At 36.8% G+C, this 265,364-nt stretch overlaps 40 protein-coding genes, 4 long non-coding RNA genes, 1 other non-coding gene and 2 pseudogenes across 65 annotated transcripts; 25 read left to right on the top strand and 22 right to left on the bottom strand.

Moving 5' to 3' along the window:
• Nucleotides 1-9,726: 9,726 nt before the first annotated feature.
• Nucleotides 9,727-12,456, bottom strand: LOC130726396 (uncharacterized). 10 transcript variants are annotated; one of them, XR_009014813.1, is made up of 7 exons: nt 12,172-12,452; nt 11,671-11,999; nt 11,330-11,387; nt 11,102-11,220; nt 10,953-11,006; nt 10,404-10,486; nt 9,727-10,230 (listed from the first exon to the last, which is right to left on the bottom strand). It is a non-coding gene; the product is annotated as an uncharacterized LOC130726396 (long non-coding RNA). The 10 variants fall into 10 exon arrangements; XR_009014819.1 differs by having other exon boundaries at nt 11,671-11,910; XR_009014815.1 differs by having other exon boundaries at nt 12,214-12,452.
• A 3,456-nt stretch (nt 12,457-15,912) lies between these two features.
• Nucleotides 15,913-17,079, top strand: LOC130723581 (protein EXORDIUM-like 2). The gene has a single exon (XM_057574688.1). It carries the CDS (start codon nt 15,970-15,972, stop codon nt 16,873-16,875), a length of 906 nt encoding a protein of 301 aa, XP_057430671.1. The 5' UTR covers nt 15,913-15,969; the 3' UTR covers nt 16,876-17,079.
• Nucleotides 17,080-18,313: 1,234 nt separating this feature from the next.
• LOC130725888 (uncharacterized) lies at nt 18,314-21,016 on the bottom strand. Of its 4 annotated transcripts, none has more exons than XR_009014645.1 (6): nt 20,414-21,016; nt 19,727-19,835; nt 19,559-19,600; nt 19,159-19,238; nt 18,754-18,849; nt 18,314-18,636 (listed from the first exon to the last, which is right to left on the bottom strand). It is a non-coding gene; the product is annotated as an uncharacterized LOC130725888 (long non-coding RNA). The 4 variants fall into 4 exon arrangements; XR_009014643.1 differs by having other exon boundaries at nt 19,159-19,600; nt 20,414-20,441; nt 20,602-21,015; XR_009014644.1 differs by having other exon boundaries at nt 19,159-19,179; nt 20,414-21,013.
• Nucleotides 21,017-29,754: 8,738 nt separating this feature from the next.
• LOC130725807 (F-box/kelch-repeat protein At3g23880-like) lies at nt 29,755-30,960 on the top strand. The gene has a single exon (XM_057576996.1). It carries the CDS (start codon nt 29,755-29,757, stop codon nt 30,958-30,960), a length of 1,206 nt encoding a protein of 401 aa, XP_057432979.1.
• Nucleotides 30,961-31,227: 267 nt separating this feature from the next.
• On the bottom strand, nt 31,228-32,426 carry LOC130727026 (uncharacterized). The gene is made up of 2 exons (XR_009015080.1): nt 32,211-32,426; nt 31,228-31,535 (listed from the first exon to the last, which is right to left on the bottom strand). It is a non-coding gene; the product is annotated as an uncharacterized LOC130727026 (long non-coding RNA).
• A 197-nt stretch (nt 32,427-32,623) lies between these two features.
• LOC130727025 (uncharacterized) lies at nt 32,624-34,458 on the top strand. Its single transcript, XM_057578355.1, has 2 exons — nt 32,624-32,776; nt 33,024-34,458. Exon 2 carries the CDS (start codon nt 33,604-33,606, stop codon nt 34,438-34,440), a length of 837 nt encoding a protein of 278 aa, XP_057434338.1. The 5' UTR covers nt 32,624-32,776; nt 33,024-33,603; the 3' UTR covers nt 34,441-34,458.
• A 1,330-nt stretch (nt 34,459-35,788) lies between these two features.
• Nucleotides 35,789-41,906, bottom strand: LOC130724391 (ATP-dependent (S)-NAD(P)H-hydrate dehydratase-like; annotated as a pseudogene).
• A 9,517-nt stretch (nt 41,907-51,423) lies between these two features.
• Nucleotides 51,424-55,527, bottom strand: LOC130722890 (phospho-2-dehydro-3-deoxyheptonate aldolase 2, chloroplastic-like). The gene is made up of 5 exons (XM_057573762.1): nt 55,043-55,527; nt 54,269-54,546; nt 53,245-53,521; nt 52,699-52,944; nt 51,424-51,991 (listed from the first exon to the last, which is right to left on the bottom strand). Exons 1-5 carry the CDS (start codon nt 55,469-55,471, stop codon nt 51,737-51,739), a joined length of 1,485 nt encoding a protein of 494 aa, XP_057429745.1. The 5' UTR covers nt 55,472-55,527; the 3' UTR covers nt 51,424-51,736.
• A 1,916-nt stretch (nt 55,528-57,443) lies between these two features.
• Nucleotides 57,444-62,035, top strand: LOC130722689 (uncharacterized). The gene is made up of 2 exons (XM_057573505.1): nt 57,444-61,443; nt 61,591-62,035. The coding sequence occupies exon 1, from the start codon at nt 57,550-57,552 to the stop codon at nt 61,339-61,341; it is 3,792 nt and encodes a 1,263-aa protein (XP_057429488.1). The 5' UTR covers nt 57,444-57,549; the 3' UTR covers nt 61,342-61,443; nt 61,591-62,035.
• A 145-nt stretch (nt 62,036-62,180) lies between these two features.
• Nucleotides 62,181-67,668, top strand: LOC130722690 (tRNA (cytosine(38)-C(5))-methyltransferase 2). 3 transcript variants are annotated; one of them, XM_057573506.1, is made up of 11 exons: nt 62,181-63,147; nt 63,889-64,001; nt 64,092-64,202; nt 64,756-64,849; nt 64,939-65,057; nt 65,156-65,278; nt 65,416-65,761; nt 65,889-65,983; nt 66,716-66,778; nt 66,932-66,996; nt 67,231-67,668. In XM_057573506.1, the coding sequence occupies exons 2-11, from the start codon at nt 63,951-63,953 to the stop codon at nt 67,304-67,306; spliced, it is 1,143 nt and encodes a 380-aa protein (XP_057429489.1). In that variant the 5' UTR covers nt 62,181-63,147; nt 63,889-63,950; the 3' UTR covers nt 67,307-67,668. The 3 variants fall into 3 exon arrangements, with proteins under 3 accessions (XP_057429489.1, XP_057429490.1, XP_057429491.1); XM_057573507.1 differs by lacking the exon at nt 62,181-63,147 and having other exon boundaries at nt 63,836-64,001; XM_057573508.1 differs by lacking the exons at nt 62,181-63,147; nt 63,889-64,001 and having other exon boundaries at nt 64,947-65,057.
• A 707-nt stretch (nt 67,669-68,375) lies between these two features.
• Nucleotides 68,376-75,860, top strand: LOC130726384 (probable DNA helicase MCM9). The gene is made up of 19 exons (XM_057577644.1): nt 68,376-68,725; nt 68,831-68,921; nt 69,023-69,161; nt 69,256-69,322; nt 69,667-69,841; nt 70,432-70,531; nt 70,839-70,936; nt 71,201-71,266; nt 71,629-71,721; nt 72,236-72,352; nt 72,851-72,923; nt 73,499-73,565; nt 73,700-73,781; nt 73,970-74,091; nt 74,169-74,236; nt 74,741-74,850; nt 74,934-74,981; nt 75,079-75,231; nt 75,615-75,860. The coding sequence occupies exons 1-19, from the start codon at nt 68,489-68,491 to the stop codon at nt 75,692-75,694; spliced, it is 1,986 nt and encodes a 661-aa protein (XP_057433627.1). The 5' UTR covers nt 68,376-68,488; the 3' UTR covers nt 75,695-75,860.
• A 1,326-nt stretch (nt 75,861-77,186) lies between these two features.
• LOC130723287 (dicarboxylate transporter 2.1, chloroplastic-like) lies at nt 77,187-81,403 on the bottom strand. The gene is made up of 4 exons (XM_057574276.1): nt 80,365-81,403; nt 79,267-79,580; nt 78,230-78,678; nt 77,187-77,509 (listed from the first exon to the last, which is right to left on the bottom strand). The coding sequence occupies exons 1-4, from the start codon at nt 81,175-81,177 to the stop codon at nt 77,394-77,396; spliced, it is 1,692 nt and encodes a 563-aa protein (XP_057430259.1). The 5' UTR covers nt 81,178-81,403; the 3' UTR covers nt 77,187-77,393.
• Nucleotides 81,404-92,771: 11,368 nt separating this feature from the next.
• On the top strand, nt 92,772-97,764 carry LOC130722374 (bifunctional riboflavin biosynthesis protein RIBA 1, chloroplastic). The gene is made up of 7 exons (XM_057573081.1): nt 92,772-93,017; nt 93,351-93,684; nt 93,767-93,988; nt 94,339-94,661; nt 95,192-95,321; nt 96,507-96,803; nt 97,078-97,764. The coding sequence occupies exons 1-7, from the start codon at nt 92,974-92,976 to the stop codon at nt 97,312-97,314; spliced, it is 1,587 nt and encodes a 528-aa protein (XP_057429064.1). The 5' UTR covers nt 92,772-92,973; the 3' UTR covers nt 97,315-97,764.
• A 1,606-nt stretch (nt 97,765-99,370) lies between these two features.
• LOC130725806 (classical arabinogalactan protein 4-like) lies at nt 99,371-101,791 on the top strand. Its single transcript, XM_057576995.1, has 2 exons — nt 99,371-99,642; nt 101,503-101,791. The coding sequence occupies exons 1-2, from the start codon at nt 99,371-99,373 to the stop codon at nt 101,789-101,791; spliced, it is 561 nt and encodes a 186-aa protein (XP_057432978.1).
• A 3,081-nt stretch (nt 101,792-104,872) lies between these two features.
• On the top strand, nt 104,873-107,928 carry LOC130725805 (pentatricopeptide repeat-containing protein At2g15630, mitochondrial-like). The gene is made up of 3 exons (XM_057576994.1): nt 104,873-105,764; nt 106,321-106,923; nt 107,480-107,928. Exons 1-3 carry the CDS (start codon nt 104,873-104,875, stop codon nt 107,926-107,928), a joined length of 1,944 nt encoding a protein of 647 aa, XP_057432977.1.
• Nucleotides 107,929-110,589: 2,661 nt separating this feature from the next.
• Nucleotides 110,590-112,178, top strand: LOC130723890 (RING-H2 finger protein ATL54-like). Its single transcript, XM_057575035.1, has one exon. The coding sequence runs from the start codon at nt 110,699-110,701 to the stop codon at nt 111,914-111,916; it is 1,218 nt and encodes a 405-aa protein (XP_057431018.1). The 5' UTR covers nt 110,590-110,698; the 3' UTR covers nt 111,917-112,178.
• A 2,997-nt stretch (nt 112,179-115,175) lies between these two features.
• Nucleotides 115,176-117,229, bottom strand: LOC130723031 (H/ACA ribonucleoprotein complex subunit 4). Its single transcript, XM_057573950.1, has one exon. The coding sequence runs from the start codon at nt 117,129-117,131 to the stop codon at nt 115,377-115,379; it is 1,755 nt and encodes a 584-aa protein (XP_057429933.1). The 5' UTR covers nt 117,132-117,229; the 3' UTR covers nt 115,176-115,376.
• A 2,975-nt stretch (nt 117,230-120,204) lies between these two features.
• On the top strand, nt 120,205-124,073 carry LOC130724238 (protein HEAT INTOLERANT 4-like). 2 transcript variants are annotated; one of them, XM_057575429.1, is made up of 14 exons: nt 120,205-120,441; nt 120,535-120,573; nt 120,663-120,716; nt 120,790-120,853; nt 120,943-121,004; nt 121,261-121,385; nt 121,495-121,554; nt 122,127-122,182; nt 122,364-122,443; nt 122,605-122,643; nt 122,978-123,040; nt 123,134-123,181; nt 123,257-123,383; nt 123,723-124,073. In XM_057575429.1, exons 1-13 carry the CDS (start codon nt 120,424-120,426, stop codon nt 123,266-123,268), a joined length of 720 nt encoding a protein of 239 aa, XP_057431412.1. In that variant the 5' UTR covers nt 120,205-120,423; the 3' UTR covers nt 123,269-123,383; nt 123,723-124,073. The 2 variants fall into 2 exon arrangements, with proteins under 2 accessions (XP_057431412.1, XP_057431411.1); XM_057575428.1 differs by lacking the exon at nt 123,723-124,073 and having other exon boundaries at nt 123,134-123,375.
• Nucleotides 124,074-125,629: 1,556 nt separating this feature from the next.
• LOC130724546 (pentatricopeptide repeat-containing protein At5g09450, mitochondrial) lies at nt 125,630-127,843 on the top strand. Its single transcript, XM_057575806.1, has 3 exons — nt 125,630-125,787; nt 125,878-126,151; nt 126,722-127,843. The coding sequence occupies exons 1-3, from the start codon at nt 125,753-125,755 to the stop codon at nt 127,610-127,612; spliced, it is 1,200 nt and encodes a 399-aa protein (XP_057431789.1). The 5' UTR covers nt 125,630-125,752; the 3' UTR covers nt 127,613-127,843.
• Nucleotides 127,844-129,483: 1,640 nt separating this feature from the next.
• Nucleotides 129,484-133,207, top strand: LOC130722029 (root phototropism protein 3-like). Its single transcript, XM_057572616.1, has 4 exons — nt 129,484-129,977; nt 130,129-130,198; nt 130,339-131,625; nt 132,425-133,207. The coding sequence occupies exons 1-4, from the start codon at nt 129,865-129,867 to the stop codon at nt 132,968-132,970; spliced, it is 2,016 nt and encodes a 671-aa protein (XP_057428599.1). The 5' UTR covers nt 129,484-129,864; the 3' UTR covers nt 132,971-133,207.
• A 1,349-nt stretch (nt 133,208-134,556) lies between these two features.
• Nucleotides 134,557-137,801, bottom strand: LOC130722030 (transcription factor bHLH143-like). Its single transcript, XM_057572617.1, has 3 exons — nt 137,654-137,801; nt 136,726-137,107; nt 134,557-136,548 (listed from the first exon to the last, which is right to left on the bottom strand). The coding sequence occupies exon 3, from the start codon at nt 136,360-136,362 to the stop codon at nt 135,313-135,315; it is 1,050 nt and encodes a 349-aa protein (XP_057428600.1). The 5' UTR covers nt 136,363-136,548; nt 136,726-137,107; nt 137,654-137,801; the 3' UTR covers nt 134,557-135,312.
• A 3,231-nt stretch (nt 137,802-141,032) lies between these two features.
• Nucleotides 141,033-142,373, bottom strand: LOC130726333 (peptidyl-prolyl cis-trans isomerase FKBP12). Its single transcript, XM_057577583.1, has 4 exons — nt 142,166-142,373; nt 141,963-142,058; nt 141,818-141,870; nt 141,033-141,321 (listed from the first exon to the last, which is right to left on the bottom strand). Exons 1-4 carry the CDS (start codon nt 142,251-142,253, stop codon nt 141,220-141,222), a joined length of 339 nt encoding a protein of 112 aa, XP_057433566.1. The 5' UTR covers nt 142,254-142,373; the 3' UTR covers nt 141,033-141,219.
• Nucleotides 142,374-143,963: 1,590 nt separating this feature from the next.
• On the top strand, nt 143,964-145,398 carry LOC130725992 (uncharacterized). Its single transcript, XM_057577192.1, has one exon. It carries the CDS (start codon nt 144,506-144,508, stop codon nt 145,277-145,279), a length of 774 nt encoding a protein of 257 aa, XP_057433175.1. The 5' UTR covers nt 143,964-144,505; the 3' UTR covers nt 145,280-145,398.
• An 865-nt stretch (nt 145,399-146,263) lies between these two features.
• Nucleotides 146,264-146,335, top strand: TRNAH-GUG (transfer RNA histidin (anticodon GUG)). Its single transcript has one exon. It is a non-coding gene; the product is annotated as a tRNA-His (tRNA).
• A 112-nt stretch (nt 146,336-146,447) lies between these two features.
• Nucleotides 146,448-147,270, bottom strand: LOC130723303 (uncharacterized). The gene has a single exon (XM_057574298.1). The coding sequence runs from the start codon at nt 147,166-147,168 to the stop codon at nt 146,725-146,727; it is 444 nt and encodes a 147-aa protein (XP_057430281.1). The 5' UTR covers nt 147,169-147,270; the 3' UTR covers nt 146,448-146,724.
• Nucleotides 147,271-148,212: 942 nt separating this feature from the next.
• LOC130726449 (protein PELPK1-like) lies at nt 148,213-148,884 on the bottom strand. The gene has a single exon (XM_057577707.1). It carries the CDS (start codon nt 148,815-148,817, stop codon nt 148,461-148,463), a length of 357 nt encoding a protein of 118 aa, XP_057433690.1. The 5' UTR covers nt 148,818-148,884; the 3' UTR covers nt 148,213-148,460.
• Nucleotides 148,885-153,120: 4,236 nt separating this feature from the next.
• LOC130724651 (beta carbonic anhydrase 5, chloroplastic) lies at nt 153,121-156,360 on the bottom strand. The gene is made up of 9 exons (XM_057575929.1): nt 156,011-156,360; nt 155,873-155,940; nt 154,990-155,151; nt 154,848-154,896; nt 154,558-154,671; nt 154,377-154,430; nt 153,907-153,989; nt 153,705-153,807; nt 153,121-153,451 (listed from the first exon to the last, which is right to left on the bottom strand). The coding sequence occupies exons 1-9, from the start codon at nt 156,101-156,103 to the stop codon at nt 153,251-153,253; spliced, it is 927 nt and encodes a 308-aa protein (XP_057431912.1). The 5' UTR covers nt 156,104-156,360; the 3' UTR covers nt 153,121-153,250.
• A 5,617-nt stretch (nt 156,361-161,977) lies between these two features.
• On the bottom strand, nt 161,978-163,780 carry LOC130724434 (uncharacterized). Its single transcript, XM_057575655.1, has one exon. The coding sequence runs from the start codon at nt 163,708-163,710 to the stop codon at nt 162,223-162,225; it is 1,488 nt and encodes a 495-aa protein (XP_057431638.1). The 5' UTR covers nt 163,711-163,780; the 3' UTR covers nt 161,978-162,222.
• Nucleotides 163,781-166,904: 3,124 nt separating this feature from the next.
• LOC130724102 (probable ubiquitin-like-specific protease 2A) lies at nt 166,905-175,862 on the top strand. Of its 2 annotated transcripts, XM_057575276.1 has the most exons (17): nt 166,905-167,246; nt 167,339-167,413; nt 167,496-167,719; nt 167,821-167,910; nt 168,817-169,014; nt 169,082-169,157; nt 170,368-170,476; nt 170,886-170,963; nt 171,692-171,823; nt 172,385-172,585; nt 172,672-172,727; nt 172,809-172,902; nt 173,001-173,091; nt 173,173-173,292; nt 173,659-173,919; nt 174,010-174,051; nt 174,893-175,862. In XM_057575276.1, exons 1-17 carry the CDS (start codon nt 167,081-167,083, stop codon nt 175,451-175,453), a joined length of 2,574 nt encoding a protein of 857 aa, XP_057431259.1. In that variant the 5' UTR covers nt 166,905-167,080; the 3' UTR covers nt 175,454-175,862. The 2 variants fall into 2 exon arrangements, with proteins under 2 accessions (XP_057431259.1, XP_057431258.1); XM_057575275.1 differs by having other exon boundaries at nt 166,907-167,246; nt 173,659-174,051.
• A 1,350-nt stretch (nt 175,863-177,212) lies between these two features.
• Nucleotides 177,213-178,754, top strand: LOC130723235 (uncharacterized). The gene is made up of 4 exons (XM_057574208.1): nt 177,213-177,491; nt 177,571-177,742; nt 177,821-177,937; nt 178,321-178,754. Exons 1-4 carry the CDS (start codon nt 177,373-177,375, stop codon nt 178,489-178,491), a joined length of 579 nt encoding a protein of 192 aa, XP_057430191.1. The 5' UTR covers nt 177,213-177,372; the 3' UTR covers nt 178,492-178,754.
• Nucleotides 178,755-178,871: 117 nt separating this feature from the next.
• On the bottom strand, nt 178,872-183,482 carry LOC130723234 (uncharacterized protein At4g38062-like). Of its 4 annotated transcripts, none has more exons than XM_057574206.1 (3): nt 183,319-183,482; nt 179,699-183,058; nt 178,872-179,162 (listed from the first exon to the last, which is right to left on the bottom strand). In XM_057574206.1, exon 2 carries the CDS (start codon nt 183,022-183,024, stop codon nt 179,743-179,745), a length of 3,282 nt encoding a protein of 1,093 aa, XP_057430189.1. In that variant the 5' UTR covers nt 183,025-183,058; nt 183,319-183,482; the 3' UTR covers nt 178,872-179,162; nt 179,699-179,742. The 4 variants fall into 4 exon arrangements, with proteins under 4 accessions (XP_057430189.1, XP_057430187.1, XP_057430186.1 ...); XM_057574204.1 differs by having other exon boundaries at nt 178,872-179,112; XM_057574203.1 differs by lacking the exon at nt 178,872-179,162 and having other exon boundaries at nt 179,202-183,058; nt 183,294-183,482.
• Nucleotides 183,483-185,207: 1,725 nt separating this feature from the next.
• Nucleotides 185,208-187,168, bottom strand: LOC130723734 (uncharacterized). The gene is made up of 6 exons (XM_057574858.1): nt 186,835-187,168; nt 186,637-186,732; nt 185,980-186,020; nt 185,715-185,835; nt 185,541-185,621; nt 185,208-185,443 (listed from the first exon to the last, which is right to left on the bottom strand). Exons 1-6 carry the CDS (start codon nt 187,069-187,071, stop codon nt 185,393-185,395), a joined length of 627 nt encoding a protein of 208 aa, XP_057430841.1. The 5' UTR covers nt 187,072-187,168; the 3' UTR covers nt 185,208-185,392.
• Nucleotides 187,169-188,330: 1,162 nt separating this feature from the next.
• Nucleotides 188,331-194,978, top strand: LOC130722676 (KH domain-containing protein HEN4-like). Its single transcript, XM_057573488.1, has 7 exons — nt 188,331-189,085; nt 190,763-191,221; nt 191,324-191,599; nt 192,439-193,170; nt 193,312-193,394; nt 193,963-194,074; nt 194,599-194,978. The coding sequence occupies exons 1-7, from the start codon at nt 188,489-188,491 to the stop codon at nt 194,731-194,733; spliced, it is 2,394 nt and encodes a 797-aa protein (XP_057429471.1). The 5' UTR covers nt 188,331-188,488; the 3' UTR covers nt 194,734-194,978.
• Nucleotides 194,979-196,444: 1,466 nt separating this feature from the next.
• Nucleotides 196,445-197,204, top strand: LOC130724131 (protein PELPK2-like). Its single transcript, XM_057575304.1, has one exon. It carries the CDS (start codon nt 196,533-196,535, stop codon nt 196,959-196,961), a length of 429 nt encoding a protein of 142 aa, XP_057431287.1. The 5' UTR covers nt 196,445-196,532; the 3' UTR covers nt 196,962-197,204.
• Nucleotides 197,205-197,468: 264 nt separating this feature from the next.
• LOC130724130 (F-box/kelch-repeat protein At3g06240-like) lies at nt 197,469-198,664 on the bottom strand. The gene has a single exon (XM_057575303.1). The coding sequence runs from the start codon at nt 198,515-198,517 to the stop codon at nt 197,798-197,800; it is 720 nt and encodes a 239-aa protein (XP_057431286.1). The 5' UTR covers nt 198,518-198,664; the 3' UTR covers nt 197,469-197,797.
• Nucleotides 198,665-199,426: 762 nt separating this feature from the next.
• Nucleotides 199,427-200,131, top strand: LOC130724132 (uncharacterized). Its single transcript, XM_057575305.1, has one exon. It carries the CDS (start codon nt 199,505-199,507, stop codon nt 199,856-199,858), a length of 354 nt encoding a protein of 117 aa, XP_057431288.1. The 5' UTR covers nt 199,427-199,504; the 3' UTR covers nt 199,859-200,131.
• Nucleotides 200,132-200,222: 91 nt separating this feature from the next.
• Nucleotides 200,223-204,591, bottom strand: LOC130724129 (probable glycosyltransferase At5g03795). The gene is made up of 6 exons (XM_057575302.1): nt 203,948-204,591; nt 203,574-203,864; nt 202,763-203,052; nt 202,430-202,662; nt 201,429-201,586; nt 200,223-200,960 (listed from the first exon to the last, which is right to left on the bottom strand). Exons 1-6 carry the CDS (start codon nt 204,182-204,184, stop codon nt 200,847-200,849), a joined length of 1,323 nt encoding a protein of 440 aa, XP_057431285.1. The 5' UTR covers nt 204,185-204,591; the 3' UTR covers nt 200,223-200,846.
• A 1,161-nt stretch (nt 204,592-205,752) lies between these two features.
• Nucleotides 205,753-214,666, top strand: LOC130722484 (dynamin-related protein 3A-like). Its single transcript, XM_057573227.1, has 20 exons — nt 205,753-206,335; nt 207,864-208,146; nt 208,232-208,260; nt 208,369-208,470; nt 208,650-208,718; nt 208,791-208,850; nt 209,456-209,569; nt 209,753-209,801; nt 209,958-210,067; nt 210,523-210,615; nt 210,714-210,806; nt 210,885-211,022; nt 211,698-211,811; nt 211,915-212,010; nt 212,123-212,165; nt 212,337-212,485; nt 212,571-212,717; nt 213,320-213,372; nt 213,473-213,572; nt 213,923-214,666. Exons 1-20 carry the CDS (start codon nt 205,964-205,966, stop codon nt 214,193-214,195), a joined length of 2,487 nt encoding a protein of 828 aa, XP_057429210.1. The 5' UTR covers nt 205,753-205,963; the 3' UTR covers nt 214,196-214,666.
• Nucleotides 214,667-215,298: 632 nt separating this feature from the next.
• On the bottom strand, nt 215,299-218,360 carry LOC130721944 (protein NSP-INTERACTING KINASE 2-like). 2 transcript variants are annotated; one of them, XR_009013726.1, is made up of 4 exons: nt 218,131-218,360; nt 216,692-217,769; nt 215,838-216,580; nt 215,299-215,545 (listed from the first exon to the last, which is right to left on the bottom strand). XR_009013726.1 is itself a non-coding variant. In XM_057572530.1 (3 exons), the coding sequence occupies exons 1-3, from the start codon at nt 218,347-218,349 to the stop codon at nt 215,940-215,942; spliced, it is 1,938 nt and encodes a 645-aa protein (XP_057428513.1). In that variant the 5' UTR covers nt 218,350-218,360; the 3' UTR covers nt 215,608-215,939. The 2 variants fall into 2 exon arrangements, 1 of the variants encoding a protein (XP_057428513.1); XM_057572530.1 differs by lacking the exon at nt 215,299-215,545 and having other exon boundaries at nt 215,608-216,580.
• Nucleotides 218,361-218,459: 99 nt separating this feature from the next.
• On the bottom strand, nt 218,460-220,694 carry LOC130725804 (disease resistance protein At4g27190-like). Its single transcript, XM_057576993.1, has one exon. It carries the CDS (start codon nt 220,692-220,694, stop codon nt 218,460-218,462), a length of 2,235 nt encoding a protein of 744 aa, XP_057432976.1.
• A 4,561-nt stretch (nt 220,695-225,255) lies between these two features.
• On the bottom strand, nt 225,256-228,347 carry LOC130726296 (gamma-glutamyl peptidase 5-like). Its single transcript, XM_057577538.1, has 3 exons — nt 227,919-228,347; nt 225,886-226,200; nt 225,256-225,680 (listed from the first exon to the last, which is right to left on the bottom strand). Exons 1-3 carry the CDS (start codon nt 228,300-228,302, stop codon nt 225,579-225,581), a joined length of 801 nt encoding a protein of 266 aa, XP_057433521.1. The 5' UTR covers nt 228,303-228,347; the 3' UTR covers nt 225,256-225,578.
• Nucleotides 228,348-232,113: 3,766 nt separating this feature from the next.
• LOC130723806 (anthocyanidin 3-O-glucosyltransferase 7-like) lies at nt 232,114-233,767 on the top strand. Its single transcript, XM_057574942.1, has one exon. The coding sequence runs from the start codon at nt 232,217-232,219 to the stop codon at nt 233,579-233,581; it is 1,365 nt and encodes a 454-aa protein (XP_057430925.1). The 5' UTR covers nt 232,114-232,216; the 3' UTR covers nt 233,582-233,767.
• A 4,708-nt stretch (nt 233,768-238,475) lies between these two features.
• Nucleotides 238,476-245,090, bottom strand: LOC130722896 (methylmalonate-semialdehyde dehydrogenase [acylating], mitochondrial-like). The gene is made up of 19 exons (XM_057573779.1): nt 244,942-245,090; nt 244,763-244,822; nt 244,563-244,634; nt 244,317-244,478; nt 244,116-244,194; nt 243,859-244,013; nt 243,512-243,575; nt 242,433-242,512; nt 242,137-242,202; nt 241,846-241,896; nt 241,592-241,743; nt 241,111-241,201; nt 240,868-240,948; nt 240,001-240,078; nt 239,854-239,889; nt 239,636-239,679; nt 239,472-239,550; nt 238,857-238,947; nt 238,476-238,756 (listed from the first exon to the last, which is right to left on the bottom strand). Exons 2-19 carry the CDS (start codon nt 244,781-244,783, stop codon nt 238,644-238,646), a joined length of 1,515 nt encoding a protein of 504 aa, XP_057429762.1. The 5' UTR covers nt 244,784-244,822; nt 244,942-245,090; the 3' UTR covers nt 238,476-238,643.
• Nucleotides 245,091-246,747: 1,657 nt separating this feature from the next.
• LOC130726714 (pentatricopeptide repeat-containing protein At4g31070, mitochondrial) lies at nt 246,748-249,020 on the top strand. Its single transcript, XM_057578011.1, has one exon. The coding sequence runs from the start codon at nt 246,959-246,961 to the stop codon at nt 248,774-248,776; it is 1,818 nt and encodes a 605-aa protein (XP_057433994.1). The 5' UTR covers nt 246,748-246,958; the 3' UTR covers nt 248,777-249,020.
• Nucleotides 249,021-251,247: 2,227 nt separating this feature from the next.
• LOC130726824 (probable myosin-binding protein 6) lies at nt 251,248-252,519 on the bottom strand. Its single transcript, XM_057578129.1, has one exon. It carries the CDS (start codon nt 252,188-252,190, stop codon nt 251,375-251,377), a length of 816 nt encoding a protein of 271 aa, XP_057434112.1. The 5' UTR covers nt 252,191-252,519; the 3' UTR covers nt 251,248-251,374.
• A 2,905-nt stretch (nt 252,520-255,424) lies between these two features.
• LOC130726829 (U3 small nucleolar RNA-associated protein 18 homolog) lies at nt 255,425-259,763 on the top strand (annotated as a pseudogene).
• A 659-nt stretch (nt 259,764-260,422) lies between these two features.
• LOC130724613 (uncharacterized) lies at nt 260,423-261,210 on the top strand. The gene is made up of 2 exons (XR_009014581.1): nt 260,423-260,610; nt 260,710-261,210. It is a non-coding gene; the product is annotated as an uncharacterized LOC130724613 (long non-coding RNA).
• The last annotated feature ends 4,154 nt before the right edge of the window (nt 261,211-265,364 follow it).

Here is a 265,364-nt window from a genome sequence, read left to right as displayed (position 1 = left end):
CTAGATATTTTCCCTTGAAAACTCAATTTCCACCCAAATTTGCATAGGTTAGCCTTGGGAAATCCATCATCGGGCCCAAATTTTGACATGGGAGCTCACGGGGGCACCTTGGCATAGGGAAACCATTTGGGCAACAAAGCATGCCATGGAAAACCAAGTTTCCCTTCCAACTTGAGATTTTCCCTTTAAAACACATTTTCCACCAAAATTCGCATAGGTTAGCCTTGGGAAATCCATCATCAGGGCAAGAATTCCCAAATTTTGACATGAGAGCTCACGGGGCACCTTGGAATATGGAAATCATTTGGGCAACGAGTAATGTCATGGCAAACCAAGAGTCCCTTCCAACTTGATATTTTCCCTTGAAAACTCATTTTCCACCCAAATTCGCATAGATTAGTCTTGGAAAATCCATAATCGTGGCAAGAATTCTCAAATTTTGACATGTGAGCTCACGGGGAAACCTAGGCATAAGGAAATCATTTGGGCAACTAGGCATGCCATGACAAACTAAGTTTCCCTTCCAACTTGAGATTTTACCCTGAAAACTCATTTTCCACCAAAATTTGCATAGGTTAGCCTGGGGAAATCCATCATCGGGGCAAGAATTCCCAAATTTGGAAATGGGAGTTCACGGGGGCAACTTGGCATAGGGAAACCATTTGGGCAACAAGGCATGTCAAGGCAAACCAAGTTTCCCTTCCAACTTGAGATTTTCCCTTTAACACTCATTTTTCACCCAAATTCGCATAGGTTAGCTTTGGAATTCCATCATCGCGGCAAGAATTCCCAAATTTCAACATGAGAACACACGGAGGAACCTTGGCATAGGGAAACAATTTTGGCAACGAGGCATGTCATGGCAAACCAAGTTTCCCTTCCAACTAGATATTTTACCTTGAAACCACATTTTTCACCCATATTTGCATATGTTAGCCTTGGGAAATCCATCATCGGGGCAAGAATTCCCAAATTTTTACATAGGAGCTCACGGGTGCACCTTGGAATAGGGAAACCATTTGGGCAACGAGGCAGGCCATGGCAAACCATGTTTCCGTTCCAACTTGAGATTTTCCCTTAAAAGCTCATTTTCCACCCAAATTTGTATAGGTTAGCCTTGGATAATTCATTATCGAGGCAAGAATTCCCAAATTTTGACATTGGAGCTCACAGGTGCACCTTGGGATAGGAAAACCATTTGGGCAACGAGGAATGCCATGGCAAACCAAGAGTTCCTTCCAACTTGATATTTTACCTTGAAAACTCATTTTCCACCCAAATTCGCATAGGTTAGCCTTGGGAAATCCATTATCAGGGCAAGAATTCTCAAATTTTGACATGGGAGCTCACAGGGGAACCTTGGCATTAGGAAATCATTCGGGCAACGAGGCATGCCATGACAAACCAAGTTTCCCTTCCAACTTGAGATTTTTCCTTGAAAACTCATTTTCCGCCCAAATTTGCATAGGTTAGCCTTGGGAAATCCATCATCGGGGCAAGAATTCCAAAATTTTGACATGGGAGTTCACGGGGGCAACTCGGCATAGGGAAACCGTTTGGGCAACGAGGCATGCCATGGAAAACCAAGTCTCTCTTCCAACTTGAGATTTTCCCTTTAAAACTCATTTTCTACACAAATTCGCATAGGTTAGCTTGGGAATTTCATCATCGCGGGAAGAATTCTCAAATTTCGACATGGGAGCACATGGGGCACCTTGGCATAAGGAAACAATTTTGGCAACGAGGCATGTCATAGCAAACCAAGTTTCCCTTCCAACTATATATTTTACCTTGAAACCACATTTTTCACCCAAATTTGCATATGTTAGCCTTGGGAAATTCATCATCGGGGCAAGAATTCCCAAATTTTTACATGGGAGCTCACGGGTGCACTTTGGAACTGGGAAACCATTTGGACAATGAGGTATGTCATGGCAAACCGAGAGTCCCTTCCAACTTGATATTTTCCCTTGAAAAGTCATATTCTACCTAAATTCGCATAGGTTAGCCTTGGGAAATCCATTATCGGGGCAAGAATTCTCAAATTTTGACATGGGAGCTCACGAGTGCACCTTGGCTTAGGGAAACCGTTTGGACAACGAGGCAAGTCGTGGTAAACCAAGATTCCCTTCAAAATTGATATTTTCCTTTGCAAACTCATTTTCCACCCAAATTCGCATAGGTTAGCCTTAAGAAATCCAACATTGGGACAAGAATTCTCAAATTTTGACATTAGAGCTCACGGGGGAAACTCGGCATAGGGAAACTATTTGGTTAGCAAGGCATATCATTGCAAATCAAGTTTCTCTTCCAACCTGAGATTTTCCCTTTAAAACTCATTTTCCACCCAAATTCGCATAGGTTAGCCTTGGGAATTCCATCATCGCGGCAAGAATTCCCAAATTTCGACATGGGAGCACACGGTGGCACCTTGGCATATGGAAACAATTTTGGCAACGAGGCATGCAATGACAAACCAAGTTTCCCTTCCAACTAGATATTTTCCATTGAAACCTCATTTTCCACCAAAATTTGCATATGTTAAGCCTTAGGAAATCCATCATGGGGGCAAGAATTCCCAAATATTTACATGGGAGCTCAGGGGTGCACCTTGGAATAAGGAAACCATTTGGGCAACGAGGCATGCCATGGAAAACTGAGAGTCTCTTCCAACTTGATATTTTTCCTTGAAAAGTCATTTTCCACCTAAATTCGCATAGGTTAGCCTTGGGAAATCCATCATCAGGGCAAGAATTCTTAAATTTTGACATGGGAGCTCACGGGTGCACGTTGGCATAGGGAAACCATTTGAGCAATGAGGCAAGTCGTGGCAAACTAAGAGTCTCTTCCAACTTGATATTTTCCTTTGCAAACTCATTTTCCACCCAAATTCGCATAGGTTAGCCTTGAGAAATTCATCATCAGGGCAAGAATTATCAAATTTTGACATGGGTGCTCACGGGGGCAACTCGGCATAGGGAAACCATTTGGGCAAAAGGGCATGCCATGGCAAACCTAGTTTCACTTCCAACTTGAGATTTTCCCTTTAAAACTTATTTTCCACCCAAATTCACATTGGTTAGCCTTGGGAAATCCATTATCGCGGCAAGAACTCTCAAATTTTGACATGGGAGCTCATGGGTGCACCTTGGTATAGGGACACCATTTGGGCAACGAGGCAAGTCGTGGCAAACCAAGAGTCCCTTCCAACTTAATATTTTCCTTTGCAAACTCATTTTCCACCCAAATTCGCATAGGTTAGCCTTGATAAATCCATCATCGGGGGAAGAATTATCAAATTTTGACTTGGGAGCTCACGAGATCAACACGGCATAGGGAAACCATTTGGGCAACGAGGCATGCCATGGCAAACCAAGTTTCCCTTCCAACTTGAGATTTTCCCTTCCAACTTGAGATTTTCCCTTTAAAACTTATTTTCCACCTTGGGAAATCCATTATCGCGGCAAGAATTCCCAAATTTTGACATGGCGGCACATGGCGGCACCTTGGCATAGGGAAACCATTGGGCAACGAGGCATGTCATGGCAAACCAAGTTTCCCTTCCAACTAGATATTTTCCTTGAAAACTCATTTTCCACCCAAATATGTATAGGTTAGCCTTAGGAAATCCTTCATCGGGGCAAGAATTCTCAAATTTTGACATGGGAGCTCACGGGGGATCCTTGGCATAGGGAAACCATTTGGGCAACGAGGCAAGCCGTTGCAAACCAATTTTCCTTTCCAACTTGATATTTTACTTTGAAAACTTATTTTCCACCGAAATTCTCATAGGTTAGCCTTGGAAAATCCATCATCGGGGTAATAATTTCCAAATTTTGACATGGGAGCTCACAGAGGCAACTCGGCATAGGAAAACCATTTGGGCAACGAGACATGCTATGACAAACTAAGTTTCCCTTCCAAAGGCAAGTGATTTGTCATTTCTTGAGGTTTATGGTCATTATTCTGCTGTTAGGGCCAGTACAACGAGTAACTATAACACTGTTTGAGGGGATTTTTCTAGTCTATATCCAAAACAATTAGTTTTTCTTTGTTTCAAAATAAGTAAAATAATTGAAGTTACGAAAAGTAAAGAAAAATATTAATTACATATAGTTATAGACTAGCAAATAAATAATTGATGATAATTCTAGTGGATAATTTAAACTATATTTCAGTCAAACATAATTAATATAAGATAAATACTTTAACAAATTTTTAAAATATATATATATATATATATTAATGTCTAAGAAGTTAGAGCAACATATTTCATAAGGAATTTAGTCAGAGTCTTCCTTGTGGAATATTTATGTGCACTTTCTTAAATCTTACGAACTTAGCATACTTTTACAAGACTAGTGTGTATTTGGTTTTTAGTTCACACGCGTTTCAAGACAAAAATTAATTTCACCTCAAGTCCAAACACAAATCATTTTAGGTATATTCATAGTTCATACTTATTGTAATAACGTAAAACAAGTCTTCAATTAAAATTATGTAAAACACCACTCTGATATATTGTTTAATTTCCATGAAGATTATTTAGCCACCTACGTACTACTACCACCATCCAAAGTCCAAACAATTTTGGAACGGCGCGGCTTTGGGTAGGTGTTGACGCCCAAAACTCTCATTTGGTTGTCCCCTCTTTTTCATGAAAAATGAAGAGATTCCATGGTCCCTAAAGTTGCATTTATTAAATGTTAATCTATAACCTCCGCAAAGGAAGAAACATGTCTTCACCAAAATGCACCAAAGGCAGCTAGCTAGCTGTAGCAACTAGAATGTAGGTGCCCCCATATTCTACACTGCATTATTGTGAACTGTATGTACTTTTGTTTTTGTCACAATGGGTTTCATTCCTCATTGGTGAGGCGTGGGGCTAGGTTTCATAAATGCTCTCACCTCCTACCAAATGATTGGCATGTAGAATAATTTCATAGATAATTGATATATTCCTGACAAACAAACAATTTATTTTTAGTTCTTTAAATATTTCTAAGATTTAAAGTATTAAATGTGATATACATTTAGTTGATATAGTATTTTAAATAAAAGGATGAGACAAACTATTCAATATTCAGTATTCACAATAATTAAGATTAATAACGTGCGTATATAGACCATTATCCTCAATATCCATGAATGCACGAGATATTGATGAAGGGGAGGAGGTTGAGAGACACACATCTCGTAGGGGCACGCCAGACCATAGCCAACCTGCAGGTGATGAAAGCACAGATACGGATTTGATATTATTGGGGAAGATAATAATTACGGATGATATATACTTTCAAAACAAACAAATCGATGACATAAAATAATCGAATGGGAAATAAATTTCATCTCATATGCTTGTTATGATATTCAATTCAAGATGTGTTTAGATGGTGAGAGTTACTTAATGGTGTGCTTGTTGGTAGAAAAAAAAATATATGTAAAAAGAGAAGTTGAGAGGAAATAAGATGAGGAGAGAGAAAGTACTGAGAAATAAGTAGATTTTTATAGTTGTTTGCATTGTTGTTAATCTCTAGAGATATCTCTTAATCTCTTACGAGATTACGATATCACGTACTAAAAACGAGACTAGCGGTGGGTAATAGTTGTTTTTTCAAATCTCGGCTGATATCTCGAGATATCTCTTAATCTCGTGTAATATCTCGAGATTACCACGAGATTACGAGATTGGTTTGTTTTGTTAAAAATGTCAAAAATTATTTTGTCTAAGGCCATTTCAGTCATTTAACCCACAAATTTTAGGGTTTTCACTCATCTCTGTCGTTCTTGTCACTCAACTCTTTCATTCTTTCCACTTCTTATCTCATCTTTGCGTGCGCATCCTTCACTCATCCTCTCGTGCGACCAACAACGCAACTTCCTCCTCCTCCGACGCGACTTCCTCCTCCTTTTGATGAAATCCAATATGATGATGAATGGATAACTAAAGAGGTGGATATAGAGGAGAATGATATTGATGGATGGTCATGATGATATTGTGGATATCATTGTATTAGTTCAAGACAACATTGAGAAATTGGTTATTGATTCTAATGTTGGAGAGTCCAAGTCTATCTCATCTGAGGAAAAACTTGATGGTGATGATGGAGATGATGGAGATGATGATTCTAGTTGTTCTAAGTTCGACGGTGTTGTAGGATTTTAAATTTAGGCTTAATTCCACTTTGGGCCCCTGATGTATCAGAAATGAGCGATCGGGGCCCCCCGTGTTTAAACGTAGCGGTCGGACACCCCAACGTTTCAAAAACGTGCGATCCAGCCCCTTCTGTTAAGCTCCGTTAGTTGACCAAACGGAGGCCCTTTCATTAATTGACGTGGAATTTTTTTTAGTTTAACATTAAATTTTTGACCCAGGATTTTCCCACTCAATTCACAAACCCAATTCCCCCACCCTGGAAATCTCTGGCACCTTCCTGACTAGTGGATGGCTCAGTGCAAGGTATTCCTGCAGAACCGCAACCAATTTCATTTTGAACGTCATTTTCTCTGCATGCTTTGACATGTTTCCCTCCAATATTATCAAAATCAGCATCAGTACCATCAAGATTAACTCCGGAACTATCATTAACACAGCCAAAAACCTTGTCACTTCCTCCAAACACAAAACTAGCTTTACTATTTACAAATGAATTCATTGAATCTCTCGTGATATCAACACCCTCAGAATGGTTCATGTTCAATTTCTTCATCTCATCTGTTAACTTATCTGCAGGAATGTCATCACTATAAAGAGCAGAAATAGCAGAAATGCTTTCAAATGCACTCTTACACTTATCATCATCACACTGATCAGCATCTTTACCACAATTAGGATTTGTTTCCAATGTTTTACCCTAATTTCACCCTAATTTAGCAAGAGAAAGAGAAGAGGAGAAGAGGGCGAGTCGCCGGAAATCGCCTCCGGCGGCGGCGCACGGCGGTTCACGGCGGAGGTCGTCGGAATCGGAAATTTCTTTGTGGGTTTTGTTGCGGACGAGGAGATGAGCACAGCGGTGGTGTTGGTTTGTCGAGATCGTGAGCGGTTCACCGTAGATCGGACTTTGAAGGCGGCGATCCTAGGTTTTCATGGTGGTGATGGCTTCCACGTGGTGGCCATGGTGGCTGCCCTTTAGGTTCGCGCGAGGATGATGAGGAGGTGATGGTGTGACCGGCGGTGGCTCTCATGGAAGAAGAAGAAGGAGGAGGCGCAGTGATGGTGGTGTGGCCAGCGGCGGTGGCTCTCAAGGAAGAAGAAGAAGAAGAAGGAGGCGCAGTGATGGTGGTGTGGCCAGCGGCGAGCTCGCGTGAGGAAGCTCGTGGTGGTGGTGGCTTGGCCGAAGAGCGGCGGCGGCGACCATGAAGAAGAAGATGATGTTGTGTGGTTTTAGGGTTTTCAGAGAAAAATGAAGAAGAAAGTGAAGAGATGTCGAGATTGAGAGAGAATTTGGGGGGGGGGGGGGGGGGGATTTTTGGGTAAAAAAAATATTAAAATGAAAAAGAAAATCCACGTCATTAGTTCCGTTAGTCAAACTAACGACACTTAACAGAAGGGTTTGAAACGCACGTTTTTGAAACGTTGGGGTGCCTGACCGCTACGTTTAAACACGGGGGGCCTCGATCGCTCATTTTTGAAAGATCAGGGGCCCAAAGTGGAATTAAGCCTTAAATTTAGATACCTAGTGACTTATTTGTTCTTGTTTTAAGTTTATCCTAACTTGTATTGATGTTTTGTTAACTTTTTATGACTTATGTACCTTAGGTTTGGATATTTGGTAATTTTATGCATGATTTTAACTGTCATTGTTGGATAATTTTTAGTACTATTAGTGTGACTTAATCATTGTTATAGTTTTAAAAGTATTATTTTTGCATGAGGTAATCTCTTATGAGATTACGTTATGAGATTACCTCCCCTTCACGAGATTAGGTAATCTCTAGAGATTGACAACCATGGTTGTTTGATATGATAGAATTGAAAATATCACTAGTATGTATTCTCTCCACTTGTTTCATTAAATATACAGAGTGAAAAGAGAAGGAATAGTTGATGTAAAGGGACATTATTTTTTCTCCAAAATCCCAATGATGGGTGATTAATTAATGAGAATATTGTTGTAGGCAGACGGCCAATCAACTCTAGGATCATTGTGGTCATCAGTCTCAACCTCCTCGATCATTTCCAATATGATTAACAATATGATTTCCATGCTTTAGGTCATTAAGAAACTTTAACCATTACTATTAAGTGTCTTCTTTGAGCCTTTGAAGAACTTCCTCCACTATCAAATCCTCGAGTAATTGAATGGATGCATTGATCAAACTCCTTAAATGAGAAATTCTAACCAACTCTCTTTTCAAGTTAATACTTCATCAAATTTTTTCTATTAGAACTAAACCAGAACTTCATGTTTCCTAAAAAATGTAGAAAGTTATTATAAAGTAATTATTTTTAAGTTGAATTTGTATAGCAAATTAAATTTGCAAAAGTTGACCCTCACCAATTAAGAGCAATTAAGAGTCTGAATTTGAGTTTATTTGGCTCTCCTTTGTACATGAGTGGCGTATCAGCGCGGGTACCATCGTAACTAACTTGCATTAACTGAGATTGGCATTGGTCTGCGTCGAATTAATCCTAATCATAATCCTACTTGCTTCATTGTGCATTAACTGATCCTTTCCTTGTTTGTTCCTCTCTACTTCTTACACGTGACCCTTCTATGTATCTCACTCATCATTTTGCCTAATTGCCTTGTCCCTTCTTTTTATCCACTTCTCATAATTCTGTTCTTCTTTCTTTCTTGACTAGTTATATATATTAAAAAAAGGCCACATCAACGAAGCTTCACGTTCACATTCCCTTCTTGTTTCCCTTTCGTTCTTTTTGGGCTAAAACCCAAAATAAAAACGTGGCAATTCCGGGACAAAAGGGTCAAACAAACTTTTTACTATTAATTAGTAGCTGCTTGCTTTTTATTTATCAACTTTTCAATGATGTGATTTTGATGCATGTATATTTCCTCTATCCAAAAGTACACCGTACACGTGTGTGTTGTGTGCGAGCTAGCGTCCTTGGTTTCTTTATACTCTTTGATAATGCCACTACTACAAAAACACTAATTTGGGGCGGAAAAATCTGTTGCACACTAGTTAAAATTTCCGTCCCAAAATAATTTTGGGACGGAATTGTGACGCGAAAAATTGCGTCGTTATATTGCTCGTCGCAAAAATATTGCGACAGAATTTATTACTCTGTCGCAAATTTGGGACGGAAATGGAGACAAAATATAATAAATTATATTTTTAAAATATGAATTTCGTGACGAAATTTGTGACAGAAAATAATAAATTAGTTGCGACAGAATCTTTCACTCCGTCGCATTTTGGGACGGAATTTAATAAGTTTTCGTTTTTTTAAATAATAATTTTGTGACGGAGTTAGTGACGGATATAATAATATTTTGTGACGGAGTTAGTGACGGATATAATAATATTTTGTGACGGAGTTAGTGACGGATATAATAATATTTTGTGACGGAACTGAGAACAACATAGTCTGTCCCAAATTTGTGACGAAATATTTCCGTCACTGAGTTGAAGATTTGCTTTGGGACTGAAAACACCCCAATTTTTAGCCATTTTTATTTTCTTCACATTCTGATTTTAAGTAAATTAGTAAGAAATCCCAAATTAAACTGCAATAATAACTAACAAAATATGAAAATAACATTAATCAAGAATCAACTCTTCATTGATCAAAGAGATAAATGAATTTCAATTAACAACAAGCTTCATGTAATTCATAAAGATCACACCTATAAAAAAAATACCAAAATTACTTAGAGTTTACTTATTTTCAAGCCACATACTAAGCATGCTGGTTCCTTACACCTTCAAAGCTCTTTCTTACTCTTTCTACCATCCCCTTCCATCTTTTGAATAGCTTCAATTCCAGCATGTCCGGATTCAAAACTGCGGAGCTTCTCAATTTAAGAATCCTCCTCAACCCGTTTTTGAGCCACCAATGCCTCCATAAGTTTCTCATTTGCTTCCTTAGTTACTCTTTGTGCTTCTTTTAGCTTCTCAATTGTTCTTTTGCTTTTTATAGATCTTTTAGAGCAAGATTTATCTGGGTTTGCAATTCTGAATTCTTCATAGCTAGTGGGGTTGCCGCTGGTGCTTTGTTGGGAGTTGCTAGAACTTCTTTGTTGGGAGTTTCAGATTAATTAGACCCTATCAGATTCATAGTGTCAATAACGTATAATACAAGGCAACTAAATTAAATGGAAAAAAGACAAGACTATAAAATAATAAAATGTCATATTTGTTGTATGTAACCAGATAGATAGATGGATCTAAGTCTAAGAGATTATGTTCACATTATGCATGATGGCATAGGAACTAACCGTCATCAATTGGTTTCAATACTTCCTTCAAAGTCCTTCCCTCTACCTGTCCTTTGTCATCATCTGAGTTCCTTCCCAAGCTACTACACAAGTTTTGTGAGCTTTATTAACATATCCTTGCAAAAACTTATACATGATGCTTGCTACATAGAAGAGAAGCACATAATATTCATTATAGACAATAATGAAAGGGGAGGATTTAACCAAAATGTACCAGGCTAGAAATTTTCAGAAAACAAAAATTTAATATTAGTTTTTAGAAACATATTAATTCTAAATGTACAAGGACCAAAGACACTTAAAGAAGATAGACACCTGCTTGTAAACAGTACGCAAATAATGAAGAGCAATAGAGACAAATTAGCTGGTATGAAACTTCTCCAATATGTTTACTAGTTTTCATGTCTAGTGATTAAAAGTATATTTAATTTAACATGCCATAAGAAATCTACCTGCGAGTAGCACTCAATAACTAGTCTAAAGAGAATACACGAGTGAGCATCTAAAACAACAAAGGATAATATACCATTTCTTAGTATAGTTTAGTACCTCCAAGTGCACCAGCAGATACCTTGTTGTTCTTCCACGAGAGAACATAAACAGCTGCAGTTACAAGAAATTAAAAAAATGAATCATAAACTAGTAAAGTAAGATTTAAGTGAACAATGTAAAGTAACATAAGATAATCAAAATATTACCAAGGCCTTTAAGCATCTCTTGCAAACATAGGATTCAGGTCTCTCCTTAGTTCACAAACATCTTTATGTGTGCTTAAATCTCCCTCTTTTGCTTCTCAATCTAGAAGGTCATAACCAAACTGAAGAATGGATGTGTGAAAGACAATTTAGTTGTTGTATTCATGGAAAAGCAGTAGTAAATAAACAGAAAGAATTCAGATGTATTTAAGGTTTCAAAATACCCTTTACCTAAGGCAACAGTGACAATGGATGGTCTTCCATTCGTAATGGTCACATTGCAACCAATCTGTCATAGAAATGAGCAATCATAAAATAATTTTAATTGTTCTAACCATTGGATCTAAATACATGTTTAAGATCTTTGCCGCAGACATCAATTCATGCTTACTATGAATTGAAGATACATACACAAGCCACATTGAGGATCAAGTCTTCCTAAACAACCATATATTATACTCTAACATCAGACAATAGACATATTATAAAAGTGAAGGAAAAAAGCTAAGGCACATGTAATGTTTCCAATTTGGTGTTTGGTATGAAATTAGAATTTCACAAGTAATATATACCTGTCACCTGAAGTATGCTCGGGCTGGCAAGAGTTAAACCAGCTATCAAATCATCTTTAGACTTCAAGGCGTCATAATTCTGAACCAGCAAAGGATCGGGAATAAACTTTTCAAGGATGAAACAACGTGTGCATAACAATCTTTGTACTCAGATGAAAAAATGACTTTGTGTCCTGCAATGAACTAAGTAGCTTGTTCAACATAGGTAGGATCCACAACACTCAGCATCCATTAGTATATCTGTTATCCTCAGGGCAGAAGCGGAAAGACAAATAAATTCCATAAGGTAAGTACACGTCGGCCTTTACCACATTCAAATAACTCACATCCTTACATAAACAAAACACATAACCATCAATAAAAATAGAGAGGAGCCTTTCTCCAAATAACATACTGGAAATTGGGGTATAGCATATTATCAGAGGCACAAGGCGGTGGCTCAAACGAAACAATGAAACTGCATAATCGCCCCTAGATTTGAGGGTTCCAAATTGAACTAACCTAAATCACGATTACGATTTACACAGAGTGATGAAGAAGAACCTTTTGATTGCTTTGACGAAATCGGAAGTCGTGTAAGCCGAGGAAAACGTCGGCGTTTTCCATTCTCGCGAAGCTAAAATCCAGAGGGCATCGTCGATCAGGCACTACCACTGACGGCATTCAAACGTGAGAGAGAGAGAGAATGAAACGTGAGGCAAAGAATGTAGGGCAAGAAATTAGGAATGAGGGAAACAAAATTCAGGATTTAGGAATGAACGAGGGAAAAAAAATTGAAAGTGAGGGAAAAAATTGAAACATAAATTGAAACAAAATTAGTATCCAAATAAGTATATTTTATTTTACTATATTCTCTTTTTTATAATTCCAATATATTTTTATTAATAGTAACAAGTTTTTTTTTAACGTATTGGTTTTATATTTTAAATAAAAGTAATAATATATACTTTAAGAATATCTTATATAATTATGATAATATATATCCGAACTATATATTTTTTTATGAGTATAATCACGATAGAAGAAGTGAGTATGAGATAAGTGTGTGTTATCTATATAATTTAAAAAAGTTAAAACTAAAAATTTGAGGTCGGCATGAAGTCAAACCTCATTATGTTGTGATGGGCCCTAGAGATTACCATGAAACCTAATAAGGTTATACAAACTTCTAAGATCAACATGAAGCATAATTAGGTCAGATAGACATTTGAAGTAAAAAAAAAGCCTGATTGAGCCCATTGAATAATGAAGATCAACTAGAGGTATTATCGTACTGGGTAACCTCTAAGGTCAAAATGAAGTCTAATTGGACTCGATGGACATATAAGATCAATAATCGACTTCTATTGGACTTAATGAGCCTTGTGCGTAATACGAAGCCTAAATGGAATTGATGGACCATAAGTTTGTCATTGATTTGTATTGGGTCTGGTGTGCCTTATATACAACACAAAGCCTCATTGAGTTTATTAAACCTGTAAGATCAACATGAAACCTAACTACAACATCTGCATATAATCATTTAAAGTTCAATTTGCCTGAGAATTTGTTAAGGCCATTCCATGTGGCCTAAAAATAAACGAACTAGGCTGGGTTGATCCACAAAACATATGCCCCTGACTTTTCATTGCTCGGAGTTTGCAACACATATGTCTGCGACTTACTTGGATTGTATGGGACTGACCAAGTAATAAAAATGAAAATAAAGTACAAATAAAATTAAATATTTATCAATTATTCAAAATTGTAAGATATTTACAAAAATCTATTAATATCATCAAATCAAATAATAATGATTAAAACTTATTCTCTTTGGACTTTTAATTAAATTTTTTAAAATGTAAAAAATATTGGTCAGCAAGTCCGCAACCTGCAAGTTAAGCGGAGTAACCTGTATAAGCCATATCAAAATGGACAAGGTATTATTAAGTTGAAGCGTTGTTTTTCCCCCAAAACTAATTAATCAAATTGTGACGGAATATAAATGTCGTCGCCACATTGCGACGATTTTTATAACTTAGTCACAAAATTAGGACTGAATACAAACTCCGTCCCAAAAATAGCTTATATTTTTAAATAAAATTTGTGACGGAAAATTATTGCTAATTTCGTCACAAATTGGGACGGAATAATTTAATTTTTGCGTCCCCAATGTTGGCGCCTTCATTTCCCCCCGAAACTAAATATTCAAATTGGGACGGAATATAAATGTCGTCCCCACATTGCGACAATTTATATATATTTGTCACGAAATTGTGACAAAATACAAACTCCGTCCCAAAAAAGGTTAAATTTTTAAATAACATTTGTGACGGAAAATTATTGTTACCTCAGTCGCGAATTGGGACAGAATAATTAAATTATTGCGTCCCCAATTTTGGTGCCTTGATTTCCCCCCAAAACTAAATATTTATATTGGGACGGAATATAAATGTCGTCCGCACATTGCGACAGTTTATATATAGTCGTCACGAAATTGTGACAAAATTCAAACTTCTTCCCAAAAAATAGATTAAATTTGTAAATAACAGTTGTGACGGAAAATTATTACTACCTCTGTCACAAATTGGGACGGAATAATTAAATTATTGCGTCCCCAAAATTGGCGCCTTGGTTCCCTCCAAAATAAATATTTCCATTGGGACGAAATTTTATTATTCGTCGCAAATTTGCGACAATTTATATAATTTTGTCCCTAAATTGTGACGAAATTTGTATTCTGTCCCAAAATGTTAAATTAATGTTTTAAAAAACCTTGGCGACAAAAAAGTGTCGCTAAATCCGTCGCAAACGAATTATTTTGTGACGGAATTTTTTTCCGTCGCAAAATTCCGTCCTAATTTGAGTGTTTTCTAGTAGTGGCTTGCTATCCGGGCATGTAATCATGGAGTCTCGGTTTGAATTCTAAAAACCATAAAAAAAAAACACATATGGAAGTGGCTCTGTCCAAGTATTGTGGTTAAAGTGCGCAATTTTTAGAGTCGGCACCGTCCCAATATGTTCCTTGAGAATTTCAAAACACTAGTGGGCACAAACGAAGAAACAAAATAAAGAAAAGGCAAGCAATTAAGCAAACCTAGTGGATGAGAAAAAATTTGAATTCTGAATTTTGTATAGGTACATATGCAGTGTGTTTGTTGATAAGTTTACATTACAACTACATATGACGACACGTAAACATTAATTTTAAGGTGAATCTATATATATATATTAAACTCAATGAAAATGTAAATGGTGAAAGTTGTTTCACAAATTCACAATATATATATCCAAACACAATTAACTTGACATTTTTTTAGTGTATGAGTAAATTAAATATGATATGATGAATACGGTGACGTATTAGAGTAATGGAGCCTGATACCTTCCTGACCCCTCACCTCCCCCACCTAAACCCCCACAGTCACAGAACCCAGGCACGCACTAGGTAACCTGCTCTACCACTAGCAGTAGTACTATTTTTAATTTACCCTCTACTACTTTAAGATATGCCATGACCCTATGACTAGTACCATTATATTATTATACATACTGATACTAGACTAGTTAAATTTAAAATAAACAAAGAAAAATTAAGAAAAGAACGTCACTGTCCATGCCATGACCCATCGTAGCCATTGCGTGTGGAATTCCACACTGGACCCACATAATTCGGTCCCAAAACCTGTGTTGCTTCTGCAGATACCTGATCTCAACCCAAATTACATGGCTAATATTAGTATAGTATAGTATAGTATATAATAGGAGTATAGGATACGGTATTGTGTGGTAGCTAGCTACATGAACAGCTAGCATTATAGCAACCCTGTGTGCGTGTGAATTAAGAATAATGTTATGTACACATCTCTTTAAGAGGTGGAAAGAGGTGGAAGGAAGAGAGAGATAGGAAGAAAATAAAAAGTAAGAGAGAGAAAGTATGAGATATGATAGATGATAAGAGGAGAGAGATAGAAATAAAAAGAGATGGAAATAGAGTGTTTAAAAAATGAGGTGTGTATATATCATTACTGGTGAATTAAAGTGAGAACTGAGAAAGGTCAATTCATCATAAATCAAATCCTCTTCTTCGTGCATGCGGGTTTCAATAGACACCAGTTTTGACGCCACGTCATCCACTTCATCACATTACAGCCTGGCAACAGTCGTGGCAAATTACAAACCTCCACGTGGAACCCTTCTGATGTTAATTAACACCTGTTTCCTCTTCCCACACTATAAATACATATACTTCCCTCCCCTCACAAACACAATACTAATTTCATATTTCATATCATTCTTCAAACTTTGACCCTCAAAACAATGGTGCTGTCTAATTACCATCATGCCACTGCATTTGTGGTTCTGTTACTGTGTGGCGCGGCGAGTGCAGCGCTGGTAGAGCAGCAACCACTGGTTCTAAAATACCACAACGGTGAACTCCTCAAAGGGAGGATCACCGTTAATCTCTTCTGGTACGGGAGCTTCACTCCAATCCAACGCTCCATAATCGTTGATTTCATCAACTCACTCACCACCACCCCAGGGGCCCCACTTCCCTCCGTAGCCTCATGGTGGAAAACCACCGAGAATTACAAGCTAGGATCAGGATCCTCTGCACTCGTCGTAGGGAAGCAAACCATACACCCTAGCTATACCCTCGGGAAGAGTCTCCAACAAACTCACCTTGTATCACTCGCTTCCACCTTCAACGACCTCGCCGCCATCAACGTCATCCTCACCGCCAAGGACGTCGCCGTCGATGGCTTCTGCCGGAGCCGCTGCGGGACTCACGGGTCAGCCCGACCCGTGAAAGGAAACACCCGTACCGCTTACGTCTGGGTTGGAAACTCTGAGACTCAGTGCCCGGGGCAATGCGCGTGGCCGTTTCATCAGCCTATTTACGGCCCGCAGACGCCGCCGCTGGTGGCGCCCAACGGCGATGTCGGTGTGGACGGGATGATCATCAACTTGGCAACCTTGCTTGCTGGTACCGTCACGAATCCGTTCAATAATGGATACTTTCAGGGTCCGGCGACGGCGCCGTTGGAGGCGGTTTCAGCTTGTACTGGTGTTTTCGGGAGCGGGTCGTATCCGGGTTACCCGGGTCAGGTTTTGGTGGAGAAGAGTACAGGGGCGAGTTACAATGCGCATGGGGTGAACGGGAGGAAGTACCTGTTGCCGGCGATGTGGGACCCGAAGACTTCAGCGTGTAGGACGCTGGTGTGAATGTGAAGACGATGGATGAAGGTTGCTGAAGCTGCTTTTGTCGTTTTGTTTGACGTGTAAATTATGTTTCTGTTAAATTAAAGTTAAAGAATGCTTATTATATGGAAAGAAAATTATGTAATAAGAGAAGAAACAATGGTGTATTTATTTGTATAATGTATGTATGTTCATTTTTCTAAATTTAAAAATGAAGAGTTGAGTTCATATCATGCATAATAGTTTTTTTTTAATAATTCTAGCATAAACTATCTGGCTCGAGTTTGATACTTATAAATTATGGTATGAAGAAAGATTTATTGAGACAAATATTTTACTCAATTAATATTTTGGTAAGGGGGAAAAGAGGATAAGATCATAAGAATAGTGATTGGATTTGATGGGAGAGTGGGAGGCAAGTGGTGAAGTAGCCGGAAGTGAAGTGAATTCTCATTCTCATGAAGCATGCACAATCAAAATAGTCAAAATGGTCATCGTTCGTAGTTTTGGTCTTTCCTCTTGTACTATAGTCATATTGGGTTGCCTTAATCCTAACCTTTTCTGTTTTTTTGGGCCATTAGCCCATTATCATACTCAAAACCACAAATATTGGAAAAAAAAGGCAAAACAATTATTTACGTGTGTATCTAACTAGTGTGTGCCTCTCTCTTTATCTAATACTATATAGTTTAAGACTCATCAGAATCCTACGTGTCAATCATATAGAGCTTCATCTTTAATGGGCACGTGTCAATCAATCAAAATTCAATAAATAATCAATATGAAACTTTGATTAATCATACACTAAACCTATTCTTTTTGAAAAATCATAACTATTTGAAATTCAAAATATTAAAGAAAAAAAAATACATAACAACCATCGAGAATGATTTTTTTAACTTCGGTGGTCAAAAGTTTTGAATTTTGAATAAAAAATCTGATACTATAATATTATATTTTGAATTTAAATGTCTTACTTTCCCGTAAAAAAAAGATTTGAATTTAAATTCCTTTGATATTGTTTAGAGCCTAACGTGATATGCATGCACTACAAAAAAATGTATATTTAGTGGCATTGATATTGTTAAGTTGTGGCATTTATTAAATGCCCCAAGTGTTATTAGTGGCATTCACCTTTAAGTGCCTCTATTACAGGTGCCACAACTGTTTTGTGGCATTTTTGCTTAAATGCCGATTTTGTATGCCACAAATCCCTTCAGGCATTTTTTAAATGCCACAAATGCATCTACCATTGTATTAGGCTTAAATTTTACTGGCACCTTGTAAATGCCACGAATGCATCAATCATTACAGGTTTTGAAACATCACCAAATTAGCTTTACCAAGTGAATATTTCATTTTTTTCTTATTCGTAAATATATTTAAATTAAATCTTAAAATCTCTAATATGTTGGTGATTAGTTAATCCATAATCACCAAAGTAAGCAGAGAGAGAATAAGATAAAAGGAACATAATGAATATTAATAAGCATGAGCAAGATTATGTTATACATAATTGCAAGACCACTCTTCAAAGGTGGTTCTGTCACTCATCAGAAAAAAAAAAATTACAATTTACTGTTTTTCCATGTCTCAAATATGAAACATCTTTACTAAATTCTGAGTATGCATCAAGATTTCACATGCTAGCACACTAGCAAATGGGCATGAAGCCATGAACATGATAGGAAATGTATATATTTGTTCCAGCTTCCAAAGTTGTAAACTGCAAACACTAGCTGGAGTAAGACTCATTGCAACATGAGACTTAGATGAATATACATCCTACACAGATTGAAACACCAAAGTACATAAATCAATTACACGAAGATATATGTAAACTACCAACACAAGCCTACAGAACTTGCTCAAAGCAACAAGAGTATGAAATGAAGCACAAACCTCTTTGTGACAGTACTTCCCCAGTTGGAACAAACCAGCCTAAATCAGGAACCTTGCTGACAATATCTTTCAGAAAATCAAAGACATTAGAACTCTCTACACAATGAAAAAGAATCAAAAAAATATTTAATAACTTATCGGTTGTGAGAAATTAAGAACAATAAAAAGCCACTAGAATACAAATTCATTAGTTAATTTAACTATCGGATATGAGAAATAAAATATTTAATAACATTAGTTTGTTGGTTAAGCATCAAATGAAGATGACATTAACTTATTCATATTCGTTTCTTCTGTCCACCATGGATAACCTTTGTCATTTCATCACTAAGTAGAATAAAGCAAAACAAACATATTAAGAATCTGTAACATTAGTTCAGTGAATAAACATATTAAGAATCTCACCTTAAATGCCAACTCTATTATCTGCATCATGAATGAAGCTTCATCAGAAAAAAATCAATACCATCTGGAATTGCAGGACTCTTTCCAAATGGATGCAAATTTATGAGAAACATGTACATGAAGACCAAATGAGGGAAACAGGGTGATAAAAGTATAAGACTAGAAAAATTATAAACTGAAAGTGAATTTGAAACTGCACCATGAGGTAGTGGTACTCATGTTCGAAACTGCACATGAAAGTGAATTACAAACATAGAAGTCAAAAATAGTTTTTAATTCAAAACTTGAGCATGAGCATCCAGAATACTTCCTTTAAGTTTTGCAGTATCCCATTTATGTTGAACACACCTTTATCATAATAGAAAATTTGTAGAATAATGCGGAAGTGGAATAAACTTACCTAAGCAAGTGGAGCTCGAATAAAACACCACTTTAGCCAAGCCTGAGCAATATTTGAATTTAATTTTTATGATTGGTCTAACTTTATCTATAATTAACTAGAAAGAGCATTAAAAACAAGAAACTATAAGGCATATGTGCAAAAACCAAAATGAAAACTAAGGCTCACCAAGCTCATAGGCCTTAGCAGCTATGTGTGCTGGAAGTTTTTTGAAATTAGTGAATGGTGGGTATTAGTGCCCTGTCAAAGTCCTCCTGGGTCACCTGTGAAACCAAAGCTGTTGTTCCAAGAAAGTTGAAAGATCAAATAAATCGATAATGAAATCGAAGAGAAAGGGAAATAGAAGATAACATCAAAGGTTATTAGAAACTCTGCATATAACATTAAGTCCCTAAGATACAATGCTTAACAAATCATCATTACAATGGTCTAATGCATGTGTTGGTATCATCCATATTGACTAGTTTACTGATTGCATAATGGCGCTATCTGCATTGATAAATCAATATGATGTCTACATAAGTTTCAACAATGTCAAAAATAGTAATTGGATTATGACTTAAGTAAATGAATTATGGTCAAGAAAACATCATATATAATGATACAGAGACTAAGAACTGAATTTGTCTAGTCCTCAACCGCGTCAAATCAATTAAAATTATGAACTGACCAAAATAATGATGGCTGCTAAAACACAAAATTGGCGAAACTAGAAGTTATATGATCTACACTAGGAATTAATAAGGGGAATGATGTAGTGAATTCAAACACAATGCAATACAATTCAAATTGCATGCAGAATACCAATGCAAGTAAGATTGTGCAAAACACCAATACAGAGGTAATGAGAATTACCTGAGCATACGATTTAGCCCTACAATTCCTATCTCCGACACCGCAATTTCCAATTCAGTGTACATGCGAGTAAGAAACAAAGAAACAAGATCAAATCAGAAGAAGAAGGGCAAGAAACGCAACCTCTCGAGCTTGATTGGGTGATTTGAACTCCAAATCGAACGAAACCAAATCCACTGACTACCTACCTTGTTGCGCCACCTGGTTGTAGCCGGAGTGGAATCCTGGAGGTGTCGGCCATGGAGCATCGCGGATCTAGGGTTTCTTCTCCGGTGAGTATCATGAACGAGAATTTGCTGGATCTGGAAGCAGAGGAAGGAGCATTGCAACTTGCAAGCACAATGGCGAGGCGTGGAGTGTGGCTGCGTTGGAGATGGAACAGTGGTCGCTCTGTTGCGATGTGGTGATAGAGGGACGACGGCGAAGGTTGCTTCACAATGGCCGAGCTTGACGGACGATCGGGGAGGACGACGATGGTTGTTGCGTTCGTGAATCGGAAGAAAGCGTGAAAGTGTTTGGAGAGCGTTTGGGAGAAACAGTGTGAATGGCGTGAGAGAGTTTGGAAGAAAAGCTGAAACAGATTTTTCTTTTTTCTTTTTGGTTTAAAATTCTGAAACTGTGCGAGTGAAAGTTAAAAAAAAAAGTTATATATTATAAAATTGAAAAGGTTATTTGTGGCATTTAAGTTAAGTGCCACTTCTGAAAATTGCTAACAAATAGCTCCTAATTAGCTAGGAATGTGTTTTTAAATTAGTGGCATTTAAGATAGGCTTAATCCTAAAATTGGTCCTTGTCTTTGTCTCGCTGTCTGAACTAGGTCCCTCACCGGAAAAATTTGTGCAAAAGATTCTCTTTTTTATAAATCGTTTAGAGCAAGTCCTCGCCGGAGCCCGGGGCTCCGGCGAGTGATGAAGTGTCACGCTGACTGTGTCAATAGTGCCTACGTGGAATTTAAAAAAAATTAAAATAACATATATGACATTTTAATTTAATTAACAAAAATAATTTGACCCAATTTCCCCAATGCTCCACGATCTAATTATTTTTCCCCAATTCCCCAACGCTCCACGATCTGAATTTTGACACAAAACATCATTTTCCCCAATTTCTCCATCTGCTTCCTCTCCTCCTCCTCCTCCATCTTCTTCTTCTTCATCTTCTCCTTTCATAAACCCTTTCAACATCACCATCACAAAGAACCCTAATTCTATTTCCTTTCATCCCAAAAGAAGAAAAAACCCACGCCCAGATTTTCCAGATTTCACAAAGAGAACGATTCAAGAGTTACTGTAAACACCATTTGGGATTAATTGAAGTTACTGAAGGTGGTGGGTGTGGTTCTAGGGCTCTCGAACGAGATTCTTGGCCACCACCACCACTTATGGGTCTCAATCTTCTGGGTTTCTTCTTCCATGGCCACCGCCGCCACCACCACTCACGGCTTGGCCACCACCACCCCTCCCGAAAGCACGATGGGTCTTCTCTCGAACTAGGACAGAGCAGATCGATGGAGATCTGAGTTGGGGATCTCCTCCGAGCCCATCACCATCGCACGCACTGCTTCTACCAATGTTATTTGGCTGGTTATGCTCATTTGAGATTGTTAGGTTTTAGAGATGAAAATGATGAAACATATGCTCTGAAATTGGGTTCTGTTCTAGTTCTTTCTTTGGTTGATTTTCTGAATTTTGAAGAATATGTATGGGAATCTGGAATGTTATTTGGCGTTTGATTTTTAAGATTGAGTTGTTAGTAAAAATTTTAAGATTGAGGTTCTAGATCTTGGTTTTTTAATTTGGGTATTGAAAAAATGAGATGAAGATGATGGGATGGAGAAGATGAAGATGTTGGGGAATTGAGTTTGGTGCCCCACCCCTTAGGCTTTGCACCCCACTTTATTAAATACGGAATTTAAAGTTCCGTATCAATACGGAAAATAAAATTCCGTATCTGTTTTAGTATATAATGAGTGGTTGAAAATGTGACACGCATGCTTAAATACAGTACGGAATTTTAAGTTCCGTATTCAATAGGGAGAATACGGAATTTTAAATTCCGTATTTGATAAAGTGGGGTGCCAAGCCCCATAGGTGGGGTGCCAAACCCAACTCCCAAGATGTTGGTGAGATGATAAAGATAATGAAGAAGGAGATGATATTTTGATTTTCTGGAAATAGAAAAAAAATTATGATGTGTAATTGAATTTAATTTAGTTTGGGTTTTTGATTTAATTTATTTTTCTTAATTAAATTTAATTTTCTGATGTGTAATTTTCTTTTTTCTTTTTTAAATCCATGTCACCTCATTTAGCCCGGTCAGCGTTCCACTTCATCACTCGCGGAGCTCCGCGCTCCGGCGAGGACTTACTCCAAACGATTTACAAAAAAGAGGATCTTTTGCACAAATTTTTCCGGTGAGGAACTTAGATCAGACGGCAAGACAAAGACAGAGACTAATTTGAGGATTAAGCCTTTAAGATAAGTGCCACTTCAGAAGAAGATTGCTGCCAAATAGCTACTAATTAGCTCAGAATGCGTTTTTAAATTAGTGGCATTCTAATTAAATGCCAGAGTAATATACGTTTGTGGCATTTTTTGGTAAATGCCACAAATGTAGTGCCACTAAAGACAAGTTTTTTTTAGTGATGTCTTTCAAAAGAAAATATATATATATATATATATATATATATATATATATTAAACTTGATATATGTACCAAAAAAAAACTTGATATGATGATTAATAAAAGACAAAACTTGATATGCATACATAAGGATGGTTACATAAGATCAGTTTCAAAAAAAAAACTTACGTAAGATAATTAATTGATAAAAGAGAGATTAAAAAAAATTGTATTGTAGAATTTATTTTTGAATGTTAAATTTACTAACTGAAACAATCCAATCTGGTAGGCTGTAAATAATATAATTAAAAGGAATTTGAATTCAATTTTTTTTCATATTAAAATTAATTAAGTTTTAACCATAGACAATATTATTGTTCAAAAAAAACTATAGACAATATTAATTTCAAAAAAAAAACTATAGAGAATATTCTATTAGAATCTTAAAATATGAGGTTAAGTTGTTAGAAGAAGTGGAATGTAGATTTGGAGTAAAAATAGAGCTAAGTTTATTTTAACAAACCGGCAAAATGAGGGCTTCAATGGACGAATCTGGTCACACATTGTCCCTTCCCCCATTAGTTTAGTTATAATATTAAACTAATAATAATATAATATTAGATCATTAAAAAGGTGTGCTACGGTTTTAATTACTATTTACTAAGTAAAATAAAAAGAAATTTTCAAACCATTTTTAAACCGGCAAACCATTTAAAGGTTTTTATAAACAAAAATCTGATTTTTTTTTTGACAAATAACAAAAATCTGATTTTGATATATGGAATGTGTGGAGAGAAATTCTTTTGATCTATCAAATTTGAATTTAAAACTTTCTTATTTTTTTAAAAAATTCAAATGTGCTATCTTTCAATTTTCAAGGGTTAAATTCGTTATTAAAAACTGATCACCATCGCATTTGAGATACCACGTACTGCTAACTCTTTCTCCCTTCTTCTCATGTCAGACCATACTCTCTTCTCTTTTTTCTTCCATGTATTTCAACAATGCTTTGCTTTGTGCCTTTATAAATTACAAATTGTTATAACTCAAGGGCATATCATTTCCTCATATCCTGGTAGTCCTTTTTCTTCAACTTTGAAAATAAATCTGCTTCAACAAGCTCCAATGATTCTTTCATGGTGTTCTTGAAGTAAATTTACATTACGTTGAACTTTTCGTTCATGTGATAGAGCATATTTCTTCATTATCCTTTGCAACCTGTTTTTTTTTTGTTTAATTTTTTTAGCTATAATCTCCTTCCCTGTTTCATTATTGTTTTGTAATGTTCATGTACTGCTGTGTTTGTTGATAAAAAAAAATCTTGATGGATAGACATCACTTTTATTTCATTCTTCCATTATTTTGTGATTTCAACTGCACTTTTTTTGTAGTTACTGGACGAAGACAATAACTTATTTGAATGTTGATTTTCCTTTTATCATAAATTCCTAATGAAGATAGTGGGCAATCTTTCTTTCTTCCTACTTTCAGTCTTTGTTGTATTAAATGTGGATTTTCATTTTCAAAGCAGTGAAGAAAGCATTCATGATTATTCCTTTGTAATACAAATTATATTCTTATTTTCACAATACATATTGTCGACTTGTGATGGTTTTTTTGTTTTACAAATTTGTATATCTGTTGTCTTATGTCTTTTCTATGAATTTATCGGCAATTTTAACCTTTTCATTTGTTAGGAGTAGTGAGAGTCATGACAAAGGATCTCAGCTGCTTTCAAAATGAAAGCATTATTTCACATGGATCCATGAGTATGATTTTGTTCAAGCATCCATTTCTCACTTCTATATTTTGTAATTATTTTAACTTTTTAAATTGTTAGTTTTAGTTTCTTATTTAAATTTGAATAAGTCTTATTAAAATATGATACTTATGATGTTTGTTAGGATGTTAGTCGGATTATGTTTAAATAGAACTACATTTCTGTTAGTTTTCAAATTTTGCAGGTTGTGTGCAGATTTATAGATCAATTTGTTAGGGTATGCTTGGATGGTAGAGAAAGTGAGAGGAAATAAATGAAGAATGAAATATAGAGAAAGGAAAGAAAGAAAAAAGGAAAGTGTAATAATCTTTTAGGTTATTTGGTTAACAAAATAACTTCATTTTTCTTTTTTTTTTTGGTACATAATAACTTCATTTTTCAATTGTTATTATCAAATATTACACTAAAATTAAAATAGTTATACAATATTTAAATTGTTCATTTTAATATAATATATTGTATATTTCAACAAATAGTTTTTTTTGTTATTCAAAAATTAGTTATTATTCTTACAAGTAAAATAAGCCAAATGAAATCAACATGAAAGCAAATGAAGCAACATTCATTTTCGATTGTAACAAGAAAAAAATGAAGCAACATTATATCTATCAATACAAAATGGTTGATGTACTGTCAATATAAAGCTTTTTTACACTGACATCCAATTAATTTCTGCCACGTCAAAAATTTGTATTTATTTAATTAAAATAAAAAAGGAATGTAACTGTTGAGTCCTGTGTCATAATTTGTTTATACGTACATCGATTAAACTCATATTTCATCGGTATTAATTTTAGTTGATTCACGTCTGAATGTAAATTTTATAAGTGGGTGTCATACTCTTTTTAGCTTAAAATGCAACATATCCCTCTACTTTTTCTCGATGGAGAGAGAAAAAAAATTCAAGTGGGATCTATGAAGTTTTTTCTTTCATTCCCTTTAAATTATAAAAGCAGACAATGGAAGGATTTTATTTTGCGTGTTTTCTTTCATTTCTTTTCTTCGCGTCTCAAACCAAATACAATCGATAAGCTACGGTAAAAATATAATCTTCCACCAGAATTATGTTCATCTTTCATCTTCATGCTTAAAAGATCAACAATGAATGTTGAATCAAGTTTTAACTTTTAACTACTCTATACGATTTACGATTTGCACATTGCCTATAGAAATTTTTTCTTAAATCACTTGATTTCAAATAGAAAACATAATTGAAAGTTGAATATTAAATAAAGTAGAAAAGGTAAATAATTATTACATATTTATATCACCTTGAGTTTAGATAGAAAATACAATTTAAAGTTTTTAATATATAAAATATGAAAGATATCTGTCAAAAAAAATATGAAAGATAAATGTATATCACATCAGTACAAAAATTTCACATGATCATCTAAATATTTAAGTTTAATTTCAAATGATTATATAAATATCTAAATTTCTTTTAACTGTTAAGTTTATTTACTAATTAATATGTATATACTAAAAACAGATAAATAGCTATCAAATGAGTATGAAAATTTTAAACGAAACCTATTAGAGTTTAATTGAGATGTACGGTCGGTGTAACTAATCATAATATGCCACGTAGAGAAATAGTTAATTTTATTTTAAATTTTAATAAAAATAAAAATATGTTGTATGGCATCATATTAATATATAAATTATTTTATAAATATTTATTTTATTTTATTTGTTCAAATATAGTTTGCATTAATTATGCTTAAACTATACAGTAATTGCTCTCTTATAGGAAGGAATATATTACAGAACAATACTTTCATCTTTAAATAATATAAACATAAATTATTTTCTATTAATATAATTATATATTTATATATTTTTAAATAAATGGGTAAAATTTTCCCCAAGAGGAGCATTTTATATGAATATATATATATATATATTAATTTATATTTAAAATTAACTTTTTTTTAACTCATATTTAAAGTTAACTTTATTATGTTAATTTATGAACTTATTTCTAATGAACGTAAAAAAAATAATATAAAATATGAAAAATTTACGCTATAAATACAAATGAATGTTCTTCATGCAACACATGAGTCACAATACTAGAAAAGTTATTTGGAATAAAGACTCTTTGATGAAAAATTCATTTTTGTTCATCGTGTGAATATTTTTAATTTAATAGAGAAGAAGTAACATATATGTGATAATAATAAATACTGAGCATTTTTTTATTGCAACTTAAATAATTACACTAAAAATAAAACTTAGAAAAATGATTCCCCTAATGATTTTTCTTAAATAAAATAAAATAAAATAAATACGGGAAAAAATTCTTCATTAAGAACAAAGTGAGTTATTTTTCTATGGACTAACCGAGTTTATTTTTAGCTTAATTACACTTTTTATCCCTATAATTTCATAAATGCACCGTATACTTTCAATTGTTCGATTTAAGTCATATACTTGACCATATGCATAAATTTTCTCTATTTTCACATATGTTCTTTGTTGACGGCTTTGAATTCGTGGTTTTGAAAACTAAATACCCGTGCCCTGCACGGGTACAAAATACTAGTATTAGGCATTCTCAAGAATTTTCTTTCATTTTTTTGGATATAGACTTAGACACTTGGTTCGTAATTCAGAATTTAGTCCTATTGTATAAAATTGAATTATTTATTAGAAAATACTAAAAAAAAAATTGTTATGAAAACAAATCCTTATCATATGTAATTGACAACGGAAATGGGCTTTTATTTCTGGTTTCTTTACTTTAAAAAAAATTGTGAGACATCTCACAATTCTTTAAACAACATCAATTGTAAAAAAATTCTCTTTTTAAAAAAATTCTAATTCTTTCTTAAATTACTAAACATATAATTTATTAAGAAAATAAATATTTAATAAACATTATATACGAATTTACAACATCATCGGGGAAAAAATCATATCCGTTGTAAATATATTAGGGGAGATAAACATTGATTTAAAATTTGAAATTATTAAAACAAATCTTTTAGTTTTAAAAGATATTGACGTCAAAGAAAAAAAAATGAAAGATATAGAGTGATAAGATCAGCATATTCAAAAATAAGATCAGATCTGTTAAAAAAAATTAGATGAAAAGTATGATAAGATTTTTTAAGATTTAATATTTTTTTCACCTCATTCTCTATCTATTTCCCTCTTCTTTATGTATCGAATTATCTATTATTACATCTTTACTTTCTCTCTCATTTCTTCCTATCTCTCACTTCTTCCGCCTCTCCACAGCTCAAAAGTAAGGTATGAAGATATATTTATTCCTTCATTGTAGCCAGAGTGTAACTTCACACATATCAGGGCTCAGTCTCACCTTGTTTGTTGATAGTCAGGGGCGGATCCACTGCCCAGCCTGCCTGGGCACTTGCCCGGGCTCCATGGCCAGAAATGTTTTTTTACTTTGGGCTGAGGGGTCCTTTTCGGGCAAAAAACTAAGGGTAACCTGGGCAAAAACTCTACCGTGAGCTACTCTGCTACTGTTCAGCCTCCGTATAACACACTGCAATCGTGTTGGAGGGGGAGAAGAGATAGTGTGTCGCACAAAATGGAGAAGGAGATGGAGGGTAGAAGAGTTTGGAAGAAAAAATCAATCTGTTGAATCTTGAATCTGTTTCTCTCATTTTTGAGTAATGCGGCTGCTGCAAGAGATGATGTGTACTGTGTATCCTTCTCTATCTTTTTTTAGGTTTTAGGTATAGGTTATGTTTGGCATGTTTAGCTGATAAGCTAGCTGAAAGCTGAAAAGCTACATGATTAAAACAAAAGTGTTTGGAAAAACTAGCTGTTAAACAAGCTGAAATTGTAAAATGACATAAAAGGACATACTTGTATAATTATTTTTATATTTAACATTACTTTATTTTCACATTAATATCTATATGATATTAATATTAAAATTAATATCACTTTAAATATTTTTATTAACTCAAGTTATTTATCATCTTAATATAATATTTTTAATACTTGTGGTGCGCAGCGGTGTGGCGGGAACTGCATACGTAAGTGTGATGAAAAATAGGTTTAGTGTTTTTATATATATATATAAGGGTAATGGTAGAATTTTAATAAATTAATAAGGATAAAAAAGAAAATAAATTTAATAAGCTATAAGCTACCTGATAGCTTATAGCTCAAAGCTTTAAGCTACTGAAATAAGCTCCTTCACCAAACACTTTTAAAGAGCTTTTAAGCTAGTCAAATAAGCTTTAAGCTAGTCAAATAAGCTATAAGCTAGCTGAAATGACATGCCAAACATAGCCATATATTGGGCTAGGCCGAAGAGCTTATCTATATGTGTAAACTAACATTACATCAGCCCATAACTTCCACATGTTATATTATTTTTCAAAGTATACTACTGTATATAGATTGGGAAAAAAAATATATAGATATAGTTTAAAAAATATCAAAATTGAGTCCGTAAAATTTAATCAAACTATAGAAATCTAAAATATATATTACAATGGTCAAAAGGAGTAATTTGTTTTAATATATTACTTATATTTATTTAAAATATATCATTTATAATTATAATATTTATACTCATTTGATTGTTATACATCTAAAATTAATTCTAATGAAAGATATTCAAATAAAATTCTCTTACGAGACCCACGTTTTCGTAACCGTATCCAAATATAAATCACTTTACTTGAACTCATGTTTACCAGATCCAACTCTTGTCATATCGAATTTTGCTAACATGCTATTCACGCCGCAACACTGCAATGCCCCCAATCGCAATTTAAAATTCTAGGTCAGACGTCAAATGTGGTTAATTAGACTTAGGTTTAATCTTGCCCAGGCTCCCCGAAAATTCTTGCTCCGCCACTGTTGATAGTTGATACACATCCATAGCTGCACCATGCAACCAGAGGAGAAACGACTCCATACAAACCGGCTATTGATCCCAGAGGAACTCATCATGGATATCCTCTCACGTCTCTCTGTGAAATCCTTGATGCGGTTCAAGTTGGTGTGCAAATCATTCAACTCTCTCATCTCCAGCACCTACTTTGTGAAGCTACACCTTCGCCAATCCTCGGCTCCAAACGCCAACCCACTTGTAATATTCTTCCCTCCATATAACGACGCCGATCACATCTCATCTTTGCATGTCAAATCCTTTCTCAAAACCCCTCCTCCAACCGTTGCTGAAGAAGTGCAGTTCTTACGCTCCAATTGGAAAGACAGATACTTGACAATAGGTTCCTGTGATGGGTTGGTGTGCATGATTGGAACCCAAGACACATCTGATGAACAGCAACTTTTTTGGGTTTGTTTCTGGAATCCCGCCATGAAGTCAACATCTCAAAAGATGTTCCAAGCCATGAAGTCAACATCTCAAATGTTCCAAGCCATGAAGTCAACATCTCAAAAGATGTTCCAAACCATGCCGCCTAACGATGATGAGTTATCCTATCTCTTTGTCTATTGCGGGTTTGGCTATGATTACGTGAGTGACACTTACAAGGTGTTAGTCCTAATGAGAAACCAGTATGCGATGGTTTTTAATATGGGTGGCAATAGTTGGAGATGTGTTGGATGTTTCCCACCTGATCTTACCCCTATAGAGGAGGGTAAGAACATATTTGGAGTTCACTTGAATGGGACTCTTAATTGGATAGTCATTAATAAAATTAATGAGAACAATTATGTGGGAAACAATGAGTGGGTGGATTTTGATTCTGAGTGGGACAATTTTGAGTGGGACAATGGCTCATGCATGATTCTTTCTTTTGATTTGAATAAGGAGGAGTTTGTGAGGTTGGTGTTGCCTGATACGCCCCATAAGTTCCGTTCTCCACATCTGGGGGTTTTGGATGAATGCCTCTGCGTTTCTCACAATGACGGAGAAAATTTTGTAATTTGGCAGATGAAGAAGTTTGGAATTCATGAGTCTTGGACTAAATTGCTCAGCATTAGTAATGATAAAGATCTTGAACCTCGTGACTTCCCGATACCCTTTTTCTTTCCTATCTATAGGTTCGACAAGGGTGATTTCCTCATCTTGCCAGAAGATTTCCTCTACAACCCCAGAACTAAAAGATTGAGTCCTCTTGAAACAACTTACCGCGTATTTAAATCATGTGCCACGATTTGCTGTGAAAGCTTAATTTCACCTTATTAAAATTAAGTGGAGCAGTTGTGGATCTATCTCTTCTATTTTACGAAGGGATAAAACTGGTTTATATTCATTTGTCTTTATGAGAAAATGGTTAATTGATTTTGGTTTTTCAACTTCAATGGCTTCACACAGGTTATATTTTGTTATGTTGATAGAAACTAGAAACCGAATGTGTGTTATTTAAGTTTTCTGTTGCATCTCATTGACTTTTTTTGTTGAATTTTATGCTTGGATCATGTTGGAATTGATTGCTTTTATGGTACATATAACTAGCACAACATTTACTCTGTCCATTTGAAAGAATGAGAAGCCTATTCTATTTGGATAACAGGTTGTTGCCTGTGACAGGATTGAATCCTAATACTTTGCTTTGTGAACTTCCTCATTTTTGTCATCTCTAAGCTTTCAGCCTTAATCTTCACCTTTTCCCTGTATTCCTCAAAGCAATCAAATGTCTTTGGCATGTTCTGGACTTTTAAGATGCAATCAATCTGCCCCAAGATGTTTTCAGAATTAACTGAACTTGTTCCACATAGTTTCTATAATCTGCCTAGATGAATCTTCTTGAAGTTCAGTGACTGCAAAATAGAACATGTTGATAAACTAGGTTCTTAAAAGTACTTCTTTCCACCACATAAAAAATTACATCCTAAAAGTGCTTTCATTCATTTAAGTTCTCTTCAAACTATGAAAGCCATAGTTTACACAAACAAAATAACATAGACAGCAATCAGATGCTCTATTTCAAATAAAACACAAACAAGAAAAACAGTAGTGACCTTATATCATCAAGTGTATGCGCTAAATGCAAAAGTAGGCAGAAGATATTGAATCATTTTCCATGACATCAGAATTCAGAAGCTCACATTGCAGAATCTAAAAAAAGCAGTATGATACATAAATAACATTAACAAATTACGACAAAAAACTCAGTGGAAGTTTTCCAAAATTTGATTTTGTAAAACTTGAAAATAAGATGAAGAAAACTGTTTAATCAGAGCTCTGTTCACTAAACAAGCAATAAAACCTGCAAAAAGTGCAGCCTTCAAAGAAATTCAGTCAAGAAATGTTAATTACAACAAATCCCCTAAAAATTGTGATCAATTGATTTGGCCCAAACATGGCAAAGAGAAGCTATGGCAATTAACTGAAACATCATATGAACAATTTAGTAAACAATACTAAGATTTAGAAGCATAGTGAACAATAAACTAAGACATGCCTGTTCAACTAGGAAACTGTTAGATATATACCTGAATGGTTGGAGATATGGTGTGGTTCAACTGCATCAAGATTTTTCAAAACACCATCAGAAGAATTTGTCTGATCCAACATCCTTGTAGTTGTTGGTGCTGTCCTTGTTCTATGAGAAGAACCTTCTGAATCTTTGCTGCTGCCACTGTTGCTTTGAGGACAAGGAGTACAACATCTACAAGTATCACTGTTTGAGCCATACATATATCATAGAAAGTATATATGTATGGCTTAACATATTTAATGAATGAGTGTGCAGGTGAATTCTCACACATACATACACGGAAAGTGAGGAGAAAGAGTGCACGACACACACAAACCCAACTGGAATATAACAATAATAGAAATTATCCAAAAAAGATAAAATAAAAATAAAATAAAATATGAATGCCAGAATCTAAATTCAGTCGGTGGTATCTGAGTCTCTCTCAGTCACAGCTCAGCTCAACTCAGCTCAGAGTAACCACTTAACCACTTTCCTTCTTCTCATGCTCATGAACTCTATGCAGTCAAGATTAAGTTTTGGTTCTAAAGTTTCATCATTTACCACTTGCTTCCTTCTAAGGTATATCATTTGCTCAATTGGATCTGTTTAAGCTTCTTAGTGGGTTATAACTTAACCCCCTTTTTTGGGTCTTGCTGCTTGTGATCTAGTTACTTTTTCTTGCTCATTTTTATGGTTTAAGTTCTGAAGCCGATGTTATCCATTTGTGCTTAAGCTTGGGTTTTCTTGATGATATTTAAGCTTGTTAAATAAATGAGTGATGGGTTTGTTTATCATGTTAAAATAACTGCGGTTATGATTTTGTTAGGCAGCGGAGGATCTCTCGCACAGCATCTTCTTCCACTGCCCATATTGCTCCTGTTAAGTTCTGGAAATCTCTCTGGCATGTCCAAGCTCTTCCCCGTTGCAAGGAGGTTGCTTGGAGGGCGGTGAGAAGCATTCTTCTAGTGAGGAAATTGCTGCAAGTTCGTGGAGTTGATGTGGACGCTAGCTGTCCTTTTTGCCATGACATTCCTGAAACGATCGACCATGTCCTTCTGGCATGCCCGGTTACATCACGATGGTGAGTGGCTTGCGGGTGCAGCCCGATAGCACGGTAATGAGTTTGTTGCAGCAGGTTTTTGAGCTTCATGCGTTGACAGCTAAACGTGATGAGTTGCACTGGCCTCATACTGTGGATGGTTTGTATACTACAAAGTCCGGTTATGATTTTGTTAGGCAGCGGAAGATCTCTTGCACAGCGTCTTCTTCCACTGCCCATATTGCTCCTGTTAAGTTCTGGAAATCTCTCTGGCATGTCCAAGCTCTTCCCCGTTGCAAGGAGGTTGCTTGGAGGGCGGTGAGAGGCATTCTTCCAGTGAGGAAATTACTGCAAGTTCGTGGAGTTGATGTGGACGCTAGCTGTCCTTTTTTGCCATGACATTCCTGAAACGATCGACCATGTGCTTCTGGCATGCCCGGTTACATCACGATGGTGGTTCGCGATGGTGAGTGGCTTGCAGGTGCAGCCCGATAGCACGGTAATGAGTTTGTTGCAGCAAGTTTTTGAGCTTCATGACAGCAGCTTGGAAGCTTTGTGTGTATCGGTTTTGTGGGTGATTTGGGAAGCAAGGAACAGGTGTGTTTTCCAAGGGGTGGAGCCGCGAGTTGATGATTTGGTGACTCGATTAAAGTTGATGGCGGCACCACCGCGCACAACAGCTTCAGTTCGACAGAGGATTCTTCCGGCAACATGGCACCGACCAGAGCAGGACATCATTAAGATGAACTTTGACGGTTCATGGAAGGAAGATCGAGAGGCTGGGTTTGGTTGTGTGGCTCGCAATGATCAGGGACTAGTTATGGCAGCTGCGACGACATTCCCCATTGATGCGCCTTCGCCTTTGATCGCTGAAGCTTTGGCCTTTCGTTGGACACTTTCACTCGCCTCTGATTTGTTCTTCATGGAGATTGCTTTGGAAACGGATTGTCTTCAACTGTTTGATGCTTGGAATAAGCCACTGCATGGTGCTTCTTATTTTATTTCAATTCTTAGAGATTGTAAGGATTTGGTTTCCCGCTTTAATAGTTTTAGTTTATCTTTTGTTCGCCGATCCGGAAACACTGTAGCTGATCACTTAGCTAAGAACTCCTCAAAGTACCCCAACTATGTTTGGATTGAGGAGGTTCCGCCGGATTGTATTCGTTTGGTTGATTCTGATGTAACTGCCGCTATGACCACTTAAGCTATTTTTAATAATATTTTCCAGTTTCAAAAAAAAAACATATTATTAGCTCATGTGAGTTGTGTTGTTTAATGTCTTTTATTTCAAATTAAAAATTTGAGGGATCATACACCATTCCCAATCGCTTCCCAATCAGTAAGGCACTCCGAGCTCAGGTCAAGACGCCGTAAGGCTCCAACAGCTCTGCAGGTAACACCATCAACTCTCTCTTGGTTGCCTCCGAACCATCTTCCACTTAACAAAATTGGTTTTTAAAATTACTTTTATGGTTTCTAATGGGTACAAAATTACTTTTATGGTTTTCAATAGGTACACGTTGAAGTAGGCCTTATTCCATGATTTATTAAGCCTAATCATTTTGATAGATTCAGATTTAAGGATGTCAATAAGTATGAGTGCGTATGAATAATATACAGGGAGTTGTTATTCGGACCCCCCACATCTATTCGTACCCTGATAAATTCGTAAAATCCAAAAATACCTTTTATAAATTTTTTTCACTCGCACTTTAAAAATGCGTCACTATAGCACTTTAAAAATGCGTGACTATAGCACTTTCAAAGTACGTAAGTAACACACTTTCAAAGTGCAAGCGCAACGCACAATTTTTTTTTCCCGGGTCAAAATGTTCCTCCTCCTCTTGGTACTCCTCATCCTTACTACTATGTGCCACCACCTCCTCCTCCTCATTTTGGTTATGCAACGGCCTCCTTTTGATCATGCTATATACAGGCAGCAACCACTCTATCCTTCTGCTCCTCAAGTATTGCAGTATGCAGCCCCAAAACATCCGATGATGAAAAACTCCCCAGATTCAGATGAGACCGAAAAGTAGTTTTCACTGTCAATGTGTCTAAATGTTCAGCTTTGAGTGAAGTCACCCGTATGTATAAACCGCCCCCCTCCTTCAAATTTCATGTTAAGAACTTGATAGTCTTAAAAGGATTATTAATAAAAGAATAAAAGTATGGAATAGTTCTCAATAATAATTGGATTTAAGGGATAACACCAAGAGAACTTTTTCATTTATCTATTTAAACTTTAAATATATACCAAAATCACCGGTGCCAACTTGAGGGCCGAACCTACTTAACCTTAAGGTGCGACGACATAGCGGGTGGGTTGAGCAATTCAACTCTCCAAACAGCCCCGCCCAACCTACTAATAAGTGGGATCATGTTTTTAAGAAAGATTAATCTATGAGAGATCCCAAATGAATGTCTCATACCTTCAAATCACTTCTCCCAAAACCATGGTGCAAAAATGAGGGCATTGTCTTTGTTTCTATAAATTGGTCATCAAAGTTAACATGTAATGACCAGACAATTCAATTCGTAAGGTTTAAAAGTGGCAAACGAATGTCATTTTTTTTTATAGGAGGAAGTAACATTCACATTACAGGGATGCGTTTCTAAGGAACATTCCGCAACAATTTTACAAATGTAACTGACAATGCAAGCTATTTTCACATTACACTTGTGTGAAGGGATGCGTTTCTAAGGTCTAAAAGTAAAAACCAGTGTAAACGAAAGAAACTATTCTCCAAGCAAAACATACAACTTGACATGTTTCATGTAAGTGTCTGGAGGTCACAAAGAGCATGAACCAGCAGGACAAATATCTTCCAGACTGCAAGAAATAATACAGAAGCTTAAATGCAACTCAACTTGCTCATATCATTAAACAAAGTTTTACAATTTTTCATGAAATCTCTACCTTTTCCCCAAGCATTCAATGATATCTCCAGTGACCGTTGATCGTTTCTTATTGGAGAAGGCAAGGGAAGCTGCTTTCCTCATCATAGCAGACCCAGCAATGCATCCCAAAACTGCTGGATTTGTAAGACTGTAACAAAATATAACTAAAGATATAACTGATATTCAAAGATGAGACAATATGCCTGAGCAAAATAGAAAACATTTGTTGTAGAATCTAGGTAAGGTAATGACATATAACCTGAGATTTGAATTTGGACCAGCAGCTAAAATATGTGGGCGTGCCCACGACAAAAAGACAGCTGTACCAATTAAAATAAGTAAACTTTTATTAAAATCTCGAATTTCAACAACATATGTGTAAGTAACATGCAATTTATATTTTCTTCTGAGATTTGCTGTAGCAGTATTATAGAATCTGTTTCTAATAGCTAAGAATTGTACATGAACACTGCAGTATACATTACTCACAAGCTCCCCAATGTAGTAGACTCAGCGAATTAGTAGAAATATGGAAGCTTAACAACTTAAATTGCTACTTTAACTTGAACTATTGGTCCAACTCAAGAAAAGATCATGATCAAGTGATTGAATGCTTTACTTCTCTCTTTCAATGAATGACAAATTGACAAGCAAATGAGTTGCAAAATAAAAGCAACTAATAAAACAAGGAGTTGAATGAGTTGCGTCTCTTTTTCAATTGTATTAATGAGCGCTCCAGATTTCATAGACATTTTACATTGATTTTTGAAAGTGCTTAGATAACAGTGACAAAATGAAAAAGGAGGGAAGGAGCATAAAATGAAGAGAACTCCATCTAATGTAAAGAGAAGGCATCTAAGAAAACTGTATAAAAGTTAACTTGCCTTCCAGAAAGGATATCACCCTGGCCACCACAGCGCCTAGGAGAACCATAGATGGTCACTGATTTGACTGCACAAATAATAGTCATAATCAAATCATTTACCACAAAACAGTCTATATCATAAAGCACTGAAGGATCACTTTAATACTTATCTCATAAGCAAGGTGCCAATGCAAAAATAATATACTGTCAAGCACTACTTTTTATGTCATGCTTCAGAGAACATTGCTGTCTGTTCCATAACTTAAAGCCTCTATTCCATAGATTAATTAAGAAGGACAACTACATTTGTAAACTTTCAGTTCAATTATCTTGTACACAACATGCAGGTACTACATGAACATACATCTTGATTGGAATTGAAAATATGCATGGAAAAAAGAACAAGATTTTTACATTTATCAAGGATCTACCTGTATCACCATCACTAATGAGATCAGATTTCCCTTTCCTTAGGATAGTAACACCACCAATCCTGCCAAAAAAGTTCACAGCCATCATTAAGCTTTTGCACTTAGAGTCAGATCATCGAAATGCAGACCAATCAAACAACTTATCATGCTCTAGTTCTTTCTATTGCTAAAATGTCTAAATTTTCTTTTACAAAGAAATCTAATTATTATAATCAGTTTTCACAATATTTGACCTGCATATGCCATGAGTTAGCCTGAGCATCAAGTAAATCACACTTCCCACTATACAGCGCATATTAGGATTTAAAATTTAAATCCCCATTCCAGTTTGAATCTTGAGATAAGTTCTCAGAGCTTTAGAGTCACAGTGAAAATAAATTATGGAGATTGTAGACTAGAGAGGGATATCAAAAGTAGTTATTTCTGTCTTTTAAGACCAGATGGTTGAAAAGAATGGAGTTCCCAATTGAGGAACACATCCTTCCATTTATGACTGAAGTTTTGTTTTTTCTCCGGAAGTTCATGGTCCTGGGGTGAACATAAAATGGAGCAGTATCTTGCATGAATATTACATTTATGTGACTCATCTTCCAACTACGCCCTCAGAACTTGTCAATTATCTGGAGTGAGCGCTACACTTATTTGTGTAATTTGAAAAAACAACCTTTGGCCAAGTAAATTTCACAATACAGAAGCCAAGTTTGCTTGCAGAAAAACATGGTGGTTACAGTACCAAACTGACAGCAACAGATACACATTTCAGAAACAGCAAACAACAAATGGAGAAGGAACCGTTGCCAGAAAAATGTTCTAGCACAAAAAAGGGTACTTGAAATGAAGAGCTTACTGTTTGGCAAGCGATAGCACTTGCTGAGTAGCATCTGTATCATTTACTTCAGAACTCAGTACTTTCTGTACAAGACGTTTATATTCATTGACATTTGGGGTAAGAACAGCTAATATATAGCCACTAACAAGGTCAATATTATCTGTAACAAGAAAAAGTCCATCCTGAAAATGCCAAAAAAAAAGTATTAGAATGATCATATATAGGCTAGATGTGCAATCGATATGGACATGTTAATCAGACTACAATGTTTCTAGACCTCAACTTACATACATACCCCATCTACCACAATTGGGATGTTTGACTGTCTTGCATGTCTCATGATTTCACTCACACAATCCTGATAATATTGCGCAAATGTTAGGATAAGAATGGTGGTCAACGGAAACAGGTACATCATAAGATATATCATCTCGTAGAATGATAGAACTCAGATGGGGGAAAATACCTGTAACACAACAAGGTTGAAGAAAACAGTATATTTCATAAACACTATGTAGTATGTACAGCTTGAAAGCGCAAATTTCCAACAGCCATAAAATCTATGTATGCGCTCAATAACTTACACTTTTAGACAGTATGGTTCTTTGACACAGTACCAAAAGAAGGGCAATGAGGTGATCTAGTTCATCCTTACCATTTTCAACTTTATTATCAGAATATCAATACAAAGTAATATCAAGTTCCAAGAGTTATGAGCTAATGCTTTGTTACATCATTATCAATGAGTTGTTACATGAGAAAAACTGCCTTTTGAGTTATCCTCCAATAGTTTATCTTTAAACTACTAGTTCTTTGACAGTTTTTCAGGCAACATTAATTCATTATACTGTATTTGTACTTATCATCATCTGCATGCATATTATCTTACACGCGTACTAGAAAAGATAAGAGTATTTTGAAGTCCAAAAGCAAACACAAGAAGCTAAAGATGAGTCTATGTGTGTAATAAAACTATGATCCATTGAAGCATTTCAATAGAAAGCATACTAGCAGAAAGGGGTCTCTTCTAAGGCCTGGACCAATGACTAGGCAGTCAAATCTTTCTAACCATTTGTCAACTTCAGCAAGAATCTTGCTTGATGTGGTCCTCTTGTCCTCCTCCCTGAAATTAGACTCTCGCTAAACACACCATCCACTTGGTTTTATTGAAATATGCAGACAAAAAGATGTAGATTACAAAGAAGTCATACCTGACACCATATGATTCTTCCAAAACACAGCATCTTTTGTACAGAATATGTGGGACAAATCAGCACCCTGGGTGAAAAAATAGTTCAGTTCTTTCACCCTACAACCAAACTTGAGGAGAAATCATTACAAGGAGGAAAGGGTAATTAGAAAGAGTACGGGTACTAACAATTTTTAAGGCTGAAATTGCAGCAAAATATGGTGCACCTGTATACTCACGGCAACCTCCAATCACAGCTATTTTTCCTGATTTGAAACATAAGTGAAGAAAACATTAGTCACTTCTTATTTTCTACCCAGTCACAAACATAAAATATAAATCAGCAACGTATTCATAGACCATCAAATAGTACAGACACCTTGGGACACCTTTTTTTTTCTCTCTATCTCTTTCTTTCGGTCACATCACATCATATATCACACTTATTTATCTCTCTCTAGTGGTCTACACCCAAAGAGTGTACACCAATCTTTATTCAATATAAATAATACGAGGGTCTTCTTCTGCACAAATTGGACAACAATTTTCTTTCTCAATTTTCTATCTTAGATTAACACAACTTACCACAACCTAGGTAGTTGGTTCCATTTACCAAATGAAATGAATGGAAAGAAAAAGGACAGAAACTTGCTAACACAGTAAAAACAAAGTATGCAAAAATAATAAGCATAGATGCAATACAAGTAAATAGCATAACCTGAAAGAATAGTGTACCTGCTTGGCCTTTATATCGGCTAGAATCAAGGGCAGGAGTAATTGCTCGAATAATGCTCTCAGCATCAGCCTCTATCTTTTGCCTTCTGAAAACAGGCAAAGAAACACAAGTGTTTGTACAACGCAACAAGGAACAAGGATAATTGGGAATTCATGAATGTTTCATCAACAGGTGCAAACAGCAAAACGATCGTTTGGTACTGTTTTGAAACCGTAATCAATTCTACGGAGAAAACAACAATCTTGTTAGGAAGAACCATGAAGCTGAAACAAAAAAGGTGGAAAATGAATTTCATGTGCAGGAAATGAATAACAGTACCTGGTAACAGAGACAGAGACAGTAGTAGAAGTGACAAGCTGGTCCTCAGTGGCACGATCACCGATGGATCTTGGACTTGGACTGATTACCCCCGATGAAGAAGGTGCAGCAGCAGGCGCAGGCATACCGTTATTCTTCTTCTTATTCTTCTTCTTAATCCGGTATTCTTCATTGTGTTTCTGAGATTGGGCTCTGTGATCTTCACATAATTTTCTGTCTGGCAAAGGCTTCTTTGGACATCTCCATTTTCCACGTTTTCTACTGCACTGCTGAGCCAGTTGAACCTCCGAACCACCTTCACCAGAATTAGCATCAATGACACCTTCACCAGCATCAATGACAGAGTTGAGAGCAGGAAGCTAAGAAAGAAAGAATGAAAACAGAATGAAGCGTTACCTGCAGGTTGAGGACTAGCAACAATAGCTGATTGAACTGAATCGATTTGACCTTCAAACGAGAGAGAATTCAGAGACTTCAGAGTTGAAAGTAGGAAGCCATAGAAGAATGAATGGAAGAAGAATGAAGTGTTACCTGGAAGTTGAGAATTAGCAACAATGGTGACCTTAGCCAATTGAACCTCCAAATCGATTTGATTAATTAAACCACCTTCATCTTCAGTACCTTCAGAATTGGAAAAGCATAGAGAATGAAATGTAGAGAAAAGCATGGTAGAGAATGAACGAGAGGATTCAGAGAGTATGGAAGAGAGAATGAAAACAAAAGGTTACCTGGAAGTTGAGGATTAACAACAATGGTGACATCCTCCGAATCGATTTGACCTTCAGCTTCAGTACCTTCAGAATTGGAAGCCATGGTAGGGAATGAACGAGAGGATTCAGAGACTTCAGAGTTGAGAGCAGAGCAAGAATGTGAAGTGTTACCTGAAGGTTGAGGATTAGCAACAATGGTGACATTAGCCGATTGAACACCTTCAGCTTCAGCCATGAGCGAGAGGATTCAGACTTCAGAGTTGAGCGGGAAATGGAGAAGGTGTGGTTTCTAGAAAGCGGTTATAGTGTTCAGATGACAGCTGTCGAGGCAGTTAGAGGGAAGGGTATCAGATGTAAATTCATCATCTTGGGAACCGACTTTGTATTTCCCTTCGAGTTGGGCCCGTCTCCATAATCGTTGAGGGGATCGGGATCCTCTGCGCTCGTCGTAGGAAAGCAAACCATACACCCGAGCTATTCCCTCGGGAAGAGTCTCCAACAAACAGTGGCGGAGCCACCGCTTGCCTGGGCTCCTTACGTGGCTCTTCAGCTGTCGGCAGGGCCATAGGTGCTCTTTTGAGGGCCGCATGAGCATTTTTAGGTAGAGAAAGAGGAGTGGTTTTGAGGATGAAGCACGCCATGGAAGCCACCAAAATAAAAGGGTGAAGAAGGTGTGAGGCTACGGCACGTGTTACTGTGTTAGGCTAGTATATGGGTTAATCCAGATGGATGGGCTACTTGTTTCCTTTTTTATTTTTATTTTTTCTGCACAAGCCCAATTCACTGTTTTCATTTTACGTTACTAACTAGACAAAAACAAAACTTATATAAACCCAAAGGGTTGTCTAAATGACCCATGGTAAAATTATGGTTAAATAACACATGGTCTAGATGGACCAATCACATTTAAGATAAATTGTTTGAATTTTTATATTTTATTTATTAATTTATATAGGGTTAAATATGTTTTTGTCCTTAACTTATACAAATGAATTTAAAATAGTACCTGAAAAAAAAAGACAAAGGTTTTAGTCCTTTAAATTATTTTTCACATCTATTTTGATCCCTTTAAAAAATTTCCATTAAATTTAGTCCTTCTCCGCTCATAATTATTTCAAAACCTAAGAATTCATATCTTTATCCCAAACTTAAAGAACACAGCCATGGTGGGGTAACTATCTTATGCTACGCTTCATTACATTCTCAGCTCATCATGTTGTTGTGTTCTCAAAAACAAAATTGAAATATAGAAGGATGAATTTGGCAAATGGTTTTCATGTTTGCTTCCGAATCCGTATGAAATCAAATTTACTTGTGTAGGATATAAAATTCTATTTGCTCTGTGTTTCTTATTCTTTCCCTTTTATGGGATGAAAATACAATTTTTAGGTTTTTTTTTTGCAAAATCAAAAATTTATTGATATAGGAAGGGTCGTAGCCCTGTACAAACACACTAGTACCGGATAGATAAGCCTCTGGGAATAAGAAACGCAACCCTCGTAAAAAGCAGAGGAAGGACAAAAACAACCCAATTGACAAGAGGATCACCCTCTAATTCAGCCCCATACATCGTGACAAAGTTTGATGGAAGAAGAACTAAATCCCCAACACACCAGTACTTGATTGATTTTTAGGTTTTGACATGATTATCAAGGAAGAAGAATTAAATTTGATGGAAGAAATTTTGGAGGGCCTCAAATAGATGTGAAAAATCCATTACAAGGACCATTTTAAATTAAATAAAAATTTTCAAGGACTAAAACTTGTGTGTTTTTTTTCATGTACCATTTTATATTTATGTGTATAAATTAGGGACAAAAACATATTTAACCATAAATAAATTAATAAATAAAATATAAAAAATTCCACCAATTTATCTTAAATATGATTGGTCCACCTAGACCATGGGTTATTTAACCCAAATTTTACCATGGGTCATTTAGACAACCCAAAATACAAATAATACAGTACTTTAACATAAATGACTTTATTTATGGAAAATTAATAAAATAAATATTATTAAAATTGAAGTATATCTACAGAACTATTTTTAATATAAATATAGTTTTAGTTTACTTAGATCGAACAGCTCGCGAACCAACTTTGTATACCCGGGTAATTCATATGTTGCGTACACATACCGAAGCATATGACGAACCTGGTAATTATGGATTGTATTTATATGTTTGGGTTGGCGTTTAATTGAAAATGAGACATTTGTCATTACAACAGGTTATTCACGCCGCAACACCAATGCATGCAATTGCAAATGAAAACCCTGGATCACACGTCAGTTGTAGGCAGTTAGACTTAGGCTTAACTTTGCCCAAGCTCCCTTCGCCACTGCCAACAAACTCACCTTGTCTCACTCGTTTCCACCTTCAACGACCTCGACACCATCAACGTCATCCTCACCGCCAAGGACGTTGTCGTCGAGGGTATCTGCCGGAGCCGATGCAGGATGTTTCGGCTTGCACAAGGGTTTTCGGGAGTCGTAGCCGGATTACCCGGGTTCTAGTGGAGAAGAGTACCGGAGCGAGCTATAGTGCACATGGGGTGAACAGAGGAAGTACTTGTTGTCGACGATGTGGGACCTGAAGATTTCGGCATGCATGACGCGGGTGTGATTTGTGAATGTGATGGAACTGACTGAAGAGTGAAGACGATGGAGGCTGCTGTTTCAGGCAAGCTGCTTTGGTCGTTTAGTTTGAGGTGTGAATTATGTTTTTGTTAAACTAAAGAATGCTTATTATATACATGGAAAGAAAATGATGTAATAAAGAAGAGACAATTAATTTTGATGCACCGACGGTGTAAAGTTTTTTTACACCGTCAACCAATCAGATTTCAAGGATGTGAGAAAATCTCTCTTTTTATTTAATTTCATTAATTGACGTGGCATATCCTTGAAATCTGATTGGTTGACGGTGTAAAAAAAATTTACACCGTCGGTGCATCAAACTTTTTCTCGTATTTATTTGTATAATGTATGTATGTTCATTTTTCTAAATTTAAAAATGATGAGTTGAGTTCATATCATAATAGTTTTTTTATACTTCTAGCATAAACTATCTCGCTTGAGTTCTATACTTACAAATTATTATACGAAGAATGATTTGTTGGGAATTCTAATATAACTATTGGGCTCTAGTTTGATACTTTTTTTTTTTGAACTTTCATACTTGGATTAAAAGGAGGTAGAGGCCTCAAAGCTAGTACAAAATGTGGCTTCATGGTGAAGCAAAGTGGATGTACCAGGAGGATCAAGTTCTACCCAGACCTGATCCTGGTAATCGAAAGCTAAATGAGCAATATGGTCAGCTACACCATTTGCTGTCCTACGGCAGTTTAGAAGTAAGCAAGTCCTAAAAGAGGAAGACAGATATTTACAATCCTGCACAAGAGATGCCAGGTAATTGTTGAAGGGAGATAACCTGTTCCAAGCCAAAAAGAGACTGAGACAGTCAGTTTCGAATTCCACTTCCTGCAAGCCAAAGTTGAGTGCTGAGAGAATGCTCTAGCGAAAGGCCATGGTTTCTGCGATGTCTGGTTCGTAAGCAGAAGGAATGAAGTGAGTGTTGGCAGCCAGGGAGATTCCTTGGTGGTTTCTGAAAATGACTCCAACCCCTGTTCCAACGTTGTCCCTTATCGAGGCATCAAAATTGGCTTTGATTCTACCCCTATGCGGAGGTTTCCAGCGCGCCGGAATTGTGCCTGGAACCTTTTCAGCTTGCTGTCTAGGGTTCTCAGTCGGTGCTAACATAAATGAGGCATGGTCAATGACTTGTTCGAGAGAGAGAATCTTTTCATTGAACAGCCAGGTATTTCTCCTCTTCCAAATGGCCCAAACTAGAGCAAACATCCATTGTAGTCCCTCCTCGGGGAGATTTTCCAGGTTGTTTGCAAGCCATCCTTTGAAGCAAAAGTCCTCAAGCTCTTCTATTCGCAATCCCAGGGGAGAGATGAACCAAATCCGATTGACTTCCGGGCAAGTGACAAGGGCATGGCCAACTGATTCTGAAGCTTCACCACACATAGGACATATATGATCAACAACAATGCCCCTCCTGAGGAGGCTCTGCTTCACGGGGATGGCATTATGAGCTGCTCGCCAAATTAGCTCCTTGCAGCGGGGCTGCACATCAACCTCCCATATGTCGGACCAAAAGGTGCTATTGTGAGAAGTAGATGGAGAGGCTGTAGAGGTTTCCTCTTGAACAAGATGGTGGCCCGACTTGACTGAGTAGAGTCCATTTTTGGAGAGGCTCCATATCAAAGTGTCACTGCAGTCTTGGATAGGAAGAGGGATTTCCAGGATTTGGTCAGCCTCAAAACGAGTGAAGTTTTCATGGATCAGGGGGACATTCCATGTGCCAGAACCAGGGATGATAAGGTCAGAGACATGCTGGAGATTATTAGACTGGTTCTCTCTTCTAGAGAGAGGGTTTTGCAGCCAGTTGTCATCCCAGATTTTCACCTTTCTACCGTTTCCTATCTTCCATTTGGCTCCCTTGTCAATGACAGCTTTTGCGCCTAGGAGGCTCCTCCATGTGTAGCTGGGTCTAAACCCCAATCGGGCTTCATTCACCTCACTTGAAGGGTAGTATTTTGCTTTGAGAGTTCTGGCCAAAAGTAAGTTTGGGTACGTTCTGAGTCTCCACCATTGCTTTGCAAGCAAAGCTTTGTTGAAGTGTTTGATGCTTCTGAAACCCAGGCCGCCTTTGGTTTTCCTATTTGAAATTTTCTCTCAGCTTAACCAGTGCATTTTCCGCTTTTCAGTGTCACCACCCCAATAGAACCTACTAATAAGGCTCTCAATATGATGGCAGAGGGAACCAGGTAGGGCAAAACAGCCCATGATGTAAGTGGGAATGGATTGTGCTACCGCTTTGACCAGAACTTCTCGACCTGCTCTCGAGAGAGTTCTCTCCTTTCAGCCCTTCAACTTCTTCCATACTTTATCCCTCACAAAAGAATAGACCTGGGACTTTGAGCGGCCCACAATGGTGGGGAGACCCAAATATCTGTGATGACTCTCTACTGCCTTCATTCCCAATAGCTGCTTGAGCTCTTCAGCGCGGGTACTAGGCACACCTCGGCTCCAAGAGAGTTCATATTTGTCCAAGTTAATCTTTTGGCCAGAAATAGCCTCATAGGTTTGTAGGATCTGGATGATGGCATTAACTTCTTGGGTGGAGGCTTTTGCAAAAATTACACTGTCGTCTGCGAACAGGAGGTGAGAAAGGGAGGGTGCTCTCGGGGCGATCCGGATCTCTGTTATGGACTTGGACACAACGACTTGTTGGATCATGGCTGAAAAAACCTCCGCACATAAGATGAAGAGGTAAGGAGAGAGAGAGAGGGTCTCCTTGTCTGAGGCCCCTTTGAGGGGGAAAGCATTTGTCCGGACTCCCATTGATCATGACCGAGAATGTTACCGAAGAAACACAGCTCATAACCACTTGGATCCAAGCTTGGGGGAAGCCAAAGTGGGACAAAGTTCTCTCAAGGAAGTGCCACTCCACTCTATCATAGGCTTTGGATATATCGAGTTTGAGGGCCATATTGCCCGCTTTGCTTCTGTTACACTTCATGTGATGGAAACACTCAAATGCCACAAGGGCATTATCAGTGATGAGGCGGTAAGGGACAAAAGCACTCTGATTCACTGAGACAATGTCCGGAAGGATGAGCTTTAGCCTGTTTGCAATCACTTTTGTGACAAGTTTGAAGGGAACATTGCAAAGGTTGATGGGGCGGTAATGGCTTGTATGGGTGGGCTTCTTTATTTTTGGGATGAGGACAATGAGAGTGTGATTGATCTCCTTTGGGCTCTTCTGGCCGTTTAGGATCTGGATGACCAAGTCAGTAACTTCACCACCCACAATATTCCAGAATCTCTTGTAGAAAAGGGCTGGCGTGCCATCGACACCAGGTGCTTTTGTCGGGTGCATGCCTTTGAGAGCTTCAATCACTTCTTCTGGGATGTAAGGGCTGTTCAGAATCTGCTTATGACCATCGCTCACTCTCCCACTCACAAGGGAAGAAGGGTCAGTAGTAAGGGGGGCGGGGGAGTAGACTGAAAAATGGTTTGAAAGTAGCTTGTTATTACCTCAGCTATGTCCTCTTCCTCCACAAATCTGTTCCCATGGTCATCCTCGATGGTATCAATTGTGTTCCTGGACTTGCGCTGGGAGGCCTTCTTGTGGAAGAAGGCAGTGTTTCGATCTCCGTGTGATAACCAAGAGGCCCTGGACCTTTGGCTCCAAAAGATTTCCTCTTGTTGGAGCAGGTCATGGAGATCCCTTTCAACCTTTCTAGATTCTCGTAAGGTGTCTTTAGTTTAGGCTTGTTCTTGGATGGCTTTCAGCTTGTCTTTGAGCTCATTGACCCTCTTGGAAGGGTTTCCAAAGCGGCTTTCGCCCCACACTTGGAGATTAGCACCGGTGGCCAGGACACGACGATCGGCTAAGCCTCTAGTGTGCCGCCAAGCCGCGACAACCACTTCTTTACAGTCTTCATCACGAAGCTAGATTTCTTCGAAGCGGTACATTCTTGTTTTCCTCCTCTTCTTTCTCCTTCTCAGGGAGCAGGAGATAGTGATCGGGCTGTGATCAGATTCGAACCTGGGACCATGAAGGACTGTGATTGACTTCCAAAGGAGTTACCATTCTCGATTTGCAAGCGCACGGTCCAGTCTTTCTTCAATGTGGTTTGGGGCGGCCCTGTTGTTGGACCAGGTATAAATTGGATGTGAGTGACCCAGGTCTAGGAGGTTGCAAGCATCAATTGCATTGAGAAAATCTTCAGATTGATGGGGGGGTCCAAGGGAGGCCCCCAATCTTATCTTCTTGGCAGGTTATCTCATTGAAATCCCCGAAGCACATCCAAGGGGAGTTCCCACTTGATTTCAGGTTTCTGAGCAGTTGCCTTGACTTCCACTTGTGTTGTTTCTCATGAAAGCCATAGAATCCCGTGAGGGTGGCTGTTTTGTTGGCATGGTCAATCGGAACAGTGAATTGTATGTGGTTTAAGGAGTAGGAGGAAATGGAGAGGTCGAGGTTTGATTTCCAGTAGAGGGCTAAGCCTCCTGCTTTCCTGTTACCATCTCCAACACAATCGACTGCGAAGACACAGTCATAGCCTTCGAGGCGACGGAGACGCTGAATATCAATTGCTTTCTTCTTGGTTTCCATAAGGAAAACCACGGTGGGAGCTTCTGATTTGATGAGCTGCCGCACAGCTCGAATTGCCCCCGGGGTCCTAAGCCCGCGGCAATTCCAGCTCAAGGTTTTCATGGTGACCGGCGAGGCTGCTCAACAGCCTCCGTCGATGTCAAACGTGGTCTTTGAGGAAGTGGAGTAGCATCCATATCCATGGGGGTAGTGTCTATGGCTTCATAGTCCTTGCGTTTTGTATCCCCTGATTGTCGTGGGGTGGCCTCAGAAGATGAGGAGGGGCTTCGTGCTCTCCTCTTCCACTGCCTCAGGTTGCCAGAAGATGTATGTTCTTTGTTGCTCTCGGGGGTCTCGTCATCAAGGTTTGAGGTTGGGTTGGTTGTGGGTGGGGTTTCTTTGCTAGGGTTTTATGTTGGGGTATTGAGTGGGTGGGTTATTAGGTTTGATTGGGGTATTTAATGGCTCTATTTCAGTGCGGTTCGTATTAATTGCTGATTGGGGTGGATTAATGGCCTTGATTTCTCCTTGGTGCAAAGAGAAATTACCTAGGGATTTCAGTATGTCTGCTGCCATAATGGTGGTGTTATTGGGATCCATGGTTGTGGTGGTCCCAAAAGGTAAAGGTGTGTCCCCTTCAAGGGTACAAATATTTCTTTTGCCTCCAGCAAAGGTTCTGGTCTCCTCTGCCTCCTGTGACGGAACACTGGTGACCTCAGTTTCTCCATCGCCCCTTTCACTATAGTTTGTTCCTTCTGTCTTGGAAGCATCCCCTTTGTCAAAAAGGAGAGTTCTTTTGCTTGAGGAAGATCTCGCCTCTTGTTTCATGACTGACATGCTAGCTGGTTTCAGTGGGGAGGCTCTTACCCACGGACCATAGGGTAGATTCGAGGTGTCATCTTCGTCCCAAGAGTCTTCCTTGTCATCGCATAAACAAAGGATGTGGTCCAACGCACCACAGCCAAAGCAGAAGTATGCAAGTCTTTCGTATTTGAAGAGGACCTTGAGAGGTGGTTTCCCATTTCTCGGGATCATGGTTCCCCTCTTAAGAGGTTTAGAGACATCGATCCAGGTTCTCAGGCGTAGGAAGCCTCCTAGCCTGTGCTCATCCTTGTCGTCCCATGACACAAACCTCCCTAGGAAGTCCCCTAATCTCTTCGCCATCTGTTCAGTTCTGAAATTCAGAGTGAGGTCATAGACCCTAACCCAGAAGAGAGTGTGGCCCAGATCTACTTCTTTAGGATTTTCATCAGGAGCCATCTCTTTGAGGATAATGAGGTTGTGGTTGAAGTTCCACGGGCCCATCTGCAAGATGCTCTGTCTATCCTGCTCAGCAAAGAATCTAAAGGTGAAGAGATTCTTTGCAATGTCTCTGACTTCGAAGCCATGTTTCGTTTTCCAGGTATTTGTTGTCATCGACTTGAACGCACGGTTGTTAATCGATTGGTAGGTGAGAACCCTGCCCATCAGCCACCAGTCGTTGGTGGGTGTTGGATCTGGTTCCTCTGAGATGGGTGGAAGGGCCTCGATCTCATCTGGACGGAAGGAGATGTTTTGCCATGGGTCCATCTTGTGGTCAGGCTAAGGGAGATACCCAAAGAGGGAGGGGCGGAGGCACAAGGCCTAGGGGGCAGTCTCACCGTTCAGCGCCGACAGGGAAACCCTAGCAGAGCATGAAGGGAGTGGTTGATAGTTAAGACAGTTAAATCCGTAGTATTAATAGAGGGGAGTTATGGATTTTCATGTAGAAGACTTAGTTTGATACTTAGAAATCATGGTATGAGAAAAGATTTGTTGAGACAAATTTTACTCAATTAAATAATTTTTGTGACTTATTATGTGGTAAGGGGAAAAGAGGATAAGATCATAAGAATCGTGTTTGGATTTGATGGGAGAGTGGGAGGCAAGTGGCAAAGTAGCCGGAAGTGAAGTGAATTCTCATTCTCATGAGGCTGGCGCCTCGCACGCATAATAAAAATAATGTGTATAAATTCAAAATGGTCATCGTTTTCGGAGTTTTGGTCTTTCCTCTTTACCATACTTTACCATAGTCAAATTGGGTTGCCTTAGATTAGGTTAGCCTAGCCTTTTCTGCTTTTTTGGCCATCACCATACTGAAATCCACAAGACCAATCCACAAATAAGGGCAAAACAATTTACTCGTGTGTGTATCTAACTAGAGTGTGCCTCTATATATTAGGTATTCTCAAGAATTTTCTTTCATTTTTTAGAACACATTTTGTTGGAATTAGTTTGTTTGGTTGGAGGGAATGAAAGGATGAATGAAATACAACACGGAATTTGAGATGTGAATTTAGACTACACCTTAATCTAAATTGTGCATAATGCATATGCAAATATAGTCTAGGCTTCTAGCAACTAGGTATAATTTTGAAGTGTAAAATTCAATGATGACGAAAATCAGTTCACATTGTGTGGACCCCTGGTCAATTTTGAACAGGCTGTATAAGCTTCATTCAAGAATTAATTTAATTCAAATTTAGTGCCACTTTGCCGGTCTTAATTTTTTTATATCCTATCATCAATTATGCAGTCTACTTTAAATTGAAAAAATGAAAAAATCACAATTTATATAACAAAATTAACTTTGATGCATTAATTTTTGTTTTTACACTTAAGCCAATACTTCATTAAGAAAAGAGGATACAACAACACAAAGAAGGGGCAGCAAATCATGAAGCTAGCCTTCAACTTTGATATTGTGCCTATGGTGCTTGTGCCTATAAGTAGATGTCTTCCATGCAAGACCATGAACCAAAGAACAACTATCAAAAAGCATAGATAAACTATAACAATCCTGAAGTAAGGGTGAAAAATAAGATAAAGTTATGCATCTTTAACCTCCCGACATTGTAGAAATGCATACAATTTCAAAGAGGACACTCCTGAACCCCAAATCGTAAGCTAGACGTGATGCCCAATGATATCAATTATATGGAGGAAATTTTTTCATTACTCATTACAAAAACAGACGCATAAAATATCTACCATCTTAATACAAGAACTTGCAAATACAAACGGATCCACACAATGTCTTAGTTCATATTTGGAAATTCTTCTCCAATTGATTCTAAATTTAGAATCAATTATGTAAATAAGCTTATTTGAGTAGTTTCTGAATTCCAGAATTGATTATGATGAAGGAGAATCTGATCCAAACATGCTATTATAAGACTTATATAGCACAATTTGATTGTGCCAACTATTTTAAGTTCCGATGACACTCAGTGGTATTTGATCATTACCTCGTTGCAAATTTAAATTATATCATACACTAACATTTCTGATCCAAAAGCTAAGCTAAGACCTTTCTCTAAATTCTGAGTCAGGCTAGAGATTGCAAGGAATTCATCCTTCTCTTGCGTAACCTCTCTGCAATGGCAAATGCAAGCTCAAGAGATTGAGAAGCATTAAGTCTTGGATCACAGTGAGTGTGGTAGCGCGAGCTCAAGTCATCAAAAGTTACAGCCCTTGAGCCTCCAACACATTCAGTCACGTTCTGCCCAGTCATTTCCAAATGAACCCCACCTGGGTAGCTTCCTTCTTGGTCGTGGACATCAAAGAATGCTCTCAACTCAGCCTATCATCAAAAGAACATCACAGAACACAGGAATTTTACATCAGCAGCCATAAAACTTTAATCATACAACAAAAACCAACCTCAAAACTCGAGAGTCAGATTTTGAATGACAATAAGAAAGCATAAACATCATGAATATGGATAAACAGCCAAAGTAATTTTAATAGGTTCAGTTCCTCTACATTTTCAATGACACTGTATTGCCAAACAACTCTCACTATTATGTGCCGCAGGACAAACCGAATAGTAGGATAGGACCGAGTTGATAGAGAAAGTTTGTCTATCGTTTCATTCATCATTAAGCTAACAAAATTGCAGAATGTGCAATTTTTCAATGTTTAGTAAACATTTCATGGTAAACTCGGTGAAATTCAGGGTTAGGAAAATCATATTGGAAATTCATATTTGAAAGCATCTGCCAACTACCAAGTAAAAAGTAAATACCAAAAATAGAAGTGTGGTTCCTATCACAGAGAGTATGAGAAAACACAAATATCACCAAAAGACCCACCCACAAAAAAGAGTCCAGTGTTTCCTCAAGAGTTGTGTGCTCTAGGAACGTGTAATGCCTTGACATTGCATATATAAACTCACATATTGTATGCTCTAGAAAAGTTAAAATATAACTTATATGCTTCAGTAGGATATAAAAACAATGACCTAGTGCAGACCATAATTTTTGTGCCACTTGTATATAAGAGAATTACCCTTATTGAATCAAAAGAACGGGTTTTAAGTCCAGATGGAGCTTTGATGGTGTTCCCATGCATGGGATCACTGACCCAAGTGACAATTTGACCAGCTCCGCGTACTGCCCTGATAAGATGTGGAAGCTTCACTCGCATATTCTCAGCTCCCATTCTAACTATCACTGTAATTCTTCCAGGCTTGTTTTTAGGGTTCAGAATATCTATCAGCTTAACCAGTTCATCAGGAACCATCTTATCACTCACCTGAAAACCAAGTAGCGATTTAGTAGCAGCAAATTCTCTGTCAGAAACTCATTATGTATTGCCAAAACGAGTAATCCCCTTAGATATGAATGTAGGTTACATGTTTGAACAACATAATATTAGATCATTATAACTAATTGAGTCAAGCATATGCAGATGCAATTTTTAACAATCAAAGCTAAAGTATTTTTATGCAAAATAATAATATAAACTCATATGAAAGGTAATTTGATAATCAAAGCAAAATAACAACATTGCCAAATGGATCAAGGCCATAGACAGGGAACACTATAGATGCACCTTGATGCCAAGTGGATTGGCAACTCCTCTCAAGAATTCAACATGAGCACCATCAAGTTGACGGGTACGTTCCCCAACCCATACCATGTGAGCTGAGCAATCATAATGAAGGCCAGAAGTAGAATCCTCCCTAGTAAGTGCTTGTTCATAGGGGAGAAGCAAACACTCATGAGAGGTCCAAAAGTCTGTCGTAGTCATGATCGAATGCTCAGGTGTGAGCCCGGCAGCACCCATGAAGCCAAGAGCCTCATCCACCCGATGAGCCAATTCACGGTACCTGACAGCCCAAACCAAAAAAGAGTTGATGTAACAAAAGTTGAGAAATTCCAAAGAGAGCAATTTCAAGAATAACCATATGATTTGCAGAAAGTGCAAAAGAAATTGCTAGTGGCTACAGCATATCAGCTGGTAGTCAAATTAAGTGGCAAAGGATCAACACAAGAAAATTGGAGCAATTGCATTGTTAACATTGTTTGAAGGTAAATAAATAAATACACAATATCATAAACATAGTTACTGGGTTCTCTCAACAACCCTGTGTACCGCATACCAAATTGACAAATTCACCATCCCTTGTATCCCACATTCACATTAGAGGATCATATAATAATAAGTAATGAACTGTGTACTAGTATGAACAATGTACCTGTACTTGTACCACATTCTTGGTAACTAAATAAAACCATATCCACATATTTTTTTCACTGTCCCATTACCTTTGAAGAGCATAAGACGTGAGCCAGGGAGAATATCTCCTATTCCAGCATCACTAAATTCAGTTCACTCACTTTAATTAAGATCCCTTGAGAACAAGAAAGAGACAATCTCAAACTATTTTCAAATTCCATTCCCCACCTTTGTATTCCACTATCATGTTAGCAACATGGAAAGAGTCAGTTCAATTTCCAATTCAAATAAATCCATCCAAAATTCGAAACCATCACAACTATATAAGAATCAGCAATATTAAACATTAAAAGGGTCAAAATCCAGAAATAAGTTGAGAAAAGATTAGAAATGATACCTATCCCCCTGTTCGCTGCGCTCCATGAAATCAAGATTCCATTCGTTGACCCTCTGCATGGCAGCATAACCTCCGGTGGCAAACGCCCGCAAGAGGTTGAGAGTAGCCACAGACTGGGTGTAGGCTCTTATCATCCTCTTTGGATCAGGAATTCTAGATGCCGCATCAAATGTGTCACCATTCACATTGTCACCCCTGTAACTTGGCAGCTTCACTCCATTTTTCTCCTCAAATGCATCTGATCTCGGCTTCGCAAACTGACCCGCCATTCTCCCCACCTGAATTTACCATACATCCAACCCCACAATAGAAAAGCAAGTCATTCCCTAGCAGTATGAATTTTTTAAACAAGGACAGGGTAACACTAGACTAAGACTATGTTTGAATATCAGTTGGCATTGCTAACAACAGTTAATACGAATTTCAAGATGAAAAGTGAGCAAAGCAAAACAACTCTTATAGGTTGCAAATAAAATACACACTCAACACATATCCAAAATCCAAATATACACTAAAACACCCAATTGAGATGGAGATAAAAAATGACAACTATTCATTCATCTAATTCTAATCAACACTAGTAATAGTCTAAGCTCTCAAATCTTAATAGAAGAACATGATTAAGCCTATTAAAGCTCATTCCTTCACTCATTCAAATTGAACCAAAGTAAATTCACCATATCATTATCCGATTCAACAGTAGATAAGCATGTCATTGATTCATCCAATGAAACAGAACAGCAGTAAATAACAAATGGATAAAGAAGAGTCTACCTTGATAATAGGCATTTGTCCACCAAACATCAGAACAACCCCCATTTGAAGAATGAGACGGAAAGTATCACGAATGTTATTGGCACTGAATTCCTTGAAGCTCTCAGCACAATCCCCACCCTGGAGGAGAAAAGCGTTGCCCATGGCAGCCTGAGCGAGCTTCTCCTCGAGACTCCTGGCTTCACCGGCGAAGACAATAGGGGGGAACGTGGAGAGGGTTTCGAGGACTTGATCAAGCTCAGTTTGATCTGGATACTCTGGAAGCTGCACCGCCTTCTTCTGCCGCCAACTCTCGACATTCCAAGCGGTGGAAATTGGAGCACTCGCCGCGGAGCTTGAAACGACGAAGGATCTGCGTCGTTGCGGAGGAGTGGAAAGGGAAGGTTTGAGATTGAAGGCGATTAGGGATGAAGACGTGGCCAGAGCCATTTTCTCTTTACTCACTCAATCCACAACAAACTAGCAGAAAGAATGACAGGGTGAGAAAGTGAGAATATTCTATATATATATATATATATTAAATTTAGTTAAATATTCTTATAAATTATTTATATTGTTGTTTTGGTTCCTAAACAAAGTCCGACACAACAGTGGGTGATCTGAAAATGAAAACTAGAGTTTGGTTTTATTTATGACTCAATGTGACTACTTTCCTTTTTCAAAACTGGTAAGTAAAAAAAAAAACAGACATATGTAAGTTTTAGGAAAATGTTATCTTCATATCAAATCCACCAATAACATTTTAAATGTGAAAATATGAATTTTATGTGTATTTAGTGGAATAACTTCAAGAAAAATTAGCCCACAAGAAATTCAAATTGCATTTCTACCAAAGCCATGTACCTCCCATAATAGCTGAACCTAAACGATAACCTTTATGGACAACTCCAATTAACATAGAATGCCCTAGCTAAAAGGATGGGGTAACCTATGGATTAAATAGACATTCACACCCGTTAAAAAGTTGCTCAACTTATCTCCATTAACTAGTCATTATCTTCTTCGATCATTCCCCTTTGAGGGTGGACAAGTATTGCAGGTACGTCTAATGGTGTCTTCCCGGTTCGCTATGCCTATCTGTGCATAAGGGAATGGACGAAGCACAAATTGGAGGCTGGGTCAGCATCTATTCATGATGGTACTTGGCAAGCTTTGTGGAAGCTACGTGTTATGTCGCGGCATGGCCATTTCATGTGGCGGGTCTTAAGGAATGTGCTCCCTACGAGGAAAAGATTGTGGAATAAAGGTGTTGGCTGTCCATTTTTATGTCCAAGATGTATGGGGGTTGAGGAGTCTTTGGACCATGCTCTTCGCGAGTGTCCTTGGTCCAGGAGAGTTTGGTTTTCATCAGTGTTGGGTATGACTTAGGGTCTTGTTCCTCAAAAGAGTTTTATTGACGGGTTCTTGGGGGCTCCTCACGAATGCTCCAAGGGACGTGGTGGAGGGTGTGTGTGTTGTGTCATACACGATTTGGAGGGTAAGGAATCGACTTTGTTTTGATGGGAATGAAAGTTTTGCACCAGAGGTGGCTCGTATAGCGATTGGGGGGCTTCATGAATACATGCAAAAGCTAGACCAGTTCACTATTACTCTGGATCGTGGTGCAAACTAGTATATCTGTTGTTGGGCCCCTCATGCTGCTGGCCTTTTAAAGGTAAATGTGGATGTTGCGGGGAAGAATAACACTTGGGGCTTGGGATTGGTCATTAGAGATGGTGGAGGCGGGGTGGTTGCGACTTGTACAAAACAGGAATCTCGGGCCTGGTCACCGAAAATGACAGAGATGTATGGAGTGTTGCGAGGGGTTGAGCTTGCTCATGAGATAGGCTGCTCGCGTGTTATTGTGGAGTCTGATTGCTTGGTCGTAAATACCCAGCTTCTCTAGACAAGTGCTTGTGGTGCATACATTGATTTAATTGTAGAGGAGGTGCATAGTTTGGTCTCTTCTCCTGAATCCATTTCCTTTGCTCATGTGTTACGGGGAAGGCAATGCTACAACTCATCATATAGCTAAACATGCCCTCGTGTCTAACGGTGAAGTTTGGTTAGGTTCCTCTCCTCCTTATATTCAATCTTTTATTTCTTTCAGATGTTCTACTGAGAACAAGTTAATCAAATCGTATATTTTCCGTCAAAAAAAATTAATTTGCTCAACTTATCTCAAATATCTCCTCTCTTATTTTTGGACAATAAATAAATATCTCCTCTTATCCTAAAAAAACTAATTTTTTTTAATTTGTTGAGAAAAATAACAACATAACACCAAAGGCAGAGCCCAATATATCTTGTATATTAAATTGAGTGATTGTGGGCCGGACCACAAGGGCCCAAATACAAAGCCGGTTCCCTCTCTGACCCACCCTATATATATGATTTATCGATCAGTCATGATTTTTTCCGTTTTTCTGTTCTTCCTCACCACGTTCTATCCCTTTCTAATTTTCTTTCTCTGTTGAAATCCCTAGAAAACGAACCTAGGGTTTTCGAAAACCCACTCTCAGAGAATCATGGACCCTGAGATTGCGAAGACGCAGGAAGACAGGAAGAAGATGGAGCAGGAACTCGCTTCCCTCACCTCCGTCACCTTCGACACCGATCTCTATGGCGCTAGCGACAGAGACGCATACCACACTTCAATCCCCGCCAACGACGACGACGACAATCTCGACGCCATCGACAACGAGGTCGCTCGCAAACTCGCTTCCTACACCGCCCCCAAAAGCCTCCTCAAGGACATGCCCTCCGCCCCCGAAACCGACGCCGATTTGGGTTTCCGCAAGTCGCAGAGGATTATTGATCGGGAAGATGATTACCGTCAGAGGAGGCTCAACCGCATCATCTCCCCGGAGCGTCATGATCCCTTCGCCGCCGGTGAGAAGACGCCGGACCCCTCTGTTAGGACCTACGCTGAGATCATGCAGGAGGAGACGCTGAAGAGGAAGAAGGAGGAGACGCTGAAATTGATTGCTAACAAGAAGAAGGAGGAGGAAGAGGCTGCCAAAGCTGCACCTGCACCTCCTGCGGATAAGGCGGATAAGGATAAGGCGGCGGCGGCGCAGAAGAGGAGGAATAGGTGGGATATGTCTCAGGAAGATGGGGCGGCGAAGAAGGCGAAAACCTCTGATTGGGAGGACGAGACCACGCCTGGGCGGTGGGATGCCACTCCGACGCCGGGGAGAGTGATAGATGCGACTCCAGGGAGGAGGAATAGGTGGGATGAGACTCCTACACCTGGTAGATTGGTGGATTCTGATGCTACACCTGCTGGTGGTGCTACTCCTGGTGCTACCCCTGCTGGAATGGCTTGGGATGCTACCCCGAAGCTTGCTGGGATGGCTACTCCAACTCCTAAGCGGCAAAGATCAAGGTGGGATGAAACACCTGCTACTATGGGCAGTGCTACTCCTTTGCCTGGTGCCACTCCTGCTGCTGCTTACACTCCTGGTGTTACCCCTGTTGGTGGGATTGAACTTGCTACCCCAACTCCGGGGCAATTGCACGGTGGTGCCATCACTCCGGAGCAGTACAATCTTTTGAGGTGGGAGAGGGATATTGAAGAGAGGAATCGTCCATTGACTGATGAAGAGCTTGATGCTATGTTTCCAATGGAAGGGTATAAGGTGCTGGACCCTCCTGCTTCCTATGTGCCAATCAGGACACCTGCGAGGAAGCTTCTTGCTACTCCAACTCCGTTGGGGACTCCTGGTTTTCATATCCCTGAGGAGAATCCCCTGCAACGGTACGATATTCCGAAGGAATTGCCTGGTGGTTTGCCGTTCATGAAGCCTGAGGACTACCAGTATTTTGGATCACTGTTGAATGAAGATAATGAAGAGGAGTTGTCACCGGATGAGCAGAAAGAGCGGAAGATTATGAAGCTTCTTCTGAAAGTGAAGAATGGGACACCTCCTCAGAGGAAAACTGCGTTGAGACAGCTTACTGATAAGGCTCGTGAGTTTGGTGCTGGCCCATTGTTTAACCGGATTCTGCCGTTGCTCATGCAGCCTACTCTGGAGGATCAAGAGAGACATCTTTTGGTCAAGGTAATTGATAGAGTTCTGTATAAATTGGATGAATTGGTTCGCCCTTATGTGCATAAGATTCTTGTTGTGATTGAACCCTTGTTGATTGATGAAGACTACTATGCCCGTGTGGAGGGGAGGGAAATCATATCTAATCTTAGCAAAGCTGCTGGGCTGGCCACAATGATTGCTGCTATGCGGCCTGACATTGACAATATTGATGAGTATGTTAGGAACACTACTGCTAGAGCTTTCAGTGTTGTTGCTTCTGCTCTTGGTATTCCTGCATTGTTGCCTTTCCTGAAGGCTGTCTGTCAAAGTAAGAAATCATGGCAAGCTCGGCACACGGGGATTAAAATTGTGCAGCAGATTGCCATTTTGATTGGTTGTGCTGTACTGCCCCATCTGAGATCTCTTGTGGAAATTATAGAACATGGTTTGAATGATGAGAATCAGAAGGTGAGAACAATTACTGCGCTGTCTCTTGCTGCTCTTGCTGAGGCTGCTGCTCCTTATGGCATTGAAAGTTTTGACTCTGTGTTGAAGCCACTGTGGAAGGGTATTAGGCAGCACCGTGGGAAGGTGCTGGCTGCGTTTTTGAAGGCAATTGGGTTTATTATTCCATTGATGGAAGCCCTTTATGCTAGTTACTATACTAAGGAGGTCATGCTTATTTTGATTCGTGAATTCCAGTCACCTGATGAAGAAATGAAGAAAATTGTCCTGAAAGTGGTGAAGCAGTGTGTGAGCACCGAGGGTGTGGAAGCTGATTATATTAGAACTGATATTCTTCCTGAATTTTTCAGGAACTTCTGGGTCAGGAGGATGGCTTTGGATAGAAGGAACTACAAGCAACTCGTGGAGACAACAGTAGAGATAGCCAACAAAGTTGGTGTTGCTGATATTGTTGGAAGAATTGTGGAAGATCTTAAAGATGAGAGTGAACCTTATAGGCGTATGGTTATGGAAACTATTGAGAAGGTGGTCACTAACTTGGGATCATCTGATATAGATGCACGGTTGGAAGAGCTTTTGATAGATGGTATTCTCTATGCCTTCCAAGAGCAGACCAGTGATGATGCTAATGTGATGCTCAATGGATTTGGTGCAGTAGTGAACTCGCTTGGCCAGAGAGTGAAACCATATCTTCCACAGATTTGTGGTACCATCAAGTGGCGGTTAAACAACAAGAGTGCAAAGGTGAGACAGCAAGCTGCGGACCTCATCTCAAGGATTGCTGTTGTCATGAAGCAGTGCCATGAGGAACAGCTGATGGGTCATCTTGGTGTTGTCTTGTACGAGTATTTAGGAGAAGAGTATCCTGAAGTTTTAGGGTCAATTCTGGGAGCTCTCAAATCAATTGTCAATGTTATTGGTATGACGAAGATGACTCCGCCTATTAAGGATTTGCTTCCCAGGTTAACTCCAATTTTGAAGAATAGGCATGAGAAAGTCCAGGAGAACTGTATTGACCTTGTGGGTAGGATTGCCGATCGTGGGGCTGAGTTCGTACCTGCAAGAGAATGGATGAGGATCTGTTTTGAACTTCTTGAGATGCTTAAGGCACATAAGAAGGGAATTCGTAGAGCGACGGTCAACACTTTTGGATATATTGCGAAGGCCATTGGACCACAAGATGTCCTGGCAACTCTATTGAACAATCTAAAGGTGCAGGAGAGGCAGAACCGTGTCTGCACAACTGTGGCAATTGCAATAGTTGCGGAAACATGTTCACCCTTCACAGTTTTGCCAGCATTGATGAATGAGTATCGTGTGCCAGAGCTTAATGTGCAAAACGGTGTTCTCAAATCCCTGTCTTTCCTCTTTGAGTACATTGGTGAAATGGGTAAGGACTACATCTATGCGGTGACTCCTCTGCTTGAGGATGCTCTTATGGACAGGGACTTGGTTCATAGGCAGACAGCTGCTTCTGCCGTGAAGCACATGGCACTGGGAGTGGCTGGTTTGGGTTGTGAAGACGCGCTGGTCCATTTGCTGAACTATGTCTGGCCAAACATTTTTGAAACTTCTCCACATGTGATCAATGCTGTGATGGAAGCAATTGAAGGGATGAGGGTAGCTTTGGGTGCTGCTGTTGTTCTTAATTACTGTCTCCAAGGGCTGTTCCACCCTGCTAGAAAAGTGAGGGAGGTGTACTGGAAGATCTATAACTCACTCTATATTGGAGCTCAGGATGCTCTTGTAGCAGCATACCCTGCCTTGGAGGATGAGCACAGCAACGTATACAGTAGACCAGAGTTGATGATGTTCATCTAGATTATCACAGTTTATGCGGTTGAAAACTATTGTTAGACTTTTTACATTTCTTAGAGGTGTCCATATCAGCTATATTGCATGGTCTTTCAAACTTATTTTATGGTACTGCGTCTATCTTGTATTTTTGCTGAACAAGTATCTTCTATATGTCTGTTTTCTCTATTTGTCTCGTTGATTTTGCGATGTGTTAAATATGCTGTAGTCTTTATATTCTAGTTTTGATGGATTGTTCTCGTTTTTTATATGCAGAGCTGTGAAACATGCATCCAGTGTGAAATTTCAAATCCTGTAATGCAGTATCCTTTGGTGGGCAGTGAAATGAGGAAAGAACAACTTGTGTTGTTTGCAATGTGATATTAATATTACTGTTACTGTGTGGTTGCTGATTTTAGCCTCTAGGTTGTTTGATCAATAGGGTTCCCACTTCTCAGTTCTCACATGTATCTATGAAAAAAATGGTGAGAATAGGTTGAAGGTTTGAAATTTGTTAGCTGCCAATGGGCAGAGTTTGGCAGAGTTTTGCTCTTAGAAATACAAACTAGAATTTTGAAAGATAGACTGGAGTACAAACACACATAAAATCTCACCACTTTTATTTTGAGTACTTGAGAAGCACATTGTACTAGCAGTAGAGAATCAACTTATATGTACTGATTGTAATGAAAATAAGATATAGATTACTTCATTTTTAGTAGCCCTTTTCTCTATTGAATCAAGTTCTCATCTTCAAATTTTAAATCTTCTTCCTTTTTAGGTTGCTTAGTGGGGTTTGTGAGAGTAGGTCAAGGTGGGGGATGGTCTCCCGATTCTGGTTTGCAGTTTGAGCTGCAAAGGCTATGACTCTTAGTGATGTCTTTAATTTGTTGGCTGCTTGAATTGTCAATCAACATTGTGGTGGAACGATGTGGTAACTACCTCCAATGTTGTTGTTTTTTATTGATTACTCTTTTAACTCCTCATATGCTCTTTTTATTCTTTGGTTGTTGGTTCAGGAACTAGTATTGATTGAAGGGCCTTGATTGAATTTCTGACTGAAGCATTTGGTCGAAAATACTTGTGCATACTTTTATCCATCATCTAATTCTCTAATGGTTATTCATGACATCTTCCAAAGTGTCTGACTGTTTATTGTTACATTGTATTAGTGTGGACAAGGAAGGGCTCATTCCCTCTTTTTATTATTGCCAGCTTTCTTGAATGGTAGGCCACTGCCCTTATTTACGGAGGATTCTTAGTTGATGGCTGTATCGTGTTCCATCCTCCCCCAGCTGCCACCAACCTCACTTTCTGGATGGATTTGCTAATGGGATTCCACTAATACAATACTATCACCCAACCCTCACCCATCATTATCTGGAGTTTCGTTCACCATTTTCCGTATTATTTTTGTCTTCCCTTTTTCTTTTTCTAACTCTGATTATTGGGTTTCATGCTTTGAGGGAAATTATACTTTCTTCCTTTCTCTTCTTTCGATGTTCCCCTATCAAACTCAGGTAATCCAAGCACGATTGAAGTGATAATTTCTCCATATTTATCTTCTTTGTTGAAATAAAATGGGTTATTAATAAGTTTTTTGTCCTGTATAATGTGTGAGATTTCAAAAAAGTCGAAGGAACACTCCTGGGTTTAGAGATAAAGCAAGCAAGTTGGAACGTGGTTAAATCCGAGTCTGGTGAATAATATTAAGGATGGGCATGCAAATTCGTACTCGAATGTGGTGGGAGAAATGCCATCTAGGGGGTAAGAATGGGTGAAAGAATCGCAATGATGGGTCTGCTTCTCTTTTAGAGATTGCTAATGATGCAGGTGAGCAAATTGTGAATTCGGATTGGAATGAGTACATGGAAGTCCCAATTAGAGATAAAAATGTGGTGACAAGTGAAAAGGACGAGTTTAATCAACCAAAACTGAAAACAGTTTGTAGATAAGCTCAACTAATAATATATTATTGAATGTGTGTAAACAAAATTTACATTGATTGTGTACTCGACTTTAATCTCTAAATTATATTAGATGGTTTATGAGGATAGTGACGTTAAACTCAACTAACAATATCAAGTGTTTACTTCCATTTAATCCTCAAAGTTTTTTGTAATAAATGCTTTTAAATTTAATGAATTTTGTAACAAATGCTTTTAAATTTAATGAATTTTGCATTTTATCTTTTTTTTAATAATTTGAAAAATAAAAAAAATATCAAAAAAGTATAGTCTGAAAACAATTGAACAATATACGGTTGTTTGCGATTTGCGATGAGATAATAACCTGTCACAGATTTGCAAACCATTTGCGACGGAATATATCCCACTCTAATCCTCCGTCGTTGAATTGATTAATTAAACAATTTCGGTCCCAAACTATAGTGACGAATTGTTTTCTGTCGCAAAGTTGCTGACAAGGAACTAGTGACGGGTATTTCTTCCGTCGCAAACATTAAAGTGCAATTTTTTGTGAGCTCATATTTTTATTGATAAACCCGTAAATACAGAGAAAACCAATACAGTAAACCCTATTGTTTGTGTTGGTTTTTTCTTTTTTGGTATTTAGGTACCAGTAGGATTTGAACCCAGGACTTAGGAAATTTTAATCCGAATCAGCAGTTAACTGGAATGGCGACGGTGCCGAAGGTGCTGGAGTTTTACAGTGGAATCGGCGGCATGGTGAGTCGTGCGCTCCCTAAACCTCAATCATCATCATCATCACTATGCATTATTTTCTGTAATTTATTTGCAACTTTGTTTTGTTATCAGAGGTACTCGCTGGTGAAGGCTCAGGTGAACGCTGAAGTAGTTGAAGCATTTGAAATCAATGACACTGCCAATGATGTTTACCAGCACAATTTTGCTCATCGTCCTTATCAGGTTTACTGAACTTGGAGTATAGCTAGTTTTTTTTTTTTTTTTTCTGTTTGCCCATTACTTGATTTTGCTTTTTTACCAATGAATTGTGATCTTAAAAGGTCTGCATGGAATGGATGAACTGCAATAATTAGGTGAATATTTTTTACTTATAGCGTGTATGGAAATCCGTCTACAATTGATTTTAAAGCCAGAATCAACTATGTGGAGAAGCTTATGCGAGTAGCTTCTAGGTTGCATTATTAATTATGAGGAAAAATACGTTGATCCAAACATGTTATAGTTACATGTACAAGCTTTAGTTCCTTAGTTGATTTGGCTCCCCTTTGAACTGTTTGGAACTTTTTGAAGGTTTATATCTGGCTTTCTAGTTTCTAGCTGTTTAAATTAAATAGATTGCTTGAATTTACTAAGTGAAGCTTCGCTTTTTACATTACGTCTTGGTGTCATTCAAGTCATGGATATTTTTGGAGCTTGGATTTGTTATCATTGTCAAGCTACGTGAATTCGTGAAATGCTCATGCTGATAGTGATTTGTTTTTGTTGGCCGACTTAGGGAAATATTCAATGCCTGACTGCTGCTGATCTGGACAAGTATGGTGCTGATGCATGGCTTCTTTCTCCTCCCTGCCAACCTTACACACGGCAAGGTGAATTTTTATTCTCATACTATGGTTACCCTCTTTTTATTTCATTGTATTTTTTTTCAGCATTAAGTTACTCAATAATCTTGTATTAGGTCTCCAGAAGGACACGGGTGATGCTCGGGCATTTTCTTTTCTTCAGATTCTTGAGCTTATGCCATCCTTATCGAGGCCTCCAAGTATGTTATTTGTGGAAAATGTTGTTGGATTTGAGGTTTGTCTTGTTAACTCAACTCATTGTCTAAAATTCCAAAATATTTTAATTGATGGTTTCTTATATTGATTCATTTTTTCTATTCTTCTTGGCAACAGACATCTGATACGCATGCAAAACTCATAGAAATATTGGAAAAAACGAATTTTGTCACACAGGAGTTCATTTTGAGCCCTTTACAGTTTGGAATCCCATATTCTAGGCCTCGTTATTTTTGCCTGGTGGGTTTTCTTTATCCTTTGCATATGGTTTTCATCTGAAATGTCAATAACAGTTTCAAAAGGTTCCGGGATGTATTTTATATCATCTAGAAATCAGCTGGCAATGGTTATTGACTTAACATGTTTGATTTTTTCAGGCTAAAAGAAAACCTTCGTCTTTTGTAAATGAATTATTTAACAGCCAGCTCATTCAATCTCCGAGGCCCTTGTTTGAGCATTTCGGTACACTGGTTAATGAAGATAGTTCATTACAAGAGGATAGGCATAAGTTGTTGCAGTCATGTCAACCTATTGAGAAATTTCTTGAATTCAAGAACCATAGAAGTGATGTAGACGTTGAATCTGCAGCTTTAATGACTGGTTTATCAAATGACACCCCTGGAACATTGAAAGAAGATAGTGATCATGGTGTTGATTCTTCAGACCAGTATTACCAGTATTACGTCCACCCAAGCTTGATAGAGCGGTGGGGAAGTGCTATGGGTATCCTTGCCACAGTAATCAGTTACAGCATAGTCTAATCACCATGTTATCATCTGACCACTATTTACTCCAAAAATAAGCATTAATAATATTTTTTCTTGACTTTCATTTCCTTAAAAGAGCTTAGATGTTGTTTACCCTGATTCAAAGCGCTGCTGTTGTTTTACGAAGAGTTATTACAGATATGTAAAGGGAACGGGATCCCTTTTGGCAACAGTCCAGGTAGGAACTCTAATTAATAGTAGTTTTTTTACCATGTAATATTGTTTGATGTATTCACATAACCATACAATTCATTTTATCTCTTTGAAGCACTTAGAGGCTATTCTGTTCTGTGCTTCATAATCATGAATGTTATCCGGTTTGGCAGCTATTCGTAGCTATGAATTTGAAGGGTTAAATTAATGAATAATGATACAAACTGGGTCACTGGGATAACTACCCCATTGGCTGTAAAAGTTTCTCCATGATAAACATCAGATATGAATTGAGATATAAGACTACTATGATGCTACAGCTGAATATGTACTTTTCCATTCACTTATCTATTTTCAGTTTTTCCTTTTTATCAGGAAAAATATATTCAAATGAAGAGTACCAAGATATTTTCTCAAGATTGGTCAAAATTTGAGAAAATAAGTTGGCAAAACCAGCCTTTTATGCTTTTTCTTTTTCTTTTTGATTTAGACCTTGTTTCAGGGACTTCACAACAACACAGTCTTTCCCCACTTTACATGGATCATGCTATACTCTAAAGCTCTGTCGTGTATTAAATTTATAGACAATTTATCTCTAAATCCATCTTAGTGGTTTATCTTAGTCTTTCTTGGTTTCTCTAAACCATCTATAGCATTCATCTCAAAAATATGTTGAATAACAATTTGGTGGCTGTTCTCATGACATTGAAACTGATCTCACTCTTTCCTCAACTCAACTCTACATTTGAATGTGCAGCCAATAAAGAGGGACAAAACATCACTAAAGGAGCAGTGCCTTAGATATTTTACACCGAGAGAGGTGGGTGAATTTTCTTTATGCTCAACAATGTTATGCATTATTGTCAGTCTATGTATGCTGAATGCTTGCACACGAATGCATATATCTTTAAATCTGTTATCTTGAATTTCAATGTCCTACTAATCTGCGAGTTATTTGCCATTGGATAATTAGGTTGCAAATCTACACTCTTTTCCTGAAGATTTTGAGTTTCCAGAGCACATTAGTCTCAAACAGCGGTATGACATGTTATTGTTTTAAACACTATTTCTGCAATCCTAATTAGAAACATCTTACTTTCATTGTTAGTGGTTGGATTTTTTTGTTGTTATTTCAAATACCTGCTTTGCAATTTTGCATGATTAATTAGTCAGATTACTGAGTTATATTGGCATACTTATATCTCTTGCTTGTGTTTTATACTAATAATCTCTTGCTTGTGTTTTATACTAATAATCTTCTTTCTTATACAGGTATGCATTGCTAGGAAACAGTTTAAGCATAGCTGTTGTCGCTCCCTTACTTCAGTATCTCTTCACTGAACCTTAACCATTTTTCTTCGACAACGTGCATTCCAATCTATCACCTAGTGGGAGAATGATTTGAGTTCTTGTTTCAATCATGATGATCCAACTCTTGTAGAGTTTGAGTATCTTTACCACAGAATTCAAATTTCTAGTGTATAATTCAGTGACTATCCTCTTAAAAATTGTCTAACAGGTGGGCGTGTAGTGTAATTGATGTTTGGAAGAGATTCCAAATGTATTTGTCAAGCATTTTGCTGAATAATGAATGGGATATTGTATTATATTTGAAATTTTTACACATTTCAAGTTCCTGTTGCAGTACAGATTTCATTGTGAATTCTTTGTCATTTAAGAGTTGTTGCATTGTCATATTTGTAACTGTCACTTTTAGATTGCCAAAATAGAACCTAGAGAAAAAGCTCAGGACTTGGTTATATTGAAGAATATATGGTCATTCACTATATTATCCTCAAATTGGAAGGAGAAAAATAAATGATAGAATAAGTTTGGTCATGTTTCATTTCACTCCATTTCATTTTAAACAATCCACAAAAAAGAATCCATTAACATTTCATTCCACCAATTTTTTTTTCATTAAATCAAACATAACGTAGATTTACACCACTAAATTAAATAATGATTAGCTTTGTTGTATCATATTTGATCAAAGAGAGTATAGTTCAACACTCATTTCAACCCAACTCTGATATTGTAATTAATACTTTCAGGTTTGTATATTGAAATGCAAAATTTGGTATTACAATTAATTAATGACATGTTTAGAATCACTTCTAATGAGAAATTACATGCAAACATACATTTAATCATACATTTAATTTTACACAAATCATGAAACTAAACTTACCGTACAATACACCAGATTTTTTTCGGTGTTAACCAAGATGTCCTCATAACTAATAGTCGTGAGACTAATTTCTCGCCTCACTATTAACACATTAAGCGGTAGGAGACTGATCAAGAAATTTTTCCCATCCACAATAGTTGAAAGTCAAACTCACAACCACTCACACTAATACGTATATATACTCTCATGACTACTTATAATTAGACTTAATATTTTAATAATTCATAATTAGATTTAAACAACCATTGTTTATTCATTATCTTCTCACCCAAGTTATCATTCTCATTCTTCAACAACTTCGTTCCCGCCCAAACCAGCTGAGTTGAGAGAGAAGCAGCAATGGAGAAGAACACCGAGGATCCAGGTCACTGGAAGAAGCCAATGGCCAGCTACCTCGTCCGCCACCATCCCGATCAGCTCAACTCCATTGCTTCTTCTCCCGATCCCAACATTCATTACCCTCTTCACATCGATTTCGCTGAGTTGATGGAAGATGATCATCGCATTGCCCATCTCCTCTTTGCCCAACCCAACACCTACCTGCAAATCTTCGATGACGCTGCTCTCTGGGCTCATGTATTGTATTCCTAAATTCTCTCATTTATTATTTTATTTTATTTTAATTTGGATGTGACAGAAAAATTTGAAACTTTACTTGATTTTGTGATGTGGGTCGTGTAGAAAATTGTATTGGGAGATATGGAGGAAGGGGTTGAGAAAAAATTCATTCATGTTCGCGTTAACGTCTGCGGCTCTCCCCTTGAATGCCCTGGTTTGCTTCTGCCCGCTACTTGTTTGTCGAAATTCCCCTTAAAGGAGGACCCTTCACTGACCTCAATTGTTGTTGTGGATGACTTGTGTTATGTGTATTAGAGACTTTTCCGAGCATAGGACGTGTTCGAGTGCAGCACCGTGGAATCCTTCTCACTCTCAAAGGGATAGTGATCAGGTCCGGAGCGATCAAGATGCATGAAGGAGAGAGGAAATACATGTGTCAAAAATGCCAAAGCAGGTGCAGCATATTCCTCTTGTTCTTGTTGGAGAAAATTGTCACATGTACCTCATGATACGTCTGTTGATTATCAATTAACAAAGCATGTGTGCAGCTTCCCAGTTTATCCTGAGGTGGAAGCTCGAAACGCCATATCATTACCCTCATTTTGCCCAATTCAGGTATCACCTGCAGGCTGCATCTGAGTTTTAAGTCCTGTATTTCCCCTACCGTCTCCTTGGACATGTCCCTATTGCATTACCCAGAATTAGATAAAGAGAATCATGATATGTACTATGTAGTGTTGATTTTTGAAGTCATATATTAAAATGTAATAGAAAAGTGCCACGTTTAGAATTTGCTACCACTATGTGAAGCTTAAACTTTCGTTTTTTAATTTTTAGCCTTCAAATATCTAGGTGCTCATTTTTCTGTAACACTGATATTACTATACTAGTATACTTTTAAATTGGCTGAAATCCTCATTCATATGGTTTTGTTAGTTACTTGTTGTTCTTTGTGGCAGAGGTCTAAGCCCTGTGGAGGTGTAAAATTCCAGTATGTAGAGAATACTATAGTATGTCATGATTATCAGGAGATAAAAATCCAAGAAAGTACACAGGTGCTAGGTGTTGGGGCAATTCCTCGTTCAATTCTTGTCATCTTGAAGGATGACCTTGTTGATGTTGTTAAAGCTGGAGGTAATTAGATTTTTCATCTTCTTCTTGCCAAATATATGATAGATACACGGTATTGAAAATTATGTTATGATATACACATGGTATTTTAATATCTGGCCTGAGCTAGATTCTAGTTAATACTTGTTGGCCTACTTTCAGTCTTCCAGTATTGGATCTAAGAAATCTAATTCATATATTAGGAATTTTCCTTTCTTAAGCTTATGAATGGTGTATCCTGGATTTTTTATAAGTTATAATGAATCTGGCATAGCTTCTCTCTCTCCATGTTGGTCTTATTGTTTTTCTTTCAAACTATTACTGGCCGTTAGTTGTTACTATGTGGGGAACTTTTTTTTTTCTTATGTGTTTGCGACTTTCTGATAAGTTATGGCTTGCATTTGATTTTGGGCTTGGCGTGACATATGATCTCACTGACATATTTGATTTCTTGTTTCTTTTCACCCTTGCAAGATTTTTACCTTTTGCTTCCTGGCCCTTGTAAGCAGTGTGTTGACTAGGGCAGTAAGGCTTAAAGGAGCATGATTAATTCATAAACGCAATATTTGTTGTTGGAAGTTCGTTGTGAAGGATTACTTGTTTTTCGCTTGCAGATGATGTGATTGTCACTGGTCTCTTAACAGCAAAGTGGTCTCCAGAGTTGAAGGATGTGCGCTGTGACCTTGATCCTGTTTTGATAGCCAACAGCATAAGGTGAAAAAGTAGTTCTCACTGTGTTTGCCCTTTAAAAATTTGTAAGAAAGTAAAACTTCCTAGTATTTGACATTTGCTGTTTTGGTGCGCTTCATGGAAAAGTTTCACAAGTGATAAATATATTTATTCGTGCGTGAAAGGGAGCAAGTTTTACATATTACATGATAAACATTCTTAAATGAAGAACAGATGCAGTGATTTCTGGATTTGAACTTATTATTCTTTAAATTGTAGTCATTTACTTTTGATGGAAGGAAAGCAAAAAAATATGATAAGTTTGTTCTGTATATTTTCTCATTGTTATCAGGAGAATCAATGAACTGAAGTCAGAAATTGATATTTCCGATGATCTTGTTACGAAATTCAAGCAGTTTTGGGATCACTTCAAAGATGCGCCTTTAAAAGGTGCTTTCCCATAACACATCTTTGGTATCCCTTGTATCATTCAAATTTATAGTTCTGAACCATTAGTAAATGTTTCTCCCAATATTTATTATCTTATGCTTTCCTTAAGAAACCGCATAGCGCAATTCCTAAAATGTTTGGTCCAACTTTGCCCGTACGCTTACACCAACTTTTAATGAATGTAAAAGTTTTATGTGGAAGGTTATGATTTATGAATTATGTGATATGAAATGAAAACTTAAAAGCCATTTCAAACTGATCCAGGGAGGAATGCCATTCTACGAGCAGTTTGCCCACAAGTATTTGGTCTTTTCACAGTCAAGCTGGCTGGTAAACATTTTCACCGAATGGCTATTTACTTATTCACCTTGAAATTCATTACACTTTAACATATGTTTGCTACTTGCATTTTAGAAGCTGTGTTCGCATGCTTACAGCTCTAAAGGATTTGTTTTGACATATTTTCTACTGTTATATTGATGAACATATGGAATCTTTGCCTGGTGTGTGCTGAGAAAAGAAGTCTGATGTGAAGATCTTCGTTTTATTTTGATTAAAATTCATGTCAATAATGTGAACTAGTATTAAGAACTATGGCTCTTATAGTTTTGTAATACAACTGAAATTTCTATTTTCTGAATCATTATCATATCACTTTGCAAGTATTTCATGTCTTCTGTTTCTCCACTCAGTTGCATTAACACTTATTGGAGGTGTGCAACATGTCGATGCTTCTGGAACAAGGGTAAGAGGGGAGTCCCACTTACTCTTGGTTGGTGATCCTGGTAAGCAATCCCCTGCTATTACTATTTCTACTGTCACCCTCACTATGACTATTGCTACTATTACTTGAAGTTTGTAACCTTGATTATCATTTAATACTTGATAATATTACAATCCGTCCTACCAACCCTGAAAGTGACATGAAATATACAGAAAAAAGAGGCAGCCTCTATCTGATGATGATATGACAAAAATATTATGGTGTAGCCTTGTATGCTTACTAATTGCTTTCGTTTTTGGTGCTTCAGTTATGCACAACTACGTGTTTAGTAATTTTATGTTATCAAATTTCTGTATACTAGTAAACTGCTGTTAAAAAATGGATAATGCTTTGCCTTGTGACTTGAGTATGTGTTTCTTATCAATCAACTGCAGTTTTCTTAACTATATATATTGAGTGGTATGTTGCCTTTACTGTCAGTTCTTATCATCAAATGAAAGAAAAAACAAAAGTAGAAAAAGTTTAGTCCTAAATTTCTCTTATTTGTCAGTTGACTCGTTATATGTTTTTTGTAGGAACTGGGAAATCTCAGTTTCTGAAATTTGCTGCAAAATTAAGCAACCGATCTGTTATTACCACTGGGTTGGGAAGCACAAGTGCAGGATTGACTGTTACTGCTGTGAGGGATGGAGGTAGGTTTAATTCAGTCACAGCAACAGATCATCATTCATGCCTTAGTAGAAGTGTTTCTATCTATTTGTATCAAATATTTGCATATTACTCAAAGTCTTCGTTTCTGTTAAATTTTCCTCTTGCTATTAAAAGTTTGTCAAAATGATCTTTAGTGAAATGTTTAGATTTCCCTTATTTGATGAAATTATGTTCAAATTGCATGTGCAGCCCTAAATTCTGTTGAATGCTTTTTTTAACGCGAATATGAAGAAATTGCTACTCTTTTTCATTCAGTTTACGTGAACATGCCTCTCATGTTGTTTTAAGATTACAAAATAAGGACGGAATTGATTGTTAAAGTTGCAAACTTAAAATCTAGCATTTCAAGTGGACTTCAACTTAATCAGACATAATTTTAATTTTTTAAGCAAGTACAAATTTCAACATGCATAGAATCATAGATCTGCATACCTTTAGTCAGTTATACTAAGTGCACGGCCAATTTGTGGAATCTGTAGGCGAGTGGATGTTGGAAGCTGGAGCCCTTGTCTTGGCAGATGGAGGCTTGTGTTGCATAGATGAGTTTGACAGGTAAGCTCGAGTGTGATGCTTTGATTTTGAATTTTTTCTGTAGGTTTGGTCTTTGACCAAATGTTGTGTGTGGCCAAGTATTACCTCGGTTGTGGAGCTGCAAATCAAAACAAATAAAAAAAGATATTCATAGTTGGAGGTTTAGGTTAGAAAATGCAGAAAGTGTTAGTAAGAGCTACAAATCATTTTCTTTTGGCTTTTATTTTATTTTATTTAATGATAGGATGTTTGTTTCTCCGCAAAAATATGCTTTAATTTCAGGAGTGCCCCAATGGGTGTTATCCTCTCGATTATCTGTGAATTGATAATAAAACCTCAGTCTGCAATAAGAGAACATCCTTTGTTTTAAGGAGAATTCTAATTGCACTAAATTTATCCCATTTTGAACTTGACAAGATTTACATTAAATTGATTCTACTTCTCCACTGCCTCACAACGTCCATATGCTTAAGTTGGTCTAGGCAGTTTTCATTAAACGCTCTAAGGAAAGCTGATTTAATGGAAACTCCGGAAGAGTTGTTTATGATTCTTTAACATGCCGGCATTGGGTATGAAACTAGTGTTCTTTTTGGCAGTATGAGGGAACATGACAGAGCAACAATACATGAAGCCATGGAGCAGCAGACAATAAGTGTTGCCAAGGTAGAATATTTGAATATTATGCAAAATCTGAATGAACTTCAGCTTTCTTCAATCTTCGAAACAGAAGTAAACTTACATTGGCTGGTTTATGGTAAAAAAAAGTTTGGCTACTGATTAACTCTCACTTTATCCAGGCTGGTCTTGTAACAACACTCAGCACTAAAACTACAGTATTTGGCGCTACAAATCCTAAGGGACAATATGATCCTGATCAACGTATCCCTTTAGTCAATGTACATTTGTTTAATACTATTCAAACCTGGTGTCAAATTATGGTTTCTGTTACTCTTAATGTTAAGAATAACTGCACCGTCAATATATCAACAGCAGTGGTAGCTGCATAATGTCTGAAATAGTTTACTGTTGCTTCCGTTCAATACTTGTCTGACTTAACACGAAGGAAGCTCTGTCCGTCAATACAACACTCTCTGGTCCTTTGTTAAGCAGGTTTGATATTGTCCTTGTGCTCTTGGATACAAAGAATCCTGAATGGGATGTAGTAGTTTCATCTCATATTCTTTCTGAGGTAATGTGAATCCCTCTTCAATGCATACAACTTCATATGGATTAAGATTATAATACCTGTATGAAAACTATATCCAGGCAGAACCTGATAAAACCAACAATGATGAAGATCTAGCAAATATCTGGCCTCTTTCCATACTCAAGAGGTAAAGTATGAAGCTAAAGGTCATGGCTATTGGCTAACCTGACTCTGTAGAAAAATGAAGTAAAAACTTAAACCGGTGTTACACTTTTGGGTGCGTCGTCTATTTTGTTTTTATCATATTTGAACATTGGCAGAAAATTAGGAATCTAGAATTTAGATTTAATTTCTCTTCTCTAACTTGATTTTGAGCCCCATAGCTTCATGATTATGGTTGCATTTTGAAGCTGCAGCTGCTCATAATTTTAGGATTACTTTAGTCCCCCAATGTTTTGACGTTATTTGAAGAATAACTTGCATATGTGATTCCTTTTTTTCTTTTGGTAGCAAGATGAGCCATTTTTTTCCATGAACAAGTAATGAAAATATAGTGGAATCAGTTATGTGACAATTTCAATTTCCAACGAGTTCCTTTTATCCTATAGAATGCTTTTTAAAACAGATCTATTTTTTTCCAATTTTCTTAAAGACTCTTTGTTACTTACATTAGTGAAAAACAATTCTGCAGGTATATACACTATGTGAAAGCAAAATTCAGACCCGTCCTTACAAGAGAGGCTGAAATAGTTATATCCAGCTATTATCAACTTCAAAGGAAATCTGCAACTGATAATGCAGGTTTGACCTAGAAACGTTTATTTCTAATTTGAGCCTAATGCTCAATATATGTCATTTTATTTAGTATCGAATTCGCAATGTAGCTAGGACAACTGTGCGCATGCTGGAAAGTTTGATACGCCTAGCTCAAGGTATGTATGCGACTGGCACTGGGTGAATCTTCTCTTTTCAACTTCCTGGTCAATTTTCCTACTACTCATTTGTGCTTTTACTCTTTACTTGTCGCAGCTCACGCGAGACTAATGTTCAGAAATGAGGTGACTCGACTAGATGCGATCACGGCTATTTTATGCATAGAATCCTCCATGACAACCTCAGCTATTGTGGATTGCATTGGGAATGCCCTGCATTCCAATTTTACTGAAAATCCTGATCAGGAATGTATCCTTGCTATCTTTCTTTCTTTGCATCATGTAGCTTTACATAAATTTTTGCAACAACAACAATCAAGCCTTATCCTAGTAATTGGGGTGGAATACATGGATCAATTAACGCCATTGGGCACTATTAAAAAACCAAAATTTCAGTAAAGCCATTGATGTTGTGGTGGTTTTATTCTCAAACATAATAAAGGGGTACAGATAAGTAATGGTCTTCATTTAGATCACAACTTCACATGGAAATTTTTTGACGTCAATTTTTCACAGGAAGGCAAGTGAATGGAAATTCATTTTGTGCATAGCTAAATAGTATTATTGTTTAATGTTCTGGACTTCTGCTTTCATTTGCTTCACCTACAACTTCTTGACTACACAATAAAACAGATGCTAAGCAAGAAAGATTGATCCTAAAAAAATTGGGATCAATAGAAGACTTCACTGACATGAATAGCATGGTGGACTGAAAGCAAGGAAAAAGAAACAAAACGGAAGATTCGTGTATCTGTTAGAGTAAAATATAATGTTTTTCCTATTGTGGCTTTGTCTATAATTTTGATTCTTCATGTACTTTTCTGATGGACCCATGTTGAGTTCTTCTGAGATATAAGTAAGCATTGTTTTTCTTGTAAAGTTAAGCACACTTTCATTCAATCATTTATCTATATTAATTATATGAGGTAGTGCTCCACTGATACACCATCATATACATCTTGAATCTTGATTTGCCTTATTTTGGGATCGTTGTGTATGTTATGGAGGTTCATTTATGGTTAAATTGTATTTTGCTGGTTCATAGAAAAAATGATTATAAAATTAGTTTCATCGATTAGTCCCAAATGAATTTCAATGGTTAGCTACATATTTTTATAGTAAAATATGTATCTTTTTCTCTATTTTTTTTATTAATCACTCAAGTAACTAAATATTCAGCCTACTTTACTATTTTTTAATACACTTTTGATTATTGGATAAAATTTGTGAACCCTTCCAAATAGGAAGTCACCCAGCAGTAAGAATTTTTGGACATGATTTCAGATTTCTGTTCTCTCGTACATCCAAACATTAAAGGAAGATTCTTCGTGTTTTTGAGTTACGATAAGAGCAATGACTTATTTTAATCTCCAAATGTATTTAGTCTCCTAATTTTGACTAGAAACATAAAACTCCTGTATTGAAAAGGACATGATTGATTTATATGATCGACAGCTAAATAAATAAACTTTTATTGTAATAAAATATATGAACTATGTCAATTTTTTAAAGAGTATAATTAACGTCACTTTTCTAGTTAATATATTAAATTAGCCTTCTCAGAGCAAATTGAAATGACAGATGTTTTGAAGGAAATTAAATAAGTGTTTTTGTCTGGAATCACAATCATCTAAAGTTGTAAAACAACTGGAGTCGATATAGGTTTTTAAATATTTTATTATCAATTAAATAAAAAATGAATTCATATTGTGATGTGACACCCTTTATCAAAATCCACAAATATTTTTCAATCTCTTCATATTATCTTATTTTATTTAGAAGAAAATAAACAAAAAAATAAAATAGTTCAAAAAGCAATCAATCAATTCTATCTAGTTTTCTACCACTACAAATAATTTTTTTTTTTCTAAAATCTGATACTACGAAACTAAGGAAGTAGTTTAGGCAACTTTTTTTTCTTCTTACAACTATCCTCCTTTGGAAGAAATATTGTTCTGGAAACATTCATACCATGGTAGAACTAACTCTCCCGACGGGGTTTATTCCATCCACGAGACTCAAACCGGAGACCTTACTTAAGAGAAATCAAGAATATACCACTTAAATCAACCACTCGTTGGTTAAAAACTTAAATGGTCACAAACATGTGAAAGAACAAAAGATCATGCAATTAAGTGTGTTAAAAAAACAACCGCACCACAATAAAATATAGAGCAGAAAAATGAAAAATCGAAATAATAAACCTTCACAAAAGATCATGCAATTTTGAAATCATTAAATGAGGTTTCCTTGAAAACCTTGATGACTGTGTTAATCACTGTATATAAACTAGAGCCAAAAATTATGAGCTGAGCTCAAATGTCCTCAAATGAAGGACCAGACCTTTTCTTTTGGCCAGGAAAAAGAAAGGCTACTGAAACAGCTGCTATCTACTTACATGGAAATGGAAAATCAATACAAGCCCAAAAATTTCCACCACAAAGAGCCAACACCTCCCCAGATGACAGCATTAATAAATGCCATGATGAACCCCAATCTGAATATATCAGGAAGGTCTACATAACCAGCTGTTGAAAAAGAAGAGTTAAAAACATATCAGCCACCATGCTTGAACATATCTTTAAATTCATAAGATAAAGAGGAAGGATCAAGATTAGCCTTGCCTTGACAAAAATAGCCTTTTGGTCACAAATTGCAACTAGGATAAGCAGAACAAGAGTAAAACAAATTGACCAAAGACATTTATTTGGGAGGGTTTTCTAAAATTATAGATTATTTCTTTCCACCCATTATACCACTGGACAAACAGTCTTACATTAAGCGTGTTCGAGTCCACGTTTGGGAGCCTTAAAATCAATTCTCATTGGCCAAAATCACTTTTAGGTGGTTATATTGAGAATTGATTTTAGTGCCAAGATCAAATCTGCGAGAAGCTAGAGTGAGTAGCTTCTGCAGTGGACACAATAAATTGTGGGGTTCAATAACAGGATTTCACAACATTACCCTATCCCAACATAAATCACTTCACTTTCAACTCATTTTTACCATAATCAATTGTCGAAAAAATCAATTCTCACAACAACAATCCAAACACACACTAAGAAGAGAGAAATGAAGCACCAGAACCAAATAAAATTGGGATTAGTTTAAGGGAAGGACAAATATCATGCATTGCAAACATAGTGAATTCAACAAAGTTCCTGAACAAGCACAACTTAGATGACTATATAGTTGGAAGGAAAAACAGAAAACACATAAATTAAGTGACATCATAGAGAAGGACAAACCTCCATAGTATACAGCAGCTTGACCACTACTGTAGTGTGTTATTGCGCCAAAAAGATTTGTATTGTAACCTAAAGCAAGTGCTGCCAGAACACCAGGAACACCAGCTGCCCTATGCATGGCAAGAAATGCGGCGTATAAAGCCCCCACATGTCCAGTCTGACTTGCAAAAAGGTAGTGGATGAAGAAATAAGCTGCCTGAAGAACAACTAGTGCAGCTGGCCAGCTCAAAGAGAAAGACTGAAGGGTTGTTGCCACGCAATCGGACATCCAGCTCACAATACCAAGGTTTGTCAACTGGCTTGCCATACCTACTAGAATGGCGAACCAAGCCAAGGTATCCCATGCCGATTTTTCATTCAAGCAGTCACTCCAGTCAAGGACTCCTAATACAATGAGTATTGACAAACCAATCATTGCAGCTACAGCACTTGCTATGCCGATTGTCTCTCTGCAAGACCAGAAACATACTGAGTATTGAATTTAATTTGAAGAAACTACATTGTAAGAACAACAACAAACTACATAAATTACAAGTGAACTCCTTCACTGTCATCTTGTGGATTGAGAAGAAAGTGTGTGTATGGTTTAGGCTATATTTAGATATACGTTGGCACAAGTGTAAACGGATGTTAGCATGCACTTCAAGATAAAAATTGAACAGAACTCATTGTGGATTGAGAAGAAAGTCCGTTCACATTGTACTCAACTGGTGTACAAACACACTTAACAACCTCATGTGTTTCGAGAGTCATTAAACGGAAATAAAAGAGAAACACACTTTTCAAGGTCATTGTTGTGGAAGGAACTCACCTCCTTCGTATTTTTCAAAGTCGAAAAACGTAACCCTAACATATTCTAAAACATTGACAAAAACTAGAAAGTATATTTAATGACACATTCTTCATTCAAAAATCTATTTTCAGCATCTCTATGGGATCATATGCTCCAGCCAGAAAGTCAAAAAACTAATAAATCAATCAAGAAACTATTCATCCATATGCATGGATGTAGATATAATAGAAGGCATATGACATACCCAAAGATCCACAAAGAGACCGCAAGAAGCATTGTCGCAACCATAATCCATTCATTTTGAGTGACAGGCCCCATACTTTCCAGTTTCTTTGCAGCCAGGGCAGGTGCCTCTGGTGTGTCTTTGAGTTCAGGGGGGTAGATTTTGTATAAAATCAATGGTGTAGCAAGAAGGCAAACGAATGCAGGCAAACTAGCTGCCTTAAACCAAGTAACCCAAGGGTTTGAAACTATCACCCCGAGCTCCTCTGCTAATTTCATACACAGCAGATTTTGGGCTGCAGCTGTTAGGAAAAGAGCGCTGGAGTTACCAGCAGACTGTCACAGATCAAAGAATGCACAAGTCACTTCATTTTCAACATCATAGCAAAATTTGCAAATAAGAGAATTTAGTAACATCAGAATTTATGATGATCATTGCTGATAACAAATAATTATAACTAGTATACATATATAATACCAATACCTTCATGTCTCATTAAACTAAACAAAACCAAGAGAATTAAAAGAGAAAACAACAAGGCGGATCTCTAGTATTTCACAAAAGTGAAGTTTGAAAATAACCTATAAATCTTATGAAATCTATCCCCAATGATTAACTGGTCCAACACGAAACTGCATAATGAATTAATGATTTTCCTCACATTAATATCTAGACAATCAGCAGACCAGAAGAACTCAATGCTCTAAAATTTTCTGTCAGAGAACTTCCCAGAATACAACCAATATACTCATTTAGTAGCATAGAACAAAGTTAACATAAGTTACTGCATTCAAATCACACTTTCTTACCTCTACAAGTTACCCCTTATTTATGTGCTTTATGTTCCTTTCAATTTTAATTTTTTATTCATGAGCAAGATAACTGACAAAGCCATGTTTATTATATAATCACATCATACAATTTCTTTCCTCTAACTAGTAATAATTGTAGGATTTAGTATCCATCATAAACCAATTCTGAATTTCAAACATCAACACTCAAACAATACATACACCTCACCTCATTTTCTCTGTATCTCCTTCAACCTATCACATCACATCATATATAATATATCACATATATTGGATCATGGTGAAAAGCAACAAGGGAAAAACAAACCTGAAATTGATTCTGAACGAGAAAAGCCCCCAGCCTCTTCGATGTAGGACTATTGGGTTCACTCCCAGCGGAGAGTGAAAGTGACTTGATAATCGGCAAGAAGACACCACCGGCTCTAGCAGTGGTGCTAGGCATTGCCGGAGCAATCAGCACCTCACTGAATGTCAAACCATAAGACAACCCCAGAGTGCTCTTCCCCATCCACTTCACAAAGTAAGTAGCAATCCTATCCCCCAACCCTGTCTTCACAAACCCACGAGCAAAGAAGAACGAGATCACGATCAACCAAATCACCTCGTTCGTGAAGGCGCTGAACGCCGCCGTGAACGTCAGAGTTTTCGTCACGACGGCGGTTGTCAAGCCCAGAAAAGCCCACGCCCCCACCGGCAACGGACTCAGGACCAAACCCGCGATTGTCGACATGAAAATCGAGAGCAATTGCCATGCCTGAGGAGTGACTTCCACTGGTTTGGGAACCAGAAACCGCAAAATGAGGCCTATGCCGACGGAGATTACAAAGGGAATGGGTTTTGCACCCTGAACAACAACAGGTGGCGGCGGTGGTGGTGGTGGTGATGGAGTAGACGAAGAAGAAGAAGCTTGAATTGATGATGATGAGAAATGGGGTTTTGAGAAATGGGGTTTGAAGGTGGAAGGTTTGTGTGATTTGAGAAATGGGGTTGAGAAATTGGGATTGAATGGAAGAAGGGAGAGATGGGATCTGGTGATTGAAGAGCGAGGACGATGACGGAGTGAGGAAGAGTGAGAGAAGGAGGGTGAAGTGGAGAGCGAGTGGAGTGCAAAGCTCTCCATTGGTGATGGTGATGGTGATGGTGATGGTGCTTCTTCTTCTTCTTCTTCTTCTTCTTCTTCTTGTTCTGGTTAGATAAAGAGAAGAAACCAAGTAACCTTTGGTTTTGTTGTGTGTTGTGATTGATGTCTTCTTCGTTATTTTCAATGATGTTTTTGTGTTGTGTTCATGTGAGGGGAGGGAAAGCATAGGATAGGAGAATTGTTGTTGGCCTCATTTTGTTTTGTTTTTTTATAACCAATCACTTTGTTCTGATATATGATGCTCTTTCTTTCTTTTGGTTTGTGGTCTTGCTTACTTTCTTTTGGGCCTCTTTCTATTCTATATGCCCTAATTGTGTGACTCTCATGTGTCATGTTACTCATGTCATTTTCTGCTAATTCGAGACTAATAGGTTGAACATCTTTCTTTTATGCTTTGTTATTATCACCTGCTTTGGTCAAGGGTGAAAATGGAATTTAACAATTATTGTGTTTGGTTGTGCACTATGAATCGGTACTTGGTACTTGGTGAACAATTCTTTCATGATCGCGATAAGCGATAAACATAGCACTCGGGACTATTTGGACTTCTCAATATTCACTTACACACATATCCGAAAGTTAGAGGATTACAGTTCTAGAATCGAGTAAACGGTCTCTGCTCCGATCTCATTGTTGTCGGTTACATAGATCATACTTCTACCTTCCTTGCCACGTACCCTGAAGTGAGATCCCATCAAACAATGAGGTTTTGCACCTAAGCAATCGAGAGCCATTCGTCCCAAGCAATTACATTCCACATGCAATCATGTATAAGTGCCTCCAATCGATTGTGTGCTACACCTGACCAAATCTCTACAAAGCTAATTGCATCCAATATAAAATGACTATCTTCACGCAGTCGTCCACATCAATTCAGGGAGTGATAAAAATACACTCTGCCACGCCTCGTCCCAAGTTAGTGGCTCTCTAATCAAGAAACAATAGCGGCGCTTGAAGCTCTTTCCACAGTGCGGAAACATGTCTCAATTTGTTCGATTAAGCGACGTGTCAGAAACGATAACTTCCCTCCATAGCCAGTGGCAGAACTTAGTGTGGACATGGGGGAGCCTCCCCCGAACTTTTTGAAAAAAATTTATATAGTTACCACCATAATTTATTTCTTATGTAATAGTATATATATAATAATTTGCCAAGTTATTTGAAAACTTTGCTTTGGCTAAGCGGTAAGTCCAATTTATTTTTCCATTGGGATGCAAAGTAGGGCTGAGCATCGGGCGGGTTCGGTCGGATTCGGGCCCATTTTGGCCCAACCGACCAAAACCGACTTGCTCATATACTGGCCCATTACCGACCGTAGACAACAACGGGTTTGTCGGGTTCGGTTTGGGCGGGTAGCCGGTTTATTCGGGCGGGTTGCAACGGATTGGGCCCAAAGGAAGTTTTTTGCCTTTTTTTTTCAAAAACGCGTTTTTCTACAAAAAAAAAACTTTTTTTAAGGATAAAAAGTATAGTGGGCTGCAACTTTTGACAGCCCGTGATCCAATTTATAGTTTAGGACTATTTTGACTTTATTATTTTTGAAATCTGAATCAGTTACTAAAAAACTAATGGTACATTTATCCAAAAATGCCGAATAAAATTACTTCATTTGACTGCACAACAATTTTGAACTTACAAAAATCACATAAAATAATAATCCCAATCAAATACAAATTAATAATCATTTTACAAGTTGAAACAAGCATAACATCATCATCCCATTAAGTTTCTGGCTTCAAGCTCCTTTCAAACTTGTTTGGCAAGATTTTCGATCTCCTCTTTCTTTTCTACACTGAAAATGAAAAAAAAAAAAACAGAATATTAGTGAGTTAAAATAATGTAAGATCAATTCAAGCTTGAACAACGAATAGACAAATACACAGCACAAAAAGAAACTTCCATCTAAGAACAAATTTACAAATAGATTCAGCTTATAGATCAAGTCAGTTTAGTTCAGATCAGTCAAGAACATACAGAGGTCAACAGATCTATTACTTCCACATATTTAAATATGGAACAACAATGTCAAAAAAATTCAATGAAAGATTACACCTTTACAAAGAATGGAAGAAATTTCAATGAAAGATTCAACCTTTAGTTGTTTACATAAAAAAATCATGGTCTTACACATTATCATGCACAATCAACTAATAAAAATCCAACCTTTACATGTTTGAAGGAAAAAAAATACGAACCTGTATGCTGAATGTGGTCATTGGCTTCATTGTTGAGTTAGCTCTGGAAAATGAACATTAATAGATCAGCAAAGAAAAATGTGCAAATGATATTTACATAACAATAAGCAACAAAGATGATAGACTAAAAGCAATCAAAAACAACACTTGAACACTTCAAACAACAGACACATAAAAATAAAATCTCTTTTTTTTACATAAATCAAAGAAGAATCAGATCTGCTATCATCTCCACTCTGATCAAATCAAAACCAAAACCAAATCAAAGAAAGTTAAAAGCTTTAGAGAAGCAAAGTCAGAAAGAGGTGCTCAGTGCTCACAATGAAAAGAAACAATCTTTAAAACAAGATAGCAAATATAGTAGTAAGAAAACCAAACTTTCTTGTTGTTGCTTAAAAATGAGGGATCTTTTGGGGGAAAAGGGAGAAAGGTATGAGCTTTCACATGCATAGTGAAAGAAAACTTTGCAGACTTCTAAAACTTCAAGAGAGGAACGAGAAAATATGGACCAAAAATGAGTGAAAGGGCGCTACAGCTTGGTGGAAGAGAAGGAACAAGAAGGAAAAATCAAGAAGGAGGAAGGAGAAATTGTAGGTTTTCTCTTTGTGTCTTTGAGTGAGATGCGCCGCACAAGAGAGAGGAACTGAGAAAGTGAGGAGTGTTAGGGTTTTCCTTTTTTTATAGAGTATATAAAGTGTGGATGGAGTGAGACGTGAACTACTCTGCCACTGCACATGCTTTTCTCCAATAATACGGGTCGGGTTGGGTTTCGACGGGTTTTAAAAAATCAACCCGAACCCGACCGTTTATACCCAACTGGAACCTTGACAGGTTGACCCGTTACAATGTATCCGACCCGACCCGCCCGTTCATGCTGTTTTGGGCTCGGTTAAGTCGGGTTTGGGTCGGGTCGAATAAACCTGCTCAGCCCTAATGCAAAGTTCGAATCCCGAATCCCAACTTAGTCAATTCTTTTTTCACTCCCTTTTAAACTCTTTTTTTTTGGTACATATACCGAATATACTCTTTTGGTGACCTCTAATATGCACCACTTTTAGAGTGGTGCAATTTTACACCACTTTTTTTTGGGTACATATACTGAATATACTCTTTTGGTGACCTCTAATATGCACCACTTTTAGAGTGGTGCAATTTTACACCACTTTTTTTAGTCAGCTTATGTTTTTTATATTATTTCTTTTACACTTCCTTTTAGCCAAGCTTTACTTTTTTTTTATAAGATTAACCAGCTTGTTTAAATATTTATTAAGTATTCATATACATCTTTATATTTATCTTTAATCTTGATAGTTGTTTTTTATGCAATTAATTATTAGTAGATCTACCACACAAGGTTAAAATGAAATTTCTATTTTTCTCTTCTTTTCATAGAGTGAGAGTTTCAAATATAATAATTTAGAACATAAAAATATATAAACCATAAAAAAAATATACAATTGAGACAAATTTTTTTCAGAAAACTATTCATCAAAAGTAAAAGAATAAATTATTTTTTCCGACTCGTAAGATTAGTGAAAAAATGTTATTTAAAGGTAAAAAATATACCAAGAATCTAAAAATTGAAAAAATGAGAAATAAATTTTCAAAATCATTAACATAACTCAATAAATTTTAATATTCAGATATATAAATTAGTATAATCTTTATTTTCTTCGGTATGTATATTGCTGATAAAACATTTTAAATTATGTATCAAAATTTTATTTCGGCCCCCTTGCAATTTTTCTCCAAATTCCGCCACTGTCCATAGCTGCACCTTGTACTCATCATGGCACTTCAAACCTCAATGCCCTAAAAACCAACCCTATAAAAGGTGTTATACGCGTAAGCAGATGCCAAGACAAACCATTTGTAGTTCTAGAATTATAGTACTTTAGATTATGTTCACAAAGTTAATATAATACACTTGCAATTATCATACACACATTTGAATAAACAACTTAATTACAACACATTAGTGGCAAAATATGTTTGTAGGTGCTAACATGGGTTGACACAACTGGTTATTGGATTTTGGCTTGATCTCTCACTCTCACCTCCCCATATATAGGAAGTTGGGTTTGGCACCCCACCTATTGGGTTTCCCACCCCATTTTATTCAATACAGGATTTAAAGTTCCGTATTCAATACGGAATTTAATATTCCGTATTTTTTTAATATGCAATGAATGGTTGAAAATGTGTCACATATGCTCAAATACAGTATGGTTTTTTAAGTTCCGTATTATTCATATTAAATACGGAACTTTAAATCCCGTATTAAATAAAGTGGGGTGGGAAACCCAATAGGTGGGGTGTCAAACCTAATTCCCCCATATATAGGGTTTAGATTCCAAGCAGACCACTAACGCCCTACCCAATAGTCTGAACGCATTTTGTCTCTGTTTTATAATTTTTGTAAAAAAAGCATATTTGTAGGTCGTTGTTTATTCAAAAGATAATTTTAACATTTATGGAAACAAATTTAAAAGAGCATATAGATATGTTATAACTTTCTAAGTGGGGGGGCCTCTTTAGCAACAATTCCTGAGAAAGATCAAGAGAACAAAAAAAAGCGAGTTAGGGTAGATGATAACATCAAGGTCCCTACAGCGACACAGTGGTCCCACCCCCTAGGGGAGACGGAGATGGCCCATGGTGATCTAAACTTTACCTCTCATGCTATAGATTTGGGGGATACGCTTGTGCAAGCTGACATGCAGCAGAATGCTTCAATGCTTCAGGCCCAAGTCCAAGGCGCCAGTGGCGAGTCCCTGGCAATGATAGAAACGTAGCTTATTGCTATGTGTGGCTTGGGGATAGCCTCTTCTTCCCTCGATTCAATCCATTTTAATGATTGGATTCGAAGATGTAACAGTTTTTTCTTGGAACGTTCGTGGTGCTCTGAACGAGGCTGGGAAGCTTTATATGAAAGACTTGGTACGTCGGAAAAAACCGGACGTGATTATTCTAGTAGAGACTCGCTGCCAATTCCAGAGGGTTCGTCAATTTTGGCACTCAATTGGTTATGACCCAAAATTTGTATCGGAAGCAGCTGGTTTTAGTGGGGGTATCTGGGTTCTTTTCAATATCGCCTCAGGCATTTCCTGTCGCCTAATTGACCTTCATTCCCAGGCAATCACCTTTGAAGTCTGGAAACATAACCTTTCCTGGATCTGCAGTGCTATATACGCATCTCCAATTATCACTCGCAGGGAACAACTTTGGCTCCACCTGGCCTCGATCTGTCCCATCATTCTCCATCCTTGGATGCTCATTGGGGACTGGAATGAAATCCTTCACCCAACTGAAGTTCGTGGTGGTGAGTTCTTTCCCACCCGTGCTCAACGTTTTGCTAACTGTTTAGCTGATTGCAGTTTGATGGACCTTGGCGCTGTTGGGGCCGGCTTTACCTGGTTCAGGAAGAGTAATAATAGGTTGGTCCTATCTAAGAGACTTGATCGAGTTATATGTGATCCGGAGTGGCAAATGGCTTTTCCCCAAGCTCATGTGGAAGTTTTAAGTCGCATTCATTCTGACCATGCTCCTCTACTCCTTCACTGTGGGGCGCGTCATCAGTTTCAGAGCCAGCGACCGTTCAGATTTATGGCTTCTTGGACCGATCATGAAGATTACAAGACACTAGTCGAGAATGCTTGGCAGAGGAATGGTAGTTTGATCCAAGACAATTTGGCTCGTGTGCAGACTCATTCTACGGCCTTTAATCGTGATATTTTTGGGAACATTTTCCGCCGGAAGAGGCGAGTAGAAGCGCGCCTAAAAGGAGTCCAACAAGAACTTAATTTCAGAGTTACATCAGATATGGTCAGGTTTGAATCGGAACTGCAGCGGGAATACCGACTTATCCTTAAGCAAGAAGAGCTTTTGTGGTTTCAAAAAGCCCGAGACAATAGGGTGAGATATGGAGATCGGAATACTCGGTATTTTCACACACAAACTATGATAAGAAGGAAAAAGAATCGGATCTGCCGGCTAAAACTTGGGGACGGTTCTTGGTGTGAGGATAATGACACCTTAAGTAGGGAAGCCCAATCTTACTTCTCTACTTTATTTGCTGCGTCTCCGCTCGTGGATGGCCCTAGACTCACACATGCTTCCATTCCGCAGCTGTCACAAGCAGCTTATCACTTCTTATTGGAACCTGTGAGTAAGGAAGAGGTTTGGAAAGCTTTAATGTCTATGAAGTCTTTCACAGCACCGGGACCAGATGGCTTTCAACCTTTTTTCTTTACAAAGTATTGGGCCGTGGTAGGTGATGATGTGTGGAAGACAGTGAGGGATGCCTTTGATACGGGGAAGATAGACCCAACTTTGTTGGAAACTTTGATTGTTCTCATTCCGAAGGTGGATGTGCCAACTACTATTAAGGAGTCTCGCCCCATAAGTCTTTGCAACGTGACATATAAGATTGTGACTAAGGTTCTAGTCAATAGAGTCAGACCCTTCCTTGATCGTCTTATTAGCCCAATGCAAAACAGTTTCCTTCCAGGTCGTGGAACTATGGATAATGCTTTCCTGGCACAGGAAATTATTCATCATATGAACACTTCCAGAACAAGGCAGGGTAGCTTGGCTTTCAAAATTGATCTGGAAAAAGCCTATGATAGCGTGGCTTGGGGGTTCCTTCGGGAGACTTTACTCCTTTTTGGTTTCCCTCCTCGCATCACAGATCTCATCATGTGTGGTGTTAGCTCCTCCTCGCTCTCGATCCTTTGGAATGGCTCGCGTCTTGAGAGTTTTAAACCAGGGAGGGGGCTTCGGCAAGGTGACCCTTTATCACTGTATTTATTTGTTCTTTGCATGGAACGTCTATCTATCCATATCCAATCCTTGGTAGACAGGGGTAGCTGGAAACCTCTCAGTGTTAGTGTAGGAGGCCCTTCAATTTCACACCTCCTCTTTGCGGATGATGTCCTCCTTTTTTGTCGAGCGTCGGGCTCTCAAGCAAGGTTGGTGGCAGATGCGCTGAAGCTATTCTGTGACAACTCAGGTTTGAAGATCAATATTCCCAAGTCCAAAGCCATCACGTCAAGGGGTGTGCGACCAGAAGTGCGAGATGAGGTTCGTGATATTACACCGATTCCGTTTGTTCATAACCTTGGTAAGTACTTGGGTTTCCCTCTTTCAGGAGACAGGAGAAATAGGCAAACCTTCCACTACTTGTTGGATAACATCCAACGCAATATGGCGTCTTGGAGGTCCAACATGCTTAACCTGGCAGGGAGAGTTTGCCTCGCAAAGTCAGTGTTAGCATCCATTCCCACATATACAATGCAGGTTTTTTGGTTGCCGAGATGGATCATCAACAAACTGAACCAATTCATTCGCAGCTTCATTTGGGCTCGAGGTGGTGAGCTTCGAGGCTGGCACTTAGTGAATTGGGCCACGGTCACACAGGAAAAGGATAAAGGAGGCCTTGGGATCAAAGATATGGATTGCTTTAATACGGCTCTTCTAGGTAAGGCAACTTGGCAAATGCTCCAGTGTCCTAATAAACTCTGGGTGCAAGTATTCCAGCACAAGTATCTTCAGAGTGCCTCCATGCTGAATGTTAAACCTGGTGCAAAGGATTCGCCCGTATGGAAAGGTATTCTTCAAGCCAGGGATAGGGTTGTGGAAGGCTTTAACTTCAGAATTGGTTATGGGAACTCATCGGTGTGGTACAATGATTGGTCTGGGGAGGGTAAGTTGGCGCAACTTATCCCGTTTGTCAATATTTCTGATATTAATTTACAGCTCCGTGACATCATCCGGGACAACTCGTGGAACTTGGATAGTATGTACACCATTCTCCCGGAGCAGCAGCGTAATCTCTTCACAACGGTTGTTCCTCACCTGAAACCGGACTGTTATGATAGCTGGGTTTGGATCAAAGGGGAAAGAGGGAAGTATACGGTTAGGGAAGTCTATGCTTGGCTGAATAAGAATGCGCATGCCACGATGGATGAGCTTCGTTCTAGCTGGATATGGAAGCTTAAAATCCCAGAAAAAGTGAGAGCCTTTGTCTGGTTGGTCTGGCAAAGGGCCACTCAGGTGAATGCGCACAGGTTCAGATGCCACTTAGCTCAGTCTCCTACCTGTACTAGGTGCCAGCACGAGTTGGAGGATGAGTTACATTGCCTCCGAGATTGCCAGTTCTCGCGAGCCATCTGGTTACGGATGGGTGCCTTCTCGTGGCCCACGTTTACTCATGTAGATCTCAAGGTTTGGATCAAGACGATGGCCCATAGCTCGAATGCAATCAGATTCCTGGCTGGGCTGTGGAATATCTGGAAATGGCGTAATAACGCGATGCTGGATCCCCACCCGTGGTTGGAGGATCAGGTTTGGCGTATGGTTTGTCATGACCACGATGATTTTCTCAGGTGCTGGGCTCACACAGATATGGCTACAGCTTTGGATTTTATGTTGCACTCCTGGAAACCCCTCGAAGACGGCTTCATCAAGTGCAACTCTGATGGCAGCTATAGAGAGGAGCTTCAAGTTATGGGAAGTGGAGGGGTTTTGCGTGACCATCGAGGTAAGTGGTTGGGCGGTTTTTATTCAAAGGTTCCTGATAATCCTTTGGCCAGTCCGTTCATGGATGAGGCATGTGCTGTCCGCGACGTTTTGCGCCTTGCTTGGGATCAAGGGCATCGAAAGATTCGCTGTGAGACTGATTGTGCGAACCTGGTATCCACTTTGGAAGATGGTGACAACCTCCATCTCCATTCTGCATACTCAGTCTTGTTCTCTATCAAGGAGCTCTTGACAAGAAACTGGCTGGTGACTCTGAATGTGGTCTCTAGGGAGTGCAACAGAGCTGCTGATTATTTGGCCAAGCTTGGTGCTGCTGCTACTACGACAGATTTTTGGGTTTTGAACCAACCAGATGTAGAGCTGGAAGTCCTTCTAATTAAGGACTCTGGCGTCGCTTGTTAGTTTTATCGTTCTTTGCGTTAATTTTCCGATGTATCAAAAAAAAATAACTTTCTAACCTAAATTTTTATAAATACTAGCACAAACGTTTATTCTGTAAAATTAGTTAAAATAAACTCTTTAATTTACTAATGTCGTCGTTGTTCATGATATATGTTGGAAACAAAATAAAAGATGTGTTTATTAAAAATGTGTACTCAGCATTGTTGGTTGGTTCACACTCGTCAGTCTTTCTTAACCATTTACTTAATTCTTTGACTGTTATTATTACTGGAAATCAAGCTAAAGAATATTGACATTAGTGGTTGTAAGACCCAACAGCTTTTGATATTTTTTAACATCATCCATCAGGTAATTTTTAACTTCACATCAATGTATCGTTTAAGACTACACTTCCTCTCTTCACAATCAAATTGAATCACCTCTATCTCTGATGTGCATATCAGGCTCAGCAGAGTTGCAGATGTTGAGCCGTGAAAAATCATCCCTAAAGCAAAGTTTTCAGTGGATTACAATGCAAAATATGCAATGGATCCTTAACAACTATTGTTCAGAAGATGGGTGGAATAGAGGGAAATGTCGAGTTGAACAAGAAATATCCAGCTCTTGTATTGTATCTCTTCTCTGTCTCAAAAGCATGTTCGTTTTTTTATATTCAACCAAGAGATACCATCGAAGTTAATTGCAATGATCACCATATTAATTAGATTGATTTCTAACATTATATGGGATCACAATCAGCCAATATTCAAGCAAAAGTGTGTGATTGAAAAAGGTAACGTACGTGAAAGATTAATTGATTGTTAGACTTAATTCCATGTTTCCAATATCAAATTAGACATTGATAACCATTAATCCATTTTATGATTTGAATAAAGTCATAAGTAGAAGAAACAAAATAATAATTGTGAAATTAATTAATCCATTAAGTAAAGAGATTAATTTCTATGCTTCTATGCACGGATAGTGTATAAAAATTACATAGTTATTCAATCACATCCTTCAATTTTTTGTTTTAAATATTATTAAATTCAAAATTAATTATGAGTTAATAAAATTGAGAGTGATAATTGAATGATTGTGTAAAACTTTTTACACCACCAATGCATAAAAATTAATCTTATAAAACAATTAAAAATAAGATTTCATTATACATTAATTTTATCGTTTTTTTATCGGCATTATTCATTTATTTGAATATTTTCCAATAGAATAGAAATGCTATCAAGCACCAAACTACCAATGTTTATTAGACGAAAATAAACGAAAGAAGATCATTCGTTACGATTTCGTTTTTTTATTCACTTAACCCGTGAGTTAAGTTAAAGTACATTGTTTTATTTTTTTGTTAATACCATGATTTCCTCGTGCATTTCTTTGTAAAATTTATTCGCCACACACATAGCATTACTCTTGATAAGCAGGCCCATTAGTGTAGTTTCGCCGCAATTTTTTATTGTGTCCAGATTCATTTTGTCCAAAAAAAAGATATAGATAAGTCCTGAAAGAATTGGTGGTGAATTGTATGAAAATGTTATCTTTTTATCCTTCAGGGAAGCATGTTAGAGCCAGAAATGACACTACAAGATAACGTTGCATTACTCAATCGAGTTTTGTTGCTGGTAGTTACAGCCTTATTTTTAAAAAAAGTAGTATCCTCACTAAACTAGTACATAATCTACCTGTATACTAGTGAAAAAATTAAGAACGAAGTTAGAGAAATAGTGATTTGGTTCTTATAGGAAGTAACAGAGGGTGAGAGCATAATTTAAAGGTTACTTGCTGGCCAAAATGAAAGGTGGTTTATGACCACATGCTGACATGCTGTGGAGGCAAAATTCATTGGCTGCTGTTGAATAGAGGAAAACTCATGGTCAAAGTGATACCTCCACAAATTGAATTGGAATAGAATATCACCGCCATACTCATATTCAATGGATAAAGACTGAATCAATACCAGCCTCAATTCAATTGTGTAGGTCTCGGTGTATATCCTAATTTTCTCTCTTTTTCAATCTATCCACTCACACAACACATGTAGTAGTAGTTGTCCAATTTTGTTTTTCTTTCACCTTTTCCTAATCGTAATTGCTTACACCATGTCCCCATCTTTGAACCAATCCAATCCGTCTCATCCTTACCTTTGACATCAAAATTTATTCTCCTTCCTTAATTTTCCATTCTATATTTGAAAAAAACAAAGCAAATAAACTCATAATGCATACATTTAATATTATCAATGCTGAATTAGGGAAAGGCATGTAGTATTAGTTTCACCTCATTTTCAGTGTCCAAATCAATAGGTCATTAGGAAAAAATCATTGTTATTTAATTAAACTAAATGATATTGACATATTTTAAAATCATTATCTTAGGAAAGTGGAGAACATGGCATATATTAATAATAATAACAATGATATGATATCATATATAAAAGGAAAAATCATCAAATTGGTGACAGACAGGAGAGGAGAGGAGACTTGAAGGAAGGTGAATCGGCAAGCAAGATTCGCCGTAGCTTCCTCCACCTCTTCTTCTTCTGTTGTTGGCTGGGTATAAAACGAACCGAATAGACGACACCGTTTCACTGCAAACCTTCCACCAAACCAAACCCCTCTCTCGTTGTTCAGCTGCTGCAACAATGGCGTCCTTCAATCTCTCTTACTCTTCCCTCTCATGCCCACGGTGAGTTCTCCTCTCCTTTCTTCTTCAAAATTAATCAGAATCGTGTTTGGATTTTCCATTTTTTTCCCTCTGAATTTGGATTCATGTAGCTCGATTGCTGAAATGGACTTAGATTAGGGATTGCATGTACTTGATCTATGCTTTGCTGATTATAATTAATTAATTAATTGCATAAAACTCACCGATTCATTCTGATCTACTAGCTTAGGAAAATAATGGAAAATTGTTTACTGCTTCATATTTGGACACTACTTTTTCCTAATCAATAAGATTAGAAACCAATTATTTCTTTACAGATGTTATATTATTAACTTAGCCTTTGATATAATGCAGGGCATGCAAACCCTTCAACTTATCCAGTGAGGTGCCTTTTGTAAGACTGAATTGTAAATTTCCCTTAAGTGACAATGTTGTTTATAGAACTAAAGCTACATTGGTCTCTGCTGGAGGTGGCCTAGTTTCTCATCCAGATACCAATAATGTTGTCATAGCTAAAAATCTGCCTGGTGATGAATCTGTTGGCTTTGAGGACCAACCTAATGGAACACTCGCGGAAGACACCGGGCTAACAGGCAATTTCTCTGATGATGAACATGATGACTTGGACAGCCCCACACCAGGTTTTGCTTCTATCCCTGAGGCCATTGAAGACATTCGCCAGGGAAAGGTTGTTACTCGCTATCTCTGTCTCTTAAATATTAGCACTGGATAGGTGTATGAAGTTTTTCTAACTGATATAAATGATGCAGATGGTACTGGTTGTAGATGATGAAGATAGAGAAAATGAAGGAGACTTGATCATGGCTGCACAGTTGGCTACACCCCAGGCTATGGCTTTTATTGTAAAGTATGGAACTGGCATAGTTTGTGTTAGCATGAAAGAGGAAGATCTCGATAGATTGGAACTTCCTTTGATGGTAGACAGTAAGGCCAATGCTGAGAAACTTTCTACAGCATTTACTGTGACAGTGGTATGTACTGCTACTCTTACATCTTTACTTGTGGAGTTAGAGCTATATCCTAAGGTCTTCTATTGTCATAAAACTGCACTTGTATAATGCATTTACTTTGTTGTTAGCTAAGGTCTATTGAGCTTTGAGCTCGTTTTAGGGGAACAGCTTTCACATTTATATGAATTGCAATACAAACACATACTGAGTATTTAAGGGACATTCATTATAATTTAGGAAATGGCTGCAAATTAAGAAAGACTTTCCAAATTTTATGATCTGTTATGTTGTTGTAGAAACCTATTTTCATGTGGTTTAGACATTTATGGATGAAATCTCATACATTTCAACAATTTATAATGCATTTGTAGGATGCTAAGCATGGTACCACCACAGGGGTGTCAGCTCAAGATAGGGCAACAACTGTCTTGGCTCTTGCATCTAGAGATTCAACCCCAGGTGATTTCAACCGCCCAGGCCATATTTTCCCACTAAAATACAGGGAAGGTGGTGTCTTGAAGAGAGCTGGACATACAGAAGCTTCAGTTGATCTTGCCATGCTTGCTGGTTTGGATCCAGTGGCAGTACTGTGTGAAGTTGTAGATGATGATGGTTCCATGGCTAGATTGCCAAAGCTTCGCCAGTTTGCTGAGCTTGAAAATTTGAAAATTGTGTCTATTGCTGACTTAATAAGGTATGTGTTTACATTTCATAGAAGATGCAATAAAATTCATTGAATGCATATTGATGCTTTCTTTGATGTTTGAATTTTGCTTCCAAGTGCAGATACCATAGTTTACACCCCTTATGTTGACTTGTATATATTGAACAAGTCTGATATCATAAGACATGATCCAAAATCCTGACTACATAATTTAACTAACTTGGATTGTCCACTTTGTCTTTCGAGGAAACTATCTGTCAAATTCAATTATTGCTCTCATGCTCTGGTTGAAATCTTTGTTTTTGTTAGTAAACTTCTCACACTTCACAAAATAGAATTTTATATATCACTAAGAAAATGGTGCTGCATTAGATTCATTGAGTCAACAAATTTTATACAAGTTAAAATTCGAAGTGGTTATTCTTTGCTCATGTTTCTTTGTTCTTCTTCTTGTATTTGTTATCTGAGTCTGCTTTTTCTAGGTTTTTTTACTACCTGGGACACTTCTTGTTACTTATTTGGTTATATAGCTGGGAGATTAACACTTATTGTTATGACAGGTATAGAAGAAAGAGAGATAAATTAGTTGATCGCTCTTCAGCTGCAAGAATACCGACAATGTGGGGACCATTTACAGCTTACTGTTATAAATCACTTATAGACGGAATGGAGCATATTGCAATGGTTAAGGTGAGCATTATTTGTGCTTATACTTCAAATTGTTCTACATATATATTGCAACACTAGTGAACATTCTTCACAGTTGAAATATGAATTGTATATGTTGAATGTAGAGTAAGCCACATCTCTACACCCTAGTTACCTATGATTTAGCTTAAATTTGATTGCTGCAAATGTGGTTAACAATCACTGGTAAATTCGGAGTAGTTTAAATATCTCCAGATTCCTCCTAAGTTAGACTTATGGTTGTTCATGTATGGATGAATTTTGATTTCAATGTGACACAGGAACAAACAAAATTGATGTCCTTAACAATAATAGTTCATGCCACACTCTTCTTAGCTTACCCAAAAAAAAAATGCCACACTCTTCTTAGAATTCAAATCTGATCTCTATTAGATTAGAATTTGAATGGTCCAAAAAAAGACCACTTTGATGGGAGTTGGATACACTTAGCATTTTCGTCTCCTTGTCACAAATTTGATGAAGCATATGAGATAAGGCATAAGGTATTAGGTGAGGAAGAAGATAAATATCCTACGTAAGTAATTATCAACTAATATATCCCACGGTTGAAAAGGATTGATAACGCTGGGCTTCAAGGCCTTGAAGATGGAAACAGTGAGTAATTTAGTTTTCTTTTTAAAAAAAGTAACTCCATTATCTGACTTAATCAATACACTGGTGTGTTTGTTTTTCAATGTTTTAGGTTTAATTTTTCAGCTTGTTTTGGGATGGAATTCCCTCATAATTTAGTTTTGATCAAGTTCAACAGTGTAGTATGATCCACACAGCCGACCTCACTTAGCGGGATAAGGCTTTTGTTGTTATTTTGGGCTTGAATTGTTTCCACATTGTGTCATTGTAAGTGTCAGTTTTTGAACATTGACATAGATGGTCGTTTGTCCTTGTAAAGTTGAATCTTGCTAAAATATAAGTTCGTTTTAATCATCCATTTTCTTTGAGGCTGTTAACATATTCTGACAGAGGATGACAGTGTTTTTTATACCCTTTTTCTTGGTTTCATCCACTCTTCAGTTCCAATTTGTGTCCCATTTCTTTAACAGGAAGGGGTTTGTTAATAGAAGTAAGTGGGTAAACCACCGGGTTGGCTGAAACTTGGGCCTTGGCATGCTCTTCCAATTGTCTTGAAGTTTCCCAATTTAGTGGTTTTGACTGTTTGTCATTGAACAGGGTGACATTGGAGATGGACAGGATGTTCTTGTGAGGGTACACTCGGAGTGTCTGACAGGAGACATATTTGGATCTGCCAGATGTGACTGTGGAGGTCAGCTTGCACTCGCAATGCAACAGATTGAGGCCGCTGGTAGGGGTGTACTGGTATATCTCCGTGGACATGAAGGGAGAGGTATTGGATTGGGCCACAAGCTTCGTGCCTATAACCTGCAAGATGATGGACGAGATACTGTAGAAGCTAATGAAGAGTTGGGATTGCCTGTTGACTCCAGGGAATACGGCATTGGTGCACAGGTAATGTACTATAAAAACTTAATGGCCCGTATTGTGTCTGGAAGTCCCATAATCACTTATAGGGAGAAGTTATGAAGTGTAGTTGTTGTAGTTACTGAGCTTTGGTTTGTGTTGCTCACCGTCTATCCAGACACACACTAGATAAGTGGATATTTGACACCTTATACTCATAGCGTTTGGACTAGTAATATAGAGTAGTACATGGTGATTTAATATGATTATGGAAGTTTAGTGTCACTAGAATGTTTTTTTGAATTTGAAATGCTACTTGCAGATATTGAGGGACTTGGGTGTTCGGTCTATGAAGCTGATGACAAACAATCCATCAAAGTATGGTGGGCTCAAAGGCTATGGCTTGACAGTTTCCGGCAGGATTCCGTTGTTAACTCTTATCACTTCAGAGAACAAGAGATATTTGGAGACGAAACGTGTGAAAATGGGCCACGTATATGGCAAAGAATTCAACGGCCTATTGACACCTGATGGCAGTGACAATGGCAAATGCCAGTAGAGTTGATGATTCTAATGCTGTTACCGGCTTATGAACCTGCTTTTGTTGTTCTATTAGATACACAGTTTTGTGCAGATGCAGCTAAAGTTAAAGTGCATCTCTACAGTGCAGATGAATCCAAATAGTGACAGAAACCGTGATTTTATTTGTTAATTGGTTGTTTAATTGATTTACCTGATTTTCTTCAGAAAGACACTATTAAATTATAGGCATCTCCAATCATCACTCTTCTGCAACTTGATGTCGTGCATTATAGATAAGGGTAGTGTTTACAAATTTCAGGTTTTATTGTCTTTATTGGTGACTTTTCTTGAGGTTCATCAGAATAGATACTCCTAATTTATCCATTCTTTCTGGTCTGATGATAACTCATGACAGTTGTCTCTATAATAGACATTCCTAATGTTCTGTAACTCTCCAATAAATAAAAATTGCTAGTGTTTCTTGTCACAGCTAATGATCAATATTTTTATCATTTATAGTTTTTATACGATTTCAAGGCTACAAAAGGATATTCTGCTTGGTTAAAAGTGTGAGGGAACGTGCTAAAAGAATGGTAATCACAACTTGTGATAGCATAAAGGGAAACATGAGTAGTGAGGGGACTCTTCACCCATTTTGAATCAATTAGAGCTTTTTGACAAGAGAAGTTTATAATTTTGTCATTTAGTAACTCGCTAATAATGTACCAAAAAAAAGCAATTCACTAATAAGGGGTGTAAATTAATAAATCTTTGTTGGTGATTTTTCATTTTTACGTATAGGTCATGCATAAATACACATCAAAATAACTTTTCTCCCTAAATTTTTTTAGGCGAAGAGTATGGTGAATCTTTTACATGTCAGTTCACCGGTGCACCCAATGTTATTTTGGACAATTCACGTGTCCTCTCCCTCTCCCCTTCTTCGCTTCTTGCTCATCTCATCCCAACCAACCGCACCACCCCTTTTCCTTCTCCTCCAACATGTCCTCCCCGAAGACCCCTTGCCTCTATTGTGAATCCTCCCAATCGAATAGTTCCACCACCATCCAACCACTACAAAGAGTGAAAGAGCCATTAAAACTTGTCCCAAACCGAAGCCATTCACATCACCCCTACAACTCCACAAACATTGTTGCACAAGTTCACTTTCACTTGCAAACCCCACTTCCACCACCAAATCATCTTCAAGCCACGACCTTAACCTCATTTCCTTTGCTCAAATTTGAGAGTGCGTATGGAAAATAAAAAATATAAAACAATCACTCGTGAGAGACACTATTTAAAGAATTAGTGATAGAAAAATCTTATCAGACCTCTCGAACATTGAGACATAAAGAGGAAATGCAACAATTGCTCTTCAAGATTTGTTCGATTTTTAGCACAATGTTGTTTGTCTTAGATCCATCGAGCTTCAAGCACCAATGACCAAGTGAGTGGTGGTAGGTCAGAGGTGGCCAGAGTCACGGTGCAACTTTCCGACAACAATGTGGGTGGTTGTGAGGCAAGACTTGCTTTACATTTGTACTATTTATCAGTAACTCAATCCTAGCTTTCTGGCATGTAACGGTATTTGACCAGCGATTCACAATGGTCCACCCTAATCTTCACCAAATTTTTATATATGGAGAGATTAAATGTAGATTTGGTTTTGCATGCTAATATTGCACATGACATCAGTTGTAGGTGAACAACTTTGAAATTGTTATTCTCTTAAACTTGTTATCAACCAAGTAATTTGGCAGCATTTTCATTAAACTATTTCAAAGTTATTGATTTATTCCTGTGTGTGTTTGGAGTTTGGACCGTTACCACTTTCCTTTTCCCAACGGTAACCTGGATTTTTCCTGACCACGCGTACGTCCCAGATTGAAAGCCAGCTCACCTGACCCTTTCAACATCAACGGCTAAAAAACGTGACCGTGTCTTCTTCACGCGCACCTTTTCTTCTATAAATACCCTCCATTGCCCCTCATGAAAATCATTCACAATCTCACACACTCTCTCATTTTCTCTCAATGGCTCGCTTCTTCTTGCCTTTGATGCTAGTCGCTGCTTTGTTCTTGAGCTCCACAATGGCTCAATCTCCAGCCTCATCGCCGACCAAGTCGGAGTCCGCCGCTCCACCGAGGAAGGCGTTGTCTCCGACGGCGACACCCGTTTCACCGGCGGTTTCTCCTTCTTCTACTGAAGAGTCACCAGCTGCTGTTCCCGCCGCCATCACTCCCTCCTCCATCTCTGGTCCACCATCTGAAGCTCCAGGGCCGGCTGCCAACGGTGCCGTTTTGAACAGAGTCGCCGTCTCTGGATCTGCTGCGATCGTGATTTTCGCTGCTGCTTTGCTCATGTAGAAGCATGCATTTCTAGTTCTAGGGATTTAGAGGAGTCTCATTATTCTTTTTTCTTTAATTTTTATTTGGGTTGCTCAGCATATTTATTTATTTGATTATTTTGTATTATTTGGATTGTTTCATTGCTATTCTTATGAATGAATGAATGATATACAGCGATTCATTTTATTTCTAATATATATTCATTTCTCTTCATTCAATTTTATTTATATTTATATATCCTCTGTTGTAATTACTTTATTATTATTGTACTCCATTTTTAAATATAAATATTGTCACAAACATAATTCAAAAAAATGTTGCTCAATTAAATTGAATTGAATCATTTTTAGTGCCCAACGCTACCTAAGACTTTTACTATATCAAGTTAATTTTGTACCTAATATTTGTGGAATAAAATGAATATTGAGTAATACTGATCTTGTAACGGAAATGAAATATTTGTAACTCAATATGAATGGGTCAGGAATTCCTTAAATATATATGGCAAATGCTCATAAATATTTTTTGAATAAGTAATTATTTTGTAAAGAGAGCAAAATTTATATTTAAATAGCAACAACATCAAATCATGGTTTAATGTGGTAACTAAGACTAGAAACATATTTGATTACGACTATTTTGAAAATTCGAAATTGATATATTAAATTAGTTCATTAGCTGTAAATTTTGTATTCAATTAGATAACAATATCAATTTTCCTCTTTTAAACATGATTTCATAAAGATTTTAAAGCACTAATCATCATAAATTATTTGAAAACCCTGGAGTATCAAATCACATGGTGGGGTACTCATCAATTTTGCCAACGCCATACTCATAACATATTTGGTTTCCAGGGATACTCATTGATTCAGTTTTTTTTATAGAACTTAAAATTTCAATCTAAATTAATTGAGTTGATTCAGACTTCTTTTCTTAATTGGTTCACTTTTTTTTCTTCTTTTGGTTGGACCTCTAATTGAACTAGACAAATTAGACTTTAGACAACTCACGATATGTCTTCATTGTCTTGAATGCAAAAATTTAAGAGTGAAAAATAACTTGACAGAATTGTCCATCTTAACTCGTTACTAATTCACTAAAATGTGAATAATGCTCGGTCTCCCCACTTTTAGATTTATGTTCAAAGTTTTTTTTTAGTCGAATGTTCAAAGTCTCAACTTAACCCACAAAATAAATGGGTCAAGTGGATAGTCTAGCGGGCCAAGCCAAAGCCCAATTTACCACCTTAATTGTATCAAACCATGACTATGATTACCCAACTGGACCTCTAATCGGATGAGTCAAATTAGACTTTGGACAACTCACAATATCTCTTGAATGCGAATATTTTGGTTCCCTTTTCACTTTGATTTCATTGTATGAAACCATGACCATGAGTACCCCAACTTTCCATGCAGATTGAGGCAATAAATAACCATGAAAGTGAACAAAATCTTCCTCAATCCAATCTACCCACTTATATCATCTTCCTTTTAGGAATCGCCTTGAATCACATTAATTAACATCCCAAAGCAAGAATGTTACTAAAAAAGAGAAAATTGTCTAATTAAGTTCCATTGCTGGCACCATCTAAACACGTCTTAGCAACAATGAGAAAACATTACAAATCTTCACCGTAATCAACGCACCATCTAATATCACACCTCCTTATTTATTAACCGTTACGATTCCGGCATCAACATTCATCAGAGCCATCTCCACCGTCCGATCATTCCTCTGTTTCTATAAATTGAAACTCACACTCTGTTTTTTTTTCTCAAACTTGTCAAACACTCTTCACTCTGTTATTCACTTCTTCTTCTTCTTCTTCACTATTGTTCATTTGCTCTTTCAATGGCTCACCCTTGCAGCATTCTCGTCCTGACCCTTGTGGCATTCTGCGCGCTCTCTGCCGTCGTCGCCCAATCTCCGGCCCCGTCTCCTGTGGCTCAGTCACCGAAATCTGCTCCGGCTCCAAGCTCTCCTCCGGCTCCCACTGCCCCGTCGACCGCGGCTCCTCCCTCGTCGATCTCTTTCCCTCCGTCTGAGGCTCCTGAGCCGTCTGAGTCTGAACCGGCTGATAATGGTGCCGTCTCTAGTGGATTTGCAGTGGCCGGATCTGTCGCCGTCGGTGTTGTCGCCGCCGTGTTGATCATGTGAAGCGCCGCCGCATTTGATTTATAGTAGTAGGAGCCATGCATAGATATTTAATTTACTTTTTAGTTTCGTTGTCGTTTTAGTTTTTTTATTACGCATTTTGTGTTTTGTTTATTTAGGATTTTTGCTTGGCTCAGTTATTTAACATTGAATTTTTTATTGCACTAGCAAATCATTGTTTACCGATTGTTCATTCGTTTGATTTGATCACGTATGTGTTGTTATTTCATTGGTGAACCCTAAACACCGTTTTTTTTTACAAGAGCAAAATTTCCTACATATTATATGATAGGATCAAATCTCATATAATTTGGGTAATGAATCTCATAAATCGAGAAATTATTTTTGACTTATCTAAATATATTATATATTTATGATTATCTTAATTACAAATATCTAATAATGTAATTACCCCGTTTGGAAGAGTTTATTTGAGCTTATCTGATAGCATAAGCTCTTATGTTAGTGTTTGAGAGAACTTATGTAAATAGCTTATAACCTACCATAAGTTGTTTTGAGTTTATTTTTATAAGTTATTCAAGATTTCTTATGAAAAAGAACTTATGCTTATGTATAGCTTATTTTCAATTTATTTCAATAAATATTTTAAAATATCTTATAAATAAGCGCTTATATTATAAGCTTAATTCAGCTGTGTTTTCAAACATGGCCTTAGTTTATTCGTTCCGGTAACTCTTTTGAAAAGAAAAGGCAAGCGAATCATCATGTAATGTAACTAGATATATAGGTCAAATATCAAGGTCGGACATCCTTCTTAATTAGATCGGTTAATTAAAAGAGTGACTCCATTATTTGACCAAAAACCCAATTTTTCGTACCTACCTTTGGGCCCAAGGCCCCTTAAGCCCATGATCTCAATCAATCATATATTAGCCAAGATTCCATTGGACTTTTATAAAAAGGACTCTTGAAATAAAACAATAAAGGATATATGGAAAGAAGATTTTTTTGACAAAAAAAATAAAATAAAGAAGATATTCATGCAAACAACTAATCTTAATTTCTAGGGTGAGGATTGAGGAACCAAGATGAATGGAGGCCAAGGCCTTATTTGGAAGCCTAAGCAATTGGTGTGGCTATTTACCCGTTGCACTTAGTTTTGGCATGGAGAAAGAACTTAAGGATGACTCAAATTTGCAGTTTTCATTAGACTATTTATTTAGCAAAGTGACTCAAATAAAATATAATATCTCTCCACCGTCCCCTCTAACAATTCGCTAGCTTATAATGCTGGTCCATGTAAGCCAATCAAGGTTAGGTTGATAATTGATGAAGATTCTTAATTTGGTTAAAAAAAATGATGAAGATTCATTCGTAATGACACTTTAATTTCTCTAAAATGCCATAACGTGTAAATAATTTGCATATACAAGGGTTGTTCTCAACTAGTATGATATGCATAATGCATGTGTCTAATTTGGTTGTTCTAATAAATGGGCCATTACGTAGCCACAATCCAGCTACCATGAATTGAAAAAGAAATCCAACCATCCAGGGAAAACAAAAAATGGTGTTTATAATGAAAACATTTTTGTATTTGAAAATAGTATTATGAAGAGATTTAAAAAAAATTAACATTTATTTAAATAGTGAGATAAATTTACTTTTAAACTGTAAATATACACTATTTTATAAGTTCCACACTCAAACAAAACTTTAGTGCACACTTGCATGTCACCAATAAAAAAACTATTTAAATAACATCGTGTTGTAAAAGAAAAAAAAAACTATTTAAATAACATCATATTGTAAAAGCCTCCTTTTCTCCTAAATATATAAATTACTTTATTTTTAACACACTTTATTATAAATTTCTTCAAAATTAATTTTCTTCAATGCCCACCAAAACTCCAAAAGTGACAATAAGCACGTGTAAAACGCACTCATGAATGGTATTAACTAGGGGTGTTCGCGGATTGGATTGGATCGGTTTTGAGGAGAAAAATCATCCGATCCGATCTCATCGATTTTATGATTTTATCATCCAATGAATTTTTTACTAAATTCAAATCCGAACCAATCTGATCCAATCTATAGCGGTTTGGATTGGATTGGATTGTTCGGTTTTTGTTTCACTTTTTTATACTTTGAAATTGTGTTGTATAAATTTTAAAAATATATAATATATGATAAATACAATGATACATAATTTATAGCATTAATATAACATTCATAAATTATAACATAGTCAACATATTTTAAAATTATGATTATAATTGTTTACTTTGATGCATGTATATAGTAAACTTTGATGCATGTGTGATATAATCAATATATATACAATAAATATGTACTATGTAAGTGTAAATGGAATGATATATGTATAACTAAAAGTATACATATTTGTGAATGTTCGGTTTGGATTGGATTGGTTCGGTTTTGGAAATCAAATCCGAAATCCGATCCGATCCAATAAATAATTTCGGTTTTTTCAATTTTCAGTCCGTTCGGTTTTCGGTTTGATTGGATTTCAGTTTTTTTGGATCGGTTTGTCGGTTTTGTTTGGATTGGTTCGGTTATGAACATCCCTAGTATTAACAATAACATTCATACTTGAATTAAGGATAAAATTATTTACACACTTCTAAGACACTCAAACTCACATTATAATATGAAGAGAAATAATATAATAAATGAGTGATATGATAAAAAAAATTGATAAGCAGTGATGTGATAAATAATACATACAAATATAAAGAAAAACGCGTGAAAATGAGATAAAATTAAAGTGGAGTAAATGTATAACTCAATAAAAAGTCTTTTGTACAATGAAAAGTCAATAAGAGCTTATGCTGGTTTATGACCATAAGCTCTTAATTAAGTTGTTTTCCTAAACGGGGCCTAAAACAATTTTTTCTAGGTTTGTGAAAATGAGCTAACCTCACCTCTACAATCACAATTCAATTAAAATAAAAAATAGAAAACACATGAACTGTTGGGCTTAATCCAGTTGGGCCTGAGTGGTGACTTGTTTTAGGTTAAAGATGTTTCATTTCATCCTCCACTCACACACACAAACACAACCACAAACAGATAGACATTGAGAGAGAGATGCAGTCGGTTATGGTGCGGCGGCGATATGGAAGCCTCATCCTCAAATCGCTCTCCCAAACTCGCAGCTCTTTCTCCTCCGTTGTTGTTTCTAGTCCCACGCCCACCACATTACCACCACCACCAATCACTGAATCCGTACTCCTGCGTTCAATCGAATATTCTCAGCGGCATTTCATCGAACACCTTGCCCCACTCCTCACCCCTTCCATTCTCCCCTCAGATCTCACCTCCTTCGACCTCACCAGTCGATGCTTCTCCTTTTGCACCCTCTATCGCTTCTCATACCCCAAACCCTCAGTCCATCGCCTCCTTCACCCCCTCATTCTCACCGGCGCCGCCAACCCAGAGTCGATTTTCAACGAACTGGCACGTACCCGGGAGCTTCTCAACGTCAATACCACCAGCGTGTTTGATGCTCTCATCACGGCTTATTGTGAACTCAAGAAGCCCGACGAGGCTCTCAAGTCCTTCTACTTGATGAAGGAAAAGGGGTTTCTGCCAAAGATTGAAACCTGTAATTACATGTTGAAGTTGTTCCTCAAGTTGAATAGAAACCAGGTTGAGGAGTTTATTAGGCACATGGACACTCTTGGGCTGAAGCCTGCTATTTATGAGTATAACACACTCCTACACTATGGAGGAGACAAGTTCCAAGTTGCTTGTGTCATGTTTCAGACATTGAATGATTCAGGACTTTTTCTGGATGCTTACAGCTATAATTCTTACAATTTTGTCATGTATAAAGAAGGAAGGCTTGAGGAAGCATCTGATTCACTTGCAAAGATGTTAGAGTCAGAGTCAGGATTGGTGCCACATGCAGTGACATATGATGCATTGATTCATCAGCAATGCCCCGTTGAAAGTCTTCTGTACAATGAAAAGTCAATAAGAGCTTATGTAGGTTTATGACCATAAGCTCTTAATTAAGTTGTTTTCCTAAACGGGGCCTAAAACAATTTTTTCTAGGTTTGTGAAAATGAGCTAACCTAGCCTCTACAATCACAATTCAATTAAAATAAAAAATAGAAAACACATGAACTGTTGGGCTTAATCCAGTTGGGCCTGAGTGGTGACTTGTTTTAGGTTAAAGATGTTTCATTTCATCCTCCACTCACACACACAAACACAACCACAAACAGACAGACATTGAGAGAGAGATGCAGTCGGTTATGGTGTGGCGGCGATATGGAAGCCTCATCCTCAAATCGCTCTCCCAAACTCGCAGCTCTTTCTCCTCCGTTGTTGTTTCTAGTCCCACGCCCACCACATTACCTCCACCACCAATCACTGATTCCGCACTCATGCGTTCAATCGAATCTTCTCAGCGGCATTTCATCGAACACTTGCCCCACTCCTCACCCATTCCATTCTCCCCTCGGATCTCACCTCCTTCGACCTCACCAGTCGATGCTTCTCCTTTTGCACCCTCTATCGCTTCACATACCCCAAACCCTCAGTCCACCGCCTCCTTCACCTCCTCATTCTCACCGGCGCCGTCAACCTAGAGTCAATTTTCAACGAACTGGCACGTACCCGGGAGCTTCTCAACGTCAACACCACCAGCGTGTTTGATGCTCTCATCACGGCTTACTGTGAACTCAAGAAGCCTGACGAGGCTCTCAAGTCCTTCTACTTGATGAAGGAAAAGGGGTTTCTGCCAAAGATTGAAACCTGTAATCACATGTTGAAGTTGTTCCTCAAGTTGAATAAAAACCAGGTTGAGGAGTTTATTAGGCACATGGACACTCTTGGGCTGAAGCCTGCTATTTATGAGTATAACACACTCCTACACTATAGAGGAGACAAGTTCCATGTTGCTTGTGTCATGTTTCAGACATTGAATGATTCAGGACTTTTTCTGGATGCTTACAGCTATAATTCTTACAATTTTGTCATGTATAAAGAAGGAAGGCTTGAGGAAGCATCTGATTCACTTGCAAAGATGTTAGAGTCAGAGTCAAGATTGGTGCCACATGCAGTGACATATGATGCCTTGATTCATCAGCAATGCCCCGTTGAAAGTCTTCTGTACAATGAAAAGTCAATAAGAGCTTATGCTGGTTTATGACAATAAGCTCTTAATTAAGTTGTTTTCCTAAACGGGGCCTAAAACAATTTTTTCTAGGTTTGTGAAAATGAGCTAACCTCGCCTCTACAATCACAATTCAATTAAAATAAAAAATAGTAAACACATGAACTGTTGGGCTTAATCCAGTTGGGCCTGAGTGGTGACTTGTTTTAGGTTAAAGATGTTTCATTTCATCCTCCACTCACACACACAAACACAACCACAAACAGACATACATTGAGAGAGAGATGCAGTCGGTTATGGTGTGGCGGCGATATGGAAGCCTCATCCTCAAATCGCTCTCCCAAACTCGCAGCTCTTTCTCCTCTGTTGTTGTTTCTAGTCCCACGCCCACCACATTACTACCACCACCAATCACTGAATCCGCACTCATGCGTTCAATCGAATCTTCTCAGCGGCATTTCATCGAACACTTTCCCCACTCCTCACCCATTCCATTCTCCCCTCGGATCTCACCTACTTCGACCTCACCAGTCGATGCTTCTCCTTTTGCACCCTCTATCGCTTCACATACCCCAAACCCTCAGTCCACCGCCTCCTTCACCTCCTCATTCTCACCGGCGCCGCCAACCCAGAGTCGATTTTCAACGAACTGGCACGTACCCGGGAGCTTCTCAACGTCAACACCACCAGCGTGTTTGATGCTCTCATCACGGCTTATTGTGAACTCAAGAAGCCCGACGAGGCTCTCAAGTCCTTCTACTTGATGAAGGAAAAGGGGTTTCTGCCAAAGATTGAAACCTGTAATCACATGTTGAAGTTGTTCCTCAAGTTGAATAGAAACCAGGTTGAGGAGTTTATTAGGCACATGGACACTCTTGGGCTGAAGTCTGCTATTTATGAGTATAACACACTCCTACACTATAGAGGAGACAAGTTCCATGTTGCTTGTGTCATGTTTCAGACATTGAATGATTCAGGACTTTTTCTGGATGCTTACAGCTATAATTCTTACAATTTTGTCATGTATAAATAAGGAAGGCTTGAGGAAGCATCTGATTCACTTGCAAAGATGTTAGAGTCAGAGTCAAGATTGGTGCCACATGCAGTGACATATGATGCCTTGATTCATCAGCAATGCTATAAGGAGGATATAGATAAGGCTATTGCATACAAAGATGAGATGATAAGCAGAGGGATAGAGCCAACTCTTGTCACTTACACTTTGTTGATTGAGTTACTGTTTGATGTAGGGAGTGAATTGGAAGTTGAAGAAAGAAATGCAAGAAAAAGGATTGAAGCCGGATGTTTATACTTATAACACTTTCATGACCGGTTATGCCAGACGCAAGAATCAGAGTAAACACATAAGCCTTTACGATGAAATGGTGGAGAAAAGGATTCAGCCCAATCATGTAAAGCCTTTATGAGTAACATAAGATCTGAAAGTACTTTTGGAAGCTCAAACTGAAAAACAAACACATAATTCTTTACAATTGAAAAAATTTGACAGTATAATTAGATTGTATTATAATTGTTACATATATGTAAAAAGATAACTAGTAAAATTAGTAGATAGAGAAACTATAGTTGAAGAATACTTGACGGTCAAATAAAATTGTAACATGATACAATAGTAACCCTTAAATGGCTCAAAACTTAAATGCCCCAAATCCAACCCTAATTCCTAATTCAGAATAGAAACCAGAGCTGCTGCTCGTTCCACACTTTTCCACTGCAGTGTTCACCACCCTGACTCCGACGACCACCCTGACTCCGGCGACGGCAACCACTCAAGTATGTTTCCCTTGGCTTTGATGTTTTGTCATTAGGATGTTTTGTAAACTCTCATATCTTGTGTTATTTGTTTCTATTTATGTTTTCTGTTTTCAATCTTGTAAACTCTCATATTTTCATCTTGTTCCTTTTGGTGGTATCAAGTATGTTTCCTTTGGCTTTGATGTTTTGTAAACTCTCATATCTTGTGTTATTTGTTTCTATTTATGTTTTCTGATTTCAATCTTGTAAACATAGACAAAGCTTCATTCCTTTTCTTTGGAAACTTTTTTCAGAAAGTTTCAAATCCCTTTTGTCATGTTGCTTTGAGTGATAAAATGCAGTAGAGAAATTGCTTCCCTTTTAATTCATGTTAGTCTTTAGTTTTTCCTACTAGGGAGTTGCACAAAGCTTCATTCCTTTTCTTTGTTTTACAAATTGAATAAACTCATTTCTTGATGGACTCAGGTTCTGGATATTAGTAGTCTCTTGAAGAATTTTCATTCACGGTTACATGTGAGGAACTATGTAAGTATACCTTCCAAGGCCACAACCTTCAAGATTGTTACGTGCGATGGCAGTTATGACGCCACTAAAAAGAAGCCGGGTGTTGTTGGTATAATAGTGAGGGATATGAGAGGGATGTTTTTGAGCGGTATTTCATACTTAGTTACTGAGGATGACGCCGCCAAAGATAAGGTTAAGTTGACCAGCGATTATGTGGAGACGAAAGGATTGCTTTTGTCCGCTGAATATTGTGCTAACAAGGGTTACGATTCAGTTCGTATTTTTACTTATTACAGGACAATAGTATCGACCATTTATCCCAAGTATCCCTCACGTTCTCAGGTATACTTCCATAGTTCCTCACATGCAACCGTGAGTGAAAATTCTTCAAGAGACTACTAATATCCAGAACCTGAGACCATCAAGAAATGAGTTTATTCAATTTGTAAAACAAAGAAAAGGAATGAAGCTTTGTGCAACTCCCTAGTAGGAAAAACTAAAGACTAACATGAATTAAAAGGGAAGCAATTTCTCAGCTGCATTTTATCACTCAAAGCAACATGACAAAAGGGATTTGAAACTTTCTGAAAAAAGTTTCCAAAGAAAAGGAATGAAGCTTTGTCTATGTTTACAAGATTGAAATCAGAAAACATAAATAGAAACAAATAACACAAGATATGAGAGTTTACAAAACATCAAAGCCAAGGGAAACATACTTGATACCACTAAAAGGAACAAGATGAAAATATGAGAGTTTACAAGATTGAAAACAGAAAACATAAATAGAAACAAATAACACAAGATATGAGAGTTTACAAAACATCCTAATGACAAAACATCAAAGCCAAGGGAAACATACTTGAGTGGTTGCCGTCGCCGGAGTCAGGGTGGTCGTCGGAGTCAGGGTGGTGAACACTGCAGTGGAAAAGTTTGGAACGAGCAACAGCTCTGGTTTCTATTCTGAATTAGGAATTAGGGTTGGATTTGGGCCATTTAAGTTTTGGGCCATTTAAGGGTTACTATTGTATCATGTTACAATCTTATTTGACCGTCAAGTATTCTTCAACTATAGTTTCTCTATCTACTAATTTTACTAGTTATCTTTTTACGTATATGTAACAATTATAATACAATCTAATTGTACTGCCAAATTTTCTCAATTGTAAAGATTTATGTGCTTGTTTTTTAGTTTGAGCTTCCAAAAGTACTTTTAGATCTTATGTTGAGCTTATACAAAACAACTTATGTTGAGCTTATTTTCATAAATTAAAAACGCATGAAAAATTGAAATAAGAGTATATAACTCTTATTAATTAATGCAAGTTGAATGAAAACAACTACCAAAAAGTCTTCATCAAAAGAATAAAAACAAAAAAATAAAATAAAAAGAAAGCCCTATCTAGAATGAAAAGTCAAACTTGGAGACCTGCCTCTTCCATATCTATCTTTTCTCATCCATATCACTCTCATGAATTCTAAATTCTGGTCATGATTTGATTTGATGCTTTCTTTCTCTGATCAATATGGTTCTTCATCACAGGAAGCTGATGATGCAAGAAGCCTGTGAATTCATCTGTCATGGAAAGGATTCAGGATCATCATGTTCATCAGACTGCAGAGTTTGCCTCAAAATCTGCCTAACCAATCCTCCTCAATTTCCTTATTTCTTCCCTTCTCCTCCACCATCACCACCACAATCTTCTTTCTACATAGATGTTGATGATCACCACCACCACCACCACAGAGTTTCCTCCTCCACCTACCTGATCCTCACTCTTGCTCTTCTCGGTGCTGCTTTCTTTGTTGTTTGCTGCAGTGCAATCTACACCAGGCTCTGTTCCAGAAACAGGGGAATAATTTCACAGAGGGAGGAAACAGAGGAGGTGCATGATGATTTTCTTGATGAAGAACATGGTGCAATTGTGGACCACCCCATTTGGTACATCCGAACTACTGGTCTTCACCAATCGATTATCAAGGCAATCACGGTTTGCAGGTATAAGAAAGGTGAGGGGTTGATTGAAGGAACAGAGTGCTCTGTTTGCTTGAGTGAGTTTCAAGAGAGTGAGAGTTTGAGACTTTTGCCTAAGTGTCACCATGCTTTTCATTTACCTTGTATTGATACATGGCTTAATTCTCATACCAATTGCCCCATGTGTCGTGCTCCCATTGTTACTGACCCTGCTGCTAGAGTTCCATCTATGGAGTCTGTTGTTGCTGTTGATTTGGAACATGCCCAGATGGAAATTTTGGAAAATAGTGGTGAATCTGGTGAAGGAATGGAAAATGATGCTTCTGATAATAATTCTGAATTGAGGAATAGGGTAGATGAAGAAGGCCAATTAGAAGTTGAAGATGGGGCTAGGATTTGTGAAGCTGAAGGCACAGATGCAGGGGTGGTGAGTATTCACCCTAAGAGATCAGTTTCTCTTGATTCTTTTTCTGTTGCAAATATCAATCTTGCTGCTATTGGAACTTTTCTATCAAGGGAATCTAATGGTGCTAACTCACATAGAGTGCTGGAGGGTGTTGTTGAATTTGAACCTGGTGTTTCAAAGAGGGTTAGTGGGAATGAGAATCTGGCTATTATATCAAAAGGTAGCTCTTCTTTCAGGTCATTGAGATATCTGAGAGGTGTTCCTAGCTCAATGAAGAGGTCACGTTCCTACAATGGGAAATACCTTCTGTCCTGGTATAGCCGCAGTCAGAAGAAGCAAAATGCTAATCTGAGAAGCTTTTAATTGTCCTACTAGTTTAAATATGAGTTGTAAACTCTCAACAAGCTGAGAGTTTCAATGTTTTTTTATGTATGCATCAAACAAATTGTGTAACACCTATACTCAAGTGTATAAGTTTTACATGTAAACTCTCAACAAGCTGAGAGTTTCAATGTTTTTACATGTATGCATCAAACAAATTGTGTAACACCTATACTCAAGTGTACAATAGAAAAATAAACCGTGCTTAATTTTGCAATGGATGCTTAAGAATTATGGAGTCTAAGCTTATTGTTCTCATTTTTCTACATGGGTTTGATTTCATAGTTGAAAACCAAAGATTTCAGTGTTTGATGTGATTGCTTTGATCTTTAAATGACAAGTTGATTGATCTCAATATGTGGGGTTATTTACCAAATGAACATTAAGCTTATGTTTTTCAAACCAAGTACCTCAGAATGGAGAGACAGAGCAACTCAGAATTATTGAAGATAGGATGATTGATTGGCATCAAATTTTTGTTTTCCAAGAATTCGTGTAATGGGAGTAAGATTTTGTGTATGGTTTTTATTCCTTTACTATGAGATAAATTCTCTATCTCTAGCATAGTGCAAGAAGGTCTGTTTTATTGTTCAAAGTAATGATGCCCTTGCTGACAAATATATACTAATGAATTCTAAATCTGTGTGTCTGTCAAATTACATTTAGCCAAATATGAAAATCAAAGAGAAAATATTACATGGACAACAAGCTGGGGGGGGGGGGGGTTAATTGAACTTGCTGTCTAAGTGAGGATTCGCTTACTGCATCAAGAGGTAGCTTTTCTTCAGGTCAACAAGACATGAGGTATGTTCTGAAATCATACCAAGTCCAACTTACATCATATATGTAAATCTCAAGAAGCTGGGAGTTTCAAAGTTTTCTGTATTCACCAAACAAATCATGTAATACTGATGTTGGTTACTTGGTTTATGTACTGAGATTATAGTAGTTGATGAAACATTGAAACTCTATGGTTGGACCTGAATTGTTAATTTGGCTATGATAACATCTTCAGCAGGTTCAAATATCAAAACCAGACTTTCTTGGACAAAACAGAAAGGGAAAAAAGAGAGGGAATGTTATATACTAATCTTGCCGGTACATTTGGATACAGACTAAAAGCACTTATTGAAGCTTATCTACTAAAAAAAGCAATGGATAAGCTCTAGTATATATGTGCTCTTGATCTGCATCCAAACATTCTCATTGTCATCTATATTCATTTATGAATAATGTCAATTGTAGTAATCTTTTATCTTTGCCTAACTATTCTATTCCAAACATTAGGAGATAAGGTTGAAAGAAGAACTACATCAAAACATTTTCTTTTCTTTCACTATATCTCTCTTTTTTTCTCAGTCACGCAATCACATTTTGATTTATTTTCTCTTTTCCTTGTTCTCCATCGGTAGTTTTTCTCTGTGAATTTTTCTCACTAATTGCATGGTTTGTTTGATATGTGGGAAACTGATCGAAAACTTTCAAGATTTCAGAGCCCAAGAGCAACAATGTTGATTTGATAAATCATAGGTCTCACTCACTCAACGCTGGGGTTTCAAAGCGGCAGCACAGAAGAGCAACAATGTTGAGTTCCACCACTGTTTCATAGCGGCACTAAGGTTTTCCGAATTTAAGCATGTTCTTAAATTCTAGGATACCACCAAAAAATTTGGTTCATGCAGTTTCTATGCAGATTTTTGAAGGTGTGAAGAAAAGAGGGAGAGAGAAATAGCTGAAAGTTGGAATTACTAATATTAGTATCGTTTCTTTTTGTTTCATTCATCATATTTGGATGATAAATCGAGCATAGTAAGGTGAGGGAGTGTAAGATGAGATTTAAATGGTTGTCTTATTTTGCATTAATTGATTTAGTGGCCAAAATGTAGCAGTAGTTTCTGTTCATCAGCTTATGTTAGAAAATTGGATATGGATAATAACCTACGAACTATTCTGCCTTAGTTTAACTAGTTTGTTATCCCCTGTAAATTCATCATGTCAACCAATGTGCTCATGAAACAAAATCTTGATGCTTGCATCTCTGATGTTGGATTGACTGCTCTAATGAATGCCTCAGCAACTAATAACTATGGAGCATTAGAAGTTACTGATTACATGAAGAGCACGTCCCAGAGCTCTGATGTTTATAGCTTCAGTTGGCTTCTTCTCGAAATGTTTGCGGGCAACAAAGTCTATTCTGTGATTAATGATCCTCCAAAGCTGGCAAGGTCTCTTCTTCGAGAGGAATGGAGGGTGCAGATGCTTTAGATTGTAGTTGCATGTATAGATAAGGTGCCGAATAAAAGGTCTAAAATAGAAGTTGTTGTTAGGATGATCGAGGAAATTCAGCACCCTAAGGTGGAAGAGCCAGTCCCCCTCCCCAGATTCCAATTCTAATGTGCAGACACCATTGTAAGCAAAACATCAGTGATTGTATTCATCAACATGAAACATTAACAGCATTCATTTACAATGGAAACATATGCCAACTCAAAAGGATAAAATGAAGATGTCTGGGTAGTAACTGTTGAGGGCACCTCTTGCAAATTCAATGGAGGTCACGGAGTGTGATGTTATCATTGGATTTATATATCCCCTTTCTATACATGTGTCGTCTCTCTCATACTGTATTTATTCCTAAAATGTATTGAATATATATGATTGAATTTAGAGTTCAATTGAACTGTTTTTTAAAAATAATTTATGATGAATTTATACTTATATTTAAATATTTAAAAAAAATATTTTCAGGATGCACCGCATGAGCTAAAATATAATTAATTTATATTTTTGAGTTTCTTCTTATCTTTGGTTCATCTACTACAGGTCTGCCACTATCTAAATGCGATGCAGCCAACATCACACTGCAACAATGGAAGTCATTTGAGCACATTGCCAATAAAGTATCACCAAAATCCACTAATTAAACCACGCAAACAACAATCGATTATCAACGCCATCACAGTTTGCAGGTATAAGAAAGGTGATGGCCTGATTGAAGGAACAGAGTGCTCTTTTTGCTTTAACGAGTATTAAGAGGGTGAGAGTAAATTGTCCTCTGTTTGCCATCTGAATGTGTATAACAATATAAATCCGATCCAATGATTTCAACACATCGACTCAAATGTAGATAGACCAAATTCCAGTATACCAACCAATACCATCAAATTCCCCACAAAGTAGAGCAGCAATGTGGATGCACCTTTAGCAGGAAAATGCAAGGGCGGGAGACACCTCAAAGGAGTGATCAGAAAGATGATACATACGGCTTAAATTCAAAAACATAATTGTTGGGAGAAATGAGAAAAAGCATCAAAATTTATCGAAAAGTTGAAGAAATAACCAACTAACACTAAACAAACTAACAAAGTAAACTTGAGAATTAAGAAGAAATAGGCATTACATAACAAGTCCACTTATCAAAACACAAAATTATGCCTCTATTTTATTCTTCCTCTGCGTCCTTGTTTTTCTTTTTCTTATGCTTCTTTTCGCTCTTACTGTCCTCCTTTCCGTTACTAATTTCAGCAGCATTATCCTCAGCATCTTTGTCTTTCTTCTTCTTCTTTTTCTTCTCAGACTTGTCTAAATCTGGTGAACCATCTTCAACCTTTACCTTGTGCTTCTTTTTCTTCTCCTTTCCAGCTTTCTCCTCATCTGAAGATGCCACTTCACCATTCTCTTTGTCCTTCTTCTTTTTCTTCTTCTTCTCTTTCTTCTCACCCTCAACCTCCACCTTTACTTTCCCTTCGTCTACAACCACATCAACTTTCACTTTCTTAGCCGGAACAGAAGCAGGGCTATCAGTGCTTTCATGTTTCTTCCTCTTACGCCCTTCCCCATCTCCATCCTTCTTACCCTCTTCTACAGCAATGCCTTTCTTCGCCTCATCAGCTTCAGGAGCAGCAGCAGCCAAACCGGCAATCATGCTATCCCCACCAGCAGGCAAAACCAGATTCCTCATCCACTCTTGGGGAGTGCTCTCATTCGGCTTCCCGTGCTTATCCAGCTTCCCCGCAGCAATCAGCTTCTTCTTCATTGAAGCCCTAGGGCCCAAACCCCACTTCCTGGGATAGGTATCTCTATCCATCACCACCCTCTTGATCTTAGCAACCACACCGTGATCGCAAGTCGCCATCACAGCAGTAGTCATCTCAGCAATCCCAAGAGCAATAGCTTCCCCCTTGGTGGTCATAAGCACAACCTCCTCCCCTGCCTCAATATCATTCTCAAACCTCAGCAAGCCAGGAATCATCAACTTGGCACCATAACAGATAGCATTCACAGCAGAATCCTTCACAACCAACCTCTTATAGCTAGTTAAAAGAACCTCTAAAGGCATAACAACCCTTCTCAAATAACTCTCATCCCTATAATTATCAAAAACCCACTGAGCATCAATAACATCATGCATAGTAACCATGTTATCCTTCTCACCCATGATCCCAGACCTAACCCTCCTAAGCTCTTGCATATGAGCACCAACGCCAAGAACCAAACCCAAATGAACACACATGGTCCTAACATAGGTACCAGCCTCACATGAAATCCAAAAAACAACCAAATGCCTATCAGGGTCATACTCAAGAAGCTTACTCTCATAAATGGTCCTGATCCTGAGCTGGCGCTTGACAGCAGAGATCAACGGCGGGCGTTGAAACACAGCACCGGTGAGCGTCTCGAGGGCGCGAGCAACCTTGGAAACATCAGGAACATCAGAGTGAAGTCGGGCAATGCAGACATACTCCTTCCCAGCACCCTGCTGCGACTTCACAAGGCGGGTGGCCCTGTCAATGCAGACAATGAGATTCCCGGTGACCTTGGGGTCAAGAGTGCCGCTGTGGCCGGTTTTCTCGACGCGGAGTAGGCGTTTGATCCAGGCGACGACCTCATGGGAGGAAGGGTTAGCAGGCTTGTCGAGGTTGAGGACGCCGTATTTGAGATACTCCGGGAGGGGGCGTTTGAGAGGGGAGTAGCCGGAGGGGAGAGGGGTGTAGTGGCCGGTGCGGACGTTGAGGCGGTCGTAGTTTTTGAGGAGGATGGGCCACTGGGAGGTGTCGATGGTGGGTGTGAGCTTCTCGGGTTTGATCATGAACTGTGGTTCGTCTTTGGTGTGGTGGTCATCTTCGGTGGTGGCGGCTCCGTCGTGGGTTTTGGTGGCGCTGCGGTGCTTCTTCTTCTTGGTCTCGGAGAGAGACATGGTGGTTGAAAAGGGAGAGACTAGGGTTTTAGGAAGAAGAAGAAGAAGCTGTGAGTGAGTGAGTGAAGTGGTGGAGGCTATGAAAATGAAATTAGGGTTTATAATTTAAGGGTGAGGACAGGGGTGAAGTTGGGAACAACCGCGAACACTAAACCCTTTCTCCTAGGTTTTTTTAAAACCCTAATTCAAAGCCCAAATTCATAACCCAACAAAAATTCTAGCCCAATCAAAGGCCTGTATTCTTATTCTTATTCAATTTATTCAATGCAGGCCCAAAACAAAAAAGAAGATTAATGGAGGAAAAGGAAAGATGCATATTGGTTGGTTAATTATTGAGTTTGTTCGGTTCATAAAGATAATTGAGAAGAAAATGTTATTGGAAAAAAATCCAAAAACTAGCATACCTGGTACTGGTAGGTATTTTAGTTTCTTAAACATGTAGTCAAAGGTCCTTAAAAGATAGTTCAAGTGGTAAGAGGCGGAGGACATATGTGTTGGAGAGGGAAAGGTCCCCATGATCAATACATGAAAGGGTATAATTTATATTTTCGATGTAAAAAAAAACATCTAGCCAAAGATTTGACTCTCAAGTGTATGAAGACAGATCTATGGGGTGTGTGTTTGTTTAGGGGTATATGAGGATTGAGGGGAGTTTGGAAATTATTAAAGGAAATTGTTATTCGGACCCCCCACATCTATTCGTACCCTAATAAATTCGTAAAATCCAAAAAAGTCCTTATAAATTTTTTTCACTTGCACTTTGAAAGTGCGAGCACAACGCATATATATATATATATATTTTATGTTTAAATTATGGAAGAAATTTTGGACTGTCACTTCTTAGTTAAGGTAATAGCTAGGACCATTATGAGCTCAAATATGCAGTCAGAATCTCCAAATTCATATACCTTCTAGTAATCTCATGATTTTAAAAATCATCTAATATTAGTTATGTACAAATTTGCAGCAAAACACACTTTAAAAGTGCATTTACTTCGCACGTTAAAAGTGCATTAACGACGCACTTCTAAAGTGCGTTTATTTGCATAAAAAAATTAAAAACGACATAAACAACTCCTACAGTTGGAAATATTCAAAAACGACAGTAGATGGAGGTTGTGATGGTGGTGGTGGTGGTGGCGGCGGCGGTGGTGGCGGTGGTGGGTGGAAGAAAGAGGAAATTGGTAAGGAGAGAGAAGAGAATGTGAGATGGGGGGTGGGGTATCTTTTATATATTTTTTTTCATTAATAGTATTTTTTCATTTTTTCAGGAGTTCAAATAGCTGGGTCTGAATAACAATTCTCATGCTTAAAACACAACAATCTTAAAGTTTGTTAATTCATATGATATTTAAACTGAATTTTCTTAAAAGAGCAGTGTTATTCATTATGAAACTTTTGTTTTAGGAAACTCAAGAATGAGAGGTGGCTAAAATGTATTGGAAGTTTGATGAAAATCATGAATGATTTGCTTAAAAATTGGAGATTTGAACCAATCAACTCTCTTCGTTTTTATTCATATGTGACATTCTCGTAATATAAGCATTACTATTGTTCTTTAAAACCAATTTTTGAAATCGGATATACTTCAAAAACCTGGTTTTCAATTGGATTTGAACCGGTTTTTAAACTGGATTTTCTTTCAACGTAGTTTTTAAAATTGGTGTTAGAGATAAAAATACCTCCGCTTGACTCAAGCTTAGTGAGTGAGAGTCAAGCTTAGTAGTAGTAGTTTTGTTAGTTATGCTTCTGTTATACTTGTTGAAGTTAGTTAGGAATTAGATACATTAGATTGTCTAGGTTCATTCACTTTGTATCCAAGCTGCAACTATATTAAGCAGCATTGTATCTTGTTCACATAATTAATAATATCACAATGTAGTTTCTACATTTCTGTTAGTTATACTTAACAAAACCACTAAACCAGTTTTCAAATTAGATAAATCCGGTTCTGTACTAGAACCGATTTGAAATCCGATTTTGAACTCAAACCGGTTTAAAATCTGATTTTGAGCATAAACCAATTTTGAACCAATTATAAACTGGTTTATGAAAAATTAAACCAATTCTAGATAGTAAAAGTTAGAGATGGCAGGTGAACCCGCATCCACGGGGCCCGACCCGAACACAACCCAAAATTTCGGGCAACTCGATTTCTTTGGGTTTGAGTTTCACCCGAATTTTAAAACCTGTGTGGGTTCGGGTGTGTGATTGATTAAACCCGCACCCAAACCCAAACTCAAACCCGAAGCCTTATGCATGTAATTAACCGCCCTTATATATATTATTAAAGTTACTAAGTAGGGTTTTCTTTAACGTAAAAATAAACTCCGTTTTCAACTTCTCGTCCAGCTTATGTTCATGAACTGTATTGGAAAGATGATGAAGTTTAATCAGCTTATGTTCATGTTGTTCTCTTATGTACATGTTGTTTCCGGATCGGATTTTTTGATTTTTTGCGCGGATTCGGTGCTTACATCGGGTTTTGAGTTTGAGTGTTAAGTTCGGATCGATGAGCCCGTTGCCAACCCTAGTAAAAGTGTACCAGTTTATAAAACAAAACCATATATATATATAATTGGGTGAGAGGTATTTCCCATTATTGGAAATGTCCATGATTTAGGAAGTGATATCTCTTTTGAAAATAATATATCTCTTTCGAAAATAACTGCTCCTGCTTACATTATACATTATTATTAGCGTTGTTCTCACGTTCGTTTGTTGCGTATAAATCAATCTGCGGTTTCGATTCAATTCACTCTCCATCTTGTAGGGGATTCAAGCACCTCGATTGCACGGAGTAGTAGAGCGAGAAATCACAGATAAAGCACACAACATCTTTGGTCACGCAGTTCGGCCAAATTGCCTACCTCTGCGGCTATAGAGTAGTTATAGCGGCTATAGAGTAGTTATAGCTCTTTTGTATTACTTGTGGCATGAAGCATGTGGTACCAAGTACAACTTTTAGGGTTACATTGTTATCATATTTATAGTGGATTCTATTGATCTCTATTTTACAATAAAATTCTAATAAATCCTATAACAATCCCTTAAAACCTTTTACAATCCACATTAAATCAAATCCTAATAAACTAAAGATTTTAGCCCAAAATATAATGAGCCAAATCTCAACAATCTCCACCTTGGTGAATTCCGGACTCCCCTATGAAGATCTGCTGCTTTAGTTTCCTGATTCTGATTTCTGGGATTGAACTCCACCTTACCCAACACCCTGTTGCTCAACACCTTGTCCAAAACCCGAACTCTCTCTGGTCAGTGAGAGCTCAGCACAATGAGTATAGTCAATTTGGTTAGTGCAAGCCAGCCATATTTGAAAATTTCTGCCTCGTGTTAATTGAATTGAAGCTTTTACTGATATGATACACAATGTTTGTCAATGCAGGAACACTTGTGGAGGGAGACATTCCGTGTTGGGCTTGAGGTTTCCTTTTTTTTTCGTCTTTTTAACGAGATGATGATACCTGTCCCGTGTTGTGTTTTTGTTTTTCTTACGTGTTTAATTGCATGCAGTTTGATGAATTTGATTCTGTCATTCAATTCAACTGGGATTTCTCTAATCTAGAGGTGAGTCAGTATTTTCATTGATCGCTATTTAACCAATTGCTCATGACTGATAATTTTTTTTGTGCATGTTCAGAATGCATTTAAAGAGGGTGGTGTTCTCTATGGGAAAAATGTTTACCTCTTTGGTTGCACTGAGCGTAAGTAGCTGCTTTCAAAACTTTAATTGTTTTGTTACTAAATCACTAAATTCATTGATTTTACATGTCTTGTTGTTATCTGCATGCAGTTGATCAATTCATCACGTTCCAAGGGGAATCACAAGTTGTCTTTATACCTGTTGTTGTGGCTGTAAGTTGTCAAACTGGGCTTTCCACTTTTATTGTGTTGACCTAAACAGACAATAATAATATGTTCCTTCTAACTATAATTTTTGAGTCCTGGTTCTTGGGTTTAGACTTGGAATTTCATGTCTTCAATGTTTTAGGTGTCATTTGCAAATGTCAGTATTAAATGTTAAATCAAACCTGTATGAGTTTTGATGATTTGAATATTTTTCTGCATGATTTTAATTTTTAAAGATGTTGCAACTTCTTCCTGTCAACAGGTTGTGTCACCATTTCCGCCATCCAATAAAATTGGGATTAACTCAGTTCAGAGGGAGGTTGAAGAGATAATTCCCATGACACAAATGGAAATGAACTGGGCTCCATACATTCTTCACGAGGACCGGTATTCATCCCAATTTGTTTATTTTTTAGTGGTTCCTTTGGATTCTTTAGATGAAATATTGCTCCATTGTCACCTCTGAACTTCTTCATTGATTTTATGCCTTCAACAGAGATAGCCAAGTTGATAGACTCAATTCTCAAATATTTATCTTGAGTTTCACTCAACCAAGGTATAGCTTTTTTCTTTTTTGTAGAACCCTTCCTTGTAATGCTATATTCTTTAGCATGCTTCGGACATTCAGGTATTACTATTGAAGATGGTGATTCACTAGAAGAACTATTGATTTAAAAGGTCGACTCCAAAGATGATCGTTTTTAGGGAACATTCTATTGCACCTTGATAGGCTCTTGTTTGATTGGGACAATTGTCAATTGACTCAACCTCTTAATATCCGTGTTGCATTTAAATTATGGTTGTATTTTTTATACCTAAGTTACATTGTTTCCTTTGCTTGATATCTTCAGATTAACATGTAGAACCTTAGGACCTGATAAATAAATGATTATGTGGATCCGAAAAAGCTTAAAATGAATGTTTGTTCGGAAAACCGAAAGTTGATCGTAACTTGAGAAGTATTTAGCAACTTACCTCATGTGCAGCCTGATGAATTGGCCCTTTATAGTAGTTGTTGGCCTTTGCATATGAAGAGTTTCATTATCCACCCTCTCCTGACCAGTAGTCCTTGATGTCACCTATTTATGAATATCACTTTACCTTACCTGTATATAATCTGTGGTACAGCTCTGCTTTGGAACACCTGCAGGAGGATAGACTAAAATATAAATACTGCTTGCCTTGTAAGTTTTCTTTCTTTAGAATATTAATTTGTTCTTTTAAATAACAATGATGGAAATTAGTGAATGGTGCTATTATGTGGTTGATCACTTGTTCTTCATTCTGTTTGAGGCATAATGGTTCATCATCAATTGTGTATGTTCTTATTAAGATAATTGATTATAACTGCTATTCTTTCTACAGATTTTTACACTCCATTTAAGGAAGATGAAATTGAAAAGCACTCTGAGGTGCAAATCATATTTCCAGCTGAGCCAAAGGAGGTAATTATGATTATGATAAAGAGATCTTTTCCTAGTAATTTGACAGCATTTGGATTGTTGAGATAATTCTTTTCTTATGACAGTACATAATAAATTTTCTGATTATCTTTTTATTAGATAATTGGTTTTCTATATGCTTACATATGTACTGCTTGTTGCAGATCTACTGTGAATTTGATTGGGAGTTGGATGAACTGGAGGTAAGGAATTAACTTTGTGTTGTCTTTAGTTTAAAATATTTCAGATCAAGCCAGCTTGCAGTAGCACTTTAGAGATTATAGTCGTTCTTTTACAACTCAATCATGTAATAACCAATTTTCATGAAGCTTGACATCAATTTTGCTGGGAATTTAATTCTTCTGCTTGTTGTTTTGCAATTCCTGTTGTTGACTCTGAATCAGTGCATGTTGCTGCTATGTGAATGAGCTCTAAAAATCTTAACTTCCCTGCACTGTGGGATGAGAAGAGAGAAAGATCTTTTATTTGTCTTTTTCTTATGTTTCACTCTTCACTGATTTGTTTTATATTCTGCAGGAGTTTACTGATGAGGTTATACAGGAAGAAGAATTATCAGAAGATCAAAAGGATGCCTTCAAGGTACAAAATAATAGATGATATGTAGTTGTTTAATTTCATAATTTCTGTATTTCTGTAAGTGATAAGTTTGGCTGATACTTTTACTTTCTTTAGGAATTTGTCAAGGAAAAGGTTCGAGAAGCAAAGAAAGCCAAGAGAGAGGTACTATTACTGTGGTGTTGGGGTCTGCACATAATGTGTTGCTTTTGGTTCTTTTACCTGCTTTTTCTTTTGTAGGAGAGAAGCTAGGGAAAAAGCCATTGAAGAAATGAGCGAGGAGACTAGAGCTGCATTTGAGAGTATGGAATTTCACAAGTTCTACCCTGTTCAATCTCCAAATGCACCTGATATATCAAACAACAAGGTAGTTGTTTGGACACTTTAACTGATAAAAGAAGTTCATTAGGACTAAGAGATTGTTTCAAATAGTTAGAAGGATAAGATATTCTCCTTTAGAAAAAGTTAACAAAAAAGGACACAACACGAACATTGATATAACAAAGGCTAAAGATCTGGTGTTTCTTGGCTTGAATGTTTAGTAAAGAACATAGCCTCGGATGTGGATATATCCATATGCGTTGCAGAGTGATTGATGTTACTGAATTTATTACACTCTGTCTTGAATATCCAGTTGATTGCACGCAGAATGCATTTTCCTTTCACCTATATATTGTGAACTGAGTATTGTTGTTTGTGTTTGCAGTGTTCATTCATAAACAGATATTATAGACATGTCAGAGAGGGTTATTTACATTGAGAGAAAGGACAGATATTAAGGACAGGCGATCAGAACGTCAAGAGAGGCTCATTTACTTTGATAGTTAAATTTCAATTATTTATGAATATGGTGTAACTTTTTTTAATTACCAAACAAGTGTAAGTTTACCTATTTTTTTCTTTAAAATCATCACTTCCATTGGCGATACACCACTTTGTTTTTTTTAACTTTCATTGCTACCGAGACATAATCCATCACAAAATCATGGTGAATAATAGAAAAGGATTTAGCTACAGAATGAAAACTAATTTTTGTATTGTTTAGTGTGAGAGAGTGTGAAAACATAGGAGAAATAAAAAATATTTTAATTAACATTTTATGAATGCAGTTTTTAAACTATCAACTAATCATATTTTTTTTGGTACATCAAAAAAATCAACTAATCATATTTAAATATGTGAAAATTATTTTTTTATTTAATTTCATTAACTAGTATTCCAATTTCAAAAAAAAAATCATTAACTAGTATGATACTCTTTGAATGTTTTCACGATAATCTATTTTTAAGATTTATTTGGTTGAAAATGTTAAAAACCTCTAGACTAGTTCTTCGAAACTTCTTCAGCCCAAGGTCGATGCGCCTGATGGCACGTTGGAGGGTTGCTTCGCTGCAGGATTGACACCAGGTTGACCTCCTGTTGGATATGCAGGTACACTCCCCCTAAAAATACAGTAAGCAAATTGTTTCTTACATATTTTTAGCTAATGTAGAAACAATCGTCACTACTTAAAATCATCAAGCAAACAAGTAAATAAAATATTTTTATGAACTATGTGGTCGGTTTACTAATGTGGTTTCATATTTGACGCATTGTCGTTTGGTGGCAGGCGTGGCTGCAACACCTCCTTTAGTCTTCTTCCCCATCGCTTGTGCCACGCGGTGGTGGGTTACGTTTGGAGGGCTAGGAACTCAATGTGTTTGGAGAATTTGAGGATGAGTGATAAGATATTGGTTGTTAATATCACAATAACGACGTCAGACATTGGGCGTGCTTTCATTTCCCGTGTTTTGTCATTGCTATGCTTCCTTCATTTGGGATATTAAAGAGTTGTTAAATCGTTCCTATTATGCGGATCTAAAACACGCTTTCGTGTTGGTCATTTGACCATGGTCATTTGACCATGCATGGATTGGGTCAAGAAAAATATTTAGTTTCCCTTTCGACCCCTCTTAAGGGCTTGAGTTTTTTTTTTGTTGCTTGCGGATGTGATCGATACCTCATTTCTCATCTGATCGGTTGACTGTATTAAAAAAAATTACACGTCGGTGCATCATTATTTTCCATTATGTGGTCGGTTTACTAATGTGGTTTCATATTTGACGCATTGTCGTTTGGTGGCTCGGATGTTCTGGGCGTGGCTGCAACACCTCCTTTAGTCTTCTTCCCCCATCGCTTGTGCCACGCGGTGGTGGGTTTGGAGGGCTAGGAACTCAATGTGTTTGGAGAATTTGAGGATGAGTGATAAGATATTGGTTGTTAATATCACAATAACGGCGTTAGACATTGGGCGTGCTTTCCTTTCCCGTGTTTTGTCATTGTTATGCTTCCTTCATTTGGGATATTAAAGAGTTGTTGAATCGTTCCTATTCTACATATCTAAAACACACTTTTAGAGAGGGTAAGGCACTAACGCCCGTGCTGATTATTTGGCCAGGCATGGAGCACATCAAGAAAACACATTTAGTTTCTCTTTCAACCCCTCTTTAGTGCTTGAGTTTTTTTTTGCTTGCGCATGTGATCGGCACCTCGTTTATAATCTGATTGGCTAACTGTGTGAAAAAAAAATTACAAGTCGATCCATCATCATTTCTCTCATTTTTAATCTTAAAGTTTATGTTTATTTCAAAAAAAAAAATCTTAAAGTTTATGTTGCTCTTAATATTGAAAGATTAAATTGATATCAAATGAAACAGCAGCCAACAAGGTGAAGGAAGCAAGTGACAACCGCCACCAATGGCGTATCGCTCACTGTTCCTCTCTCTCCGGCGGTAAGCCAATTCCTACTTGAATCGATTCTGCATCTTTGTATTTTTCTCCCAAATCCATTCACCCAGGTACAATTTCTCATCATCACACAGGAATAGCGGTTTCATCAGCACCAACAGTCACCACCATCAATCACGTTGTCTCCTCAACAGAGCCAGATTTGTTTCTTCAGGTGCTGTGAGTACTGATTTTGTGGAAAGTGATGATGATCTAAGGAGCAGAATCTTGAGGCTAAGGCTCCCCAAGCGAAGTGCCACAAACATTCTTCACAAATGGGTCCTTGAAGGGAACTCTGTTACAGTGTCTGAGCTTCGGGATATTGCCAAAGAGCTTAGAAGATCTCAGCGTTACAAACACGCTTTGGAGGTTTGCCATTTTTCCTTTGTTTTGGATATTTTAGTTCTGTGATGGTGAATTAGGGATAGTTTTTTTTTGTCTTTTTTAAAATGGTTAATATATTAACTAGTTTGAGCATGTTATTGAATTTCCAAGAGTGATTATTAACAGTTCTGTTAAGTTTCAGAAGAAGATTGATTGCAAGGTAGTTCAGTTCACTTATTTCTGCAGTGCTTGTTGTTGTTGGAATGAAGGGTCCTCTTGAGTGTTTTTCAGTACTAACTAAGGCCCTTGATATATCACAACACTAGACAAGTTTCTTGAAGTGAATATATTTGAATTAGTTTTATTTGGTTGTTCCTGACTGTTTTTCTTGGTTCATTTTAGTTTCATATGTTAGTTTTGCTCTGAAAAACTATAATTTTCAATCAGGTTCAAATCCTTCCAATGGTTCCTATCTTTTCTAGTGATTAGATTGCATTGGACTTGAAAAGCCTTTTTATGAATATGACTCTATTTTTTTCTGTTGGGTATATATCTTCACATGTACCAAAAAAAAAGGTATATATCTTCACAGTTTCTGACTCTTGAGGATTTCAGATATCAGAATGGATGATTACTCATGAAGAACATGGCTTATCAGACTCTGATTATGCTATGCGCATAGATTTGATGACGAAAGTTTTCGGCATTGACGCTGCAGAGCGATACTTTGAGGCTCTACCAGTTGCTGCAAAGACAAGTGAAACTTACACAGCCCTCCTCCACTCTTATGCTGGAGCCAAAATGACTGAAAAAGCTGAGGAACTATATCAAAGGATAAAGGATTCTAACCTCTCCTTTGATGCCCTTACTTACAATGAAATGATGACTCTTTACATGTCAGTTGGGCAGGTTGAAAAGGTGCCATCAGTTGTTGAAGAACTAAAACAGCGAAATGTCTCCCCAGATATATTTACGTACAATTTATGGATAAGTTCCTGTGCTGCTACTCTTAATATTGATGAAGTTCGAAGGATTCTCGATGAAATGAGCCATGGTGCTGATTCTAATGAAAGTTGGACAAGATATTTGAACCTGGCCAACGTATACGTCACTGCAAGTCATCTTGATAATTCAAGTTCAAACTCACTTGCTGAGACCGAGAAGAGGATCACTCAAAGTCAATGGATAACTTATGACTTCTTGATCATTCTTTATGCTGGGCTGGGAAGTAAGGATAAACTTGATCAGATATGGAATTCGTTGAGAATGACGAAACAGAAAATGATTAACAGGAATTATAGCTGCATAATTTCTGCATATCTGATGCTTGGTCATGTAAAAGAAGTAGGTGAGGTTATTGATCAGTGGAAGAACTCAACTATAGATTTTGATATGCTTGCGTGTAAAAAGATTATGGATGCTTTTAGAGCCACTGGCTTAGCTGATATAGCCAACAACCTGAATATGATTCTTATTGAGAAGAACATCAATCCAGGAAATAACTGACTTTGAGATTTGAGATCAACTTGCTGCCTTCTTGAGGAAATTATGTATACTTCATTTGCAATTTGCTTATACAACTCTGAATGAATAACCTGCAGTGTAAGATTCCCTTGGCTAGGATCTTTGGTGTTGTCAAAGCCTTCAGTTTTCCCCTTTTTCCTTAATCGTAGTTGTAATGCTGCTGTCAGTATCAATTTTACTCAATATTCACCAATATGATATCATTTCATCCTACACATAGTTTCAACAAATTTAAATTTCATCTGTTTGTCTTGTTTGCTACCTTTTGATTTTTGCATAAACTGATGTTTCTGTCTGAAAAGTTTAGCTCAAGCCTACGTATCATATTTGCATATTTGTTGGATAATTTTGGATACTTGTGTTTATGAAAAATCAAGTAAAGATAGTAGAAGTCACGTGCAGTGCCAAAAGCATGTATTTTAACTTTTAATCAAGTAATTTAATAAGGATTTTTAAATTGCCAAATTACTCATTCGGGCATGTCATAGAATTTTTTCTATCTTTAAATGTAAATCTGTTCGGAAAATTGTGACAGTCTCTTCTAACATATAACTTTTTAGAGATTCAAACACACTTTTGTCATCACCCTTACCGGGATTTAGCTTTGCCCACTACTATAGACCAACAACAACTTGTTGGTGGCATGCTACAAAATCTAATCTATGGAATTGATTTAAAAACAGTTAATTCAGAAAAAAAAATTATAGAGCATTTAATTGTCCCTTACATTATAACAGCAATAAATGTTGTGTCTCTAGAGTAATGTGACATGTCAAGTCCCCTCCATGAGTTTTATGAATATGTTCAATGGAAAATAAATTCAGATAGATTTGATTGGTGGTCTAGATTACCCTGTGCATGGCGAAACCAAAACCATCCATTTTTGGGGGACACTATACGTGGTTTCAACCAAGTTTAAGTGAAGGACAACCTAAAAAGACAAACTGACATTACTATGCGCGTGTTGAAAGTTGAGTACTACTTGACACTGCAAATTTTACTCGGATATAACGAACTGTAAACAATAAACAGTGAAATTATTCCACATGCTTCTAGAAAAGACAATATTTGAAGCTTGTTTTTGTCTACATATACCAGAGATTACCACACCATTTGTTATGTTCTGTAGTTTCCTAAGCTTCTACTATAGTACAGATACTAAGAAAGTTACTGCATAAAAAGTTTAATGTACAAAACCTGTAACCTTTTGAAAACCTGCATCCCATCTTCTCAGAGTGCATGTTTAGATACACAGTAAATTTTCAAGTTGGAATGAGATCAATTGATTCTGGGAGAAGCTACACTTAGTAGCTTTTGTAGGTGTAGAATTGATTCTGAAAGATCTGAAGGTTAATAAACCTTCTGACCATACTATTGCCAGTTCATGGTGCAATACTGCAATTATCTACCACCAATAATTCATTTACAATTCCTCAAGACATCATCAGACAGTTATTACAACCTTTGTGGAGATTTGTATAAGCAAGAAACCAATGGGTGTAAAAACGCCAACTGTCCATGTTGGTACAAGTAGGATGAAACATTTAGCCACCAGTCACAGTCATTCTGCCTCCCATCCCACCTTCAACTACCACTTGTTTTTCCTTTCAGTTCCTTTTTTTGTAAATTTAATCTTGTGTATAGGAAAAGGGTCTTTTATTTTAACCTTTTTTTGTATGGCTAACCACGAGGTTTCATCCTATAAAATCCAAAATGGTGGGTTTCATTGGTAATCAATTGGCACTGACAACATCCTAACCCCAAATCCTGTTAGGGAAGTGTGTTTATCATAGTCAAAGGAATGTTTTGGGGTGTAACAAATATCAATAACAACTAAAAGAATAAGAAAATGAGCTGAAAAGGAAGAGACATGTATGTATGGTCAGGCATCAAGAAACTGAATTTCTTGTCCTTTTTATACATTGACTATAGAGGTACCTACCAAAACATCCAAAGCTGGAATGAACAGAAACTCAAATGATCATTCACTTGTGTATGCCCATTCCAGCACAGCCTGTAAACACTTCTTCAATTCATTGGCTAAGAAACCGACAATTTTAAGATAACTAATAATTCCAAGCTCCAACCATCCCATGTGGGTTCCTCCTCTTCCTCATTTTGCTCTTTTTCTCTGTGTTTTTTTCTTTTTTTTGGTTGTGACCGAGTTAAAGCTACTTCACTGAGAAACATCTAGATTCTTCACCAGTGCATTCTGTGAATCTGGTTTCTCCAACATGTGGGAATCAGAAAGTGAATCAGCGGCAGCACAGAAATATGGGGGTGGAATTCTCACTTCAACCAAGCATGGTGTCAAGACAGAAGGATTTGTGCAAAGGGGACACTCTTGGTATGTTAAATGAAGAATTAGTACACATTAAGATGTTACAGCCACTAATTAAGAAACTTTATGAATATCATATTGTTTTGTACTATTAACTTATCCATTTCATGTCTTGTACTATTGTATTGTCTTGAGAACTCAATCCCTTTTCTTGCAGGTATGTTGCAACCGATGTTCCAAGTGACTTTCTTGTTCAAATTGGAGAAACTAGCTTCCACTTACACAAGGTAGGTAGCTATATTTTGTTCTTGTTTCTGAAAGTTTGAATTTTTGTGCAATGGTTTTATATTAAGAGATGAAGGACTACTCATTTCTTTTTACTGATAAATATTGGGTCTATTTCTCTCCCTTTGTTTTGTTGTGAAAGTATCCTTTGGTATCTCGAAGTGGAAAGCTGAACAGAATCATATATGAATCAAGCATCCCAGATTTGAATAAGATAGTTATGGATGATATCCCTGGTGGACCTGAGGCTTTTGAAATTGCAGCAAAGTTCTGCTATGGAGTTGCTGTTGATTTAACAGCAGGCAACATCTCCGGCCTTAGATGCGCTGCAGAGTATCTAGAAATGACAGAGGACCTGGAGGAAGGGAATCTCATATTCAAGACAGAAGCATTCCTTAGCTATGTTGTTTTGTCTTCATGGAGAGACTCCATTGTAGTGTTGAAAAGCTGTGAGAAGCTCTCACCATGGGCGGAGAACCTTCAAATTGTTCGCCGATGCAGCGAGTCCATAGCTTGGAAGGCTTGTGCTAATCCAAAAGGGATAAGGTGGTCCTATACCGGAAGATCCGTAAAACATCCCAGTCCAAAATGGAATGATTTGAAAGACTCAAGCCCAAGTAGGAATCAGCAGGTTCCTCCTGATTGGTGGTTTGAAGATGCCTCTATTCTCAGGATTGATCACTTTGTTAGAGTTATTACTGCCATTAAGGTAAAGGGCATGAGATTTGAATTGATTGGTGCTGCAATAATGCATTACGCAACTAAATGGCTACCAGGATTGATTAGCGACACGACAATCCCTGGCGACGAAGCGAGCAACTTCAGTATCAGTAATAGTAGTAGTAGTAGTAGCACCAGCTGGAAAGGTGGACTTCATATGATTGTGTCTGGACCCGGAACTAGAGATGACACCGCTTCAAGTCTTCAAGCTAAAGATCAAAGGATGATTATTGAGAGCCTCATCAGCATTATTCCACCACAGAAGGACAGTGTCTCATGCAGCTTCCTTCTTAGGCTCCTGAGAATGGCAATCATGTTAAAGGTTGCACCAGCACTAGTTACTGAATTAGAGAAAAGAGTGGGAATGCAATTTGAGCAGGCTACACTGACTGATCTTCTAATTCCTTCTTATGATAAAGGAGAGACTGTGTATGATGTGGATCTTATTCAGAGGCTATTGGAGCATTTTCTTGTACAAGAACTGACTGAAAGTTCTAGTCCAGGCAGAAAGTCCTTTTCTGAAAAAATTGTTGGATGTAACCTTAATGCCAAGGCAAGAGTGGCTAGGCTTGTTGACAGTTATCTCACTGAGGTGTCCAGGGATAGAAACCTTTCCCTCACAAAGTTTCAAGTACTGGCAGAAGCTTTGCCAGAGTCAGCTAGGACCTGTGATGATGGACTCTACAGAGCAATTGATTCCTATCTTAAGGTAATTATTTCCTGTTTCTATGGAAAAACGAAGCAAAAATGTTATTGATCTTGTTTTTAATGTTTTTGAGTTATCTAAGGTTATACTTCATTATACTTTGGTAAAACAACATGATGAAATTTGAAATGAAAATTTGGGTTTCATGATAACTTTGCATGCTTATTTATTGTATTCAATATTCATCATAATAAAGGGAAAAGTTGATTGGTGAATCTATTTTCAGTGGCAATACATTTTAGTTATAGGGCTTTTTTATTCCCCGAATTTCCTGAATCCCACCTTTTTTTTCCATCTCCATTTCACTCTTTTTTCTTTTTCTTTCTATCTTTCTCTCATTCCTCAATCACATCACCCATCATATCTCTCACAACTATTTTTTTATTTCTTTCTCACTCTGGGTGAAGGTTGAAATTATGTGCTGATGAAACATTAATGTATCTATTATATCACACATATAAGATCACTAAATATAATATCGATCAATTCCCTAGCAAAATGATTTGTTTCATAGAGAAGGTTAGATTTATATCCATTAGTTTGGCAAAGGGGGAATACAAAAGAGCTTTTGAGATACTACTAATACTACCATATTTGGTTTCACTGTAAAATGCTCTACAATCACGTCTTTAGCTTCTGATAAATCTCCCTTGAATTTTGTGCAAATCGTGAAACCAAACATGTTATATATGTGTGCTTCACTCATTCTAGAGCAATCAGTAGGAATGTCTAGTGGCTCAGCTTCACTTTCCACATTGATTTGGACTTCTGGATTTTTTTTTATTGTGAAACAAATTAACAGGCACATCCAACACTTTCTGAGCATGAAAGGAAGCGACTCTGCCGTGTAATGGATTGCCAGAAACTCTCCATTGATGCCTGCATGCATGCCGCCCAAAACGAAAGGCTTCCATTAAGAGTGGTTATACAAGTTCTATTCGCTGAGCAGATTAAGATAAGCAATGCACTAGCCACAAGTTCTCTGAAAGATGTTGATTCTCTTACTCAGCCAATGGCTTCAAACAGGAAAACAATTCTTGAAGGGACACCACAATCATTTCAAGAAGGCTGGTCAGCTTCTAAAAAAGATATCAATTCACTGAAGTTTGAGCTGGAGAGTATGAAAGCTAAGTACTTGGAGCTTCAGAGTGAAATGGAAAGTTTGCAGAAACAATTTGATAAGATGCTAAAGCAGAAGCATACTTCAGCATGGAGCAGTGGGTGGAAGAAACTGAGCAAACTTACAAAGATGACAAATGTGCAAAATCATGATTATTCACCTCAGGTTCCAGCTATAGCAGAACAGAACAGAAGGCCTACTAGAAGGTGGAGAAACTCCATATCCTGATTCCTGGAAGAAGAGAAATTCTCATTTTCTTTGAAACTTATTCTTCTATGTCCCCAGTTTTTTCTATCTAGTTTGGTCATATTTCTCTTTTCTTCTTTTGAGCAGCAGATGGTGCTTCTGTTCTCTCAGATAACAGTTTATGTATTGTAGCAAACTAGCAATGGTACAAGATTCTAGTTGTAGCTAAATTGGAATTTGTCACCAAAGTCATATATTTAGAGATGAATTCTACTGTCACTTGAAGCGCAACTAAAAATATGTTTGGTTTTACGGTGAAATACTCTCGAATTACTTCAGTTAGAAGCTATTAGTCTTTAGTTTCATATTAAATTTGTATTAGATTATGCATTGAGCACACAATTTGGAAATGGGAAAGCTATAGTTAAATTATTCTGGATAAATGGACACCTGGATTTACATTTACACAATTTATCCTTTTAAGGACGAAATTAACCAGTAAAAAGTAGATCAAAATATTCATCGATAGATGTATCTTTTAAAGGGCAAAAAGCAAGAAGAAATTATTTAGAACTAGTAGACTAGAAAGAAAGAAACATGATTAGATATTCAAACATAAATCATGTCTTCCTGCATAAAAAGAGTGAAAGAGTCGTGTGACAAGACAAAAGGCTTTCAGACCACCACACATGACAAAGCAACCGGTGGCAATTATGGCAGGTGCTTATCAGCAGTGTTCTGAATTGGGCCTATCAAAGCCTAAACGGAGGACCACTCTTGGATCACACTTCACACGGATGAATGAGTTGAGATATATAGATTTGTTTTTTGTCCAAGAGAGATTAGAATTAGGGTTAAAATTCAAGACTATCAGCAGTTGCAAACATACACATGAATCACATAAGACAACCAACATAAAAAAAATGGAAGCCAGACATCAGTAAAACTATGATTATGCAGTTATTGTTAAACAATTATTGGTACTGGGACTTGGTGAAAGCTATGAGGATTGAATTATATGGTATCATGATTTTCCCTATAAGCTGTAATGTGCAAAGATCTCCAAGTTGCACTTGATAGTTCATTCCTTTTTTCTTAATGAAGGATAATTAGATTTTTTTTAATAGGCAAATGATAATTAGATTAAAGTCATTAGGGAAGGGAAACGACACTTATGTTATGCAAATAGAGGATAAACTCAATATGAGCAGTACAAAAGAGCAATATTTGGGTGGGATGAATGAGATATTGGAGAAAGTGAAGATGAGGGTGATAGTTGGTTTTTTGTTAGCTATTGGAGAAGTCTCACATTGCTTAATGTGATCAATGAAGGGGGAGACCAAGGCTATATATTGGACCTAGTCTACACTATATTATAACTCATTGGAGCTTTTCTTTTAGGGGATTGCAAGGAGAGGGTAAGCTTCATACTTGAGCTGTGAGAAGGTTACCCTCTTCTTTCCGATGTTATTGGGTTATCTCACAATAAGTTTTGGGTTCTGTAGTTTTATCTTTTGATAGGATCCACTTTGTGTAGGAGTCAGCATGTGTTTGTAATTTGGGTTAGATGCTAGTGTTTAGTTTTTTAGTTTCTGGGATTTACCTTGTTCCTTCTCTATTTCTTTGAATTTTTGGGAAAAAAGTGCTCATATAAACCAGAACACACCACATGCCCCAACATCTACACTCCAATTATTCATACAATGACTCAACCGAAAACACACAACAAAAGCATCATGAAAAAGAAACCTAGAACACTCAATTACAACGTAGAAAATAGAAAATGCCTTGCCTATCATTCCACCCTCAACACATAAAACAAGATAGCCTTTACCACAAAAAGGGTCCCAGCAACTCATGATGAAACACCACGCTCCTCATTCAAGCACTCCCAAACATTTGAAACTTTCTTGGTACTTTATATGGAAGAGAGGACAAAAGCATAAAATCCGGATTAAAAAGGAGGGTGGAGAGTGGGACCTCAGTTACCAAACGCGCATGCATTTAATCACCAAGAGAATTCAACACTTAGAGAAAAAAGTGTCCTCATTTACAGCACAGCCTCCACTACATTCTCCTGTCTATTCAATCTGTGTAACCTTTTATCCTCCAAAGGCTTAAAGATAGTAAGAACTTTGGTCAACAAATTGAAATCCCATACCCCATTTTTCTTCAAATACAGTGGCAAAGAGCAGTACTATACATTGCTCAATTCACCCCTTTATTGCTAAACTATAAATACACCTTGAGAAAGTGGATAAAAGAAGCAAGCATGCTGCTAAGTTCAAACTTATCATGCAACAAAAGTTAAGAACTCCACAAATCAAACCTTTCTTTACCATTCATGTTTCTTTCAATCAGCATACTATAAGCACAAGGAGCACTTAGTGATATTTCACCCCAAGTATACCCTTGTGGGACATCAAAGATTGCAAGTAATCAATAGTGTCATCAATGACTAACAGTGGATGCTTTCCTTTAGCTCCAGGAATTAAATTTTCAAGAACTCTCAGTGATTCACGGATTTTATCCTTTTTCAATTGAATATCACCCACTATTATTGAATCATCTTCCTTAGTTCCCCTGGCAGAATACACTTGGTCGCTAGAATACCTTGATTCAGCATCACTGACATCCTCACCAGTCTCGTTTAGCCTTACTGAAATAGCACTGTCCACAGGGGATGGCAATCTTTTGTATCCACCACTGATTAATTTACGCCTTTTGTTTGGACAATCAGAGCTAGCAACCTCCTCCTTTGTATCCTCAAACTGTTCTTGCATCATAAATGTCCTGTTAGCAACCAATGGAGAACGGTCTGAACTTGTTACCTCATCATCATCATCAGAACCAGAATCAGAATCATCAGAATAAAGCAATGCATTGATTTCTTTTGTGTCTTCATGCATTTCACTTCCTTCATTAACTATATGATCCTTATCTGACTCTTCGGGTAAATTGTACTTTGGTAAATGCTTTTGACCAATGTTAGCTGCCCATCTTTCCCCATTCACATCATAAGCCTGAGCAAATTGTGTAGCGGTAACAATTGGACTCGGGACATGAGGGAAGACAGGACTATAAAACAATCTAGTATTGGTACCAGATTGGTCAACAATAAGTAACTTCTTCTGAAGAGGTGCAGGGTTTGCATTTTGCACAGTCCCTCTATAATGTGTTTCTTTCAAATATGGTTCTGAATTAGGATACTGAAAGAATTCTTGCACTTCACTGGCTTGCTCAGTCTTCAGGCTTGGGGAAGTAGGGGCTGTGAATCCTGGAAATGCACTGACACCAGGAAAAATATAAGTCCTAGGATTCAGATATGCTGAATGACCACTCGAATTGGGATCTGGAAATCCGCAGGCGCCACTGAAAAATGACGGCCAAGCCACATGCTGTGGACAAGGCCAAGTGCTTTGAGCCTTAACCATCCAACGCACTGGGAACAATACAATCAAACACTCAATGGTATAATGCTTTGATATGGGATCTTCAATAACTTGCCACTTCTCTTGGGAACAAATTACAGAATAAGAAAATTACAAATTCCAGCTTTAAACGAAATAATGTGAAGCAATCTACGTGACAGGCTTAAGCAACTGACGGAAGTACTCAGCCTGCAAAGAGTTAAAAGATAATATTCATCACCTATGAGCTCATAAAATTATCACATAACTGATATCAGAAGCTTCAGACAAAATAGATACAATTACATAAATCAAAATTTCCATCAAACAGCTAGCTTCATAGTAATGCCTAAAGTTATAGGAAAAGAGTTGCAATAAGACACTAACCTGACAATCGTGCAAGGGTTGAAAGCATGCAATCACTCTAACAATAATTGTTGATTCACCTTCAATGCCATTCTCATGTTTCAATGCCCGAAATTTAGTTTGGCCTGCTGCTTGGCACACCATAACTTCTTTTTGTCCACACCAGTCACTATACTTTTCAATCAATATAAACGTAGCACACACTAACCAAAGTAACAAAATATGGATTTTGTGGGAACAATGGCCTACAGAATAACTTTACAATATAAGTTCAACCGTAAAACTTGGCGGAACACATCAACTGAAAGACCCAACCAACGCATGCTGATTTCTCCTTCTGAGTTAAGATATGCAGAATTTTTTTGAGCTTCAGGCAGATGTCATGCCCTCAATGCTAATTTTCCTGAAAAAAATATTATATCATACAAAAGTGTTGGGGTTGATTGCAATGTAAATCTCGCATTGCTAATGAAGGAGAAAAAAGATCAAGTTATGCATGTTGGAGAAGCCCCACATCGCTTAGATTAGTGAGGGGTGGGAGGGTCTAAGGCTATATATAGGGATCTCTATCTCCTTGTTAACACACCCAAAACACCAAGCATTAGCACCTGAAAACACTATAAGTTTATATTTGTGTTTGCTTTTTCTCTTATACTCTTGTTTTAGAGTATTATGAGATGTAATTCAAATATTTATTTTGGACAGTGTGAGTGTACTTGGGTTACATAATTTCATTTTCATTTTGGCAACATAATACAGTGGAACTGCTAAGTGCTATATGAAATTATGAACCAAAATCTTCATATAGTTATATAAGTAAATAAATAAATAAACTGCTCTTCAATCCTCAAAGTTCTTAGCAACTAATGTTTTTTCAGTTACCAACTAACCACATAAGAAAGCAAAAAGAACATAGGATCAGATAATTACTAGTTCTTGAAAGACTTACAGAAGTATTAAGACTCGTGGGACTGGCTTTCAAAATTGGAGCAGAATAGAACAAAATGAAACGAAAATTCAATGAATAGTGGACAAGAGTGCAAGCAGAAGAGGAAAATGAACAAAAGAGGTAGTGGAGCTTGTGCACGGGCAGACTATATAGACAACCAAATCTCACTTTTACCCTTCTTTTACAGGTTTCATCAGTAGATGCTTACTAATTTTACTATTTTATATACACCATTTGGTGCATGTTTGCATCAACATTGTGATAATTTATTTTAGTAATATAGTTATAGTAAAAGTGAGTTTCTTTGAAACTTAGTAAAATGAAATAATTTATGTTTTAAATTTATGAAATAATGATTAGGTAATTTTATGAAATTCAGTTATAATATCTCAAATATAATTATGTTCACGTAAAACCTATTTTTTCGAGCTTCTACCAGAATTAATTTTGGTTAAGAAACCAAAATCACAAACATCGATATTTTCATTCATAATTGATTTTATTCTACCATAATTGATTCTGTGTTTTTCTAAAAAAAACAAACACACTCTAATCGAAGTTGATGATTTTGATTTTAAATTTTTTAGTTGAATATGGTTTTATATGTAAAATTTATGATTTTGTAAGTCATGATTTAAGCCTCTCACTAAAATTATCGAGATCATCTTGATTAATCATTTACCTAAGGTGTAACTTGGACCAGTAAAATTGCTCCTTCTTAATATGCAAATAGTACACAAAATTGAAAAACTTGCTCAAGAATGCATTGATGTTGCTGAGTGCTGGCCCTGATTAATGGTGATTATCAAAAGCATGAGCATACTTATCATGCGGTTGAATAGTTATAATTAGATTAATTATGATGACAATAACATTGTTGAAACAAGAGTTGCAGTCTGACAAGATACATATGCATGTGCCATTCACTCATTTATAATCTAATGCACTCATTAGCAAGCTCATTTTTAGCCATTGAAATGCAACTAATCTCAATAGCCCAATTGCCCCCACCAAAGTGAGTAAATTGCCATGAATCATGCAAATAGCATGACAATAAAATTAAAGAGAATTATGCAAATGCTATAGATCCATCAATTGCAACACCCATTTTAAGCCCACTGACTACAATCATGCAATCTAATATATTACACCCGTGCATCTGATAAAAAGCCAAAAGAAGAAGAAAAAGGACCCAAAATTAAAAAGAGGCCAATACAAGCCAATAATGTATGTATAATACTGTAAATTAGATGCATGGTGGTACACCATTTTGCTTGAAGTGGAGGAGGACATAAGCACCAAATACCAAAATCTATGATGAGGTCTTCCCTTTGGGTTACAGGTACACCAAAGTGCGGTTGGATTTCAGAGGCTAAATGCTGGAATTCAGGGATTCCCTTTAACCTTTATTAATATTCATTAAAGAACATCCATGGAATTATGATTTTCTTCTCTTTTTTAAAGGGCAAAGACCGCACAAATGCATAACATTTTTCTTTTTTCAGTGAGCTTTATCAGAACCACTACTAGTATAGTTTTTTTTTTAAACTTAGTATAGTTGGTAAAATTCATTTGGGAGCTAATTATGAAATAAAACGTGCTTACATTATCTTCTTTTCTCTAGTGAAGAATGAGGCTTTGCAATGCAAAATTAGCTCGTTCAGTTGTAATTTTCTCACTCTTTTTTTTTTTGGAGAGAGTGAGAGAGAAGCCTACATTATCCTTAATATAAATTAAGGGAGAAGAACCCGAAATGAAAAATTATCAAGAGTATCAAAATAAAGATATTCATGTAAAGACATTGATATAGAGTTAGAGATTTAGTTATCATCCTTTCTCCATTAAAATTTGGGAGGCTTAGTCATAGTTTATTGTCAGGAATGCAACACTAACAACTTGAAAATTCTCCATCACTTGATGTAGTACCAACTCAGACTACTCACTCTCTTGTTAGGGTGTGCTGAAAATTTTAAGGTACACTTTTGGGACCACAATTGAACCAGTTTTTGAAAACGTTGATCGTAAGTAGTAAGAGTTTGTTTGGATTTATCTCTCTCTATCTCTCTTTGTTTAGAGAGTAGAACTTGCCCTCATTTTTCTAAACAAGTTTTAGAGAGTTAAGAACAGAAAAGTAACACTTACCCTCATTTTTCTAAACACAAAAATCTTCTATTTTCTTTTAAACCAAACAGGCTCTAAGAAATCCCATTGAAAATGGATATTTTAGGGAGGATCGTGTACGTGAGAGGCAATTCTCATGTGTGTAAAACATAATTTACATAAATTGAATTCACTTCTTTTTGTCTAAAAAAAAATGATTTTATTTTGTTAAGGGAGAATAGATTAAGGGTTAACCCAAGTCAAATGGTACTCACAAACCAAGGGTACATAAACCCTAATGGAGTAATACAACAAGTCACCACAAATACATAATACAATTTGCTCTAAATTACTAAAACATTAGAAAACTTATAAGAAAAATATAAGGAAAAACCATCATTGTCAACAGGGAGCTCCAAACGATTCAAACTTCAACACATTTTTTTATCTTGATAGAAATACTTAAGGTGATGGTGTAGCCGTACTATAGTCATTCATTTTTAACAAAATCGGACAAAATCATATTTTAGCTTGCTGTGTTGTTATTTAGTTTGATCCATATTGAAGATAAGGCTTTTGTTGTTATTGTATATCGTTATTTAGTTAACTTGGTTGGGGACTCATTTGTGAAAATAAATTTTACATAGCCATACGTGCTCATAGGGGAGTTGTCTTGTGTCTACCCTATAACTGGAAATATGCAAATTTGTATTTTGTCAACTAGGCTGAGAAGTTAAAGCATGGTGAGTAGGGGAAGGGAAGAAGTAACCTCAGCAGAAAGATCCAGGTTCCGACAAAATATCCAAAGCAGACAAAGACCTAGGTTGTTGATGAGCTGAGACAAAATGCACCGATATGCTCAAAGGATAAGCATTGCATACAATCCAAAATGTTCAGGGCTAAAGTGAGTAAAATTTTAGGGAGTCTTCAACTGCTTACCTCCTTATATAGCTCAAGACAAAATGGTTGAACTCCAAAGGATCGCTGCCTTAAATAGCACAATGCTAGAAACTCAGACAATGTTGGCTATTGCCATGCAACTAGCACAAAGTGTTTGTATTTAGCAATAGCTCTATTAACGAAGTGCAAATCCCAAAAGCAAAAATGCCTATTACGGGGTCAGATAATTAACTTGTGAATCATGGTGAAGAACGAGATTCTTCAGAATCAACAATAACCCTCCCTCCACAACCTTTTACTAGGAATTAGGAACTATAGATCATGCATTGCCAAATAGTACTGATCAGCAAATTGGTAGAGAAATGATGAAGAAATAAAGTGAAGGCTACCAATCTAATATTAGTTTGATTGAGATCACTGAAGTGTTATTTAGTATTTCAGTTAAACAACTCAACTAAGTAGCCATTATAGATACCACTCACAAAGTGGGGATACAATAGTACATGTCCATGTAAATGGAGGATACTCATCATAATCCTTATTCATTAGACAGGCTAACAAGGTTTTCATTGCGCATTTAAGACTTCAATTTCAAAATCCAGGACAGAGTTTGGTTGTATTCCCCAAGCAGGAAAGCCACCAGCACCATAAGCATAATCAGGGGAGCACTGCAAGAAAATACCAACAACATGAATAACAGGGTTCATTCAAACTGAAAACCCTCCAGTCACACACATTAGAAAAACAAACAAACAGCTAAGGGAATATTCAGCACCAACCGGATAGTTCGTATGGCATAAAACTGCTCTGTTATATGTAAAATCAGAAGAGATTGAAGTATGCACACAAAAACATACATGTTCCGAAGTAAATAACCATCATGGATATTCCAACAAAGTGAAAATCTGAATCACAACAAAGATCCTTACTCCTTAGCAGAGAAAATTTCCTCAATAAAATAGTGTTCAAATGTTGTATTCACTCCCCTAATAATATTTGCACTATCTCCTCCAAATAGCCATAGTTAATTTTGCTTAATGTGTAAAATTCATGCCCCTAGGATACTTTGATATCATTAATTCATTATCAGAGCTATAAATTTTCATATGCATATGAATTAAAGAACAGCAAGCAGAGAATAGTTAACAGTAACAGATGTAGTACCCGAAGACGAGCAACTTCACCAACTTGCATGCCTAACACACCTTCATCCCATCCTACAGGCACAGATAGTTGGAGTTTAACATAAAATCTCTTGTATGATCAGAACAATCAATCAAGGGATACATATATATATATATATACATACCTTTGATAACAGAACCTTGGCCGATTTTGAAAGTGAAAGGTTTCTGGCCAGGATCCTTTGTGCTCCAAAACTGTTGAGAAAGGTCACCGTTTTTCCCTGATCATGAAAATCAAACAACACAAGAGTTAGTTGAGTGATTTAGGGTTTATGATAGAAAGAAAGGGAAAGAGAAAGAGAAAGAGAAAGAGAAAGAGGAAACGAACCGAAACCAGTGCAGTGAACAGTCACGTTCTGACCGGGAACAGGCTTGGGACCGGTTCCGGGCCTCAACAGTTGCTTCTCCACTCCCATCGACGACGACGACGACGACGACGATCTCGTTTCTTTGGTTTCTCTTCCTTCTACTGCTCTCTGTTGCCTTTCAGGGAATCAGGGACAGGGGGTCTTTTATCTTATACTTGAGACATGTGTCTCTCAACATTTTAATGGAATGGGTAGGTGTTGCAAAAGTATCTAAACGGCCCAAGTGGAATGGGTAGCGTTTGGTAGACAGGTGAGAAGGGAACGGAACATGACACATGGGTTCCCTGGAAAAGGGTGGACCGGAAGGGAATGGAACAGAACACTCCCTTAAAACTTTTGCAAGTTCAAAAATACCCCTAATTTATATTTGAAATTTTATGTATCTAAACAGTTTAAAATCATTTATAAAATTGAAAGCACTTATTATATTTGTAGACAAAGTTAAATGAAAATTTACTTTTTCAAAAAAAATCACTTAAAATAAAATCAATTTTTTTTTTCAAAAGTAAAATCACTTTTTGTAAGCAATGATAAACGAGTCAATTAGAGTGCGTTTGATTCAACTTATTTTGGAAAAATCACTTTTTAATCAAAAAATCACTTTTAAAATAAAAAAATCACTTTTTTAATCAAATATCACATTTTGTGTTTGTTTCAGCTGAAGCTGAAAACATATTATTTGAAACAGTTACTTTAGCTTATCATGAAAACCTATGATGATAGATGAGAGAAGATAAAAAAAAGTGATTTTAATTAGAGTAATCAAACATGAATCAACTTAATTAAAATAAAATCAATTATTTTTTCAAAAGTAAAATCAGTTTTTGTAAGCAATGATAAACAAGCCAATTAGAGCGTTTAATTCAACTTATTTGGGAAAAATCACTTTTTAATCAAAAAATCACTTTTTTTGTTTGTTTCAGCTGAAGCTGAAAACAAATTATTTGAAACAGTTACTTTAGCTTATAATGAAAATCAATGTTGATAGATGAGGGGAGATAAAAAAAAAAGTGATTTTAATTAGAGTAGTCGAACACGAATCAACTTATGTTTTTCTCAAAATCTCTTAAAAAAATTATAGTTAAAAATCAATATTTTTTAATCTAAACAAACGCACTTAAAATAGCTTAAATAGATAATTAGGTTTCTGCTTTTTTCAATAGCATACTGAAACAACTTAAACAATATATAAGTGATTATTTTAAAGAAATAAGTGATTATTTCATGAAGTAACCAATAACAAACGGTTTCTATGCAAAATGTTCAATTGAGTTCAATTTGTTTTCCTCAATCAAATATTAAACATGCAGGGTTATATATGTAATTAAAATCATGGTTCTGTTCTATTGACTTGGAGTTACCAAACACAACACATAAAACATTATTGTCCTGTTCCATCATGTTCTGTCCCGTTCCGTTCTGTCCTGTTCCGTTCCGTCACCAAACGCTACCTTAGTCAATCATTACTGAGGAAACAATACATTGTCCATATTGTGTTAATCAAACGCTCAATCAATTACACTGTTGAAACTACAAAGAGTTTACATAAAACTTTCATGGCATGTTGTTAGTTGTTACTCTTCATTTTTCATAATAATATGTACCATAATTAAACAAATTAGTTGCCGAAGCTCTAGAATAGAAAAATAAATTTTCAATAGAGAAGAATATGGATGAGAAAAAAGGGAAACAACACAAACTAGTTGTCATTTATCCAATGTCCAACCATATGATGAAGCACAATCCTAAATTTTAACCCAAAGTATGTTGTAATTCAGTTGGAATGTTAATGTAACATAAACAGTAACACTGTCCTCACACGGTATCAAAATGCTAAACATGGTACCTCGCAAACGACAAGCTCATCTCCACCCCACACCGCTTCCTCTGTCTCCCTCTATAAACCACCATCTTCTTCTTCGCTCTCTGCGTCTCATTCACATTCACAACCCTTCTTCTTCTTCATCACTCTCTCGTATCATCTTCCTCGAATTCCAGTCTCAGATGGCAACAACTGGGTGAACGCCACCGATCTGTATCAAACCCGTGTAATGGAGGTCCAGAGGATGAGACAATTGATGCTCTTATGGTCTAGAACGCTAAACAACCGTCTAGCTCTCGTGGGTGGAAACCATACCGCTTCCAGGTTTTGCAGTCGCTAAAGTGCTCTGTTTTTTCCCGTTGTTGGCATTCATCTTGACCTTTTCTTCATCTGGGTCATCGTCGTTTTGGACAATTGATCCAATCACGATCTTGGTTTCGCTCGGTTAGCCTTGGAATCAGGGAAGCGAGTTAGCGAGATGAAGAAGCATTTGCATTTTCATGGTGGAGCGATTGTTCTGAATCCTGAAGCAGTTCTTGTTATCAGGGTTCCTGATGCACAGATTTTGCGAATTATGTCCAGGTTCCTGTTTATGGCTATGGTTCTTGTCACGTTGCCAACCATTCTCAGGGGATTCTCATCAATTTCCCAATCCTCTGTTTCTAAATTTGGCTCTGCATCTGGGTCTGAAAACATGGAGCAACTGAATTTGGTTCTCCATGAAACGAAGAAGGAGGCGTTGAAGGGTCTTGAAGATGTTCTCTTGGAGCCACCGAGACAGAGAATCATCAAATCAAGGAAGTATTTGAAGAAGATCAAGTATCTGCCTGAGTTGTTGGGTGATTCTCTTGAAGGTTACAATCGAAGACTCTTCATTAGTGCAGGCTTGTTGTCAAAGGAAAATAAGGGTGTGATTGAATGGTTCGAGCGAAATTACCCGAAGAAGGATACAAAATTTGAAATTCACAGCCTTCTGTTTGTACCAGAAGATGATAATGATGTTTCTGCTTGGTTATCTAAGCATGTGAAGGAGGAAGAGTATGTTGTGATGAAGGCAGAAGCAGAGGTTGTGGAGGAGATGATAAAGGAAAGGACAATCTATTTGGTGGATGAACTCTTCCTAGAGTGTAAGAATGAATGGTGGCAGAAGAAGGGGAAGAGAAAGAAGAGTAGGAGAGCATATTGGGAGTGCTTGGCTTTGTATGGAAGGCTGAGGGATGAGGGAGTTGCAGTGCACCAATGGTGGGGTTGAATGTATCAATGGAACCTTCATAGCATGTTTGGTTCCACTGTAAAATGCTCTAAAATCACTTCTAGTGAATAAATGTGTATTGGATTTTGTACGAATTGTTCAATTGCATGTCTTGCTTCTTTCTTGTGTTCCAGTAATTGGTTTATTTCTGTGTTTGATAATACCATTGATTAATTGTGTTGATTTAGCAAACATGCTGAGGAAATAATCAGATCCAGTAATAGACAAAGGTTAATAACAAAACAAAGTATCCAAGTACACTATCCTTGTTTTATTTGATGCAGTGACAGGTTGTTTAATGTGATCATGTGAAGATAGCTCTACTTGCTAGCTTAATTAAGGGCCCTCTCCAATAGATGGCTTCTTAGCCTATCACCAAATTGAGCACAAAAAAATCATGGGCAGCATGTATTTAAATGAACAATTATGACAGAGAATGAGGGGAGAAACTTAGTGAAACAAGTCAGAAAATCCTTTGTGACTATGGAGGATGAATATGAGGGAGATATTAGAAAAGCTCCTCAAGAATAGTAAAAAAAACTCAACCAACATAAAGTAATTTATGTTCATCTCTATGTATTATATTAAACAATAATGATTTCTAAACATACTTATAATAAACGAAATACTTGAGACATATACATTTCTAGCGATTTTCGGCATATAGAAATGCGTTTTTACTTTTTTTAAAGAACTTTAACAAATTTGTATGTTGTTTATTGTATGTTTATACATATATTAGGACGGAGTTATCTAACTGACTCATGTGAGTTACTAACCCAGAATCCAATGGACTAATCAGGACTATATTAAAATTTATTTTATTAATAGTTTATAATTCGATTTAAAAAAGAATAATCAGTTATATTTCCTTTTCCTGGTTAGGCGTTTGTCTCCATGACCTCCATTTTACACTTTTTTGTTATCATGGGCAAGATTATGTTTTTAGAATAATTTGTATTATTTCATGACTCCTAACATGAAGTGGCTGTAGTTTAGTGGTAAGAATTCCACGTTGTGGCCGTGGAGACCTGGGCTCGAATCCCAGCAGCCACACTTATTTATTTTTTTATCACAACACTTTATCTAATCTACACATAGCGAGATTATAAGTAGATTGGAGCTTAGCAATTAATTAACTTAGGAAAGCCAGTAACGTCCAAGCACATTTTTATGAAGATCAAACATAATTTTTAGTGTATTGTATAACAATAGGTCTCCAAGTACATACATGAAGTAATGAAGAAAAATACAATAATCCCACGCCACGCATACAAGAATGAAGGGAAAAAACGACTACAAATAACACAGTAATATATAGGTAAACAACATGTATAGTAGAAAGGAGTTGATCAGCTAATTAATCAGTGAAGTCCAGAACCGAACCCCAAAGATTAGTGCTTAGTTATCCAAATTAAGCACATAGAGTAGCTTCATTAATGAATTCAGGGGCTGGTTGTGGAAGGTGGTGGAGAAAAGAAAGGGATTGATGGCATAGTGGTTGGGATTGTGGGGAAGTTTGGGAGTGAAGTGACTGCAGGAAGTGGTGGCAGAGCGAACTTTGGGATGGTGGTTGGCATGGTGGTGGGGATTGTTGGAAGTGAAGTGACTGCAGGAAGTGGTGGCAGAGTGGACTTTGGGAGAGTTGGAATATTTGTGGGAATTGTAGGAAGAGATGGGATTGTCATTGTAGGCAAAGGTGGAAGATTGGCTCCCTGAGTAGGCAATGTTGGGAATGGAGGCAGAGTTGGCAATGTTGGTTTTGGTAGAGTTGGTGTAACTGGAGCTGTCTGCAGAAGATGGCGAGCTGCTATGCTAATGTCCATGCCTGAGAAGGAAATAGCAATGAAAAAGAAGGCCATGATGAAGGACTTGTAGTAGGAGGCCATGGCAATTCAAATACACTTTGCCTGGTGATGAATGATATTGATATTGATGTATCTGCAGAGGATATTTGGTTTGAGATTGTGTGTGTAATTAAGGGACTAGTGGAAGACCTTTTATACATAATGACTACAAGCCTTTGTGGCCAACAGCATTAGAGTTTTGTTCATGTTAGCTAACCTTCCTTAGACTGATGAGTTCGTGGTGGTTGGCCTGTTAAAACATTGGAGATTCAAAATTTCAAATCAAGGATATCCAACCTATTTTTTAAAGAATATCAAAGTGTGAAGTATTTTCTGTGTTTGGCCCAAATTCGTGTACAAAACCGTACTGTTTAGTTTTTTATATGTTGGAAAGTTTAATTTGATGCCCAAGCTCAAATGATACTTGGTAGGGTTGTTGAACAAGTTGGTAACCTATCAGGAGATTTAAAACGCATCCATGTTTTTATTAGGAAAAAGATACATATATCAACAAAGAGTAGCAGACCACTCTAACACAAGAGGTTCATAAAAGGCATTTAATTTGCATTTAATTTGTGCCAAGGGGTTCATAAAAGGCTTGAGAAAGTAATTCTCCCACGGATGAACTCTGCCTGAGAGGCTGAAATTTGCAGGAAACTTTTTAGAGAAATTCTCATGTTGTCCTACGTCTGGAACTTGAACTGATCTTTACTTTGAAGAGTAAATGTTATTAACCTCAAAAGATACATGTAAAATCATGCTAGTCTTGTAGTAGTACATTAATTTAGTCTATAATACACCAAACTGGTCCTTGAAATCTCAGTTTTCAACTTAATTGGTCTTTAAATTAGTGATTGGCCCTTGAAGTGTCATGAAATTAATTAGTCCTTGAATGACAAAACTAATGGATTAATTATCATTGAGTGACCTTTGATGTCCCTAATACATAAGGACCAATGTGATGTATATATCTTCATAGGGCCAAAATCGCCACTAGCTACTCTTAGTTGCAAAGGATATTGAACAAACATGTCATGATGACAATTTATACAATTGTATTAGATCATATCTGAATAGAGAAAGAGATGAAGTTAATAATCTATAATCCACAACTGAATTATGCCATAATGGATGATTACAAATCACAGTCAGTATGTTGTAGTAAAACTGACTCAAACAACCTGAAAACTGAAACATAACATGTAACTTAATGATACATAATAATAACAAAGTACAAATGAAACACCAATAGAGCCACTCTCAGATGAAAACAACTGTAATGCATTTCACAATACAACTAAAATGAATGGACTTTTGGAACTTGAAGTTCTTCCCTATGGTTTAGGAATCCCAGGTACTCCAGGCACTTTAGGCACATCTGGTATTCCAGGCACTTTAGGAACCTCTGGTATTCCAGGCACTTCAGGAATCTTAGGAACTCCAGGCACTTCAGGCACCTTTGGTATTCCAGGCACATCAGGCATTGGAAGAGCAGGCAAACCTGGCTGTGGAAGGGATGGAAGTGGCACTGGCAGAGTAGGGATCACAGAAGGCAACTCAAGTTTGGAAAGTTTGTGTATTTTTGACAATTGTGGCAGGTTACGTGCCTCTGCAACACTTGTGTCACTGATAAATGATGAGAAGGTTACAAGTAGAAGTGGGAAAACGAATGACAAGAAACTGAGAGCCATTTTTGGAGCTAACAGAAGACAGAGCAGTCTATGCAAATGGTTCTGGTATGCTTGAGGTAATGACTCTGAGGTTGGCTTTTTATAGATGAGACAGTGAGTCCTGTGAGGCTGGTATTAAGGATAAGTTGTGATCAGAACAGCCTGTAGTTTGGTTGAAGTGAAATCATAGGTTGTTATAACAGCATGTTGTTTGTTTCCAAGTGAAACGCTAAACCAACTATTCCAAAATTTTATGCTGTGAATACACATGAAAAGTTTTATACCATATTTCTAACTTCTAACTATTTGAACTTCTTTCATATACATCATGTGAACGTAGATGTAATGATAATAAAGACTACCCTGTCAAATTACCAGTCATACCAGTCATGACAAGCTTATAAACTTCAATTTATTTTCTTCTCTGTTTTGGACTTCTTTTAAAAAAAAGTAAGCTTAACTTTCATCTAATGATATTGGATCCCACATGGAGAGCTAGCCCCATGGGAATGTGAATGTCCACGGTTCGAACAAGATTGGCTCCATCTCTAGTGGTGGATATTTGTGTTAAATCAAAAGCTCTAATGTTATTGGAGTACCAACTTTAATCCTTTTCTGCTAGGTGAAACCAACCAACTTCAGCTACTGCATCCACATGTTAATTCATATTGGAGAATTGGAGGGGGGGAAATTCATTAAGCTGTAGCCTATCATAGTCTGCATAAAGAAGTTATTGATGTTTGTCATAGTTAACAATTAGATTCTAGTGCAGTTAAATAAGCCACCACCTTTTATGTTAAAATCCTTAAATTGAAGTCTAGAACTACTTGATTTTAAAATGCATGATTTCGACCTTCTGCTGAATTAACGTTAAACTTCATTTGAAAGAATTTATTTGAGTTTATCCTATAGTATAAACGTTGATGTAAGTGTTGGAGAAAACTTATGTAAATAACTTATGACATATCTATGCCGTTTTGAGCTTATTTCATAAGTTGTTAATATTAGCTTATAAATAAGAGTTTTTGCTTACCTATAATTTACTTTCAACTTATTTCATTAAGTTTATCAAATTAACTTATAAATAGGTCATTAAGCGATAAATGCTTATTAATATAAGGACTTATTTAAATTGTTTACCCAAACACGCTCATAATCTGTAATACAGTATTACAGTGTTCATTCTCTGTTACCCAGTAACATGATCAGTATTCAACCCGTGATCTCAGGTTTACTAACAGCCTTGAACACAAAATATGATAATTGCATGCAATGCTTCAATCAAACCCCAATAATACTTTCGATTCCATTCACGTGATTGAAGATTGCGGTCCCAAGTTAGTTGTCAGTGTTGTTTGTTTCCATGAATAATTAATGTGTACATTATAAGTGTATGCACATGAGTACAAAACAAAAAAGTGACCTGTTGGAGGATGGAACCTCTGACATCAAATTAAATTAACAACAATTTATACCTTAAGTTAGGCCTGTAGCAACTGAGATAAGAACTGACTGGCTCTAGTTTTTCTTTTACTATATGAGTAGATAAAAATAATTCCTATTGGAGGCTCAAATCAATAGATGTAGTAAAACCACAAGAACAAGGTAAGGTAAGCTGTCCTGTTGTGGAAAGCTTCACTGTACAAAATATATGTGGCTTTTGTAGAAGTAATCAAGATCAATGTTTTAAACTCATATAGAGCCACATGTTCATCAGCCTATCAGGTTCTTCTATGCTGTATAGTGTAGAGAGCTATTATTGTTAACCAGGTACATTTACTGTGAATTACCCTTTTGTGTTATATATGTGATTAATATCAAACTTTAATATACCAAGGAGTTATGCTTTCCATGAAATAATTGGTACTTCAGTTTTTATGCTTTATGAAACTAATGAGACAGATGTAAGATTAGTTCATAGAAATGTCATTTTTATTTTACTATTTTGCAGTTTACCATTTGCCATTACAAATATGGAAGTAATGATATCTGTAGTTCTACTTGTACAAGATCATTAGCTTTGGTTTTTTGCCTCTGTAATCAACCAGAGAGACAGATATTGGATCCTATTTGTAATTTAGAAAATAGGGAGAAATAGAATCAGTTCAACAGTTAACCATAATTGTTAGATGGTTAAACTGGTTGTTAGTTTTTTTCTGATTAATCACCAATTGCAGTGATTAATCCCTTCCCCGCGAAACTAGTTGTTAGTTTGTTGGACAATTATGTGGGACACAATTGAGCTATATAATACTTGTATGATGAAAATTACACTTCAATGAATCATTTTATTCATTCATAATAACAGGTGTTCAATTTTTAGTGTTGGAAGAACTGGGAATAAGAGGAATGAGTTTGAACTTCCATTATTTGAGATTATCATTCTGTAAATTACTCTTTCGTTTTGTTATTAATTATGAAATCCAGATTGCATGACAAGAAAATATTTTAGCTTGAAGTTCTATTTTGTTAACTCACTTTTAAATCATTCAGACAATGAACTCTATCATTTTTTTCAGTATGAATGAATTGAATATCCAATAGAATACTCATGAGAAAGTGACAAGAACTATGACAAAAGTCTCTATATTTGACACTCAGTCCAATTTCCGTCCTACTTGAAATTAAGAAAGTTTTCTTTTTATCTATATGTTTACGGAAATGTTGGCTTTAATCCTTGCCGAAGGGTGGAGCTCCAGTGACTTTGCCTAGTGGCAGGTCAGAGGTGACCATGTCATTCTTGATGGAGGTTTGGTTGAAAATGGTGGTGGTGGTGACCATCTTGTGGTGGGAGCAGAGTCTGAGAACTTCCAACCTTGGAAAATACTTCACATCCAATACACCCACGTCCAGGAGATAAAGTTTGTATTGGTTTTAACCCTTGATCTCTCTAAAAACAAAGTTAGTGAAGACTCTCAACAAGTTAAAATGCTTCATTAATTGAGAAGTACCCATAACTACCTAGTATAAAACCAACCATACTATGTAAAATTACCCTTTGTAAGGAGAGTTTTAAGTTTGAACAATTCACCCCACAATTAGCATACATATCAATAAATGAAGTAGCCACAATAACATTGTGGACTGTAAGAATCCTGTCATGCATATTCATCAATCAGTTTCATCTAACATTCCAATGTTGCACATGAGCATATTTGTCACATAAAATGAGCTAAATAACAAAAATGACAAGTGTAAGCAAACTAAATCGTTATTAAATTTATAGTCAGAAAAGTCGGTGAATAAGGTGCTTATAAGTCTACAATTAATCTATTATGTCCAGCATGCATATAAATCCCCAAATACATGTTCATGTTCATACATATCCATGTAGGTATAAACCTACCATGATAACTCATTTATTAAAGAATCACATAGCAGGCAATAGAAAATAACAAATCTGTCCATGAAATTCAGCCACTATGAAGCTAAATTTCTTGTTAGTTCTAAAGGTGTGAAGCGCAAAATTATAGAACTTGCTTTAATGCCTTGTCAGGATGAACACAAAGCAAAGAATGACAAACAAATTGAATGAATGAACTTTTTCCATCAAGATTTCGCTTACCATGTTATAATGGCATTAGATGTGATAACATTTTTTATGTCATGCTGAAGAAGATAACTCTTAACTGATATCGAATCACTGCAATTTGGGTACATACTACATAAGGCATGCAGCACCTATCTGAGTGTTTAGCGAACTTTCACACGCATTTGACAATGAATTTGTTGCAAAAGTCTGGTGACTGAGCATTGGTTTTCCTTTTGAAGATAGAAATTTTCAGTGAGTTCTGATTAATTAGTAACCACACCAGTTCTTTAACAGTGATATGGTGAAAATTTAGTTTACAGGAGCTTTTGATTTAGGCCCAGTTTGGAAGAGCTTATTTGAGCTTATCTGACAGCATAAGCTCTTATGTCAGTGTTTGGAAAAGCTTATGCAAACAGCTTATGGTCTGCCATAAGCTATTTTCAGCTTATTTTCATAAGCTACTCAGGATAGCTTATGAAAAACAGCTTATGCTTATACACAGCTTATTTCTAATTTATTTCAATAAATTTTTAAAAATAGCTTATGAATAAGCGCTTATGTCATAAGCGCTTATGACCATAAGCGCTTAATTAAGCTGTTTATCCAAACGGGGCCTTAAACAACATGAAAAAATTTAGAAAATATTTGAACAGAGGGAATCATAACAGATAAATAGCTCCAATCCCATAAATAATAAAGAATAAAGCAGTCTACTTGTTAGCATGCCCATAGGTCATAGTACATTATGACCTTGAAATTTTCCAGAAAGCAATGATCAATAGAGGCGCGATATGAAGTTTAAATTAAGTTAGTTTATAAGTTGTGAAAAAGTACATTATTCATCCTGTGCTTTTAAAGTCATACAAGTATAAATTTTAGAAACGCAATACAATACATTATACAGGAAAGTAGAAGTAAAAACTCAGCACCAAAATGCTTTGTTTTTGGTAGCAATTCTGCCATTTCCATCCACTTTGGTTCCCCTGTAATCCAATGTCCATTTCTCAAATGAACAGTCAATAAAGTTGTAGTAACCACCATGAATCATGAGTTCTCCATTCGCCACCTTTTGTTCAATCCATGGGTAAGTAAGTAGGTTTAATAAGGAATGATTAATGGATTCCTGTAAAAAAAGAACACAAAGTATTACAACTTGAAAGTGTTCAACATAATCAACTTCTTTGTGAAATAACATTTGCATGACTCCTATGACTTGGATCGTAGGAATAATACATATGAGCGTAACCCCCTCGAACAGGGGATTGCCTAAACCCATAAACCATCTAGCCCTATCTGGGGACAGTTCATATGATTCAACTTTTTTGAAATTTCAACAGCCAAATTACACATTCAATTCTAAGAAAAGAAAATATCACCTTCTCACAATGGCTGCACTGCTCATCAAAGCTGAGGTTGGAAGCAGCAGCCTCAGTTTTTATTCTTGCATTCTTCCCAATAACAACCCAATTTTTTATAAAGCTATTCAAATAGAAAAAAAAAAATCCAGTGAGAAATGTATGGCGCAGCGCATTATTACCAAAGAAAGCAAAAGGACAGCCAACAACTAAAATTAAGCACCTTGCACTGGCATCATCTTGCATACTCATAAGGGCGCGTATACCTCCACAGCAGCTGTGGCCAATGACAAAGATGTTCTCAACCTGCAACGAAAATAATAGTCTCTCCTCAAAATCAGGTGCGCTATTTCATCAATTTTCTGACCATTTATTAAGAAATTTAATAGAATCTTATACACTCAAATATTCTACAACTATTTCTTGCAAGGTTTACTTCACTTAAGCCCAAGGCTGATAAGTATTCTGTTGCTTCATTTCCAATACTCAACTCTTCAAATTATACCTTCCCATAGAAGTTGTAATTATCACAAGACCAACCACAATTTTAACCAAAATCATTATGTAATCTAAATGTCTAAATAATCACCCAAAAGAAAATGTGAATAAATACGAAGTACTTAGATAATGGATAAATGAATAAAAGCATTTGAAATTTCTGCCCGGCACTTTGGAGGTAAAAAATTTGCTTACCTGAAGGGTGTTTACAGCAAATTCTAGTGCAGCATTTGTTTCTGTGGGTCCTCTCTGTATCAGAGAAAAATTAGAAGAAGCAAATAACAGGACATATCACTATCTCTTTAAATACTATAGCAATAGAAGTAAATTGGAAAAAGCAGACAACTAAATAAATCAATAGCGGTGAAAGTTATACCACAAAAGGAGGAACTAAATTAGCAATATTGCGAATCGTGAATGTTTCTCCTGGTTGAAATCCCAAAACATTTGAGGGGCATACCCTAGAGTCTGCACAGGCAATAACCATGAACTGCTCTAGGAATGGTTAGTAAAGATTAAAGAATACTTATTTTTGCTACTGCTTTGGTAGTCAAATTGAAAAACTGAACAGAAAGGAATACACAACAAGACATAAATCAATAAACAACAAAAGTCTTGGCCCAAGGAGCTGGTACTGGAAAGTGGAAACAGACAGAGAGCAATTACCTTTGGTTCTTGAGCCTTGGCAAGACTTTCAAACTGCTCAGGGTTTTTCCTGCCATAAAACATGATCAGCATTAGATAAGTTTTTTCCTTATTTTAAGCAACAGAAATGAATGTTTCTGACCAGGGCTTTTCTGAAGCTTACATGTATTTATTCTTCTTAAAACTTAGAAACCTATCCTTAAGATCATTAAATATATCACACTCATCTTCAGCTTCAGCTAAAGTATCTAGCTTGCTGTTATTAAGTTGTTCTGTAAGTCCTGGAGGCCCCATAGAAGCCTTTAAAGTGAAACCTTGATTTCTCCTGCAAACATTAGAGAAAGATATAGTACTAGGAGCCACACACGAAGGGGGAAAAAGAATACGATGGATTTCATTACAAAAACAACAACAACAACCAACTTTTTCCCAACAATTGAAATCTAGTGTTATTGAGACAACCATGACTTGTTCTAACTTGTTATTTTTAAGGAATAGCTGGAAACCCCGTAAATTAGTTGATGATTCGAATTCAGCATATATCCATACAGATCAGAAAGAATTTAAATCACAGATGCAGGCAGACTGAGTATGAATAGACAAAACATTAGATCCCATTTATAGAACAGTGATAAAAAGATTTGGATTTATCAAACAAGACAAAATTGCAATATCAATATCCAATCAAGCATAGTGACACTGCAAATCCACAACTCGAATCAGCAAGTGATTAGAATACTTATTTTCCTTTATAAAGTATGCCATAACTCAACAGTTCAGGGAGAATCAAAGTCTGTAACCCCTTTCATTTATTTTTTCAACAAATCTAGATTGCATGAAACTAAGAAGCAAAGTAAGGATAAATTGAGTCCCCCCAGAAAATATTTTAGCATGTTTGGACCAGCACCAGCTTCTCTTTTCCTCAGAATCAATTCTAAAACTCAGAAGCTACTCACACAGAATTGATTCAAGCTATAGAATCAATTATAAAAAGCCAAACATGCACAAATTGTCAACACAGAAGAGAATGCTGGCCAGTCACTCACCTCAGTTCCGTCGACAATCTGAGATGGGTTTGCTCAATTCTCCCAGTGATCAACGCACGAGCAGAGATCTACAAAGGAAGTGTCACTGTAATCAGCTCATTCACAAAATACACAAGAAATATTAAAATAGAGCAATACCCTTGATGTCCCAAGCTGAATGCAGTAACTGGAAGAGGATATAGGAAGAGTCTTTGAAGCAAAGGGATCAGAAGAAAGCGTGATTGATGCCATTAGAGAGGTGAAATTGGGGAATGAAGAAGAATAAAGGGGTGGACATTAGAGTGGTTACGTGAGTAAACATGTATTGGGTTGTCTCCAACAAAGACGGAGAAACCGAGGTTTTAATAATGGGAAATAGAAAAACTAGAATCATGTTCTTTTGGATAGCCACCACCAGTTTCAGCTGCTTTTTTCACTGTTGTCTTTTGGTCTCTGTGGAATATAAGGACATGTTGGTGTGTGCGGTGAAAATGGAATGTCCTCAAAAGGAAACAAATTGGTGGCAGATCAATGGAGGTAATAAGGAAAAGGGATCTTATCTGATCATGATAATTGATAAGAGGAGCTCATCCTTATCATCATTGTTATCTATTGTTTTTTTATTCTTGTTCAACTTTCAAGTACACTTGTGAGTTTCTTTACTAAAAGGATCATGTTCATGTTGAAGTAGGTAGATTAGTAAATAATTGAAAACTTGATTTTCAATTTATGTGAATAGAAATAGATTGGTTGGTTTCACTATTTAGTGTCTTGATTGTGTGATGGAGAATTAGTCTCACGGCTACTAATTGTGATAGTACATTGATTAAGAAAAATAATGTATAATGGGAAGATAACTTGATTAAGGAGGAATATATAATGTTAGCTTTTTATTTGATGGGAATCCTTCTAGTTCTTGATCACATAATTATAGGATTAACACTAGAAAGTGGAGATCAGGTAAAGTTCTACCTGGTTAATATTAAGTTTTTTTTTGTTACATTAGAATGATAAAGTACATCATCTAGGGATTGATCCCTACACCTTTCTCTTCCCAACTCACATGTCTTACAACTCTTACTACTTGAGTTACTATTCATGACTCAATGTTAATTAGAAGGGAAAAAAGTATAATGAAAAAAATTAAGAAATAGGTGATTTTAAAATTGTTTGATATGATAGAAGCTAAAACGAGATAAACTTCCTTTGTCTTATTTAACGGTGTAGGAAGTGGTAGAAAAATGTTTGTTTATGGCAGTCTGTTTTTTTTATAATAATTTGGGTTGGTCCCGTATGATAACTCAAGTGGTAGGAACTGGGGGACATACGGGTTGGGTAGGGGGTCCAGGGATCGATTCCTAGCGGGTGCAATTTATCTTTCCGATGTACCAAAAAAATTTTTGGTTGGTTTGACTCCAATCACTGCTATGAGCCAAAAGATGTATTTAAGATTATAAACCGCTTATAAAAGTATTTGTAAATCACTCAAAGATGTCCAAAGATAAAATAGATCAAATATTATTAAGGCTTATTAGCAATTTTGGTCCCCCACGTTTTAAAAATGTGTAAAAAGAGTCTCTCACGTTTAAAAATAGCATAATGGTACCCCGACGTTAATCTCCGTTAGCAGTTTTGGTCCCTCAGCTGATTTCCGTCCAAAAACGTTAGTTAGTTTTTGGCTGATGTGGATTTTTTTTTAAATGACGTGGAACCTGAATAGGAGAGATGAGTTTTAGAAATGACTATTTATAAATTCCACATATACAATTAAAAATTAAAATAAAATAAAATCATTTTATTAAAATGTAAACACTGCAAAAAACTCTTAAATCCTTAATTAACTAAATTAACTCTTAAATCCCTAATTAACTCTTAAAATCAATTCATGCAACCAGGAAGAAGAGTTGCAGAAAGAACAGAACAGGGGGATGAAGAAGAGACGCGGTGGAGGGGTGCGGCGGCGGAGCCCCAGGGGGTGCCGGTGGCGTTTCCAATGGGCAAGAAAAGGGGTAGATGGAGGGAGGTCGTTGCTTAAGAGGGAGTAATCGAGGAGGGCCTTAGTTCAAAATCACCAAAAAAATTCAAACCCAGCAAATCAAAGATGAAAGGCAGAAGAATGGGGCCAAGAATCTTCAAACCCAACAAATCTTTGCCATTGCAGTACCCCATGTGCATACCCACTCACCACAACTGAAACCAAAACTTGATATTTATGGATCTGAGAAATTTCAGCAAGAAAGTGTAAATTTTTGGATCTGGGAAACAACAAAGGGCGCCGAAAACGCGAATCCTCCACAAATCCCCTTCTCCCCCCTCTATTCACGCGGCATGCAGGTGGAGTTGACGGCGGCGGTTCCGTCACGGGTGGCTGTGGGGAGAAGGAGTGTGGTTTTTGTGATGGGTCATGGCTAAAGTGGTTGTTGTTGCTGTCTCTCTGTGCGTGTGAAAATTGGTTGCTGCAGAGTGAGTGGAGAAACACACAATGGAGAAATTGGTGTTTGTTATTTACTGGGTTTGGGGTTCATCAAATTGAATGTTCTTTTTACCTTGTGGGATCCAAGAAATTCTTTTTTGATGCATCTAAAGTGGGTTTTGATCTCTATACCCAGATTTAGCATAAAGGGTTAAAATTGGTCATGAATTTGGGAAGTGAATCTTTGGAAGAGAATGCATTTGATGCATCTAAAGTGGGTTTTGATCTCTATGCCCAGAATGCATTTGGAAGAGACTGCATTTCAGCTTAAAAAAAAATGAAGATGAAGATGAACAATTAAATGTTTATGGGTTTTTTAATTAATAATTTCTTATTTTTAATTATTAATTAATGTTTTTTCATTTTTATCTTCTAACTGGAATGCCACATCATAAAAAAAAACGCCAACTCAAACAAAAACGTTAAATTTTTAACGGAAATCAGCTGAGGGACCAAAACTGCTAACGGAGATTAACGTCGAGGTACCATTATGCTATTTTTAAACGTGGAGGACTCTTTTTACACATTTTTGAAACGTGGGGGACCAAAAGTGCTAATAAGCCTATTATTAAAAAATAAAAGGGGGATACACCTACTCTCTAAATTTCGAGAAAAATTATAGTTCTTTCGGTGGATTGAGTAAGGTGTACTCCTTTCATTCATGGCACCTATTCGTTTATGATTAGTTATCCATATTACTTAATTTTTTAAGACTAAAACATATAAGTAAAAAAACATATGTTTTCCCACCCATTTTATAAATGGGGAGCATTGAGTGTTCAATACTGTGTGAGAGGACCGATGGTAAAAAAAAGTTAGGCATAGGGATATTTTCGTCATTCTGGGTGTCTTATTAGGGTTTCTCATTCTCTCTTCCCCCATTATGCTCGAAACGATCATCCCATCTCTCTCTCTCTCTCTCTCTCTCTCTCTCTCTCTCTCTCTCTCTCTCTCTCAGCGATACCGTCCGAGGAGCGATTTTCCGATATCCTAAAACACGGTCCGATGGTCAAATAGAGTTAGGCAGAGGGACATTTTGGGTACCCTATTAGGGTTTCCCATTCTTTATTCCCCATTTTATCCAAATCAATCCTCTTCTCAGATCTACCTTTCTTTTTCGAAGATACCACTTGAGGAGTGATTTCCGGTGCGACTCCAACGAGGATTCTTTTCTCATTGCTCTGCAACAACACTCCTCTTCTTCTTCTTGTGACTTCTCTCTGATGCGAAGGTAAAACCTCATCGCTCTTCTCATGTCTTTGTTATATTTTTGCTATGGTCATTGGTTAAGGATTAATGTGTTTTGCTCTTACAAATTTATCTAGGAGTTAACTGTGATGATTCTGCAATTATTTGTATTAATTATACAAATTTTATGCATGATTTTATTTGTTATTATTGAATGATTTGCTCAATCCTCTTCTCAGATCTACCTTTCTCTTTCGAAGATACCACTTGAGGAGTGATTTCCGGTGCGACTCCAAAGAGGATCCTTTTCTCATTGCTCTGCAATAGCACTCCTCTTCTTCTTCTTGTGACTTCTCCTTGATGCGAAGGTAAAACCTTGTCGCTCTTCTCATGTCTTTGTTATATTTTTGCTATGGTCATTGGTTAAGGATTAATGTGTTTTGCTCTTACAAATTTATCCATGAGTTAATTGTGATGATTATGAAATTCTTTGTATTAATTCTACAAATTTTATGCATGATTTTATTTGTTATTATTGAATGATTTGCTTAATCCTCTTCTCAGTTCTACCTTTCTCTTTTGAAGATACCACTTGAGGAGTGATTTCCGGTGCGACTCCAACGAGGATCCTTTTCTCATTGCTCCGCAACAACACTCCTCTTCTTCTTCTTGTGACTTCTCCCTGATGCGAAGGTAAAACCTCATCGCTCTTCTCATGTCTTTGTTATATTTTTGCTATGGTCATTGGTTAAGGATTAATGTATTTTGCTCTTACAAATTTATCCATGAGTTAATTTTGATGATTCTGCAATTATTTGTATTAATTCTACAAATTTTATGCATGGTTTTATTTGTTAGTATTGACTGATTTGCTTAATCCTCTTCTCAGATCTACCTTTCTCTTTCAAAGATACCACTTGAGGAGTGATTTTCGGTGCAACTCCAACGAGGATCCTTTTCTCATTGCTCTGCAACAACACTCCTCTTCTTCTTCTTGTGACTTCTCCCTGATGCGAAGGTAAAACATCATCGATCTTCTCATGTCTTTGTTATATTTTTGCAATGGTCATTGATTAAGGATTAATGTGTTTTGCTCCTACAAATTTATCCATGAGTTAATTGTGATGATTCTGCAATTGTAGGTAGCTAGTAATTTGTAAAGTTTGGGCTCTGTTTGTTGGTCCCCGAAGGATAGCCTAAGTAATTTTAGAAAAAGAAATTTTAATATATGGATAGAAATTTGACCAACAAGCTGAGCCCAAATATCGAATTCAAATTAGGATGTCCCATTTGGGTAGTATTTTCTTCCTCAGGGCCTTGTATGTTGTATGTCTGACAAAAGTGACTGCCTACAAGTGTTGGATAGGCTTAGAGCCCAAATTGACATCTACGTATAAAACAACAACAAAAATCGATATAATAATAATAACCAGACTCCTATAATTCATCAATCATGCTTAGCCCTAGTGGAATTGGAACATTCTTGTAGTAAATGGGTTTGGTGAGGGTGAATGCACACATGGTAATAGGTGAATTACTGATAACTATTGTTAGCAACGAAACCTAAAAACATTGATTATCCAGAATAAGGAAACGGTCATCCATTATTTCAGAACTCAGTAAGGCCCCTGCTATGATCTCTGTCCATGACTAGATTAGATAATCATTCTTCATTTCCTAAGATCAAGTTGAAGCCTAAACACAGAATGCTTGAAGCCCCTAGCAAGATGTTACATCTGAACCAAGTGTAAGCTTTTATAATCATTACATGCCACTAAAATTTATAAGGAGGTATTACTATATTAGCCTATTTCTGAAAGGGGATAAAAGCACTAGCAGAAAATCTACAGTTTGTAAATGATAAGTAGCATCTAGTATAAAGTATAAACTCAACAGTTCACTGGTAAATATTAGAATTATATTGCCAAATACATAACATACTCCATAGGACTCAGGCAAATACCAGTTAGTTGGCACTCTGAAAAGCTGAGGCAAGTGGACAAGCTAAAAGGAATCACTAATAAAACATGAGTCTCAAGCTTTATGAGCGGATAACAGAGTCAAAGACTTCGAAGGTATTAATATTACCACTCCCACTCATTGCTTTTGGGAAAACACTAATTCTATGATGAAGCCTGGAAGCAAAAAGGCTCACAACTAGCCAGGATGAAATGAAGTAAAAGTAGAGTAGACAAAGGCAAAACTAACAAAATAAATGGGTGAGATCACAATCTAAAACTACAACATTTGCGGCTTTTGAGAGATTTTCAGTTTCCTTCAACTTTTGCAGCTCACAACATTTGAACAAAAAGAAACAATTAGCAAGCTACAACTTATTTTCAAAAAATCTTTCCCTTACAAAACAAGAGAGCAAAGCCTAATAAATACCAAAGAGCCTACACAAGGGAAGAAGCATTATTACAGGGAAAAAAAATGGCAGTAGGTAAGAATTAGGATCAGCAACATGAATCAACAAAACATGAGCACAACAAACACCTAAATGCATCAGATAAATGTTTTGCATACAGTGCATTGGCAAAATAAAACTAGGGAGGCATTGTTGCAAAGTCGAATCATTATGAGTCTAACAATGAGAAGAATTCACAAAATCTGAGTATCATCTTTGTGCAACAAGAACTACCTGACATACAAGTAACATCTACATCATCAACAACAACAACAAAAAGCAGGCGTCTATTTGCCGACTGTACTAATGACCCTTAACCTTATCATCTGCAACAACATTGAGAATGGGCAAGCTACTAAGGATGAACTCATCAAGCCCCTCAAAAAATCCAATCCCCTCAATATTATCCTCTGCATGTCCAGTCCCATTCCCTTCCCTGACTCCATGGGCAGGCTCTTCCACCTCATTGCTAAACTCCACATTCAAATCCAACTTGCCCAAGTTCCCAGCACCCCTCCTCCTCGAACCACCCAAAGCGCCTCTCTTGCTAGACTCCGGCCTCACAGAATTGGGAACCGCAGGCGGCAGCGCAGAGGCACCACCAGAAACCTCACCATTACCCACACTGGCATTGGCATTGGCATCACCAGCCCCACTATCATTATGATTCCCCTTCCTAGCCTTCCCATTGCTTTTAACACCAGTACGAGCAGCAGAAGAGCCTTTCCTCCTCCCTCTCTTCCTCAGCCTGCTCCGCCAGCCCCCATCGTCATCCCCATCATCTCCGTCATCGGAATCCTCCTCCTCCGTCGAATCTGAAAGCTCCTCAGACTCCACAGCCGCCTCATCATAGTAATAAACCTTAGGACCCCTCTTCCTTCCCCTATATGAAGAACCACCCCCATTCAAAGCACAAGGAAACAGCGGAGAAAAAGGGTTCCACTCTGAAGAAGCCCCACCAATACTCTTCAAATCCCCAGAAAACCCAACAGGGAAAAACCCCCAACTGCAAAACGAGGTCAACCCACCTTCTTCCTCAGTCAAACCCGGCGGCAGAGACCGTACCGCCACCCCATGAAAACCCCTCCGACAACTCTGGCACCGAAGAGTACACTCCTCATACACCGAAGGGTACTCAAACATAGCATAACAGTAAGGACACGCCGTCCAGAAAGTCCTCCCATCGTTCTCACTCGGCTGAGTCGGCTCAGTTACATTGTCCTGACTCGGCCTGTTGTCTTCTTCCACAGCATCAGCAACCACCACCGGAACATCATCGGAGCTAGGGTTTACATGGTTCTGAACGGGGTGTAGATGAATAGATGGTGGTGGTGGTGGTGGTGGAGGTGGAGCATGATGAGGTTGCGGTGGTTCAGTGATGAATCGGAGCTGGTTATCGTAGAATGCTTTCTTAGTCGGGTTGAATAGGAGAGCCCATGCGTCTTGGACAAGGGAGAAAGCATGCGCGGCGAAGGCGAATGGGTTGTGGTGAGGGTCAAGGAGGCTGGCGAGACGGCGGTACTGGGCGGCGATGAACTCAATGTTGTCAGTGTAGCGGACGACTTGGAGGATGGCGTAGCAGTCGACGAGGTCCTTGATCCGAGCTTCGCCGGCGAGGAGGGTGTCGATGACGGCGAGGAGGAGCTCCGTGGCCTCGAACCTCGGGTCGGATTCCTGAGCCCGGATCGCGAAGGAGCGGGCGCCGTGTAGGTCACGCGCGCTGAGGAGCTTGTTCGCGGTGTAGAGCCACCGCTCCGCTTCCGCCCGGTTGCCGCCGTAACCACCCTCCATTTTCTTCAATTTTTTGTTTTGTTTTGGAGTGAAGTGAGTGACTCAGTAGTAGGATGGTATTACCCTTGACCTTGACCAGAAGGGGATGTAAATGGACCAGAAAGGACAGCGGTGGATAAGGAGCGGGGGTGTAGGGTAGGGGTATTTTAGTCATTGAGTGACTCGAATGCAAACGAGTATCACATGGCGGTGATGAGTGGTCATGACGTCAACCTTGACCTTAACTTCCATGGGCAGCTGGGTGCTTCGGGTTGGGGGGGCTGAGGTTCTAAACATGTTAAAAAGAAAAATTATTATTTATCGAAATAGATAGAAAGAAAATGTGAGTGAAAATAAGATGAAAGAAAATACAATATGAAATAATCACTTTGTTAAAAACATGCACCTTTTTTTTGTATGTAAAGGGGAGGGGAGATACGTCATGTGGGGTTGGAGACAAGGATAGAAAGGGCCATTGAGATTAGCCTTGTTCCCCAATTTGACTTCCCAACTCAAACATCACAAGTGTTTTGCCAATACATGCCTTTGTCTTACCTTTTTGTTTTGGATGTGTTTGTTTATCCATTGAATTAAATGTGAATGTGTTTTTTCTCGATCTACCAAATTTGGTTATTTGTGAGTGTTGTTTTGAAAAATTAAATATTTTCGGTTAAAGGTGTATTCGGACACTAGAATTTGTTTGCCTTGACGTTGTTGTGTTGACTTAAAAGTACGTGAGCGTCAGGTACAACACCAAACAAGACATAGTTAATTAATTTTTAATATCTATTGGTAGTGGTGCAAATAGAACGTATTTTTTGTTTGGATATATGTTAATATGTTATGTGTATATCTTAACACATTTCTTCCACATATTATTTCACATTTGCTCATAATCTCATGATTAGATGATTATTTAGTATTAGATGTTTATTTAATTTGAACGATTAAGATTGATTAGTTTTACAGTATTGATTACAAAAATATATGTTAGTTCGTCTTAATCGAGATCAATGTCGCCTCCGGACATTGCTGCGGTTTTCAATGCTTTCACCTTAAACACCACTTCTCTTTGATCTCGTTAATGCCCATCATGTTTTGACCATTCCTCACCGGCTTCTTCACCCAAGCCAATGTCTTTGTTGTGTTTGGCTTCCCCGTCAAGATCTCCACCCCATTTACCTCATACTTTCAAATGCAACCATGATGACATTTCTTCTTCACAAACGACATGAGAATGTACAAGCTTCCTCTGTTAAGAATCTTGCAAGAATGTCGACCATGTTACCTTAATGTCGTCGACTAGTTTCCTAAGCCTAATGTAGATGAAATTTGAGTTTCAATTTTCCCATGGCTCGTTTGGTCATTACTAGCATAGAAGAATACCATTGTGTCCCATATGTGTAGTTGATCCAAGTCTCTTATGTCGGTAGCTTATGCATTTGCTATATGCAGTGAGAGTTGGCTGTGGGTGTTAGGATGGTCTTCGTTGGATGGTGGCAATGTGCGACACTACGAAAAAGTTGTTTATTTCCAATGACCTAAACTGTCAGTAATACCCAAAAAATTTCGGTGTGAACAAATTTCGTATGAATTACAAACGGTTACTCTCTCGTTGGTGATAGACTCGTCATAAAAAGTTGTTGATTGCTCTCAGGCATAACCGTCAGTGGCTTACATGTGATCATAATAAGAGGAAGAGAGAGGCTTATCAAAAAAAAAAAAAAGAGGAAGAGAGAAGGACAAAAGATGATCAAAGGTGGGGAAGGATCTAGGGTTGAGGAGGAGGCAACCATGGGGAAATGTGGTGGCGGTGGTGGTGGTGGCTGGAAATGCGAGAGGAAGAAGAAGAAAGGAGAAGATAATGGTAAAAAATAACTATAGAGAATATTGAAGGACTAAAATTGATGTAAAAATTACGCATAGACACTTATATTTGACTAGGATTGTCACGTGGCCTGACGACTGAGTCAAAAATATTTAAAACATTCTATGACGTACTATTTAAAATAAAAAACCAGTAGGGACAAAAAAAGAGATTTTTTTCTTTCCAAAAGTCTCTTGGATCCAAATCTATAATACTCTATGAGTTCTTTAACATTTATCATTTTAAGGTTTTGTCACATGTATTAAGGAATATTATTTAATATTTCTGTTCTACTAGAATTAATCTGACTTTCTAATATACAATTTATCTCTCCTACCAATTATAACTTTTCAATTTTCTTGTCACCGTTAAATTAAGGGTACAATTGGTAAAACTTATTAACGTTTTCTTGAAATTGTAAAAGTGACAAATAAATCCGAACAAAAAAAAAGGTTGAAATAGTGATAGTTATATAGGAACAAATGAAGTACATGACTAAAACGTATTCCCTATGTTTTTATATATCTATCACTATTTCAATCTTTTTTTTGTTCCTATGTATTTTTTCACTTTTGCAATTTCAAGAGAGAATTAATTATGTTCTACCGATTATACCCCTAGTTTAACGGTAGTATGAGCAATGAAATACCAGAACTAATAAGAGAGATAAATGATATATTATGAAATTAGAAAATAATTTTAATAAAACATGAACAATACTATTTCTTAATGTGTCACAACTTAAAAGTGACGGTTATCAAGGAACAGATAAAGTATTTAGCCATAGAATAATTAATTACATATAGATTGTTGGGTTGCAAGCCATGGGTTGCGGTGTGGTGATCAGAGATGGGTTGGTTTGCTGGGTGTCTGAGACCTCGACATTCCACGACATAGGATCAACGTTCTTGGTTGAGGTGCTTGCAGTTGAACTAGGCATGCAACATAACTAGGATCAAGGTTATCGTGATGTAATCCGTTGCAATGACGTTGCAAGTGTGGTAAATGTGCTTCGGACCAACAATGAGATAGATCGGTATTGGGCAAGGGAGGAAATTATCAGAGGTAGGAGCATGTTACAATGAGACTGACAAGTTATGCTGCTGCAGATACCCCGCTACATGAATATGACTGCAAACCACTTGGCCCATCAAGCGGCAAGGGATGGTGTGCCTCGACGAGTCTGGAGCCAACCACCCTCTAGCTTGATTCCCCCTCTTGCTGCAGGATGCTGTAGTTTAGTCCTATGTTTACTTTCCCTTATGTAAGAAAAAAATAGATTGTTGAGGAAGTCTCCTTTGAGAAATAATAAAAGATTGTAGAGGAAGGAAGCTGACCAAAAAGACCAAAAGCCAGGAGATTAGAGAAAAATATAAAAAGAGAGAAAACAAAATGACAAAACATTTGATTTTCCCCAAATTCTGCACTTTATACACTGGACAGTGAGTGACGACGTTTCACTGAATTTGAGTTTCATTCTCCCTCCCTCTCTCTCAACTCGTTTCAACTCACTCACTCGCCGTCATGACTCGGGGCACACGACCCTTTTCTTCTTCTTCCTCAGCCAAGAAATTCGACGTCTTCGAGTTCAACGAAGCCGACGAGATCAACGAGAATGCCTCTTGGAAGGGGCTCTCAAACCCTAGCAGCAACTCCGTCTCCATGACCAAGTACGATTTCCTCCAAGCATGTAAGTCACGCTACTCACTCTGTTTTTCTCTGCCTTCCATTTCACTTCGCTTCCTGTTACCTATTCCTGTTGTTGTTGCTACTTCTCTGCAGTTGCTGGCGGTGCCGAACCAGAACCGGTATCCAAGCATGTCACCGCTGATCCAATTGACCTTGATTCCGACCTAGGTACGAATCGTTAATGCGCAAACTCTCTCGTCGTTTTTCAATTGTGCTTTTCCTGAATTATTCTCAATTTTGTGCTAATCAGAAGAAGAAGAAGTCGTGTGCATACCGGAGGAGCCGGTGGAGATTGATGATGATGATGACGAGGACGACGGTGGTGGTGGTGGTGGTGGTGATGCTGCTACTGGCATTGGTGATAATCAAGGGGAATTTGATAATGCTTGTACAATTGACGTGCCGGTACAGCAATTTGCTGATAATCAGAACCCTGGATACCTTGATTTTGCGGAAACTGGCCTCCATTTTGAAGTAATTACTCGTCGTCGTTTTCTTTGTAATATTTTTTTCCTTGCCTAGGGTGAGAGAAGTTCATGATATTTGTGGTGACTGTTGATGTAATTTTGTTTCAGAATCAGTTGCTTGATGTGCTTTCTGATGATGATGATGGCAGTAGTCAAACAAGTTCGTCTTCAACTTCTACTTATGCTGCATTTGAAATCGTAAGTGTACTTGTCATGTTTTTCTATGATTAATTGCTTAATTGCGTTACTCAATGGTTGTAATCTGTGGAGATAATGTATCAAAACTTCACTTGCATTATGAAAAAGAATGTTCTGCTTTCTCTGGTGCTCTTGCTTTTGGGGGAAAACAAATCAAAAAAAGTATGAGTATGGCATTTTAAACAATAGTATCTTGAGTTTTGACAACAGAAGTCCGAATAGTGCGAGAAAGAAGGAGATGAGGCAGGTGGAATAAAGTAAGAGATGGGGAAGACAATAAGCATGGGCGTTGTAGTTGAAAACAAATTACTTTTTTAATGTTGAAGAAAATTTGATTAGAATGATATTCATAGTTTTAAAATTTACATAATAATAATTATTTGTTAATTTTGAAAGATAATTATCCTTCAGATAATGTATCAAAGAATAATCTTGGAACGTTTAACTTAGAAAAAGTGTAGATAGAAAATAATAAAATTAAGTTGCCTGAAGGTAGGTTTAGTGCAGAGACTCTTTGTAATGGAATGTTATTCTGCATCTACTTGATTTGGTTATCTTAAACTTATTAAATATTTTTTTAATTATTTTGAAAACCGAAATCTGTTTGTTTTTTTACTCTTTTGGTCCCCTTGCAGTTTGGTAAGCTTGAGTGGTCTAATCTGGTCAACTCAGTCTCTTTGAAAAATAAAGTGTCTAAGTAACTCAATTATTGTTGTATAGTACACGCAATTGTAGGTTTTTCGCCAGAATTATTTTTATTGAGCAATATTTGCTTTAAAGTGAAATACTGTATGCTTGATCTTATTCTTTGAGGCATTGAAAATTATCATATTATTAGTGGATTTGTAGTATTTTTAATGTTGGTTAGATATCTCGGGTAAACTGTACTAGTTGGTTCATGTGCAGAATCACATAAAAAAGGTGGTTGATGTCTCCCCTGATTTCATTCAATATGAGGATTTATATTCCACCCAGTCTCGGTTAATATTCTCATGCACCTCCCTGAAACTTGAAGGCTCACAAATCAATGGATCCAGGGGAACTTTCAAAATTGAGTGGGAAATTGAAGATATTATATCAATAGAATCACACTGGTGTGAAAAGGTAAATTGCTTAGTTTATTTCTGTTTTACTAATCTCTTGCTGATAAAGTTGATTTTTCTGTCTGTAGATTGAAACAGCCTCGATCAACCTTCTCCTTAAATCAAAAGATTTCAGAGAATCCGGAATTTCAAATCAAAATCCAGGTATACTACTTTTGAAAACAATGTTATTGATCTTTTTCTGTGCGTCAGTACTGGTTTTGATGTCTTTAAACTGCTTTCTTGTGACACTAGTGCTAAAAACGAAATCAATTAGTTGGCTATTGTATTGCGGCGATGATGTCAACAACAGAATGAACAAAAGAGGGAACATTCATAGACCAAAAGTTATATCTTCACACCACTAGCACACCCACCCCTAGAGATAGATAGGAAGAGAAGAGAGAGAAATGAGTGATATGATGGATGATGTGTTAGGAAACAGAGAGAGAGATAGGAAGATAAAGTGGGTGGATATGGGATGGAAGAGAAAGTGTGATGTGAATATATCAAAACTGTCTATAGAAATCACAGTATTTTCTATGGATTGCTGCATTGCTTGGGATTTTACAGGTCTTACCTTCATGTAGCTATTAGCTGGTTGTTTCTTTGACTGAGAAAATTTGCCATCATATTTACCCTCTGCTTCTAGGCCTTTCATATATTTTCTAGACGTTTACAGTTTATAGCAAAGTTGAGTGTTTAGAGGGCGGATGGTATTGCTGTCCAATAGAGAATAATCTACCTAGTTTTTGTTCCTCATTCACAACTTTTAATAATTTAGGAATGGCTATACTTGCTATTTCAGTATTGTACAAAATCGTTTGTGCCTATGGTATGGGCCTGCTTTAACTTGGCACTTTTCATAGACAATAATGTTCGCCGAAGGCAAAAAACACATACACAAGGGATAGGGGAGGGAGGGGAAGAAACCAGATGGACAATTAGGACCATTAATCGGATCCTATTTCACAGGATACACACACGACTAAAAACCTTGGAGAATTCAAGAAGTAATATGGGATATTTAGATGTGTAAGCAGGATTCAGGAAAGCAACCTTTATTTGAAAGTAATTGGATAAGTTGGTGCTAAGAATATTCTCTCCTTATATCTTTCAAGTTTGAAATTTTCAATTGACATGGTGGTTAGTAGATAGATATGATCTTTGTCTTGTTTATTTTATTTGATATGCCCTTGTAACAACATCTGTTTCATATTCAGGAAGAAAAATTAAACATACCTTTTCTGGTTATAATTTTTTTTTCCTTTTACTATGGTTGATTATCTTGTAATACTATAGAGTATAGACAGCTTTTCCTTGTGTAACCTTTCAATAATTTTCTCAACATCATCCTTCCTATAACTTCATGCAGGCTCTAAGATGTTGAAATTTACAGTTTATGATTCACATTGGTCGAAGGCAGAAATTGCTATCAAATTATTGGATGTGAGATACTCAGATATATGGAATACTGTTTTTGAGTAAGAATTCTATTGCGTTATGTAAAATATATTTTGTAAGTGCAATGATGTTTGCTTTCACAAACCAAATCATGTATTTTCCTGGGTAGAAGAAAGTATACAAGTGATCTTACTATCACTAGTCAAAGCTGAAAGTATATCTATAATCTATTTTCATGTGCTCTGCCTAAATTAATAATGATTCAACGGATATTCATCTCGAAGTTAGATATTTTTTCAGTTTCATATTCATGTGTTCTGTTGTTAGCATCTCATAGCATCAAGTTTAAGTTTTTTCATGATGAAATGGTTTCATTTATGCTAAACAATTTCAGTGCTGGTTTTTGTGAAATTTTGCTGCTTTTATAATAGGTTGTTGCACAATATTGTAAGATGTTAATTAGTATTGTATTTTCTTTCCCGCATGCAGCATTGATACAGATAACAAAGGAAGTATTTCTGCATTGGGGAAGGACAGCTTTTTCTCTCATAGGCCTTATTTTCCCATGTAAGTCAAATAAGCATTCCTACTTCATTTGGCAGACTTCTTTTGACATACAATCCATGTGACATTGAGTGCTTATTTTATGAGAAATTTTAGAATGTTGTTATGTGGTTATGATAATTTATCAGTGCTGCTTGTCTATGTTATTTTCTTTGAAGTTTGATGGTTAATGAGCCAGAATTTCTTGAGCCATCGCCAGTTGGTAGCTACTGAAAAGTTATTTTTTTGTAACTTTTAAGGCTATGGAGTATGGAATATGGATGAAAACCATCAATTGGACTGCGCCTAATTCCTTGTTCTTTTGTTTGTTCCTTGATATAGTATTAGAGCCTCTTCAACCAAGTGTTGAAGAGTTCAATCCTTGTTAGTTGTTGCTATAGTCACGATCCCAGTTACATCAAATTTTAGCACAAGCCAAGGTGGGTCTGTGTTTTAAGTCTAAAAGGTTTTAGGTGTGTTGGATATATATAAATGAAAGCCATTATGAGCTTGAATTTAATATCTTAAAACTTTTTGGTGGGTTCTTGAGTAACAAATCATTGCAGCTTTACGTTGCATCCTGAGCTTGTTTTTGCATGCCACTCCATGAAGCATAGTTCTGGCAGTTAAAACCTTTCGTCTTTTTTTGCTTTTATTTCGGTAACCTATTTTGCTAGTAGGAAATACTTATTTGTGCTGTTTTGCATTTATCAACTAGAAATTGCTGGTTAATGTAATATCATATGTTGCAGTTTTGATGAGACTTTTGATGAGGTTATTTATCCAAAAGGGGAGCCTGATGCTGTTTCTATTAGTAAGAGAGATATTGGGCTTTTACAGCCAGAAACATTCATCAATGATACTATCATTGACTTCTATATCAAGTAAGCATGATAGCATAAATTGTTCTATGGATTCCAATGATGATGCTATAATGGACTTCTACTCAGAAAGTAGTTGTTGCCCTCTCTCTCTCTCTCTCTCATGCAAGCACACATGTGTTCTTTAAAACCTCATCATTGTTACTTTTCTTCATCTTTTATCTCAAAAGAAATTGATAAGGACATTTTATTTAATTAGGTACTCTTGATAGTCTTCCTTGCGGCTTGCCTATCAGTTTTACTATTTTTCTTTTCAAATAGAATAATACCCTGATGGTTTAGATATGCGTTTTTCTTTGAGGCCGCATATGAATTTATGGGAAATCCATGTAATATTTTAGGAATAATTGTTTATATGTAGCTAGTGCAAATCTGTACATTGCCTGTAGATTAGGAAAGATCCTTAAATCAAGGGGATTTCAAGTTAGAATAGAGAGATATATTAATTTCTAAATTAGCCTAGAGTTCTGTCTATTATTTGTGTGATTCTGAAGCAATGGAATCATCATTTAGTCCTAAAATTTCCAGAGAATTGATAATTGCTAAATCTGCTGCTTCTAATAGGTATTTGAAAAATAAACTCCCAACTGATGAGCAGGAGAAGTTTCACTTTTTCAACAGCTTCTTCTTTCGGAAGCTTGCTGATCTTGACAAAAATCCATCAAGTGCTTGTAATGGTAGAGAAGCATTTCAACGAGTGCGCAAATGGACGAGGAAAGTCAACCTTTTCGAAAAGGATTATATCTTGATTCCCATAAACTACAGGTAAGAGCCTAAAAACGTGGTTTGCTTGCCCATATCCATATGGATTCTGTAGAATATTAAGGGGAGCTAATGTATCTTGGTGACAGTCTTCACTGGAGTTTGGTTGTCATTTGTCATCCTGGTGAAGTGACACGCGTTGGAGGCAAGATACCTTTACTTTGAGTTGTTATTCTATGGTTTATTTGGACGATCGCAATTTTATTTTATTTTCATTTTCTTGCAGGTGAAGAAATTAAAGAATCTTCTAAAGTACCTTGCATCTTGCACATGGATTCCCTAAAAGGAAGTCATAAAGGTCTCAAGGATGTTTTTCAAAGGTAGCTTGCTGATAGCTGAGTTTGATACATATCACCTTCTGTTTTCTAGTTTGCATAGAGCCTGACAGTTTTTTCTTTTATATCTTTCGAAATGACAGTTACCTATGTGAAGAATGGAAAGAGAGACACGCTAATGTGGAGGACGATCTTGCATCTGAATTTTTACATTTGCGATTCATTTCACTAGAGGTAGCTTGTTTCCATATGAATATAAGAAATTCAGTTGCAACTTTTTATTGACTTCAGTTTTTATTTTCATTTTTGTTGCAGCTGCCTCAGCAGGAAAATTTATATGATTGTGGTCTCTTTTTGCTCCACTACGTGGAATGTTTTCTGAAGGAAGCTCCCGTCAACTTTAACCCTTTCAAGATAACTAAGTTCTCCAACTTTGTGAGTGACTTCATTGGACTAAAACTTGAATTTGAATGTGATATATAATCTCATTTTGCATTTCAGTGATATATTGTTGACTCTTCATTTTGATTTCATTTCAAGTATAACTGTTGTTAGTGGTATCTTGCATTCACAATTCTGTAATTTGTTGATGTGGCTGATTCAAGTGCTACGTTAGATGAGAAGATAATCATGACAATGTGCTTGCTGAATGCCCCCCTGTCCCCTGTTTTTTTCTGGAACTAGGAAGATAACTGTAACTGAACCTGAGGAATAAATGATAATTGTTTGTATGAGATATGTGTTTCAATAGATTTGTTTATGCTGTTGAGTCACAGTTGAATTTCTGATTTTTGTTTTCAGTTGAAGAACAACTGGTTTCCTCCTGCTGAGGCTTCTCTGAAAAGATCTCATATACATAACTTAATTTATGATATATCTGGAAATAATTTTTTGCAAGCACCTCCTGCTGATTGCCATGACAAAGGTCTTTCCTCTGAAGTATCTGGCGTTATCAAGCATAAAGTGGATGTAGATTCCCCTGGGGTTTGCTGTTATCCTGCTACATGGCACGGGAATCCTTCAAATTCCAGATCTGATATTCAGTTCCCGACAGCCTCTCCCGTAAGAGTTGCATCATGTTTAAGAGAAACTGGAATTGTTTCCAAGGACTTGCCAGCAGAAGTAGTGACTCCTCGTTCTGATTGTCTGCAGATTTCACCTTGTATTCGGAGAGGCTTCATGTCCACAATAGAGGTAAATGAATTCTAATCATTGCGTTGAATTGATTACTGCAATTATTTCTTAGTTGTTTATCCACAGTTTGTTCCACTCTTCTGAAAAGGGATTTTAGGTTTTCCACACAAGGTTTAACCTACCTTGGGTGGGAACACGTGGTTGCACAATGAGACCTTTATCTCAATCCTGTTCTATTGTCTCTTTACATATTTTTACTAGAACATAAAGGGAAGAGAATAACTGTAAGATGCATCCGAAGCAAGAGTCTTCTGTGTTTCCATTTGGTAGAGAACATTCTCTCAAATGAAATGCTGCAAAGCTTCTAAATTCTGAAGTGGAATTGTCTTTATATATGTATATCTTTGTTAGAAGGTTTAACTAATTTCTTAAATCTGGTGTGTGAGTTTTGCTGAAATTATTCTACTGCAGATAGACTTAGTGCTCTCTGTTATTATTCATATAAGAAAAGAAAATGAATTAAAAATTGGATGCACATTCAACATAGTTCAGCTTCAGGCCTTAGCGAACTCTTGGGTTAAGGGCTGATAAACTACATCTCACAAAAGTAAAAATATAAAATGGCTGTAGAAAAATTCATTAGTTTGACATTTTGGATGAAACTATATAATATTGTTTCACGTACTATAATGTTAAGTTTTCAGTCCTATCATGCATATGTGAACTGTTCTCCATTTGCTTGACCATGGTGTCTCCTCCTCTTTAAGGAAAATTGTAAATAGTAGAAATAAAAGAAAAGTAACCCAGTTATTCATATGCTTAGTGCTTATTGCGATGTGTCTTCTGCTCACAAAATGTTTCTAGACCGCCTAAAGAATTTGAGTCTCTTACTCTGATGCAGGAAACTGAGGAGTTCCGTGAGGAAACTGCTATATCATTAGAAAATTCTCAAGTTGGCATGCTAGCAACTGATTTCCCTTCCACATCATATATCAGCAAAGACCATAGAGCATCAGAAACAGCTCAGCAGGAATTCTCTGTAAAGACATCTACTGTATCTTGGAACACATTGGATACTTATATTCTTGAAGACCAGCCTCTCCAGAGCATTGAAGAGTTTAACCCTACAGACAAGACAGCACTTGCGTATTTATCAACCTATGAGGAGGAGCTCGGAGACTCCATTGTTCAAGATTCTCAAGAGGCAAATGTTGAGCATGATGTTGATGTGAATGTTAAATCTCATTCCTTATTCCGAGAAAACGCTAATTCAGTAGCCCATCCAGTTTTTGATTTGACTCACATGAGTCTTGATGATGATGTTATATTTATCAAGGAAGAGTCACTAGCATCTGAATCTAATGAACGAGATGCCAAAAGGCCGAAGCTTATGAATGCAACAGGTGGTTCAAGTGGAAGACGACCTTTCACTAGAAGCAGGTTAAAAGAAGCATATGTTTAATGTCTTGTGAATAGTGTTGTAGCAGTAGGAAGGTTTATAGGCAAATTAAATGTTAATATTTGGGAGCAGTAACCCGAGCCAAAGACATAGGTAGAGGAGAAATGAGTGAGAGACTAACTAGCTTTTTGGTACCACCGCGTGGCCCTTAAATAGTGATACTTTTGTCATGCATTCGGTGGATTGATAAATTTAGACACAGCACTCGAACTTCTTCATGCTGTGAATATATCAAATATTTTGTAAGGATCGTTTACCTTTCAAGGTTACCATCGCATATATTACTGTGTTAATTTGGTTTGCGAACGAAGTTTGGAGAGCATATTTTGCAATCCCACCAAAATGTACGAACCAGACGATCAAATAGCCAGTTCAAGAGTCTATAGTTTGGATAGCATTTTGAGTTTGTTTTGCTTTTGTTTTATTTTAAGATTTTAGTTTATCATTAATTTTTGTTTCAACTAATCGAATGTTTCGTCCATGGATTCCTTCGTACTATATAGCACCTCTCGCTGTTTTATCGTAACTTTTTCTTATTTTCATTTTTTATAAATATCAATCTTACTCGTGTCCCCATCTTACTTAGCACAATAAATACAAGTTTGAATAATTAGTATATTTTGTAATTAATATAATTTAAATAATAAAATGAGTGTCTATTTATTTATTGACACACTTCATATAAAAAACCATTTATTTACACATGGAATCCAACGATATAATTTGCAAAATATAAAATAAGTAAGATAATTTATAATGTTTTTTATTGAGATTCAATTAAAATAGTAAATTAAGTTTTTTTGGGTTTACATTGGAAAGATAAATTACACCATCCAGAAATTATCCCTGGACCTCCCCACTGAACCTACATGTCTCTAACTTTTACCACTTGAACTATCATTCAGGGACAAATAATAAACTAAGTTGAGATAATGTGTCCAATATTACAATGAAATTACTTTCTAATTAATATTTTTTATGCATAAAATTAACTCATGCACAAACCTTGATTGCTATATAAATGATTCAAGGACTTTGATAATTATATAGTCTCATAGTCTTGCAAGCATGATTTGGGTGTTCTCTTTCCAGAAGCTATGGCTGTATATCAAAGGCATGAAGTTGGCGGTGGAGCATGGGCATCTAAGGCTATGTTTGTATTTAAGTTAACATGAAAGTGAAAGTACTTTCATTCCAACTTAACCCACAACCTTCTTTCACGTTTGCTATTGGAAAGCGTGAAAACCACATTCATTTTCTCTTGGAATGTGCGCCAACGGAGTTCAAACTGAAAACCAAACATGCACTAAAACTTTGGATTGAATCTGATTCTGATAGGGTTATTAGAGCTATTCAAGATCAGTCCATTCACAACTCTTATCTAACTCCCCTTGTTCAAAAGATTAAGAATCTTATTCCTTTGTTTTCATTTGTTTCTTTTAGCCATGTGTATAGGGATGCTAATAAGGTGGCTCACACCATAGTTAAATATTCAGGGTTGTTGGGTGATGATGTTTAGGTTGGGAATTATCCTTTGGTTTTTAACTCTTGTATTCGGTCGGATATTTGGACGTTTCTATTTCAATCATAAAAAAAATAGCACTGTAGCAACCTTAAAATGCCAAATACTTGAAAGTTTAAATTACTTGAGAGTTAAGAGTTAAGACCATTTCGGGAGTGCAACAAACCGACGGATTGGCTAGCCAGGAGAGGAGCCTCTACTCCCACAGAGTCGCTACGTCTCATGGATGCACCTCCGTTGGACCTTGAGATCCTCATTATGAGGGATAATTTTAATGTTCCTTAGTCGTTTTTAGTTTTGCCGTTAATTTTCCGATGTAGAAAAAAAAAAATTCAGAACATTTCAAAATTTTGGGACTGAAAAGTCTCAAACCAGAAAGCATAGAGAGAGGGGGAGAGAGATGGCGGAGCATGCGACGGAGAAGGTGAAGGCGGAGGCAGTGCAGAAAATCGAATCGTTTGAAGTTCTGCCAAAGCTTGTCGTCTTCGATCTCGATTACACTCTCTGGCCTTTCTACTGGTTCGTTCCTTCTCTAACCTAATTTGAATTCTTCTTCTACACATAGAAATCTGAACATGTTGAGTTTGATTCATTTCAGTGAGTGTCGATCGAAGCGTGAAACGCCTTCTCTGTATCCCCACGCAAAGGGCATATTAATGGCGCTGAAGCAGAAAGGAATCGATGTTGCCATTGCTTCTCGATCACCAACCTCTGATATTGCTAATGCTTTTCTCAACAAATTGAACCTCAATTCAATGTTTGTTGCCAAGGTGCGTGTGTTGTTTTTGTTGCATTATTCAGATTTATGTATTGAATTTATGACATGTAGTTCATGTGTTGTTGTTCAGGAAATATTTTCAAGCTGGACGCATAAAACTGATCATTTTCACAGAATTCATTCAACCACTGGGGTTCCTTTCAGCTCTATGCTCTTCTTTGATGATGAGAATAGGAACATCCAAGCGGTAACAATACACAACACTCACTTTTTAGCTGTATATTTAATTTGGCGCCAGAGCAACGCTGATTTCACGTATCTCGATGTATCAATAGAGAAGTTAGAATTTGACACGTTAACTCAACATGGTTGGAAAAGCATGGTTTCATCCCATCGAGTTCAATGTGGATCCACGTTGAGTCAACAGAAATCCAAACACTTTCATCACTTCAAGTTCAATCTAGATCCACGTTGAATTAACAGAAAATCCAAACACACACACTGTGTGTGTATTTGGTTGCAAACGCAAAGATTTTGTCATGTGACCTTCAATGTAAATCCATAAACACAAACTGATTGTACTATTCTATTCTCTCATTATTTGTCTGTTATTATCATTTTCATTTATAGGTCTCTAAAATGGGAGTGACAAGCATTTTGGTTGGAAATGGTGTAAATCTTGGATCACTAACTGAAGGCCTTGCACAATTTGCTAGAAACTGGAATGCATCGCAGAAGAACAAGCAGAAATGGCTCACTGACTACTCTAACAAGCCAAATACCTCAAACCATGCTCCCTGAAATTTAATATCCAATTGGAATATATGTGTGTGGATTTTATTCAGAATCTCATTGATGAATTTAAATGTTGTAATTCAAGAATATTCCTAATGGAAGTCATTGCTGAGTGATAGTCTGAAAATACTGTATCAATACATAAGAAGAGCTTGTAAGGCAGCCTCCATCATGAACTCATGATCCATAAACATGTATCTGTGTCTTATAAGCTGTTATACTTTGCATTAATGTTACCAGAAATTTTGAATGGTAAAATTTGTTGATAAGTTAGATGATTTCCTGAAACAATTTTTGCAGCTTCTGCTTAGATTAATGATTGACTTGACCGCGTAGCTAAAGAATCAGAAAGACTTCCTCCAACATGGAGCCTGTTTGGATACAGCTTTATCATAGGTTATATACTAAAATGTAATGAATAAAGCAACAACAAGTGTTTTGGTTTGCATCCAAACTGATACATGGTTCAACAGACTTGACCATTCAACTAATATAAACATCTCTGAAGGCAACATGTGGCAATTACTGAAGCAATAGACTACATGAGCGATATCACAGCTAGACTACATTAGCAATATCACAGCTTGATCTTCGACTCCTGTATCCATTTTCTACTGCAGATGTAACCTACATAAAATCCACTGGTCAATTTCAGCTTGAAATGAAATGACCAACACCTGCACATTCCATATAATTTCTCAATTGATTTAAACAAGGGAAACAGAAGTCTGGCCCTACTAATCATTAGAAGTTACATTAATTCTTAAGAACCAGTTTTCCTTTAAGAAAATAGCAACAACTTTTGACGCAAATCAGTTATAGGAGTTTTGTGGAGGAAGTTCAGTTAATCCTGTTTTCAATGTTAACCTCTATTCCTCAAAAGTGTCATAAAAGGATGGGAAATGGGCCTTATATTCTTGACAGGATGACAAGTAAAAGATTTTTGCTAAAAGGTCAATTTGGGTAGTACAATGTTTCCACTACACTACAGCACCACAATGGATCTATTGCAGACAGCATTTTCTTAAAATTTGCAAGAGACTGATTTTAAAACTTCAAATCTACAAACTCGCAGTCATACAGTAGGAAACTCTAAACCTGTTGCACCATGGTGAAAAGGTTTTGCTAAAAGAAAACAATGAGACTAAGAAAAAAGCATTATTACAACAAACATGTCAATGTGAAGAGGCACTTATTTCTGAACTTGGTATACCTTGTGGCATTTTCTTCAGCAAGGACACAAATTTCTTCCCTGGTTTACATATGCAAACTGTTAACCTCTGCCAATGGTGACCGTTCACCAAAACTTTCTTCAAATTTTTTATTTGTAGTCGGAAAGAGAAGACTGTTTGCATTATCTCTAGGACAATCATGATCACCAATCACTGAATCCATTGCTGTTTCATTTTCATCTACAGAAGTGTTTAATATCTTCCCCAGCCTCTCCATCAATTGCATATCCCCACTAGACAACTCTCCAATTCTGTCACATAAGTCTTCAATATATGCCAACATCCCTTCCCTTTCGCCTGAAAGTTTCTTGATGTCTTGGAGCAAACTTTCTTTCTCAGAGTTGAGCTCTGTAATCATGTATTCCATGGTCTGCTGTTTATCTGTCAATTTTTCAGTTTCAAACTTCATAGCTTCCAATGATGTTTGAAGCTGTTCTGCTTCGTGTTTCAAATGGAAGAATGATTCCTTGGTGTGCGCAAGATTGTCAAGCAAACTGTTAATTTCCAGTTCTGATTTCACTATTCTCATATTCTTCTCTTCAATTTCTAATTTTGTCAGGTATTCTGCATTCTTCAAGGCCTCATTAAGCGCACTAACCTCGATCAACTTTTCAACTTGATTTGAGAAAGAGAAATACATTGCATCTGACAAATCATGCTCCATTGTTGTAGCTAGCACTTGAAAGTGCTTTAGAGTTTGATTTTTGTCTTTAATCTTCATAAGGTTCTCTTCCTCCTGCTTCAGAGCCTTTTCTGCATCCATTTGTGCCATAATTGCTTCTTCTAACTTTTTTTTCAAGTTGTCAATTTCCAGTTCTGATCTTGCTATTCTTATATTCTTCTCTTCAATTTCTAGCTTTGTCAGGTATTCTGCATTCTTCAATGCCTCATTAAGTGCACTAACCTCGACCAACTTTTCAACTTGATTTGAGAAAGAGAAATACATTGCATCTGACAAATCATGCTCCAGTGTAGTAGCTAGCTCCTGAAAGTGCTTTAGAGTTTGACTTTCGTCTTTAATCTTCAAAAGGTTCTCTTCCTCCTGCTTCAGAGCTGTCTTCTCTTCAATTTCTAGCTTTGTCAGGTATTCTGCATTCTTCAAGGCCTCATTAAGCGCACTAACCTCGACCAACTTTTCAACTTGATTTGAGAAAGAGAAATACATTGCATCTGACAAATCATGCTCCATTGTTGTAGCTAGCTTCTGAAAATGCTTTAGAGTTTGATTTTCGTCTTTAATCTTCAACAGAATCTCTTTCTCCTTCTTTAGCGCCTTTTCTGCATCCATTTTAGCCACAATGGCATCTTCTAACTTTTCTTTCAGCGACTCTTGCTTCAAGTCGGCAATGGCTATATCTTTCTGAAGATCTTTGATGCAACAATCCTTCTCCAATGCAATTTGGACAAGACCATCTTTCTCTTGCTTACATTTTTCTGCTTCCTTCATTATCTCAGCATTGCACAGTTCCAATGAAGATATCTGCCGTTGAAGGTCTTCAATTTTCCTGTCCTTATCCTTGACAATGCAGAGAAGGTTTTCATTCTCCTGCTTAAGGGCTTGCTCATTCTCAATTTGTGATTGTAGAGAAGTTTCCATCTTTTCACAAGACCCCTGAATTTCTTCATAGGAACCTCTGAGGGTTTCAGCAGTAGACTTCCAACTTTGTGCTTCACAATCTAATCGAGACAGTTCATCATTTTTATTGGCTATTTCAAGTTTTAGCCGTTCTAGAGCCTCAAGCGCAGCATTTCTTTCATGCTGTAGGGTACTTTCCATCTGCAAGAGTTGCTCTTTCAAGATGAGTTGACCTGCAGATGATTCCTCAAGCATTTTCTTTTGTTGTTCAACCACTTCCTCCAATTGAAGATGTTGCCACACTGTAGTTGTTAGAGAATTGTCTTTCACTCTCAATTGCTCTGTAGAAAATAGAATCATATTTTCTTTCTCTTTGAAACGAACTGCATTTTCAGTTTCTGCAGTGAATGATTTGGAGTGAGCCTCTGCAAGTTCTGATTTAAAGATCAAGAGTTCCATATGATTATCTGCAATGGCATGGTAACATGTTTCCAATTCCATCTGAAGCTCCCTTATTTCTTGTTCTTTATTGGTCAGTGTAGACTTGTAAGCAATAATATCTGCTTCCATCTTTGCCACTTGAGAATCCCATTGAGACTCTTTAGACTTGAGAATTGAGGAACAACCTTTATGAGTCTCTTCCAACCGCCTAAGCTTGTTGCGAAGCTTCGATGTCAGAGAATTTGCTCCACCATTTTGGATTTGAGCCTCCCTAAGTTCTTTAACTGAATCTCCCAGTTCCTGATTATCTTGTTCAAGGAGAACAATTTTCCGCTCCAATTCTCGCACCAGCATCTCTTTCTCTCCAAGCGAGTTCCTCAGGCTTGCTATCTCATCATTCCTCATAGCAGTCAACTCTTGTACCTCTGTCTTTTTTTCCTCACATTGGCTATAAACATCATCAAAGCAAGTCTTCAATTCACGTATTTCCGCCTCCATGAGTTTCCTCTTGCTTTCTTCATGAGCCAATGCATGGTTGCACATCTCCAATCGCGATTGAAGCCCCTCCAAAGTCCTTGTTTGAGAATCCAAACTGGTCTGCAAGGAAGACATCTCATCAAGCAGTGCAGACTTCTCCTTTTCCCACTCCTCCTTGCTCTTTTGGAACTGAACTTGAAGCTGCTCATGAGCTTCTTCAAGATGCTTGAACTGTTCATTTCTCCATTTAATCTTATCTTGCACACTCATATTCTCTTCCTCCAATTGCAGTATCACATCCTCTCTCCTTCTCAGTATCACAGCTTGCCGCGCTTTCTCCTCCGCCTCCAAACACTTCTCCTCAGCTGCCAATAAGAGCGCCTTGAGCCTCGAGATTTCACCACTGCTAGCACAAGCATTCTGCTCCAGATCATTGTTTCTAGCAGTGAGTTCATCCAATGCCACCACCATCTTTCTGTTACTCCCCTCCAATGTTACCAACCTCTCAGCACAATTTCCTTGAATCTTCCTATTCTCCGAACTCAAATGCGCAATGCAGGCTTCCTTTTCCTGCAAATCACACTTGAGATCCTCCTGAATTTTCCTCAATTCCTGAATCTCCTCAGACTTGCGATCGAGCTCACGCGCGTGTTTCTCAGCCAGCTTCGTAGCTTCTTGAAATTTGACAATCTCTTCACCGCGATCCTTCTTCAAACTCTCCAGAAGCTTCGTCTTGGCTCGGCATTCCGCCCTAAGCTTCTCCACCTCTGCTCTGACATCTTCCAACTCCGCGGCGGCGGACACACTATCCATTGTTTTTCTCTTCAATTGAACACAGGTTCAGTTCCTGATAGATACATACATAAAACTTCAATTGAGAAACCCTAGAATTGATAACACTATAAGAAATCCAAATTTTCTACTCATGGAATTGAAATTGAAAACTCGTTTAGGTTCAAGTTAATGCACGTAAAAATGAGAGCGTGAGATGATAGATTTGGTGAATAATGAGAAATTGAAGATGCATAAATGTGTGTCGAAATTGTATTGATGAGATCTGAGTTATGAGGGAGGAGCTTTACGTTACGTTACGTTACGTTACGTTACCAGTTGTTGTTGTTGAGAATGGGGACAAAACCGGCACGGCGCTGCGTGTTAAATCTGAGGCGTTGCAGTTGCAGCTCCTCCGAAGAGTTCAGTCACCACCACCGCGCTTCAACGACGACGCGCTGTTTCGAATTTTTGAATCGATGTGGAGGGAGGGAACCACCGCATACACTACTTATATTTATTTTTAATTTTTTTGAGAAAAAACGTACATGGTTTGTGTTTGTTTACACTAATAAAAATAATTTATTTATCTTCTCAAAATAAGCTCAAACAAACACACCCTTCACCATATAAGAATTCGTGTCAGATATAAGAAATACAAATGAATTTTATCTATGAATATGTGCAATAGTTTTTTTTTTCTTTCTTAATTTGGAGGGCTAACGCCCCAAACAAACAACACTACACAACTTTAGGGATGAAAGTGTGAAACTCTCATTACATTTTTTGTGAGGAAGTGCTGAAGAGATGTTCTCCTCATTGAAGCTAAGATCTTGGACTCGGTGCCCAACTGCCCATGAGAGGCTTAGAAATTAAGACTCTTTATTGGCTTCTCTATAGATGTCACAGAACAAGACTTCCTCGTTCTTATCCGCAAGGTGAGCAATTTCCTTCACCAGCGCTTTGTAGGGCTGATTCGCAAGACAATTTTGGGTGATAAGCTTAAAGGCCTCACTTGAATCTGTTTCAACTAGGGTTGGCAATGGGCCCCGTAGGTGCGGGTTTGACCATTCTCACACCCAAACTCAAACTCAAACCCAAACCCAAATTCAATATGAGTGCAAAAGTTAAATCCAAACCCAAAACCCAATGTGAGCACCGAACCGACAAAAAATCAAAAACATCAACCCGGAAACAACATGTACATAAGAGAACAACATGAACATAAGCTGATTAAACCTCATTATCATTCCAATACAAAGGAAAAAATATAGTTCATGAACATAAGTCTACTTAGTAACTTAAAAAAAAAAAACTCTACTTAGTAGCTTTAATAGTATATGTATAAGGGTTGGTAGTTACAGGCATAAGACTTCGGGTTTGGGTGCGGGTTTAATCAATCTCACACCCAAACCCAAACATGTTTTAAAATTTGGGTGAAACCCAAACCCGAACCCAAACCCAAAGAAATAGGGTTTCGCCCACAATTTCGGGTCGGGTTCGGGTTGGGCCCCACGGATTTGAGTTTTCCTGCCATCTCTAATTTCAACCAAGCGATTAATGTTTGATCTTTGAGCTATTTCTAAGCCTTTACTTACGAATTTGGTTTTTTTAATTAATATTACGATAGTATTACAATGGGTTATGTGAAAGCTAAGTGCAAATCTCATAATTTGGTTCTTTTTTCAAATAATGTAACAAATAAAACAATTTACAAAAAAATTAAATTGATTTACCGATATGGGAAATTACGTCGCAAATTCCATCACAGATTTACAAACAACTACTTCGGTCCGGTGAATGACGGAATTTGCGATGAAAAAGTCCGTCGCTGAGTTCTTATCGTTATAAGCTTGTGCGGCTGATCATTTTTCGTCGCAAAGTCGATTATTTGGTGACGTATCTGTACATCGTCGCAAGTATAGTGCAGGATATATCATCCGTCGCAATCACGTCGACAATATTTTGTGATGGATTTTTCCGTTGCAAATCCGTTGACTAGGATTTTGTGACGAACATTTTATCCGTCGCAAGATCGCCAACAAGGATTTACAGCGAATTTGTAGGATTTTGTGACGGATTTATTTTCCATCACAAATAATCAATTTCTCTTGCCCCATCTTGTTAAATTGTTTTTAAACTATACTTTGTTTTGGTAGCTGGTGACACAAAGCTTATATCTCCTCATTTCCATCAACGTGAAATTTCGTAATTTTTCAACCCAATAATACAAATCATGCATAAAAATATACTATACTTTGTAGAATTCAATTCAGTTGATTTTAGGTTAAGAAACCATATTATAGTAACCAACAAGACAAATCATGCATAAAGATATTCATACATAGGTTGTTGTATATGGATTTTTTCTTCACAACAATTTCAACACTACTTTCAAACGCTTCAAAACCTATTCAGTCATAAGTAATTGTTCAAGTTCTCCTTTACGTCGTTCCAATTCCTGGGAAATGTTCACACACAAGCAAGTAAAAGGCAAAATTAATTTGGATCAAATTGAGATAAAGTTAGTCAAAATTAATAAAAGCATAATTATGTACCTCAAGATCCTTGGCTGCTTGTTCTCTAGTGATCTCTTGCTTCTGCCGATAACGTTTTAAACAACCAATGCAAAGGATTCCCTTCAAATGGGAAAGCAAGTAAAGCAGAATAATTACACATTTTACATTATGCAGATAATTAAATTTCCTCTCTTGATCAATTAATAATCTTACCGAGACAACATAAAGTAAACCACAAGCAAGAAGCATATAGCACGCTATGTTCTGAAGAATAACAAGCTTTTTTGGCTCCCTAGCACCATAGTCAGGGAAAGCCCTGGTCATCACTGCAGCACTACATTGTAGCCAATTAACAGTTTAGTTAATCAGTATAATAAGTAATTACTAGCATATAACTAACTAATTTTATCAAATGAATGCACCAAAGAAAAGTTATTAACTTAGAATCTAGCTAAAATGTTTTAGTTTAATGACTTACAAGATCTGCAGCATACCCCTGCCTACCCAATACTCCAAAACCTGTAAAGTTGAGCAGTAAAATCATAGAAAACTAAGAGCAACTCAAGAACAATATCCAGTAACTTCTGTTGGTGATTTTAGTATCATCAATGGATTTTAGTAGTAATGTGATTTATTGTAGGCCGATGCGATTACGCGTTAAGCTCGGAAACGAGTTAGAGTAGTGCAGAGTGCACGCTTGTTGAGCCAACGCATAATTGACCGCGAATAGATTGCGGGGTTCCAAGGGGCTCCGCCCCTAGCTGTAATTAACCGTTTTTCGGTTTCTGAAACACACTCCAATATAAGGAGTCATTTGGCCTCAGTTTTAGATACAGAAAACAGAAAATAATCAAAATATACATTTTCTCTACTTTCCTGATCCGTTCTCTATTGCCAGAAACAAATTGTTCTTCAAGAATTATCCCAACAAGGATTTCGTGAACCCAGGCAAAAATAGGGTCGAAATACTTTGTTCGGAAAGTGTACGAACACGATTCTTTAAAGTTATCCAGGATTATCATACCCAAATTTCTAACAAGTTCAACTACCATTTCAAATTTTCAATGATTCAATATATAATTCTTAACAAATCAATCAAATTAAAGATGGCCATGCATGAAAGTTATGAATTAACCTGCCAGAAGTTGATGATGAATTTCCATTCGGTCTCAGCCAGAACAACGAAACACGCAATGAGAACCGCGTAACACCGAAATATGCCATCAAAGAACTGAAAGGCAAGCTCAAATAATCAAACAAATTGCTAAAAAATGAATAAGAAGGTAACATATATATTAGAATTAGAAAAATAAATAAAAGAAGATATATATACATCAGAATGGGAAGCGTGTTTGAAGGAGCGAATTGCAGAGAGGACGTTGACGGTTACGCAGAGAATGGCAGCAAAAGAGGTGATGAAGCTGAAGAACCTACACACTCTCAAGAAAAGGTCTGAAATCGAGTCTCCTCTGTTTCTGGTTCTTCCTCTTTCTCTGCTCGAAGATAGCAGAGGCACCTTCTCTTCCTCTCCCTCTCTACTACTCATTTTCAGTACTGCTCCAACATGCATGCATCTACCTTTGAATTTGAACTAGTTTCTCTTATCTTTCGATTCCAATTCCAACTCTGTGTGTTACATTTTGCTTCTCCTTGGCGGGATTCTTTTTTCACCTACCATTCAAGGCAGGCAATCTATTCTCAATAACGAGAAAATGACACGTGTCCCAATGAGCCTCATTACCACGTGCCTTATAGCTTGTTAGTTGTTACTGTTTCATGCTTAACTTGCTTCTTTTGTAAAATCCAATCCCAAGTGAAGGTAAAATACCTTGGATAGACAACTTCTTCAAACACGGTGGATAAGATGGTATGATATCGGCGGTGCTTTGGGCTTGATGGTGGCTCCTTTGTCCTTTTATGAAGTCTTACGCCGATGGTTTACCTACGATGACATCCCGACACCCAAATTACCTATTGTTCAAAATAATAGGGTTCTAGATTAGACATTGTGTGTACCATTGTTCAATTTGTCTCTATTGATATAGGAGAGGTCAAAGTGTTTCATGATAGGTCAACATTGCTCGGAGCCCTAGGTACAACATGAGTTGCGATTGGCCCTTCGATCGACTAGGTTCAATGTACTTCTTGTAGTCGCGAGAACGGTGCATGCAACATGATATGCTCCTCTTCTTGGGCGTGGCGTTTGGTCGTAAGGCAAAGAGATGTTGCCTTGCGAGATTCTCGCGAGAAAGACGTTGGAGGGTGGTTCAAATAATTTTGCTGAGTTATCATTGTTGAATAAGTTGGTAGGCATGCCCTTGAGAGTCGATTATGGGGCACTGTACGACTTGTTGTAGATATTAAGACTTTTCTAGACATATTATCAAAATGAGTTTTGATCCCCGTAATAAATCATTTTTTGTATATTGTCCAATTTTGAATTATTGTCAGCATAAAAGACTCAACTATCTACCAATATAAGACAAGTGATGAGTCCCTAGTGTGGAAGGAAATTAGAGAGACTTAGCAAGATCTTATGTCGGGGATTCAATAGAATAACAAAGTTTTGGACCAATAGATGACAAATTTATAAATTTATTTTGGAGGAAGGTACTGTATATCTCGTTCCACTTAACCTATTTAAGTATTAACATAAATATTAAAATGAGAAATTTAAGATACACATACTTTTCATAGTCAACCATTTAACCCTTAATACAAACATATGCGACTAATGAAATGAATTAATCACTGCTATCGGCGGCGTTCAATAGTAATACCCATATTTTTCCTAAACTAGACAAATATAATATACGTTCTGCAATAACGTAGCTGACAGCGGGTTCTATTATCTGTAAAAGCCACTGTCAATGCGTGCGCGGGTTCTGAAACCCTAAGCGCACTGCGCACCCTCCTCCTCCTCCTCCTCCCTCGGCGCATTGCACTGCACTGTATCTCAATTCAATTCGCTTCATCAATCTCTTTCAATGGGAAGCAGTTTTTTCTCTCCGCCGGCGAAGCGTTCCATGCTCGGAATATCCGACCCGGACCCGTATTCCCCAAACGGGTCATCCAAGCGCGCGAGGTCCTCCAACCACCCTCCGTCAATCCCCACACCCTCCGGCCACGTCGCCTTCCGCATCCTCTGTCACTCCTCCCGCATCGGCGGCGTTATCGGAAAGTCTGGCGCAGTCATAAAAAACCTCCAGCAATCCACCGGTGCTAAGATCCGAGTCGAGGATGCTCCGGCAGAGTCGCCTGATCGAGTCATTATGGTCATCGCCGACGCTGCCTTGACTGGCAGGTGCCATATCGGCGGGGAGGAGATTGAGTTCTCCAAGGCGCAGGAAGCGTTGGTTAAGGTGTTTGATAGGATCCTTGAAGTGGCGGAGGAGATGGGAGGTATTGAAATTGGGGACAGGGCGGTGTCTTGCCGGCTGGTGGCGGATGCGGCACAAGCTGGTTCTGTCATTGGGAAGGGAGGGACAGTGGTGGAGAAAATCAAGAAGGATACTGGATGCAAAATTAGGGTTTCCGGGGACAATATGCCGGCTTGCACCTCCTCTTCCGACGAAGTGATTGAGGTATCATGACTACTATAGCGAGCATAGTGCTAGTTTCTAGTCTAGTAGTGTTCTTGTTCAAGTTCAGTGTTGAGAATTTCATGTGTACACATGGTTTGTCAGTTTTATGTGTTGCCATTTGTTTTACTGATTTTGTAGAATACTATTTAGCAGTAGTCTATAGAATCTGTGATGATAGAAAACTTCCAAGTAAACTATTGAAGGTGATAATATCCTAGAAAACTTTCTAAGTATTAGAGGGTGAATTCTGGAGGTAGTGGGTGACAGTTTGTTGGATCATCATTTTATTGCTTATCATGGACACTTCATTTTTAATGAGCAGTCCACGTACCGTATATTTATTGGGTATGGGTGCGTCTGGGGTATGTACACGTGTTGTAAAAGTATATTTTAGAAAAAATAGGTACCTAATTTGGGCACGATTGGGGCTCATGAGTAAGTCTTTGGTGATTTGGTCCAGCTTAGGTGTCATTTGTCTCTTGCCCAATTAGACCCATTTAGCAAGTATCTTTTTTCTTCTTTAATATTCTTAATTTGATCCTTTTTTGAAGTTTGTTAATGTCTTATACTGTAATTGTTTCACAACAATTTATAACCATTTTACTCCTTTTATATTTTATGTTGTGGTAAACATTGTTGTTGAAGTCATGTGCTGACTCATAGGATCGTGTGATGCTATGAGTTTTCCCATGCAGTTTGATCCCAGTCCCACCAGAAGTTGCAATCTGGTCTGCTTGTGCAGGATCTCGGAGCCGACCCATGAAATCAAAGGAACAGTGTGTTGGAATGAGTTCAAAGCCCGCATACAACATTGGCCAGGTCACTGCCCTGGTTGAAAAGAACTTTTCCCTGTTGTTTGATGAGTTCAATCCCTCATTGTTCCCTCACCCAATCCTTGATGGACCCTCAGTCATCCTTTACCATCATCCTTTGAGACCCATCTGGCTTAGCCTGCCTCTAATGCTCTCCTCCATAAGTGTATAAAGAGCCTTTAAGAGATTTTTTTTTTGTAATTTTGTATTCTGTTTGGCATTTCTAAAACTTTTATGAGAAGCAAACAAGGCTTATATAAATGCACTAATATCTGTGTGCTCTATTATTTTGTATGGTACATGGTTGTGATTAGTTGGTATGTATTGAACAAAATTGAGCAAATGAGTCATTGTGGACAAAGTATGCAACAAATGTTCAGACAATATGCATGTTTAACCCTTGTTTAAGGCAGCGTTCTTGTGATTGTTTGACCCATCGTTCATAAATTTCTCATAATGGAGAATTGTGGACCAGTAATCTCAAGACTTCTCTTACCTTACTGAAAAGAGATAGGTCGGCATTCTCCTTATATGTTGGATTTCGGATTGTAATTTTTTTTTTTTTACTTTCCTTTTGATGATACCTTTGTGTTCCGATTCTTTATTGTTTAATTAGAACTTGGTGAGAGCCTGGTTGCTAGCAGTATAATGTCTTAACTGGGCTAGGGAGGTGTCTTACAGGAACCTTTCACTGCGACTTCCTTGGATGCATATAAACCTGGATTTAAATTCATGGGATATGATTAGTAACATTTTCCAACTTACCAATCAAAGAACATGTGAATAGATGAATGGTTTTTAGTTTATTTATGCTGTGTGAAATTTCTTTGTATATGCTGAGAAAACATCTTTTGATTTGTGGTAGATAGAAGGCAGCGTGTCATCCGTAAAGAAGGCACTTATTGCAGTCTCTCGCCGCCTTCAAGATTGTAGTGCTGCTGATAGAACAAAGATGGTGGGAAGCAAACCTTATGAAGTGTTTCAGCATGAGACTTTACCTGCAGTTCCACGTGAGACATTTACTGATCGTCATATGGATCATCTTCTGCAGAGAAGCTCTGCACTATCCAGTAGCTCAAACAGCTATGCTGCTGGAGTTCATTCATTGCCAGCTGAAGTTAATAGAGTTTCACCCCGGGAATCAAAAGCACTTCAGCAGGAAGTCACCTTCAAAATTATATGTTCAAATGATAGAGTTGGAGGTGTTATTGGAAAGGGTGGCAGTATTGTTAGAGCTCTTCAGAGCGAAACAGGGGCCACTATAAGTATTGGTCCTGCAGTTGCTGACTGTGATGATCGATTAATTTCTATTACCGCTTCAGAGGTTGGTCCTATAAGATCTTTCTGTTTTTACTTTGTCTTTTTGTATCTCTATATTATTACTGTTTCTATCAACTTATTTTGGTGGCGGCTTCATTTTTTACAGAATCCTGAATCAAGATATTCCCCAGCACAAAAGGCTGTTGTGCTTGTTTTCTCCAGGTCTGTCGAGGCTGCTATTGAGAAGGGGATAGATTCTGGATTAAATAAAGGGTCATCTGTTACAGCACGACTTGTAGTCCCATCGAATCAAGTTGGTTGTTTGTTAGGAAAAGGTGGAGTAATAGTGTCAGAAATGCGGAGGGCAACAGGAGCTAGCATAAGAATAATTGGGGCTGATCAGGTTCCAAAATGTGCATCAGATAATGATCAAGTGGTACAGGTTGGAGATGATCCTCTGCTTCTTTTATTTTATTGTACAATTAAACATGCTGAAAATGCTTTATTTTTCCATGAATGTGATTCCGTGTATCTAGCTACTCTCTTGTTTTTAGGATAAATTATTCAGAAATGCAAATCATATTTCTGCCTCTCTTTTTTTCATGGACGTTTTAAGTTTGGTTTTAAAGCTGGAGCTGCTTTTCCTTAATAGGACTTTATTATAACTTACTCATTACCTCTTTCTTGATGCATATATTGCCTACAACTGCTGTTTGGGTTTTAATTTTGGTGGAATGAGCTGTTAATTTTTCCATTCATGGGTTTGTTCTATCTAGAAATCTGTGATTGTCACACGTCAAAGATGTCTTGGATCATCTTTTTGGTGATACCATATTAGTTGAGCAACTGCTGTGACATTCAACTGCTGCTCTTTGGCAGTAATATTTAAATTGCAGATATGGATGCTGTTCAAGATCATATTAGTAACTTAGAACCTAAGGTTGATATTTTAATGGTTTCTTAATGTATCTTTGCATATACTCAGCCACCTGTATATATCAGTTTTCTTTTTTCTGGTATGGCCGCACGGGATACCCTAATCTCCCCCTTTATGTGCTGATTTCTTTCTAATTCTGATAAACTTCCTATATTAAAGAAGAGACCCCTCTGATCTGATTTTGAATTGACAAGAGATCAATCTTGTTCACAGAGCATTTCTATGTTGGCCACAAATCCTAGTATATATAGTTCACTCTACTTGTTTGTCATCTTGATAATCCTTGTGGTGATGTTTAGGTATTTTTTTAGTAACTTGTATATATTTCCTATTTTTTTACTCAGATATCAGGAGAGTTTTCGAATGTGCAAGATGCATTATATAATGCAACTGGTAGACTAAGAGATAATCTTTTGGGCAGCACACAGGGTAGTGCTGCAACAAGGAGCCTTTCCTCTGTTCGAGCTGATACCAGTCCTTACGGGAGACTTAGGGACAGTGCTGGAACAAGGAACCTTTCCTCTGTTCGAGCTGATACCAGTCCTTATGAGAAACTGAGGGATATTGCTCCTATTGGAGGCCAACCAGCTATTGGCATTTCTCATGGTCTTAGCAGACATACTTTTCCTCAAGACATTGATCATGTTGCTCTTACCAGAAATTTAGACCGTCCTTCACATACTTTTCCTCAAGAAATTGATCATCTTGCTCTTACTAGAAATTTAGACCGTCCTTCTTCACGTACTTTTCCTCAAGACATTGATCATCTTGCTCTTTCTAGAAATTTAGACCGTCCTTCTTCACATACTTTTCCTCAAGACATTGATCATCTTGCTTTTACTAGAAATTTAGACCGCCCTCCTTCACATACTTTTCCTCAAGATATTGATCATCTTGCTCGTCCTAGAAATTTAGATCATCCTCCTTCACATACTTTTTCTCAAGACATTGATCATCTTGCTCGATCTAGAAATTTAGATCATCCTCCTTCACATACTTTCCCTCAAGACATTGATCATCGTGCTCGTACTAGACATTTAGATCGTTCTTCTTCACCAGGGCTATGGACACCACCGGTATCTCTCTCTCTCTCTCTCTCTCTCTCTCTCTCTCTCTCTCTCTCTCTGTTTGTGTGTGTGTGTGTGTTGGTTGGATTTTCCTTCATGAATTTGTTGTGATTATAATATTATTATTATTATTATTAAATTTGATTGCAGGCAGTTGCTGGGATAAATTCAAGAGGCATTAATGAAGCTAGTTGGGGATTGACATCTCGAAGAGGCGGCTTAGAACTTGTCAGGTTGTTGAAGTGAAGAACAATCTAGACTTTTTTTTTTTTCACAAATTGCAAATCTATACTTTGAGAAGAAACAAACTATTTTGGTATCGCAAGTTCTAATATTTTTACAATATTAAGAGTCATTTATGGTGTTAAACAATGGATGTGGATGTCCTGCATAAAACAAAATTGCTTCTTTGGCCCGTGATTTTATCTTGCAATATTTTCTTAGACGTTCAGAAGTTCAGCTACACTATTGGAACCCTATGTGCGTGTTTATTTTAAAAGCCTCTTCTGTAACACTATGTTCCTGCTGTTTTGAAACTTGACAATATTACAATTTCGAGATATTGTACCATGCATTGTTCTCTCTAAGGTGGAAAACCTAATACTGTACTTGACTGCCGTCTTAATTCAATATTGCTTTTCTTGGTTCATTGCGTATTTGCTCTTATTTTAAGTCTTTGCATTGGAGTGACCTTACAGCCGACTACATCATTGATTTATGAGAGTGGTGGAATAGTCTGTTGTACATATAAAATTTGATACGAAAACTGCCGATTTCTTATTTTCTTTTTTCGGTCTGCAGTGGAAGCAAATCTGCTATTGTGACTAATACAACTGTAGAAATTGTGGTACCTGAGGATACTATTGATTCTGTGTATGGGGAAAATGGTAGCAATCTGGCTCGGCTTAGACAGGTACACCAATTTGGATAAGTTTACATATATACTTATATTTGTGTAGTTGTTCACCAGCTTACCATTTTATACTTTGCATTTGTGGTTGCCAATTTGATTTCAGATTGTTTATACTCTGTTCGCTTCAAATTACACATCTCTTTCTTCAACCTGTTTGTTATTTTTGAAAACCAATAAAGTATGAATTATTTTCTTTATATTTTCAAAGTTATGCAAATTTTTGTTGTTTCGATGATGTCAATATGATTATGAGAGCATTATTTCGATGGTAAATATTGAGTATTTTTATAAAGGATTAGGCCAATGAGGCTCTTCAATACCTTTTATTAATCGTTGTACTGTCCACCTTAAGCAAGCATATTACTTAAAATGCAGGGAGTATTTTGTCTCGTGCTTTTTCATTTTTATCTGGATCTCTGGTTGTTATTGTGAAGGATGGATCTACTTGAATCATGTACAAAGATATCGCTAAGCCTCTTATTTCCCCTCATTTTTTGAACTTAATTTATTACTGTCCTTATCAGATTTCAGGTGCTAAAGTTGTTGTCCATCAACCTCATCCTGGATCAAGTGAGAGGATTATTGTCATATCCGGTTCACCTGATGAAACCCAAGCGGCACAGAGCCTTCTCCAATCATTTATTCTTAGTGGATCATGACATATCCCTTTTTTTTGACATAGGTTTTATGTTTTGTTTGTTGATTGTATTGTCTTCTGTTCTCCTCCCCCCTCCTTAATCATGTAACATCTGGCCTTGTAAAATTTCCTACCAGTCATCATTGTTAAATTGATTCAGCTCAGTCAACTTCTTCAGTGTATTTAATTAATTTAGCATCAATGGCTTGGTTCTTTTGGTGAATACTTAACAGTAAATTAAATAACAAGATTTTGCTTTTCTTGTTTTCCCGGTGCCTTTACAAGATCCTTCCGGGTTAGCATTGGTACTAGCAAGTGTCTTGATTCAACTTTTTTAGTCTTGTTTAATTCAGATGATTTAAAAGAAATCCTTCAAATATTCCTCATTTTGTTGTTCATAACCATAACGAGTATATGAAGAATCACATGAATTTTTTTTTTATTTTTTTTTTTTGCATATGGTAATCATGCACTATGTTTCAAAATAAGAGTAAATTGTTTTGTTCAGCTGCCTAATTAAAATACTGTCGAGCAGCAACACTCTGTCCACAAAATAATGTATAAACACGTAAACATGAAGCAATTTTTTGTTTAGCTGATTCTTTTACAAACCGGATTCTACGTAGCCACTTTGATCAAGCTCAATGCATTATGTGTATATAAGCCTAGAGAAATTTATTTTTTGAGACCTCATGTTAATCTTACTGGTTCCATTCTAGTTATAGTTATGTTCACTCTGGATTGGAGAGACGTATTTGTTTACAACAAAATGAGGTGTTTTAAACTAATTAAAATAAAACACGAGAGACATCTTTCATGTGATGGGGGGCCTATTTTAGAAAATATTGTCACAGTAAGATCAGAAATTTATATTGCAGGACGATTTTTTTACTCTTATGCTTGAACTATCTTTATTAACATTTAGGCTAAAAAGCACTTTTAGTCCCTCATGTTTTAAGTTTGTGCAAATTCTGCCCCAACTCTATTTTTTGTCAATGTTTCTATCCCTCATGTTTTCAAACAGTGCACCGTCTACCCCTCCGTCAGTCAGACGTTAAAAAACTAACGGAATTAACTGATTTGATTTTTTTTAAAATATTTTTTGGACCTACCACGTGGAAATTACAAGTGAAATTGGAAAAATATGGCATGAGAGATTCAAACTCAAGACCAGTAAGTAGCAAAACATGCATTTAACCAGTCAGGAACCTCTCTTGAGAAAACCTGACTGACGGAGGGGTAGACGATGCACTGTTTGAAAACATGAGGGTAGAAACGTCGACAAAAATATAGCAGGGGCAAAATTTGCACAAACTTGAAATATCAGGGGCCAAAAATGCTTTTTAGCCCAACATTTAAATAAAAAACACCAAGTGGTTTGGTGTTGTGGTCCAATACTTGAGATAATTAGAATAATAAAATAATAATAGCATCAACTCACTAATAAATAAATAAATAAAATCCAATATTTATATTTCTTCCAGAAATGTTCTCATGAGTTTATGGTTATGGACAGATTGTTAACAAAAATGTTTTACAAGTCTAATTTGCTCTCTTTTTAAATTATTTAAAAGGAAAAAGTTGGATGTCCTACATTTGAATCTCCAATGTTTTAACAGGCCAACCACCACCATCTCAGCAAGTCTAAGGAAGGTTAGCTAACATGAACAAAGCTCTAACGCTGTTGGCCACAAAGGCTTGTAGTCATTTTGTATAAAAGGCCTTCCAATAGTCCCTGACTTACACACCCAATCTCAAACCAAAATTCCTCTGCAAATCAATTAATATCATTAATCACAAGGCAAAGTGTATTGAATTGTCATGGCCTCCAACAAGTCCTTCATGATCTTGTCCTTCTTTTTCATTGCAATTTGCTTCTCAGGCATGAACATTGGCCTAGCAGCTCGCCATCTTCTGCAGCAGACAACTCCTCCTGTTACACCAACTCTGCCAAAACCAACAATGCCAACTCTGCCTCCATTCCCAACATTGCCTACTCAGGGAGCCAATCTTCCACCTTTGCCTACAATGACAATCCCATCTCTTCCTACAAATATTCCAACTCTCCCAAAGTCCACTCTGCCACCACTTCCTGCAGTCACTTCACTTCCAACAATCCTCACCACCATCCCAAAGTTCACTCTGCCACCACTTCCTGCTACCACTTCATTGCCAAACTTTCCCACAATCCCAACCACTATGCCTTCCATCCCTTTCTTCTCACCACCACCTTCCACAACCAGCCCCTGAATTAATTCATGAAGCTACTCTGTTTCAGTTGGAGAAGCACTCATCTTTGGGGTTCAGTTCGGGATTTATTTGATTGTTTAGCTCATCTGCTTTTTATGTTGTTTACTGTTAGCATCATACGTTGTTATTTATAGTCGTTTTTACCTCCATGGCATGGGAATATTGTATCTTTCTTCATTATCATGTATGGTTTGAGACCTATTTATTGTTATACAACACAGATTACTTTATCCATAATGAAAATGTTTTATCCTTCATAAATATATGCAGAACAAATACCAAATCTAAAGCTCACTGGAGCACAAATCCAATCCTGACCAGTTTATACAAGATAAACAGCATTAACAGCCCCTCCCCCCCCCCCCCCCCCCCCGAAGCATGAAACTCCTTAGGAAAGCCTAAGACTGGATGTGGCAACGATAGAAGAACGCATGTGATTTAAGATAGTCAAATTATATTATATAATGACCACGAAATCAAGAATATGAATGCCTGAGATGAACACCATTCCTAAGTCCACATTCTGGCATAATAGCTTATTTATTTTCCAAATTTCAGTGTGATGCTTTAACTAGTGCAATGCAAGAAAGACATGCAAATCATATGGTTTGGTACCCCCAATTACTCAGAAACGACGGAGCAACAGCAGGCCCAAAAGCACCACTAATTGTGAATAATCAGAACAATGACATTAAAGTTAAAATGCATAAACGGAAGAAAGTGAAAACCAAGCAAACCATAGCAATTTCTCAAGGTGCAAGACTAACAATAATCATTGCAACTGATAGATTCTTCAAGAACCACATGCACAAGCAGCATATCATAAAATCTACATCCTAATATAGAGGACAAGGTGATATCAAACTCTCAGCGTAGACCTCTGGCTCGTCGAGGATCTTTGGTAGCATCCAAACTCGGCTGTTTTGAATATCAAAAATCTTAAACACCATATCACATATATATTCATAGTTACAAACAACTAAATTCGAGAATGAAGGCAATAATACTTCATCATCATCCTCCGATATATAAAGCGGCGGGTTACGGCCAAGATCATGAGAAATGCTGAACAATTTAGTCCAAGACTCTTCATTTCCATGCTCCTTCATGACCCAAATATCACAAAACATGTCATTTTCAGAAAAAACACACAAGCAATCTCTCAACACACCTAAAATGAATCCATCCTCAAGTTCAGCAGGAAGACAAAGTTGATGACAGGACTCCTTCCCCAAATCAAAAGAAACAATAACATACCACATAGCATTCGCAAATGTTATCCAGTTAATTGTTCCACTCACGAATTTTCCCGAGTTATCTTCTGGTAAACCAGGAAACTCCTCCTCTATCCTTCTCCAATAATCTGTACCCACAGTATGAACCATAATTTCAGATTCTAGCTCATTTTCCTCGAAAAAAACTGCAACCACCTTGTAAGTTTCGGTGAGATGATCGTAACCAAACCCAAATGAATGCACTATATCATCACCCTCTAGGTGTGTTTCTTCCAATGGTGGCGAGGCGATTCTATAAATGTCCTGATGGAAGGGTTCCATAGGAGAAAGGTGTCTGCGAAGCAGAGGCTGATACAGATGATGCCGTCGCAAGAACCAACAATCCAATCAAAACGGTCCAGCGGCGGCGGGGTCACACTCACGGCGTTGGAAGCGGAGGAGGGGAGTGGGTAAGACTTGAGGAGGAGGTTGTTAGGTGAAAGTTTGTTGAATTTTACAAGGAGGTTGTGGCGGTTGAACTCGCGAAATTAGCGAATTCCAGGACTTGTGGACGCAGCGGAATCGCATGAGAGACTTCACTGGAAGCTTGCACAGGATGCTTTCCTCAATGTCCATTTCTGATTAATTTTCCCTACTCCTCCTACGTCAATATTTTCACTTTAACCTTTGATTTACGCACAATATATATAATAATGTGTTTAAAGTTGTGTGTCATTCCCCATGCATGTACTTTTAATATCCAAGCTTGGAAAATGTGTGACTGGCTGCACTCCAACTCCCAATCCAGTGTAAGCTTAATGAGAAATAACAACAGAAAGGTTTCTTTTATGATGAGATGCTTCCTCCTCTTTAAATTTAAAAGACAATATTGGTGTTTATTTTGTTTGGAATTTCAAACTGAAGTGTTCATTGGAGTGAACTGTTTAAATGTTTTTTAAATAGACAAAATCGAATGTTTGTAGTATATGTTTTCAATGTCGGATTACCAAACACATAACTAAAAATATACTTTTCTCTCTTGTATAAGAAAGTTGGATATCCTGCATTTGAATCTCCAATATATGTTTTGCTAGCCAACCCCACCAACATGACATACTAGTTCATCAACTTACAAAGCTGTATAATTAAGGAAGAATTAGGTAAGCTAACATGAAGAAACCTCAAACAGTATTAGCCACAAAGGCCTTGGCTACCGCAATTAATTTTCTATAAAAAGCCTTCCACTAGTCCTTGGAACATACACACAATCTCAAACAATAAAATCCTCTGCAGAATATCATTCATCACAAGGCAAACTCATATCTTGCCATGGCCTCCTACTACAAGTCCATCATGTTGGCTTTCTTTTTCATTGCTATTTCCTTGTCAAGCATGGACATTGGCCTAGCAGCTCGCCATCTTCTGCAGACAAGTCCAACTCTGCCAAAACCAGCATTGCCAACTCTGCCTCCAATTCCAACATTCCCTACTCAGGGAAATCTTCCACCATTGCCAACTACAATCCCATCTCTTCCTACAATTCCCACTAATATTCCAACTCTTCCAAAGTTCACTCTGCCGCCACTTCCTGCAGTCACTTCACTCCCAAATTTTCCCACAATCCCAACCACTATGCCCTCCATCCCTTTCTTCTCTCCACCACCTTCCACAACCACCCCCTGAATTCATTAATGAAGCTACTCTGCTTCAGTTGGAGAAGCACTTATCTTTGGGCTTCAGTTCTGGACTTCACTGATTGATTAGCTTATCTGCTTTTTATGTTGTTTACCGATAATATCATACGTTGTTATTTATTGTCGTTTTCCTCCCTTCATTCTTGTATGCATGGCGTGGCAATATTGTATTTTTCTTCATTACTTCATGGATGTACACGGTGACCTATTGTTATACAATACACTTTATAGATTATATTAAAAATATTTTATCCTTCATAAATATACGCACGCACGTTGCTAGCTTCTAAGTTATACAAATTGCTAAGCTACAAATCGAGTTATCTTACCTTCACACATTGCATACAAAGTACAATGTTTAGATTAGATAACGTGTAGTACAGTACTCATAAATTGCTCTAAAACTATACCCTATTATGCACAGTTCTAGCTCTCGATTAATTTTTTTTTTGTCTCAAATAAATTAATCTATATACATAAGAAATACAACATTTGCAGTGATTGGAATTTCGTTCGGACAAGGAGCTATGAGGGTCTTGGCCGATTGCTTTGCAGTGCAATATGGCAGTACTTGAAATCTGAATTTTCCTTTTGGAGTTATAACTAAAAAGTTTTTAACTGTCGTATTTACTATTTAGTAGTAACATAATTTGTGACATTGAGGCAATCTCACGAGAGGAATAAAAAATGGTACTTAATGGGATGGTCTTTCTACTCTTGCAGCAGCGACCAGAAACCAAAACAGCTTTGTAGTAATATGCCAAACCCAAACATTATTTATTGCTTTCGGATAGAGACTTCATATTCTGCTAAATCTATTATATCATCCAGGGTCTCGAAGTTTCATGCAGACCTACACATCTATTTTGCTTATAAAGGCTTTGTTACTTCACTGATTTTATACTGAAATTTCCACGTGGTAAAACATGTTTTGTTCTGGGGTTTCACCAACTAGGAGTCAAGTGTAAATTTGCTTCCTAAAAAATGTGCGAATACCTAATCAGATGACGCCGTAGCCAGAGTTCATACATCACCATATGAAACGCATCTAGTCTGACTGGAGGTGTATTCCAGTTGAAATGCTTCTGGACCTGAGTCACATAAACAGAAAATTATAAGAAATATACATGAAAAATTGAAGTTATCTGTCTAACAGCAATATTCTATGCATAGTTTTTGCAAACTTGGAGCATATTGCTGTCAGCAAAATATGCTAAGGTGATGTGAGATGTAAAATAAATGTATGCGGTGATACTATACTGGCTGCACTATGAGATATTACAGATATGATGATAGAATCATCGAAAGAATGCTTTATTTCTTTGTATAATTTGTTGTCCTTTTAAATTTACAAACACAAAACAAGCACTAAGTAGTAAGTACATAAATGTCATGAAATAATTAAGTCAGTATGATCAAAGCTTTTAGAAGTAGATCAAAGCTTCCAACTTGTCATGCTAGGATGAGTTACACAGTAAGATCCTCACAGATAACACAAAACCTACATTTAACATTTAGAAGTTCAGAAACTGAAATTTAGTACTTTTGATGTATAGTACCTTCACCAAGTTCTGATTCAATGCCACGAATTGTTTCTCAGGTATGCTTCTGAGAATGTCTTTGAGCTTATAAACGTCAGTTTCCTTCAGTATAACAGAGAATTTACTCCAATCCAGGATATCATTAAAAGGCAAGTCATAATAGTTTGACATTATAACTGCAGAAAGATGGACAAGAACTTCTGTTAAGAGACTGCATTTAAAGACAAGCTAGGGAGTCTGTGAACAGCTTATTTTTTAATGGATGGCAACAAATAGCACATCTTTTATATGTATTTAACAAAAAGTTTAGAGGTAAGCTACATAATTTGGACTAGTTGTATATAACAACTTTTTCCATTATGAATGGCGCAAATGCCTGAATCCAAAATTCAGAAACTAATAACTTAACCCTCATTTTTACTTAATACGTATCTGTAAGAGATGCATAAATATATACAGGTTACCAACATGAATCAGTAACTGGTGAGGTGCACTTTGAAGGGATCTCTTGACCTTGGCCATTTTCTTTTCTTTTAGTTAAATTTTCTAAAAACTTTCTTCTCCCTCGTAGTGGATAAGCCACCCATCTCAGGTTTGTGCAGAAAATGAAATTTGATAGAAGAAATTGTCCATGTCTTTTTTTTCTGAAGAGCAAAAATGGGAGTTAGACTAAGTACCCGTTTGGATGTAAACCATACTTATTGGAGCTTATTTAATGCATTTTCTAGTAGATCTCTAAGGTGGTTAGTTACTTGGAGCTTTATCCTATTACAAAATGTGCAAGTATGTTACTCAATGGTAAAATCCGTTGGGCTACTCCCTATTGGAGACTGTTTGCAATAGCCACAAAAGTTCTCTGGATGCAGAAAAACTTATGCAGCTTGCAAAAGAGCTACAAAAGAAAATGATAGAAGTAGGGGTAACAAATTAACTAAACTATGGAAAAGGAAAGCATAAATTTTAAGAGAACAGAACAGAACATAAGAAATTGAGGTTTTCAACATGCTGATATGGTTTACCTGGAACACATCCGTAATGGATTGAGTCTGCGATACGGCTGCTACCCACAGGCCCATGCGGGCACAGACAAAACTTGGATTTATAAAGTTTCTCCATATATACAACAGACCCGGTTGCTCGAAGGTCGACCCTGTTGTTCTGGATGTCCAGTTCAGTATCATTGTCCCATATAGCTGCAAGTTTAACTTTCAATTTGGAATCAGAACGACCAGCCCAGAAAGCAAGTGTATTCCTGCAATATTTTCACTGACATTAATTAAAACTTCTGTTTAAGATAGGTGAAAGAAGTATAGCATTTGTAGAGAAATAAATTAAGACAAATGTAGAGCTACCTGTTCTTCATGTCATTCCCTCCCCCTCGAGTGTGAAAAAATGGCAGCTGCACTTGTGGGAGGGCAACATCCTTATGTGGAATATAGTCATCGTCATAACTCGATGAACAAACCACTCGAATCGAATTCTTCACCAGATGCGGAACTCCTTCAGTAGCCTTGACACCAATGTCGTGGCAAGTCACAAAAAAGTGATCAGCTCCCAATGTTCTGTTCCAATAAGGGTACTTGAATCTTAGGCTCTCCACATAAGCCTGGACTTCCTCAATCATAGCCGTGTAATTCAACCCCTGCATCAAAAGCAATCCGGGAGCCATGTTAAACTGATATTGTGGTTATGTCGTGGAATTACACACAAATGCAGATTGATACTGTCAAAATTGTGGTTGTGATACCATTGCAGCGCGACCACTCAAAAACCCTCAATGTTGTGGTCTTAATTACGGTTACCGCAATTTAAAAAACTTCTAGGAAATTTCACTTCTATCATGACCATAACACTAGAATATCATACATACACACGCGAAAGCGAATTCAAGATCAAGAATCTATTGCTAATATGTGAAGAAGAATCATCAGCTATATATGCAGTATAGGAAGAATTAGCTAGTGCTACACTTTGATTTCAACGCTTGAATTTAACACTGAACAGATAAAATCGATACCACTAGAGAATCAATGACATCAAATCTAACATAATGCTACGCACTTAAAACCTAATGATTGTTAAATTTACTGCAATTGAAGACCTATTCAATTAATGCTGAATTATCAGGTGATTGAGAAGTGCAAGAAGGAAATTAGGTCATACTTTGCCTCGCATTTTGTGGCAAGAAAGAGGAATGAAGAAGAGGTGAGCGAGATGAGGATCGAGGGTGAGGAATCGACTCTCTCTGATGTTCTTGAAGAAGTATCCTTCACTTGCGTACTTGCCGGTGAGTTTCCTCGGCGAGTGGAAATAGGTATCAGGATCTCCGTCAGGGTACACGAACACCTTGAACTCCTCCTCCATCTTCTGGTAATCACGTCGGAAAGCCTCCGCGGAGTGAAACACATCCGAAGAAGAATCGAGGTGTGATCTGCGCGGTGCGTCGAAATCGAGCTTCAAAGAAACGAAATCGAACGAATTAGAGCGAGAAATTGGCGAGAGGAAAAGAAATTGAGGTCACTGACTCGCTCACTCACCGGTGGGTAGGAGAGAAGGTTTACGGTGAAGATGAACTGCGTGAGGAGGTAGACGACGCAGACGAGTATGCATAGCGCGGGGATGAAGAAAGAGCAGCGAGGGTGGTTGAGAAGCGTGGATATTCCCGGAAAATTTGGGCGGGAAAATAAGTTTTCTCGGGAAAGTGCCATCTTGAGGCGGGAAAATGCTCTTCTTTCTTTCCTGGAAAATCGTTGTAACTGCCTATTCCTGGCCATGCCCTTGAGTAATATGAAAGTGAGATGAGACAAGTTAGCTATGGACAAACAAGTGAGCGCCAAATGAATGAATCATGAACTCACATTATAACATACATCAAATCATGTGTCAACTTCTAGGTCTTACTAGAGTTTTAGTTAGCTATGGACTATTTCGGGTGTAAAATCTCAAAAAAAAAAAAACATAGTAATTATATGTCGATTTTCTCCGTTTTAGCCTTCGGGTTAAGTGGGTACGAGTTCTACGGTTAAATCGGGTGAACTGGCATGGGTTGGACTTGGGTTGATAATTTTTTAGATAATAACATTTAAAAAAGCGAAAGAAATCCCATAAAATGTTTGACTAGAGTGAGGAAGGATGAATTCTCCTTTTCGAAGATGGGTCCCAAAGGCGATTGTGACAACTTGCTTCTCAAACATGATGATAGCTTTTAAAGATGACCTTTGGCAACAAGCGTAAATAAGAGGCAACATGCAACACCATGATCCAAAACGAGGTTCTGGTCGCCAACATTGTCATCGTACATGACATTGGTGTTGAAGGAGCAGGAAACACGAGTAGCAGGGTGATTGAGACTTGTAGATGAAGTAAGATGAGATAAGACGCTTAAGAGTAAAAGATGATACCATTGACAAGAATTATAATAAAGAGAATGAGTCAATAGGGTGTGGGGTGTAGAAGGCACAATATTGTCTAAACATATTAGAAAATAAGAGTGTGAAATTGAAGGAGTAAGATCATATCATGTGTCATGAAAATATTCAAGTGAAATATTATGCATACCTCTTTTCGTAAATATTCAAAGAGTCACATATATTTAATACATATGAAGATATAAATAGACAAAAAAATTCAACATAAAAAACATGAATAGAATTCCACATTTTTTTTGACAAGTGAATAAAATTCCATATGACCCCATTATGAAACTAAATGAGAGGCATTGAGGGTGTTGGGGCATGTGACTATATGCAGTGTGTTAGACTACTAATGAGCATGACTCGTGAGATTGTGATTCTATAGAAGCATCTAGCTTATATATTCTCATCGAATTTCTTTGGTTACCCAACACTTACGTTGTAGTTTCTCTTTATATTTATCTTCATGTACCAAAAAGATATTTAATCATATGTGAAGGAAAAAAAAAGTAAATAGAAATATAAGCATTAAAATATAAAGTACAATAATACATTAATAGTTCTTTTTTTTAGATGATAAAATTCATGAATATGAAAGACCTATTTTGAGAAAGGAAAAAAAAAAACTAAGCATATAATCGAATTAAAAGTCAATCCGCACAAAAAATAATATGATTTAGGCACTGTCTTGGAAGGAGGCTCAGTGAAATAGACATATCTACGAAGGTGCGAACTTTAGATAAGCATAGAAAATAATCAAAGTTAAAACAGGTTAATTATCCAAATCACTTAGATTATTAAGGTAATAATCAAGTTAAAACCCTGCTGAGTGCTAAGCAAGCAAATAAAAAATATTAATTTTTATTTTCCCCTTCTCTTTGAATGGTAATGCCAGCAAGAGTAGAAGGAAAGAAGGCCCACACACACAAACTCAAATTTATATGACCACTGATTTGCATAGCATTAGCAAATTAGCAATAGCATAGCCTTCATTTTATTTCAATTCAAATTCTTCTTCACATCACACAACACAGCATCTTCTATCGAGTCCCCACAACACAAACTCAATCTTCCTTCCCTGCAATCAATCTAATCAAAAACCCTAACTAGGGTTCCTCCTGTGTGATCCAATCAATCATCATGGCGGACGATGGCGTTGCACCTCCTCCATCATCTTCCACTCCTCCGGCGGCTCCTTTGGGTTCAACCGTGATCTCATTGGTCAACCGTCTTCAGGACATTTTCTCCCGTGTTGGCAGCCAATCCACCATCGACCTTCCCCAAGTCGCCGTCGTCGGTAGCCAGAGCAGCGGCAAGTCCAGCGTCCTTGAAGCCCTCGTCGGCCGAGACTTCCTCCCCCGTGGCAATGAGATTTGCACGCGCCGCCCACTCGTGCTCCAGCTCGTCCAGACCAAGAAGAACCCTGATGGCTCTGACGAAGAGTACGGCGAGTTTCTCCACTTACCTGGCAGGAAATTCTTCGATTTCTCCGATATTTGCCGCGAAATTCAGGTATCATCCCTTTCTCTTTGTTAATATATGCATACAGAAGCCCTTTCTATTTCCTTGATTGATTTTGTTCTCACATGGTACTTAGTACATGTAAGTTGAAGTGGAAAAATCCCTAGCGTTAGATTTCCTTGTAATTTAGGAGTATAGTGTGAAGAGAGTTCTATGTTTAGCTCTTAGGAGTGATGTGGAGCAAATCCATGAGGCTATTTAGATTCTAGAGTTTTGCTGCCGGCGGGATCAATCTTATAGTCCACAGTTTATTCATTGTGAAATCCTTGATTTGTCTAGCTGTTGGAATGTGGAACAAGTATGAGTAGGTTAATGAGCAGACGTGTGGCAAGGAGTGCAGTATTTGAATTCTTGGAGCAGCCATGCTATATGGCTCCAAGAGAGAGTGAATTAATTCAAATAAGGCGTCTTTTAAACTGCTTAGTGACCATTCGAGGTCGTTGCTGATTTTTTATTTTTATTTTAAATTTTTAATGTTACCCAATTAAAGCGTGCCAATACTTATGGACGAAATCAATGGAATCTTAGCAGGCTTGAAGTATTTTCTTACCTTAAATAAGACTGCTTAGTCGCATTGCTTGAACCTGTGCCCTTGAGATCTGAAGTTTCCTTACTTATCGTTTTGGATGAGAGGGTGTTGTTCATTTTAGGCCATAACCTTGGAGTTAAGTGATTCTTCGGATTATTTAGAGAATTAGAGCTTGTTTGTCAGGCAACAAAACAAAAATTCTGTCTTGTAGAAAAGGAGGGTAGTTCTTACTTTTCCATTTTAAGCGTCAAAACGAGGAGAGGTTGTTACACACGCAGGCTCTTATTATGTCAAACATGATGTGCTTTTTTTGGCTGAGGCTCGCGATGGGCTATTGGGCTCTTTTATCCTTATCGTAACATCACTTTGTCTTGTTTATGTCTGACTGTCGGGAAGGAAGAAACCTTAACATCACTGAAGTAAATAAATAAAGGGTGACCTGCCCCTTTCAATTATAATGACTATTTTCTCTAACTCGAGAAAATACCAATTTGCTTTCTCTATTTACTCATGAGACACTCACATGCACATCCAAATTAACCACCTCAGCATGGTGTTGAGCTCAATTGCAATCCAACAATGATCCTCAATGGTCACGTAACGTCCATATATTTGAAGTTGATTATATGAGTTTATGGCATCCAATGGTCCAACCATGGAGTGGAACAAATTGATATTTTTTAGACTTCGTCTTACGGCATTAGTGAATCGGAGTACAATTGAATGTAAAATAGTTTGAATGAGGTTTGAGGGATATTGTTTTCTCATTTGTTAATGCAGCTTTGAGTACACCATCATCTACATATCTACAATGTGGACTGATAATTACTGACTTTGTTAGAGGTGCATCATCCAATCGAACTTGTTTTCATGTTTTATATAGCATGCAATGATGCTCTTGGTGAGGATATACTGATATGGCATGTTATGTACTAGTTTAATCCTTCATACGTGACTGTTAACTCGTATATGTTCATCCTTTTTCTGTAGGCTGAAACTGATAGAGAAGCAGGAGGGAATAAAGGTGTCTCAGACAAGCAGATTAGGTTGAAGATTTTTTCACCGACTGTTCTTGATATCACACTTGTAGATCTCCCTGGCATAACAAAAGTTCCTGTTGGTGACCAGCCTTCCGATATTGAAGCCCGAATCAGAACAATGATTATGTCATATATCAAAACTCCAACCTGTCTCATTCTAGCTGTCACAGCAGCAAATTCAGATCTGGCTAATTCTGATGCTCTTCAGATGGCAGGAATTGCTGATCCTGATGGTGGGCTTTTCTTCCATATGTAAATTAAACCAAACAAAATCAAATTTCTTTAATAAGTTATTGAATGTTCATATATCTGTTGCAGGTAATAGAACGATTGGTGTGATTACAAAGGTTCGGTATTCTCTTCTAACATGTTAACTTACATGTATATTTGTGAGTTTTGTTGTGCTGTTGCCATGTTCTGACAATGTTGGGAACATCATATTATTTGCAATGTAGTTGGATATCATGGACAGAGGTACTGATGCCCGAAATCTGTTACTAGGAAAAGTTATTCCCCTTCGACTTGGTTATGTAGGGGTTGTAAATCGTAGTCAAGAGGTAATGATGTTATCCTACTGTGACAAAGGAAGTGTTTGGCTAATTTAACTGTTACACGTATTCTATTAAATATTTTTTTAAATTACTGGTTGTTAAATAGGCACATGTGAAGTGTTTGACTAGCATGCAGGTCAATGTTTTATACTGAAAATGGCTTGTCTATTGTTTCATCTAATTAGGATATTCAAATGAACCGGAGTATAAAGGATGCTCTTGTTGCCGAAGAGAAGTTTTTCCGCAGTCGTCCTGTAAGGAGCTTTCTATGTTAAGATGTATTTTGCTCATATATACGGAATTTTATCCATTTATGCTATTTTTAGGTATACAGCGGTCTAGCAGATAGTTGTGGTGTTCCTCAACTAGCAAAGAAGTTGAATCAGGTATAGTCTTTATGATGTTGAAGACACAAATTGTCTTATATATATGTTTATTACTTTTAAAATGCTGGTCTTAATTAGGGCTTTTGGCCTTCTATTATCCATGCAGAGTAAAGTGTCCTCTTAAGTCTTCCCACTTTTTCCATTTTTTTAATTGACTCTAAACTCCGTCCTTAGCATCATTTGATTTAATCCTTTTAACTACAGAAGGCAGCTTTGAAATAAAGAAACTTAACTGCGTCATCTTCAATGCTGCTGATTTTTCTGGCTTTGGAATTTTGCTTTCTATAATTTGTAATGTAGCATACTTTAAAAAAGGAGATGAAGGAGAATCAAAATAATGAACCTTAGAGGATTTATTTGTTGCTTCGGTCTGTTAGGGATTTAAAGAGTTTAAGGAGAATATGGCCAAGTTATAACTTTCTCAGACAAAATGCAAGCTATGTCAACATTTGAGAGGGAAAGTTTTTAGATGATTATTGGAAATCCACAGTAAAAGAATTAATTTCTTAGATACCCTGTAAAAGATTAAACCTTTGAGTCCTTGTCAAGTTGGGGTTTCTAGACCGATGCTTGTCATAAATATTTTCATGTCCAACTCTTTGCAGATTCTAGCACAACATATCAAGGCCGTGTTACCTGGTTTGAGAGCACGGATAAGCACTCAACTAGTTTCTGTTGCAAAGGAGCATGCAAGCTATGGAGAAATCACAGAGTCCAAGGTATGTGTTAATACTGGAATTGGTGCTGGATGTGTCCCTATTCCCTATTACTTGTTAAATAATAAAAACAGTTAAATAAACTGTATAAGTATGACTATTCTCCTTATTTTGATTAAAAAGCAGCATAATATCTACTTTGGTTCGAGTTTCCCTTTTTTTATCTATAATTGTTCATTTTGATAGGCTGGTCAGGGTGCTCTTCTCCTGAATATACTTTCTAAATATTGTGAAGGTACCTATCCTTACTATCTGACTTCTTAGATAATATTCAGCTTTTGTATTTGTGAATTTGTAGTTTTCTTTTCTCTTGTATATGTTGATTGGTATTCCACACTTTGTTATTTTCCCAATTCATTAAATGCTATCTCCATTTGTTTTTTGAAAACAGCATTCTCTTCCATGGTTGAGGGAAAGAATGAGGAGATGTCTACGTCTGAGTTATCTGGTGGAGCACGAATCCATTATATTTTTCAATCCATCTTTGTCAAAAGTTTAGAGGTATGTAATGCTGTATTAATATATGATATAATGATAGTGTTGGAAATTACCTACTCTTGCTGCATGCTTGAATTAAAGAAGGAAAAAGATTAGGCTTTAATTAACATATTATTAGCCGATTTGTAGCGTATTTTCTTTGTTATGGCCGATATCTTGCCTACCCATTTATCTATTTGATAAAAACCCATAGATCCCTTTGTTGCATTTCGCGGATGGATGATTAACTAGCCAATCACCTTATGCATTGTTTAATATCATTCTAACAGTGAAAATTAGTAGCTTGTTTATTTCAAATAACATTATCATCTTGAGAAAGGAGAATATTCTTATTATATGCTTTAGGAAAAATAAGTATTTGATGCCATTGCCACCAACCTAAGAATTGTATTGCTTCTGTTCATTTCTTCAAAGCTAGCTGCCTTAGCTTTATTGTCTAACTTAATGCTGTCTTGAAGGAGGTGGATCCATGTGAAGACTTGACTGATGATGATATTCGTACAGCCATACAGAATGCCACTGGGCCTAGATCAGCATTGTTTGTTCCAGAAGTAAGTCTTGCTACCTGCTTTTTTTTCTTCTTTTAAGAAAAAAAAGATAAGTTAAATCCCACTCAAAACATGTTTATCTATTATTTCTATGTAATTAGGTGCCATTCGAAGTCCTTGTACGAAGGCAGATATCTCGTCTATTGGATCCAAGTCTTCAGTGTGCCAGGTTTATATATGATGAACTAATTAAGGTAGGAGCAGGGATTTTGGGAACCATTTCTGCTTGATCCTTCACCAAGCATGTGCCTAAACAATTTCCTTCTTTTCAGATGAGCCATCGCTGTATGGTGACTGAACTGCAGCGGTTCCCTTTCTTGCGAAAGCGCATGGATGAAGTTATAGGAAACTTTTTGAGGGAAGGCCTTGAACCCTCAGAGAACATGATTGCGCACATCATAGAGATGGAGGTATGCTCAAATTTAACTTGCTTGAAGTATAAATGTATAATTGCTCCATCTTCTAGCTACCTTCTGATGCAATGATTATGTTAATAATAAATTTTCAAAACTCCACTAGGTTACAGGGCCAAAGCATGGTTACACTTGATAAATCCTACCAAAATTGTTTGAAATTATAACTGAAACTGATCATCTGAAACCGATAAAAGTGTAATTCTTGATGACACTCAACTGTAATCATGCAGTTGAAGGTGATAACAAGAATTATTTATATTGATCCCAACTCCTACATTTCCATAATATTATTTCATCCATTGGAGCTTTGGAGTGATAGCTGGTGGTGGTTATGTTAAAGCTTTACTTTCTTCGAACACGGTTGTGGTTCAGAAAATTCATCAAAACTGAAATGATTTTTACTTATGATTGCTTAGTTGGTCCAGGATGGGTTGGATTGCTATTTTAACTGTTATCTTAACAGTGGTATGTATTCTCTCTCTTAAAATGAAAGCAAAGATTGTTTCAATTAAAGATGTTCATAAGTTTTGGGAGTCTAGTGGAAGCCAAGATGTCATGCATCAGTATGTCGGCCTATGGGTGTCAATTTTGATTGCCAGTTTATTACAGTGAGTCTTTAATTCCATACCCATAATTTCTTATTTAAATTTAAACTTTTCAATTCTGCAGATGGACTACATAAATACTTCCCACCCAAATTTTATTGGTGGAAGTAGGGCATTAGAATTTGCAGTGCAACAGACCAAGTCTTCTAGAGCCGCTTTATCAGTTTCTAGGCAGAAGGTACACATGGGCTCTAGTTTTCAATATGTCCTATGTATTAGGATATCAGTTTCAATTTATGCCCACCTTTCTTGTTCTTAATTGTTGTATTAATCACTGGTAGGATGGTCTGGAATCTGATAAGGGATCAGCCTCTGAAAGAAGTGTGAAGTCTCGGGCTATTCTTGCAAGACAAAGTAATGGAGTAGCTGGTGATCAGGTTTGTAATTATAGATTATGTTTAATTGACTCAAAATTTTCCTTCATATCTTGTGGGATATTATATTAGTATCTCATTATTAACACTTATTGACGGTAAAAATAAAAAACAGGGTGTCCGTGCTGTATCAGAGATTGAAAAAATTGCACCTTCTGGTAATCTATTTCTTCTATTTAATGTTTAAGTTCATTCCATTTGTTTTATCATATATTTGCTATTGAACTTCTCTTTTTGTTGTCTAATCTCAATCAAGTGGTTTTGGTATATCAACAAGCACCAATATCATTTTAAGACATTTAAATTTTCAATGCTTGATACTTTTTCAGGAAACACTGGTGGATCAAGTTGGGGTATCTCATCCATTTTTGGTGGAGGTGATAGCCGTATGTCCGTGAAGGAGAATATAGCCAGCAAGCCACATACTGAACCAGTTCACAGTGTGGAACAATCATTCTCTATGATCCATTTGAGAGAGGTGAATATGTGTGATACATTTATTATCAGCTTGGTCAATATGTTCCCTAGGGTCTAAATTTTCATATGCACTTTGGTTTTTGTAGCCACCTACTATCTTGAGGCCATCTGAGAGCAATTCAGAGACGGAAGCTATTGAAATTACAGTAACAAAGTTGCTTTTGAAGTCATACTATGACATTGTCAGAAAAAATGTTGAGGATTTTATCCCCAAAGCAATTATGCACTTCTTGGTAATTCATATCATTGCTTTAAGCCTTACAACTCATCCGCTTCCATTGTTCTGTTGTGTGGCATACAGAAAAATATGTTCTCATTGTCTTTATTCATTTTCTAGAGAAAAGCTTGTGGCCAACACAACATAACTTCACCATTACAGCATTACTTCAATCATAAAATAAATATGTGGCACAGTAATTAATGTAATTTATATTATAAATGATTATAAAGATATATATCTATATCAATACTTAATGTTTAAACTACGCTATATTTTATTCATATATAACATGACTTAGAAAAGAGGTGTAATTTTTGTCTATAACGTGACTTAACGACAATTTCTGCTAGATCTGACGCATATCTTATCTACCTTTATTCCTATGGATAGCAAAATTGATGAGTAGTTGCAATTGCTCTCATTCTTGAATTTAAGTATATCGTATTTGACCATCTGAAATTATTTTTGGTTGGCGGCTGGTAGTAGAAGGGGGAAGGGATGCTAATTCTTTTGTTTGAATCGTAATATTTACCATATGCTTTGGAGTGATTGAGAATTCTTGAAATTTCACGCATTCCATAAATCCTCATGACTGTCTTTTACTGAACATATTAGGTAAACAACACCAAGAGAGAGCTGCACAATGTCTTCATTAAAAAGCTATACAGGTAATATAATCCTTATGGCCTGCTTATTCTTTATGATATATGTAAAGTTTTGTCTAAATTTTTGGCTGATACTTTTTATTTTATGTTACATTCAAACCAGAGACAATCTGTTTGAAGAGATGTTGCAAGAACCTGAGGAAATAGCCATGAAAAGAAAGCGTTGTCGAGAACTTCTCCGAGCTTATCAGCAGGCTTTTAAGGTTGGATATTCCTGAATTTCTGAGACTTTAACTGGCCAAGTTTTTGTTATTTTACGCGGCATATTTGGTCTCTTTTATTTAAATTTTTTGCTTCTGCATTGTGGGGATGTTTGTGATCTTTGCGCGTGCATGCGTGTGATCAGTTTTCTGTGAATCTAAAGTAAATTACAAGGGTTGCAACATGATGCAGCACTTCTTTTGTACATGCATGCTTTTGACTTGTCATTGGTGCCGAGTCGTCTTTTTTCTCACTAGTCCCAGATGCACTTGTTGAAGATTTATTTATTTTATATAAGAACACCGGTAGCAGTATAACCACTATTTGACAAAACTGTGTTCGATCCTGGTAGGACTTGGAGGAGCTTCCTATGGAAGCTGAAACAGTTGAAAGAGGATACAGTTTACCTGAAACAACTGGTTTGCCTAAAATTCATGGATTACCTTCATCAACAATGTATTCTTCAAGCAGTTCTGGAGACTATTATGGAGCTTCTCCGAAGCACACCAAGTCAAAAAGGTCTTCCCATTCTGGGGAACTTCAGTCTCCATTGTATGCTAATGCAGATTCCAATGGAAGTGGAAGGACTTACCCGTCAGGTTATTATCCCACAGTTGATGCATGAGCAATAGCTTAATGAGCTCGCTGGTCAAATTAGTTTAACTCAAGGTTTGTTATTCTTTTGATTACACTGCACCTTTCCAAACATGGAATTCTGCCTCGTGGAGCTGAATTAGTAGTGTCTAACTAAAATGGTCTGGAATGTTGTTGGCTTCTGCTTTCTTTACATAAGTTCACCCTTTGTTCTCATACAGCATTGGCATTATTTACATTGCTCCAGAAAGAATAAAAGGAGCAGGTGATCTTCACATTTTTGAGTATGGGCATTCTATATATTAATGTATATGACCTTTTTTCTTTGGTAAGTTATTTTCTTTTTTTGGTAATATTATGCAGCTCCACAGTTTGTTGGCAGTAAATTAGGACATGTTGGCTATGTGAACTGGGCTTGCAATATTGAATTTTCAATTTTAGGTTAAGATGTAGGGATTTCTTGATGGTTGTAATTGGTGTTATTTAAAAGATTTGTTTCTCATCTGCTGATTTTATTTTTGCATTGCTTAATGCTAGATTGCTTACTTTTTATCCACTTTTAATCTGGTGAAAATAGTACTATAAATTGTATTTAACCATGACATTGTTGGTTGGTTAACTCCTTAATTTAGGGCTGCAGACTGCCGGGTCCAAAGCAAAAAGCTTGGATTAGGTCAGACCATTAGGTTAATTCGACTGGAGGAGCATTACCCGGTTAGATTCCACAAATCGCACGCATTGAATCTACATTTTAAAAAGTTAGAAATTCCAGACATTGAATCAACATTTCGAAGTTAACCCAGTGTCAGTAAGTCGTAATAATATAATTCAGTGCCAGAAAATAAACAAAACAAGAAAAGTGAAATAAAATGATAACCAAATGAGGGAAGAAGGTGGTGTATATTTATTGAACATTTAAATATCTGAAGCATTATACGGACAAAGTTTATAAAAAGCAATTCCCTTTTTTTTATAACATAAAAAGCAATTCCCTTGGCAGCTCAATTATCTGAAATCTTACCTTATAATATCACATTTAATTAATTTAATTATCACAAATCGACAATGCACAATTCATAATTATTTACATATGTTACCCAATATTGAATAATGATACAACATTTTCAACCCAAGTAAACAATAAATTGAATTCACTCTATCTAGGAAGAAACATAAGTTCGAGAGAGGCGAAAGATACAAACATAGGGGGATAAATCCAATGATGACATCAAAACTCCTTGACCTCCATTGAATTTGCAATTTGCAAGAGGTAACCTCACTTCAGCATGAGATTATGATATAGTCTCTAGCCACGCTACATCTTAATCTTTTTTAACTTGACACGTATTGCCATTGAAAATGAATATTGTTCCAAGCTTACCTATCAAATCATGACTTTATATTTATATTCTTTTTCAAGCATATATGCAACAGAAAAAAAATGAAAATAGTTTCTTAATTATATTCCACACACTTAATATCTCCCTTTGTAAATGTAGCATATTGAAAATATTCTTAATTCATTCGGGTTCTAAATCTATTAACCTAATATTACATTCTATTTTAGTCCTTCATGCAAAATGGCAATTTTCAAAAACTAGATATTAGTCAGCTATATGTTCTTGGTAGTAAAATAACTATGTATAATTAATCACGGTTGATGTTTTGCTTACCATGAGGATATACATCTGTTGATAGGAAGAGTTATGATGTCAGCACATTAGAGTCTAAGTAAGAGGAGGACAACTCTCTTCATTTTTCCAACATTTTCCATGCTAGGGTCTTATGTACTTTAAAGTCCAATCTGAATCATTTTCTCCATTGGATATAGTGTTATCAGAGGAGGAGAGTTCCTCAATCATTTTAACAACTCCTTCCATTCTAGGCCTCTTATCTGGAAACACTTCTGTACATTTAAATGCAATAGAAAGCATGCCTATAATTTGATGTGCATTATGTTGTGTTATCTTAAGCTCCGGATAAAATATATTATCTAGGTTTCTCATAAGAAATCTATAAGTCGTACAATCCATATAATAATTCAATAACCACCTAGGAAAATCATAACCCTTATCATACACATCCTTTATTACCATCATTTCAAGAAGAATCACACCGAAGCTATAAACTTCAGAGCTCTTAGTGATCTGCATGGAATCAGTAACTTCTGGAGCTCGATAGACATTAGCTTTAGACATAATAGATGATGAGTCATTCATTTGAGAAGTCAATCTAACATCAGAAATGCAGGCATCATCAAGATTTTGTGTGATGAGAACATTGGTTGACTTTAAGTTGCCATGTGTAAAATTTAGGCCCCTCTCAGAATGAATAAAAGCAATTCCCTTGGCAGCTCCAAGTGCAATCTTCAATCTTGAATGGCAATCTAATTTAGTTTCTTCCCCAACCTTATTGCCTACAGTTTGGAATAGAAGAATTAGGCAAAGATAAAACATTACTACAATTGGCAGTCATGAATTAATTTATATGCAATGTGGATTAATGAGTCAGTCAACTTAGAACGTACCACGTAAATAGGAAAATAAGCTGCCTCTTGGCATGTAGGGGTAAACAAGAAGCATCTCATCTATGGAATTATAATATGCTTGAAGAGGCATGACATTAGGGTGGCGCCCCATACTCCCTAAACTCACCACTTTCTGCCATTTCTCCTTGCTTGGATCTATCAACTTTTTCACTACCACTTTTGTTCCATCATCCAGGGTAGCCTTGTATGTTGTCCCAAGACTCCCTTTTCCAAGAACTTCATATAAAGCATTTTGTAAGTCCTTACAGCTAAAGCCATCAGGGGAACCTTCACAGAAAATTATATTATTGAAAGATGCATAACCATTTAAGTGACGTATGGTATTGTTCAAGTCTCCATACCAACATCTCTTCACAAAGGATACCAAAACAGTTCTCAGCATAGGCGTGTTAAGATGGCCGTCACAAAATGTAACCATACTTCGAATATTTTTCACCCTTATTGTATGTAGTTTAGGCCCATTAAAAGTTCTGTTTCTTGGTCCATGAAAACGAACCAAGTTTGGAAGATCTTTGAGTATAAGACATTCTACTTCAGGGAAAGTGATTGGTAAATTTTCATCTTCATCGCCTTCTATTACCTCAACCAATTTCTCACAATTATATAGCTTGAGTAATTTGAGTTGTGTCAGATTTCTAACAGCAGAAAGTGAGAATACACTCTTGATGTTACCACAGTGGACAATGTGAAGTGATTTTAAACTTTGGAAGAATGGAATTTTAGGTTCCTTGTACCATATATCTCTCAGATTGCATAGGTTTCTTAATTCTAATACCATTAGTTGATGAAAAAGTGCTTCCATAGCTTGATTATTTGGTCTATCATCTTCAAGGTGAAAAACAGTTGTTAATAATCTACATCTATGCACAGTTACAATTTTCAAGTTGTTGTATCTCATGATCATCCTACTGCCAGATATGACACTCAACAGTTTATTATTATCACTCAAAGTCAGATCCTCCAGTTCGCATAGTGATTTTGGGGGACAATTGTAATGCCATAGTTGCTCAATATCCAAATTTATTGCATGAAGCACCTTTAATTTGTCTAATGACAACTGCAAGGAACAAATTGGAATTCTTAACAATTTTCAAGGAAACGAGCATTAAGAAGTATAATTGAATTACTATTATTTATCATGTAATGAACATAATAACACTATTATTATAGTTTAAAGTATGAACATAATTGACATATGAAATTATACATAGCTTTCGAAAAAGTATTTAATCATTTGATAAATTTCATCCTTGCTTTCATCATTATTTTTCTTTCCTTCTACTTTTCTTTTGCCTTGATATTTCTGAAATCCAAGATTATCTTCTGAAATGTTCATCATCAACCGAGAAAACACTAAAAGTATATTAGTCATCTCTAATGCTTTAATGCATTAATATGATTTGAAACATAGTGCATACCTGACCATCAAAAAGTGTTGTGGAGTCATGAAAACTATAGCAGAATGTCATTAATTTTGAGAGTCCTCGTAAGGTTAGATAGCATAATTCAGGAAAATTTGAGGCAACATCCAATGCATCTTCAATAAGCACCGCCTTTACGCATTTGCACTCTGAAACTTCTATATCAACAAGATGAGGAAAACCTCCGATCATTGACTTTGAGAAGAGATACGACATTCCATCGCACTTGTGTACTTTGATGATTCTTAAATTGAGGAAAGATTTCTGAGATAAATAACCATGACATATATGTTCCAAATTGCTCAGATTGTAAAGAAACAATGACTTCAAGTTGGGGAAAACATGACATCATCAAGAGAGTGACTCGAGCTCTTGGCTATGCATTTGATTTCAGCATTGTGTTGTACAACTAGAGACTGTAGATAGGGAAACCCATAACCATAACAGTCCAAATCAATGAGAACATTTTGAACACCATTTAATTCATCCAAGTACAAAACATCTACAACTTTCAACATCTTCTTGATCCCTTCCTCAGATTGGAACATTCTGTTCAACTTGAGTTTCAGGGTCTTTAACCCATGATCACCATCATGGGTATGACCCCATTCATCCCCAATGAAGATTGTGTATGATTTTAATTTTTCAAAATAAAGGTCCACTGGCCATGCCTCGTAATTAGGAACATATAAATCTTCTATATGCGTCAAGTGATGCAAGTTTGTAAGCTCTTTCAAGCTTGCACAACATTTTTCATTGTTGGACCTTTCAACCTCCCAATTAGAAAAGGAGTTTCTCAAATATAGTTCTTCTAAACTTGTCAAGTTTGCTAGAACTTTTGGTGGAATGACTTGGAGATATGTATCTCTCAAATCTAAGAACCGCAACTTGTGGAGCTGTCCAATTTGTCTAGGCAATTGTTGGATATGACTTCCTTGAAGGCTAAGCATTTGCAAGTTTGCAAGCTCCCCCAATATAGTTATATCTCCCAATTTACAATTAGACATGGATAATACTTGAATGTTCTTTAACAAACCAATACTAATTGGTAGCTCTGAACAATCAAATCCAACAAAATCTAAGACTTTTAGAAGCTTAGTATCCTCAAAAAAGGAATCTGGAACCATTATGGGATGTTCTGTACGTAGCACAATCTCCTCCAACTCTGGACAGGACAATCTTTCCGGAATCTGGAAACTACTGAACACAGTCATGCTACAAAAGTGTAAAATTCTAAACCGCTCTTCTGGTAGTAGGCGCCCAGTAGTAATCGAACCTATTAAATCAAATCTGGAAAATATTTCAGCTTTTAGCTCATTTTGAGCTATTGAATAAGCAGTTTCCCATATTGAGTCAACTATTTTAACATGTTCATTTCCATCTTCAACCACAAGGCCATATGCCTTAATATCAGTAATCAATGAATCAAGCCTATTTCTTGCTGTCTCTAATGTTCCAAGATTCTGGAGTAAGCTTGTCCATGTGTCAAACAATAAACTAGTTTTATGAATAGCCCTTCTTCCTCGAATAGTAAGAAGCAAGAACAAATATTTGAGTTCTTCACTTTTTAAATTATCTAGGAATATTTTTATGGGTGAAACATTTTGCTTCAGCTGCTTTAAGGCCTCGTGCCAAGAAGGTAGACCCGCACCTCTTAATGCATTTGCCATAACAAACGTTGAAAGAGTTGACCCTGCACATCTTCTTATTATTTCAATTACTAAGGATCTTGTCGATATGTCAGTAAATTTTCCAACGATCTTATCAAACAAGCTCAGAGCCTCATCTTCTAACAACACTTCAAGTTGAAACACCTTGGAATTTATTTCCCTCATATTTTTTACAAAATCCAGATTTCCTGATGTTATCAATAATTTGCATTCATCTCCTAAAGGGACTCCAAGTTCCTCCAAATCAATTTTTTGAGCATTTAATTCTCCCCAAATATCATCAACTAAGACAAGAATAAGAATCTTTCTCTCTTTCTTCATTCTTTGCCGCAATTTGTTTCTTCTTTCCACACGAGGTTCCTCATGAAACTCCAGACCCAAGACACTTGCAATATCTTTTTGAATTTGTTCCACATTTGGCTCCTCAACTATGGTAGTGATGACCACTGCATCAAACAAGCCTCGCTCTTTCACTTGCTCTCCAACTTGTTTGACTAATGAGGTTGTGCCTCCACCACCCAACCCCCATACTCCAACTGTTTGAATATGAGGGTCCTTCAGGGCTGCCATAATTTCATCTAAGAATTCTGTTCTGCATTTTGGGTTGTAATATTTTGCACCTTCTTCGTATAATTGTGAGATTTTTTGTTCAATCTTTCGCATTTCTTTGTTAAGACGGTATTGACACCACCAAATTGTGCAAGCACCTTTGCCTTCATAGTTGCTTGAGAGTCCAATCACCTTTCTATCAATATCATCAACTTTTTCTATCCAGCTAATTTGACCTTGCAAGTCTGTAAGATACCAAGTAACCTTCTGTCTTTTGTCTTGCAGATCTTGGACACACCTCCTGAGATTTTCCAGTTGAAGTGCAGTTGCTTTTTCTTTCATGTTCTGATTGAAGAAATTTATCTTTTGCTGCTACACAAATTGATCTCCCTTTGTTAAAACTAGGTGTTGTTTTGGCTTTAGGCTAAGAGGCAATTAATTGATGATGAAGTAAAAAAAAATCGAAGCAGATGTGGCTCACTTTTTCTTAGATAATGGCAAGAGTATTGAGCTGCAACAGAGGATTCGATTATGCAGCAAACCATGTCATGGATAGAACAAATTCAATATAATTTTTCTCTAGTTTCAGAATATGTACATTGGTAAGAATAAATAAATTACATACAAAATTTTCAGGGAATTTAAATCTAACGTTACAAAGATTTTTTTTTCGAAATGCTAACGTCACAAAGATAAAATAGTAGATATAAGAAGTAATACGGGGGAGGGTGACAATTAGCAACCAGAGAAATACCAACATGTGAGCATCAATAAGGAAGCAATTCTGATTTCTGAGGATGGTTTCAATTATCTTATTTGGTAAAATTCTTTGCAGATAAATGCATGTTGTATTAATTATATTGGCAAAAATTTATGTTTTTTTTTGCGTTTGCACCCGCATATGAAATAGTTTAATTATGTGAGATGATATGTTTAAATTTGATTAGCATTGTTATACAAAAATATATATATATATATATATATGTATTCTATATTTTTAATCATAAAAGAAGGTTTGATGTACTGTCTGTTACCTGGGCGAAAATTAATCGTCGATGGAGGTCTATATGAACTGCGGAAGAAAGTCGACGCTTAACCCGTCAGGTCAAACTATATTAGCAACCCAAGGACTCAAGTTTTAGCTCCAGGTGTAGAAGGAAATTGTGAGCTCTAAAGTCTCTGTTATAACTTGGAATGAGTGGTTTTATTTTTTGTTTTCAATTTCTATAAATTAACCACTTTGAATATTATTGGCTATCTCCACATACAAGGAAAGAAAAGTTAGATTCCGTTACTTTTCTTAAGTACCTTCTTTAAGGTTTACTTCATTCTTTGCTTTATTTTGACATTGAAGTTTATTCTTTGCTTAAAACTTGTCATATTTCAAATTTTACAGATTTATTATTTTGAAATTTGAAGGGTTTATAGAGATTTTATTTTTAAAGCAAACTATGATCTGCATTCACACCAAAACAAGGCATATAATCTGCATTACACAACAACATATTGTCACCTCCTAAAACAACAAACTCTGCCCCTAAAACTCACTGAAAACAGATTTTATTTTTTATTTCAGCAAAAATTGATGCATGTAAAGCCAATTCTTGGCCTTACAGATTTTAAAAATAACTGTGAACGCGTATCATCCCTCTTACTAGTTTGCTACCGCCTTCTCATTCCCTTTCGCATTGTTTTTTTTTTGAAATTCTCTTTTCACATTTTTTTTGTCAAAGAAAGAGATCCTTCTTTTTCTCCTTTTTGGGGCTTTTCATTTCATACCTTGTCATTTTTGTCTTAATTGACTTGAGTCCTAAACCTAACTTTATTTTGGGCTCAGGTGTATTGTTATCTTGGGCTCCTCGAGCCTGTTCTCGTTTGGATATATTTTAGTGATTCACTCATATCACAATTTTTTTTTAAGGAAAAACATGTCATAACCAAAATTTGTCTATATTATAAACTTGAGAATACAAAGCACTCACTTCCACTCTATCACCTTTTTTTTTTTAATATTTTATTCCTCTATTTTTCTCATTCTAATATATCCTTATGATTTTAGTTTATGTCAATATTATTGTCAAATGATATTGAATTAATTTCAATAGATAAATAATAAGTGATTTTCTAAAAAAATAGATAAATAATAAGATAGGATTCATGATATTTTAATTCTAATATTATTTTGATTTTTTAAACAAATTTGTACTTCACTTTTTTTATACATCAAAAAGATAAATTGCAGCATTCATAATTGATTTATGAATCTTATCTTTCTCAACTCATATATCTCGTAGCTCATATCACTTAAGCTATCATTCAGAGACATTTGTACTTCAATTTAATACTACGTTCGAAAAAAAAATACTATTATGTTTGAAGCTAATAATTATAACTTCAAGTACTTATTTTTGAAGTGTACACTTCCCTTTGAAATTAGAGGTTTTCCTTAGATTGTATATATCATATTATTCCATTCTTTAAAATATAAGGAGTTGTTTAATTAGACTCCGCAAGTAATTTAACTCCTTTCATCAGAGTGATTGGACTAAGAGAATTATTTATATAAATTAAATTAAGTAAAAAAATTGTGTTCAACTCACTTATTTTAAATATTTTTGTTCCACCTAACATAATGTTAAATTTACTATGCATAGTCTTTCCGAAGCGAAAAATAAAATAAAATTTACTATGCATAGATATATGGATTTCAAGCAACGACTTTAGAATTGACCCAAAAAAAAAAGCAACGAATTTAGAACATATTCTCTTCGTACCTATTTAACTGTCCACTTTGAGTGAAGACACACATATTAAGGGTGTGATTAATTTTGTGAAAAAGTGAAGATTATTTTACTATTTTACCCTTTAAAGTAGTATGTGTTATCTCTTCTCATTTATTGTCCTAACAAGAGCATTTGTTGTAAAAACATCATTTAATGCTCTCTTAAAATGCTAAATGAACAGTTAAATAGAAAAAAAAAATCTTTAAAATGGACAATTAAATAGAAAAAGATGAAGTATATATTTTAGCGGTATTAGATAGTGCCACTTAAGTATATGGTTAAAAGACATAACTGAAATCAATATGTGTCACTAAATTATCTCATTCAATTCATTGAGTAAGGCAAACAATCCCAAAATTAAAGAAGTAGATCATTGAGTTCCACAAAACAAGCTGGGGACAGGTGGTGTGTTCCCTCACATTCAAGCACTCAAATGGATATCCAAATCATCATATTCATATCCAACAATAAAGAGGAAATGACAAAGGTTCGTGATAACTGATCAGGGACAGCTCAGAAGATCGATGATCAATGACTTCCAACAAAACAACCACCCTCTTAGCAATCCTTAGCCTATACGCCATTATTCAATCATTTTGCCCTATCTATATTTCCACTAATTAAAGCTTTGAGCAGCAACCCAATAAATGTATTTGCATTATGTCCATATTTCTCATGTAAAGATAGATAGGTCTTTTTAATTTGTCACTGAATTATTGATAGGATACTTTAAAGATGCACTAGCTAAGCATGAAATGTGTGCAAAACTTTATTTTTTTCCAAAGATATGATCATTTTCTTCTCCTTATTAACCTTCGCTTTTGTTTTCTTTTTTTTCCACAATTCACTTCTGGCCTACACGATGTGTGCTAGTCTTATCAAATGTCAATGCTTCAAAAAAGAAACTTGTCTTTGACTCAGTGCTAGGTCTAGTGGAAATTAAACACCTACCCAATTGATGAATCCAAGCCAATTTTAATTAATTAAGTCTATGGATCCAAACACTCTTACATTAATGGCCTGCATTCCTTTTCTTCTAATGCTTTGATGTAGTATTTGTTTTTCTGTTTCAATCATGTTTGCTCATATATATTCCAGCATAAAATTGAACATTCCTAATCAATAAACAGGTGAGAGTTCCATCATATGAACCAATTTCTGACGTGTACTATTCATATTGGTTGGTCAATATTAATTGGGGTGAATGACACCTCCTATCAGCCAATTTAATTTCTTGTGGATTTATCTCAATTTTTTCCTGCAAACTTACCTTCAACAGAAAATTCACATAAAAAATTGCATGAAAATTCATAGGAATTCATTTATATAATAATTTTTGCATGAAAAAATTTACAAAAAAAATTGTGAAAATTTTGTGTATTTATGGCCACCAGGTGTCGCTACAGCCGGTGGTGTTGAAACATGTATTTGTATCCACACAATGAAGAAATTCTTTAGAGTTGTTGGATAAAATATTAAATGTGTTTTTAATCTTAGTAAAATGGGGATGAATTGGTCCCTCCAATTTTTTTTATAAAATTTTGTCCTAATGTTATTAAAATATCTGAAATTGATCCATGTCGTTAAGGTCCGTCACTTAAGCTAGCACTCACTTAGACAAGCCATTACTTATTAGTTGAACTCTAATGGTGCTTCAATTCATATATTTCATTAATGTTGATTTCTCAAACTTTTAGGAGGGACCAATTTGACGTCGCACCTATATATGTGTTGTCAAAATTAAACTAAAAACTTATTTAGCCCTATAAATTAATTTTTTCTCTTCTCTTTTTTCCCTTTATTTTTATCATATCAAATAACCTATAAAATTTACTTTTTTTCATATATTTCACTCTATCAATTTTCTCTAATTCTCTCATAAAGAGTGTGAAAGAGAACGCCTCATTTGAATTGACAATCAGCCAATCACAAATGTTATGTTCCTCCTAAGTAATTAGACTTACGTACAAACCCGTTATTAGTTAATTGTGGGTTGAGTTGGAGAAGAGTTTCTTTTTTTTGGTTACATTGGAGAAGAGTATCAATAAAGTCGTATCTGATAAACAAAGTTTAGATCATGAAAAAGATTCACTCTGATTCACGTGTATAATCGACTATGGTACGGTGGAATAACGGTACTACCAACCATTAGATTAACTGTTGATAATGATTTAACACGTCTAAAGCAGCAATGAGTTGACTTGCTTCTCTAATAAATTAATCTTTCCACTACTGGAGGATTATTCATTAGAAAATCACAAGATTACTTACAATTAATCACATTACATCTTACACTTATATATTGCAAATTAAGATCAACTTCTATTTGATCAGAATTTGTACTGGATTTCTAAAAGAAATTCAGAAACTGCTCTCATAAGTTTCTTCATATAATTGATTCTGTCATTAGAATCAATTATAAAGGAGTTTTTAAAATGCATAATCATAATCGATCCTTTAGAAAGTTAACGCAAAGTCTTTTCCACGCCTCTGTATTTGGTTCCTGCAATGCAGCCTTCACCTTTACATCAACCGCAAAACATTCCTGCACGCAATTTCCAAACAATAACTTCCACAATTTAATAATGAACTAAAATTGACAAGTGAGACATTCTATTAAGAACCATGTTAAAAACTGATTCATTGACGATTTGTATTTATTACATTTTAGTAATTTTACGATACGTTGTTTATATATTAAAATTGATTTGAAGAAAGTTCATGAACCAGATTGAAGGATATGTATATACCTGGAGTAAATTGCGGCTAGTGAGGCGGTCAATAAAGTGAAAAAGGATGTCAATGGTGAATTCAGGGTGACCTTGGATGCCCAACATGTGATCACCATACCTAAACATTTCAATCCCAGTTTTTTCAGACCAACCAATTATCTCTGCTTTTGGAGGGAGATTTCGAACCTCATCGCGATGGCATTTGAATATGGATAGCTCTGATGGCAAGTTCAGAGCTATTGAAGATGATGATGCCAACTTCATGGTTGTGACACCAATGTCCCAACCAGTTGAAGAGCGACCCACTTTCCCTCCCAACACACGACCGAGTATCTGATGAGATAATTGGTTCATGACAATATTACATAATTAGTAAACAAATTAAACGTCCATAGGATATATACCATCATCAATCACAGCGAATGTGTATATAACTTTAAATGAAGCATGTGCAAAATCCTAAACAATGCACTACTCCTAATTAAAATCCCTAAAATTGCTTCTTCCCAACTATAAAAACTTGTCAGGTTAGAAATACACACTACAGAGGAAACATTAGTTAGTTAAGAATACCATGCCGAAAAGGAAATTTCACCAAATGTACAAATAATTCCAAAAGCATGAAGTATTAGTTAGTGGTATATCAAAATAACTTTCCAACATTTTATTCAACAGCGACTGGACTGGACCAACAATTCTTTTCTGGCACTGGTTAACATCAGTTTGGGATATCATGCACTCAAAATTCCTAAAATGGATATCTTTGTAGTTTCGTAACCGTTTAATTAACATCAGATAACTCAAAAAAAAAAATTCAAGTGTGCGATTGTCATTACAATAATGAGTCTTTTGATGTTCATTCTGATAGTCATGATCAAAATCAGACAACTCAAATTTTTAAAAAAAATTCAAATTTCAAGTATTCTATTGTCATTATAAATGCGAGTGGCCTGATGTTTATTCTGGTAGTTACTATCCTTGACTTCAGCCACTTTAGAAAATTCATTGAAAATTAAGCCTCCTCTTAACATCTGTTTCATAATTTTTCTAAGATCTCCAAATAAACTTGTTATTTCTTTTTAAGATATTCTCACGATTGATAATCATTAGATTAATTCATTCGATGCTTAAAAATCAGTATTAAGTGAGTGTTCTCTCAACAAATTTTTCTTTATAATAATAGTAATTTCATAATGACTTTTTTTATGGTACATTGGAAAGGGGCACCCGCCAATAATCGATCCCCGAACTTTTTCCTACCAAACCCATATGTCCACCATCTCCTGCGGCCACTTGAGCTATCATACAGAGACTCATAATGACTTACTAGTATACATTTTCTCTCTTTTTCCATTAAATGAAAAATAAAATAGTACAAGAAATAATGTTGTTAAATACATGTACACCGTTTTCTTATAACAATTGTGTATTTAAAATCTTAAAATAAAAAAGTTAACATCAACTAATAAAGTTTGACTATTTTAGAAAAATGACAAAATGAATGAACTATTTTAATGAAGATAATAGAAGAAATGATAATTATACGATGACACCGGAAGAGTAAGATAAAATGTAATAGAATTATAGAAAGTAAGTAAGATGAAATATATGTGAAATGTCGGTGCTGATTTAATACCTAGATGTATTATCAATAATATTTGGTGAACAACATGTTAGTATAGAAATTCAGAGTGAAATATGAAGAAAAATTAGATGTAAAATACAATATTATCTAAGTAGAAAAGAGTGATAAAGAAAGAGAAAATGGTGTTTGTACCTTGTAGAGATATTGTTTTGAGATCTATCAATTATGTGATGTATTGTTTGGATAGTGACTACTTAACAATAATGACATATTCTATATATCTCAATTTTCTCTTCGATCTTTCTTTCTATCACAACACATTCTATATCACTTAATTTCTTCTTTTCCTATCACTCTACGTGTCTACACGTAAGTTGTTTTGGGGCCTAAAAGACAGAGTTGAATAAGATATTAACTTATACAAAACATGTGTTAGCTTATAATTAATGAATATACTATACTATACCTGGTGGCCAAAGCAAATGCCAAGGATTTTCTTGTTGATGGAATCCAAAGTGTGGACAAGGGAGAGGAGGTCATGGATCCAAGGGTGATTGGCATGTGCATCATGGCAGCTTCCGGTAATGACAAATCCATCATACAACGGCAGCTCATCATGACGGGGAAACTCACCATTCACCACCTTGTAGAGGTCCCACCTCTCCCCTTCCTCCGCCAGCATTCTTGTGAAAAACCCAAAACACCCTCCATGCTTCTTCAACAAGTACTCTGAATCCTCCCCACACATCAACAACGCATACCTCTTCCCCTTCCCACCACCGCCACCACCACCACCACAACCACTTTCCATTTCCAGCTCTCTCTCTAACAACATCGTTCTACCTTTCATTTCACACACAAACACCAGAAACAAGTAACACAAGATTTTTTTCTGGTGTGTGTGTTGTCAGGACTTGTGATTCTTTTAAAATGTTTGAGTTATCAAAATGCCCATGTTTGCTCCTCTTTATTACGAGACCGTCCTCGTTGATTTCCATAAATAAAATTATGACTACTAAAAAAATAGGTGTATTTTGCCATGCGTTATCATATTTTACAAAGCTTAGTTAAAATATTGTTGCGAGATGTAGACTTTATCTTAAATATCATTAAAACTAAATTTAACCCAATGCTAACATTTTATGGTAGGTTTGAATTAGCAGTAGACACAAATTCAATAAGTTTTGCACTTTAAGTGAATTTAGGTTATAAACAACTATAGTTATAGATTTTGAGACTGAGAAGCTATCATAGAGTGCATGAGGGAGCTGCTACAGAAGGACTAGAGTATTTCTTTCATTTATATACCTCGTGAACATAATAGTGCCGCATATTTTCTAGCTAGGAAAGCAGCGTGGGAGGGATCGTCGCAGCGTGTGTGGGGGCAACCTAATCCATCCCCTGCTTATGCTTCCTTGTATTTAGACGCGTGTGCGTAGTTTGCTTTCGTTGTTTTATTTTCTTACTGTAACAAAAAAAAAAGTTATAAATTTTGAATTTAACTAGTGTATTTCCATAGTTCGAATCCTTATGTTTAGTAAAGTCGTGATTAGTTGACAACTCTCCTTAAAAATGTTCTCTAACGCTTATATTTATAAGTGAGTCTTTGCTGATTCCAAATGTATTGAAGTGTACATAGAATTAGAGCTTAAAAAAAAATGACGCATGTGGTTAAATATTATTTTTTTGAAATGGCACGTGGTTAAATATTGGCTGGCTGTGGTTTCGCTGGCAATAATTGGAGCTTGTGATGGTACATCTTGTTGTTTTTGATCATTATTAACTTTATTTATATATATTTGTGGTATATTAATTCTCTCATTTTAAAGTTAGATCATTATTAACTTTATGTGTATATCAATTCTCTCATTATTAACTTTATATTATTAAATTTCAGAGGATGAGGAAGTTTTTGGTTGATAGAGAAAGTATTGAGAATGTGATTGTTATGCAACCTGAATCCAAATTAGAGTCGCCGTCAAATGTTGCTAATGTGTTTAATCCAAATGAGATTGTGCGTGATCCAGGTCGTAGGAAACAAATTGATGAGTATGCTCCGGATATTCAAGACGAAGTGAGGAGGGCATTTGACTCGTGGTTTTACTTAGCACACTCGTGGTATGTTACATTTTTCTTATCTTGTATTGTCATTTTTTGACTTGCCATGTGTAAATGGAATGTAACCCGGGTTAGCTATACTTTTGTTGGTAAAATGACGAGTCTTTTTTATTTCAGTTTATAACTATTTATATATTGTGTTACGTGTGGATTTGCAGTTCTAAAATTTGCCCAAACTTCACAAAATTTCTGGGGTTCTGCCACTGATTAGTGGTGACTATTTTAACTAATATGCCCATATTGAATGTTGTATGTAAGACTAACATTTTCCAAAAATTTAACTTGAGAAAATTTATTCCCCAAATCCTTGGCATAAAGGCCTAGTGGGCTAGTGGCTCTCCTCCAACTCCAGCCACAAAAATTCACAAACAAGTAAAATGTGCTCTTCCAAGTGTCACATTACTTAGTGAGAATAAATTAAATAAAATAATTTTATCTCGGTTATTTTGACTTGCTCCAGCCTTATCTTTCTTAACTTATTTTACTAACCCTCTAACCACACACCTATCAGAACACATTATGTCTCCACTCTCATATGCTTCCTCTCCTCCCTCCTCTTCTCTTTTTTACTCCTTCCTTTCTCACCGGTGGACGGGTTAACAATGAGATTATTCTCTATAATCTTATTCTTTGAATAATTATTGGAAGAACATGTTAAATCATGAGGTTCGCATCTTGAATGAATAAATCCTTAAAGACAACATGATTTCATGCGTCTCGGGCTACTCTTGATGATTGTCCTTTACTACTTTTACAACAGCTATGTCTCTTCAAATTAGTTCAACTTTTTCTTTCCATAAGATTTTGATTCATTTCAAGAAGTGAGGTCGATTTCTCTCCTTAATTATGAGATCGCTTTGTTTCATTTCAGGTGTTAACTAGCTAGGTAGTTTAATTATGGCTGTAGTATGATAGTATCATTGTTCATTTAAAAAAGAAAATAACACGTACTTTTTTTTTTCTTAATCAAGCATTTTTTTTGTCTACCTATTTCTTTTTTTAAGGATCTTCTTTAGGCCCGTCAAAAAGAAATGATCTTCTTTAGTTTTTTTTTTTGTCAAGGATTCTATGCTTCTGTTGGCCCCGCTTGGCTTTTTGCCTGTTGGGCTTGGACTGTAAGTCTCTTATGTTTACCTCTCGGGCTTGACCCGCTTTTTAATACAATCAGTTCTCATTGACAAAAAAAAAGGTTTTGCGACCAAAAAAAGTTTCAAAGTTTTAAAGGTTTTTATTTTTATTTTTATAGGCAAGTGTTAGATATTACTCCCTCCGTTCCAAAATGTAAGTTGTTTTAAAATTTATACCATATTCCAAAATATAAGTTGTTTTGCAAAACCAATGCACTTTTTCTCTCTTTCTTCCTTATATACCCTCATTTAATATTATATCTCTTAATTACCACCTTCAATTTTCACCTATCACAACTCTCACTAACCACTTAATCAATAATAACATTTTTCTCTCCTTAATATAACACAACTTTAAATAGGGGTATTTTAATCAAAAAAATTATCAATTAATGAGCTCTTAAACAATGTGCACAACCTAAAACAACCTACATTTTGGAACGGAGGGAGTAGTAAATTAGGATAAATTGACCCACTTTGATTGAATCATTATTCTTCGACAAAAAAACAACTCTTCAGAGTTCGAACCCTAGTCCTTCCCGTGCAATTACCTTTTGCCCTTTAAAGTTTTGTTAATTGTATGAAAGGATTGTTTGTATATATTATTATTTCATGAAATAACTGTATTTTAAAATAATTAATTATATCTTTTGGGTATATGCTTTTGAATATAGAGAAAAAGGATGATATATCCATAGTGTAATGTTTTTTACACAGTCAAGCAATTAAAGAGATCATCAGAAACCGTATATTTTAAGAAATACTTCTTTTTTACATTGAAAATATAAATTACACCCTTTAGAGAATGACCTATGGAGCCTGGACCTTCCCCTCTTAACTCATATCTCTCCTATCTCTTACTACTTTAACTATCTTTTCGTGACATTTTGAGAAATACTGATAACATACTCTTTATAATCGGTATAATTTTAAAACGGGTTGTCCAAATGACTCATGTGAAAGTTTTGGTTAAATTACCCATCATCCAATCACATTGGAGATAAATGAGTTGAAAATAAATTAATAAATAAAATATAGAAATTTTAACTAATTTATCTCTAATGTAATTGAATGATGAGTTATTTTCACATGGGTCATTTCGACTACCCCATTTTAAAAAGATCTAATGCATTTGACTCATGTTTTTAAAATTATTAAACTTAAAAAACACACACACACATGAACAATTTGTTTAAAAAAAGTATATTACTAGTAATTATTTTTTTTCTCTCAACTTTTAATGGAGTGCAAATGAAACTTAATCTTAGAAAAAATAAAATTAGAACGGTGAGTACGTGCGTGGACTGAGAACCACCAGCGTGTTCATTGACAGTTGACACTTGCCATTTCCACAGCCACCAATCAAACCTACCACTTTGCAATGAGATTCAACGATGGTACACATCACATTTTTGTATCTTCCTCTTCCTCCTATCCCAGCTTCTCTCCATTTTCTGCAAAACATCTTCCATTATATATATAATAGTCTCAGTGGACAAGTAATTGTAGCACAAGTACAATGGAGAAGAAACACATAGCAGTGATTGTTTTTCCCTTTGGAAGCCACCCTGTTACTCTACTGAACCTGGTTCTCAAACTAGCTCATGCCTCTCCAAACTCGTTATTCTCATTCATCGGAACAGAACACTCCAACAACCCTCTTTTCTCAAATCCCCACCGCCACAAAATCCCACATAACATCAAACCCTACAATGTAGCTGATGGTGTCCCAGAGGGTCATGTTCCCGGTGGCCACCCAGTTGAGAGGGTGAACCTTTTCCTTCAGGCTGGTGCTGAGAATCTGCTAAAGGGTGTAGAATTGGCACAAACAGGGGAACAACAGAGGATCACATGCATCATCGCTGATCCTTTCGTCACTCCTTCTTTAATCGTTGCTCAGAAGCTCAATGTTCCATGGATTGCGGTTTGGTCACCCTTGTCATGCTCTATCTCTGCTCATTTCTACACTGATTTGGTGCGCAAAGAGTGTAATGCTGCTGAAAATGGTGCCAGAAACAGAGCATTGGATTTTCTTCCTGGTTTATCTATGATGAAGGTTGAAGATTTGCCAGATGATGTGGTGAGCAGTGGAGGAGAACACGAGACTTTGTTTTCAAAGACACTAGCTTCACTGGGTAGAGTGCTACCACAAGCCAAAGCTGTGGTAATCAATTTCTTTGAGGAATTAGACCCTCCTGTGTTTGTTCAGGACATGAGATCCAAGCTGCAATCCTTTCTTTTTGTTGGTTTTCTCACTCTTTCTCTTCCTCTTGCTCCTTTGCCACCATCAGAAACCGATGAGACTGGTTGCTTGTCATGGCTGGACAATCAGGATGCTAGTTCTGTGGCGTATATCAGCTTTGGGACGGTGGTGACACCGCCACCACATGAAATCGTGGCGGTGGCAGAGGCATTGGAACAGAGTGGGTTTCCATTTCTGTGGTCTATGAAGGACCATCTGAAGAGCCTTTTACCAAATGGGTTTATTGAGAGAACAAAAAATAGTGGAAAAATTGTGCCTTGGGCTCCTCAAACTCAGATTTTAGGACATGAATCTGTTGGGGTGTTTGTGACTCACTGTGGGTGCAACTCTGTATTTGAGAGCATATCCAATGGGGTGCCTATGATTTGCAGGCCATTCTTTGGAGATCATGGGATGGCTGGAAGAATCATTGAGGATATTTGGGAGATTGGTGTGAAGATTGAGGGAGGGGTGTTCACCAAAGATGGGTTGGTGAAAAGCTTGAATCTGATTCTGGTGCAGGAAGAGGGAAAGATCATGAGAGAAAAGGCACAGAAGGTGAAGAAGACTGTGCTGGATGCAGCAGGGCCACAAGGGAAAGCAACACAGGATTTCAAGACTTTGGTGGGAATAGTCTCTTAAAATGCATTTTTTTCCCAATTAGTATTTCTTAATGAAGTAATAAGAAGATGATATTTTCATATGGTGCTTGCTTGGATACCCTACTTTAGGCTTAGTGTATCATATCCGAGCTAATGTGCATTAAACTTATGTGTACCAACATTAAGTCATCATTTCCTTTTTAATTAAGAGGTACTTTTTTTTAGACAGGTGTACTCCATTGGAAAGCAATCATGTTCGAGCTGAGAACATCCACATTATGGTGAGGCTAACTCTCCCAACAGAGTTTTTTCCATTTACAAGACTCGAACACGAGATCTTGCTTAAGTGGAATCAAGCATGTACCACTTGAACCAACCACCCGTTTAAAATTGAAGAGCTTGTCAATTTATTATTTAGAATATAAAAACTAAATTATAAATTATAAAAGCTTGCTATAGTTCTTTAAAAAAAAACTTGCTATAGAAAAAAAATATAAACATGGTAAATTAAGTTTAAAGGGTATGAAATCTCTTCGATGATACGTTTGCAACAACCCACCAATCTCACCTCTGTTCTCACTAATGGTGAATGGGAGGTCTTGAAGCGAGATCATGTTCAGAATGAGGAATGGAAAAGACTCTTGAGTGGTGAGGTGACTAGTTTCCAGGGTTTGAGTTGGTGTTTGAATATTTGGGGCCCGTTTGGTGCGACGTATAGTATAAGGCCTGATAGTATAATGCCTGATAGTATTAGGCCTGATAGTATAAGCCCTGATAACTTTCTTATACTATCCAGCGTTTGGACATACACTGTATAATTTACCATATCGTTTAAATTAATGCAATTTTATGTTTAATGAAATATTGAATAATGATATAAAATAAAAATCAAATATGGAGGTGATTATAACGGTGGTGGCGGTGGTGATGAAAGTAGTGGTAGGTTGGTGGTGGTGGTGGCAATGGTGGTAGGTTGGTGTTGGTGGCGGTGGTGGTGACAGTGGAGATAGGTTGGTGGTGGTGGTGGCAGCGATGGTGGTTGTGGTGGTGGTGATGATAGGGTGGTGGTGGTGGTGGTAAGGCGGTGGCGGCTACAGTGGAGGGTGGAGGCAATGGTGGTGGTGGTGGTGGTGGTGGCGATAGGGTGGTGGTTGTGGTGTCGGTGGTCGCGGCGATTATGGTGGTGGTGGCGATAGGGTTGTGGTGGCGGCGATTATGGTGGTGGTGGCGGTAGGGCGGCGGTGGTGGTGGTGGTGGCAACACCAGTGGTGACGGTAGGGCGGTGGTGGCGGCGGCGGCGGTGATCGGATGGTGGTGGTGGTGGTGGTGGTGGTGGTGCCAATGGTGGTGTAAGTTGGCAGCAATAGAGGGTGGTGGTGATGGTGACTTATACGTCACAACCTAATCATGTCTTATCCATCACTCACATGATGGATTAAATAATACGTCATTTTAACGTATAAGGGGACTTTGATGGATAAACTTATACAATACAATGTCATCACCAAACAATGGATAAACTCATAATGTATTGTATAAGCTTATACTATCATGCCTAATACGGCGTGCCAAACGAGCCCTTGAGAGTTTATTTCTAACGAGCATTTTTCTATCTTTTTCACCTACAATGTTACTATATACGTATATTTCACAATGAAGAAAATAAATGGATAATTTACGAGTGAATGGTTTGGAGTTAATTTAAGAAAGAAGATTATCACAGTGAATTTTTTGGGAGGGTGAATTTATGGGTGGGATCACGGAGGAAGAGGAAGAATATGAAATAAAATTTTACATAGACGCATGTGCACACACATATCTGAAACAAACTTCAAAATCAATTTGCAATCTTTATCCTTTGATTTTTCTAGTTTATAAAAGTATATTGAACACAATTTGACTTTTTAAGTATAGACAACTATTATTTTAGCTTGCGTAATGTATAAGAAATATTTTCTTTAAAAAAACTAAAATATAATATTGTAATAATTTATTTTAAAATAATCAATAAAATAATAATTTACGATTTGAATCATTTTAATATTTGTATAAAAATGTAAAAAATAGGAGAAAAAAATGAAAATAACATGACTATCATTTAACATCAAATTTATTTTCTATTTATAATGTAATCAAGAGTTGCTTCATTTTTTATTTCATCTTATGTAACACATTTGGATTTCATCATTGCATTTATGACTTTGAAATAGTCAATTTTTTCACATACATGTTACAAACATGATAGAAATAAAAATTGCATTGTATTTAACAACTAACTTATCATGAGTGCACAACATAGGATGCATGTTAATAATATATAAATTGACATAAAAGGAGGTAGCTCTGTTGTAAACTATGCTAAAATCTGATTCATCATGACCACAAACCATGTTTTTACTTGTAGTATATACTTCCTTCGTTTCTAAATATAAGACCTATTCCAAAAAATTGCGTTTATTAAGGAAGCACTTAATGTGACTAGTTATTGTATTGATTTTTTAAAAAAACATACATTCTTCCTTATTTAACCTTTGTTATGCACTCACCATTGATATCCCAAAAGTCATATTTAGTTGGATTAGTAGTAATTAATGGTAGGTGGTAACTTTGGAATTGAAAACATATAATTAATGTGGAGGGTAAAAATGAAAGAGTACAAAACCTTTTGTTAGATTATTGTAACTAGGTCTTATATTTAGGAACTTCAAAATTTTGAAACTAGGTCTTATATTTAGGAACGGAGGGAGTATTATTTATAATATGTTCTTTATGCGTTAAAGTTAATTTGCAAATAATTTTTTTAAGTTGTGACTGAATTTTTCTTAAAACATACTCCCTTCGTTCCTATTTAACTGTCCACTTTGAGTGGATGCACATATTAATGGTGTGATTAATTTTATTGATTTTTAGAAAAAATGAAGATTATTTTTCTATTTTAATTTACCATTTAAAGTATGAGTTATCTCTTCTCATTTATTGTACTGACAATGACATTTGTTGTAAAAACACCATTTAATGCTCTCTTAAAATACTAAGTAGACAGTTAAATAGGAACAAAAATATTTCTTCAAAACGGACAGTTAAATAGGGACAGAGAGAGTAGTAGACAATGTCATAAAATTAATGTTAAATAGTGAAAAGTATTTTCAAGATGAGCACTATAAGAAGAAAAAAATTATTCATACCAATTTTTGTAGATAACTGTAGATTAAATGAAAGTGTTATGTAGATTAAATGAAAGTAAATGCACATACAAAAACATGCACAATATATATATATATATATATATATATATACTTAAATATATTTTTAGTTGAATTTATGATTTGGGTGATCTTGTTCCTTTTTAGGTTGGGGAGGGAATTTTACCTCCAAATTCAGATGGCCATAAACAATGGGATAGACCCCTTCATGCTCATTGCCTTGTTAATGCAAGATTTAGTTTTTCATGGGCTTATATTCATTCAAATGGGTATGACCGTATGACCATTTGATTAAAGGCATTGACATTGAGAAACTGTCAAAGGGCAAAATCTTGAATTTTTGGGACAACATAGGCTCCCATTTCAAGGCAAGGTTTGTTTCAATATCATTTCTCTCATGTTTACAGTATGTTAATGGAGTTATTTGCTTTGATTCTTGTGTCTAATTATTGAATAATTGAAGGAATTGATGTGAAATTTATTTTTTATATTTTTGTATGGGAGAATGATTTCAGTAATAGATGTTTATAGGTTTAGATCCATGGTTGATGGCTTCTCCTTTTATGGAGAAAGAAACTATAGCTTCATCGGTGCAGTTATGGATACACTGAAGTCCAATTGCAGGAAGCTCGTGAGATGCTGCCCACTAGTCATGATCTTCTTTTGAAGCTAACTGAAATAGGGAGAGAGCAATCCCTGCAAGAGTTAATTGAGATTCATGGAAATGCCGGACAACAAACTCTTAGGGATCTCATGACCTGTATATTCACTGCAGGTTCATGCCCTGATGATTTTCATGCCACACTATTGGGATTTTTTGAAGATCTGCTGTTTCTACCTGATGATGATCTTTATGGGGCAGTTAAGATCTTACTGTCAAAACCATACTTGGTAAAAAAAAAATTACCTTCAATTTTTGATAATGACAAACAGAAAAGAGCCCACATAAATAATGAACAAATATTAATTAATTTTCAACTTCTATTTCCCAAACGAAAAGCATGTAATGTCTTTATTTATTTATTTATGAAAGATGTATAGATTAATAGTACAAAAGACTCACCTCAACAAAGACAAAGTTAGATTGGATAAACAATAGATTACCTTTCAAAAAAAAAAAAACAATAGATTACAGATGGTGAATTTATCTATTTCTAACTTTTGAAAAGTTGGGATAGCTTTGCTAATGACTAACCGCCACTTCACTTGCAACCACTATTCTTCTCAAGCACAAATGCAATTATGCCCCTCCTAATGATTACATTTCTATCGGATAAAATTCATAATGCATATAGATAAAAGAAAGGCACTATTTTCTCAAATACTTCCAAGCTAAAGCATAGAAACTAAGAGGTAGAGCTGGGTTTATAGACCAGAGTCCGCGGACCAACCTTCTTAAATACTGCCAAGCTTAATACTAATTGTTCTCTAATTCAGTTTTCAGACTTAAATTGGGTCAGAATCACAGTAGCAACTACTTGATTCACACATAAAAAACTATGATTTTGTGTAAATGTTTTGCTGCACTTAAGCTAATCCCTACACATAGTAATAAGAAAATACCAAATCTCTGAAATGTGAAGCTAACATCCTATTACAAGGGAAGATAAAATGCATATGTCGAACCTCATACCAATCTAGTGGGTATTTACCATTTTCATGGTGGTTTTTTTATGGGTACCCAAGCACTAAACAGACCTTTACTTATTGAAAAAGTAACTGTAAACATACTTTTTAAAGTTTGAAAACACTTTATTTAATAATGTGCGTACCGTGCGAAAAATATTTTCATTTATTTGAAACTGTCAAAGTTGAAATTACATGATGACTCTCTCCTAAGAAGTTCATGTAATTGACAAGATTTATTGAAGTGCAAAGGCTTGAGAGAGGCAACATATACTAAGATTTTTGAGAGGTTGGCATTGCCATGTTAATCTTGTTCTCACTAGCTGATTCCTTCCACTGCTGAGTTATTGTTTTAATCTGTGTAAAAAAGTTAACCCCTGCCTTGCCTGTCATGCAAGAAATAACATCAAGTTCAAATCTAATGCATAGGCTGTATCATATGCAAAACCTAATAGTATAGGAAGAGTTGAGTTAGACTTGAGATACCATAGAAATTGAGATCGCCAGCAAATGATGCCTTGTTGCCAGTAAATGAGAAAAAGGGCAAAGGAACAGGAATGGGAACATTGATGCCCACCTAATTCAAATGAAGTGACAAGTGATGATCCATTACAATATCAAATAAACATTCTATTTTTGTGGCAGAGAGAATATAGCCAAGGGAAAAATGCAAGGTATTAAGTTGACTAGTAACAGACACCAATGCATATACTGGTTCAAATCTATAAAACTACTATCTATTAACGTGCTTCCAAGAGCAAATGGTGCACTGGCAGAATATCTTTTGGATATAATTGATTCTGACATAATTGATTATTGTAAAATAAGTTGATAGTGATGTGATTTATGTTTGGATATGTTTACTATAAGTAATTTTTATAGGAAAACATTAAAAATGTCTTGTGAGAAGAGCTAAAATCACTTTCATGTTAACTCAAAAATGTCCTTTTGCTTTGGCCTCAACATGATTTTATCAGCCTGAAGTGCTTCTAAGAATTTCACCCAAATATGTTTTGATGATGAAAAACCATGTTAGAGAAGATTAGAAATGCTTCTGTGGAAGAGCAACATGAAACCAAACATCCAACTTCGGTCACCAACCTGCCCAGCCTCAATCTCTGTCTGAAATTTCCTTGCAGACACACCTGAAGCAGTAAATATACTAGCACCATTTCCATACCTGTTGGAAAAGTCAGGGTAAGAGATAAATGGTAGTTTAACAAAATGAAAATGAAAATGAACATGAAGCAGTTGTTAACTAATACTTGTTTTCATTGACAATGTTTATGGCCTTCTCCAAACTATCTGACTGAAGTCAAAAGAAAAACACTATCAGCAGTCACCATAACATTAATACATCATATGGGGCCAAAATGAAAATTCAAAGATACATGAGTCTCCTATATAAAAGACCAAAAAGAGACAAATAAAAACAAACTATTCCAAATTAGAGAATTCTAAGGATGAGACAAACAAAATGCACCTCCATGAGTAGAAGAACTGGACCAAAAATCTCCTCCTGCACATCCCGGTACAAAGATAGTCAAATTTCAGTCTAAACTTCAAGTCCTTCTATTTTCTGGAATTCGTTAATGAACACTTGAGAGATTGGAGATAAATGAGAAAATACCTTGTAGCACTCCATGTCGGCAGTGACATCTGCTAAGATGGTTGGGCCAATGAAATTGCCAGATTCATATCCAGGTACCTAATTGACATGCATGTAAGAATTCTTAAGCAGTTCTAAAAGAAGCCATTGACTATAAGGAAAAATAAAGACCCTAAGCATGTGGAATACAAATATGCACCAAACTGTACATCCTTTGCCTGTGTCATTTTACTTTTCCTTTTGGAGTACTTCATTTTGTTGCATCTCAGACTAATGGGAATCGAGGAAAGGGAGAACCAAGGAGCAAGAATGAACAAGTAACTTCAAGGGTTAAAAGTCAAGTCAAAGCAATTTTCAGTGTGCTAAAACACTATGGCTTCATATAACCACCAAGCAACTGAACAAGCGCCACAACCACAGAATTTTTTCAAGGTTTCGGAAGTAGTTATGCAAGAAAAGGTTCCATTTCTTTTACGGATACTTAATTGGTTAACAAGCACACCATATATAGTATGTCTGTGTGTATTTAATCTTCATATAACCATACTCAGATGGTGAAGACTGGTTTCTTTAAATACATGGATAGTCAAGATTATATTTAAGGAAAATAATCTTGAACATCCATATATGGTTGTATGGTCAAGATTAACTGTTCTCATTGATTTTTATCAGAAATGTTATCACTAGATATGTTCAATTACAATTGAAGAATGTTTCTTCAGTTACAGCTTACAATCTTTCTGTACATAAATATTTCTGAGAGTTTCCACTTTCCAAACAATCCTATGTCAACTTCTATGGTAAAATGGAAATTGATCATAAATGCAAGAAATGTGTATGGATTATGAAATATGAAATGATAAAAGTGGTTGAGAACATAGCAGCTACCACTATATTTCTTCCATCAAGCACTAGTCTGGCACCCTTTTCAAACCCAGATTGAATTAATCTGTGTATTCGCTCCTTTGCCTGTGCAGTCAAAAAGAATATTTAAGAAACATATATAGCTAACTTATAACAAGATTTATGTGGAAATGTGATATACTGAATAGCTATGACAAACAATACTATGAAGATTGCTAATAGATTTTAGTTCCAGTCCATAGCATGGAAAAAGAACCATAAACATACCTGTTTGCTAATGACTGGACCCAAGTCTGCATCAGGCTCATTTCCAGCATTCACTTTAAGGGCTTTGGCACGCTCCACAAGTATATTTTCCCTGGACAAAAAAATATGAAGAATTAAGGATGAAATTATACTCAAAAGATTATCAGCAAGTGGAAAAAAGTTTTATACGGACAAAATGAACTTAGTCATTTTCTGATAATTGCATTACAAGTCCAAATACTTGGAACAGTCTTTTCTGGACAATCCCACCAGAATTATTAAATCATGGAAATTCTTAATCATCCTTCTACTTGGCACGACAATTACGATATTCACAAAATGTTCTCTAGAGATGTTGAAATGATGATTCAGTTTGGCACAAACATCCAGATCATTTTGGAAAAAGCATCTAGAAGAAGAGCATAAATTGTTTCAACCGTAAGAGGCTAAATCAAAAATATAATGAACACAAATTCAATATCAAAATAATGGAGCATCATACCATGGTTTTGAGTCTCCAACAAAAACAACTGTGCTGAGAGCCATGCACCTTTGTCCAGCAGCACCAAAACCCGCAGCAATTAAAGCATTTATGGTAGCATCGACATCCGCATCAGGCATGACAACCGCATGATTTTTGGCCCCCATATTAGACTGAAATAAAAAGAAAAATGATAAGATGAGCAATTTCTGATCATTAGCATGGGTAGAAAGAATCAATTTTACCAAGGGCAGGAGAAAACTAAGTACACCGACCTGAACACGTTTCCCTTTAGCTGCTGCTCTTGCATATATGTGCATTCCAGCCTTAAATACAAAATAAGAACATCAAATAAGGATATGTAAGGTGGGACTACCATTTGAAAGAAAGAGCATTTTAATCACTTGCAATCATCCATCTCTCTATATAAATACAATCAAATTGTAAAATGATTTGATTTTGCTGATATAATTGGATTCTGGTTGAAATATTTTAGTCCATCATCTAGTGTCACAAGGCATCACATAGAATCAGTACACTGAAAAATAAAATGTTGGATGACTTACAATATTTGAACCAACAAAAGATATGGCTTTGATGTCTTCATGATCACAAATAGCATTAACAACATCCTGTCACCAATTGGATAATTAAGAACATCAATAAAAAGAACAAAAAAAAAAGCAAGCGGCATTGAGTATGACAATATAACCCGTTGTCATGTGCAAAGTTCTTATTTAAAACTTGGATAGGTTTTGAAAATAGAAAATGCAAAATGAACCCTTGAGTTCCTTTACTTTGAAAGTATCACAAGAAACAAGTGGAGAACAAAAGTTTAATTTAAAAAAAAGTGATAACATACATGAGTTCCATGAACTATATTTAGGACACCCTCAGGCAAACCAGCCTCGATGGCCAATTCTGCAAGAATTATAGAAGCACCTGCAAAAATACTAAAGTCAAAACACAACATCCGATAAGTTGTAGGTAACCAAAATTGAGGAATCATGAAAGCGGACAAAGAAGACTGTATGTTTTTGAGTGACTGAGTTCTGCCAGAAAAGTGTTTCATTAGCAAAGGAGCATGCATGCCATCATAGGGGTAGGGAAGAAAAACAAACTGGCGGCTTACAATGTTCAGTATTTCATTACTAGATGGATAAATAAGATCACATTAATCAGTCAACACTAATTACATTAATATATACTTCTTATGTAAACGGTAAGATCTAAAAAAATTCTTCCTAATAATGATATCTATCTAGATATCAAATTTACATGGGCACCGTCAAAAGACATCAATGTTACTTGGGTCTTGACTTGCTTCCTTTTGTTGCCAGAGTATCATTAACAAAATGCAAACCTAATCTGGAAAGTAACTCATCCTTAGTTTAAATAAATTTACATAGCAGAAAGTGCAAGTGTGGACAGCTTTCAAACCAGTTGAAGGATAGCGAAGCATTATTTTAACTAAAAACATCTCATTATATTGCTCCTAAAAATATTCTTTGCAAATTTCCATCCTCAAAATCGCAGTCAAGAAAATCATATGATATTTAAATGTAATAAGAAAGGAAAACTTTACAATTTCAGCGTAAAGCACATTATATCGTTTTCAGGAATTTTGCTTTCGAAAGAATCTGCAATTTATTAATATTCAGATTAGTAATATAGATGATATATACATAGTGACCGCAAAATCCTGAGTAGTTGCTTATGAAAAAGTAAGAAGTGTTTTATTTATTGTAAAAAAACTCTTACTCCTGGTGTTCACAGTAAATTTTATGGTGATATGTTCGAAATGCCAGAATGCCAATAACACGTTAAAGAAGCACAAGCTTGCTTTGAATGACAGAGAATATTTTCCATTTTATTCAACAGAAAATTGAGAAGTAAATTCAAGGGTATTGATAAACAACCAAAATAAGTAGACAACATCACCTGGATCTTTCTCTGATGGTTTTAGAATAAAGGTATTGCCACATGTTACTGCTATCGGGAACATCTACAGATAGATCATAAACATTAAGAATTTATTAAAGGATGTCATTTTTGTGCCCTATACAATGTAAGTTATATTCCCTTGAGAAATGACAATAATATATGGGAAGAGAAAAATACCAAGCTATTCTAACCTAATATTTCTGGACCATTTTACATAATTGGACCTTTCCTATCTTATGCATGCTGATATATGGATGAGATGACCAAGCAAAGAACCCAATGACTAAAAAGCAAAAGTTAGTCACATAGCCAAAAATCCACCCACAAAGTATAAGACAGCTTACCCACAAGGGAATCATTGCAGGAAAGTTGAATGGGCAAATACCAGCACAAACACCTAGTGGTTCTCTAATGCTGAAAGTATCAATTCCACGTGATACATTGGAAACATACTCCCCCATCTGTAGAGTTGCCATCCCACAAGCATGTTCCACCACCTCTAAATGACATAAGTTAAAATGTTCAGAGAACTCCATCATCAAAAATTGAGCTCAAATCATTATATTACTAAACTTTCTTTTCAGGCAACATAAAGACCAACCTAAACCACGGAATACATCTCCTTGTGCATCCTTTAAAGTCTTCCCTTGTTCAGTGGTAATATTCAGGGCAAGTTTATCCTGAAAAAATTACAAAGTAATAATCACATCAAAATAAAAAATTACTAGAATATATGCTGATATGGATGCCTTGTCTAAGTTGATGTATATCTAAGGGACATTAAACATTGTAAGGTGCTTACAATATCTCTGCGTATAAGCTCTTGGAACTTCAACATAACTCGTTGGCGTCTCGTGATTGGAGTGTTACGCCATGATGGATACGCCTTCTTTGCTGCAGCAACTGCAGCTTTAAACTCTTCATCTGTAGTCAAAGGAAGTTGGGAAACAACTTTTTGCGTTGCCTATAATTATCAAATCATACAATCAAGACCACAAACAAGGGTCTCAAGTCTCAAATGCAAGCTACCAACAAAAAAAACACTTACAGGGTTTATAACATCGATGAAGGTCGCTGATTTTGAGTCAGAAAACTTGCCCCCAATAAGATTTGGAACCCTCTGATACAACACAAGTGACCCTCAGTTAAGGCATGAGTTTTTACAAACTAGGGAGTGAGTTAATAGATACCCATGAATTCAATCAAAACAAGTTTACTGTTCAGGCTAGAAACTAAGGTTGAGCTTACCGGGGGAGCAGGTGTAGCCATAGCAAAGATCTGAGGCCTCAAAAGGGTTCAACGTCTTCACTGCAACAACAACAACATCAAATGAAAAATGGTCAGATTTCAAATTACACAATTAATTAATTAATTATTCATGATTGGTTATACAATAATGATTCATTCAACAGAGGAGTAGAGTGTACCTCGTGGAAATGAGCTTAGAGAGTCACAGCAATGACCAAATGAATGAAACTGATTCTGCAAACACAAAACTCACTCACTGTCGTCGTAAAATGTTTCGTATTTATACGATTTTGGATTGGATGGCACTGGATTTGGATTGGTCACCCGGTTCTTATCAACCTTCTGTTTTTTTAACAATATTTTTTATATGATAATATAATTTTAGTTAATTAATAAGATAGATAATGATCAAAATTATAAATTAAATAAATCGATGAGAAAATAAATTTTAACTTCAATGCAAATGAGATCGTTAATAATTGTATTTTACTTTTTGTAACTAGTATATTTTTATCTTGGATGATAATTATAAAGAAAAAATGTTCAAGCTAGTATATTGTTGTCATAGTTAATGAAAGAATCACTCTCACAAATTATCTACACACAAATCATCTGATAGTGACTTAAGTTCTAAGTCAATAACAACTCATGCTTCAAGGCCAAAAGCTTGGCGAAAGGATGAATTACGAATAAGGCCATCGGCATCCAACAAGTTGCTAGGCGAAAGCGAGTTAAGCAACCATCAACGAACAAGCTAACTAGAAGGAATAACACAAATGTTATCTAGAAGAGTGTCGCAGTCCTCCATCAACGAAAAAATGTGATGTAATACAACATCAATAGGCCACAGAGTATATCACAAAAAAGTCCACCATATAATAGGCAGGAATCTGTGTCTTTCTTTTATGTTTTTAGAAATGCAAATAACGTTGCTCACTAATCACTACTTAGTCAAGTATTCACTATTCCATGCGAACTAATCTTGATCTAATATGACTCCTTCATCCTTTCAAAAAAATATATATATGCCTCCTTCATGTATTTCTTATATTCTGTTGGATATTCTGCAGACTGCAGTGGAAATTCCATATTCCGTAAAAATGTAGAAATCGATCTACCTCTACATGATTGTTCATAAACAGTATAGGAAACAAATTTTAGCAAATGATTGAATCAAAAGCTGATTTGTATCCACAGATGTTAATTTCTAATAAGTGTCAAGTGATTGTCATGATAATAAATAAACAAGACAAAAAATAGATTTAATGGACCCACGTAAATAGTAAGGAATCTTACTATTAATATTTTCATGCTTTGTCTTTTTCAATGAAATACTACAATATTAGCCCACTGAACAGACATTATCAACCTACTCTGTTTTAAATTCACAAAAAAACCGACTCTGCTTTATTAGTTGAATTCTGCGTAGAGTTCACTAAATTATGTGTTGCACTTTTAATTTGCTAGAACGTATATGAATTTCCAATAATAAGAGCAGAGAGGGTTGAAAAGATTATGTTGTTACATTATTTTTCTGTGATTCATCACTAATTTGGAAAAGATATTATTAGGACGAAGATAGAACAATTTAAGCAGAATCTGTAACTCTGACATTTAGCTCCTACTTGTGTTTTTTAAGGAAGCTTAGACTTTATCGACGTCAAAAGGGTCAATTCGGTGATGAATGTCTTTTGGCGTTGGTGAAATCAAGATATGAAATTACTTGAATGACACACAATTTGTAATTCCAGTTGGGCCAAATAAGTTGTGTTGTGTCACTTTTTAAGATTTACTCTCACACGTTGTAAATGTCATTAAACAACCCCTTGAGTATTTATAGTTATTCCAAACATCTTTGCTAAAAAGAACAACCAACGCATATCCGTCGCAATGGTTAAAAATGTCTAATTGAACCGTTAATGTGCTTTTGAGACGTCTTTTAAATTCTACGTTTCAATATAGAATATCTAGTTTACTAAAAAAAAACCTATTCATGTAAGAAAAAGAGTTTTCAACCCATCATTATCAACCTTCGATGATTTGAAAGTTGAAACAAACTTCTGTCAAACATTTTACTACGTATAATTTTCACATTCACATGTGATCATCATGTTCATATAGTCCTGAGAACACAAGCAGCTAAGCTTTGGTGCAGAGTGCAGACACAATGATTCTGAGTCTGAGTTTGAATCCTCCATGGCTTTCCTTACCCGTCGCTTTTTAGCTACTGTATCCCCCACACCTTCACCTTCCCAACAGATCAAAAGCTTGATATCACAGGGTCTTTATCACCAAACACTTGAACTTTTCACACAGCTCCATTTTTCTGCCCCCCATTCCATCTCCTCTGTTCTTCCCTCAGTCATCAAAGCATGCTCCTCTCTCCATTCTCATACTTTAGGCACCCTCCTTCATGGCTTGGCTCTCACCACCGGTTCCCACTCCGACCCAGTTGTCTCCAATTCCCTCATCTCCTTGTACGCCAAGTTTTCGGATATTCAATCAGCACGGCAAGTGTTCGACACAATGCCCCACAGAGACCCCATCTCCTGGAACTCCATGATCAATGCTTATTTGCAAAATGGGTGCTTGGAAGAAGCTCTGGAAATGTTGAAAGGTGTGTATTTGCTTGGTCTTGTTCCCAAGCCAGAGCTGTTAGCTAGCATGGTGTCCTTGTGTGGGAGGAAAATGGGCTCAAGGATAGGAAGGCAGATTCATGCTCTTGTTGTTGTGGATGGGAGGGTAGAGCATTCAGTGGTTCTGTCAACAGCTCTTGTGGATTTCTATTTCAGATGTGATGACGCTCTGATGGCTTCACGTGTGTTTGATGGGATGGAGGTGAAAAATGAGGTTTCATGGACTGCTATGATATCTGGATGCATTGCTAATCTAGATTACGACGCAGCTTTTGCGCGCTTTCGAGCAATGCAGGTTGAGGGAGTTGACCCAAATAGAGTGACATTAATTGCTCTGTTACCAGCTTGTGCAAAGCCAGGATTTGTTAAGCATGGAAAGGAGATTCATGGCTATGCATTCCGTCATGGGATTGAGTCGAGTCATATTTTTTCATCAGCTCTTATAAATATGTATTGTCAATCTGGAGAATCACTGCACCTTGCTGAGCAAATTTTTGAAAGGTCTAGTTTCAGAGATGTGGTGCTATGGAGTTCAATCATTGGGAGCTATTCTCAAAGAGGAGATAGTTACAAAGCCTTGACACTATTTAATAAGATGCTGACTGAGGAAACTGAACCTAACTATGTGACTTTGTTGGCAGTGATCTCTGCCTGCACAAACTTATCTTCATTAAAGCATGGTTGTGGACTTCATGGCTTTATACTGAAATTTGGCCTCAGTTTTAGCATCTCTCTAAGTAATGCACTTATGAATATGTACGCCAAATGTGGTTGTCTTGAGGGTTCTCTCCAGATATTCCTAGAAATGCAGAATAGAGATTCTATTTCATGGAGTACTATGATCAGTGCCTATGGCCTTCATGGACATGGTGAACAAGCTCTTAAACTGTTTTCTGAAATGAAAGAGAGGGGAGTGAAACCTGATGCACTCACCTTCCTTGCAGTCTTATCTGCTTGTAATCATGCTGGCCTTGTGACTGAGGGACAACAGGTATTCAAGCAAGTAAATGCAGATTATGAAATTCCATTAACTATAGAGCATTATGCATGCCTAGTTGATCTTCTTGGAAGGTCAGGCAAGGTTGAAGATGCTTTGGAAATAATGAGAACGATGCCCATGAAACCGAGTACAAGAATATGGAGCTCGCTTGTTTCGGCTTGTAAGCTTCATGGAAGACTAGACATTGCAGAAATGCTAGGCCCTCAGCTTATAAGATCAGAGCCAGATAATGCTGCTAATTACACATTGTTGAATATGATTTATGCTGAGCATGGTCATTGGCTTCATAAAGAACAAGTAATGGAAGCAATGAAACTTCAAAGGTTAAAGAAGTGCTATGGGTTCAGCCGCATTGAGACAGGAAACCAGTGTTTCTAGCATAATTGGAAGTATATTTGTTATGGTAACCCGAATTGAAATCGTTATAAAACTATCAAGCTGAGCCTATATGGAACTTTGAGCAAACATGCTATGTTTTGTATCTCTTTTATACCGAAGCATCTAGTATTGCTCATTTCTTAAGAGGTTTATCTCCCCCTGAATGTAAGTGTTGTTTGGCCGTACTCATAATTTAACTCAGAATCATTTGAAAAAAAATCATCAAATATAATTCAGATGAAAGGGTTGCCAAACAGTGGATTACTGGCTCAAGCATAAAGTAACAATAAAACTACAAATCTATACTTTTAAAATTGTCTATTATTCAATACCTACAAAATAAAAACATACAAGAAACGAAGGAGCATTCAATTAAAGGTTAGAGAGATAATGGAAATATAGAAATAAGTTAAAAAAAAAACACTAAAAATTGTGATAAAAGGCCCAATAATATTTTCTGACAAGTCAATGAATGACTTAAACCTCCTTGCTGCGAAACCAATTCATGATAGCAATCAAAAGGACAAAGTACATAATGTACTCCATGTAGACATGAATAAACAGGCATTCAAATATTTAGCTCACTCAATATCACAACGAAGACAATAGCAGTACAATCACAGTGGAAGACTTTTGAACAGAAATTATAGGCGATCGCCTCTAGTAGTATGTGTGTGGACTTGTGGGACACAGAACAAGCCAAATATCTACAGAAAGATAAAATAAATAAGGCAATATTTTCAAGTTCCATTCCTCCCCATTTCACTCTTCTTTTCTTTCAGGCAGCACATAAACCAACCCTAACTGTTTTAAGCAACCCCAAACAGGCAAACACCCACCCCCACCCCCCCCCCCCCCCCCCCCCTCTCCTCTTTTTCTATTTTACTATGCTTTCCAGAAAATACAAAACAAGACCATTCAGTGTCAAAACCCAAGCCTTCCATACAGTAACTTCTCTTATAGATTTCATGGGCAAGTAATCAGTCAACAAACACCATTCAATGATGTAAAGTACTACTTAGTATTCAAGTTTCAAAAAAAACACCTTGAAGATGCACATCTTTGAGCTCTTCTATAAGAAAAAACTGTCAATTGTTCTTTGAAGAAAAAATTCACTAAGATCAGAAAAGTAGGACAGTATACCCCACTGTTAATATCTGATAAGTAAACCAAACTAAACAATGTTTCATGATAAGTAAACCATTCTAAACAAAATTTGAATTTCCAATCAATGAACAAGGCACCAACTATCCTTGCCAAAGAAAATTCTTTAACCTACTGGCTATCCAAGTATACATATAAGTTAAATTTAAAACAAGAAATTTGTTTTCTCCTCCTAGATGCTTCTAAACCTCATATTGGCCACTACCAGGAAAACCAAAACTGTACTCTGCATTACGATTCTACAATTAGAAACAAAGCCAGCGCACAACTACTAAAAAACAAGTGATCAAAGACTCCATTGAGTTAGCCAGTAAATCAAGTAGATTGAAAAAAAGAAAAAAAAAAGAACAGAACAACTGAACGAGGGAATGCAAATCCATTCCTTTCAGTACAATCAAAGTGAACGGTTTTGGAGGGTCTTTAAAATTCCCCATTTCCTTCTCATTTCATAAAACTCAAACAAGTGAAAAGCTAATCAATAGCCTTTCTATTCCCTCCATTCTCTCATCAAAACAAACCCTCAGGGAAATAAGGTATGCAAATACAATATTTGAATTGATTGACTGACCTTCAGGCATTAACAAAAAGAAACTCTTTTCTACAGGCTGAAGAATGAGGATACATGAGATACAAATACTAATATGTGAATTCACAAGCTATTTGTGCTTGCAAGAAGATTCAACACCATTGTGCCCTCCCCCTTCTCCAAACAAGGGGGAGAGAGATTACAAAAGAAATGCACGCAGCATAAACCGTACATAATTAGAAAATTGTAGAAGTTCATGGAATCCTTAGTCAGGCTCCTATAACTGATAACATGTCCCAAATAGCCATAGAAAATCTACCCTGTAAATACAATGCAGAGTAACAAGCTAACAAGTCTCAGATCCTTGCAAAGAGTGGAAGTTTTCGAGAAAATAAAATCCACAATACAATGAAAATTGGACATGCAATTGCGCCGATGAAATTCCACAGAAAATATAAATAAACAAATTAGTAAACCATAAAGTTGAGGCTAATTTACAATGTACACAGCAAATAATAACAATAATAGTAAAAGAAAAAGAGTAGAAGAGCACGATTACCAGTCTACAAACATCCAATCCTTGCTTTGTCGTTCCACAATGCAATTTGTTCATCAACATCAAACAGTAAACCTGAAAGTTAATAGACTAATCTACCATCGGTCCACTGCATATATAGCACAAGTTGTCATCCTAAAGTCCGTGGATCCTTGCAATTTTAAGTGCTTAACGAAATTCATTCACAAACTACTGTAGTTAACCTGAATGATGAAACCATTTCAATATGCCAAAACCTATCATGTAGCTTTTCATCAACAGTGTTAATTTAAATGTGTTGGTGGATAGATACAATTTTACACATGGAAACCAAACCAAGTTGGAAGAAAAGTTACACAAAAAGTATTTCCATTTAGCAACTACGAGGACTTTGTGAAAGTGTTTCTAAAGAAGCATCAAGATCATATTCAACAGAGAAATTACAGAAGTCCCTAGCGGCATCAACCCCTTCAATTTGCTCTATTTCATCATCCCTCATATACTCCCTCAGTTTCTCCCTGTAAATCAACACCTGTTCTTCCATCACGCTCTTCTGATACTCGAGCTGCCTAACGGTCCACTTCAACGATTCAATCACTTCCTGGTCATACTCCTGCTTCTGCTCCACCATCCTCCGGAACTGATTGGCCTGAATCTCCACCGCGCTCTTCTCACTCTGCAGCCGCAAAATCATCGCCATGGCCTCCTCCGCCGCAGAGGAAGCCGCCGACCTCTCCTTCTCAATCTCCGCGCAGGCCGCGTGGAACCTCTGCCGCTCAAACTTGACCAATTTTCTCAGCGACATTACGTCGAACATCTCGTCCTCCAAATTCTCGTCCTTATCTTCCACCACCCCATCATCCGAAACCGAGTTTTTCGAAGGGTTCGGCTCCAAAGCTGGAGTCTTAGGGGGAGAACGCGACCTGGGTAGGGCTACGAATTCGGATAAACGGAGGAGCTTGAAGCAGAAGGCGAATATCAAAATGAGGCCAAGGAGGTTGAAGATGTGAGAGTAACCAAGGAGGACGAGGCCGCAACTGAGTTCACTGGCCTGGGCGAGGAACTTGAAGGTGGAAGGGAAATCCATGAAGAAGCGAAGAAACTTGTGGTACAAGGCAAGAACAGAGTGAGCAACAGCAACAGCAACCAACAAACAAAAACGAGGCAGAGTGTGCATCAGCATCTGCATCAGGGGCTAGCTAAGAGATTGATTTTGACAGTGCAACCCAATCTTAGCGTGAAAGCACAGGAAATACGAATACGAATACCCCCAATGCAATAACCCAACAACACAGAAACAGAGTGGTTTGGAATGGAGAAAGAAACAGAGGGGGTAGTTAGGGTATTGGGGTGTGATTAACGAACACGCAGTAGCGCATTACAGGAGTGAAGAACACACATCACTCAAATGAAAATGTGAAGAAGAAGAAGAAGAAGAAGAAGATGATGGGGATCGATGAGATGCGAAGGCGAAGAAATAGAGGTGTGTGTGAGCATCGGTTATACTCAGACCATTTCAGAGATAGCAGTTTTAATACCGTTGGACAAATCATAATCATTGATTATTAATGTCATTAATGCACTTTTAATTTTTAAATGTATGTTTAATACCAAAATCCAGGTTTGTATTGCTGTAATCTTGTAGTACTCCGTTCCTAATTATCATTATACAACGTCTCATTATGAAAATAACGTTTTTATAAGAAAATATATGTAATGAAATTAATTTTTATATTGATTTTAGAAAAAGTTTATAAATTACATTTACTCTTAATTAATGTATTGGTAAGTGTTGATTATCATCCAGGGATTGATCACTGTATCTCATGCACCCAATCCATATGTCTTCCAGCTTTAACCACTTGAGTTATCACTAATAATCACTCATAAATTAATTATTAGTGATAATTCAAATTTTGGAATTATAAAATTTTAATAAATGCAATGATATATATGAGTAATAACTAATAAGTGATAAATTTTCTTAAATTTAGTAGGAGATTTTATAAAAATAAGCATCAAAATGTTTTTAAAGAGTCTTATAATTAAAAACGGATTGAGTATATAATAACTGAAAAAGAAAATTATTTATTAGTAATAAATTTATTAAATTATTATTGATTTTCCTAAATTACTCTTACTTAATATTTTTATAAAATTTTAATATTTTAAAATCCCATTATCTCTTTATATTAAATATGAGATTATTTTAGTAAAAACTATTAAATGCTTCATTAATATTTAAGAATTCATCAAAGATATGTAAAAAAAAAAGAATTCATCAAAGATAAAATATTATTGTTATTTGATATAATATATTCAAAATAAACCATAGTTTTCTCACTAATAGATTTGTTAAAAGGTAATGTAGCACACTAATAGATTAAATAAATAAAAAAAGTATTTTGCCCACATCTTTGAATTTTAATTGATTGATAGTGTAAGTAAAATAGTATAAGTCAACAACTAACAAGTCAAATGAGGATTTGTGGGTTACACCACAAAAGATTCAGTGCCATGCCATCTATATAAAACCCGAGACAAGGAATTCTTTTTAGGTTGGATCCTAACTTCAGAATTTAACAAGTGTAATCCATGCAAAGCCAAATCTTAGTCCACATTTTCTGTTGGAAGAAGGAATATGCATATATCTATGAATATCAATTTATTCAAATCCAATTACTCATTTTGAACTTGGGGTTCCATAAGGTTTTTTTTGTTTATCTTTGGCTTAATTCTAGTTTGGGCCCCTGATGTTTCAAGAATGGGCGATCCGCACCCCCCGTGTATAAAAGTTGCGGTCAAGCTCCCTCATGTTTCTAAAACGGTCGATTAAAGCCCTTCCGTCCATCTCCGTCAGTTGACCAAACGGAAATGCTGACGTGTCACTTATTTAATTCATAAAATATAGGCTACTAATTGGTGACGGAAATAATCCGTCACAAAATCCTTCACCCAATACCTCTCACTCTCTTTTCTCCTCTCCCTAACAACACCATCTTCTTCATTTACCTTCTGCCTAACGCTATTCTTCTTCCTTGTCGTCGTCTTCCATCCCACCACCACCACCACCAATCCCATCACCACCAAAATCCTAACCTGCAAACTGAACCACACCCAACAACCACACACTCACCCCACCCGCAGAGAACCTCTTCCTCTTTTTTCCCCCAACAACCCCACCCCCAGCAAACTGAGCCGCGACCACCCATAAACCCAACCCCACCCCAGTAAACACCACAACCCAGAGATGAAGGAGGAAAAGGTGTGACAGAAATAGATCGGAGTCATAGCTGCTGAACGAGATCTAGCCCATGGTGTATGGTGGGTGGGTGAGGGCTTCTGGGTTTTTGGGGGGTTGGTGGGTCTCTTTCTCCTATTCTTATTCTTGTTCTGATTTTTCTAGATTTCAGGGTGTATGATTTTGTGGGTTGGCTGTTGTATTTGGGGGTTTGAAGATGGAGCTTTGGTTGGGGGCGATGGTGAGGGTGGGTTGCAATGGTATTTTGATTGGTGAGGGGTTTCTGGATTTTTGAGGGGTTGGTTTTTGGGATTTGGTGGTTGGGGGCGATGGTGGTGGTGGGCTCGATGGGATTTTGATCGGTGGGGGTGGGTTTCGATGGAGTGAGTTTTGGGGATGGGGTGGGGTGAGTTCTGGGTTCTGGGTGGGGATGGGTTACTGATGGGTTGCATTTTGAAGATGATGATGAATAATTGAATAATTTTTGCCTCCTCAAATCCCTCTTCTCATCTGAATTTGGGTTGAAAAGCTTAAAGCTTTCAACTTTTTTTCTCATTAAACAAGGGTCAGATCTGGTGGTTGGGGGTGATGCTTCTGAAATCTGGGTTTTGAAAGATGTTGAAGATGAAAAAGAGAAGGACACAGAACATGGCACACAAAGCTGCTGGGGAGGAGCCTTTGCCTGAGGAAGATCCTTCAAACCCCATTTTCAAGCCACTACCTGAGCCATCACGGTTGGAGAATTTCCTCATAACAAACCAAATTTCTAACTACTGCAACCAATTTCCGTTTGGTCAACAGACGGAAGCTAACGGAAGGGCTTCGTTAGCACAGTTTTGTAACAAAGGGGAGCTTGACCGCAACTTTTATACACGGGGGGTGCGGATCGCCCATTCTTGAAACATCAGGGGCCCAAACTGGAATTAAGCCTTTATCTTTCCATAGAAGTTCCATATGTAAAGAATTATGAGAAAAAAACAAGATTTACTTTTAGAAGTTTGACTTCTTAAATTGTCATAAGGATCTTTGGAATTTTTTTTTATTTAGGGTGCAAATAATAAATCTAAGGTGTGAAAAATAATCCCTAAAAAAGCACCATAAATAAAATACATGATAAAGCCCAGTTCAAATAAACTGGCCCAAAATAAAATAGAAGCCCAATCCAGTTGGTAAAACTGAAGCCAAAACCCTTGCAAGCTGCGGTTACTCTGATAAACCCTTCCGCCGTGACAGTCACCAGCCACCACCGTCACGTCAAATTCGCCGGCGGGTGCGATTTTCCGGTGAAGCTCGCTGTTACTAAGGTATCTCTATCAATACCAATTTTTTCAATTCAATCTTCTCGTATTTATCAATGCTACTCACCCTTTGATTTCAACTATCACTGTGTCTGTTCCCTTTTCTTAAGCTTCTACTTTCTACGTTGTTTTGTTTCAATGGTCTATCATTTAGATATGTTATTGTGTTATTGCAGGTTGAAAATTTCATCGTTGAGTTGTTTACTGTTGTTAATTTTGCAGGTTGGTTTGTGAATGATGAGTTTAATATCTCAAAATGCTAGACCTAAAATTGAAGAGAAAGAGGTTGTAGATAGGGAAGAGAATAGTGATGTTGATACCGTGAAATCGAAGAAGAGGAAGCGAGATCGAAAGAGAGAAGAACATGTGGTTGATATGGTGGAGCAAGTGAGGGAAATGAGGAAGCTGGAGAGTTTCTTGTTTGGGTCTCTATATTCCCCTCTTGAATCTGGAAAGGAAGTTGATGGTGAAGTGGAGCCTTCTGATTTGTTCTTCACTGACCGTTCTGCGGATAGCGTCCTCTCTGTTTGCGACGAAGATGGGGAGTTCTCGGATGGAAGTGGTGATGGTGATGATGGTTTGGGAAGGAAGCCAGCGTGGGTGGATGAGGAAGAAGAGAAGTTCACTGTGAACATAGCCAAAGTTAACAGATTAAGGAAGTTGAGGAAGGACGAGGACGAGAGTTTCATCTCTGGTTCTGAGTATGTAGCGAGGTTAAGGGCTCATCATGTAAAGCTCAACCGGGGAACTGACTGGGCGCAATTGGATTCGAGGTTGAAACTAGATAGATCTGATTATGATGGTGAGTTGACAGATGACGAGAATGAAGCTGTTGTGAGGCGTGGTTATGAGAATGGGGATGATATTCTTAGGACAAATGAAGACCTGGTTGCTAATAGCAGCTCAAAATTGTTGCCAGGACATCTTGAATACTCAAGACTTGTTGATGCAAATATACAGGATCCTTCTAATGGTCCCGTAAATTCGGTTCAGTTCCATCGAAATGCTCAGCTGCTTCTTACTGCTGGGTTGGACCGGAAGCTTAGATTTTTTCAAATTGATGGCAAGCGTAACACCAAAATTCAAAGCATATTCCTTGAAGATTGCCCCATTCGAAAAGCATCGTTCTTGCCGGATGGGTCGCAGGTTATATTATCAGGAAGAAGAAAGTTCTTTTATAGTTTTGATTTAGTTAAGGGTACACTTGAGAAAATTGGTCCTTTGGTTGGTAGGGAAGAGAAGAGTTTGGAAGTTTTTGAGTTGTCTTCTGATTCTCAAATGATAGCCTTTGTTGGTAATGAAGGTTATATTTTATTGGTTTCTGTTGTTCCTTTTTTTTTAAGTTGTCTGCATTTTAGCTAATGTATGTGTGTGCCAAGATGTGGGACCAGATGTTGTAACATCGTGCTGTGACATTTGTCCCTGCAGATCTGGTGTTTGGCTGATTTTTCTAGAAGCTTTGGATGGATTTCGTGATAATCAAGTTAGGGTTATTGAAGAAGCTTCTCTGTGCTATCTGGAATATAATATAGTGGAATCAAATCTGTTGAAGAAGATTTGATTTGGTTTAAATTGTGAAAGTTGTTATCTTTTGTTCAAATCTTATTTGATAAGATTTGTTACTGGTTTAAAAGATTTGTTCCAGATCTGTTTTGTGGACTCTATTTTCGTGCAAGCCCATTGAAGATCAAGACCTGAAGAATGACTATTTAAGGAGGCTTAACCCTAGTTGCAAAGTGTGCGTTGGGCACCCAAGGATTGGGTTTTTAGGGTTTTGTTTTGTGAGTCCTTGTTCTGTTATTTTGTACACCTCTCTACTGCCCATATGTTTTAGAGTTGGTTTGTTTAGTTGAGTTGTAATCTCTTCAAATTGTTGTTTGATCATGAGATCTATCTTTCAATCTCTTGTAAGGGATCGGTCACTGTGGCAGTGATCATTAGGAGTTAGGGGAAGTTTTCTCATAGCTTAGAGGAGAAGGGCTAAGCTAGATTCACTTATGTAATAGTGGTAGACATTGAAGATGCTCTATACTAAGGGGGAGTACTTAGGTATAGGAGGGACTTTCATGTGACCTGAGAGCTATTATTTGATAGTGAATTGACTCCTGGATTGGTATCCTCCAGATATAGGTGATGTTGCACCGAACTGGGTTAACAATTCCCTGTGTTTTTTTCGTTGATTTAATTTATGTACTGTTGTGCAATTGTCGAACCGATTGTCCCAACATCGCGTTCGACATCTGTCCTGTGTGAGAACCAGAATTTCAATTGGCATCAGAGCAGGCACCCTATTCTTTTTGGGTGAGTTCCAGGGAATATATTCTGGTTTCATGGACAACGCCAAGGAAGGAGGTATCCGCTGCTGTTTATGTTATGATGTGCAACTGATAGTTGTTGATGAATATTTTCTCCACCCCTGTGCTCACAAGTTGTGTTAGCCAAAATTCTGCTAATAAGGGGGAGTATTAGTATGTGTTTTCTGAGATTGGTTTTTGTGCATAGCTGCTGATCATGGCTATGTTGAAGATGTTTTTGTGTAAGCTACCTTGATATATTCTGTTTGCTCTGATCTGATGTCTCAAGCTGCAATATTTCTAAAGAGCTTTATGGTAGTGGATTGTATTAGCTAAAATTTGACAAAGGGGGAGATTGTTGTTCCTTTTTTTTAAGTTGTCTGCATTTTAGCTAATGTATGTGTGTGCCAAGATGTAGGACCAGATGTTGTAACATCGTGTTGTGACATTTGTCCCTGCGGATCTGCTGTGTGTTTGGCTGATTTTTCTAGAAGCTTTGGATGGGTTTCGTGATAATCAAGTTAGGGTTATTGAAGAAGCTTCTCTGTGCTATCTGGAATATAATATAGTGGAATCAAATCTGTTGAAGAAGATTTGATTTGGTTTAAATTGTGAAAGTTGTTATCTTTTGTTCAAATCTTATTTGATAAGATTTGTTCCTGGTTTAAAAGATTTGTTCCAGATCTGTTTTGTGGACTCTATTTTCGTGCAAGCTCATTGAAGATCAAGACCTGAAGAATGACTATTTAAGGAGGCTTAACCCTAGTTGCATAGTGTGCGTTGGGCACCCAAGGATTGGGTTTTTAGGGTTTTGTTTTGTGAGTCTTGTTCTGTTATTTTGTACACCTCTCTACTGCCTCCATTGATAATCATATGGCTTAGAGTTGGTTTGTTTAGTTGAGTTGTAATCTCTTCAAATTGTTGTTTGATCATGAGATCTATCTTTCAATCTCTTGTAAGGGATCGGTCACTGTGGCAGTGATCATTAGGAGTTAGGGAAAGTTTCCTCATAGCTTAGAGGAGAAGGGCTAAGCTAGATTCACTTATGTAATAGTGGTAGACATTGAAGAGGCTCTATACTAAGGGGGAGTACTTAGGTATAGGAGGGACTTTCATGTGACCTGAGAGCTATTATTTGATAGTGAATTGACTCCTGGATTGGTATCCTCCAGATGTAGGTGATGTTGCACCGAACTGGGTTAACAATTCCCTGTGTTTTTTTCGTTGATTTAATTTATGTACTGTTGTGCAATTGTCGAACCGATTGTCCCAACATCGCGTTCGACATCTGTCCTGTGCGAGAACCAGAATTTCAGTTTCTACAAAAACAAAGCAATTTGGTACACTAAAGATGAGCGGAACAACCCGTTCCTTAGCTTTTTCAGAGGATGGGCAAAAGTTGCTGAGTGCTGGTGGTGATGGCCAGGTTTACCATTGGGATCTGAGAACAAGGACTTGCATACATAAGGGTGTAGATGAAGGTTGCATAAACAGCACAGCTCTTTGTACTTCTCCAAGCGGGACACTTTTTGCAGCTGGTTCGGACAGTGGAATTGTGAATGTTTACAATCGAGAGGACTTTCTAGGGGGCAAGAGAAAACCTATCAAGACTATTGAGAATTTGATTACTAAAGTGGACTTTATGAGATTTAATCATGATTCTCAAATATTAGCAATATGTTCTAGCATGAAGAAGAGCAGTTTAAAACTAATACACATCCCATCTTACACTGTGTTCTCTAATTCCTCGCAGTACTGATTTTAGTCCCGGTGGTGGTTTCATGGCTGTGGGAAACTCTTCAGGCAAAGTGTTATTGTATAAGTTGCACCACTATCAGCATGCCTAAGGTCTGCTTGTCTGGTTTACTTGTTTATTTTGGAAAATTTTGAGACTGGAGTTGTATTTTATCATTAATTAATGAAGCTTCATATGTTTCTGCTTAGAAGTTAGAAATAACCAAACTTCATTTGTTTCTGCTTAGAAGTTAGAAACCAAGCTTCACGTGTTTTCATTTGATATATATCATCTACTTTATCTATAACTGAAATACAATTTGGGTTGTATACCCTTTTTTTTCTTTTAATGATTCTACTTATATTAAACACTAATATTTGTGAAAATACATGAAGAAAATAACAAGTACTCTCAATCTCAAAGCAATTAACCACTAAAGAGAATTGTAGTCGTCCAACAATTTGTTGCATTTATTACAATGCCAATTCCTTGGACTATTTTACGAGGTTGGAAGGAACTTCCAATTCCTTTAGCACGAAAAAAAGTGACTTTGAAGGAACTTCCAATTTCTTCACTACTATTTTATGAGGTTGTTTAATTTATCTTATGAGGTTATTTATTCCATCCCAATTGATCAATAGATTATTTATAAAGAATGTAGTAAAAAAATTATGAAATTCCTAATTCATCTATCTTAAACATTTTTAGTCCACATAGGGTAACTATTTATTTTAGAGATATCTCAAAATATGTTACAAACCATATCTCACATGACATCCATATTTTATTTATGACCCATTCAAAGAGGTTATAGGCTTTCTTAGAAACAAACAATATATATCACGGGCAGAGACTGAGCAATCCTTGCAAATCTCACATCTGTTATATATTTGTTGCGGGGACTGTGGCTTGCAATCCTCACTCACAGTTACAGCTGAGCTACCCCTTTATATATGGATCCTTACAACCCTCACTTTCCCTCATAACTCACTTGTTCGCTAACAATCTGCAACCCTTCTTCTTCACGATGTAGCCAGATTCGTAAGAACATGTCTTCTTCACTTTCATCTTATTCATTTACTCTTTTTTATTTCTTCTTCTTCTTATAATTCATTACATTTACTTTCCTTTGCTAACTAGGTTCTGTTGATCTTACATCCAAGCTTGCTGTGCTTGCTGTCTACTCCACCTTGATCGATAGGCCACTAAACATGTCCACGCAGTTTCACAACAATCCATCCTTCAACGGATCTGATCTTGTGGAAATGGTCCAAGATCGTGACGCGTCCTTAATTTCAAATGTGATTTCCTTAATTAATTAAGTTACAATTTGTATAGCTGATAACACGGTTGACGTGACTATGATCATTTCTAATAAGATTCTCGGAGTGACCCTACTCAACCGGCACTCATGTGAACTTATAATAAATGATCAGGCAATTTTATTCATCAGTGTGCATAGTATATAGCCTACCTTATTTTTAAAAGTTTTTCTTCCCCATCTAGTGTCATGTATTGTAAAAGGGTAATTCAAACAAATGGGATTGAAATTCCTCCCCTAGGGTCATGTATTGTAAAAGGGTAATTCAAACAAATGGTATTGAAATTCCATAGGTAAAAATGAATTCAAGAATTGATTTATATTTTTCATTTCCTTCACGTTATATATATATATATATATATATATATATTTTTGTATTCCATCTCTGTTTACAAAGTATTTTCTCTTTTCTATATGCCATCTATGTTACAACCTGGCGCTCCACAATAGCATGACATCTGCATTATCTTGCCGTTTGCTTCTGCAAAAGGGCTATATATGTTATAGGCTGCAAAAATTATCATTAAATCATGGTGTAAACTAATGAATTACATAGATGAGAAGTGGCCAAAACAACCAGGAACGAACGAGGCTGAAAAAAATAAAATAAAAATCACACTCTGGACTCTGGAATAATACATCACTACAAAAAAAACGTTATTTAGCGGGGTTTTTTTTTTGCCTTTAGTGGGGTTTTCAACCCCCGCGAGTTATTTAGCGGGGGTTTTGAAAAATCCCGAAGTTACACTCCCCACAAATCATTAACGGGGTTTTTCAGCAAACCCTGGTACATGCATATAAATTTAGCGGGGGTTTTTAGCGGGGGTTTTAAACCTCCCTTATCTGCAAGCATTTTTTAACGGGAGTTTTCAACCTCCCTTAAATGCAAGAGATTATTTACACTGTTTCTATGTCATTAGGGACCTCTAGCATCTCTAGATAACTTATCATCCCTCATGAAAATTGAAACATAGAATGGTCTAGAAGTCTACTTACTTCTAGGAAAAGTCTGCAAGCTTCATGATAGACAACCAACTTAACTAATTGGTCATAGTAATAATACTCAAAATCAACTAAATGTGCAAAAGTACAGAACCTCAGTAAGAGAGCATTTCTTTGTTATACTACCATGTGCAAACCAAGTTCATCTAAGTTAACCAATAAATACCTACATATATTGACAGAATAGACTAGAGTTAGATAAATACTTTGCTGAGAGTTTCTTCCAAAATACAGCAGCAGCAGTTTGAATACTTCATTTCGTTTCCTCTTTCGATCCATCTAGCTTAAGCATATCTCCATTCATTCACGACCCCTAGATACATGAAAAAGAAATATTGAATGAGTTATTAACCCATTAATTAATTCTTCAGAAACTGATATGTGAAAACTAATCGTAAAAACCATACTTGGAAAACCGGTGACTTCATCTAAGATCGTTGGTCTGTTGTATCAAGGAAAGTAGTAGGTCGTTGAACTTATCGGCTAACATCTCAAAGTCTTTCATCTCCATCTCCTTAACCTTCATGAGCCCCTCATCCAATTCCTTCCAAGATGAATTAGATAGTGAGATAGTAAATAGAGAGAGAGAAGAGAGAGAGAGAGAGAGAGAGAGAGAGAGAGAGAGGGAGAGAGAGAGAGAGAGAGAGAGAGAGAGAGAGAGAGAGAGAGAGAGAGAGAAGTTTAGAGTGAACTGAATGAACTCTTCTCTTGAATTAACACTGTGATTTACAACATATATAAAGTTTTCAACAGTAGCTAACCATCTAACTGCCTCTAACAAATTGATAACTCAGCATAACAAAAATTTATGGTGATGTCATCATTCAGTTACATAGAAATCCATACACACTAGACTAACACATTAGTATAAGGTAAGATTTTATAATTTGCTGATGAAAAGTGTCTATCTCATTTTTTAACTAGGCACATGAGCAATACTTTCAGGGCATCTATAATCTGAAAAATTAGTAAGAGTTCATTTTAAACTTTTTTTTTAATTTATCGATTTGAACTAAAAACAGTTTTTAAATTGCAGAACACTTTTATAAATGACATGTAGTACTTTGGTCAGAGACTCAGAGTTAGGAACTTAGGATGTGGAATAGAAGACTGGCAATTGCAAACTGGAACAAAGTGAAGTAGCACCTGAAAACAGGATACACAGTCCAACTTATTTGTTAACAAGTCCAAGCAGTCACACATACTATCACAAAGCAATGAGAACTGAGAGAATATTAGGAAATGAAGCCAAATCATATATACTCTAACATGTGCTGATTTGTTTGTCATTTTTTAGGCAAGTATGAGGATAAAGTTAAATTTGTCCCACTAAGCTTAAAGTGGTTCCATCATCAGAAATCTCATTATAATAGTGTATATTGCATAGTTGTTACATGGAAAATGCAAAGTGATATCATCCATGTAACAGGTTTATGAAATTTATGCTCTAGGTTTTATGAAGGTAATGAAGTTAACCTGACTCGCAGCCTCAGTTTCACATTTTTTACTAATAATTGCATGTCAAGGGTTAAGTGTATATAACCTGAATCCAAGTAAGCAACATTAAAACATTTTTTACTAATGCTATAAAAGAAACTACGGAATCATGGAAATTCATGTATGGTGCCATATGCACTGGTGGTCACAACGATAAGCTATTGGCTTTGAAAGACAAATCAACTCGATGAAATTTAAGTAGAAACTATATCATGAAGAAACAATGGATGTACCCAAGCTTCCAATAGACAAAGTCATAGCTTAGAACCTGTTTATTCACCATGTGGAAGTTTCAGTACTCATTATTTTGTGAGTAATAGTATTAATAGGATGTGTCAGATTTCATCAAAGCAAACATGTTAACTCACAAGTCTAATATTTCAGCTATTTAAGATTTGACAATCATTCAAGCGACAAATCGACATAGCATATTCAGATTTTCATGTTCCATTACGAGTGACAAAAACCATCAAATCGACATAGCATAAGGAAAGTTAGATTGTTCAAACCCGGAGTCCCATTTCAATCCAGCTTCTCAGCGTTCTCGGAACACCATCAGCAAGCATCATACTGACTTGATTCGCATCAAAAAACTCAACGGAGACATGAAGGGAAAGAGAGAAAACCAGTCAGGAATTTTGTCAAACAGTTTATAGGCATTAAAACTTCAATGGTAATATGCTTATAAATTCAGGCAATCAATTAACCGAACAGTGTGTATGCCTCAGAAACCAGGATAAAAATACCAAGAAAATTAGGTATCTACTCCCAACGCAAGCTAAAAATTCCATAGATAGTATCAAACAATTTTCAAATGATTCGAAACTGTTACAACAGCAACAGCGAAGGTTGCAGAGAGAATCGAAAACGCATGCAGCGAAACCAAATCAGAGAACAGAAAATGCTGAAATTGAAGGAACGATTGACGAAGAAAGAGGGTTGAAGAAGAATGAACCAACCTTTGAGCAGTGAAGCCATGAAACAGTTGAGCAGTGAATCGAACTCAATCGCTCTTCAAGAACTGATTCTGCGCTCGAAAACAAAAATCCGTGAGAGAAGAGAGTGAACGATCGGTGAGAGAAGAGAGTGGAGAAACAACGATCGGTTGCTAGATCTAGGGTTTCATGGTGAGAGTTGCAGAGAGATGAGAGGTGTGAGTCGTGAGAGAGGTAATTAGGAAAGGGATCTGAAATAAACGAGGGAAAATTAGAAAAAATCCGCGAGTTAATTACGGGGTTTAGTAAAACCCCCTTAACTTTAAAAAGTTAACGATATTTGCGGGGGTTTCGGAAACCCCCGTTAAAAACCCCCCACTAAATGATACTCCCTCCGTTCCCTATTATAAGTCACTTTTTTTGAAAAAAAATTGTTACAAAATATAAGTCACTTTCTAATATTTATGAAGCATTAAATAATTTTTTTCCAAATTCACCCTCATATTTAATATGAAAGAGATGATAAACTTTAGAAGTATTAACTTGGAGAGAGAAAATCATATGAAAGTAAATAAGGGTAATCTAGGAAAGGAAATCATTTTCTTTACAAATTTATTACTACTAACTACTTTTCTTAATCTAAGAGAATTAGTTATTTGTGACTTATATATAGGAACAGAGGGAGTAGTTTTTTTGTAGTGCATAGTGAGAGACTGGGAGTAATGAACATTGAACAACCATAAATGTGGTGCTCACAATTAAAGTAGATAAAGACACGTACACATGGTCATTGTCCTTCTAATAAAGATTCTCGTGACTTCATGCCATCAAGTAAAATCTAACATGTATTAAGTGAAGTAGAATTTTGACTGCCCAATATCAAAATCCTATATCAAGTGATGTAGAATTTCCACTGTCCAATAATTTGTTGAATATATTAAAAAATTGTGAAAATCCATTAAAGAAATTAAACAACTTCTCTCAAATAAATTAACTACTGAAAATAATTGTAACTGTCCAATAATTTGTTACATATTTTT

This window comes from Lotus japonicus, chromosome 6 (assembly GCF_012489685.1).
Source record: "Lotus japonicus ecotype B-129 chromosome 6, LjGifu_v1.2".
In the NCBI taxonomy this organism is placed as follows: domain Eukaryota; kingdom Viridiplantae; phylum Streptophyta; class Magnoliopsida; order Fabales; family Fabaceae; genus Lotus; species Lotus japonicus.
The sequence above is the reverse complement of the archived record's forward strand: the minus strand, read 5'-3'. Positions and strand labels throughout refer to the sequence as shown.

Excerpts from the sequence above, each read along its gene's own strand:
- LOC130723581 (XM_057574688.1), top strand. The coding sequence starts at position 15,970 with ATGGTGCTGTCTAATTACCATCATGCCACTGCATTTGTGGTTCTGTTA.
- LOC130725807 (XM_057576996.1), top strand. The coding sequence starts at position 29,755 with ATGGATATCCTCTCACGTCTCTCTGTGAAATCCTTGATGCGGTTCAAG.
- LOC130727025 (XM_057578355.1), top strand. The coding sequence starts at position 33,604 with ATGTGGACGCTAGCTGTCCTTTTTTGCCATGACATTCCTGAAACGATC.
- LOC130722890 (XM_057573762.1), bottom strand. The coding sequence starts at position 55,471 with ATGGCTCTGGCCACGTCTTCATCCCTAATCGCCTTCAATCTCAAACCT. Across the intron at positions 53,522-54,268 it reads CGCAGCGAACAGGGGGATAG|GTACCGTGAATTGGCTCATC; the intron begins GTATCATTTCTA and ends TTGGGCTGTCAG. Across the intron at positions 52,945-53,244 it reads CCAATCCACTTGGCATCAAG|GTGAGTGATAAGATGGTTCC; the intron begins GTGCATCTATAG and ends CTTGGTTTTCAG.
- LOC130722689 (XM_057573505.1), top strand. The coding sequence starts at position 57,550 with ATGGACCCTGAGATTGCGAAGACGCAGGAAGACAGGAAGAAGATGGAG.
- LOC130722690 (XM_057573506.1), top strand. The coding sequence starts at position 63,951 with ATGGCGACGGTGCCGAAGGTGCTGGAGTTTTACAGTGGAATCGGCGGC. Across the intron at positions 65,058-65,155 it reads AAAATGTTGTTGGATTTGAG|ACATCTGATACGCATGCAAA; the intron begins GTTTGTCTTGTT and ends TCTTGGCAACAG. Across the intron at positions 65,279-65,415 it reads GGCCTCGTTATTTTTGCCTG|GCTAAAAGAAAACCTTCGTC; the intron begins GTGGGTTTTCTT and ends TGATTTTTTCAG.
- LOC130726384 (XM_057577644.1), top strand. The coding sequence starts at position 68,489 with ATGGAGAAGAACACCGAGGATCCAGGTCACTGGAAGAAGCCAATGGCC. Across the intron at positions 70,532-70,838 it reads TTGATAGCCAACAGCATAAG|GAGAATCAATGAACTGAAGT; the intron begins GTGAAAAAGTAG and ends CATTGTTATCAG. Across the intron at positions 74,237-74,740 it reads CCTCTTTCCATACTCAAGAG|GTATATACACTATGTGAAAG; the intron begins GTAAAGTATGAA and ends ACAATTCTGCAG.
- LOC130723287 (XM_057574276.1), bottom strand. The coding sequence starts at position 81,177 with ATGGAGAGCTTTGCACTCCACTCGCTCTCCACTTCACCCTCCTTCTCT. Across the intron at positions 79,581-80,364 it reads TCGTTCAGAATCAATTTCAG|TCTGCTGGTAACTCCAGCGC; the intron begins GTTTGTTTTTCC and ends GATCTGTGACAG. Across the intron at positions 77,510-78,229 it reads AGCTGCTGTATACTATGGAG|CTGGTTATGTAGACCTTCCT; the intron begins GTTTGTCCTTCT and ends CTTTTTCAACAG.
- LOC130722374 (XM_057573081.1), top strand. The coding sequence starts at position 92,974 with ATGGCGTCCTTCAATCTCTCTTACTCTTCCCTCTCATGCCCACG. Across the intron at positions 93,685-93,766 it reads AAGACATTCGCCAGGGAAAG|ATGGTACTGGTTGTAGATGA; the intron begins GTTGTTACTCGC and ends TAAATGATGCAG. Across the intron at positions 95,322-96,506 it reads AGCATATTGCAATGGTTAAG|GGTGACATTGGAGATGGACA; the intron begins GTGAGCATTATT and ends GTCATTGAACAG.
- LOC130725806 (XM_057576995.1), top strand. The coding sequence starts at position 99,371 with ATGGCTCAATCTCCAGCCTCATCGCCGACCAAGTCGGAGTCCGCCGCT. Across the intron at positions 99,643-101,502 it reads TTCGCTGCTGCTTTGCTCAT|CATTCTCGTCCTGACCCTTG; the intron begins GTAGAAGCATGC and ends TCACCCTTGCAG.
- LOC130725805 (XM_057576994.1), top strand. The coding sequence starts at position 104,873 with ATGGTGCGGCGGCGATATGGAAGCCTCATCCTCAAATCGCTCTCCCAA. Across the intron at positions 105,765-106,320 it reads GTCAATAAGAGCTTATGTAG|TCCACCGCCTCCTTCACCTC; the intron begins GTTTATGACCAT and ends CCAAACCCTCAG. Across the intron at positions 106,924-107,479 it reads GTCAATAAGAGCTTATGCTG|TCCACCGCCTCCTTCACCTC; the intron begins GTTTATGACAAT and ends CCAAACCCTCAG.
- LOC130723890 (XM_057575035.1), top strand. The coding sequence starts at position 110,699 with ATGGTTCTTCATCACAGGAAGCTGATGATGCAAGAAGCCTGTGAATTC.
- LOC130723031 (XM_057573950.1), bottom strand. The coding sequence starts at position 117,131 with ATGTCTCTCTCCGAGACCAAGAAGAAGAAGCACCGCAGCGCCACCAAA.
- LOC130724238 (XM_057575428.1), top strand. Across the intron at positions 121,005-121,260 it reads TTATACCTGTTGTTGTGGCT|GTTGTGTCACCATTTCCGCC; the intron begins GTAAGTTGTCAA and ends TCCTGTCAACAG. Across the intron at positions 122,444-122,604 it reads TTCCAGCTGAGCCAAAGGAG|ATCTACTGTGAATTTGATTG; the intron begins GTAATTATGATT and ends TGCTTGTTGCAG.
- LOC130724546 (XM_057575806.1), top strand. The coding sequence starts at position 125,753 with ATGGCGTATCGCTCACTGTTCCTCTCTCTCCGGCG. Across the intron at positions 125,788-125,877 it reads CTGTTCCTCTCTCTCCGGCG|GAATAGCGGTTTCATCAGCA; the intron begins GTAAGCCAATTC and ends ATCATCACACAG. Across the intron at positions 126,152-126,721 it reads GTTACAAACACGCTTTGGAG|ATATCAGAATGGATGATTAC; the intron begins GTTTGCCATTTT and ends TGAGGATTTCAG.
- LOC130722029 (XM_057572616.1), top strand. The coding sequence starts at position 129,865 with ATGTGGGAATCAGAAAGTGAATCAGCGGCAGCACAGAAATATGGGGGT. Across the intron at positions 129,978-130,128 it reads GTGCAAAGGGGACACTCTTG|GTATGTTGCAACCGATGTTC; the intron begins GTATGTTAAATG and ends CTTTTCTTGCAG. Across the intron at positions 131,626-132,424 it reads CAATTGATTCCTATCTTAAG|GCACATCCAACACTTTCTGA; the intron begins GTAATTATTTCC and ends ACAAATTAACAG.
- LOC130722030 (XM_057572617.1), bottom strand. The coding sequence starts at position 136,362 with ATGGTTAAGGCTCAAAGCACTTGGCCTTGTCCACAGCATGTGGCTTGG.
- LOC130726333 (XM_057577583.1), bottom strand. The coding sequence starts at position 142,253 with ATGGGAGTGGAGAAGCAACTGTTGAGGCCCGGAACCGGTCCCAAGCCT. Across the intron at positions 142,059-142,165 it reads TGTTCACTGCACTGGTTTCG|GGAAAAACGGTGACCTTTCT; the intron begins GTTCGTTTCCTC and ends TTTCATGATCAG. Across the intron at positions 141,322-141,817 it reads GTGAAGTTGCTCGTCTTCGG|TGCTCCCCTGATTATGCTTA; the intron begins GTACTACATCTG and ends ATTTTCTTGCAG.
- LOC130725992 (XM_057577192.1), top strand. The coding sequence starts at position 144,506 with ATGAAGAAGCATTTGCATTTTCATGGTGGAGCGATTGTTCTGAATCCT.
- LOC130723303 (XM_057574298.1), bottom strand. The coding sequence starts at position 147,168 with ATGGCCTCCTACTACAAGTCCTTCATCATGGCCTTCTTTTTCATTGCT.
- LOC130726449 (XM_057577707.1), bottom strand. The coding sequence starts at position 148,817 with ATGGCTCTCAGTTTCTTGTCATTCGTTTTCCCACTTCTACTTGTAACC.
- LOC130724651 (XM_057575929.1), bottom strand. The coding sequence starts at position 156,103 with ATGGCATCAATCACGCTTTCTTCTGATCCCTTTGCTTCAAAGACTCTT. Across the intron at positions 154,672-154,847 it reads CCAAGGCTCAAGAACCAAAG|TTCATGGTTATTGCCTGTGC; the intron begins GTAATTGCTCTC and ends TTCCTAGAGCAG. Across the intron at positions 154,431-154,557 it reads ATTTAGTTCCTCCTTTTGTG|AGAGGACCCACAGAAACAAA; the intron begins GTATAACTTTCA and ends TCTCTGATACAG.
- LOC130724434 (XM_057575655.1), bottom strand. The coding sequence starts at position 163,710 with ATGGAGGGTGGTTACGGCGGCAACCGGGCGGAAGCGGAGCGGTGGCTC.
- LOC130724102 (XM_057575275.1), top strand. The coding sequence starts at position 167,081 with ATGACTCGGGGCACACGACCCTTTTCTTCTTCTTCCTCAGCCAAGAAA. Across the intron at positions 167,414-167,495 it reads TGACCTTGATTCCGACCTAG|AAGAAGAAGAAGTCGTGTGC; the intron begins GTACGAATCGTT and ends TGTGCTAATCAG. Across the intron at positions 173,293-173,658 it reads TAACTAAGTTCTCCAACTTT|TTGAAGAACAACTGGTTTCC; the intron begins GTGAGTGACTTC and ends TTTTGTTTTCAG.
- LOC130723235 (XM_057574208.1), top strand. The coding sequence starts at position 177,373 with ATGGCGGAGCATGCGACGGAGAAGGTGAAGGCGGAGGCAGTGCAGAAA. Across the intron at positions 177,492-177,570 it reads ACTCTCTGGCCTTTCTACTG|TGAGTGTCGATCGAAGCGTG; the intron begins GTTCGTTCCTTC and ends GATTCATTTCAG. Across the intron at positions 177,743-177,820 it reads ATTCAATGTTTGTTGCCAAG|GAAATATTTTCAAGCTGGAC; the intron begins GTGCGTGTGTTG and ends GTTGTTGTTCAG.
- LOC130723234 (XM_057574206.1), bottom strand. The coding sequence starts at position 183,024 with ATGGATAGTGTGTCCGCCGCCGCGGAGTTGGAAGATGTCAGAGCAGAG.
- LOC130723734 (XM_057574858.1), bottom strand. The coding sequence starts at position 187,071 with ATGCATGTTGGAGCAGTACTGAAAATGAGTAGTAGAGAGGGAGAGGAA. Across the intron at positions 185,836-185,979 it reads AGGGGTATGCTGCAGATCTT|TGCTGCAGTGATGACCAGGG; the intron begins GTAAGTCATTAA and ends GCTACAATGTAG. Across the intron at positions 185,444-185,540 it reads AAGCAGCCAAGGATCTTGAG|GAATTGGAACGACGTAAAGG; the intron begins GTACATAATTAT and ends AACATTTCCCAG.
- LOC130722676 (XM_057573488.1), top strand. The coding sequence starts at position 188,489 with ATGGGAAGCAGTTTTTTCTCTCCGCCGGCGAAGCGTTCCATGCTCGGA. Across the intron at positions 191,600-192,438 it reads ATAATGATCAAGTGGTACAG|ATATCAGGAGAGTTTTCGAA; the intron begins GTTGGAGATGAT and ends TTTTTTACTCAG. Across the intron at positions 193,395-193,962 it reads GGCGGCTTAGAACTTGTCAG|TGGAAGCAAATCTGCTATTG; the intron begins GTTGTTGAAGTG and ends TTCGGTCTGCAG.
- LOC130724131 (XM_057575304.1), top strand. The coding sequence starts at position 196,533 with ATGGCCTCCAACAAGTCCTTCATGATCTTGTCCTTCTTTTTCATTGCA.
- LOC130724130 (XM_057575303.1), bottom strand. The coding sequence starts at position 198,517 with ATGGAACCCTTCCATCAGGACATTTATAGAATCGCCTCGCCACCATTG.
- LOC130724132 (XM_057575305.1), top strand. The coding sequence starts at position 199,505 with ATGGCCTCCTACTACAAGTCCATCATGTTGGCTTTCTTTTTCATTGCT.
- LOC130724129 (XM_057575302.1), bottom strand. The coding sequence starts at position 204,184 with ATGGCCAGGAATAGGCAGTTACAACGATTTTCCAGGAAAGAAAGAAGA. Across the intron at positions 203,053-203,573 it reads GCCACAAAATGCGAGGCAAA|GGGTTGAATTACACGGCTAT; the intron begins GTATGACCTAAT and ends CTTTTGATGCAG. Across the intron at positions 201,587-202,429 it reads CCATTACGGATGTGTTCCAG|TTATAATGTCAAACTATTAT; the intron begins GTAAACCATATC and ends ATCTTTCTGCAG.
- LOC130722484 (XM_057573227.1), top strand. The coding sequence starts at position 205,964 with ATGGCGGACGATGGCGTTGCACCTCCTCCATCATCTTCCACTCCTCCG. Across the intron at positions 210,068-210,522 it reads TCTTTGTCAAAAGTTTAGAG|GAGGTGGATCCATGTGAAGA; the intron begins GTATGTAATGCT and ends GCTGTCTTGAAG. Across the intron at positions 211,812-211,914 it reads TATCAGTTTCTAGGCAGAAG|GATGGTCTGGAATCTGATAA; the intron begins GTACACATGGGC and ends AATCACTGGTAG.
- LOC130721944 (XM_057572530.1), bottom strand. The coding sequence starts at position 218,349 with ATGTCGTATCTCTTCTCAAAGTCAATGATCGGAGGTTTTCCTCATCTT. Across the intron at positions 217,770-218,130 it reads CAACACTTTTTGATGGTCAG|TTGTCATTAGACAAATTAAA; the intron begins GTATGCACTATG and ends TGTTCCTTGCAG. Across the intron at positions 216,581-216,691 it reads CTTATTTTCCTATTTACGTG|GCAATAAGGTTGGGGAAGAA; the intron begins GTACGTTCTAAG and ends TCCAAACTGTAG.
- LOC130725804 (XM_057576993.1), bottom strand. The coding sequence starts at position 220,694 with ATGAAAGAAAAAGCAACTGCACTTCAACTGGAAAATCTCAGGAGGTGT.
- LOC130726296 (XM_057577538.1), bottom strand. The coding sequence starts at position 228,302 with ATGAAAGGTAGAACGATGTTGTTAGAGAGAGAGCTGGAAATGGAAAGT. Across the intron at positions 226,201-227,918 it reads GCATTTGCTTTGGCCACCAG|ATACTCGGTCGTGTGTTGGG; the intron begins GTATAGTATAGT and ends TTATCTCATCAG. Across the intron at positions 225,681-225,885 it reads CTAGCCGCAATTTACTCCAG|GAATGTTTTGCGGTTGATGT; the intron begins GTATATACATAT and ends AATTGCGTGCAG.
- LOC130723806 (XM_057574942.1), top strand. The coding sequence starts at position 232,217 with ATGGAGAAGAAACACATAGCAGTGATTGTTTTTCCCTTTGGAAGCCAC.
- LOC130722896 (XM_057573779.1), bottom strand. The coding sequence starts at position 244,783 with ATGGCTACACCTGCTCCCCCG. Across the intron at positions 241,897-242,136 it reads CTTTTGTTGGTTCAAATATT|GCTGGAATGCACATATATGC; the intron begins GTAAGTCATCCA and ends TTTGTATTTAAG. Across the intron at positions 238,757-238,856 it reads TGGCGATCTCAATTTCTATG|GCAAGGCAGGGGTTAACTTT; the intron begins GTATCTCAAGTC and ends CTTGCATGACAG.
- LOC130726714 (XM_057578011.1), top strand. The coding sequence starts at position 246,959 with ATGGCTTTCCTTACCCGTCGCTTTTTAGCTACTGTATCCCCCACACCT.
- LOC130726824 (XM_057578129.1), bottom strand. The coding sequence starts at position 252,190 with ATGCAGATGCTGATGCACACTCTGCCTCGTTTTTGTTTGTTGGTTGCT.